We start from the raw sequence: 288,358 nt of genomic DNA on the forward strand, positions 1-288,358 counted from the left end.
TTGTTCATCTTTTCTTCTCCTCCTCTTCCTTCTTCTTTATCTTAGCCATCATGAAGCTCAACCAGCTTTTGGGTTAAGTTGGTCAAACATCTAGCCCTAATCTGTGAAGAAATCTTAGGAATGAGATGTTTGCTTTCCATTTGAGATTTTGACACAGTCAATCTTACTTTTGGGTCCTTATCAATTTACTCAAGTCTTGGGTGAAATCCTGCACTACACCTCTTCTGTATGAAGAGTTGCATTCTCCATTACTTCTTTTCCGCCTTCTAGATGCTGTCGTGTGCAAAATCTGTGTAACTTTGAATTTTTCATTGCTTTCTATGCATGTGGTAATTTATACAATCTGACTTTTGTTGGCCTTCATTATCCCTTGTGAAACAATCGTACAGGCTTAGACCTCAGAGCTTGCATAACAGTTTCAACTCCATGTCCTTAACTATCGGACATCTGTACTTGTTAATGCTCCTATAAGGCTGCATGAAGAATTATCACTGATGGAATCAATGTAAATTGATATTAATGTTAGTTTGTTTCTCAAAATGTTTTAAAAAGTCACTCCAATCAGTTTTCTTTCCTTTGGCATCATTACAATTCCTTTCCATTAAAAATTCATAAATCTCCAGGGTAGCTTTTCACACAAGACAATGATCTTAAGAGAGTGAAGGTGTGAAAAATAGTCTAAAAAATCAATTTAAATAAATTAACCACTCTTTTTATTACTAAACACTACATGAGGTCTGCGATGCCAGAGAAGAGATGAACAGGAGAAAATTACATGAAGTAAATTTTGTTTCTTTTTAAGAAACAAAAAAAATTTAAAACCTCAGAAGTTGCAATCATGATGTGACATAGAAAAATGCTAAACTCATTTTAACTTCCCCAATTGGGCTGAATTCCAACAGACAAAATTTCAATATAAAAGTATTGCTTTGTGTTGTGGAATTTAAATTTACTCGACTCAAATGCTAGCAAGAGCAAAGAAAAATTTTATTACAGGCCTTTGCAAAGGGACCTTCTGCACTTGACAAAATGCCTTATGCGAGGGGTACTTGAGCATAATTCAGATACTTGTCTTATACTATTTTTTATCGCGCTCTCAAGGGCAAAGTCTGGGAAAACTCAAGTTGTTATTATCTTATCCCCTGGTCTTGGACTTAACAGTTCTTCAGCTTTCGCTGAATTTGACTGTTGCAAGGTCAAGTTAAATGTTTACAAAGTTCAAACAGAGACAAGCTGGCTGCAAACCTCATCAAAGTATTGTTTACTAAGCTCAGCACAACATTAAATTTTAGATTACTGATGAAGGGCTTTTGCCCGAAACGTCGATTTCGAAGCTACTTGGATGCTGCCTGAACTGCTGTGCTCTTCCAGCACCACTAATCCAGAATCTGGTTTCCAGCATCTGCAGTCATTGTTTTTACCTCATTAAATTTTAGAAAAAAACATTCTCTTTCAAATTTCACAGTAAATGTAAAATTTGTTCATTTTCCATTACACTTTGCCACTCTAAACTTTCTCCAGTGTCATTCTGTAAGATAAATATTTGATGGTACAGATGCTTTTTCAAACACTGGCCTCATCATTGAATTACTCAGAGCTAAATAATGTTTGTCCCTATGATGACCCTGAAACATCATCTTTTATCTGTTTTATTTGTTGTAGCTTACAATAAAGGATACCTAAACTTAGTCTGTGTGGTCAAAGGACAGTCCTACATCCAAGATATCCATCAATCCTCCTACTGAGAATACAAAGTACTTTGCTTCTTTCCCAGGTCAAACACCACTGAACCAGCACATGGAGTACTGAACCAGTACATGAACCAGCACATGGAGTACTATGCACAGTTCTGAACTCCTTAACTAAGGAAAGATATACTTCACAAAACTCGCTAAGATATACTTCCCTCCAAAAGGGTGAAATGAAAACTCATTAGACTGAACCCCAGCTGTTAATACAGAGAGTAGAATGGGCCTATATTCTCTGGGTTTGAAACATACAAAATTCTTGGAGATATGATAGGATAAATGCTTGTGTCTCTGCCAGATCATCTCTAGATAAGGAGTTACCCATCTAAGAATAAGATAAGGAGAAATAGCATCACTCAAATATTGCTAATCTCAGGAATTTGCTATCCCAAAGGAATGGGAATACTTTGTTGAGCAGATTCAAGACTAAGAACAATCTAATTTGAGGAATTAAATGGATCAAAGGTATGAAGGTAGAATGGGAGAGTGGAGTATAACTTCCTTTTGAAAGTCCTCCGTGTTTGCCCATCCTACAATCCTTGAGAATTGGTTCCTCACTATCATCCGAATTTATAACTTCCTCAACCTTAGTCCATTCTGCCTCTGTCATGTTGTTCAGACCTATATTCTGTTTTATCTCCTCTAAGTTTGAATGATAGACTATCTATGCTTCATCATCTTCAGCATCTGTGAATGAGGCTTTTTCCAGCATAAGCCTGCACTCAGAATTTCAGTTCTTGCTTATTTGGGACTACAGTTAGCTCTGAGATAGGAGGTTGTGGGTTCAAGTCTCACTGCAGTGACTGAATGGAATGAGTTGCCAGAGGAAATGGTAGAGGTGAGTACAATTACATATTAAAGGACATTTAAAAAGATACATGAAGAGGATTTAGAGGGATATGGACCAAACACAGGCACGTGGGACTAGTTCAGTTTGGGAAACCTGGCAGGTTGGACTGAAGGGTCTGTTTCCATGCTGTATGACTCTATGACTCTATAAATGGTGGATTGGCTGAAGGGGCTGAATGGCCTACAGGACTGAGGTAGTGTTGCATTGTTGAAAGTGATCATCTCAAGATTCAATAGTAAGATGCTAACATTGGGAAGCTGGTTCATACCCAAACCAGTATATATCTTCAAATTCTACCTTTTGTTATGAATGTGTCAAGGTGAAGTCGAGATGTCAGAGAGGAAGGGCATAACTCAAAGCAACATAGAGCTCCATTCAAGTCTGCCCTTCATGTCTGCAAATCACTCTTTGAACCTATCTCCCATCTCAGAACACAATGAAATGGAGTGGAAGCAAGTCCCAAGGTACTGCGATAAGAATACAATAAAATGAGAAATTGGAACATCTGACTGTGGGATCTTTAAATTGACACTTGCACCAATGTAACATTGCCTCAGTACTGCATGAATCTCAGCCTAGATTATATATTTTGATTTTTGTAATCTCGCTTGTGGATTGTACATTTAACCTTCTATCAAACAACAATAAACTCTACCATCTGGATCTCACAGCACCTGGACGGCATGGAATTGGCAAAGAGGCATGTAAAGTACTACGGATGGCGAGCACATCATCTTCCTGCCCGTGATACAGTGTGCGCACAGACGCTGAAATCAGCAGGCTGTTGCCATGGTAATCAATGTCACCAATTGCCAGTTGAGCTTGTTCACCAACCTATTATCCCACGTATTATACTGGCTGGCAGGCGAGCAAGAGTGGGAAGAGGAGAGGGACATATAGTTCATTTAGTACCGTGTGCTCTTTGCCTAAGCTCCTACCTCCCACAGCATTGTCTTTCCCCATTTGGCTACCTAAACCCATTCCCTACATATCCCTCTTGCTACCTTCCCAAGGCTCCTTGATCCTTCTTTGACTAAAACCCCAGACTTACCTCTCTCTCTCTCTCTTTCTCTGTGTGCCTCTCTTTCTGCCCCTCTACTTTCCTCATCCTGGGGACTGCTTTCTCTCCTGGCCGAGCCCAATATTGATGTCTGGCACTATTGGGGTGGCTAGAGCCAGTCAATTAGGTGAGCTGGCACCTCTTGTGGGCAGGGCATCATGGAGGGGGAAAAACACTCATCCTCCTGTAAAATCCAGCTCCATGTTGGAAATACCTCTCCTCTGGTTGCAGTGTCACCTTGAAAGTGGAGCAGGCTGAACGTCCCACTTTTCAAAGAGTTATCTGGGACACTCACATATAATTGGTGTAAAGGCTTGAATTGCAGAGCTGTGTGAATAGAATTGAGCACTTCATTTTTTAAAGAAATCTTGTTTTCATGACTCGCAAAGATTGCTCTCACTGTTTATGATTGTCACAAAAGCATTAAGCCATTCTATCCATTTACTTATGTATACAGTCAACAGTTCAGTATCTCTCGGCTGCCTTAGGCGCTTTCTGAAGAAATCAGCTAAAAATAGTATCATTAATGAACTCACAGCTCTAATCACACAAGGCAGAGACAGACACTTCCAAAGGGTCAATAACAGCATGTGGTACAGAAATTCTAATAAGTCCCTCTAGTTTATGGCAGCTGAAATTAGTGCAGAGTCTACCAGGGCAGCAGGTGGAAAGGCAACCTTTAATTTTCCCCCACTGTGTCTCAAGGCTAGTTACAAAACACATTTTCGATGCATAGCTATAATGTTTCCATTGCCAGCAATTGAAGAATATTGGAGTGTCTGAAGGAGGAGGACTGGAAAATTCAATCAGTATAAACAAATATTATTATCATTTTAAAGGTTATTTTACGTTATATAAATGCTCCAGTTTGCCTTGGTATGGAAATAGTAGGGCACAGACTGTGACCACAGCTTTCAGTGTGAGAAAATATTAATCTCAGACGAACTGCCACAATCAACTGTCAATTAAATTTACAAAGAAGGTCATCCAGACTGTTGTGCATTTGCTACAAAGATTCAAAATTAACCTTCCACCACCAACTTTCCTCATATTTTGCTCTTCCCCTTAGTCCTATATCTATTTCAAATATTTATACAATTTTCTCTTAAAATTGCAGTGGTCTTTTCATCATTAATCCCTGTGACTTCATGGACCCACATTACTGTATGTCAAGCCATTTTGAATTGAAGCATATATAATTAAAGCTAGACTTCTGATAAGGTTTGACAATCAGGTTCACTGACGCAATACTCCAAGCCTTAGTCAGAAAGCCTGCAAGAAGGATAGAGCTCATTGGGTTTGAAGGTGAGGGGGGACCTGAAGGAAGATCCATTGGGTCACCACCTTACCCAGCCTGTCTGAAGGCAGTGGGTAGCTCATCTCTCTGTATACCTATTGAGGCCCTTTATTTACCAATCAGGCCTCTTCCATCACAACGGTATGTAGCCAAAGGCAGGCGTAGGCCCACAGCGTGCAGGAGGTGCAACAGCTCTAGCTGTTGGACAAGGGGACGGAACATCAGAAACATACAACAGAAATTAGCCCTGCCAATAACCCTCACTATTGACCTATTTAACCTAGTGACCATCCCCTCACCAAGACACCTAACCCTGGACGTACCTGGGCTCCTCAGTCTGCTGGTACTACCTGGCTTCCCTGTAACTGTCAACTGAAACCAAGATAATGACAGACAACTCAAGTTTAAGCAACTTCCACTGCTTCCAGTGTCAAGTTGCAGTGGAGCATGGAGTCAGAATTGTGGGTGGGCTCCCCTCACGTTTTTATAGCTGGGGGTGTGGGTACCATAATGTTCTTCATGCCCATGTTTCCATTGGTGGCCCTCAAGGTATATCCTGCAGAGGGATTTGGAGAAAGTGACCAGGGTGTTCAATTTTGAAGGCGCAAGTGAGGACTGCGGATGTTGGAGATTATAATTGAGAATATGGTGCTGGAAAAGCACAGCAGGTCAGGCAGCATCCGAGGAGCAGGAGAGTTGACATTTCGGGCAAAAGTTCTTCCTGATGAATCTCATATCCTGCAGACCAATGTCGTGAAATTCACTGTACGATATCCAGTGAACACGTGTCCTTCCTTAAACACTTGCACACAATATTTTTGTTATGATATCAACAACTATTTCAAGTTTATTTAAACATTGTGAAAAAGAGATGTGAAGTCAAAGTTTTTCATCCCAAGAAGGAGTGTGACTCCAAGCCCCATTGGTAATGACAGGGCTTCTTGTTGACAAGTTTTCATACAATACTTGCCTCCTTGTCAAAGTAGAGTAACACTTTATTCTGATTCCCAAAACCGTTCCAAACTCCTCCAACAACTCTCAACCCAGTTCATTCACTTGCTCTGCTGCAGCAATCGAAAGTCAAAAATAACTCAAATAACTGTCTGTGGTGATTCCCTTGAGTAATAGCTGCTGTGAGCTGCTGAGGGATAGTCCCTTTTGCAGCTAAATGCATGTTCAGACAGAATATTAACCGGACCTGTGATTAGATTAGATTAGATTAGATTAGATTACTTACAGTGTGGAAACAGGCCCTTCGGCCCAACAAGTCCACACCGCCCCGCCGAAGTGCAACCCACCTATACCCCAACATCTACCCCTTACCTAACACTACGGGCAATTTAACATGGCCAGTTCACCTGACCTGCACATCTTTGGACTGTGGGAGGAAACCGGAGCACCCGGAGGAAACCCACGCAGACACGGGGAGAATGTGCAAACTCCACACAGTCAGTCGCCTGAGGCGAGAATTGAACCCGGGTCTCTGGCGCTGTGAGGCAGCAGTGCTAACCGCTGTGCCACCGTGCCGCCCACTGCCACCGTGCCGCCCACCTGCGATTGGCAGGTCATACACCAAGTAAGTGTAAAGCACCATTTAATGTCAGGATCTATGTCATTTTGTGGAATAAACCGCTACTAGTTAATGGCAGGAGTAGAGTATTACCACTAATCCACTTTTAATATAAGCCCCAGTTTGTTTATCTGTAGTGGAAGATGAATTGCTAGTGAGTCTTATCAAGAAGAGGCATTCACCTTAACATTAGGTTGTAACTTATTCCATAATAGCAATAAGTACAAGTTACATTTGCCAGTTAGGCATAATTTCTGAGACCATTGGGAGGAAGGGCTGACTCATTTGACCCCTTTTGGGATCTCAAGCTAGACTCCGCCAATGACTGTGTGACCTCATCAGATTGCCAAATGCAGTCTCCAGTATGAACTAATGTTGCTAAAGTTGGAGGGGTTGAGCTATAGGAAGAGGCTGAATAGGCTGGGGTTATTTCCCCTGGAGCATGGGAGGCTAAAGTGAGATGTTTATAAATCCAGCATTAACCCTTTCAGAGCCACCATCTTATATAACAATCTGCCCACCTATATGCTTCTGCCACCCTGCAAAGACATGCCCTAAGACTGAAACAATTGGCCTCCAACAGCCATAAATAATGATTAATTCACCTCTCACTTTGTGTAGTTCTCTGGACTTCAGAGTTGCTTTAACGCATTTATGTGTTTGAAGGGTGGTGTCATGTTCAGAGGTAAAACGAAAAGTGACAATATTGTATAGCTTCAAAGATAAGGCCTGGAACAGTATTGAATTGTTTCCATTTTAAAACTCAAAACTTCCTGCGGATGATGTGGAATGCATTCTGCCATGGACGTGAAGCGATGACTGCATGACCGTGATTAAATGGGCATCCATTCAGTGACTTAGATTTCCACAGTCTGCTGAGGCAGTGGGATGTTGTGTCTTTGGATGACCTACAAGACTTGGGTCAAAGAACAACTCCATATTTAGAGAGACTTCAGCAGAAAATTGGTGCACAAACGTTCTACCTATTGCTAAACAGTTTAATTGTAAATACCTGCAGGATTCTAATCAAGGTAGGTGCTAGTGGGGATGGCTGTCCATAATATGATGGAATGAAAATTCTTTCCTGAGAATTTAAACTGTTGATTCCTGATGTTAGCAGATCAGATACAGACAATCCTGAGGAGTGTGGACGTGGTAAACTATTTTAAGTTAAGGTGTAAGGTATCTGTTTTTGAAATAAATTGTTGCATGAACTAATTTCTGGGGGATGTTTTATTCTTTTAAAAGTGCTGTCTAAAGAAAAGTTGTTGTTGATGCCCAGCTTGGACAGAGGAGCACAGGCATAGAAGGAAGAGCATATGCTCAAAACGTTGACTCTCCTGCTCCTCGGATGCTGCCTAACCGGCTGTGCTTTCCAGCACCACTCTTTTTGACAGGAATAGACATAGGCCATTCAGCCCTTTCTTTCTATTTTCAAGATCATGGCTGATCAACCACCCCACATTCCCACGCAATCCCATATTCTTTAATGTCATTAGCAATGAGAATTCTATCAATCTCTGGTTTGATGACTGAACTTCCGCAGCCTTCCAAGGTTGAGAATTCCAAAGATTCACCCCCTTCTGAGTGACAAGGTCACTCCTTACCTCAGTTCAAAGTGGCTTGACTTTTATCCTGATGCTGTTGAATGTGCCCCTTTGATAAATGGATTCCTGATGAGTGGAGCAGTGTTAAGTCAGGGCAGGTATGGTATTTGTGTCATTTTTCATTTTCATGCTCACCCTCGCTCTTACTCCACTGTTCTGGTGATCAGTGTTGAACTGGATGTCCTGTTTCGGTTCTGTAAATTCAATGTGACTTTTCAGTAATTAATGATACCTCAGTATGGCTCAAATATAACATTCAGGAGTAAATTTACTAAGGGAGGTGATCTGACCTTCAAATCCACCACATGACTGTGTCTGATCTTTTAGTTTGAGTGAGCTGTCTAGTGTTGAAACATGACCTACAAATGTAGAAGCATGGTCATAATGAGATGTCCCTTTACACCTCTGTCTGCATCTCTGGGTCCTTGTGTGCGTCATGGACGGTTATAGTTCTCCTTTAATTCCCTAAACATCTCACTGAGACCTGCATTTGTGAACTTGTATTTGTCCCACAGCGACCAGAGATACACAAACATTACATTTAAAAAGCTCGACCATAAACCCTTTTATAATGCATCACCACCAAGTCAATTTTGTCATCACATACAGCCTCTGCCTCTTCCCCAGTCTCCTTCCTTGAACGCTGATTTTTGTCTAGTTTCTCCTCCCAATGATTCTGGATATTATTGTGTCTCACATTTCACCGAACTTCTGCTGAGAAACCTGCTTCCCTGTTGAAAGAATGCTTCACAGGCCTATTCAGCATTGTGTCAGTGTTAAATTGGAAAGTAGTTTTAAGAATTTGAAGTTAAAGTCTGTGATATCAATTCCATGGGTATCTAGACTATGTCCCCTGTGCCCATGTCCCTAAGTGGGAGGTTGGGGGTTGGGGGCGGTGTCAGTGGTGGTGGTGGTGATGGTGGTGATGGCCGAGTGGTAATATCGCTGGACTGTTAATCCAGAGGCCCAAGTAATGTTCTGAGGACCCTGCTACAGCAAATGGTGGAATTTGAGGTCAATAAAAAATCTGGAATTAAGAGTCTAACGTTAACCATGAAACCATTGTCTAATCTCCTTTAGGGATGAAAACTGCCATCCTTTCCTGGTCTGATCTACATGTGATTCCAGACCCACAGCAATGGGGTTGATTCTTAACTGCCCTCTGGGCAATTAGGGGTGGGCAACAAATGCTGCCTAGTCCGCGATGCCCTCATCCTGTGAATAAGTTAAAAAAATCTACACCGTGTTGGAACGTGTCTTTCCATGATCTGCATGTTATTAAAATATGAGTGCATAAATATGGGTCATTTACTGATCCAGCACTTCCTGCAGACAATCTAGAAACTGATGGGCAGGCCCAAAGAGGAAGGCCTGGCAAATTCTTCCACGTTTCCTGTCTAGTCTGCTTAAGTTTGAGGAAAGCTGAAACCCAAACTTTGCTGATCTGTCCACCGTCCCTGAGTTGTCAGACCATTTGCCCAGAATCCAGTCCTGGATAGAGCCACACATTCCATGAATTAAACATGGTGAGACTGAGGCCATTATCTTAAGGCCTTACCACAAACCTCTTCTCCTAGTTACTATTTCGGTTCCTCTCTCCAGCCACTGTCTTACGTTGAACCAGATGATATCTGAGAGTCTATTTTTATTGTTTCTATGTGACATTGAACTTTTAAACAACGGGATCACTTGCGTCTTTCATTGGGCTCCCTGTCTTGTTTTAAATTATGAAACTGAATGTTCGTGCGTGCAATATCCACATGGCTGTATCTTCCACGTAGTCCACAGTGTTGGTCTTCAACCTCTAACATTGGAAAAGACACATTATCCTCTCCACCCAAGCCATTTGCCTTTAATTCACAGAAAACTTTAAAGTGCCTTTTAATGCTTTAACAGAAGTAGAAGACAAAAGGAGTTACACTTGCTGTGACTGATGCTGTACTTTAGCCCCTGATCACACCTGAACTACTGATCAGACACTTAAAGGAGAAAAGGTAACTTCTGACTGTCCAGTTTTACAGTGAAGAACAAAGGAAACATGTGTCTTTCTTAGACCCCTCTTAAATGTGCTCAGAACCTACGAGGATCAGGGATTGGTTACTCCAGTGAATCATCAAGAGTAATGTCATCACTCATGGAAAATGCCTATAAACTGTTTCAAAACGTCCTATGGGAGCTACTAAAAGACCCCCAACCATTGCAGATGGTTTACAAGATGATTAGGGGTTTAGATAGGGTTGACCATGAGAACCTTTTTCCACGTATGGAGTCAGCTATTACGAGGGGGCATAGCTTTAAATTAAGGGGTGGTAGGGATAGGACAGATGTTGGGGTAGATTCTTTACTCAGCGAGTCGTGAGTTCATGGAATGCCCTGCCAGTAGCAGTGGTGGACTCTCCCTCTTTATGGGCATTTAAACGGGCATTGGATAGGCATATGGAGGATAGTGGGCTAGTGTAGGTTAGGTGGGCTTGGATCGGCGCAACATCGAGGGCCAAAGGGCCTGTACTGCACTGTATTGTTCTATGTTCTATGTTCTATCTCACAGCTGGTTCAACACTCTTTCAAAGTCCTCACTTTGATGACACCTTTCCAACAAAATCAGAAGTTCTAAGATTCTCTTAATGAGATACTTGTGGAGAGTGTTTTAATAATCATAGGTTTCAGCATCTTTAGAATACCTATAATAAAATAACTAACTCATACCTTACCTCAGAATTACCGGTGGATGGCCATTTTACTGTATATTAGGAAGGGCTAAGAGTGAAATGCTCTCCTGAATGCTGCAAATCTGACATAATAAATAGAAGACACTGCTGAAACTCAGCAGGTCTGGAGGAAGAAACAGAGTTAATGTTTCGAATCCAATACAATTTCTTCAGAATGGACTTTAGGAATAGATTTCTGTTTAAGTGTATACCTGTACAGGTAAACTGATCGTTGCCATTTTTCACTTACTTAATGATTGTGTTCCCATGAAGACCAAACTGTCAGGCTCAACAGTGGCACACTTGAATTGATCCCACCATTTCCTATGGACATTCTCACAACATGCAGCTTTAAATTTACTAGTTGCTTTGTAGTTTCAGAGAATACGGTCCATATTACAAAATAATTAGAATATGGAGCTATGCAACATGAAGAACTGATTCAAAACATTATGCTGGCTCTTTGAAATAAAGCTCTAGTAAGCTCCACTTCTCTGCACTTTCCATATATTCCTGACTCCACAACAACTGTACCATTTCAAGAAGGAAATGGTTGAAATATAGGATACAATATGGAGGATAGCTTGCCTAGTTGCATCTGAATGGTTGGCTGGTGGTTCATCTGTACTGTCAAAACAAATCTCAATTTTAGATTAAATCTGGGCTTTTGGCTTCTGGTGCAATCTTGCAACACCTCAATTAATTTCAGCCAAATAGCAGATCCAAATTCTTGAAACAGATGCTTTTATTAAATTGTAGCTGTTTGAAGAACTTTATAGAACCTCCCTCAGTGACTATTGGGATTGCACATTGGCTCCAATCCAACGGGACACTCCACCATGTCTAGATTGCCTCCAACAATCCTTCTTTGAACTTATAATTAATTCTGATGAAGTACACCAGAGGGAGCAGAGAAATTAAAATCATATCTCTACATGAATGCCTGAATAATTCTCTCTGGTTTTTAATTCCCTTTGCCAAAATAAAATTTCAGTTTTAGCTTTTCTTTAAATACTGCTTTCCCAGCTCTCTGCTCATGTTTCCTATTGGTCATGGCAGGTATAGCAGACCCAAGAGAATACACATGCAGTGAGTATAAGAAAGGCAGCTTTTCCTTTGTAACTAGCTGTACAGCAGGACATAAGCAAAGACATCAGAAGTATGTCTTTTTCCCTGAGTTGTTCCATTTTTGAGTAGGGACTAGGTATCATACAAGGACAGAGCAACCTTCCTGGTTTTCCAGTAGAGTTAAAGATCAAAGTTGTAAGCGAAGAGTGTTATTTTTCAGTCTGAGCTAAAGTAAAATGTTTGATGGGCATTAATGGATGATTCAGCATTTCGATTCAACATCAGAGATATTTAACATTTGATCTCACAGTTTCATGTATAACTGAATAAAAATGGTATGGTTTAAAAGGTGAAAATCAAAGTAGGTCAGGGAAGATTTTTAATGGAATATTCATAAAATGAGATCCCAATTGAATTGAAAGAATTCAGCTTGTTAGTTTTGTTTTCCATTGATGAGCCCTCCATAATGTACCTGTCTGTTCCTCAGCTATCAGTGTCATCATCATATCCTTCTAATTTTCAAATATTGCTTAACAAAGTTTCTTCACAAATTTTATAACCCTATAATTTTGCCAGGGTCAATGGTTAATCTGCTCAAAGCAGAAGTATTGTAACAGTTCATGTGTTACACCCTGTTATTTGGCAATTCCACCCCTCTCATCTGCAATAAACCAGACAGGTTGAGAGCAGACAGGTAGTTCCATTCAACGAGCAGCGAAATCGACGTTTCGGGCAAAAGCCCTTCATCAGGAATAAAGGCAGTGAGCATGAAGCATGCAGAGTTTAAATGACCCTCCTTTTGCAGTGGAAAAGAGCTCTTCTGACCTCAGCCAGTTCAGTACATGGCCTTGGTTATCTATAGTTGACGACCTTGAATCTTATATACTCAGTTTTTGTCTTGGATGTAGGTGAGCTGGAAAGTTCATTTCCAGATGTTTCGTAACCCTACTAGGTAACATCTTCAGTGGGCCTGAGGCGAAGCACTGCTGAAAATTCCTGCTTTCTATTTATATGTTTGAGTTTCTTTGGGTTGGTGATGTTATTTCCTGCGGTGAAGTCACTTCCTGTTCTTTTTTCTCAGTGGGTAGTAGAAGGGGTCTAACTCGATGTGTTTGTTGATAGAGTTCCATTTGGAATGCCATGCGTCCAGGAATTCTCATGCTTGTATTTGTTTGGCTTGTCTTAGTCTTCGACTGGGATAACACATCCATCCTAGGACTTGAGTGTTTAAGTGGAGAACAGAACATTCTGGCCAAAACAACTGTCCAGAACCAACTGAGCTCACACTACACTGTCCCTAGTTCAGAGAAAGGGAAAATCCACCCAATATTCTGGAAGGCAGATCATTCCTATTGGAAGCTTATGCTCAGGATTGGGCTTAGAAGTAATTTCCTCCTCTGTTCAAACCCAGTTCAATCTTAGAAAACCTTCCAATGAAAATATTCTACCTTCACTTAAAACACCACTTTAGTGTTATCTTAAAACATTTTCAACATGGTTTTCTTGAAAGGATGCTGTATTTGGCAAATCTATTAGAAATATTTGACAATATAATAAAAGTGAACCAGGCCTGTATTTAAATTTTTGAAATGTGTTTGCTCAAGTGCCACACAGAAGTTGCTAGCATAAGGTATAGGTGCATGGGTTGTAGATAACTAGAATAGATTAAAGACTGGAGAATAAAATCCCTGAGTGGGAATAAGAAGATCATTTTCAACATTAGCAGGATGTTACATCTGGATGCCACAACATTGATGCTGGGGCCTTAGCTAATTACAAAATATATCGATGACAAAATGTGCTATATCCAAGTAAGCTGATGATACAAAACTGTGTGGAAAAAAAAGTTGGCAGGAGGACACAAAGGTTGCTAAGGGCCTTGGATGGGTTAAGTCACTGGGATCAACAGTAGCAGAGTGAGAATAATGCAGGCAAATGTGTAATTGTTCACTTTGACAGGAAGAGTCAAAAAATAGCTTTTTAAATCATGAGAAATGATGAACTCTTGATACTCCGAGGGTTTTGGGTGCTCTTTTATATGAAGGTGCAGCAAGCAATTAGGAAAACAAACAATGCACTGGCCTGATTACAATAGGATTGGAGTACAAGGGTAAGAAAGTCTTGCTGTAAGTGTACAAGTTCTTGCTGAAGCCAAGATTAGAGCGGTGCTGAAAAAGCACAGCAGATCAGGTACTATCCGAGGAGAAGGAAAATCGATGTTTTGGGCAAAAGATGAAGGGCTTTTGCCCGAACCATCGATTTTCCTGCTCCTCATATGCTGCCTGACCTGCTGTGCTTTTCCAGCACCACTCTAATCTTGACTCTTAATCTCCAGCATCTCCAGCACCCACTTTCCCCCTGCTGAATCCAACCCAAGCACTCTCTCCAGTTTTGGTACCCATTATGAAAGCTGGATACATGTCATTTAGAGAGGGTGCAATGGAAATTTACTGAATTGGTTCCTGGGATGCATCTTTTAATATTCTTAAATATAATTGCATTGCTTTGTTTTCCATTTATACCCAACAATGTTTTATAACAGGATATTAAATTTAAAAAATCAAATTTGCTGAATAATGCAAGCTGTCAGTTTTATTTTGTAACATAGTGTTTTCAGTTGTACTCTGTTATTAATTATAAAGAAAGGTTTGGATTTAAATAGTACATTTCATACCCTTGGAATGTTCTCAAGCTTTAACAGCTAATGCAGTATTTTTGAGTGTAGTCACTATTGTCCTGTAGGAGACATGGCAGCAGCTTGGAGTTCACCAAAACCCCACAGATAGCAACATGATAATGCCTTGTTTTGGTCTGGACATGTTGCTTGAGGGTTAAATACTGGCCAGGATGTCGGGGAGAATCTCTTTATTCTTCTCTAACATAGTTTCACAGCATTTTTGCATCCAAGAGAATAGACATAAAGCCTCACTGCCGACAGCACTCCACCACGAAGTATCATGTGCAATCTTTAATTAGGTGTTCAGTTGTCCAGAGGAAGCTTTGAACCAATAAACGTTCATTGTATGGGACATTATTGAGGCCATTTCTGGAATACTGGGCGACCCCCGTAAGAACGAAATCGTTTTCCGCGATTTCAGTTACCCGCCGTTTACCGCGGCCAGAACATATTATAGGGAACTGTCCAGAACCAGTGACCGGGGGCTGGTGGGAATTTAAGTGAATGGGTTTGCTCCTATCTGCAGCTTCAGGCTTCTGCGGTCGACCTTGGAATGTATGCCCCACGGGTACGGGGGGGTGGGGGGGCGGGGTGGGCGGCGGGGAAACGACTGTATGCGTCTAGTTCTGGTTGCCTTGTTATTGGGAGAATACTAATAAGCTAGAGAGGGTTCAGAAGAGATTTATCAGGATGTTGTCTGGGTGTGGAAGGTTTGAAATATAAAGAAAGGCTGGATAGGCTGGGATGTTTTTCACTGGAGTGTATGAGGTTGAAGGGGACCTTATGGAGGTTTATAAAATCATTCGGGGTAGAGATATGGGGATTAATGGGATGTGTCTTTTCCATAGTATAAGGGATTTCAAGACTAGAGGGCATTTTTTTAAGATGAGAGGAGAGACATTTGAAAAAGACATGAAGGGCAAGTTCTTTACAGAGGGTGGTTCGTGTGTGGAATGAACATCCTGAGGAAATGGTTGGTGCAAACACAGTTACAACATTAAAAAGGCACTTAGATAAGTAGATTAAAAAGAAAGTTTGGAGGGATAGGGGCCCAGAGCAAATAGGTGGGGCTAGTTTAATTTGGGATTATGTTTGGAATGGACTAGTTGGACCAAAGGTCTGTGCTGGATGACTCTATAACTCTATGACTCAAGAGGCATGCATGCTATTACTGAGATAAAGCTGACAACTCATCCAGTCCTCTATGTTACATTCTTCTCTTCAATGTAACAAAGCAATCATACACAAGCCTTGATGAAACAGTAATGGGTTGTTTATTTGAAGTAAACACTATACACAGATAGAGCTAACTGGGTTGCTAGGTATAGTACATTTCATCTCCACACTATTACTTACAGACTGACGTCAAGATTTGGAACCCATGCAATGTATCCTGTAGTAATGTGTACAAATAGTTTGAGACAGATTTCCTGAAAGTGCACGTATGTCATGTTACTTATTTGTTTTACATTTACTTTAAAATGGCATCTTTAGAGCACAGTCAAATTAGTGTTTACTTTTAATACAATTTCATAAATGCATCAAGCTAAAATCCTGATTTAATTTAAAACAGAAATCTGAATTGTTAAAATATATGATTTCTTTTCTGTAACCTCTCTTGTGAGAACACCACTCTTTCACATCAACTCAAGACATCCAGAGCCACAGATGATCTAATCTTTAAAAATTTTAACATTTTATGCAATTATAATTTTACATCTCTTAGCTGAAGAGTTTATAATTATTGGTGACTGAAGTGTGCTGTGTGAGGAACATTAAACTCAGACTTAAACTTAATCTTAAACTCAGACCATTCTTTGGTACATTTTTGTTCATACGTTTTGGCTGTTAGTTCATCCTAAAAGACAAACAGAGAAAATTAATTGAGAGCTGTCTTTAAACTGTAGCCTGTTTGTTAAACAGAATAAGTTTTAAATGGGATGAAAATCAGATAGGCCTTATTAAGGACAGGGCGAAAGTGAGGACTGCAGATGCTGGAGATCAGAGTCAAGATTAGAGTGATGCTGGAAAAGCACAGCAGGTCAGACAACATCCGAGGAGCAGGAGAATCGACGTTTCAGGCAAAAGCCCTTCAACAGGAATGAGGCCTTTTCCTGCTCCTCGGATGCTGTCTGACCTTCTGTGCTTTTCCAGCACCACTCTAATCTTGTTAAGAACAGGGCAATTATAACCACCAGATTTCCATGGTTGTGTTCCCTCTCGGGAATGTTCATTTCTAGAGTCATCTTAATGTACACATATCTGTTTTGAAACTAGGGTTCCTATTTTGGGACGACAGAACCTTTTGGATAAATTATAATCTTCTACAATATGAAGCAACATTTACACAGTACGCTTACACAAACTGGACGTAATAATTTAGTTAGAAGGTAAGTGGTCTTGGTGTCACAGTGGTGGTATCCTTACCTCTTGGTCAAAATCACTCTGTTCAAGCTTTTAAGTCCTGGTGGTGGGTGGTGAGAGTGGAAGAATTTCCTGGTGTCCACAAGGCCAAGCATAATCAGGGACCAAACCAATAATTGCCCTTTTAGACATGATGCCTGAAGAGAGAAAAGTCAGAAGGGAGACTGGCATTGAACAGGGTGGGGGTTGGTTAATTTACAATAAACCCAACAACATGGGGTTCAATTCCTGACCTGGCGATAGATCTGGAGCCTGTCTCCTCACCTTTTTCTTATGGTAAAATCATGGCATAAGCTGTGGTTTGAGAACCTTAAATTAAGGGTTTTTGTTAGTATATGAAGTAGTCTGAAGGAGCTTTATTACTTGTCAGGTTTAATTCTGTTCTAAAACGTTCACAAGGAATATGAATTGAGAACTGGGTTTAATGCAAGAATGTCAGTTTTCTGCCATTGCCAATGTCTACAACAAAATTATACTGCCACCATTTTGATTTGGGCCTTTTGGAATACTTCATGAAATGGAAAATTTCAAAAGCTACATATCTGATCAATTGCAAAATGAGGCATTAAGAAAGAAGTGTTAAGGCAAAGGAAGATAATGTTGACTGAGTATGTAGAAAGCACATATGTGTCTGTACGTCTTATCCCCAATGGGCCAATGAGCTGTGCAACTCTTACCCATTACTGGGTGCTTCACATTGTTCTCCTTGCTGTTATTACAGCAAGTAGCAATGAATGCAATAGTTTCAATTTAAAATTTAGTTTCAGGGCTGAGGATGTGTATTGTAGCTAGGGGCAAATAGCAGAAGCTGACTGGAACTCTTTTAGAAATGCAACACAATGACTCATTTTCCAATTTACATGTGTTTATTCATGCCACATTAGCTTCCAATGATCAGATAAGTTCTGTAATGCTTTCCTGCAGGTATGAGTAATCACTGGCACTAACCTTGCTGATGTCACAGCTCTCAGCAAAACAATTCTTTGTGGAGATGTACCACTTGAAGTAATAATGGAACTCAAGGTTGGCACTTCTGAGTTTACCCTCAGCAAGCAACTCTTGTCTCCAGACTGAGAGTCTGGAAGATGCTGCTGCTGAAGATTACCAGTCTGACTTGTGGTGTTCATTAAAAGCTGTTTAGGACAAACTCCAGAAGAGAAAGTATACCTCAGTGGTTGCAGTATTTACAGTGAGTTTGAAGAATTATCCAATAGAAGGTTTTAAAATGAAGACAAATAGGAGAAAAATAAAATCAAAGAAGGAGCGAATGATGCCATTCAAGTATAATTTTCTATAATCACTCAATTATTTGTACTGAAAGAGAAAAAAAAACCTAACTTTCTGACCCATGTCAAAATCAAAACTTAACTAGTGATTTAAAGACCTTTAAACAAATAAAAAAATTAAGGGGGAATATTTTAGTTTTGTTCTTTTGAATGAAATCATAAATAAATTGTGGAAGAGAATCTCTGGAGATTTCAGAATGATTGCCGAATGTCTGCTGAGAAGGAAATTTTAAAAAGTAATTAACAAATCACAGATCAGTGCTGTAAAAGGAGAAGAGTCCATTGACTGAGGAAACATTTCTTCAACACTATCAGAACTAAGTTCACAATATTCAAAATAAATATAATTTATAATCTGCTATTGCAGAAAAGCTCAATGTCTAAAGTCAGCTTTACAATGTATTTCAATTGAGTTGTTTGTTTGTAAGAGTTATTGCATAATTTTCACACAATTAACAGATGTGTGAAACCAGATGAAAATGAAATATTAATTATTATTTTGTTTTATTTTCTTCAACTTTTACTGACTCAAGCACCAAATGGAATGGCTGTGTTATGGATAGCAGAAATGTGGAAGACTGGATAGCATATAAAACCCTTACTGGATCACAATTGTTCAACTATTCCAACAACATACTTTATGGATCAGACTGTCAATAGATGACACCCAAAGAATTAGTGCTAATTTCTTTGGAGCAAGATCCTTTTCCAGACTAAATCTGGAGCATGGAAATGAGTCTGACCACTTGGCAGAAGAATCTAAAATGTTTGCAACATTTAGGATGTCATCAACTGCACAGTTACCATCTGAGCTCTCAGTTAGCCAAGGCTTATTCCAGCATCACCTGGCTCAGATTATTGAGAATGTAGCTGTTAGTGTTTGCTGTCCAACTAACAGTATTGTGATCAAGCGTAAGATAAAGGCAGAATATGACCATAAACTTCACCTGTACAGAACAGCAATGCAACTATAAGCCTTAGTATTTAACGGCATGATGTGCTGGGTCAATGTCAGTCAGATAACTTTTTTGAGTCCATTTTGTTGAATTAGAATTAGAATTAGAATCTCGACAGTGTGGAAAAAGACCCTTCAGCCCAACAAGTCCACACTGACCCTCCAAAGAGTAACCCACTCAGACTTATTCGCCTACCCTGTATTTACGCCTGACTAATGCACCTAGCCAACACATCCCTGACCACTATGGGCAATATAGCCTGGCCAATTCATCTAATCCACATATCTTTGTGATTGTGGGAGAAAACCCACACAGACACAGGGAGAATGTGCAAACACCACACAGAGAGTCGCCCAAGGCTGGAATCCAAGCCAGGTCTTTGGCACCATGAGGCAGCAATGCTAACCACTGAGCCACTGTGCTGTCCTTTACTCCAGCATGTCATTTACTACATCCTTGAAGACTATCCCAATAGAGCTAAGACTAAAAATGTCAACAAATGGTGACTTAGCAGGATAAAGAATATTTGTAACATGGTCTTGTATATTTTCATTCCTTCTTACTGCATAGATCAAAGAACAAAGAAAACTTACAGCTCAGGAACAGGCCCTTCATCCCTCCAAGCTGGTGCCGATCCAAATCCACGGCCTAAACCTATAACCCAATACATCTGTCCAGATGCATCTTAAATGAATCTGCCGTGCCTGCCTCTACTACCTCTATTGGCAACATATTCCAGGCACCTACCACCCTCTGTGTAAAGTACTTTCCATGTGTATCCCCCTTAAATTTTTCTCCTCTCAGCTTGAATGTGTGACCTCTCGTTATTGACTCCCTCAATCTGGGAAAAAGCTTATCTGTCTCCACCCTGTCTATACTCTTCATGATTTTGTAGACCTCAATCAGGTCCCCCCCATCTCCTTTTTTCTAATGAAAACAATCTTAACCTACTCAACCTCTCTTCATAGCTAGCACCTTCCATACTAGGTAACATCCTCGTAAACCTTCTCTGCACCCTCTCCAAAGGGTCCACATCCTTTTGGTAATGTGGCAACTAGAATCGTACACAGTATTCTAAATGTGGCTGAACCAAAGTCTTGTACAATTTTCACATGACCTGCCAGCTCTTATTCTCAATACCCATCCAATGAAGGCAAGCATACCATATGCCTTCTTGACCATTCTATCCACCTGTGCAGCCACCTTCAGGATACAGTGAACCTGAACTCCCAGATCTCTCTGCTCATCAGCTTTTCCCAAGGCTCTTCTGTTTACAGTATAGCTCGCTCTAGAATTAGACTTCCCAAAATGCATCACCCCACATTTGCCTGGATTGAACACCATCTGCCACTTTTCTGCCCAACTGTCCAGTCTATCTATATCCTCCTGTACTCTTTGACAGTCCCCTATGCCTTCTGCTACTCCACCAATCTTCATACCATCTGCAAACTTACTGATCAGACCACCAATGCCCTCTTCCAGATCATTTATGTATAGCACAAGTAACAGTGGGTCCCTGTGGAACACCACTGGTCACCTTTCTCCATTTCAAGAAACTCCCTTCTACTAGTCTCTGTTTCCTGTTGCTCAACCAGTTCTTTATCCACCTATCTAGAACACCCTGCACACCATGTGACTTCACTTTCTCCATTAGTTTACCATGGGGAACCTTATCAAATGCCTTACTAAAGTCCATGTATATGACATCTACAGCCCTTCCTTCATCTATCAACTTGGTCACTTCCTCAAAGAACTATATTAAGTTGGAAAGGCGTGAAATCCCCCACACAAAACCATGTTGCCTATCACTGACAAGTCCATTCTTTGCCAAATATAAATAGATTTTATCCCTCAGTATCTTCTCCAGCAACTTTCCCACCACTGACGTCAGGCTCACTGGTCTGTAGTTACCTGGAATATTCCTACTACCCTTCTTGTACAGGGGGACAACATTAGCAACTCTCCAGTCCTCTGGCACTTCACTTGTGTTTAAGGATGCTACAAAGATATCTGTCAGGGGCCCAGCTATTTCCTCTCTTGCCTCCCTCAGCAACCTGAGATAGATCCCATCCAGCTGAAAATGTGTTGCTGGAAATGCGCAGCAGGTCAGGCAGCATCCAAGGAACAGGAGAATTGATATTTCGGGCATAAGCCCTTCTTCAGCATCTGCAGTAATCCTGAAGAAGGGCTTATGCCCGAAACATCGATTCTCCTGTTCCTTGGATGCTGCCTGACCTGCTGCACTTTTCCAGCAACACGTTTTCAGCTCTGATCTCCAGCATCTGCAGTCCTCACTTTCTCCTCGTAGATCCCATCCAGTTCTGGGGATTTGTCCACCTTAATATCCTTTAGCCTACCCAACACATCCTCCTTCTTTACGTCAATGTGATCCAGAATTAACAAACTTCCCTCTCCTCAGTGAACACCGATGCAAAGTAATCATTGAGAATCTCGCCCATTCTCTAAGGTTTGACACACAACCTTCCTTCCTTATCCTTTAGTGGACCAACCCTTTCTCTAGTTACCCTCTTGCTTCATATATATTAATAAAAGGCCTTGGGATTCTCCTTAATTCCGCTTGCTAAAGTTATTTCATGACTCCTTTTAGCCCGCTTGATTCCTCATTTAAGATTGGTCCTACTCTCCTGACATTCCTCCAAAACCTGCTCTGTTCTTAGCTGCCTGGACCTTATGTATGCTTTTCCTTTTCCTCTTGGCTAGTTACACAATTCCTCCTGTTATCCATGATTCACAAAGCTTGCCTTTCTTATCACTTGCTTTCAAAGAGAAATGCCTATCCTTCACTACCTTCAATCTATCTTTGAAAGCCTCCCACATATCAAATGTGGACTTCCCTTCAAATAACTGCCTCCAATCTACATTTCCCAGCTCCTGCTGAACTTTGATATAATTGGCCTTGGTCCACTTTAGTGCTCCTCCCTTAGGACCACTCTGATGTTTGTCTATGAGTAATCTAAAACTTACAGAATTGTGGTCACTATTCTCAAAGATTTCTCCCAATTTTCCCAAGTTTGTGGACAAGGTATCTCTGCTGAGAGAATTGCTGAAAATGGGTGTCCCTATGTATTATGCCAAGAGAACCCAATACTTGTTTTCAATTTGCTTAAGCAGCTTCTGACAGCAAAATCTTGCTGCAACACCAAAAAGTCATGATTCCAGAAGTGGATGCATTACATAAAGAAGGTGAATGCCTTTTGCACAACAAGAAACTTACTGTCTTTGGTTCGAAAACCCCTGTTATCTGTGCAAGCCAACTATTCAAGTGTACAGTGTGAGACATGAAATCTGGTGTTTGGCATCATGCAGTTTTGGACATACTTATTTGGCAAGAAATTCAGCATTGAAGCAGAGAATAAGCCATTAGAAATGATCTGTTTCAAACTGCTACTGCACTGTCCATATTGTCAAGGTGCAAGGATATAAACCAGACACCAGGATGATAATGCATGCTGTGCTGACCTAATTACCCAGTCCATTCTAGAACCAAGATATTCCTCTTGATCTACACATCGATGAATTTGTCTAGGAAATTGAAGCCACTGTCAAGTTTGATCTGTTGCACTTTGGCTAGAGCCAGTATGATTAGTTGCAACTGGCAACTGCCAAAGGTCAGCCATGATGAGAGTTGCAACAGATCATTGTTCAAGGATGGCCTGGCAGCATCAAAGAAGTACCTGAGAAAATTTAATCATTTTGGCAATACGGAGATGAACCTGTCACAACAAATCATTTTTAAAAGCAAACAGGTTCTAATACCAAATAATTTATGTGAAAATACCATTTCTTGTTACACCAGGAACACATTTGCATTGAATGCATGAGATGGCTTGCTTGTACTCACCAAAGATAAGTCAGGATATTCAATGAATAATGAATGTATGCAAATCTTGCCAAACAATGAACTGAAGCAATGGAAGGAACCTCAATTGCCACATGACATTTCATCTGCACTTTGAATGAAAATAGCAATAGACCTATTCATTATGCACAGGACAGATTACAAGGCTTATGATGGATCACTTTTCTAAATTTCCCATTCTTCAATGACTTACCAACAAAGAATGTGATCATTGTTGACAGAATGAATTCCAGTTTCAGTTTACTTGCCATCCCATATCAGGTAGTGTCTGACAATGGACTGCAATACACAGAAGTACCCTTTCAAGATGTACTCAACGGTGAGTGACCCATATCACATCAATGCCACACTATCCATGGTCAGACATCTGTATGAAACTTAACAGCAAATCAAAGATACTTCAGGTATTGAGTAACAAAGAAAGACTTTAATACTGCATTGCTGCATTTGTGTACAGCACTAAAGCAGAAGGGATTATCATCCCTAACACATGTTCAGTACACAAGGTCAAATGATCTTGCTCAGCAACCAATTGTCTAACCAAGACACAGGATACTTTTCTTCAAAGGCAGATGAAAATAAAAGAGATATGCAATGAGTGAGCAGGTAGAGAATTGTCAAAGTTGTACACTAGGCAGAGAGTGTGAGTTAGGAATGCAGATACTTGAATATCAACAAATGTTTCCAAGATATGTAACTAGTCCAGTACATATGTAATCATAACTGATTCTGGTACTTCATTGCAAAAGAACAGAAGCCAGCTCAGAGCAATGTATGGTGATTAATCATGCACAAAGTGAATGAGGAAGACCACTCCTTGAAAGTGGACTCACAGGTAGAACAAAGAAAATTTACAGCCCTGGAACATGCCCTTCGGCCCTCCAAGCCTGAGTCGATCCAAATGTACTGTCTAAACCTGTCGGTCAATTCCTAAGCATTTGTATCACTTTGCTCCCCACCTACTCGTGCATCTGTCCAGACGCATTTTAAATGAATCTACCATGCCTGTCTCTACCACCTCTGCTGGCAACGCATTTGAAATGTCCACCATCCTCTGTGTGAAGTACTTGCCACGTGTATCCCCCTTAAACTTTCCACCTCTCACCTTGAAAGCATGACCTCTCGTTATCGAATCCTTCACCCTGGGAAAAAGCTTGTCTCTATCAACCCTGTCTATACCCTTTATGATTTTGTAAACCTCAATCAGGTAGATAGGATAGTGAAGAAAGCATTTGGTATGCTTTCCTCTATTGGTCAGAGCATTGGGTATAGGGTTTGCAAGGTCATATTGCAGCTGTACAGGATGTCATTTAGGGCACTTTTAGAATATTGTGTGCAGTTCTGGTTTCCCTTCTTTAGGAAGGATGTTGTGAAATTTGAAAGGGTTGAGAAAAGATTTACAATGATGTTGCAAGGGTTGGAGGATTTGAGCTATAGGGAGAGGTTGAATAGGCTGGTGCTGTTTTCCCTGGAGCGCTGGTGGCTTAACGGTGACCTTAAAGAGGTGTATAAAATCATGAAGGGCATGAATAGGATAAATAGTCAAGGTCTTCTCCTGGGGTGGGGGAGTCCAGAACTAGAGGGCATAGGTTTATGGTGAGAGAGGAAAGATTTAAAAGGGTTGAGAGTGTGGTGCTGGAAAAGTACAGCAGGTCAGGCAGCATCTGAGGAGCATGAGAATTGATGTTTTGGGCTCGAAATGTTGATACTCCTACTCCTTGGACGCTGCCTGACCTGCTGTACTTTTCCCACACCACACCCTCGACTCTGATCTCCAGCATCTGCAGTCCTCACTTTCTATAAAGACTTAAAAGGGACCTAATGAGCAACATTTTCACACAAAGGGTGGTGTGTGAATGGAATAAGCTGTCAGAGGAAGTGGTGGAGGCTGGCACAATTACAACATTTAAAAGGCATCTGGATGGATATATGAATAAGAAGGGCTTAGAGGGATATGGGCCAAATACTGGAAAATTGGACTAGATTAATTTAGGATATCTAGTTTGCACAGACGAGTTGCACCAAAGGGTCTGTTTCCGTGCTGTATATCTCTATGACTCTATCATTTTATATTGAGACATTTATTGTCTAGAGGGTCTTTACTCTCATTTAAAACAGGAAAGCAAAACTAGCCTGAGGGTGTCTTTTGTAGTATTTAAAATTATTTTTCTTGTTGGTCTTTTAAAGATGGAACATACAATTTGTCATGGATACAGCAAATTAGAAAGCATTGAGTATCACATGGCATAAATAAGAATGTAATTCTGAAATATGCACAGTGAACTGAATGTTTGAGTTCAGAATAGTTATTAAACACACCCTGCAAATTCATATGGGAAAGTATTATGATTCAAATTGTTATATTGTTCCTCAGCAATATTGCTTGGTAACTGGATGCTGGCCAGAAATACCCTCGAGATAGTTCGGATCATTGAGTTTTCCTGTATATTTCTTCACTTGACACATAAAACGAGTCCCTTGGTTTTTAGTCATGAGTTAATAAGAGCAAGAAAGCCTTATCCAAATATTAGATATAGCACTGGAAGAGAGGGGCCAAGTTGAATTTAGATAGTCTTCCAAGCAGGTGATACAAGAGGTAAATAAAGGTGAGAAACAGGACATTATAAAATGGGAAGGATACAATTCATTGTTTCATCATGGAAATGGGCCTGGTGATGAATGTCTAGTTCAGTGGTCTGTGCTGGAAACTGTAGGTGTGTCTGAGGAAGAACACGCCATGGCTTCAGGATTAGGCTCAAGGTTTTTCAAACTGAACTATCTGTAAACCCACATGCTGAAGGCTCACACATGTAGAGAAAAGGACGTAGCAACAACCATGAGTTTGCCCTCAAGAGAGGTAAATTGCTTACCTACTGCAGAGTAAACAGCAGCACCGACTGTAAATTTGTACACATGATCACTCTAACCAGGTGATGCAATTCCTTTATACGGCCATGAGATGTGGGCATCAGTGGTTGGGTTAGCAGCTGTTGCCTATCCCTAATTACCTAAAATGGAGTGGCTTACTGGACCTTTTTTTTAAATTACCTACAGTATGGAAACAGGCCCTTTGGCCCAACAAGTCCACACCGATCCTCCGAAGAGTAACCCATCCCGCTTACCCTATGGTTACCCCTGACTAATGCACCTAACAATATGGGCAATTTAGCATGGCCAATTCACCTAACCTGCACATCTTTGGATTGTGGGAGAAAATCAGAGTACCCAGAGGAAACCCATGCAGACACAGGGAGAATATGCAAAGTCCACATAGAGAGTCACTCAAGATGGGAATTGAACCCGGGTCCCTGATGCTGTGAGGCAGCAGTACTAACGACTGCGCCACTGTTTTCAGAAGGCAGCTAAAAGTCAATCACACTGTTCCTGTGGGTCTGGACTTATGCATAGGTCAGACATGATTGGATGACTGATTTTCTTCATAAAGGGCATTAGTGAACTATGTGTTTTTATGACAATAAAAAACAAGCTTCATATTCCAGATTTATGCATTATATTTAAATCACACCCACTGTCTTTGTGGGATTTGCAAATATACCCCAGAGGCTTCCCTCGGTCTCTGGATTATGAGCCAAGTAGCATTATCACAATGTGCATCAGCTTACATAATTCTTATTTTGAGATTGCCACCAATGTCATACTAGTGAACTTTCACTCCCAACAATTCCATTTGCAAACTAGCACTTTCCAAGCAATCGGGAATTACCTCTAATCAATGGATTGAGCTGGTTTCACAATTGAAATGAATCAAATGAACTTTAAAATGAATATAAATCTTGGATTCTTACCAATGAATAAAATTGACAGGAAACAGTCTTCCCACAGGCCATTGATTGACAGTTTTCTGTCAAATATTTATTACTTGCATTTGATTTTTATTTATTTTGTGCAACTGCCTTGAGTAAGAGAAAATCAGTACCAGAGAATCATAAACTATTTCACTGGAACATTTTGGAAAATTCATCAGATTTCTGTTCATGCGCTTGCAGACATTAATGCGCTGATTGCTTCATAAAACTATGTTCATAAATATCCATATGCTCAAGGGACTTCTGATAAATATACATATATATTCATTAAACTGCCATTTCAGCATATTCGTTCCGACACATAAAATAAGTCATTGAAACTTATAGCCATTCTATAACTATTCATCACAAGTAAATCTATAAAGAGCTTCCTCTAAAATAGGATAAGCTAAGGGCTCTGTTATTTTATGAGTGTTACATAAAGTAGAAAGAATGTTACACATGATGGTTGAAACATCATTCTTGGAAGGTGCACTATAGAGAGCCTAGAGAACGGCATGAAAATGATCCAGGAACTATTGTAGTTGTCAAAAGGACTCTTATCTAAATTTAGTTTGATATGTATTTGCATTGAGATAGTTCCTATCGGGTTCTCAGCATGTCACATCCTGCTTCATGAATACATAAGTTACTGAAGTCATATTGCAAGGCAAATGCAGCAGCTAATTTGCACGTAAAAATGTTCCTAAACAATGGGATAAATGACTAGTTAATCTGTTTTGATCACGGTGGTTGAATGCATCAGATGAATGCCCTTAATCTTCTTTGGATACAATAAAGAATTTTGAGATCTTGTAGTGCAGAGGTACTGTCCATATGCCTGTGCTAGGACACCTCCGTTCCTGGTCCTACCTGTTCTAGAAGTGCATCAGAGCTTGTTTATTCAATTACTTATTTGATAGAGCTCTTGTGATGCTGTGGTAATGTCCCTACCTCAAAGTCAAGAGACATGAGTTTAAGCCCCACCTACTCAAGAGGTATGTAATAACATTTCTCCACAAGTTGAACAAGTTCTGAACAAGTAGGTAGTGCTCAGGGATCTTGGGCTTTTGTGGTACAGTGGTAGTGTTCCTACCTCTGAGGCAGGAGGACTGATTTTAAGTCCCACCTACTGCAGAATTTTGAATAAAATCTCTGAACAGGTTGATTAGAAAATATTTAGTGCTGGATGGATCTGGATAGTATGTACCACTGACCAGTGTTTTCAATTGGTCAGCACATAATAGAGGATAGGTAGGCAAACCCAGTGCCTCCCCAATCATCCCAGGCTGACTGCCATAATATAGAAGGGTGGTCAGGTGTCAAGCTGACCACCATTTTAAATACATAAGTAAGGATCATTTGACTGTGTTGGTTATTGTGTAACAGTACCATTGGGCAGTCAGTGTGAATGAGATTCTCATTTCATAGCAAAAGTTTAGAAATCAGCAAGAGGGATTTAAAGATGGCATTGTTTGTAGGAGGGGACTGCTTGAGCAATGGGAGAGTAGTCCATTCTTTCCCATTGCCTGCTCTGCAAGAACTAACCCCTGCATTCCTTACAGCTCCACACCCCCGAGCTTTCACATTACCTTGGGCTTACTTTAGGTCGGTGTCTAGCAGGCTTACTTTGTGGGTTTTCTTGCAATTCTAACAGTGCCCATGACTGAACTCAAGGTGCTGCTGGAAGCGCTGTCTTTCTGACTGTGTGGCAACTCCTGAGGGTAGGACGCCCGCCCCTAGTGAGGGGCAGAAGTCTCACAATGAGGCAATGTTTTTGTCCTTATTATTATAAAGTGAGCATCCAATGACATTCTCTCCCGATTCCCTGTCGGAGCAAGTCCCACATTCTCTCCCGATTCCCTGTCGGAGCAAGTCCCACATTCTCTCCCTACTCCCTGTCGGAGCAAGTCCCATATTCTCTCCCTACTCCCTATGGGAGCAAGTCCCACATTCTCTCCCTATTCCCTGTGGGAGCAAGTCCCACTTTCTCTCCCCACTCTCTGTGGGAGCAAGTTCTACATTCTCCCCCCTCCTCTTGGTGGGAGCAAATCCCACATTTTCTCCCCACTCTCTGTGAGAGGAGTCCCACATTCCCCACCCTGTCCTCCACTCCCTGTGGGAGTGAGTCCCACAGTCTCCACCCCACCACCGCTACAATTCCTATTGCTTTCATTGTGTGTGTTGCTCTTAGACAGCAAAGGATTTGGGAACGCTGTTATCCTGTGTCCATTGGGAGTATTGTCCCCCAACATATTGCATTCTTTTTCCCTTGCCTCTAATGACTCAGTCCTTTCTAACTGAGCAGAAGACCCTCCCCCTCTGGTGGGTTTTCAGCTTTGCCCACCCAATGTCTCCAGACATTCTTCAAGTCCAAAACATACCTTCTGTTCTTTGTGGGACTGGTGGCAGCCCCAACTGTGATCACTTGTGTTTCTGGATCAGCTTGGGCCACTGGGTTACTGGCCAATCAGATTGGCCAGCAGTCCTAGAGGGACTGTTCCTGAGGTTTGCAAACCCCACTATGCACTAATTAAGACAACACTCCCCCCACCTAGTGTTTTATCACAGTGTGGCACCAGACTTCATATCATCAAATTGTCAACTGACTTTTAGATCCAGAGTTGACCTGGGGTTGCTTAAACTATCTCCACATATAATTAAAATCAAATATGACTCAAATTCACTGTTGTCCTCAGAGTCTTCTTATTGAGGAAGCTAATAATGCATAAAACTACCATAGAAGATAATTAAAAGGGGATACAGACCAGGGTAATTCAATTATGGATTGTATGGTCATTGCAAAGTAATTTAAATTATACTGCAATCCTCATGAGTCTCTGTGAGCTGTGAACAGATACAATCAACTCCCAAAGACTTTGTCAAACATCAAACTTCTTTAGAAATTGATATGAGTGCTCTTCCAATTGGATGGGTAACTAATCAAATGGTCTGGAACACCAAGCTTCTACAGATGATGAATGAGATGTTCTGTTACATATGCCATGTCAGTTTGATTAATGTACTTTTCGAATCAGAATAGTGCACTTGATTTTCAAATGATGACATCTGTGGGATGAAGAAATCATACAGAACTTCACATTGTTGAAACGTTTTCTTGCATGTAAGTGAGTATTCCTCAGCAAACTGAATGAGGTAAATCAAGTATGATATGTGGGTTGCTACTTGACTGTAATATTGGGGTTTATTCTGTTATCATATTAAGTTGAAAACATAATAATTTGACAAGCCCAGGTAAGCAGGGATTTCTCAGAACCTAGAACAAGCTATTGATTCAAAGGTAAAAATGGAATACGATGAATGCTGGGAATCCAAGATACATACAGAAAATGACAGAAATACTCAGTCAGTCTGGCAGTACCTGTGAGGAGAGGAACAGAAGTAAGGTTTCGTGTATTTTTTCAGCACCTATTAACTCCAGCTGAATGCCATTTCAGGGGAGGTCATGGCTGCATGGTATCATTACAGGACTATTAATTCAGGGACCCAGGTAATGTTCTGGAGACCAAGTTTCAACTCCCACCATGGCAGGTAATCAAATTTGAATTCAATTAAAAAATGAAATTAAGAATATAATGATGACTATAAATCCACTGTCAAGGATAACCAACCTGGTTCCTTTATGGAAGGAAACTGCCATCCTTACTTTGGGCTACATGTGACTGACTCTGAACTGCCCATCCTGAATTACCTTAGCTATCCATTCCTCTTAAGGCAATAAGGGATGGGCAATAGCTGATGGCTGAGCCGGCAATACCCTCATCCCATGAATGTATTCAGCTTTCCAAACATGAAAATTTGATTTTCCTCTAAGCCTGCATACTGGGCATTCACCATGAAAACCTAATTTGGTTAAAACGTCATTGGAGGAGACAGATTCCCCGACGGGAGGCGAAGACTGAGGAGGCAGACTGTCATGCAACCTGCAATGGCGGTGTTGCAGAACTAATCACATACAAGTGAGGGGTAGAGGCCCTCGAATAAAGGGAAGGGAATAACCTGATGGATATAAACATGATGTTCGGGGAGAGGGGGGAGTGCAGTGGTGCAGTTTATTCATAGATATTGGAGCCTCTATCTCTATTACAGGTTTGAATTTACCATTAACAAATAAAACAGTGAAAATACAGGAAGCACGTTGTGGAACTCTCAGTCAATGGATTGAAATAAAAATTACTGATTGTGTAATTAATGTTTGTATTTATGTGTATAAAAATGTTTAAGGTAGTGTACTAGGGATAGATTTATTGGAACAATTTGGATCCATAAATGATGTGTGAGAAGCTCAAATTAACTGAATTCACCAGCTTAAATTTCAAAAGTCAAGGGTTACACGCCTCCTTAAAAGTATCTGTGCTGCCCCAATAGAGTGGGAATAGGATCCTAAAGAACACTTATCACAAGATGGCAATAATGTGCCCCCAAATTATGGGCAACTACCAAAACCCAGAGTAGGAGATTTAACACAAAGCCGATTGAAACACCCACTTAAAGGAGAGTACCCTATCAAACCTGAAGCCGTTGAGGCAATTAAAGAGATTGTGAAAGTTTTGGAGACACAGAGAATATTAAATAATAAAATAATAAAACCATTTGACTGAGAAGTCACGAACTTGTTTGCAATGGTTTACTTACAAGAGCTTCTTGATATGCAATACAGAATAATGTTTTGGCTTAATGATTTACAGGGGAGACAACACCGGGAGCAATGAGAACAGGTAGGAATTTGTTGTTTCCGGGGGTTAAAGGACGGTGTACAGTCTGCTCATTCCTGATCCATTTAGGACCATCTGATCAAATGCCAGCTAACCAAGTAGAGACCAAACAGAGAGCATGTCAGCCAATTAACATTGTGAAGGGGTGATCCATTATGCCTCCAATGCCTAGAAGGAGAAACTCAAAAGGAAAAGGCTTAGGTTGTAAATAGGAAGTTGGCTTTGGCCCAACACTCTCATTCCATAATTATAATGTCAGCTGAATAAAACAGAAGTCTACTAACAACTTCAGCAATAGAGAAAGAGTCACTTGATCTGAAACACTACACTGATTTCTTTGCACAGATGCTGCCAGACCCGTTGAGCTTTTCCAGTACATTTTGTTTTTGTCTCAGCAATATAGTGTTACTATAAGCAGCCATTGTACTCCTTGTGTCCTCATACTTGATGTAATCACTCCCACTATTTTTCCCTTGCGATATGTGGATAATGGTGCAAAACAATGAAAAATTTCCACAATTGGCTTTTTAACAAGCTCAGTAGCTTGTTAATGGAATTTTTCAAAAGGGTGGGAGAGTTTTCAATTTTGTCATCCACTCACCTTCCGCCTCATAAGAAACAAGTGGGATGACTGGTTTGCCAACCTGACATCAGCAAGCCACATTTTACAGAAATACAAGGCGGGAGCTGCAAAATAAAGTCCAATATTTGAGTATAAAAGAATCACTATGACAGCAAACACTTTATTATCCAGCACATAAGGTGCTGATTGATCAAATATACCAGGTGATCAAATATTCCACATAATCAATGTAAAAGCCACACACTAAGTCATAGAAACATAATGCAGGGGTACACATAACACTGTTATACTTTATTTACACATAAATCACTTTAATAAGAATGCGACTTTGCTTTTTATAAAACGTACTGGCAAACAGCCTTCACACTTGCACCCTCAACTAACTACTTGGACATCTTAGTAGATCGCAGTCCAGGTCATTCTGTTATAACTTGTGTTTTGTTAATGCAAATTCGCTGTAACACGATTGATGAATTGGGGATGCTGTTTCTAAAGCACTAACTTTTAAAATGTGTGTTGGCTGTAAACATTTGTAGCGCCAACACTTTAAGCGCTGTTTCTAAAGTGCAATTTTTCAATAACACAGGATTGCACAAGTATGTAAATATCACCTTATAGAAGAACTAATTGGACAAAGTTAAAAATCATACAACACCGGGTTATAGTCTGACAGGTTTATTTGGAAGCACCAACTTTTGGAATGCTGCTCCTTCATCAGGTAGCTGTGGAGCAGGACCATAAGAGACAGAAATTATAGCAAAAGATTACAGTGCTGTAAATTCCGTGTCTTCCTGCTCCACAGCTACCTGATGAAGGAGCAGCGCTCCAAAAGCTAGTGCTTCCAAATAAACCACTATAACCTGGTGTTGTGTGATTTTTAACATTGTCCACCCAAGCCCACACCTGCTCCTCCACATCATGTATTTGTGGAGAAATTGATTCAACGTTGAATGAACTGTTGGTATTTTGTGTGGCCATTTGATTGAACAACAAGTATATTCTTGTAAATAAATTTTAAAAATACAATAACTGGATAGAATAATACAGTAAACTTCACAATATTTGAGGTGTATAATTTTTGCTGGTTGTCAAGAATGCTTCATAAGGTACCAGTTAAAATAAAGTTTGTTGTATTTATAAACCAAACATGTTCAATACCCTTTACCCATGCCAAATATTCTTCTGGATACACCCGCGAAATTCCTTTCCATTATTGAATTTGCATCTTACTTTGTTAAAATTAATTGTAGGCTTTGAGGTAAAAAAGTAAATATTGCTACTTTCGAAGCTAACTGCTAAAATTGGCAGAGCAATGCTAGAATTTCCAAACACAACAGGGTAGGAATTCTAAATGACAAATATCAATGATTAGCATTATTTAATAATTACCTTTATTTAATGTTACTAGATTTCTAAGCATGACATTTTATCAAGATATTAATACAAGTTAGTGAAATGATAATAGTAAATCACAAATTATTGTAATAAGTAACATTCTGACATGTGATTTACTATTTTGACATTCTATTCTAGACAGTTTGAAATATAAAAAGGCTGTTGGTGCTCAGGTGCTGCAAGGTTGGTGTCTTACTATTGGATCCATTAACAGTGGTTTGAAAGCTTTCAGTGTTCATCACAAGCATTACAATGGGAGTCATTATATTTGTCTCTCACTGCATAGGGTGGCACGGTGGCTCAGTGGTTAGCAACGCTGCCTCACAGTGCAAGGCACCCAGGTTTGATTTCAGCCTCAGGTGACTGTCTGTATGAAGTTTGCATATTCTCCCCACATCTGTGTGGCTTTCCTCTGAGTACTCTGGTTTCCTCCCACAATCCAAAGATGTGTAGGTTACGTGAATTGGCCATGCTAAATTGCCACGGTGTTCAGGGATATGTCGGTTAGGTGCATTAGTTAGGGGTAAATATAGAGTAGTAGGGGAATGGGTCTGGGTGGGTTACTCTTCGGAGAGTTGGTGTGGACTTGTTGGACCAAATGGCCTGTTTCCACAGTGTAGGGATTCTAAGAAAAATAATTTGTAATGGAAGAATCCTTCCTCCCTGAACTTACTCCTTAATGTGCTGATGAGTTGATATACCTCATTCAAATGAACACAGATGGAGTGTTTGGATGTGTTACTGGACTGTGATTGAAAGTGCTTTTCCTGTTCCAAAGCTGTTCAGCGATTGGGTTTGATGATTGTATAGTTGATGCAGTAAGCTGTGATTTAACTGTGACAGCAGCAATCATGTACAGACATTCAACTCAGACATTGGACCCTGTGTTCATTGTGTGTGACTCCAGGCTTTATCATCCCATAGAACTTAACAATAAATATTGTTTGACTGTTACTAAGAAGTCCAGTATGAACTTCTTTTAACTCTCAAAGAGCATAAAATCACAACCCGATTTCCAAACTAGCTCCAGCCTTAACTGACAAGAGGAAGGGACAGCCAACCTGACCCAAGTTTGATCATTCAAGTAGAAATCCTGGTTTGGAATCAAACACTGTCAATGCCTGTAACAGGGAATCCTGATTTCTGGGTTCTCCACCATTTTCGAACCCACACACACCTGGAGTAGCATGGTGACACAGTGATTAGCACTGCTGCCCTGACTGCACCAGGGACCTGAGTTCAACTTCAACCGTGGAGTTGAATTGCTGCGTGGACGTTTAACATTCTCACTGTGTCTGCGCGAGTTGCCTTTGGATACTCTGGTTTCTTCCCATAGTCTAGAGTTTTGCAGGTGAGGTGGATTGAGCCTCACAACTGGATATAGATAGGTTAGGAGACTGGACTAAAAGGTGGCAGATGGAGTTTAATGTGGATAAGTGTGAGTTCATGCATTTGTTCAGACACATGGGAAGTTGGCCTATTATCTAAATGGGCAGAGTCTTCGGGTGCTACAGTACAGAGGGATCTGAGTGTCCTCGTTCATGAGTCACAGAAATCTAGCATGCAGCTACAGCAAGTCGTCAAGAAAGTGAATGGAATGTTGGCTTTTATAGTTAAAGGGATAGAATATAAAGGTAAGGTACCTGTTGCAACATTAGTGAGACCATACCTGGAGTATTACGTACAGTTTTGGTCCCCTTATTTGAGGAAAGATGTAGTGGCATTGGAGGCAATTCAAAGAAAGTTCACTAGATTGATCCCAGTGATGAGGGGTTTGTCATAGGAAGAGAGATTGAACAGTTTAGGCCCATACTCTTTGGGATTTAGAAGAATGAGGGGAAATCTAATTGAGGTATTCGAGGGGAAATCAAATTGAGGTGTGGCTAAAATTGACATGGGGTGGATGCTTCCTCTTGTGGGGCATTCTAGGATGGGAGATCATGGTTTCAGGGTAAAGGGTAGAAAATTTAAAACAGAGTTGAGGAGAAGTTACTTCTCCCAGAGAGTTGTGAATCTGTGGAATTCACTACCCCAAAGTGTGGTGAATGCTGGAACAGGGAGTAAATTTAAGGAAGAGTTAGCCAGATTTTTTTATTGGTAATAGGTTGAAGGGATATGGGGAGAAGGCAAGAAAAGGGGAGGTAAGGAACATATCAACCATGATTGAAGGGTGGAGCAGATTCGATGGGTCAAATGGCCTCATTCTGCTCTGAAATCTTATGAACCGATGTTAAATTGACCAGGGATGTGCAGGCTATGGGGTTATCTGTGGGAAATGCAGTGTTACTGCTATAAGATAGAATGGTGGGTCTGTGTGGAATCCTGTTTGGAGGGTTAGTGTAGACTCAATGGACTGAATCATCTCTTGCCATGCGACACGGATTCTATGATTGCTTAACTCATGGAAATTATCCCATTTTGTTGGTTGTTTTACTTTTGCAGATGTGTGAATTTTTGTGAAGCGGCAGGAGGATTGCAAACCTGAACCATTTCTTCCTAAGCAGTGACATGCGACAGGCCAAAAACAGAGAAAAGAATCAGTGGCAATTTTAAATTACAGGTCTAAGAATTTTCTCTGTCTTCTTTGAATGTGATCAAGTGACCTTCTCAGTAATTGGGTGACAAAAATACCACACACACACACACACACACACACACACACAAAATGTAGAAATGTTGGTCGCTCATAGAAAGCAGCTTATCTACACTTTGAGCCTTTTCCAAGGATCAAAGAACTGTCTCCAAACATTGCAGTTCATAAGACTCCCAAACTGGTCACCTCAGCTCAATTTTCCAGACCATTTACCCACCTCAAACCCTCATCTGAATATTACCTTTTTAACATGTTGCAGAATGAGAGCAATGTTCCTGGTGTCTGCCTTTAAGACGAGTGAGAAGTGTCAGAGGAAATAAGAAAGGGGGAGAACATAACTGGGTATCTAATTTATCATCACTTCAAAGGAGAGTGATTCTTGGTTTCCTCAAAACAAAAGCGTCAAAAATATGTGCCAATCAAAAATAAAGTTCCAAAGTGTCACGCTGACAAATGAGAAATATTTAAGTTGCTTCCAGTTACTTGCCTTGCAGTACAGAGCTGGGATAAAGAAGGTTTTGAGAAACATGCACTGTTCTTGAAGTCTGCCAGATGATAGTACACAAAGTAATCTCTCTGCTTAAGATGTTCACATTGATGATTTCATTATTTTATATGCATAGATTAAGAGGATGCTGGACATATATGTCAACAGGCAATCAAAATTTCTAATTAAGAAGCTATGATAGAAACATTTCATTTCCTTTATGACATTCTTCCAAACTGTGTGCCAAACTACATAAGCAGCAAGTGATAGATGGAGCGAAATGATTCCTCAAACAACAAATTAGACCTAAGCTCTGTAGCCCTTCTGAATCTAATCAGGTACGGTGGTGCACAATTAAACAACTCACTACAGGAGGAGATTCCACAAATATTCCGAGACTCAATGATCAAAGAGCCCAGCACATTAGTACAAAAGGCAAGGCTGAAGTATTTGTAACTGACTTCAGCCAGAAATGCCAATTGGATAATGCCAAATTGGCCTCCTGTACAGGTCCCCAGAATTATGGATTACAGTCTTTAGTCAATTCAATTCACTGCATGTGTTATGAAGAAATGGTTGGAGGCACTGGATACTGCAAAGGCTATGGGCCCTGATAACATCCCAGCAATAATAACAAAGACTTGTTCTATAGAATTTGCTGCTCCCCTAGCTAAGCTGTTCCCACACAACAATGTGGAAAATTGCTCAGGTCTGTCCCTGTACACCAAAACAGGACAAATCTGATTACTACCTCTTCAGTCTCCTCTCAATTATCAATAAGTGAAGGAAGGTGTCAATAATTGCGTTATCAGCAATAACCTGCTCAGTAATGCCAGGTTTGGGTTCCACCAGGGCCACTCAGCCCTTAATCTCATTATAGACTTGGCTCAAACAGGGAGAAAGGGGGCTGAGAAATAAATAAGAGAGTTGGGGTGGGGGAAAGGTAGCTAGGAAGCGGTAGGGAGTTGCAGGTGGGGGGTAATAGTGATAGGTTGGAGTGGAGAGTGGAGCGGAGAGGTGGGAAGGAAGATGAACAGGTAGGACAGTTCAAGAGGGCAGTGCTGAGTTGGAGGGTTAGAGTCTGGAGGGACTACATTGAGAGCAACAGACACAGTAGGCGAGATGTTTGGAAATGCAGGAAAATCAAAAGATCCTTTGGGGCCTTAGATAGATCCCTTGGGGCAGTGGCAGGGGAAGGTGCCAGGCATGGTGGATGGGTTGGAGGGCTGCGTGAGCTGACAAGTGGCAAGTAACATTCATGCCATATAAGCATTAGGCAATGACCATCTCCAATAAGAAACCATCTGACCACCAACCCTTGACATTCAATGGTGTTACCATTATTGAATGCCTCACCATCAACATGCTGACTGTTACCATTGACCTGAAACTCAACTGGACTCCTTAGAGTCTAAGAATACTACAACTACTACTCACTTTGTGACTCCCCACAGCCTGTTCACCAGGCACAACTCAGGTGCATGATGGAACTTTCCAAATTGAATGGGTGTAGCTCCAAAAACATTCATGAAGCTTGACACCATCCAGAACAAAACAGCCCACTTGGATGGCACAGCACTGCATCTGGAAACATCTACACTCCTTCCACCACCAATGATCAATAGCAGCAGTCTGTATTATCTACAAAATGCACTGCAGAAATTCAAGGAAAGTCAATAGACAGTACCTTCCATACCCAGAACCACTTCCAGCAAGAGGGGCAAAAGCAACAGATACATGGCAACATTACCGCCTACAAATTCCTCTCTAAGCCACTTACCATTCTGACTTGGAAATATATTGTGTTCCTTTCCTGTCACTAGGTAAATATTGAGGAATTGAGAGTGTGGTGCTGGAAAAGCACAGCAAGTCAGGCAACATCTGAGGAGCAAGAAAATCGACATTTCGGGCAAAAGCCCCTCAATGACTGAAATGTCAACTCTCCTACTCCTTGGATGCTGCCTGACCTGCTGTGCTTTTCCAGAACCACACTCTCGACTCTGATCTCCAGCATCTACAGTCCTCACTTTTACCTAAATATTGAGGAATCCCTTCTCTAATGGCATTGTGGGTCTACCCACAGCACGTAGACTGCAGCAGTTCAAGAAGTTAGCTCTCCACCACTTTCTCAAGGGTAACTAGGGATAGGCAATAAACTTGATATGATTTATTACTGTCACCTGCACTGAGGTACAGTGAAAACTGTTTTCTTACAGGCAAATCATATAAGACAAGCGCATCAAGGTAACAGAATGGAATGCAAGTACAATGTTATGATTAGATTTCCTACAGTGTGGAAACAGGGTCTTCAGCTCAACAACTCCACACCGACCATCTGAAGAGTAACCCACCCAAACCCATTCCCCTACCCTATAATTACCCCTGACTAATGCATCTAACGCTATTGGCAACTTAGCATGGCCAATTCACCTGACCTGCAGATCTTCGGATTGTGGAAGGAAACCAGAGCACCCGGAGGAAACCCACACAGGTACGAGGAGAAGATGCAACCTCCACACAGGCACTTGCCCAAGGCTGGAATCGAACCTGGGTCCCTGGCATTGTGAGGCAGCAGTACTAAGCATTGAGCCACTGTGCCACCCCAATGATCGTTATAGCTGCCAAGAAGTTGCAGAGAGATATCCAAGTTGGTATTAAACAGATTCATTCAAAAGTTTGATAACAACATGGAAGAAGCTGTTCTTGAATATACGTGTATACAAACTTTTGTACCTTCTGAGTGACAGAAGAGGGTGGAAGAGAATGTAACCAGGGGAGGGGGTCTTTCATTATGCTGGTTGCTTTTCCGAGGCTGCAGGTAGTATAGATGAAGTCCATGGATGGGAGGTTGGTTTGTGTGATGTACAGAGCTGTGTTCACAACTCTCTGCAGTTTCTTTCGGTCTTGGGAAGGGCCGTTGCCATATCATATAGTGATGCACCCACATGGGGTGCTTCCCACGGTGCATCTACAAAAATTTATAAAAGTCTTCATAGCCATGCTGAATTTCCTTAGCCTCCTGAGGAAGTTGTGGCATATTTACTTTCTCAACGGTTGTGTCAATGTGGGTGACAGATTGTTGGTGATCATCACTGCTAGGAACTTGATGTGGAGGAACCGTTGTTGGACTGGGGTGGACAAAGTTTAAAAAATCACACAACACCAGGTTATAGTCCAACAGGTGTATTTGGAGGCACTAGCTTTTGAAGCGCTGCTTCTTCATCAGGTGGTTGTGAAGCAAGATCATAAGATACAGAATGTATAGCAAAATAATAGTGTCATGCAGCTGAAATGATATATTGAACAAGCCTTGGAACTTGAAGCACTCAAGCATCTCGACCTCAGCACCATTGATGCAGACAGGGGCGTGCTCTCCATTCCACTTACAAAAGTTTTATTTTGGTCATGTTGATGGAGAGATTGTTGTCCTCACACCATGCTGTTAAACACTCTATCTCCTTACTGCACTTTGTCTCACCATAGATTGATGATATTTGCTAGTCAGCCAACGACACCCAGATCCCTCAAGTGAACAATAATAATCAAAATAATCTCCTTCAAAAGAAACAAAATAACTTAAACGACAAAAGGTCAAGGAAAAGCAGTAGAAAGTGTAGCAATATTATGTGCAAATCCAACATTTCAGCTGACCCTGTGAATTTATCACCTTCAGGCATTACATTAGAATTGCCCAGGTGATCAAATATCTATGGTCTTTTACAATCCAAATGTTCCAACATTAATCACAATTTCAGGAATATCCCCTCTCCTTCAAAATGCTGTTGGGTGCCCTGTCTTAGAGATCAAATCCTCTCTCTTAATAGCTTTTGCTATTGAAACCCTCCTGTGTTAGCATTTTCAGTTTTGAAACTTCCAGACTGAAGCAAAACAGCTGGATGCTAAAAGGTGTACTTTCCCTTAAAGTGAAGGATCGAGAATGATGGAAGTCTGATAGCATCAGTGCTGTATTCATTAGGTAATGTGACAGCACAGTCTAGGCTGTCATTGCAACACACTGATCCTTTCATCTACAGCCAATTAGTGCCCCACTAAACTGGAATACACAAATACCCAATAGTTACAGCAATTTCAACAATTGAACTTAAACAAAGACTCACATCAAGAAATTACTGACTAACACAATCTAAAAAATACAGCTTCCGATTTCAATTAATTGTTGCCTCATTCTTTTATGTTTCATTGCCCTGCTCATTGCTAGATACAAGCAGAAATGAAAAACATAGCCACTTGTGATCTGAAAAGTGCAACAGAAGAATGATGAATAATGCATTGAAACTAGCAACTGTTTCCAATAAGGAGGAATAAATCAGTTCAAATTGAATTTATTCTGTCAATTTCAGGAGGGGTTTACACACAAACAGCAAAATGAATCCCACCACCAGCAATGACTTCCTCGTCACAGTTCCTCAGGGGAGTGGGGGAGGTGGCCAGTGTAAATGATCAGAGTTAAATTTTATTTGGGGCGTCAGAGGGCAGACTGACTGAGTGCCTTGGAGTGTGTGTGTAGGTTTGGTGGAGTCAAGCAACAGGGAGGAGTTGCCTAGTCTACAGCAGGTTATTAAACCATGCTGTGTTGTGTGCGTAGAAATAAGCAGGTAATACGTTCAATTCAGCTTTTTTGATTGTATTGTCAAATGATGTACTCTGAAAGGACAGAGCTCACTGAGGTGAATGCAATTTAGAGGACTTGGCTGAATTAATTCATTCTGTATTTTCAGATTTCTGAACTTGCCATCCATTGTTTTGAGTTAAGATATTAAGAACATGTCCAGTCTCATTTTCCTTTTGTCTGAGATGCTGGATGCAGCTGCAGTGTGCGATTTCTTTGTCACAGTGTGTGCAGGCACTAGGGTATGAGGAGTTAGTGCTGGTGCTTCATGAAGATGAGCTCTGAAAGTCGAAGGACAAATTTAGCAATTGGTAGGAAATAATAAATTCAGATGACAGAAGCATGAAGCAGGACTTAAATATTCCTTCTCAAAGTATCATACATGGCATTTTCACAAAGAGTATTTTTAAAAATATACATGGCCCAGGAACACAATATTTTTAAAACTGACAATAAAATGAGAGATGAAGGTGGAATGTTCTTGACTTGTCTTTAGTGCTTTATGAGACCATCCCAAAATTTATCGCTAAAATAAAGCACTAGAACATTCTTCAGAAATGTATGAATTGTTTTATATAATACTAAAAATTGCTTTGTGATAATATTAAGTTATTTATGGTTGTGTTACTTTTTTTAGAGATTAATATTTCACTTGCCATAGATTAACCCTACAATGGACTTTGTGTTCTCCTGGAGGAATCTGAGCAACTTCTTCAGGGTTTAAGCAGGTTTCAGGACAGTCAAAGTTCTTTCTGCAATCTCCAACCCATGCCCTACCTTCCCCTCCCTTAGGAGCATCAGAGAGAAGGACTTCCAAAACTGTTTTGGAGCCATGCTAAGTGGTACCAAAGCTGCCCCTTAATTGTTTATTAATAGCACCTAGCTGGAAGTCACATATTATCTTATAAAGCAGAGTTGACTCATGCCTAGTATTATTTATAATGTTCTTGTTTTGTTTGGTTCTTCGATATGATTTCTGTCCCCATCTGAATCTCCTCATGTTATGAGTGTGTGTGTGTGCGAGTGTGCATGTGTGTGTGTGTGTGTGTGCGTGTCCTTCAAAGAAAGAAGCTTGCAATTGTACAATGTGCTTAAGATCAAATATGTCAGTAGGTCCTTCACAGAGGCAGAGTGACTAACTGTAAAGCTAGGAAGAGGGGTAATATAAGAGGCGATCAAAAGCTTGTTCAAGGACATTTTCAAAGCCAAGAGGAAGGTGGGGAGGAGGGGTGGGTGGGTGGGTGGGTCGGGGTTGGAGGTGGGGAGGGGGGAGGTGGTTGTTAAATGGATGAAAAGAAGAAGTTTTGATTCTGGTGCACACTTCTGAAGAATAGAGAGATGGGGAGACACAAGGCCACAAAGAGATTTAAACACAAGGATTAAAATAATTGTTAAATCAGAAGGACTGAGGCCCTACGTAGATCGGCAAGAAGGGGGTGATCTATATAAAACACATGGATATATGATCAGTTACAGATTGCAAAGTTTTCAATCAGATATCTATTCTGTACAGTCAGTGGAATTATACCTAAAATGTATAGCTATTGTGTACATGAGAAAGGAACTATGCAATGGTGAACGTTAGATCACGTGGATCTGGATCTGTGGTCTGTTTCTTCTCTTGCTATCCTCTGTACATGGTTTATAGCTCAATAAAGCTTTATACTGTTCACTCATGGGAGCGTAGATCACACATTACTACATTTTCTGAAAGGTAGATGCAGAGGCAAAGGCTGGGGGAACATTGTAACCAGGAAACCAGGACATAGAAAAGGCATGGTTGAAGGTTTCAACAGTAAATGCCTGTGGCGGTGATGGAGTCTGACCAGAGGGAATGAATGACACAAATGGATAGATTTAAGGGAAAGTTGGAAAAACGCCTGAGGAGAAAATGGAATAAAGGATGAGGGTGATAAATTTAGATGTGAAGGATGGGATAGGCTTTGGTGGTCATTCCTGATGAAGGGCTTTTCCCGGAACATTGATTTTCTGCTTCTCCAATGCTGCCTGACCTGCTTTCCCAGCACCACTCTAATCTTGACTCTAATCTCCAGCATCTGCAGTACCCACATCTACCTGTCAGGGCCAAATGGCCTATCCCTGTGTCACATAGCCTATGTAGTCCAATATGATTCTACACTAAACAGACGTTAGACTCATAGAGTTTTAGGCATAGCAACAGGCCCTTTGGCTCATCATGTCTATGCTGATGAACAAATTTCAAACTACACTAACACCATTTGACTGCACTTGTCCCACAGCCTCTGCACTCTGACATTTTCAGCGCTTGTCCAGATGTTTCCTAAACCTGCCTCCACCACCCTCTCAGGCCACTTGTTGCACTAGCCTCTGGGTGAAAAAAATGCTTTCCTCCGATCCCTTGTTTTATGTATTTTAATTCAATGGAGGTAAAAGCAGGAAGACTTTTACATGTCAAAGATATAGGCTGGAAACTCATATCAGGGCCAAGAAAAATTGCAATGTTGTAATAGTCTGGCACAGGAGAATGGAATCAATGAGAATGGGACACAGTCTGTGACAGGTTCAAAGTCACTCGTTTCAGTCATAGAGTCATACAGCACAGAAACAGACCCTTCAGTCCAACCATTCCATATCAAAGATAACCCCAAGCTAAACTAGTCCCAACTGGCTGCTCCTGGTCCAAATTCCTCCAAAACCTTTCTATTCATGTACTTATTGAAATATCTTTTAAATATTGTAACTGCCCACATCCAACATTTCCTTAGGAAGTTCATTCCACAGGAGAACCAGCCTCTATGTAAAAAAAAAATTGGCCCTCATCTCTTTTTTCAAGCGAGAAGCATTGTGACTGATCCAACACTCCAAGGTCAAACAATTTTGAGGTAAAATTGGGTTTGAAGGACATAGTGAGAGAAAGGATTGGTTGATGCCAGCTTGCTGCTGGGAGCTGACCCAAAGTACATGTTGGTGAGGGACACCAAGGATATATAAGAGTGACAAGTTCAAAGTAAGGCCTCCAGCTGCCAAAACAATTGTGGAGGTGGCAAGAGAAGCGATTGTTGGAGATTTTCTGGCTACAGATAAGTGACATAGATTTCAGAGTGATCAAGGAGGGCAAGAAGGGACAATCAACTAGATTTACAGTCACATAGTATGTTCCTATGCCTCAGTATATTATAAAATTTTCGTAAACAATTTTACAAACTAGACATAAATAAACTATTAGAATGGCCTCTTCAAATCGTGTGACCTTTAGCATTTGAATTACAGATAGAACCACACCTCAAGCAAATACCTAGTTCAATGTGGGCAGTCATAACCAATTTAGGAATTCACTCATCACTTTGTGTAAGGATGGACTGACTCAAAATAATATTTCAGATCAATGTACATCAATGCCCTTTCCTGAAAATTAACCAAAACTTTATTACCAAATTAAATGCGACATTGATAGACAAAGGCATTGACCGTCTTAAACTTTCAAGGGTGTTAAACCACATAATCCACATAAACATTACCTTCTCATTTGGAAAAAAACTTTGAACTTGTAAAAATTCTCATGTTGAGACAGCCACATTGCTTTCTGCTGCAGGTTCATGGTTCATTGACAGTGGGGTCACAGGCAGATAGGATAGTGAAGAGGGCATTTAGTATGCTTTCCTTTATTGGTCAGAGCATTGAGTGTAGGGGTTAGAAGGTCATGTTGTGCTTGTACAGGACATTGGTTAGATTACTTTTGGAATATTGTGTGCTATTGTGGTCTCCCTCCTATCAGAAGGATGTTGTGAAACTTGAAAAGTTTTAGAAAAGACTTACAGGGATATTGCCATTGGAGGATTTGTGCTATAGGGAGAGGCAGAATAGACTGGAGTGTCGGAGACTGAGGGGTTACCTTATAGAGGTTTATAAAATCATGAGGGACATGGATAGGGTTAACAGACAAGGTCTTTTCCCTGGTATGGGGGAGCCCAGAACTAGAGTGTGTAAGTTTAAGGTGAGAAGGGAAATATTTAAAAGGGACCTAAGGGGCAACTTTTTCACACAGAGGATGGTGCATGTACGGTATTAGCTGCCAATTACAACATTTAAGAGGCATCTGGATGCGTATATGAACAGGAAGGGTTTAGAGGGATATGAGCACATAAGCAAAGTGGCTGACATTCTCTGGTACATGCAACTCCATTCTTTCACCTTGATTGCCATTCAACCACTAGGCTACTCACTTTAATTGTCCACTGGGACATCTATTTAAATATTCTTTCAGGGTATCTATTACTGTCTCCTCATCCACATCTTCTTATTGTCCAGAAGGGGGACATCACATAGAGGAGAAAGTGAGGACTGCAGATGCTGGAGATCAGAGCTGAAAATGTGTTGCTGGAAAAGCGCAGAAGGTCAGGCAGCATCCAAGGAGCAGGAGAATCGAAGTTTCAGGCAAGAGCCCTTAAACGTCGATTCTCCTGCTCCTTGGATGCTGCCTGACCTGCTGCGTTTTTCAGCTACACATTTTCAGCCCCAACATCACATAGAGACAAGCACAGTCTGACAAGTGCAGACATGAGCTTTTATTGTCAGCCAGTGACAGGGAGCAAAAAGGAAATGAATGGAGACTGCAGTTTACCCCACAATGCAAAGCAACTCTGCTGTATCCAGCTTTCACCTACTGGAACCTGATCTGAATCAGGCCCTGACTGCCTTGTAGAGCCCAGCTAACCTCTGCCATCCACAAGGACAACTTCCTTCAGCTCAATGTCCCCATCCTTCTAATTGGATAACTGCTCCTGAACGTCAGTCACATTGCCTCATTTTCTGCTCCAATTGCGCAGAGTACAACATGCCAGGATGCAGTAGGACACACTGTCTGGAGTCCTCCCTCCTCTGACTACATCAAGCTGAGGAAATATAATCTGTTCCACTATGGCCCTTGTCACAACATGCATACTGACTTGGTGGAGATGCTGTATTTACTTGAATGACCAACACATAGTGTCCAAAACAGTGTATTCCAAAAGTGATCTAACCAATGTCCTGTACAAGCACAACATAACCTTCCCAACCCAAACCCATCTCAACCATTCTATGCTTCGCTGCTTTTGTTAGATTCTATTGCATATTTACAAGAACTATGATGCAGTGATGTTGCCCTGCTCACACTGGATCCTTGGAAGTTCCACAAATGATGGAGTGCTCTTCACCAACTTTCGCTTCTTGCTAATTTCTGTTGCTATTAACTTCTGTATCACTGAGATGACAATGTTAGTTCAATTAACACCAATGTCATGGTGCAGCCTGCCTTGGACAAACATTTGATTCATCAACATGTTAAATCTACATGCATTGCATGCGTGTGAAGAAATGTCAACAGCTAAAATACACCTGGCATTTGCAAATTCATGCTACCCGTATTTTCCCCTTCAGTGTTAATCAACTTTCACCCATCAAAGTGACTCCACTCACTTCAGATTGAGCTATTTGCTTGTGAGTCAGTCTACTGTATCAGAGACACCCAATCATTATATTTAAACTTAGACATTTGGCTTGGCATTCAATCCTTTTTTCATTGTCTGAGGTTACTTGCTGCAAATAAAATTTAATTGACGCTGAGTGTGCAATAATGAAATAGCAACATTGAGAAATAGGTCGGCTCATATATATGAAATGTTTTCAGAATCTTGAATTTATTTCTGCACCTCTTTGCAGTAAAACAATGGCTAAAAATTAATGTACGCATTTTATGACTTCATACATGATGTCCCAAATCTTTTACAAGCAAACACATACTTAAAATGAAGATTATAGCTTTCTTTCTTGGATGTGGCCATTACTGGTTAGGACAATGTTTATTGTTTATACCTAATTGTCCTTGAGATGGTGGTGATAAACAAACTTCTTGAACCACAGCAGTCTATTTGGTATAGCTACACATCCAAAGTGTTCTAGGACCCAGAAAATCTGATGGAGCAGCACTATGTTTCCAAGTTAGGATGGTGAGTGGCTTGGAGGGGCATTTGCAGGGGGTGATATTTCTTGTCCTTCTAGCTGCTAGTTGTCATGGGTTTATAAAGTGTGGAAAACAGGTATGCATTTTAATTAACAAATACAATTCTGATTTTTAAGCTTACAGCATTTTAGCAGATGAAAATCTTTCCATGTTTACCATTACCAAATTGTAAGCTTGTATTTTGATAGAAAAACATTGTCCACCCTACATTTGTCTTTGTGGCTCCAGTCTAAAAGGTTGTGAAGTGCATTGGATAGGCTTGAAGTTATGGAATACAACATAGCCTACAGGCTCTGAGCCCTATTTCAGATATTGGATCCAATGGAATCAGGTTGGCTGTAGTGAGATGTTGCTTTGGGTCCAGGGGTGGGAGTTTGGATCAGGATTGGTGGCTGTCAGTTTTGGTGGGTGGTGGGGCGCAGACTTCAGCTGTTTTAGGTCTGGTTGGTATTGGCACAGGTGGGGTTTCAGTCGGTAGGCAGAGTAGAGGATAGGGGTTGTCAGGTCCACCAGAGTCAGGGATCTTCAACTATGGGCTTCAAAGGTGTCAGGTCTGGTAGTGTTAAGAACTGGGAGTGGCTAAGGATTGGGAAAGTGCGGATTTGGCTAGATTGCAGATGTTCACTTTGATAGCTGCTGAGGAGTTGAGTAGGTTTTGCATCCTCTAACTTTTCCTGGGTTAACTCTAGCACTAAATAAGTTGCAATGCCCTGAAATTCTGAAATGCAGTGGTAGGGAAAGTTTGGAAGTTTCCAGATCTGAGATAATTACCCCGAAGAAATTGCAACGTCCCAAGCAATTCTTGCTGAGCCAGTTGCTTTGGGATTTCTATACTGCAATGTACACCTCTGCAGTGACTATCCCCACAGTGGCATCTCTTGTCCGGTATAAATGGAAGTTCCATCCTTCTCATGAAGTTGAGTACCTGGAAGCTTTATCTGACTTTATTTGATTTTAAACTGTTTGATTTTAAATTAATGGCAAAATGTTTCCCTGCCAGTAAAAATACAGGTGCTTAAATTTGGACTGCAGACTTTCAGTTTAAAATACTGCCCACATTTCAACTTCCTACTTGTGAAAACAGGCAAAACATTTGTCAGCTCATTGGCAACCAGCTCTGATCTTTTCAATACATCAAGATTCCGAGTTTCTTTTTAACCATATGCTTAAAATAGCAATGCTCAAGATATGAAGATAGAAGATGAAACAGAATGCAAATGTTAACAACATTAGAAAATGATTTATTATATAATCTTATTCAATGTCACTAGAGTGTCATTGCAGCTGAACTGTTGCCATGGGAATTATGATACTAAGGAGACCATTCATCCCATCAAAGCTGTAATCTTCAGTTGGAGTGAACTAATCCATCTTTTTATGCTGATGATTATTTGTGTTGAAGTATCTGTCCATCCTTTAAAAGACTAAATTGATTAATATTTTCTCCCCAGAGATGTAAAACAAATCTAACTGGCTCAGTTCTGCCCGTATTGGGTGAGTCGCTGCTATAGTGCTGAGTCTGCCTCTTCATTTTGCTTCCTAATCAATTACACTTGCTGATGCAAGTGTCAAGGACATGAAAGTTGATTAAATTGGATGAGAGAGTAATGATATGCATTAGGCAGGGTGAGTGTTATTTGCAACATTTTTCACCTCAAAGGAATGGACAAGGTGATGACTGGAAATGGCAAGCCATATAATTGTGCAGCATGGAAGCCAACTGTTCGGTCCAACTCATCCATGTCGACTACATATCTGAAATTAATCAAATCCCATTTGCCAGCATTTGGCCACATCCCTCTAAACCTATTCATATACCCATCCAGATGCTGTTTAAATGTTGCTATTGTACCAGCCTCCGCCACTTCCTCTGGCAGCTTGTTCCATACACACACCACCCTCTGTGTGAAAATGTTGCTCCTTTGGTCACTTTTAAATCTTTCCCCGCTCACCTTAAATCTATCTGCTCTAATAAAAACTGAAAAAAACTGCAGATGCTATAAATCAGAAACAAAAACAGAGGCTGCTGAAAAAGCTCAGCAGATCTGGCAGCATCTGTGAAGAGAAACCAAAGTTAACATTCTAGGTTTAGTTCTGAGGAAGTTGTAACATTAACTTTGATTCCTCTTCACAAATGCTGCCAGACCTACTGAGCTTTACCAGCAACCTCTGTTTTTATTTTGTATCTGCTCTAGTTTTGGACTCTCCTAAAGTGGGGAAAAGACCTTTGTTATTTACCCTACCCATGTCCCTCATGATTTTATAAACCTCTATGTGATCACCCCTCAGTCTCCGAAGCTCCAGGGAAAATTGGCCCAGCCTAATCAGCTTCTCCCTATAGGTCAAACCTTCCAACGCTGGCACTTTATTTTCATAAAACTATAACACAAACAGGAAAAAAAAATGCAATAGTGAAGATACTATAAGTTGCACCACAAAAAATGACACTGGTTGAAAATCCAGATTTTCTTTTTAATGTTTTCTTTAATTGTCCAGATGTAATGGGAAGTCTAGTTTTTGGGGAACTACTAAAGTATGCACTCAGTTAATCAGCATGACATCCAAGTCAGCGATTCCCAAACCATGGATCATGATCCCAAATGATCAGAGAGGGTGGTGTCACAAGCACCCCCCTCCTACACTAATTTGACCCACACCAAGGCCCTTTGCAGTCTCTGGTCTCTGGCCCCATTCGTCTCTTAGTCACTCTCTCTTTTTCTCCAACCAAGTCATTGAGGAGAGTCCTGCCCAATGCCAACACATGAACAACAATTTTGACCCATGAGTCACTGATTTTCTCCCCCTCCACCCAATACTCCCCCCATTGCAACTTTCTCATGGACCTTATCTCAGCTCGGCAGCTTGATCCCTACAGCTTTCCATTACACAAGACCATCTCAAGAAATCATGAGTAAATGACTCAGTAGTCCAGGAATTCTGAGAGTTTAGATTAGATTAGATTACTTACAGTGTGGAAACAGGCCCTTCGGCCCAACAAGTCCACACCGCCCCGCCGAAGCGTAACCCACGCATACCCCTACATCTACATCTAGATCTACCCCTTACCTAACACTACGGGCAATTTAGCATAGCCAATTCACCTGACCTGCACATTTTTGGACTGTGGGAGGAAACCGGAGCACCCGGAGGAAACCCACGCAGACACGGGGAGAACGTGCAAACTCCACACAGTCAGTCGCCTGAGGCGGGAATTTAACCCGGGTCTCCGGCGCTGTGAGGCAGCAGTGCTAACCACTGTGCCACCGTGCCTGTTCCTTGGGCTATTTGGGCTATTTGAAACTGGTGCAGAATTATTGATAGCGAGACGCATTAACAAATGAAAAGCATTGAGTGGAATCTTTTCCCAAGAGTGGGAAGTTTGATGGGCGAGGAAGCTTAATTGTGAGAGGAGGCTGAAAATCAGCTTCCTGAGAATGGGATGAAACAATAATTTCCTAAAGGTTTGATGGTCAGTCAAGCTTCTTGGTGGCAAGCATTGGAAAGTCCTTTTCTACACTTTAGCAGGTCATACATACTCATTAAAAGGTAATGTTACCAGAAATAAACATTCCCCATACAAAGAAATATGTCCGTTTAGAATTATGACTCATGTGAGAGCTGTACATGATATTGTCGCAATTTTCTGAACAAATTGTACAGCAATGTTATTACATATGTATCAAGAACAGGTAGGATTTGAGTCCAGACCTCCTGACTGAGAGGCATGGACACTACTACTGTGCCACAAGAACTCCCTTAACAAGGTATTGCACTTGCTGGAGTTGAACGGACAACAGTTGCTTTCTCCTCTGTGGGAGCATTGATTGATCTGCAACAGGCCTTGTTGAGATCAAGTGGCAGGAAACAAAATGTATCAGGACAGAACAGACTGAGGCAAGGAAGGAGGAGGGAGGCACAGAGGAAGGATGTCTGAGGTAGGGATAGATGCAAGGGACAGAGACAATCCGAAGTTAGGATGAAGGCATAAGAGGGTGGTTCAGGAATGTACGGCAGTCTATAGGACCTATCATGTGGTCACATTACGCAGTAGCTGAAATAACTGAACAGAGAATGATGTCCCTTCACCAAGTCACCCTTGATTTACTTGTATACAGTACACTGGCTTTGGCCAGCCAGCTCAGAGACAATCCTCAATTGAGGCGATTCTAATCTTCTGGTTTTTGTTTATTTTTTCATTCTTTTTTCTTTTTTTGAAAGGAAGGCAATGTCTCAGGTCAAGAGAACTTTCCCCGCAATGCAGTGGCTGTGGCCAGCCAGCTTGGAGTCAGCCCCTGACCCGAGGAGATTCTAATCTCCTGGTTTTTTTTTTACTCCTGTTTAACTGCGGTAGTGCTTATTTTTAATCTCCTGGTTATATTGGTCAGCCAGGGCAGCCTGATTGGACCAGGTTAACACCCCAATCAAGAACCTCATCATCATCGAGGTCCACTTGCTTTCAATCACTACAGTAGGCAAAGGGATTTTCAGGCTGGAATGGTTGGATAAAGATTGTCCTGCAGGATTAGATCATTGTTGCCCATGGCGTGGCCTTAGGGTTTGAATTGAGGGACTAGTCACAGTGAATGCTTGGAACTTCCAGAGTCACAGGTAAGAATTGGATAGTCGTGTTGGGGGTGGGGGGTGGGGGTTAGCTATTGTACAGTGCAATTGTTATTGATTATGGGAGGGTCAGGTTGATAGATGCAGGGTCTCAGAGGTGAGCAAAGGCCTGTCCATAGTGATGGATATAGTCTGTAATCTCTGTGTTTGAGGGAATTATGAAAAGATCGTGGCTGGAATTTATCTGAGGGCGAGGGGTGGGAAGTGTACTGAGGTTCAATGGCAATGTTGGAATGCTCATCGATTACTAAGTCAGTGCAGGCTTCCATTTCCAGGGTTATGGTATAGTAAAATAGGCTTAATGAGTTAAATCCTTTACCTTAAGAGTCAGGGAAGGCGTCAGTTCTCATATTGGTGAGTATTGGTGATGACAGAGGATGTGTAGGGGTCAGTGTAGTAGATGATGGTGGAGTCTCCTTCCTAGTTATCAGGGTTTAATATGAAAGGGGACAGAAACAATTATATAGACTTCCTCCTAACAGTAGTTTATTGTAGTGACATGTAATGGAGTGACCTTTACAAGAATAGCAAGTTTGAACTGAAAAATATGTGAGGAAAACACAAAATTATTAAGTGATAATAACTGCTACCATATTCCCCTACTGGTGGGCGTTGGCTGTCTTACCTGTGACTATGTGAATGAGGAGAATCACTGGGTTACCTGGTGCCAGGGAATGCAAAAAGCTTGTCTGAAACCTACATGAGTGCATAAAAACAAGACCATTTTCACTGATTTCCATATTTACATCATGCATTATAAGTTGATCTATAATAGATAGATTTTAATAATTAAGTACATAATATTGCAATGCGCTTTATTGGGCTTTTTTCTTTCAGCATCTGAGGTCCCATTAATTTTCAAGTGGCAAAATAGGATCACATTGGAAAATAGTTTGGGAAGCACTGATCTAGGATGAAAATACTGGACGTTCAGTAATTGTCTGGTTAATTTGTGCCTTGAAGGGTGATAAAGAAGCTAATTTGATTTTAGAGTTATGCTCTCCAACTACTGGTTGCAAAATGGCAGTTCAGGTTTAAGAAAAAATAGAGAATCAAATCACTTTGCCCACCTAACACAGGAAGTTGTCCGAATGTTCGTTGGCAAATGAATCTTGGTTGTTCCCAACACTATTTGTTCTGGCTTTAACTGTAGAGAGTTGATAAACTAATTATCTGCTTTAATTTTTCTGATTGCAACATTATGTCAACACAGATCAATAGAGACAAATGAATAGCTCAGCATAAACCTGAATTTGTAACAATACACACACTGCCCTGCTGCCACTATCCAACGTCATTTTGAGGAATATCTCTTGCATGATTTAATAGAAAGAACAAGGTGGATTATGCAGAACTGACTTTTATGGCTAAATTTTTGATGGGGAAGAGACTTTGAGATTTTGTCCGAGTTGTCATCCAAAGCCTGGTTATGGTGGTGGGAATGAACCATTGAGATGGGATTTTCATGGAGGTATCTATTGACTGGCACAGCGATGGTGAAAGGCGAACTTTCAAAGCCAAAAGAACAATCAGATGTCTCCAAGCTTAAGAGAAGCAGAAGCCTGCGACAAAGGGTAAATAAGTGAGAGTCTGTTTGCTTACCAACTCTTTAAAATAATTAAATAATGAGCAACACAATAAAACCACAACATGGTTGTTGGAGAAGTTCAAGAATGGTGGAGTGGTTTGGTAACAGTAATGGCGTGCCCTCTCTATATGGTAGTCATTGACTGAACCCATGTCTAGGCAAGTAGGTCAGCTTCATGATGTATTTGATTCCTGATCTGTAACAGAGGGCTTGCCCATTGAAATAATTTAAAATTTTCATGTTGATGTCTGAAATCCGAGCAACCATAAACTGCTGTAGGTTTCTGCAATCTTTCAGGCATTAAAATATAAACCAGAGATCATCTATCTTTTGGTATTTATCAATCTACAAAATCATGATACAATTTAGAACTATAGATCTATAGGTCATAATCATTTAATTCACTTCCAATCAACTGAAGGATAAGAAGATTAGGGGTGAGACCACTGCTAGTTCTTCAACCCTGCCCCCCCCCACCTTGTGTGACTCAAAAGTTCATAAGACGTAAGAACCAATGTAGATTATTCAACCCAGAAAATCTGCTCATCATTCAGTGGGATCATAGCAGATTTGATAATCCTCAAATCCACTTTCCTGCTTTTTCTCCATACCCTTTGATTCCCTTCCTGATTTAAAAATCGGTTAATATCAGCCTTGAATATACTTAATGACCTAGCCTTGATAGCCCTCTGTGGTAAAGAATTCAACAGATTCACTACTATTAGAGAGAGTAAATTCTTCCTCTTCTCTGTCTTAAACAAACAACCCTTTATTCTAAGATTATTTCTTTTGGTCTTAGACTCTCCCACAAGGGAAAACAACATTTCTGCTTCTACCTTATCTAATCTCCTAAGAATCTTATATGTTACAGTAAGGTACTCTCTCACCCTTCTATATTCTAGTGAATATTGACCAAATCTACTCAATGTCTCCTCATAAGAGAGTCTTTCCATACCTGGTATCAGCTTAGTGAACCTTTTCTGGACTGCCTGCAATGTCAGTATATCTTTCCTTAAATAAGGGACCCAAAGCTGTTCACAAAGCTATGGTCTCACGAATGTCTTGTATAGTTTCAGCAAAACCTCCCTACTTTGACATGCCATTCCTTTTGAAATAAAGGTCAGCATTCCATTTGCCTTCCCTATTGCCACTGAACTTGAATGTGAGCTTTTTGTGATTTATGGACGAGAATTCCCAAATCTGTCTGTTCCATAGCTTTCCACAGTCCTTCTTCATTTAAATAATGTTCAGCTACAATGAATAATAAAATAAAGCAACCAATTTTCCACTGTCAACAATTGACTGCATAACATATGATTCCTTTATCATGTATTACTTTACTGGGGGTAAATTTTACAGGTGGATTTTCTTTCTATCTTCCTTCACCCCCAATCAAAAAACTTAATTGGTACTACCACTGACTTTAAAGTGGGCTGCTCCATAATTTAATAACTCATGTTTCTCTTTGTCTGATGTGATGTTTCCTTTCTGAACAATGACAAGATGTGGGACTATGGTGGGCATTGGGATCAGTGAAACAGTGACTCAGAGATGGTGTCACGCATTCAGTGCCATGAGTGTACAGTTGATCACACCCTTCAGCTTGGGGAAGCCAGCTACTATCCTGAATCCGACTGCCCCATGGCTGCAGCACTGACCTCATTCTGGGCAGACAAAATGAACCTGTGCAATCCCACACAGATGGCATTGGTCACTATTCTGATACATTTGTGTGTGCACAGCTCAGATATCCCTCACAGGTCATCCATTTCTCCCTAGAAGGCTTAGAGTTAGGGTCAGTCACATGGAAGTTTAGAGTGGCTGTCAGTTTCGTGGACACTGTGAGAGAATAGCCTCCTACTTCTGCAGCTCTCAGGTCTTACCTCACCAGCTGGAAAGGTTCTGCCCAGTGTCCTGGTACAATCAGAGCCTGCATTAATATAACACTTTGCTCATCTCCAGGAAAGCTGGGGTGAAAACCTTTGGGCTTCCCCTGCAGCCCACACACATGCATTCACTTCATGAAAGTTTGTGCTGCACTGGCTGAGTGACCACCCAATGTCGTTGAGAAGGAAGTGCTGGCAGTGATGCAACACCAGACGCACATCACTTTCTCTCTGCACTTCACACAGACCACCATTACACTTACATGACAGATGATGAAGCCATGTTGTGTGGCTCCAAATGCACCCTTGGCAGCTGGACCAGCAATAATTCTCCGTCCAAAAAAAAATTTGCCTTTTGTAATGTCATTACTGCTAACTTCAAAGTCACTGAGATGCCCAAGTTCAATTTGCAAGCACCAATGGCATGTGATAAATCACCTTTGAACTGCACTTGATCCCTGAGCACCATTACATGATACGCATTCCAAACGGGTGATAAAATGATTGCCACCTCTGGTTTCAATTAGTTAGCAAACTGCTGCTTCGTGTGCTTGTTCTTTTAATGTGCCAGCATCCAGCAAATGTGGACCCATGCTTTCACCCATCAAAAGGACACTTATTGCCCCTACTCTGGGCATTGTCACAGCTATTTTCCAACAGCAGTTAGTGCCTGGACAAAGCGATGGCAGGGAATGCAGCTTATTTTGGATATTGGAACCCCAAGGCTCTGCCTGGTACCCCCTCATAGAATTGATATGCCCTTTTACCCTGCACCACTCTGACAGCATTATAACCTATCCCCTCCATTATCCCTGTCTCCACCATCCTGCCGACACTGGAACTCCAGCGTTATAGCTTACTGATGCCGACTTTGCTCCCCAGGGCTCTTCTTGTAGAGTGTATGGTGATGGTCATTGCTGTAACCCCTTCTCCAGTAGTCTGCCATGCCCTACAAAGCTCTTCTGCATGCCTCCATTAAGATTGCCTGCCCCATCTCTGAAAATGTCTCTATTACACTCTCCCCAACCTTGAATCTCTCATCCTGTTTTGCATTGATTCCTCTGTTGTCCCAAAACACATCTTCCTTGAACTCCCCGAATGATCGACAGATGGATCTCAGGACTATATTTGCTCAGAATTCTGACCAACTTCAGTGAGTAGCCCTAGACATGACCTACCAGACCTCTGACTGCTGTATTTGCAGCTCCCTGACGGATGATATATGATTCCCCTAACAGCTAGTGCTGCCCTATAGGGCTGACCAAGGCCCAATACCCACATTGTGCAGGGACAGATCTCAAGTAGATGACTGACCATATCTGGGTGCCTAGACTGTGAGTAGACTGTGCCAGCAGCTGACAGTACTGGGATCCCCTGACTAAAGCTGGCCCTCTCTGAGTGGACTTAGGACCAGCCCCCACCAATTTCTGACTTGATTGATTGAATGTACAGTATGTTGGCCATATGGGAAGCTGACATATACTGTAGATGGTGTCTCGGTGTGCCATACATCAGGATGTCACAACCCACCCCAGGCCAGCAAATAGCCTGTGTGTATGCTTGTGCGAACAAAGCAGGCTGTTACATCAATACTGAGAGTCTTTGTGGCTCTGTCTGAGGAGCCAACAATACAAGCCATGGACATTGAAAGCAGCCTGGTGCTATGTGAGCAGGTGCGAAGAGAGCAAATGAGCAACTCTTAGATGCAGGCTGATTCAACCCTTGGGCTGGTTGCACACAGAGAGCCCCTGCCGCAGTCTTTCAATGCCTTTTGCTTATGCGCCCTACAATGCACGTCTGAACTTCCTGAGTAAATGTGTTGGAGAGGTGTCATAATGGTCACCAGGTGTTGGCATAGGCCGGTTGTCAGTGTCTGGGAAGTTTGCAGCTAGTGCCCTTGGATTGTGTCTTGAGATGAACTTTGGCTGTGCGCAACATGGAGGCCACTCAGAGCATGTGCCGAGCTGAATCTGTCTGTGAGCTTTGGTTGCCATGTCCCATTTTCTTGGATGTTTAACTCATTTGGCGCATTTCATTAGATTGAAAGCTGAATATTAATAAGGTGAGTTGTGCCATCAACAAGACATTTAACAAGCAATTATCCCCTGTAATTGGCAATCCACTTCGTTGTGGTGAGAATCTCGCCATGCTGCTTGTGAAAAGCATAAAAGATGAACCAAGTTTTTTTAATGCAAAAATATACTTTATTTGTAAAAAACGCCTTTTTGTACATACACAGGTACCTGAGCAGATCGAAACAGTCTTGGCATATCATGATCAAGAACAAAACTTGGATCTGACGTTTCCTGCAGTTACAAAGGCCAAAGCTATTTCTTCCTTATGCAGGACACTATTTACATAAATTTACATCTGAGGCAAGGAGAGAGTCTGGAAGCTGCCATTGTACCTTGGCAGAAAGACCTTAGACAATGGATGGTCTTTCCCCACTGCGCCTTGGCAGCAGCTGCCCCAAGCTTCAGTACACCCCTCAGCATGTAGCCCTGGACCTTGGAATGTGCCAGTCTGCAACACTCGGTCAGGGTCAACTCCTTGTTCTGGGAGACCGACAAGTTTCTACCAAACTAAATAGTGTCTTTCATCAAATTGATGGTCCTCCAGGTACAGTGACAGACATAGACATAGAATATAATTCCTACAGTGCAGAAACAGGCCATTTGGCCCAAAAAGTCCACACTGACCCTCCGAAGAGTAAGCCACACAGATCCATTTTCCTACCATATTACCCCATTTACCCTGTACCAATGCATGGAACCTACATATCCTTGAAGACTATGGGCAATTTCGCATGGCCAATTCATCTGACCGGCACATCTTTGGACTGTGGGAGGAAACCAGAGCACCCAGAGGAAACCTATGCAGGCATGGGGAGGATGTGTAAACTCCACACAGACAGTTGCCTGAGGTTGTGTTGCCCCGTGCCATCTATGTTTGTCTCGGTGTGCATCCCAGCGAACAGGCCATAGAGCACAGAACCCTCCATCTCGGAACTGCTCAGGATGTACCTTGAGACATAAACCACTGCATCGCTCTCCAGACTTCCTTTGCAAAGGCACAATCCATCTCATTACCAGTGCAGTAGCTTTGAGGGCAGCATGTGGGGGCACACAGAGACTGGGCATTCATGAAGCATCAAATGGGCAGTGCCCTTCTCTCCATTAGCCAAATGATATCTTTGTGCTTGTTGAAAAGTTTTGGCAATGAAGCATTCTGCCAAATTACTTTGACAGTCTGCTCAGGGAACCACACAACAGGATCCATCTCCTTTTTTTCCCACAGGGTCTCAAGGGCACCACATGCCGATTATGGTCAAAGGTGTTTTCCTGTATAGATTTTTCCACGAGGGACAGATGATAGGGAATGCTCCAACTACTTACAGCATTCCACAACAATGAGGCTAGACCCATCCTTTGTAACACCAGGGACAGGTAGAACTCAGTATGTAGTGATAATTGGTGTTTGCGTATCTAGGATCTATGTACAGCTTGATGCAGCCCCACATGGAGATGGCCATCAGGATGAGGGTGGCATTGGATATGTTCTTACACCTCTCATCCCAAGCTTTGTACATGGTGTCCCTGCAGACACAGTCCATCTTTGACCTCGAGGTGAAGTGGAAGATAGTTCGGGTGACTGCAATGGGCTGGTTCGGGGAATAGGGAAGATGTGCACCACATGCAGCAATATTGAGAGTACCCTACACCTGCTGATGGACCAAAATAACTCTTACTTCAGAATGGACCTCTCTAGACATCTTATCACATTCTGCCACAAATCCTGCCACATCCCACGTTGCTCTAACCCTGTAAGATTCTGCCAGTGTCTGCATCCAGTAAGTGCAACTGCTGCATGTGGCATCTTGTGTGGATACTTGCAGACAACTCAGGACTTCGGAAAAGTGCTTAGGTGCAGAACCCAAACTGCAAGTAACCTAGTAACAGGCAAATTCTTTGGCTAATTAGAATCCACACAGATATCGACAATCCAATTCGATTATTTGAGCTGTTAAATAATTTCTATTCAGCATACAGTATGTGTTGAGGGAAACACTGCGCTGAGCAATCGCATTTGAAGCTAGATATTCTGTTGTCACCAACTGAACCAGTGCTTTTGAAAATAATAATAAACAAAATGCATATAGAGTCTGGACATAAAAGATAATCACATTTCAAACCAATGATCTATGTAGCTAATATCAGGTTCATTAGATTACCAGCAAGAGTATTTACAATATATAAAATCACTTTCTAAATATATAATGCAAACAGCTGCCTTTTCACAGCCAGGAGGATGTCTCGTCTCTATACAGTAAATGGGTTTCAGACCTTGATTTCCAACCCAACAGAAATACTGAAGATTCCCTGCAGCATCCTACATGTGTAAAAATATATTGAGATGTGTCGTACCAAATCAATAAGAAAATCGTTTTTAAAAGTTACATTTTCTGGTTCTTACAGTTCAGTGGAAATGTTGAGCTGTGACTTTCCCAGCATCAGCGGATATATTTATAGCATTTCTGAACTAGATTTGCAGCAAAGAAGATTAAGGTTGGGCTGTCATTCTATTTTGCAGTTTTGTATTAGATTCCACAAAATACAAGAGAAATGGTCCCCATCTCGATACAGATCCTGTTCCAAACCGTACAGGTGTAAACCAGGCCTTAGTGTGTAAAAACAGCCACCCAGAACTTCAAGTCTGCTTTTCAATCAGGACTCCAGGATTCAGGCAGAAGTGGGCAAGGTGGCATGGTTGCTTAGTGGTTAGCACTGCTGCCTCACAGCGCCAGTGACCCAGGTTCAATTCCAGCCTCAGGTGTCTGACTGTGTGGAGTTTTCATGCTCTCCCCATATCTGTATGGGTTTCCTCAGGTGATCCGGTTTCCTTCCATAGTACAGTACAGGTTGGGTGGATTGGCCATGCTAAATTGTCTATAGAGTCCAAAGATGTGCAGTTAGCCGTGGGAAATATAAGGTTACAGGAATATGGTTGGAGCTGGGTGTGGTGCTCTTCAGAGGGTCAGTGTGAATCCGGTGGGCTGAATGGCCTTCTTCCACATTGTGGTGATCCTTTGTATGATTAGGGATATGGCTTGGTAGTGATAAAGGGGGAGAACTAAATTCACCTGCATTTTACCGTAAGGTAGGAAGGCACGGACTGCCCGCAGGAAACAGAGTGACAAAAGTGGAAAAGACAGGACCAGTTGATTTGTGGATAGGAAGGCAGATGGGGCACTTGTCTCTAACAGTTAGTGCACAGATTATAAGAGAAGACAGAGTATTTTGGAACTGCTCAAAACCTTGGTTAGGTCACAGCTGAATGATTGTTTGCAGCAGTGGTTGTCAAACTGTAGGAAGGATGAGATTGCACTGGAGGCTGTGCAGAGGAGATTCACCGGGATGCTGCCTGAGTTGGAGTACTTTAACTATGAAGAGAGTGGATAGGCTTGGGTCGTTTGCTTTAGAGCAGAGACGGCTGGTGGGGAATTTGATTGAGGTGTATAAGATCATGAGAGGCCTGGACAGTATGGATAGAAATTAGCTATTGCTTTTGCTGAAGGGCCAGTAGCAACGAGAAATAATTTTAAAGTGAATGACAGGAGATTAAGAAGAGATTTTAAGAAAAACCCAAATGATAGTGGAAATCTGGGAGGGGAGCAGAGACAGGAAACCTCACAACTGTTACAAAATACCTGGATGAGCACTCGTAATGTCATAACATTCAAGGCTATGGGCCAAGTGCTGGAAATTGGGACTAGTGCAGATAGACTTATTGGCTGAAGGGCCTCTTTTGTGCTGCATGACTTGATGACTCTGAAATATTAGGTAATAGTGCAAAGTTAACTTGGAAGTTAGGAACATCATGGTGTGGGGCTTCCTACGTGGGCATATTCAGTGATTTGAAACAAATTATATTGAAAATGGTACTAGGTTTCGATAAGTTTTACTTTAACTGATCTAATTCATTGACAGGAAAATCTGCCATTTGTCAGTCCAAGGTCAGAAATCATACGACAGGTTTATTTCAAATCACAAGCTTCCGGAGTACTGATGAAGGAGCAGCGCTGAGAACGCTTGTTGTTTCTATTGAACCTGTTGACTATAACCTGGTGTCGTGTGACTTCTGACCTTGTCCACCCTATCCAACATCGGGCACCTCCACATCACCTGCCAGTCCAGTTAAGCAAGGTATTGGTGAATAATTGAATCGAGTTTTAAAATGTTTCTTTGACACATTTAAGAGTGATAACTTGCTAAAGTTTGATAGGTACATCTGAAAATAGGTTAACCATTTAGCAAAAGTACACATTGTAAATCACAGCCTCAATTTACAGTAAACCAATGTAAACTATCTGAAAATTACCCCCTAATAATAACAACAGCCATTTGCTAATTACATTGGTGCACCATGTTGTCTTGGAAATTTTTAAGAAATTCAAAAGCTTTTAAAACATTTCAGTTAGAGTCTTTGATCTCAAATTGACCAGTTTTATTTTTTGGAGTCCTTTAATTACTAGAGTTAACTTTTCATAGCCAATTCAATGGGTAATTAATATGCAAACCCAGCTGGATGAAACTAATGGAGAGCGAGGGGCATGATGCATTTTCTCATTCCCATTGCTGACTTATTTGCATATTTTGTTCTTTTTTTATTCAATACTTTTATTTTATTCTGCTATTTATTATTAAATAGCTGAGCTACTGACAATGTTTGGAGCAGTGTTATTTATAGTACAGGAACTCTTTGCAATTTAGTTTGAGGAGAAGCATCATATTAAACTGATATTCCACTGTGAGATGGGGTAATTACAGCATGATATTTTACTCATGCAGTTTCTGTGTGGACTGAGGAAATAAAAATAGAAACCAAAGAAGTAGCACCATAACATGTCAACAGAAAGTCAAGTTTCGCAGGGCACAAATTGGTTCGACAACAGATTAGAATCTCCAAGTATTTATTAATGTGTTTTACTTTTAATTCTAAAACATGTCCTTTTTTTGGAAAAAAGGGGACTGCTGTAGACATAAAAAAAACTGTGGATGTAAATTCAGTGAGTGTCTGGCAAAGTCCACATTATGTCATAGCAATTTCGATTTGGGGCATTCAGTTTGGATTTGTAACAAATTGAGAAACATTGCCCAGGGTTCAGTCATGCCACAATTTGAAACAACAGACAAACAAAAAATTCAGAGTGGATTAACTATCACTTTGAAACAAGAAAGACCCAGACCCCATTCTTATTTTCCCATTGTCATCTTAAACTGATCATATGGTCCTTTGTGGTACATAGGTATGTTATCTGCTTTGTTTTGTTATCTTTGGGAAGTCAGTATCAGGACTGAGCATACTTCCCCAAAAGGAATCTGAACCAATGTCAGCAATGCTATGCCAATATAAAGAAGGAAAAAGACTCTGTTTATTACTGTATCTCAAAAACTTAGAAATGCATGTCCAAAAGAGATGCAGAGACATCATAATCTATGTGGGCCACAACATTTACCAGAACTTAACTTTTCTGGAAACCAGATTATCAGGTTAATCTGTTGGATGTTGTTCTTTCAAACCTATCACTGAAAAACACATGCACACACATTAACATAACATTGTCCAGCACTTATAGGGACCTGGTTAGAACCAACAAAGCTAATTAACCCAAGGCCAGAGGAATGAACATAACTTTTATTATTTTTCTCCCTTGTATGAAATGAGAATAGAACTCATTTAATTTATCCTGCAGGGGATATGATATAGTGACGGATCAGAAACTTATTATATGTATTTTTGCTTTTGTCTCACCATTCAACTTTGGGTCTGTTAGTTTCCATAGTAACTCAATCATTGTGTCTGGATTCCATGTCCCCCTTATATCATTGCTCAGTGTAGCAAATATGATCATTGAAAAGAAGAAGCACACTTTGAGGTCATTATATTTTGCTTAGGGATGAGAGTACTGAAAGCTTAAGTCAACAAAAAGAAAACTGAGATGTAAAACAAAATGAAAACTCCAAGTTATACTGAGGCATAAAAAGAAACAAGATGGCTTAAATTCTGGGTTCTGAAGACTCAAAATCTTAACTCTGATTTCACTCCACAGATGCTGTCAGACCTGCTGAGATGTTTCAGCAATTTATGTTTCTGTTTGACCTAAGTAATTGACCTAAGTGAGGACTGCAGATGCTGGAGATCAGAGCTGAAAAATGTGTTGCTGGAAAAGCGCAGCAGGTCAGGCAGCATCCAAGGAGCAGGAGAATCGACATTTCGGGCATAAGCCCTTCTTCAGGAATTGTTTGTTAATTTCTAATAATCGAGGAAATAATGATTATGATATGTGAATGCTTGCTGAATCTCAACATATATATCTTATTCTTCTGACCTTTGCCATGGAGTATGATTTACGGCAAGAGTCTCTGATGGAGTCTCTTAAAATGTGGTGGCTGTTATACTGCATTTACCACATGGTTCTAACTGAGCAGGAAACTCTTCAGCTTTTATCGCATCACATAAGAGTGCTGGAAGGATTTATCGAGGGGAAAGTGAGGACTGCAGATGGTGGACATCAGAGTCAAAACATGTAGTGCTGGAAAAGCACAGCTGGTCAGGCAGCATCTGAGGACAAGGACAGTCGATGCTTCAAGCATAAGCCCTTCATCAGGAATGACTGATGAAGAGCTTATGCTTGAAACGTCGACTGTCCTCCTCCTCGGGTGCTGCCTGACCGGCTGTGCCTTCCCAGCACCACTCTTTTTGTTTCTAGAAGGATTTACCAATTGATAACCAAACTGCTTGCCCCTTTCTGAATGCATTTACCATGACACATAATAAAAGCATATCGACTAGTACCAGGGTTTGGGGATGAATTCTGTGAACCTAAACATTTTGTAGAAATAAACTACTGCTGCTGATAAGCCAACACCATGAACTGATGCTGACTCAGACTTGGACTTGACCTGAATTAATATTTGCTTGATCTAGGCTATCCATAAAGCATGGTGTCATCTCCAGTGCAGGCAAGTCATCATGAAATTGCAGTCATTTTTTAAAGTTTAAATTGAACACAAAGAAGCCATAAAGATGGCTGCTGCAAACCATGTGAATTTGACAGTTGGGATACAGACAGTATTGAGTCTCTGGTGAGTATCTAATTAAAGAGAGACATAAGTGAGAGCTTTCATTGCTATTTTTAGGTCTCATTATTTAAGAATGGACCAACACTCAAAGGAGTTTCCAAGCTGCCTCTCTCCATGTTATTATATGGACTAAAGTGAAGATCAAATCTCAATTGCTGCTATTAATTTTCCATTGTTTCACCATGGTCTTCCCCATCTAAAATAGACTCTGTAGACCTCAGGAGTATTATCCAAGCAGGCATATGATCAAAATTGTTTCATGGACTCAACCTGAATTATATCAAGGCCCAAAAGAGCCACCAGAATCTTCAGTCATTAGCTAGGCTGAGACCCAGACTTTGACACTAGCCACAAGCTTCAAAGTTCACCTGGAAACCAACTTGAAAGTTATTTGACTACATGGTGTTATGGACCAGGTTAGCCTCCTTCAAAACATTTCAAGAAAGTAGCCCAGACCCTAACTTTACTGGTTGTTTTAAGCAGGTGTATCACGGATATTCCATGCGGGATACAGCTGGTCAAACCACTCAGTTTTAAACAAAACAGAATTTATTTACAAGATTACCGACTGAAACACAAGCAAAAGAGAACAGAATACTGAATACCTTAACCTAACATAAAACTCAACAGATCATCCCAACGTAATGATGCTGTTCCAAATGCTTGCAAGAATTCCCATAAACAACCCTTGGAAAAAAAATGTAAAATAAAACACAGAGTCTTACAGAAGAGAGGTCAAAGAGAAAGGATCAGCATGGACCAGCTTCTTTGGATCCAGCAGCTTCACAAAACCTGTCCGACTGCTTTCAGTGAATAGCCAGACCAAACCAAACCAGAGAAAAGCTAAGATGGGAGAACTGGCCACTCCCCTTTCATTGTACAAGTGTTTCTTTTAAAATGTAAAAACCTTTTGGGCAGTATCCATTAGGTATAATCAAACTGGCCCTAACCCCCATCCAAGCCCAAACTTTTTGGAGTTTGTGTCTTTTACAACTTCTCTAACTAAAAGTCCAAGGACACCAGGACCTTATTAAAGGAGCAGCATTATCTCAATAGAACCTCACAAATTGCCTTAAACTTGTTGCTTTTGAAAACCATTATAGCAACAGTAAATCATCAAGAAACAAATTGAATGGCTACATAAGACGACATAGGTCATAATTCAAGTTGGATTAAATGTAATCTAACAGCAATACTTTTATCTGCATTCAACCTTTGTGTGTGTGAACTAGTGAATAATGTTGAGTTTATTTTGTGGTAAATTTATGATTTGTTATTTTATAAGCTAACAAAAGGCATTAGCGTCATTCAAGAAAGCACTGGATGATTGCCTGGAAAGGAATTGTCTGCAAAGTCCTGGGGAAATGTCAGGAAATTGGAACAAGGTAATAGAACTGATGGACTGAATAGCTTAGTTCTGTGCCCTAACAATTCTATGCTTCTGTGAAAAGCTTGCTGCTAAATTATTTCATTGAATTATGCACTTCAAGGGTAAGAATTAATACACTTTGTTCCATCCATGACGTACCGATCACAAGCATTATGACGGCATGGACATTTTGTGTGTGACAACAGTCAGTGAAATCATCTGAACTTTGGGTTGTGCTTCATAGTGATGGAATAAAAGGGACAACTAGAGACTAAATCTGGAGCAGGAGGTGTCACTTGAAATTCCATTTGCCTCAGTGGAGGCAGAGAATGCAGCTCAACTTGAAAGAAAGAAATCATTCAATTCCTACAATTCATTATTTAGTTGCTTCTGGGCTGAGCCATAACTTTAAGAATTTTGATCAACTCGGCCACTTTGCCTCCAAGAACCCTATCAAATTTTCCAAACATCACATCAGTAACTATACCATTAAAAAGGTACATTAAAAAGCTTTGATATGCCCTTAACTCTTGAATAACACAATATAAATGGTTCTTTCTTCGATATACCAAGGATTTTAAGCTTTGAACCTAATAAACAGGATCTGATTAACCAAGGAAAGGAGCTTCCAATCCACTACCAATAATTGGAGAAAGGGATGGAAGTTCAGTCCACTACAAAATCTTATGCCCAGTTAAAGAAGACAGATTTCCTGTAAATGAAATGGAGAACATGGATTTGCTAAGAATCTAAAAGAACTTGCTTCAGGCCCCCATCAAAACACTCAATGCACCAATTCTTCACCACAATCCCTGCAGCAGTGCTACACCCCTTCTCCAATTTCAGGTGTTTATGTCTTTTGCACATGTTCTTTCCCTCCATTACTCACAGGGCCGGTCAGGAATAACATAGGGAACTTGTGCATGGAGTCTGAGCAGATAGGGGAAGCCCTAATTGAGTTTTTTGCTTCAGTTTTCACTAAGAAAAGGAACCTTGTTGTGAATGAGAACTTTGAGGAGCTGGGAAACAGGCTTGAACAGATCAAGACTGATGAAGTTGATGTGCTGGAATATCTGGCAAACATTAAGTTTGATAGGTCCCCAGGGCCGAGTCAGATTTAACTTAGGTTGCTCTGAGAAGTGAGAAAGGAGGTTGCTAAGCAGCTAGTGAAGATTGTTGCATCATCATTCTCCATGAGAGTTTTACCGAAGGATTGGAGGGAGGCCAATTGAAGGGGAATAGGGAAATCCCTGGCAATTACAGACCAGTCAGTCTTACGTCTGTGGTCAGCAAGGTTTTGGAAAGAATTCTGAAGGATAAGATTTATGACTATTTGGAAAAGCATAGCATGATTAAAAGTAATCAGCATAACTTTGTAAGGGGCAAGTCATGCCTCACAAATCAATAGAGTTCTTTGAGGAGGTGACAAGACAGGTCGATGAAGGTTGAGCAGTGAATGTGGTGTATATGGACTTCAGCAAAGCACTTGATAAGGTTCCCCATGGTAGGTTCATTCATAAAATCAGAAGATATGGGATATAGGGAGATTTGGCTATCTGGATTCAGAATTGATTGGCTGACAGAAGGCAGAGAGTGGTTGTAGATGGAAAGTATTCTATCTGGAGGTGAGTGCGGAATGGTGTTTTCAGGGCTCTATTCTTGGGCCTCTGCTCTTTGTAGTTTTTATAAATGACTTGGATGAGGAGGTTGAGGGGTGGGTTAGTAAATTTGCCGATGACACAAAGGAAGTGCCGTTGATAGAATCGAGGGCTATTGCAGGCTGCAGCATGACATAGACAGAATGCAGAGCTGGGCTGAGAAATGTCAGAAGGAGTTCAACCTAGATAATGCGAAGTGATGCACTTTGGAAGGTTGAACTCGAATGCTGAAGATAGGATTAAAGACAGGCTGCTTGGCAGTGTGAAGGAACAGAAGGATCTTGGTGCTAACGTGCATAGATCCCTCAAAGTTGCCACCCAAGTGGATTAGATTGTTAGGAAAGCATATGGTGCTTTGGCTTTCATTAACGGGGGAATTGAGTTTTTAAGACCTGTGAGATTTTGCTGCAACTCTACAATTCCCTGGTGAGACCACATTTGGAATATTGTGTCCAGTTCTGGTCACCCTATGATAGGAAAAATACAGAGGCTTTGGAGAGGGTGCAAAGAAGGTTTACCAGGATGTTGCCTGGACTAGAGAGTTTGTCTTACGAAGAAAGTTTGACTAAGCTCGGACTTTTCTCTCTAGAGAAAAGGAGGAAGAGAAGTGAACTGATTGAGGTGTACAAGGTAATGAGAGGCATTGGTAGAGTCAATAGCCAGAGACTTTTCCCCAGGGCAGGATTGACTGGCACGAGGGGTCATAGTTTTAATATATTAGGAGGAAGTTATAAAGGGGATGTCAGAGGTAGGTTCTTTACGCAGAGTTGTGGATTCATGGAATGCGCTGCCAGCGGTGGTGGTTTAAGCAGAGTCATTAGGGACATTTAAGCGACTGCTGGACATGCACATGGACAGGAGTGAATAGAGGGTTGCATAGTTTAGGTTATTTTATTTTAGATTCGGAATAATCCTCGGCTCAACATTGTGGGCTGAAGGACCTGTTCTGCACTGTAATTTTCTATATTCTATGTTCCAACTCCTTCCTCAGAAAGGTAATTCAGCAAAACATAGAACAAGGAAATTCAATTAGATTGCTTTTGCAAAAGTGTGCAAAACCCAAACTGAAAAAAAAATCACAATTTAGAAAATTTCACATCATCATTCGTATCTAAAAAGCTGCAAATCAGAAATAAAATGATGAGATGTTGGAAATTGCTTGATCAAGCTCTGAAAAGGTAAAGACAGACTGACATTTTAGGTTGGCACACTTCATCATTGATCTGTCATGGTAGCATTTTCTATTTTGAAAATAGGTTGAGCACTTTTCTAGTTTGTTTCTAGTCCTGTTATAGAATGGAGATCCATGCAACTGTTCCTGTACTGCAGCAGGCTAAAGCTGTCTACCAATTCAGCATGACCCTCAACAGGAAAACTTGCAAATTATAATTTTATTCACTATAAGCAATAGAAAAACATTCTCACATTCTGCAGAAACTGAAAAGTTACTTCAGCTGTTACTAATTAGGAGCACCATATAATTTGGATGTGTGATCCCCTGGGACTGGCTCATTAAAGTCCTGCATTAATTTGAGGTCTTGCCAGTTTCTGATTTTTTAAATATAATTCTGGTCTGTTTCACATTCTGTAATGAATGCAAATACTTCAACCACTTTGATAAACCATCCAAACACATAGGCTGAAGCCAATGGAACAGACTCATATGTATAAAGTTAAGGCAGGTGCAGTATCTACAGAAGGACCTATACAGGCTTTGCAAAGTAATTACACAAATTAATATTACATAATTATCATTCTGCAATTGTTTACTAACAAAATCCTTGAAGCCTATTCACAAGTACTACATTCAGTCCATCTTCAAACACTTTTGACCTCAATCATCTCTATGTACCAATTTTTAAATAAATTCTAACCATTAAACCAGGGGTGGGAAATGTAATGGAAACATTCTAATGCTTCGCCTGTAAGGTATCATGGTTAGAAACGTGTTATGTAATGTGGAAAATTTAAGCAGTCTTACATTTTGGTACCAGACCCCAAGTGAAATTCCCCAGTTTGTTACAGTTCCTGAATGGGTATCCCAAACTGTTAATCGAGAAACAAACGTCTCAAATGTAGGAACAGTGTACATGCTTTAAGTCCTTGAGCTATACCATCATACAATTAGATCATTGCTGACCTGCATCCTGCCTTTGCCCCATATAGAGCCATAGAGTCATAGAGGTGTACAGCATGGAAACAGACCCTTCGGTCCAACACGTCCATGCCGACCAGATATCCCAACTCATCTTGTCCCACCTGCTAGCACCTGGCCCATATCCCTCCAAATACTTCCTATTCATATACCCATCCAGATGCCTTTTAAATGTTGCAATTGTACCGGCCTCCACTACTTCCTCTGGCAGCTCATTCCATACACGTACCACCCTCTGCGTGAAAACGTTGCCCCTTAGGTATCTTTTATATCTTTCCCCTCTCACCCTAAACCTATGCCCTCTAGTTCTGGACACCCCGATCCCAGGGAAAAGACTTTGTCTATTTATCCTACCCATGCCTCTCATAATTTTGTAAACCTCTATAAGATCACCCCTCAGCCTCCGATGCCCCAGGGAAAACAGCCCCAGCCTGTTCAGCCTCTCCCTATAGCTCAAATCCTCCAACCCTGGTAACATCTTTGTAAATCTTTTCTGAACCCTTTCAAGTTTCACAACATCTTTCCGATAGGAAGGAGACCAGAATTGCATGCAATATTCCAACAGTGGCCTAACCAAGAACCTGTACAGTCGGAACATGACCTCCCAACTCCTGTACTCAATACTCAATAAAGGAAAGCATACCAAACGTCTTCTTCATTATCCTATCTATCTGTGACTCCACTTTCAAGGAGCTATGAACCTGCACTCCAAGGTCTCTGTTCAGCAACACACCTGGGACCTTACCATTAAGTCTATAGTTCCTTCTAAGATTTGCTTTCCCAAAATGCAGCACCTCACATTTATCTGAATTAAACTCTATTTGCCACTTCTCAGCCCATTGGCCCATCTGGTCAAGATCCTGTTGTAATCTGAGGTAACCTTCTTTGCTGTCCACTGCACCTCCAATTTTGGTGTCATCTGCAAACTTACTAACTTTACCTCTTATGCTCACATCCAAATCATTTATATAACTGATGAAAAGAAATGGACCCAGCATTCATCCATGTGGCACTGCACTGGTCACAGGCCTCCAGTCTGAGAAGCAACCCTCCACTACCACCCTCCTTCTTCTACCTTTGAGCCAGTTCTGTATCCAAATGGCTAGTTCTCCCTGTATTCCATGAGCTCTAACCTTGCCAACCAGTCTCCCATGGGGAACCTTGTCGAACGCCTTACTGAAGTCCATATAGATCACATCTACTCCTCTGTTTCCTTATCAATCCTCTTTGTTACTTCTTCCAAAACCTCAAACAAGTCTGTGAGACATGTATAGAGTCATAGAGTCATAGAGGTGTACAGCACGGAAACAGACCCTTCGGTCCAACCCATCCCTGCTGACCAGATATCCCAATCCAATCTAGTCTCACCTGCCAGCACCCAGCCCATATCCCTCCAAACCCTTCCTATTCATATACCCATTCAAATGCCTCTTAAATGTTGCAATTGTACCAGCCTCCACCACATCCTCTGGCACCTCATTCCATACATGTACCACCATCTGTGTGAAAAAGTTGTCCCTCAGGTCTCTTTTATCTGTTTTCCCCTCTCACCCTAAACCTATGCCCTCTAGTTCTGGACTCCCTGATCCCAGGGAAATGACTTTGCCTATTTACCCTATCCATGTCCCTCATAATTTTGTAAACCTCTATAAGGTCACCCCTCAGCCTCCAACACTTCAGGGAAAACAGCCCCAGCCTGTTCAGCCTCCCCTTATAGCTCAAATCCTTAATCCCTGTCAACATCCTTGTACATCTTTTCTGAGTCCTTTCAAGTTTCACAACATCTTTCTGATAGAAAGGAGACCAGAATTACATGCAATATTCCAACAGTGGCCTAACCAACGTCCTGTACAGCCGCAATATGGCTTCCCAAGTCCTGTACTCAATACTCTGACCAATAAAGGAAAGCAGTCCAAACACCTTCTTCATTATTCTATCTACTCGTGATTCCACTTTCAAGGAGCTGTGAACGTGCACTCCAAGGTCTCTTTGTTCAGCAACATGCCCCAAAACCTTACGATTAAGTGTATAAATCCTTCTAAGATTTGCTTTCCCAAAATGCAGCACCTCACATTTCTCTAAATTCAAATCCATCTGTCACTTCTCAGCTCATTGGCCCATCTGATCAAGATCCCGTTGTAATCTGAGGTAACCTTCTTCACAATCCACTGCACCTCCAATTTTGGTGTCATCTGCAAACTTATTAACTATACCTCTTATGGTCACATCCAAATCATTTATGTAAATGATGAAAAGTAGTGGACCCAGCACTGATCTTGTGGCATTTCTCTATCCATTTCTCTAGCCAGTTCTCTATCCAAATGGCTAGTTCTCCTTGTATTCCATGAGCTCCAACCTTGCTCACCAGTCTCCCATGGGGACCCTTGTCAAATGCCTTACTGAAGTCCATATAGATCACATCTACCACTCTGCCCTCATCAATCTTCTTTGTAACTTCTGGAAAGAGTGAGTTTATTCATTACTAAGCATGAGAGTAAATGGTGTAACTAATTTATATAACATGCATACACACAGCTAATAGGAGAGTCAAAAAACTAAGAGTATAAAGAAGTCAGTTTCTGAATTGTTCAACAGCAGATAAATCAATTTTGCAGCATTATTAAATGGCACTACTTGTTTTGATGTTGGCAGTTGAACAGTTGGTTTTGAAATTTCTGATGTCTTTTGACAATGACTGAATTCTACAATTTACAGCAAGATAGAGAGAAGGAGAATTTCCCTATGTTTTAATTGCAATGCAAGGGTGTTTAAATTGGCTGTTCTGAAAGCTCTGACCCTCGCAGCATTCTAGTCCACTCACTCAACTGTTTGCTTAGTAACACAGGGAGAAAGTGAGGACTGCAGATGTTGGAGAGTCAGAGTTAAAAAGTATGGTGCTCGAAAAGCACAGCAGACCAGGCAGCACCCGAGGAGTAGGAGAGTAAACATTTCAGGCATAAGCCATCACTTTCCTGATGAAGCGTTTATACCCGAAATGTCAACTCTCCTACTCGTCGTACGCTCACTAACACAGTGAAACTAATGTAATAATCCCTTTTATGTATATTCCTGAGGGTAAAAAAGACAAGTCATTTGCTGACAGGAAACATATACCATTGTTTGGAAGGTCTTTGATCCATTACAGCTGCAACCTTCCATGAGCTTCTTAGGGAAATTTGTGAGACACTGAATTTTCCATCCACCAGGTTTTTTTTTGAACAAAACACATTTTGAAATAACTTTGGGAGGTTCTTTGGGTAACCAAAATGAGCTCCTCCCTTCCAAATGTTTGAATAAAATCTTTACTTGCTTGTATCACACAAGGCACTTAACAAGGCACAGTCTTATTCTATTTAGAATATATTTTTAATTGAAAGACTTAACAAAAAATCCAAGGTTTTAAATACCATTTGGAAAAAAAAAACTGCAGAAGGAATATGCTCAGTAATGGTCTGGCTGAGTAATGGAGTGGGGGAATTGGTAGGAATGAACTGATTTCTTTCCTTGTTCCACTCCTGCAACTGTCATAACAAAGTTTGAATTTAAAAGTGAGGAAATGTTGCTATAAAAACTTACCTAAGGCAAGACTAATATATGTATTCTCAGAACACGCATGTACATATACACACAGGTTCTGAGCCAAGGAAAAAAAAATTTCGTACAATATTGCCCTATGAGTACTTCAGCCGAATTCAGGAAAAAATGAATTGTTCACAGACCTCCCCACATGTTGGTTGAAAGTAGAAGTCACTTTGAACACAAGCTATTGGCACTGGGATATCTCCCCGGATCATGGATTAGTGGTGCTGGAAGAGCACAGCAGTTCAGGCAGCATCCGAGGAGCAGCAAAATCGACGTTTCGGGCAAAAGCCCCTTATTCCCGATGAAGGGCTTTTGCCCGAAACATCGATTTTGCTGGTCCTCGGATGCTGCCTGAACTGCTGTGCTCTTCCAGCACCTCTAATCCAAAATCTGGTTTCCAGCATCTGCAGTCATTGTTTTTACCTATCTCCCCGGAACAGTTATAGTTGCTGCTTTTCTGAAAGCAGTGATGCTGATTTTGAATTCTCCTTTAAGAACTCTCCATTGTAGTGATGAAGTCTTTTTGAGGGTTTCAACTCACAAATGTTGATCAGAGGAATTTCAGAGAAACAGAAAGTGAGAAAAGACTATCATTCCTCAGGCACTTTATCTTCAATCCTCTGTGTTATAATTCAGTATCTTTGTTTATTTCTCTCTCTAACTGGATCACATGCTCTCTTAAAAGTTATTAAAAGTAATATTAGCAAATTTGCTGATGACACAAAGCTGGGTGGCAGGGTGAAATGTGAGGAAGATGTTCGGAGAATACAGAGTGACCTGGACAGGTTAGGTGAGTGGACGGATGCATGGCAGATGCAGTTTAATGTGGATAAATGTGTGGTTATCCACTTTGGTGGCAAGAACAGGAAGGCAGATTACTACCTAAATGGCGTCAAGCTAGGTAAAGGGGCAGTACAACAAGATCTAGGTGTTCTTGTACATCAGTCAATGAAGGTAAGCATGCAGGTACAGCAGGCAGTGAAGAAAGCTAATAGCATGCTGGCCTTCATAACAAGAGGAATTGAGTATAGAAGCAAAGAGATCCTTCTGCAGTTGTACAGGGCCCTGGTGAGATCATACCTGGAATATTGTGCGCAGTTTTGTTCTCCAAATTTGAGGCAAGACATTCTGGCTATTGGAGGGAGTGCAGCATAGGTTAACGAGGTCATTTCCCGGAATGGTGGGACTATCTTACGCTGAAAGATTAGAGCGACTGGGCTTGTATATGCTTGAGTTTAGAAGGCTGAGAGGGGATCTGATTGAGACATATAAGATTATTAAAGGGTTGGAGTCTCTGGAGGCAGGAAGCATGTTTCCGCTGATGGGTGAGTCCAGAACCAGAGGACACAGTTTAAAAATAAGGGGTAGGCCACTTAGAACAGAGTTGAGGAGAAACTTCTTCATCCAGAGAGTGGTAGATGTATGGAATGCTCTGCCCCAGAAGGCTGTGGAGGCCAAGTATTTTCAAGAAAGAGTTGGATAGAGCTCTTAAGGATAGTGGAATCAAGGGTTATGGGGATAGGGCAGGAACAGGATACTGATTGAGGATGATCAGCCATGATCATAATGAATGGTGGTGCTGGCTCGAAGGGCAGAATGGCCTACTCCTGCACCTATTCTCTATTGCCTATTGTCTATTGTCTATTTATTTTACAGCAGGCTGGATGTATGGGCTTTTATATTCTGTATAGTGAAGGGGACACCCAAGCAATGGATGTCAACTTAAACTTTTAAAATTCAGTGTCAGGACTGCTGTTTGAAACCTATACTTGCTACTCCAGAAGATGGAAGACTAACCACAAAGATTTATTCCAATAAGAAATAGTTAGGTAACAACAAGCTTGCATGATACAGGATTGGAAACCATAAAGCGAATGAGGGAAGGAATATTGGCAATAAGTCAAACCGACTTGGTGGCACAGGGAAAGAGTGGGTTGGAGAAGGTGGTCAGGCATTGGGTCTGATCCAAAGAGTAAGAATGCATGAAAATTAATTTCTAAAGAATGAGCAAAAATTATGCCGAATGCAGGTAGCTCAGTATATATTTTTTACCATAATATGCAAACGTAATGAACAGTGAGAAAATGGTTTCTCAAGAAATGATGACAGTGAGGGCAGCACAGTAGATTTAGAAAACAATGGGGACTCAGGAACTCGTAATTGATGTATTATATCTTGATGGATCAAGTGTGTGGCTTTCGGGACCTAATCAGCATTATTTCAAAGAAAATCATTTCACATACAATATGGAAATAGAATGCGTCATACAGTAGCAAAGCTTACTCAAACCGAAGTCTGTGAGCAAATACATTTAAATTCAGATGAATTGAAACAATAGATCATAGAACTCAATTCTTGGCTTCTGTGTCGGTCTGATAAAGCAGAAATAATGGCACACAAAAGGGCTCGTGGGTGATGGGTTGAAAGAGGTGCAAATTGTTCAATGAAATGCTCATATTTGTGTGCTTGACACATCAGATGAGAAGTAAAATAAAATTTTATAGCTTCATTGCTCAGGTTTTTAAGTACAGGAATTGGTACATCATGTTGAGATTGTATACCACTTTGGTGAGGCCTCTTCTGGAGAGCTGTGTGCAGTTCTGGTCACTCTGTTACGGGATGAATACCATTAACCTGCAGAGAGTTCAGAAAAGATTTAACAGGATGTTGCCAGAAATGGAGGGTTTGAGGTATAAAAATAGACTGGAAGGGCTGGAACCTTTTTCATTCGAGTGTAGGACGTTGAGGGGTAATTTTATTGAGGTCTATAAAAGTATGAGGGGGATAGACACCGTGAACAAGAATCTTTTCCGTCGAGTTGGGGGGAGTTCAAAACTAAGGGGCATGTTTTTAAGGTGAGAGGAGAAAAACTAAAAAACACACAAGGGGCAACCTTTTTTTACACAGAGACTGGTTCATTTGTGTATTGAACTGCCAGAGAAAGTGGTGGATGCAGATATAGTTCCAACATTTAAAAGACATTTGGATAGGTTCATGAACAGGAAATGTTTGGAGGGATATAGGCCAAGTGCAGATAAGTGGGACTAGTTTTGGAACATGGGTGGTGTGGGGTGGTTGGACCGAAGTGTCTGTTTCCGTGCTATATGACACTATGGCTCCATAACTTGGAACTCTTGCCTCATCTTTATCTTTTGGAATAGTAATGTAATCATGTCTCATGTAATCCTTAGTTTGTGCTGATGGCAGGTACTTTATATTTTTGTGATCCTAGATTTATTATGATTCAATTTTAGGTTTAGCCGTGGGGCATTAAAAATGAATAAAATACTCATGCTTTCTACGTGCATGAAGTGAACTAGAATTGCTTGTCTTTTAGAATAGAAAGGCATATTCTATCTAAGAAACTTCTTACAAGTGGCCTCATCGTAACTCCATGACCAATTCATGAGGCATTGTTATAGCCTTACAAGAACTCTTGTGGCTAATCTTTTAATAATGTTAACACACATTCTGCTGAAGGTTCTATTGCTGAAGGAAAACATTATCGTGCTGTTTTGCATAAGACAAAGCCAAGAAGAGTATCATAGAATAAGAAGAGTATCATAGAATCATAGAATCTTAGAATTATAGAATGACAGAATCATAGAATACTCAACATCCTCCCCTAATAAGATGAACAATGGGAAAGGAAAGGACTGACATTTAGAAAGTGTTTTTCACAACCTCTGGATGGACACAAGCACTTTATAGGCAACAAAGCACCCTGATGTGTAGTCGCTGTAGTAATGTAGGGAATGTGATAACTAATCTGGACACACAAGCTTCCAAACGACTCTACACTTGAATGTCACTCTAAATTTCCTGTTTATCTCTAGTGGCATGATATTCTCTTAGATATAAAGAACCGTAAAGTGACCATCACAATTTTTATGTTTCGCCATTTGCAATGCATTCTCTCTTGCTGATTAAATTCCCCTCTTTTCTCTCCAATGCCAAACTCTTTTTTGAGAAATCTATAGCTGGCAACGCATTTCTAACACTTCACCTATTCATTGAGGGTGACACAAAGAATTGCATGTTAGAAGGCTACTTTACCTTGGGAGGCAATACCATCCAGCATTGTTTTCACTCCAATATTGCATGTATGCATTTCCCATTTAATGCACTCATTAGCAAAATGAATGACAAGAAATGGGCATCCACTCAACTGCCTCTCCAGCCGGACAGAAACTATTCACTGTTCTGAAATTTGCTAACTCAACACAGACTAAGAATCAAATCCAGAACTGTCAACCTTAGCTGGCTTAGTATCATGGTTGAGGATGGATGCAGTCATCTGCAAAGTTGTTGAGGAGTCAACTTAAATATGTTATAATGCAGAGAGGAAGTATCTATAAAATGAATCAAAATATTAAATCTGCATGCATTCCCATCAATTTTTTTCCACACTTAATTTCTAACCCACATTTATAGAGGAAATTACCTCTATAAATGTTATGAATGTTATAATTTTACTGCCTAACAATAATGACAATTTATTACCCCTCTGATTGAAAGGCATAATCATAATAAATTTATGTGGGCAGCTTCCATGTGGATTTATGTATTTACACTGGAAATTAAACAAAACAAGCAGACTAGTTAACTTGCATATAGGAACTCAGTGATGTCCAAGAACCCTGATATTAGTATATCCTACCCCCAACTCCACTTCATGTGGCATTTACTCTTGCCCTAGACTTGCTGACAGCTGCACCATAAGAGATAAATTTTAATTTTTTGTTTGCAATGATAAAAGTGACTGATGTTGACATTGGAGAACGGAACATGTTGTGCACAGAATATTTGAATCCCTGGTTGCCTAAGTTTTATCCAGATTCACAATAAAATCCCATTTATTGTGTGTCATCATTAACTAGGTCAATGCAATCAAAATGATTTTCTCAATTTTCTTAAAGTTAGCTTCTCCTCTTCATGCACTTTCAGCTGAGGGCTAAAACAGGCAAGTGGTGAAACCCCAGCCCAAATTTTTCCCTCTATAATCTTGATGAGGTCAATTTCAATTTCTCTAATATCTATTGCTGTCCTCGCTCAACTAACTCAATACAGGACAAAGAATGAATCTAGGATATTTCTGACCAATATTGCTCAGCTATTCCTTTGTCAAATTTTCTAAACAATCATGGAGGCTTTCCATCTTAAATTCCAATGACTCTCTTCAACGTCCTCATACGTCTGTCTGTGTTATGCATTGGACTGAGGTGTGCAAAGTTAAAAATCACACAGCACCAGGTTATAGTCCAACAGGTTTATTTGGAAGCACTAGCTTTTGGAGCACTGCTCTTTTGTTAGTTAGATTGGAAACAGAGGGAAAATATAAGTTTCAGTTAGAAAGCTAGTAACCTAAATACAGGGGTGATTTTATGGAGCTGAATTTCAATGCATCCGGTGCTTTGAGACTACCACTAAAAGTAATAACCAATGCAAGCTGGTGGCTTGTTAGAAAGAGTTAAGTGACCCATCCTTCAGGGAATGAAGTTAACCACCCACACTTAGTCTGGCCATCATTAGTTCTTAACCACTCAGTGATTGAATCTAAGTACCTTCTGAAATTGTTCAACCATGTGTTAACCTTTATGTCACAAGAACTAACACTTTTTCAAACTTTCATTGTGTTGGGTAGATTTCAGTGTTACTGTGCTGGGCTTGGTATTCCATGAAGGCCCAAGTGCTGTGTTGCAGATGTGTGCGCTATTTCAACAGCAAACCCAGGAAGACTAGAATCTTGAAAGATCCTCAGGAGAACCATTGCTAGGAGGAAGCACATTAGCATCGGCATAAACAGCCTGACATGGGATTATGGAGAATGAATTGGATCAGTAGCATTGTGAAGGAACCAGTGCTCCACCCAGTCTCCTTTGTTAAAAGCAATGTCTCTAGATAAGGAAAACCAGGAAATTCTGCCAGCTGCTAGGTAACCATTTTTCATGGACTACCAGCTGAAGGAGAGCCCTCCCAGAATTTAACATGACTGCAGACATACAGTCAAGATGTTACAGCTGAGAAGGTGGTCACTGTTACTGGTAGGGCACCAGTGGCCCCCTGTGAAAGCAATGGGAGCAGATGGTGGGGATAGTAAATGTTCAAGGAATGGGAACAAGGATATGACTCAAAAGATTTAATAACTTCACTCAGAATGTTCACTTGAGTGAATAAATTACTGCTTTACACACTTCTCACACTACTCAATGCACCATGCCCCCTTCGTACATTCAACCACTGTCTTTGTTGTGTTATTGAGCAACTAAACATAGTCATATCTCGAGAAAGAAAGGGATAATCATCTTATTGGGATTGTATAATAGAACCCCCCAATAGCCAGCAGGAAATTGAGAACAAATTTGGAGGAGATCTCTGTTATCTGTAAGAATAATAGCGAGATTGTGGTAGGGGATTTTAATTTTCCAAATATAGATGAGGACTGCCATATCGCTAAGGGTTAAGATGGAAAGGAATTTGTTAGGTGTGTATGAGAAACTGTTCTGATTCAGTATGTGGATGTACCTACTAGAGAAGGTGCAATACTTGATCTACTCTTGGGAAATAAGGCAGGGCCAGCGACCATAATTTTATTAGTTTTAAAATAGTGAAGGAAAAGGATTGACCTGATCTATGTTAAATGTTAAAATTGTAAATTGGAGGAAGGCCATTTTGATTGTATTAGACAAGAACTTTCAAAGCTGATTGTGGGAAAATGTTCGCAGGTAGACGGACACCTGAAAAATGGGAAGCCTTCAGAAATGCGATAATGAGAGTTCAGAGACAGTATGCTCTTGTTAGGGTGAAAGGCAAGGCTGGTAGGTGTAGAGAATGCTGGATGTCTAAAGAAATTGAAGATTGTTTAAGAAAAAGAAGGAAGCATATGTCAAGTATTGACAGCAGAGATCGAGTGAATCCTTAGAGTATAAAGGCAGTAGGAGTACACTTTAGAGAGAAATCAGGAGGGCAAAAACGTGACATGAGATAGCTTTGGCAAATTGGGTTAAGAAGAATCCAAAGGGTTTTTATAAATACATTAAGGACAAAATGGTAACTAGGGAGAGAATAGTGCCCATTAAAGATTACCAAGGCAGCCTAGGTGTGGAACCACAGGAGATGGGGGAAATACTAAACGAGTATTTTGCATCAGTGTTTACCGTGGAGAAGGACATGGAAGACATAGAATGTGGGGAAATAGATGGTCACATCTTGAAAAATGTCTATATTACAGAGGAGGAGATGCTGGATGTCTTAAAAATACATAAAGGTGGATAAATCCCCAGGACCTGATCAGGTGTACCCTAGAACTCTGTGGGAAGCTAGAGAAGTGATTGCTGGGCCCCTTGCTTGAGATATTTGTATCATCGATAGTCACAGGTGAGGTGCCTGAGACTGGAGGTTGGCATACAATGGTGCCATTATTTAAAAAAGGTGGTAAGGAAAAACCAGGGGACTATAGACTAGTGAGCCTGAGATTGCTGTTGGGCAAGTTGTTGGAGGGAATCCTGAGGGACAGTATTTATATGTATTTGGAAAGGCAAGGACTGGTTAGGGATATTCAGCATGGCTTTGTGCATAAAGCCATTATGTCTCACTAACTTTATTGAGTTTTTTGAAGAAGTAGTGACGAGTATTGATGAGTGCGGAGTGGTGGACGTAATCTATATAGACTTCAGTAAAGTGTTTGACAAAGTTTGTCATGGTAGACTGATTAGCAAGGTTAGATATCATGGAATACAGGGGGAAGTAACCACTTAGATACAGAACTGCTCGAAGGTAAAAGACAGAGGGTGGTGGTAGAGAGCTGCCTTTCAGAATGGAGGCTGGTGATGAGTGGTGTGCCACAAGGATCCGTGCTGGGTTTACTGCTTTTTGTCTTTTATATAAATGACTTGGATGTGAATATAGGAGGTGTAGCTAGTAAGTTTGCAGATGACACCAAAATTGGAGATGTAGTGGATAGTGAAGAAGGTTACCTCAGAGTACAATGGAATATTAATCAGATGGACCAATGGGCAGATGAATTTAGCTAAATGTGAGGTGCTGCATTTTGGAAAGGTAAATCAGGGCAGGACTTATACACTTAATGGTAAGGTCCCACTTAATGCTGAACAAAGAGATCTTGGAGTGCAGGTTCATAGCTCCTTGAAAGTGGAGTCGCAGGTAGAATAGGATAGTGAAGAAGGCGATTGGTGTGCTTTCCTTTATTGGTTAGAGCATTGAGTATAGGAGTTGGGAGGTCATGTTGCGGCTGTACAGGCCATTGGTTAGGCCATTTTTGGAATACTGTGTGCAATTCTGGTTTCCCTCCTATCATAAGGATGTTGTGAACCTTGAAAGGATTCAGAAAAGATTTCCAAGGATGTTCCATGGATGAAGGGTTTGAGCTATAGGGAGAGGCTGAATAGGCTGGGGTTGGTTTCCCTGGAGTATCAGAGACTGAAGAGTGACCTCATGAAGATTTATAAAATCAAGAGATGCATTGATAGGATGAATAGACAAGGTCTTTTCCCTGGGGTTGGGGGAGTCCAGAACTAAAAGGCATACATTTAGGGTGAGAGGGGATAGATTTAAAGGGATCTAAGGGGCAACTTTTTCATATAGAGGATAGTGCATGTATGGAACGAGCTGGCAGAGGAAGTGATGGAAGCTGGTACAATTGCAACATTTAAAAGGTGTCTGGATGGGTAGATGAATAGGAAGAGTTTGGAGGGATATGGGCCAAGTGCTGGCAAATGGGACTAGGTTAGTTTAGGACATTTGGTCAACATGGATGAGTTAGACAGAAGGGTCTATTTCTGTGCTGTACATCTCTATGATCAATGGCTCTAGTCTTGCTACCAAAGAACTTTTAGTCACTGGCAGTAATAATTCAACTCAAAAACAGAGGATTGAAATGTTGCTGTCGACCTTGTGTCTGTCCATTACCCAATGTCAAATTCAGTTGCGTGGTATTAATTTGTTCAGCACACTGTTCTGCCAGAACAGCTTTGGCTCAAGATTCATTGATGAGCTCAAGTGGGTTGCACTGTCTGTTCCTGTTCTTTGCCGCTGCTTCTTCTGAAAAATGTTGCTGCTTTTTGTCTTCTGATTTGCCTTCAAGGATGATTTAGCATGGAAATCATTTCTACATTTCCACACTTCCTTCCTGTTGACAGAATGGAACAATTCTCTGATGCCATCAAAGGAAATCTCGATAGATTTCCTTCTTCTTTTTGGGTTCTGACAGGACTCCCAATTAAATCTTTAGCATCTGCACCTTGACTAGTTGGAGAACAACAGTTTGATCCTGGACCAATTGTTGTCTTAGGACTATTTAACTTTATTCTACTATCTCAAGCATGTTGAGGCCAAGACAAGAATCCAGACTCAAAACTGTGGTTCTCAAATTCTGTAAACATTTTCAACTCTTGTATCCTGTAATGTTGGATTAGTGGTGCTGGAAGAGCACAGCAGTTCAGGCAGCATCCACGAGCAGCGAAATCGACCTTTCGGGCAAAAGCCCTTCATCAGGAATAAAGGCAGTGAGCCTGAAGCATGGAGAGATAAGCTAGAGGAGGGTGGGGGTGGGGCTAATCCAGTATTTGGTTTTCAGCATCTGCAGTCATTGTTTTTATCCTGTAATGTTGCAGAGTTACTTGCAGCATAGCATCATTTTTGAGTATTATTCCACTTGCACCATGCCCTTTGATAGTTGTAATTTCTCTTTCTTCAGACATAATATTTTAATGTGGCAGGACACTTATGCCTACATTGAATATTGAGGGTGCAGCACTGATGGAGGAAGAATGACCAGAAAGGCACTGTGACTGATAAGGCTGATGGGTACTCTGGGACAGGAACATAATGGCTGGATCATTTCAGTGTCTGCGATGCAGTGCAATATTTGTACGCAATTAAAATTGATCCTAGAGGTGAGTTCGGTGCCCAGTTAGTGACACTGTGGGTGAGAACCATTCATGGAAGGTGGTTTGAGAAAGTAAATGCCAGTCATACAGGGCTGTTTGCATCCTCATGGATGAAACAAATGCTGAAATATTCGCTTCCTCAGGCACTCGAGCTGCTCTGCTGAATCATTGACAGGTCTTTGTCACTGTTCAAGCACGTCGGTTTGGAGAATCTTTTATAACACTCAATTTTTCATCAGTTTCAATCAGTAATGATTTCCCACCATGCTCCTGTCAGCTGCCTACTCAAGTATCCCAGATCATTCTCTTCTCATACAATCCCTACAGTATGGAAACAGGTCCTTTGGCCCAACAAGTCCACACTGACCCTCCAAAGAGTAACCTACCCAAACCCATTCCTCTCCCCTATATTTACCCCTGACAAATGCACCTAACCTACTCATCCCTGAACACTATGGGCAATTTAGGATGGCCAATTCAATTAACCTTTGGACTGTGGAAGGAAACCACAGCACCCGGAGGAAACCCACTCAGACACGGGGAGAATGTGCAAACTCCACACAGAGTGTCGCCCGAAGCTGGAATCGAGCCCAGGTCCCTGGCGCTGTGAGGCAGCAGTGCTAACCACTGAGCCACCGTGCCATAATTCTGATGTAATTAACATTGAAAATTTGATTCTGTCCCTCTCCAATGAAACTAACAGCATATTACTAGGAGGTGTGCAGGCTGTAGGCATTAGTCCTCCTTGCTGCTCATTTGAAAATTCCTGGAACTGTCAAAACCAGCACGCTAGCCAAACACTAGAATTTCATTGTGCACTCATGTCTAACCTCACCCCCACACTCCATGCTGTCAGTATACTGCAGTAGTGGCAGCTTTTGGAATTGGAAATTCTGAAAGGCAGTTCCGAAGACTATTTCCATTTACGTATTAGTGTTTTCCTAGAAATAATCCACAAGGGCTGAATCTCACACATTTTGGCCAAGTGTGAGTTTTTTCGGGGGATTCTTGCCAATGGGATTTCTAGCCGTATTTTACCAACATGTCTCATTACTGCACCCTGTGGTGTCCTTCACTTACGGTGCCTCACTCATCCAATTCTATCCCCATCATCCCACACGACATTATCCCTCAGCAGATACCCACAGAAAGATCAAGAGCCCTTGTGCCCGCACCATCTTTGAGAGGATACTGTGTAAGTGTTGGCAATTTGGCATCGCCTGTCACTGGCAATGCAATGGCACAGCAGCTACAAAGCCTTAGTGCCTATCACACATCAGACATGGATGACAGTCCCTCACACATCGCACATAGGACATGGCTGACAGTCCCTCACACATCGCACATAGGACATGGCTGACAGTCCCTCACACATCACACATAGGGCATGGCTGACAGTCCCTCACACATCGCACATAGGGCATGGCTGACAGTCCCTCACACATCACACATAGGGCATGGCTGACAGTATCTCACACATCACACATAGGGCATGGCTGACAATCCCTCACACATCACACATAGGGCATGTCTGACAGTCCCTCACACATCACACATAGGGCATGGCTGACAGTCCCTCACACATCACACATAGGGCATGGCTGACAGTCCCTCACACATCACACATAGGGCATGGCTGACAGTCCCTCACACATCACACAGAGGACATGGCTGACAGTCCCTCACACATCACACATAGGGCATGGCTGACAGTATCTCACACATCACACATAGGGCATGGCTGACAATCCCTCACACATCACACATAGGGCATGGCTGACAGTCCCTCACACATCGCACATAGGACATGGCTGACAGTCCCTCACACATCACACAGAGGGCATGGCTGACTGTCGAGCACACATCACACATAGGGCATGGCTGACTGTCGAGCACACATCACACATAGGGCATGGCTGACAATCCCTCACACATCACACAGAGGGCATGGCTGACAGTCCCTCACACATCGCACATAGGGCATGGCTGACAGTATCTCACACATCACACATAGGTCATGGCTGACAGTCCCTCACACATCACACAGAGGGCATGGCTGACAGTCCCTCACACATCACACATAGGGCATGGCTGACAATCCCTCACACATCACACATAGGGCATTGCTGACAGTCCCTCACACATCACACATAGGGCATGGCTGACAGTCCCTCACACATCACACATAGGGCATGGCTGACAGTATCTCACACATCACACATAGGTCATGGCTGACAGTCCCTCACACATCACACAGAGGGCATGGCTGACAGTCCCTCACACATCACACATAGGACATGGCTGACACACCCTCACACATCACACATAGGGCATGGCTGACAGTCCCTCACACATCACACATAGGGCATGGCTGACAGTCCCTCACACATCACACATAGGACATGGCTGACACACCCTCACACATCACACATAGGTCATGGCTGACAGTCCCTCACACATCACACAGAGGGCATGGCTGACAGTCCCTCACACATCACACAGAGGGCATGGCTGACAGTCCCTCACACATCGCACAAAGGGCATGGCTGACAGTCCCTCACACATCACACAGAGGGCATGGCTGACAGTCCCTCACACATCACACAGAGGGCATGGCTGACAGTCCCTCACACATCACACATAGGACATGGCTGACACACCCTCACACATCACACATAGGTCATGGCTGACAGTCCCTCACACATCACACAGAGGGCATGGCTGACAGTCCCTCACACATCGCACATAGGGCATGGCTGACAGTATCTCACACATCACACATAGGGCATGGCTGACAGTCCCTCACACATCACACAGAGGGCATGGCTGACAGTCCCTCACACATCGCACAAAGGGCATGGCTGACAGTCCCTCACACATCACACAGAGGGCATGGCTGACAGTCCCTCACACATCGCACATAGGGCATGGCTGACAGTCCCTCACACATCACACATAGGGCATGGCTGACAGTCCCTCACACATCACACAGAGGGCATGGCTGACAGTCCCTCACACATCACACAGAGGGCATGGCTGACAGTCCCTCACACATCACACATAGGGCAAGGCTGACAGTATCTCACACATCACACATAGGGCATGGCTGACAGTCCATCACACATCACACATAGGGCATGGCTGACAGTCCCTCACACATCACACAGAGGGCATGGCTGACAGTCCCTCACACATCACACAGAGGGCATGGCTGACAGTATCTCACACATCGCACATAGGGCATGGCTGACAGACCATCACACATCACACATAGGGCATGGCTGACAGTCCCTCACACATCACACATAGGGCATGGCTGACAGTCCCTCACACATCACACATAGGGCATGGCTGACAGTCCCTCACACATCACACATAGGGCATGGCTGACAGTCCCTCACACATCACACATACGGCATGGCTGACAGTCCCTCACACATCACACATAGGGCATGGCTGACAGTTGAGCACACATCACACATAGGGCATGGCTGACAGTATCTCCAACATCGCACATAGGACATGGCTGACAGTCCCTCACACATCACACATAGGGCATGGCTGACAGTATCTCACACATCACACATAGGGCATGGCTGACAGTCCCTCACACATCACACAGAGGGCATGGCTGACAGTCCATCACATATCACACATAGGGCATGGCTGACAGACCATCACACATATCACATAGGGCATGGCTGACAGTTCCTCACACATCACACATAGGGCATGGCTGACAGTCCCTCACACATCACACATAGGGCATGGCTGACAGTCCCTCACACATCACACATAGGGCATGGCTGACAGTCCCTCACACATCACACAGAGGGCATGGCTGACAGTCCATCACATATCACACATAGGGCATGGCTGACAGACCATCACACATATCACATAGGGCATGGCTGACAGTTCCTCACACATCACACATAGGGCATGGCTGACGGTCCCTCACACATTGCACAGAGGGCATAGCTGACAGTCCCTCACACATCACACATAGGGCATGGCGGACAGTCCCACATACATCACACATAGGACATGTCTGACAGTCCCTCAAACATCGCACAAAGGGCATGGCTGACAGTCCCTCACACATCACACATAGGGCATGGCTGACAGTCCATCACATATAACATATAGGACATGGCTAACAGTCCCTCATACATCACACATAGGACATGGCTAACAGTCCCTCACACATCGCACAGAGGACATGGCTAACAGTCCCTCACACGTCACACTTAGGGCATGGCTGACAGTCCCTCACACATCACACATAGGACATGGCTGACACACCCTCACACATCACACAGAGGACATGGCTGACAGTCCCTCACACATCACACAGAGGACATGGCTGACAGTCCCTCACACATCACACATAGGGCATGGCTAACAGTCCCTCACACATCGCACAGAGGGCATAGCTGACAGTCCCTCACACATCGCACAGAGGACATGGCTAACAGTCCCTCACACATCGCACATAGGGCATGGCTGACGGTCCCTCACACATCACACATAGGGCATGGCTGACACACCCTCACACATCACACAGAGGACATGGCTGACAGTCCCTCACACATCACACATAGGTCATGGCTGATGGTCCCTCACACATCGCACAGAGGGCATGGCTGACAGTCCCTCACACATCACACATAGGGCATGGCTGATAGTCCCTCACACATCGCACAGAGGGCATGGCTGACAGTCCCTCACACATCACAGAGGACATGTCTGACACACCCTCACACATCGCACAGAGGGCATGCTGGACAGTCCGTCACACATCATACATAGGACATGGCTGACAGTCCCTCACACATCACACATAGGGCATGTCTGACACACCTTCACAAATCGCACATAGGGCATGGCTGACAGTCCCTCACACATCGCACATAGGGCATGGCTGACAGTCCCTCACACATCACATAGAGGACATGGCTGCCAGTCCCTCACACATCGCACATAGGGCATGGCTGACACACCCTCACACATTGCACAGAGGGCATGGCCGACTGTCCCTCACACATCACACATAGGGCATGGCTGACAGTTCCTCACACATCACACATAGGGCATGGCTGACAGTCTCTCACACATCGCACAGAGGGCATGGCTGATGGTCCCTCACACATCACACAGAGGACATGGCTGACAGTCCCTCACACATCACACAGAGGACATGGCTGACAGTCTCTCACACATCGCACATAGGGCATGTCTGACACACCTTCACAAATCGCACAGAGGACATGGCTGACAGTCCCTCACACATCACACATAGGGCATGGCTGACAGTCCCTCACACATCACACAGAGGACATGGCTGACAGTCTCTCACACATCACACAGAGGACATGGCTGACAGTCTCTCACACATCGCACATAGGGCATGTCTGACACACCTTCACAAATCGCACAGAGGACATGGCTGACAGTCCCTCACACATCACACATAGGGCATGGCTGACAGTCCCTCACACATCACACAGAGGGCATGTCTGACACACCTTCACAAATCGCACAGAGGACATGGCTGACAGTCCCTCACACATCACACAGAGGGTATGGCTGACATTCCCTCACACATTGCACATAGGACATGGCTGATGGTCCCTCACACATCACACAGAGGGCATGGCTGACGGTCCCTCACACATCACACATAGGGCATGTCTGACACACGTTCACAAATCGCACAGAGGACATGGCTGACAGTCCCTCACACATCACACATAGGGCATGGCTGACAGTCCCTCACACATCACATAGAGGGTATGGCTGACAGTCCCTCACACATTGCACATAGGACATGGCTGATGGTCCCTCACACATCACACAGAGGGCATGGCTGACGGTCCCTCACACGTCACACATAGGGCATGTCTGACACACGTTCACAAATCGCACAGCGGACATGGTTGATAGTCCATCATACATCACACATAGGGCATGGCTGACACACCCTCACACATCACACATAGGGCATGGCTGACCGTCCCTCACACGTCACATAGAGGACATGGCTGACAGTCCCTCACACATCACACAGAGGACATGGCTGACAGTCCCTCACACATCACACATAGGGCATGGCTGACAGTCCCTCACACATCACACATAGGGCATGGCTGACAGTCCCTCATACATCACACGTAGGACATGTCTGACAGTCCCTCAAACATCGCACAAAGGGCATGGCTGACAGTCCCTCACACATCACACATAGGGCATGGCTGACAGTCCATCACATATAACACATAGGACATGGCTAACAGTCCCTCATACATCACACATAGGGCATGGCTGACAGTCCCTCACACATCACACATAGGGCATGGCTGACAGTCCCTCATACATCACACGTAGGACATGTCTGACAGTCCCTCAAACATCGCACAAAGGGCATGGCTGACAGTCCCTCACACATCACACATAGGACATGGCTAACAGTCCCTCATACATCACACATAGGACATGGCTAACAGTCCCTCATACATCACACATAGGGCATGGCTGATGGTTCCTCACACATCGCACAGAGGGCATAGCTGACAGTCCCTCACACATCACACATAGGGCATGGCTGACAGTCCCTCACACATCACACAGAGGACATGGCTAACAGTCCCTCACACATCACACATAGGACATGGCTGACAGTCCCTCACACATCACACATAGGGCATGGCTGACAGTCCCTCACACATTGCACAGAGGGCATGGCTGACGGTCCCTCACACTTCACGCAGAAGGCATGGCTGACGGTCCCTCACACATCACACAGAGGGCATGGCTGACGGTCCTTCACAGATCCCACATAGGACATGTCTGATAGTCCCTGACACATCCAGCCCCATTCTCTCATCCTTGTTACCGCATAACCTCCAGGCCACACATTTTACCTATCCTCAGCTATAGCCCATCTGAAGACCGTTTCTAAGTTTTCCGTACTCTTTCCCGGTGATCACCTGTGTCTCGCATTGTCCAGTAGACAAACATTGCCTGTAAGTATTCTGTCAAGTCCAAATACAAACTTATTGTCAGCCAGCAAAAGGGAACAACAAGTAAATGAATGCAATGTAAGCCAAATGATGACATCTTGACCTTGATAGTCCATGATGGTCTTCTGCTCCCGACTTGTTTCTAGTGGAACCAGTGACCGTCAGTCAGGCCCTGTCTGCCTTGCAGTGCCTAATACAACTCAGCTCTGTCATTCACAAGGAGAATTTCCTCTAGCTTAATGTTTCCTCCGGGTGCTCATGTTTACTCCCACAGTTCAAAGATGTGCAGGTTAGGTGGACTGGCCATGCTAAATTGCCCCAATGTCCAAGGATGTGTAAGCTAGGTGGGTTAGCCATGGAAATACAGGGCTACAGGGATTGGGTTGGAGGGGGTTGAGTCTGGGTCAGATGTGCTTCAGAGGATCAGTATGAAGTCGATGGGCCAAGTGGCCTGTTTCCACATTGTAAGGATTCTGTGAATCTATGTTGTCATTTTTTGCCCTGGACTGCTCCCTTTCTTCCCGTTCCTCAGCAACTACTGCATTGTCTCATTGCCTTCTCCAGCTGAGCAGAACTCAGCAGGATGGTGTTAGGATGGTGTGGCACACTTTGCCTGGACTAAACTGAAGGCTCCACTGCCAAATTGTTCCAAGAAGTGGAACAACATTCTCTGGCATCTGTTTTACCATACTTCCGATTATAACATGTGCACTAATTTAGTGGGTGCTGCCCTGGTTGAGTGATTAACATATTATCTTCAAAAGTGATATAATCTGACCCTTCCCCCAGCCATGGCATGGTACAATTTGCTTTTGACCAACATTTGACTTGTCATCAAGCACACTCTACATTGATGCAGGAGAAGTTTGCAAACTCATGTTTCATGTATTTACCCCTTCAATGTCTTAGTGTGCAACACACATAGATCACACACGTTCTTCAGTCATACTGACCCCGGGCACCATCTGAACAATTTTTAAGTTGTATTGTGCATCTAGGGAATGGAAGTGATAGACACCATCAACATGAGGTCATCAGAGACCACCTCCCAAGAGCCCCCATAACCTCTTTTACCTTGCACTATCCTGACATCCCATTTCTCCTCATTCCGCAGTTGCAGAGACACACCACATTGTAATTCACCTCCAAATGTCTTCCCTGGTCCTGATTTACACCATATTGATGCTCACTCTGCTCCTCTACACTGCACTTGTGGAGGTCACAGTAGTGGACATTGTCAATAGCCACACTCTCAACATCTCTCCTGACACCCACCATGCCCTCTGACTCTACAAATTCCCATACTCCTTGAAACTGCATCCCTCCCAAATTAAAAAGACTTCATGTGATTTTATGTTGTCTCTGGTTAAATTTGCATGAGGGTCTGAATGTTTGGGTCTGATAATGAAATGGGATAATTATTACACCTGCACCTCTCCATTTCACCCAAAACCCAGGAGAGAAAGCCCTCCCACTGGTTGGTGAGACTGTGGTTAAATTTGAAACATTGCATTCTCACCAGGCATATTGTGTTAAAATGAGGCCTGCCTGTGTCTCGTACCAATGTTCTTGGGTTGGTTTCAATTCAGGGAATTATCTTTACTCTGATTTGGTTTGAATGGAATTGGAGGAAGGGCCAGGAATGTAGCTTTATGGCACTGATAGACTTACAGCTGCAATCTCCCACTTTTTAATTCAGTTCATTCTACAATGTTAGCAATTTTCACTTTCCTCTCATTAATAAGTAGTTAAGAATGATTTCAGGCAATTTGTGGTATCAAGAGAGAATCAATATCCTTCCAGTCAGCTTCAGTAACAATGAATGTGGGAAAAAAAGCTCAACATTTTAAAATGCATCGTCATCTCCTTTGAGGGTGCAAAGGTTCAGACAAAGCCAACTCCTGCGCAAAGCACACATTTCAATTTTTAATCTATTTGTATGTATATGCATATGGCAAAATATAGATCAAGCAATTACATAAAAATTTTAAAAAAAGAGCTGTCAAAATTGTGAAGTGAATCAAAGCCCTTCGAAGTCATTGAATGTGTGGTAATTCATTAATGGACCAATTTTCACATTGTTGCACCATTCTTTGTTCCAGTCCTGATTTCAAACCTGGTGCTGATAAATGCATTTTGAAGAGATAAAGATGGGGTCTCAAAAATATAGCATTGATTCATTTGAAATATGCAAACCATAGGATAAAAACAGCTCTGAGAGGTGCCTGTGCATCTAACTGGCAAACTAATGCAGACCTAAACCCTAGAAATTTGCATGATGCTGTGACGAAGGGGCCTGGAAATATTCATTGGATGGATAAGTGGGCAAAATGACTTTCCTCATTTATATCTATCCTCGTGATCTAGTCGAAGATTCAGCTTAATTGGAGAATGGGCCACATGTTGAGATCTTCAGCTAAACTGTCTGGAAATTCATAGTGAAGTGAAAGTCTGTTTGCCCTCATTACAATCTAGTATTGTCAACTATATTTAAATTTCTATTTTCATATTCTGTATTCTAAGCTTTCGTTCCAGTCATATTGTTGTTTACGCCAACCTTTCATCCTTGAATGTGGTTGAATCCATTACACATCACAAACCACTTTTGTGGATTTTAATTAGCTCAACACATAAACAGTTAGATGCATTTTCTATATGAAGCATTCTGGAAAACAGGTTAATAACAAAGAAGGTAAATCAAACTTTAAAAGGAACAATTTTTTTCTTTTCAGTGCTGGACAAGAGGTTGATGAGTTGAAAGTGTTTATTTTTGCTAATGTTATGTTTTATTCCAATACAATGCAGGCATATACTGCTTAATTCTCTCTTCTTTGAACAAATTTTTTGATAGAATTAATCCACAGCAATGTTTCCTCTAATTGTTTCTCCTGGAACTTAATGGCATTTGTCTGACATTGTAACAGTCACTAAAAATTCAAGTACTCTGGCACATTCTGATGTTTTGACCATCAATGTCAGATTTTCCACACTACATCCTCCCCCCATATGCATCTTCTGTGGCTAAAAGACCGATTCCCCTTAAGAACGTTAGAGAGACCCACTCAAATAATTTGATTCAACAAACCATTTCTTTCAGTCTAATAGGTTGGATTTTCCCCTGGAGTGAGATAATGATGCAGTATACTGTAAAATATCTGAACAAAACCAATTACTGTGTATTGTCCAGGCTATCATTTGGAATGGAGGGTGAAGGCTCAGGAGGCTCGTGCATAAATAGCCTTAAGGACCACCAACAGGAAAAGGGTTTGCAAAAACACCTTCCACATTGAGCTGATGCATATTTATCTTCCGCTGTAGGTTCCAGCCTCCTGGGACCATCTGCAATAAGTGAAAATTTACCATTGTTCCATCTAATTGCATTACTATTGTTGAATTCCCTGGTAGCAATATCCTAAGGTTACAACTGGCCAGAACCTGAACTGGACTAGCCATGTAAGTACTGGAGCTACAAGAGCAGGTCAGTTGCTAAGAATCTCACAGAGAGCAACTCACCTCCTGTCTCCTCAAGGTCTATCCACTATCTTTAAAGCATAAGTTAGGTATGTGATGGGATACCTTTCCTGGATAGGTGCAGCTCCACCAACACTTAAGAAGCTTGACAATGCAGGACAAAGAAGCCTGATTGATTGGCACCCCATACACCAGCTTCAAAAATTATTTATTTTACCACTGGTGCACAGTGGGAACAGTGTTTACCATTTACAAGATTGCTGCCCATAACACTTCTCTGACAGTACCTTCTCAACTTGAGACCTCTATCACTTTCAAGGACAATGTCAGCAGATGGTTACAAACAAAATGCCATGCTAATTCCCCTCCGCACCGTCCTAACTTGTAACTATATCATTATACATTCAATATTGCTAGGTCCAAGTCCTGGACCTCCCTTCCTAACAACACCCCAATGCCTGCAGCAATTCAAAAAGATGCTCACTATCACCATCTCTAGCCAAAGTACGGATGCAATGAACATAATCCGAGACTCTTCCCACCACAGTTGTACTCTTTTCCACCCTTTTTTGTTGGGCAGAAGATATAAAGGTCTGTATACATGTTTGTACAGATTCAAGGAAAGCTTCTTCCCCACAGTTACCAGAGTTTTGACTGGACTTCTTTAATGTTAATGCTGATCTCTTTCTGCATCCTCTCAGCAGCTGTAACACTGCATCTTGTGCTCCATTATGTTATTCAGATGCACTCGAATAGTACGATCTGTCTGTAAAGCATGTAAGACAACACTTTTCACTGTACCTCGGTACATACGATAGTAATGAATCAAAACAGTCTTGCCTAGCCACCAACCCTTACAACCCATGGACAAAAAAATTTGTTTCCTGAACTTTAACTTCCTTAGCTAGGTTTAGAGAACAAATGCCTCTTCTCCTGTTGCACCACTTAATGTTTGACAGCTAGCAATTGGTGAGCTCTCTCAAATCTTTCATTATTGAGACATATTGTAAAACCCTGACCCCAAAGCAATTGAGAAGAGCTGAGTCAGCAGAGATAATTGAAGCTTTTGATTAATTTTCCACTAAAATTATGTTAGTGGACAGATACTGTCTGTGTTGGTGACAGAGGAATTTCTTGTTGTGGTAGCATTCCAATGTTACTGTAGTTTAATATATGATCTCAAAAAGGAATATATAATAATGCATAAAGTTTAAAATGATGCTGTATACTTTTCACCATTCACTCCTTAGCAATTGTCAGTTCTTTCAATCCAATGGTCTGACTACATCATTCACGATAATTAAAACTTGGGATTTTTTTAGCTCTTGCACTATACCACAGTACTGGGATGTAGAAATCCTGCTCTGTTACCTGAGGTGCATACTGCAACAAAATGATAAATGGTCTGGCACCTGTTTGACATTTCTAAACATAACAATGCTTAGGTGGATTGGCCATGGTAAATTGTCTGTAGGTGCAGGGATGTGCAGAGTAAGTGGATTAGCCATGGGAAATACAGGGCTACAGCGATAGAGTTGGGTGTTGTGTCTGGGTTGGAGGCACTTTGGAGGGTCGGTGTGAAGTCAATGGGCTGAATAGACTGTTTCAACTCTGGGGATTTTATGAATGATTCAAAGGAAGGCATGGGCAAACTAAGTTGCTATCTACTGCCAAACAGTCTTATAGGAGTAAGACCACACCCAATATTTCAGGCTTAGTTCTAAATCTGTTGGAACCATCATTGACAGAATAATGTAACTTCCACAATCTGAAAGGGTTAGTTGGCAAGTATTTTTACTTACGTATGCATGGAATGTTGTTTTATTGGCAATGTGAACAGTTATTACCTCTCCCTAATTGCCTTTGAGAAAGTTACAACATGTCTCTTGAAACAGCATAGTCCGTGTGGAGAAAGTACCTCCACAATCAGTATTGAGGACACTCAGGCCACTGTCTCCTGACTGAAGGCCAGCCGCTGCCAGCTCTGATGGTTCTGTCCTGTGCATAAAACAGAGCATAACCAGAGCTGGCAATGGTGAAATCAAGGATGTTGGCAGGATGGTATAATTCTCTAAGTATGACTATTAAGCTGTTGCTTGACTCGTCTCATATAACACCACCAGTTCCAAGTTTCCCACAAGTCACACACTGTTCTGGCTTGGAAATATAGCGCTGTGTCTTCATTGTTGCTGTTTTAAAATCCACAATCTCCTTACCCTAAGAGCACTGTGCTAATACCTTCAATAAATGTTGGCCTTGTTTATGACACCCACATGTCAAGAATGAAATTAAGCAAAACCAGGGGAGTCATGCTGCTTTATTTCCCTCCAGTTATTGACTGTACAACATCCCCATCATAACTGCATGTCAGTCAAAGTATTTTCTTTTTCATTGTGCTGAGCAACTACAGACTGTTGGAACAATCTCCACAACTCCAAGTATGCTTTATTATTTTCTGCTCCTTGTTGCTATGCAACCAATCCAAGAATCCGGGGCAATATCTGCAAGGCATGTCATCAACAGCTGCTAAATTATTTTATAAAATGGTATTTGTGTGGCTGGTTTAAGTGCTGTTATCTGGAGCTGCTTGTAATTCAATACAGTCAAATTACAACGCATAAGTATTTGCCAATAAATGACTTTAAAGTTTGATGGGCTATGCATTAAAAAATGATCAACTTATAATATTTGAATGTCAACCCAATTAATCATTCATCTTCTCATAGTTTTGGAATTTTATGGCCAAATAAAGGTCACAAAATATTATAAAGATGAAAATGTACAGGTTTGACTCACAATATTTCCTTGCGTAAGGAAAAAGATGAGATGATGTGTGTAGATATTATGGGGATGAGTATCAGCACACAAGGGGCAGTTTGTTTAAAATGCACAAGAATTGTAATGCATATTAGTTAGAGATATAACACCAAATTGAAAGAGTAGTGGGTGTATCAGGCAGAATCAAAGCAGCTACCTTCTTGCACAAGTCAAACTTTTTAACATCACCATTATTCTCTCAATAGACAACTGGTTTGGTTAAATAGTATGATTGAGCTTCATAATGACGAACAAGAAAAAGTCAATTTATTAAGTTTCACCATGCAATGCTCTATTGAATCATTGAATCCCTACAGTGTAGAAACAGGCCATTTGGTCCAAGTCCACACCAACCCTCTGAAGAGTATCCCAATCAGATTCATTCCCTTACCCTATTACTCTACATTTCCCATGATTAGTGCACCAAACCTACACATATTGGATGAGTGATATTTAAAAAATATTTCCGCCTTCTTCTGTCACGTTAGCAGGACACACTGAAGAATCAATCTTCTTTCAACTAGCCAACCCTAGGTCTGGACAAGTTACCCTTAGCAAACAGGCAAATGTGATTGGCTAATGATCTTATATGTTCTGATTGCTGAAGGCAGGAACACCTGAGCTGTAATATGTTGATAATCAAGAATTAGTTTGCACTGGCTCCTGATTATAGGACGTTCTTCCCCCCTCTGTAGTTACTGTCAACTAGTATGGCTTTTTATAGTACAAGAGGGCGGCACGGTGGCACAGTGGTTAGCACTGTTGCCTCACAGCACCAGAGATCCGGGTTCAATTCCCGCCTCAGGCGACTGACTGTGTGGAGTTTGCACGTTCTCCCCGTGTCTGCGTGGGTTTCCTCCGGGTGCTCCGGTTTCCTCCCACAGTCCAAAGATGTGCAGGTCAGGTGATTTGGCCATGCTAAATTGCCCGTAGTGTTAGGTAAGGGGTAGATGTAGGGGTATGGGTGGGTTGCGCTTCGGCGGGGCGGTGTGGACTTGTTGGGCCGAAGGGCCTGTTTCCACACTGTAAGTAATCTAATCTAAAGATTACTTACTGATGAGGTACATAAGGGTTTCAAAGAAGAGACATTATTGGACTCAAAACCTTAACTATGTTCTTCTCTTCGATACATGCTGGAATGCTTGCTGAGCTTTTCCAGAACTCTCTGTTTTTTTTTAAATCTCCAGCAATATCCTACTTTTACCTGACACTGATACCAGAATCACATTCCTCATCACAAATTAATGGGTAAAACATTCATGGGTTAATTTGACCAATTTTGAAAATGGACATTAAATGGTTGCAGTGCTAATACAATCAGCCTGTTTGGAAGTTTGAAATTAGAACATAATTATGGTCCTGAGCGCTGGTGACCATACTCATGGATGTGCTACATTAATCAATGTATGCATTTAGCACATATTTCAAGATAGAGGGGGATATTGACAACGCTATCAAGCAGTACTTGTTCAGGAATAAACTGCTCAATGATGATTATAGGCTCCACCAGGGCCACTCAATTCCTGGCCCCATTACAACCTTGCTCCAACAATGGACAAAATAGCAAAACTCCAGAAGTAAGACTGATTGCCCTTGATATCAAAACAGCAGTTCCTCAAGTATGGCATCCAGCAGCTCTCGAAAATTGGAGTCAATGGGAATTGGGTGAAAACAATCTACTGGTTGGAGTCATATCTAGTACAAGGAAGATGGTCATGGTTTTTGGAAGTCAATCATCTCAGCTCCAGGGCATCATTGCAGAGGTTTCTCAGGGGGGTGTCTGAGGGCCAATTATCTTCATTTACTTTATCAACAACCTTTCCTCCATCATAAAGCCAGAAATGAGGACATTTGACAATGATTACGCAATGTTTAGCATCATTCACAATTACTCTGAGAGAGTGAAGCAGCATAGTGGATGAGTAGTTAGCACTGCTGCCTTACAGCGCCAGGGATCTGGGTTTATTCACACCTCGTGTGACTATCTGTGCAGAGTTTTCACATACTTCCTGTACGTGTGTAGTTTTCCTCTAGGTGCTCTGGTTTTCTTCCATGCTCCAAAGGTGTGTAGCTTAGATGGATTGACCACACTTAATTGTGACTGGGTGGATTAGCCATACAAAATACGTGGCTCCAGGATGGGGTAGGGGGATGAGTCTGTGTGGGAATCTCTTCAAAGGGTTGGTGTGGACTCAATGGTCTAAATTACCTGTTTCCACAGTGTAGGGGTTCTATGAAGAAGCTCAAGTCTATATCCAGCAAGACGTGAACAACACATGGGTTCCATCTGTAATGTGGAAAGGAACATTTGTGGTACACAAATACCAGACAATGAGCGTTACAAACTGGTATGGCTACAATGGGCCAAAGGGAGCTTTTCCATAATATACAAACTCCATGACTCTCTATGACTCTGCCGCTATTATCTGTGTATAGCTCTGCCAAAGTACATGAACTTCTCCCAGTCGTTCTCAAAACCAAGAGGAGATAAAGTGCCCATGATCAAACACTCCATTTCTGCTGTTTACTCTTTCAATGTATACAATCATGTGGGGTAGTTCAGGATTTACTTCTGTTGGATAAAGTCCTCAAAGAATTTCCAGGCATATTGTTTCTCAACTGCTGATGATACCTTGATTCCCAGAAGATCGCTGGTTATGTTTCAGAGACCCACATCACAGAAGCACAAACAGAAATAGCATATATCCCTTAGAGCTGCACTTGAAGTTGAGATCAATGTCAGTTTTACTTCCAGTCTGCCTCTATTGAGACGGAGAATTCATTAATGAAGTCTTGATTACTGAACTGTCTTGCCATCTCTCTAGTAAGCACTAACAGGTATTTTGAGAGATAATCTGTAATTTAACCAACCGCTGGACAATTATTCTGAAAATAGAATTCAACATCTTTATAAAGGGGCTCCTGCTTTAAATTCAGGATGACCTAAGATTTGAACCTAAAGCAGTATCTTGCTTTCCTCCTTACCTCTTTAGTGTCGAAACTATTTGGCAGAAATTGCCCCGTCCTGTCAGCTTCATATCTCGGCAACCAGGCTGAGGTTGAGAATTCCTCATGGGCATCAAACTGGGCACCCAGTATTGTGAATAATCAGGACACAAAACAAATGTGTGCCTTTAAAGATCATTGAAATTTGGTTGGAAATTCATTCTGGTGGCGAATACATTGGATCAGAAGACTTTGGTCAATATGTCCGCATCTCCTTGCTCTTTAACAACCAATCTATCACTTTGCTGATGACATCTCTGGCTATAACAGCAATATGCTCCTCTGAGGTACAGAGCCTCAGAAAACATAGGTTTTCTATGTTTGTATTTGCACAGAAACTCTTAACATTATGAGTGTTTCAGGTGCAGCAGGAAACAAAATGCTTTCTCAGGTCTTATTGCAACTTTTTTCCGGTGATTTTCAAAGTGAATCATAGAGTTCTGTACTGTATGTTCTGTTTCTCTCAGTTTTTTTATGGCATCTCTGTAAGTCACATAAATAATTGAAAAGCTGCCCCGATTACATATCCTTCGTCGTGCTGTGTTTCTTATGCATAGATGATGGTTAAATGAGTTTGAACTTTAATATTCAAACTTAAACAAGGAATTTACAATGTCGTGCCTTGGACCTCATGCTGGTCTAAGTCCAGTTATACTATGTTATGTTCCGTGCACTCATAGACATCTATAACTCAGAAAGATGCCATTTGATGTATTGTGTCCGTGCCAGTCAACAAATACCTAACCATACTAATCCCATGCGCCAATTCCTGGGTGCATAGCCCTGGAAGCTATTACAGAGCAAGTGAATGTCTAAGAGCAGCTTAAATGCATTATAATTTCTGACATAACCATGTATTCAGACAGTGAGCTCCATTATCCCACCACTCTCAAAGGCCTAGCAAGTTTTCTCATGATACCGCACTCCTCTCGTCTGGTACTAATATTCCCACTCGCCATAGCTTGAAATACTCACTACCACCTGATAGCCCAAGATCCCTGGTATTGGAGTCATCTTCAAAAGCCATTGTGCACCCAGTTGAGTGCTGTCAGTGTGAAGCTGCCCTGCACAGTTCATGACATTTGCATCAGACCTGGCAGACTGCGGGGGTGGGGGTGAGGAGGAATTGGCGTCCTGCTTTGCAGACAGGAGGCCCAGGTGGATGAGCTTGTTCTGAAGAAAGATTTCCTCTGCTCATGGGACCTACAGAAGAGATTATAACTTCACACCCACCAGCCTGCTCCAAGGTTCCTACTGGGTTAGTTCAGTCTCAGTCTTCTGGAGAGACACCCAGCAGTACATTGTGAAAGTCAATGACCTTCTCTGCACTGTGAGGGCAAGTGCCACTATCATCTCTCTGCTGTCTTACACCACCTCGACCTCTGCAACTGCACCAACTTCCCATTAGAGCTTATACTCTACACCTTTATCAAGGTGGTCCTGTTTAAATTCAGGGTGAACTAGGATTTGAACAATTCCATGCAACATTTTCTCTCACTTACTCATGCCCACTCAATTCCTTCACACTTCTAACCCTCCATGCCCTTTGCACTCCTATTCCCTCACTTGGGGCACCTCCTCACCCTTCCACAACCTGCACCTGCACTAACAGCTCACTTTCATCTCACTGAAAGCCTCAGTTTATCCAACTCTGGGAATAAACAGCCTATACGAGGGCAGAGGCAGCTAAGACTGGTATTGGGATGCCCAACATTTCACTTGTAGGTCCTACAAGGACAGGATTCCAATCTTGACCTTTCCAATTAGCCAAGCAATTGTGCTCAGGTCCCTGGATTGATATCACAGGCTGTGCTTGACTTTCTGCAGCCCTGATTGAAGGGTGCTCACCTTGACGAGATGAGTCACTTTAAACTTTGAGACAAGGCCATTTGCTTGAACCAGGCACAGTGTGTTTGCCGCATTCATTACTGGCACATGGTCCAGGTGTGAGAGTGACATAGCATGATGTCATATAGCAACACGACCACCCTCTTGACTGATGACAGCAGCCATGACAAGCCTCCTGTCTTTGTGTCCGCACTAAAAGGCAAAGCAAGATTGAGGTACTGTATGTCTGTTGGTTCTGGCCAAGGGGGCAATGTGCAAACAGACAGGCTGAGACAATGCAAGGCGTGGATTCTGTGAGTAAAAGCAGGATCAGTTTACTAAGTAGGTCTGCAGAGATTTGAACACTTCTCAATTTAGAGTACTGGTGCTCAGTATAAATGAAACCAGCACATCCTAACTTACCAATTATTTACCATCTTGCACACTGAGAGTCTGATTTCAAGGTTATTTATGCTACTGCTTTTCTTTAAATGTCTATTTTTAACCTAATCCATCCAGTAGAAACAGTACCGCTGGATGTTTAAAAGGATGATCTGGTATTTACTCCTATTCACATTCGGTTTGCATCTTAGGGGGTGGGTTCCAGGTGGTTGAGGCTGAATTGAAATGATCTTTTGCCACAACCTTCACCAGGAATCCCTGTGCCATAAACTTGGCCCTCTCGCTCTTTGGACAAGTGTTAGCTCAGCAACATCTCCAACCCCCTTATCTACTCCTGCCTCTCCATCATTACCTCCACACTTTCTTTGCACTGAGTATAATTTGCCTGGATTTCCAGAGAAACAGTCACCTCCTGCAGAATCCCTGATCCAGCCTTGTAGTTGGCTGCTGGTGGGAGACTAATCTCGAGTATTAAAATGATGTTTGGGAGCTAACGTTGCCCAGGTCTCGCCCTGACATGTCCACAAGGCACACTAACCTGCCCACCCACAACACAAACCTGTCCTCAGTGAAACCATTCCAGGTTACTATCAGTGTTGATACAAAAATTAGGAAATGTTTTGAGTTTGTGCATTATTTAAGTATCATTGTGATAAGGTTGCACTTTTGAAATGTTGAAATGCACTTTTGAAGAAATGGTTAACTTCACATTTTCAGCTGAGACCTGATTGAGATTGCACTGACCCCTGTGGCAACCTTACAACCTTTAAAACAGAAATCCAGAAATTATTCAGGGACTTTGTATTTTTCTTCTTTCTTTTAATACAAACTTAATCTGACGCATGTTGAAATTGTACAATCACACCTTCTCCTTCACAATGAAAAATATAGCAACAGCCATCTCACCCTGGCAACCCTAGTTAGCTCTTGAAAAGGTTACTGCGCTTCCAGTTTCATTACTTGTGCTGCTACACATTTCACCAGTATCGAATGGACAGAAGAGAACTGAGAAAGAAAGATCATGAAAAGGGAGTGTTTCTGAAATAAAAAAAAAACTGTGTTCTTCCTTTGTGATATCTTTGGTATCTTTTTAGAGAATTACTTTGCATGTGCAAAAGCTAAATTTGTCTGTTTGAGCTTGCAGTGAATTAACTGCCAATTCTGAAGCTGGTTTGAAGGAAGAGCTGTCTTTTAGTGGATTCTAATAACATTAATGGTCACATCAGCAAACCGGCACAAATAAACTGGAAATGTTTATGCTCGGGTCAATGTTCAATTAATCATAGAATCCCTACAGTATGGAAGCAGGTCCTTTGGCCCATCACATCCAAACCAACCCTCCAAAGAGCATCCTAATCAGACCCATACTATAACCCTGCATTTTCCATGGCTAATCTACACACCCCTGGACACAATGTACAACTTACCATGGTCAATCTAACTAAGGTGCATATCTTTAGACTGTGAGAGAAAACCCACACAGGGAGAATGCACAGTGGTTCAAGGCTAAAATCAAACCCAAGTTCCTGGTGTTAACCACTGAACCACCATAAGGACAGATATCAGCCAAGACCTTTCTCTGTGCATTGTAAGGTACATTTTCACTGAGCTTCCACTTGGCAGATTTTTTTTTGTGTCATTTTTTTTAGTCACTGGATCCAATTGGGTCTTGTCTATGGTTGAGAACTGTGAACAGCTACCCAATACCCAACCTAGGACATAGTGTGAGGTGAATCATAACCCTCCCACCACACTCTACCTGAGATGAAAGGACTTAGTGATGGGCAGAGAAGCAAACTGCGCACCTTTCTGATCTGTCTAGCTCATCTCCTTTGTTGCCCAATGTAGCCTTCAAGGCAGCATGACTCTGACAGATGGCATGATTTTTCACTTTGGACTGTGCCAATTATCATTGCTGGTCACCTACTTGAGATATCCGTGTGAAGCTGTGACTGCAGTATTAGACAGCCATTGATCTGCATGAGTGAAAGATCCCACACTCAGATAGACATCTCAATGTGGCACATTATTAAAGCATTTCTCTTGGTAATATGTGAGAAAAAAGATAAATGCCTTATGATTACTTAATTCAATCATGAGAGCACAAAGGAATTATTAAGGCTGCAAGCAGTGGTGTGTCCCTACTTCTGAGCCAAGAGGCCAGGGTTTGAGTTCCACATGCTCCAGAAATATGTACTAACATTGCTAGACACTCTGATTAATTTTTTATGTAGAGAGTAATTATTGCAAAATGGTATAAAGCAGAAGAAAGAATAAAAGGAGCTTTCATGAGATTGAGCTCAAGTTATATCTTATATTATTACTGTAACAAAAAAAAACAAAGGCAGTGAAATGGTAACTTAATGCTTTCCTGGGATCATTTTAGGCTTTTACTCTTCTTTGTCACCTTTTCCTTTTTATAAGTGTGCAAGACCATCAGCTGACAGGGTCCAGGCAGGGTCAAAGCTCAAGAGCAGTCCTGATAGGCACCAGCAGTTGCTACAGTTTTAATGACCTCAGTCAGGGTAGCAGCTGAATAACTTCAGAGTCTGTTAATGCTGTGTGACATACTGGAGTGACAGTGGTATAAACCATTGAGTTGGTAATGTTATGACAATGACCCAGAGCTGGGTGTAGAAAACACCGCTGATCCTCAATTGATTGGGAGACCTGGACTGAGAAAGGATGGGGTAGAATTGGAGAAAGCCTAAGAAGCCTCTTTAATCCTCATGTCTGACTGTCATTAGCATTGAAGGTCATGGTTGAGATCAGAAAAAAATGTCAACAAAGCTTTAATTTCACTTCAGATTGTGAATAAATCAAGGTTATGTCATGATTTCAAATTGGGAACAAGGGATTCGCTGAATTTAATAAAGGAATGTGTGGGAAGGGCAGTAGCAGAGGAAAGTTAATACTAACTGGTACTGCACATTGGATGGAAAGATGAATAACACAATAATCTGTAGGTGGTATTGAAATAGCTCGGGGGGAAGTTGAAAGACATGGAGGAATTCAACTGCAATTATATGTGGCCAAGTGACAGAAAGCAGTGTTCAGGAAAGATAAGTGGATGCCTAAGCTAATAGGTGAAACCATCGAATGAAAGAAGAAATCGGCAAACTCTTTCTGCTCTGGTATGGCCACACTTTCATTTCTCTTTCCTGTTCAGATCTTGAAGCTGCAAGAGAAAGACATACATGCACTCCTGTAAAGGGTGAAGTGCAGAGTTACCTGGGTGATCTTTGGCAGCGAATGGACTGATTTCTGAAGAAAGTCTGGAGAGACTTGGGGACCTGAGATACTTTAAGATGTCATCTATGAAGTGTGTGGAATTGCGTTGCACATCATATTTTTAAAGGGGTATGGAAATGTACTCCAAGAGCATACTGGCAGTGTAAGAGTGGACATTTCATGACATCTCTGAAAGTGTGATTGTGACTTATTGTATGCCAATAACTCTTGTTGCTTCACACTCCAGCCCACATCCTCTTTATACCAAGTAAGGCTGAACACAATACTCATACTACTTAAAGGGATCATCATCAACTTACTGGATTACTTCCTCTGCCTGTTGCTGCAATTTTATATACTTTAGGTGGTTTTCCATGCCCGTTAAAAGTGGTGACATTTGCAAAGTGGTGTTGCAGGACTTTCTGGTGATTCAGAGATAGGGTACAGATGGCTGATCCAGAACAGTTCCTTCTGAGGGTGATAGAATATCTGCAGAGCAGGACAAACTACGAGATGAAGGAATAAGAGGAGAACTGTGAGCAGGAGGTCAAATGGAATCCCTACAGTGTAGAAGCGGGCCATTCAGACTATTGAGTCCACACTGACCCTCTGAAGAGTATCCCATCCAGACCTAACCCATCCCCTCAATCCTGTTTCTCCCATGGCCAATCCACCTAACCGGCAGATCTTTGGACTGCGGGAGGAAATCAGAGCACTTGGAGGAAACTGACAGAAACACAGGGAGAATGTGCAAACTCCACACAGACTATCACCTGAGGATGGAACTGAATCCAGGTCCCTGACACTGTGAGGCAGCAATGTTAACCACTGAGCCACCCTGCCACCCATACGTATTTCATACGTGGAGAGGGGAGAGGGTCTTCAAAGAACAGCTCTGGTGGAGAACAGATTATTGGAGAAAAAGCAAAATATATGCTGGAAATCTGAAACCAACAGAAAAACTCAGTAGTCTGGCATCTGCAGAGAGAAATAGCGATAATATTTCAAGTCAGATGTGACTCTTCTTCAGATTGTTGGAGTACTCGGGTACCGTGGAAGTTCCTTCTAATTCTCTGCAACTATGATGGTTTCTACTGTAGCACATTGACCTTGGCTGCATGTTGCTTGTGCTGAAACTTGAAGTAGGTTAGCAAATTAGGCTAGCAATCAGATACTGTGTCAAAGCATAATATTGTAGATTTTGGATATCTGTAATGTAAATCAGTGTTGGAAATGTTCAGCAAGTCCAGCAGCATTGGCAGAGAAAGAAGCAGGGTGAACATTTTGAGTTGAATATGACTCTCCTTCAAAATAATGTTCTCCAAAAACTAAACAAATGTTGTGTTCAACCCTGAACCATTAACTCTGTTTCTCTTTCAATAGGTCTTGCCAGATTCTTCAGAATTCTCTGTTTTCATTTCAATGGTACATGAAGATTGGTTCCACAAGTATGTAATTTAAAGACAGATTATGAGATTTGTGCAACTGCCTGCACAAAATTTCTGCTGAATGTCTCCATATTCCCTGATATTCAATATAGGCTTTCTAGCAGGCTTCCTAATACAACAAGACATTTGGCTGTGTACAGCTATTGGTCTTCTTCAATAGACTGGCCCATTAAATTTCTAATCTGAGTTGTCTCCAGTAGAGTCATACAGTTGGATAGCACAGAAACAGATCCTTCAATCCAACTCATCCATGCTGACCAGATATCCTAAATTCATCTTGTCCCATTTGTCAGCATTTTGCTCTTATCCCTCTAAACCCTTCCTATTCATGTACCCATCCAAATGTTGTAATTGCACCAGCCTCTATCACTTCCTCTGGCAGCTCATTCCATACATGCAGCACCCTCTGCATGAACAAAGTGGCCCCTCAGGTCATTTTTATATTTTCCCTCTCTCACCTTAAATTTTTAAGCTTTGGACTCCCCTACCTGGGGGAAAAGACCTTGTCTAATCACCCTATTCATGCTCCACATGATTTTATAAACCTCTAGAAGGTCACCGCTCAGCCTCTGAAGCTCCAGGGAAAATAACTTCAGCCTATTCAGCCTCCTCCTATAGCTCAAACTCTCCAACCCCGGCAACATCCTTGTAAATCTTCTCTTCACCCTTTTAGGTTTAACAACATCTTTCCTATAGCCAGGAGAACAGAATTGAATGCAATATTCCAAAAGTAGCCTAACAGTTGCAAAATGAGTTCCCAACTCCCACACTCAATGCACTGACCAATAAAGGCAAGTGTTCCAAATATCATCTTCACTACTCTGTCGACTTGTGACTCCACCTTCAGGGAAATTTGGACCTGCATCTCAAGTTCTCTTTGTTCTGCAACATTCCCCAGGAGCTTACCATTAACTGTAAAAGTTCACATGAAGGGTGGAAACCGGTATTATTGTTTCCCTAAGCTGTGGCTCCAGTAATCTTTGTACCTAGTGTCTGACCATCTGCAGTTCTCTCCTCTGTGCTATTCCAGTAATTAAGCCAATATCAGAGCTGGTAGCTGCAACGTTGAAATTGAATGGCAATTGCCCTTTATGCCCAGTTCCTGATGGCTCCTCTTTCGATGGCTGGGTAGATTCTAGATCTTGAAATTTACAAATGTAGATTAGATTACTTACAGTGTGAAAACAGGCCCTTCAGCCCAACAAGTCCACACTGACCCACCGAAGCACAATTTAGCATGGCCAATTCACCTAATCTGAACATTTTTTTTGGACTGTGAGTGGAAACTGGAGCACCCAGAGGAAACCCACACAGACACGAGGAGAATGTGCAAGCTCCACACAGTCAGTCACCTGAGGCGGGAATTGAACCCGGGTCTCTGGGGCTGTGAGGCAGCAGTGCTAACCACTGTGTCACCATGCTGCCCACTAAATCTATTAAGTGAATGAAGCATCTAAAGATCAGGTATACATTCTGATTATTCTAAATTGGTGGTAGATCATAATGAATTGTGCAGTGGATTAGGGTACACACGTCAGAAATGAAGATGCCTTTACTGACCTACAAAACCTGTGAGATCACTAACCTTGTTTAGATTCTTAATATGCATAGGTTCAAACTGATTGACAAATGAAGCAGAGGTGATGTAAGGAAAGGTTTTTTCACTCATCAAATAGTTAGGTTATGGAATGCACTGCCTGGAAGTAGAGTAGAGGCAGGATCAATTAGGGCATTTCAATAGGGCATTGGATGATTATTTGGATAAAAGTAATGTGCAAGGGTATGGAGAAAAAGCAGGGGTTGGGCATTCGCTAATGATGCTCAGTGCAGGCATGATGGGCTGTATGACCTCCCTCTGGACTATACTAATTTTGTGATTCTTCTTTCACTGTATCCAGAACCTTGTAGCTACATTCCTGACATCTTCCTTCTCCATGTTCCATTATCTTCTGAGCTTGACCCTGGTGCTCCTAAGGATACAAGAAATATCTATCTATCAGGCTGTACAATGAGGACCTCCAGAGCAGTGTCGAAAAACCTTACACTCTCTCCCAAGTTCAGCCATTATGTTTTCCACAGTACAATACACAGAACAGTGGCAGGAACACACTACTAGGGATAGGTAAGTATAGAATTGATGCCTGAAAGTTCTCGCCTCTGAACAATATCTGAAATGGATTTCCCAGTGGAGTCTTCTCGAACAGGAGCCATTCACATCGAGGATGGGAAACAGTGGAGTCTTGGATGCAAATGTTTTGGGAACAGGTAAGAAACAGCTGGTACGAGAGAACTGTGCTTCAAGGTTTTTCTCTTCATCCATAATTATACCTGAGTGTTGTGACTCAGTTCCTGTGAAAGGTAAGTAGCTGGTGTGGGTCTAGTGTGGTTCAGGATTTGGTTTGACTCAGCATCTCCTGCAGAATTATGGGTTTTGGGTCAAAGTCCTAAAGGCAGGGTCAAAACTTCAACCATGCACAGTGAGGAACAACCAGCTGATAGAGAGATTCCATTGTTTGCTTTATCAGTGGCCAGAAAGTTGTCCTCATCAGCCAACAATAGATGGCAATCTCTTGTGGTGAGGTGGCAGTGTTCCTATCTCTGAGCTAGGAGGACAATGTTCAAGTCCCACCGATTCCAGAGGTGTGTAATAATATCCCTGATATTTCCTCTGGACAGTGTCTCCAAGGCCAATGAACCTGATACATCTTGTTGAAGTAATATGCTTTGAGATATTATTGACACACAATTGCTACAGGCTAATAATTATTCTATGTCCTATGAAGCCAGTTTCTGCGGCTCCATTTAACACTGGGTTGTTTATTCTCCTACTCAGTGATTGGAAAGTTCTAACCGTAGATATAGGACCTCAGAAGGAGCTGCAGCCTGTAATTTCAGGAACTGGTAGGTGACAAGGTGTTTCCATCTTGAGGACCCTCTCAACAAAATTATGAAATATTTAGATAAAGAAATGCCTTAAGTAGCCAGGCCACCATGCTGGGGGAGGGGTAGGGGGCCTCTTCACAGAGCAGGCAGGGGTCACAACAATGGCTAGGAAATTGGGAAGAGCCACATAGCCTCCACTGTGCATTGTGCACCTTAACTTCCCACCCAAATGGTCGCTGGGAGGCCATACCCTGATCCACTTAGCACTTTGTCTTTAATTTGATCTTTGTCTTTAATTTGCAAACCTCCTAATTCTACCTGTAGGAAAATTATGTGAGGTCAGAATGAAACTAGCAAGTTGCCATGTTGTCTAGCAGTTTGAATTTATTCACCTACCCACATCCATAGCCAGCACTCGGCATAACATTGGTAAAATATACATTTGGGTGTTTATCCTAACGCAGGTCTATATGCTGGTTCAGACTGAACTAGTCCCAACAGCACATTCATTATGCATTACTAGTCAGGGAAGAATTTGTGTTGAAGCAAAGGAAATAGGTGAGAAACATGAGAAGATCAAACAATCTATGACACACTAATATCGAGTGAAGTCTGGATGCAATGTTAAACTCCATCCACAATTCCCCATTAGAGGAAAACAAAGGAAAAATATCCTCAACCAGTTTTAGAAGAAAGAAAACCCATTACGGATCTCTCTAATGAAATATTTCAATTCCTTTTGCAGTCCCTTCTTAAATTATTTATCTTCAATTACTTTCATATTCCTTTTTCATTGATTATTAATCCATTTTGTGTGGACCTGTTCACAATATTTAGGACAAATCCAGCAATCACCACATCAAAATACTTGTGATTATTGTAAAGTAATAGATGGAGTCCTTGACAGTGCTATCAAGTGGTAATCTCCTAGCAACAGCCTGCTCACTGATGATCAGTTTGGGTTCTGCCAGGCCTACTCAGCTCCAGACCTCATTACAGCTTTAGTCCAAACATAGACATAAGGAAATGAAATCCAGAGGGGTGTGGGGATAGGGGGAGCAGTGAGAGTGACACCAAGGCTGTTTTTGATGGAGTATGGCCTTAAGGAACCCTCTAAAAACTGGGATCAATTGGAATCAAGGGGAAAGCCTTCCATTGAATAGAGTCACACCGAGCACAAAGGAAGATGATCATGGTTTTGAAAGTCAACATGGTCCCAGGATGGCACTACAGGGGTTTCTTAAGGTGGCATCTTTAGTTGCTTCATTGATGATCTTCACTCCATCATAAGATCAGAAGTGGGGATGTTTACTGATACCTGCACAATGTTTAGTGACATTTGCGATTCCTCAGATGCTGAAAACGCACATGCCAATTTGTAACAAGACTTGGGCAACATTCAGGATTGGACTGATAAGGAGCAAGAGGCGACACCATGGTGAAGGCCTCAAAGGCCTCTGTTTCTTCCTCTCCCTTTGACCCAACCAGTACCTTCCATCAACATACTCATTCGATTGGTGGAATTGGTCTTCACCCTCAACAATTTCTTCTTCGAAACCTCCCACTTCCTTCAGACCAAGGGCGTAACCATGGGCACCCGCATGGGCCCCAGTTATGCCTGCTTCTTTGTCGGATATGCAAAACAGTCCATCTTCTGCAGTTACACTGGCAGCATCCCCCACCATTTCCTCCACTACATTGGTAACTGTATCAACACAAACTCGTGCTCCCACAAGGAGGTTGAACAGTTCATTAACTTCACAAACATCTTCCACCTGGATCTTAAGTTCACCTGGACCATCTGATGCCTTCCTCCTCTTCCTGGACATCTCCGTCTCCATCTCTGGCAACTGACTCAAAATGGACATCAACTTCAAACCCACGGACTCCCACAGCTACCTGGACTACACCTCCTCCAACTCCCCCTCCAGTAGAAACACTTTCCCTTACTTCCAATTCCTCTGCCTCCAACGTATCTGTTCCTAGGAGGAGCAATTTCACTCTAGGACATCCCAGATGGACTCCGATTTCAAAGACAGCAATTTCCCCCTCCCCATGTGATTAACGATGCCCTCCAACGTGTCTTCCCTACTTCGCGCACCTCTGCCCTTAAACTCCACCTCTCCAATTGCAACAAGGATAGAACCCCCACCCCCCCCCCCCCCCCCCCGGTCCTCACCTTCCACCCCGCTAATATGTGCATTCCGCAGAGACCATTCCCTCCCCGACTCCCTTATTAGAACCAGGCGACCTACCACTCCACACTCCATTCCGGCACCGTCCCTTGCTACCGCAAGAGATGTAAACCTGTGCCCACACCTTCAACCTCACCTCCATCTAAGGCCCAAAAGAGCCGTTCACATCCGGCAGAGGTTTTCCTGCACATCCAAACACCTCAACTACTGTGTCTGCTCTCAAAGTGGTCTCCTTTTTATTGGAGAGATAGAATGTTAACTTGCAGAACGTTTCAGGGAACACCACTGGGACACACAGATCAAACAACCCCAGTGCCCTGTGGCCAACCACTTCAACTCACCCTCCCACTCAGCCAAGTCCTGGGCCTCCTCCACTTCCAAATTCAATCCACCTGATGACTGGAGGAAGAACATCTCATCTTCCGCCTTGGGATCCTCCAAACTCACTGCATCAATATTGACTTCACTAGTTTCCAAATCTCCCCTTCCCCCTTCTCATCCCAGATTCAAACCTCCAACTCAACAACACCCTCGTGACCTGTCCTACCTGCCTGTCACTTTGTTGGCTACGTAGAGCAGTTGATCCTCCGTAATTACACCGGCACCACTCCCCACCTCTTCCTCCGCTACATTGATGACTGCATTGGCACCACCTCGTGCTCCCACGAGGAGGTTGAGCAATTCATCAACTTCACCAACACATTCCACCCTGACCTTAAATTTATCTGGACCATCTCTGACACCTCCCTCCCCTTCCTGGACCTCTCCATCTCCATTAATGATGACCGATTTGACACTGACATTTTTTACAAACCCACCGACTCCCACAGCTACCTGGATTACACCTCTTCCCACCCTACCTCTTGCAAAAATGCCATACCATATTCCCAATTCCTCCGCCTCCACCGGATCTGCTCCCAGGAGGACCAGTTCCACCACAGAACACACCAGATGGCCTCCTTCTTTAGAGACCGCAATTTCCCTTCCCACATGGTTAAAGATGCCCTCCAACGCATCTCGTCCACATCCCGCACCTTTGCCCTCAGACCCCACCCCTCCAACCGTAACAAGGACAGAATGCCCCTGGTGCTCACCTTCCACCCTACCAACCTTCGCATAAACCAAATCATCTGCCGACATTTCTGCCACCTCCAAACAGACCCCACCACCAGGGATATATTTCCCTCCCCACCCCTTTCCACCTTCCGCAAAGACCGTTCCCTCCGTGACTACCTGGTCAGGTCCACGCCCCCCTACAACCCACCCTCTCATTCTGGCACTTTCCCCTGCCACCGCAGGAACTGTAAAACCTGCGCCCACACCTCCTCCCTCACCTCTATCCAAGGCCCTAAAGGAGCCTTCCACATCCATCAAAGTTTTACTTGCACATCCACTAATATCATTTATTGTATCCGTTGCTCCCATTGCGGTCTCCTCTACATTGGGGAAACTGGGCACCTCCTAGCAGAGCACTTTAGGGAACATCTCCGGGACACCCGCACCAATCAACCACACCGCCCCATGGCCCAACATTTCAACTCCCCCTCCCACTCTGCCAAGGACATGGGCCTCCTTCACCGCCACTCCCTCACCACCAGACACCTGGCGGAAGAACGCCTCATCTTCCGCCTCAGAACACTTCAACCCCAGGGCATCAATGTGGACTTCAACAGCTTCCTCATTTCCCCTTCCTCCACCTCACCCTAGTTCTAAACCTCCAGCTCAGCACTGTCCCCATGACTTGTCCGGACTTGTCCGACCTGCCTATCTCCTTTTCCACCTATCCACTCCACCCTCTCCTCCCTGACCTATCACCTTCATCCCCTCCCCCACTCACCCATTGTACTCTATGCTACTTTCTCCCCACCCCCACCCTCCTCTAGCTTATCTCTCCACGCTTCAGGCTCACTGCCTTTATTCCTGATGAAGGGCTTTTGCCCGAAACGTCGATTTCGAAGCTCCTTGGATGCTGCCTGAACTGCTATGCTCTTCCAGCACCACTAATCCAGCATCTTCCTTCCCATCTATCCATTCCACCCTCCCCAGTGACCTATCACTATCATTCCCCCATCTGCCTTCCCAGCTACCTTCCCCCCCCACCCCAAGCCCACCCTCCCATTTGTCTGCCAGCCCCCTTCCCCCTCCACATTCCTCTTGAAGAGCTTATACCCAAAACATCGACTCTCCTGCTCCTCAGATGCTGCCTGACCTGCTGTGCATTTCCAGTGCCACACTTTTCGACTGTAATAAGCAGCAAGTAACATTCACACAACACAAATGCCAGGAAATGGCCATCTCCAGCAAAAGAAAATCTAACCATTTCCACTTGACATTCAATGAAATTGCTCTTGCTGAATCCCCATCATAGTCGGGATTTCTATTGACCAGTAAGTGAACTGTATCAGTCATGTAAATACTGCAAGAGCATATCGAAGTGAGGGTTTCTGTGGCAAATAACTCACTTCCTGACTTCCACCATTTACAAAACACAAGGTAGAATTTTGACACCGTACTGTCCACTTGAGTGGATGGTTACACCTCCAACACTCAAGACTCTTGACACTATCCAGAACAAAGCAGTCTGCTTGACTGGCAACACATCCAACACTTGAAAAATACACTCCCTTCACCACTGACACTCAGTAGCAGTGATGTCTACTATTTAATGGATACAAGAGTGTGGTGCTGGAAAAGCACAGCAGGTCAGGCAGCATCCTTGGAGCAGGAGAATCGATGTTCCGGGAACACCAATTTTCCTACTCCTCGGATGCTGCCTGACCTGCTGCGCTTTTCCAGCACCACACTTTTGACTCTGATCTCCAACATCTGTAGTCCTCACTTTCTCCTATTTAATGGACACACTGCAGTAATTCACCAATATTCCAATAACAGTGCCATCCACTGACCTATACAATGGCAACAGGTGAATGTGAACACCAACATCTCTAATTTTCCCTTCAAGACAAGTATTATACTGATTTGGAACTCGGTCACCAGTTGCTTATGGTCAATGTAGCAAAATCCTGGAACTTCCACCCTGGGTGTCCCGACTGCAATCGTTCAACAAGATGGCTCACCACCAACTGCTGAAGGATGGGCAACAGACTTTGGCCTAGCCTGCAATGCCAATGTTCTAGGAACAAATTAAAATCTGGTTTTGTAAGGTTAAATCACAGTGTTAGAGCCATGTGCAAAATTACTTGAAGTAAACAAGCTAAGCTTTCATATCATGAGGAAGGAATTCCCATAATGTTTTCAAACACTGTCCAATGTTGGTATGAATGTGGTAATCCATGAATGAAGCATATGGTACTTGACTAATTCTAACCTCCTGTATTGGTAGTTATGACGAATCTCAGCTGATTTAATGTTGTCTCCCAGCAATTTATACTTCAGCATGAATTGATGTTCCAAGTAAATCCCTGGCAACATTTGAATTGTGTATAGGAGACAAGAGAGTGTGGTTTCATCAATGTCACATATGTTAACAGAAAATTGTAAGTCTGTGCCTAGGCACCTCATGAAGGATTTTCTGTTTGATAAATGGGTCACACTTCCCATTATTTAAGTGAAATAGATGGCTAATCAGCAGTGTATCTTTGTGTGTTATCTGTTAATGATCCCACTTCTCAAAAAAAAACCCTTCACCCACCATACTTACAGATTAATACTTATCTTCAAATTTGCTTTCCTCTCCACAATCCTTCAGTATGATGCTGCCTCCCAAATCCAGGACCATCTTTCGCTGATTCTATCTTCTGAATGCATCCGATTAGCTTCCTGTTCCTGCCACTGAATCAACATGAATATCAAAATTGGAAGTTTGCAGATTTTAGAATTTCAGAATTCAGTAAAGGAGGACAACGAAATTGATAAAGAAAACTTGTAAATGAGAAAGAATGCAACATGAATGTAAAATTGCCAGGAACATTAAAACATATTGGAAAAGCTTCTAGTACATAAGAAAGGAAAAGATTATCAAAGATGAGTGTGACTCTATTGCAGACAAAGTCAGGAGAATTTATGATGGGAAATAGAGAAACGGCAAAGAAACGACATAGACATGTTTCGCTTGACTCTACAGAAGAATGCATACAATGTTTTTCTGAAATAATTAGCATCCAAAGATCTAGTAGGAGCATGAATCTGAAAAAAAATTAGTTTAAAAGTAGTTTAAAAGAGAAAATGCTTGGGATTGCAAGTTGACAGATCCTCAGGATGTGATGATATTCACCCTGGAGTACATTTTTTACTCATGCACAGGATGAGTAAACTAACTAGACCTACATTTATTGCCCATTCCTAATTTCCCAGAGGGAAGTTAAGAGTCAACCACTTAGCTGTAGGTCTGGAGTCACATGTAGGCCAGATGGCAGATTTCCTTCCTGTAAAAGACATTAGTGAGCGAGATGGGCTTTTCCCCAACAATTTCACGGTCACGCTTAACTCCAATTTCAAATGTTGCCATCTCTGAAAGCAGGATTCAAACACAGGTCAATAGAATATTATGTGGGTCTTCAAATGAATAGTTTTGTGGTAATACCACAACATCATCACCTCACCAGTGTTTAGAGAGATGTTTATGCAGATAATGGAACTATTGCTTATCATCTCTCACAATTCTACTAATTCTGTAATCTGCCTACAGATTTGAAGTTTGCAAATGAAATGCCACTGTTTAAGAAAGGAATGAGAGAAAAAACAAGGGACTACGAGCTGTTAGTCTGTCTTTCATAGAAGAGAAAATCCGAGAATCTATTATAAAGGATGTGATTCTGGATATTTAGGAAATAATTGTTTGGACAGAGTCAACTTGGATTTATTAAGGCAAAATCATGTTTGACAAACCTTATGGAGAGTTTTGAAATTGTTACAAGTGGAGTCGATTAAGGGATCCAGTTGGCGAGGTGATTAAGTAGCAGACAAGAGTTCAGTTAACAAAATTAAGTCATATGGAATTGGGGGCAACTTACTTGCATCAATTGAGGATTTGTTTACAGATGGAAAGCAGAAACTAAAATGGATGAATATGCCCTGTTTCACTTTTCACAATCGAAATCAATACTTTGGATGTAGGGACCGATTGCAATATTTCCAAGCTTGTAAATGATACAAAGTCAAAACTGAAAAATACTGTAGATGCTGTGAATCAGAAACAAAAACAGAAATTGCTGGGGTCACCTTGGGTCTCTCAACCCAAAACATTAACTCTGATTTCTCTCCACAAATGCTGCCAGACCTGCTGAGCTTTTCCAGCAATTTCTGTTTTTCCTGCTGTTGACACAAAACTTTGAGGAGTAGGGATGGATTCAAGAGGCTTCAAGAGGATTTGGACAGGGCAAGAGCATGATAGATGGAAAACAATGAGGATAAAAGTTATCCATCTTTATTGACAGAACACTGGTGCAGAATATTTCTTGAATGGTGAAAGATTGGAGAGTGTTGACATCCAAAAGGGGTTAGATATCCTTGTTCATACATCAAAGGAAACTACTATATAGGTGCAGAAAGTGGTTCAGAAGTCAAATGGGGTGCTAGCATTTATTGAAAAAGGCTCAGAATACAGGCCAAAGAAGTCTTGCTAATGGAATGGAGCACTGGTTAGAGTTCACCTGGAGTACTGTGTGCAGTCTGGTCACATTGCATAGGGAAGGATACACTTACTACTGAAGGAATGCAGTGAAGGTTTACAAGATGATTTATGGGAGGGTAGACTATCCTTTAAGCAGGGGTTGAAGAAATTGGGCCTGCATCCTTGAGAGTTTCTAAGAAAGAGAGGTGATCTCATGTAAACATAAAGTATTCGTAAAGTTCTAGACTGAGTGGATAAAGAAAATAGGTCTTCTCTGGCCCTGGGGTCTAGAACCATGGGACTCAGACCCAAGCTGAAAGGCGAGCTGTTTAAGTTTGAAATGAGTAGGAATTTCATCATTCAGAGGGTGATAAATATTTTGGAATTTTCTTCCCAGAGGATTGAGATAATTTCACATTGAGAACTTTTAGGTTTCTAGTTACTAATGAATCAAGGGATATGGGGTTAGTGTAAGAGCACGGTGTTGGTGTGGATGATCAGCCTTGATCCAGACTGACAGGGTAGACTTAATGGACTGAATAGCCTAATCCTGCTTCTACGTTCTGAAAGACAAACTACCTCTCCTCATCCTTCCGATCCTTTCAGTGAATAGTCAGACTGGACATGTTATTCCTTCATGTGTGCAAAATGGCTATATGATTTCCTGGCAACACTCCCAATGTACTTCACGTAAAATGATGATACAGAGGTCCTTGGGCAGTACAGTGGCTTAGTGATTTGCACTGATACCTCACAGCACCAGGGTCCTGGGTTCAATTCCAGCATTGGCTGACTGTCTGTGTGGAGTTTGCAAATTCTCTGTTAAGTGTCTGCATGGGTTTCTGTTGGGTGCTATGGTTTCCTCCCACAGTCCAAAAATGCACAGGTTAGGTGGATTGGCCATGCTAAATTTCCCTTAGCATCCAGGGATGTGCAGGTTAGGTGAATTGGTCATGTAAAATTGACATGTAGTATCCAGGGATGTGTAGGTTAGGTAGACTAGCCATGGTTACTGTGGGGTTACAAGGATAGGGTGCTGGGTCTGGGTGGGATGCTCTTTGGATTTTTATTGTGCAGACTTGATGAGCCAAATGACCCCTTCCTGTACTGTGGGGATTCTAGGACATGAAAGGAAAGTTTCTTCTCTCATTAGCCTCTGCTAAACCCTTCCTAGAAAGGCCAATTAAAGAAATCAATCCTGTTTGACTTGGGGATTATAACATTTCTAGTTGTATTCTGATCATTATCCACAAGTGCTCATTGAGTTTACCGCCCATTTTAGTGAAAGATCTCAGACATGAAACACAAACTCTGGGCTCCTCTCCACACATGCTGCCAGGCCTGCTGAGTGCTTTCAGCATGTTCTGTTTTTATTACTGAATTTCAGCAGAACTGATTTATATCTAACTTTGGATTTACCTAATCCCTGAACAGAGTTGGAACCCAAATCCACATTGCGTTTGATGTGAATTTGGGTCAAATCTGTCCTCCCAGATTAATTTTCTATTTTATACATATTATTCATAATTTCCCACCTAACACATTTCTTCATAACCTGTTAAAAATGTCATGACTGTTCCTCACTCATCCTCACCATAAACCACTCAAGACAAAATTTATTCTACTGCAATCATGTAAATAAAAAACTTAAACTCTAGGTAAACGCTTGTTCTTAAATAATTTGGGTTTAAGTTACTGGTTATTGTCCCAGAAAAAACAACAACTCCCTCAGAGTAACCTCACAGATATATCCTATTCCCGATTTGAAAATACACACAAACCCAATACTGGCAGAACATCTCTGGGACACATGTTATAGCCACTTATCCAGGTATCTAAGAATCTACCTGTTCTCTTATTCATTTATCTGACTATTTCATTGTCCAGGACTAGTATTCCTGGACCATTCCCTGAATCCCTTTAAAGCTGGCAGGCTTTCTCTGTGATCTACACTTCCCGAGACTCTCCATACATGGAGTGAACATTGTAAAAACTAGCAGTGTAGGTGTAAAAATATAAAAGGAACCCAGTGTAAAGGAAAAGCAGAACAAAAAGCTGGGAAAATATCAATGGAACCAAAGGAAAAAGGGAATCAAAGGAAGGCAAGAATGAGTGAGTGGTACATACATGTACAGTGCTCTATCTGTGGTGAGGAAGCTGCTATTTCAGAAATTCTGTGGCCAGGGAACTGTGATAGAAGAAACAAAACAGGTGATACTTTCTTACAGGAGAAGAGAGAGACTGGGAGAGAGACAGCATCACTTCAGACTGGGAGATGATGGTTGGCTCAGTGTTTAGCACTGCTGCCTCACAGCACCAGGGAACCGGATTCGATTCTATCCTCAGGTAACTGACTGTGTGGAGCTTGCACATTCTCCCCGTGTTCGCGTGGGTTTGCTCCAGGTGGTCTGGTTTCCTCCCACAGACCAAAGATGTACAGTTAGGTGAATTGACCATATTAAATTGTCCATTGTATCCAGGAATATGTAGGTTAGGTGCATGAGCCATGGGAAATGCAGGGTTACAGGGATAGGGTAAGGGGATGGGTCTGTGTGGGATGCTCTTTGGAGGGTCCGTGTGGACTCATTGGGCCGAATGGCCTGTTTCCAAACTGTTTGGATTCTATGTGCCAGCAGGGAAAGAGAGTGTTGCTAACTTCATCCTCTGATTTTAATGCCTGAGATCTTTCATGGACTGAAATAGATGCACTAAAAGACAAATGTTGACTTGGAGCAGCCGTTGTCGTCACCTGACCAGGTTCAGCATGCTTATGAAACCATCAATAAATAAGAATCATTCTGAGCTGAAATTAAAGTGACTATAAAAGGCATTGAAACATTGATTTGCATATTTCTGGAACATTCACTTATTAGAATGAAAATCACATGCAAGTTATTCAGCTTGAAAAATGAACAAAGCTAGGCCTGGCAATATAAAAATGGACTGGATTTCAGGCAATAACTTATAGAGAAGGAAAGTTGATTCCCTAATAGCATAACTGGAAAACTTTCCCTCTCTGTGTTGCTCTTATCTTCTTGAAAAATAATGCCTGATGAAATACAAACTGGGAAAACATCAATTCACCAAGAACTCCAAGGAATCTACAGGTTTTGTTACTGTGGAGTATACAAGTCATCAAACTAAGCAACTGTGGTCTCAGATGAAAGCCTAACACCTCAAGATTTTAAACTGCCTATTCTTGATCTTCATTTTTGTACTATACACCATCCCCTTTTAAAACTTTACTCCCATGTTTGTAAATGTTTTCGGTGTTCTATTTTATTATTGTTCTTGGGGTTAATAAATAATAAATTTCCTCTCTCTACTACACAAGAATACTTTGTAATTGACTCCATGAACTTGACCTAGTGAACTGCATTTTACTTGAAATTTGATGAAGCTGCATGTTAGAAATAATTAAAAATCATTTATCAGGCAACTGAGAAGTTTAAAAATAAATTATGATGAGGAAGGAAGCCTGGAAATAGTTTCAGGAAAGATGAGAGGGGATGGAATCAGATGAGCTTGTTGCTCCTGATTGAGCTATGGTGACTTCCATTCTGTCTGTAATTTTCACATTATGGCAACATTAAACATGTTTCTGATAACCCAAAGTTAAAAGTAACTTGCTGATACCTGTTTATCTACACTTATTCATGAACTTTGTGATGACTACAGTGAATCTTTGATTTCTGACATATTGATGCTCATTATTATGCATGCGATCCCATACAGGGCTGTCATTTTAAATATCTGGTAGACAAACATTTCCGGTACTTATGAATGGCTGCTTTATATTATCTTGCATTGTGTTCCAATTAGCCTCCAAATTGACTTGTGAACGGACTCAGGAACAGAACCCATTCGCAATCTGAGGGCTGCCTATAGTCTGAAATGGTGGAGAAACGCTGACAGTCATTGAACAGGGTGCAACAATGACATCAGGAAAAGAGAAAAAAAAACCCTGAAAGTAAAGGCCAAAAACATTTATAATTATAGGGTCATGCAGTACAGAAACAAACTCTTTAGTCCAACACGACCACATCATCCCAATTTGACCTAGTCCTATTTGCCAGCACCTGGCCCATATCCCTCCAAACCCTTCCTATTCATATCTCCATTCAGGTGCCTTTTAAATGTTCCAATTGTACCAGCCTCCACCACTTCCTCAGGCAGCTCATTCCATACAAGCACCACCCTCTGCATGAACAAGTTGCCCCTCTGGTCCTTTTCAAATCTTTCCCCTCTCACCTTCAACCTGCACCCTCTAGTTTTCGACTCTCCTACGGTAGGATTGAACTGTGTTTTCATAAATTCTGAGCTATTCTGGGAGAGTAATGCTATTTAATCTTTCTTCATATCCATTATTGATTGCATGAGCCATTTAAGCCCCTAAATGCGATTACTAAATTATAATCACTAATCTGTTATCAGTTTTTCTACATTTGATGCTGAATGTGAGGTAGCAAAATTGAATTTAAGACTGAAGATTTCCATTCCTTACATTCTGTTGATGCTATTGTTAATACATTGGAAAAATTGTTGGGATTCACAAAATCTCACAGGTTAGAATGAGGTCATTGGCCCATCATTTCTTACTACTTGCCTATATGATTACATCTACCAAGATCAGAATATCTTTTCAGAAATTGACTTTAATATTTCTGAGAGCAGGCACCTGAGAGAAATCTTTTCTCTTTGTTACGTGGTATATTGAAGCTGGCAATAGGCAATAAAAGCTGGTCTAGCCAGTAATTCCTACATCCTATTAAATGAATAAATTAAAATTAAACTTATGGTAGGAGCTCCACCTCATAACCCTAATAAGGCACTCAAAACCTCTTATCTGAAGCAAAGAGGGCATCAAGGTTTTAAATTTAAAACAAACGGCAAATAGAGAAGACAAACATGAGATTAGAAAATGTTTTTTATTCAGCATTGTTATGTTCTGTAATGTACTGCCTGGGGCAGTAGAAAGGAATTCAAAAGTCCAAGGAAGCTTAAAAATACACAAGAATTGCAAGATTATGGGGAAAAGCAGGGGGACGAAACTTTGGAAAAAAATCATTCATGAGATGTGGTAGTTGCTGGCTAGCATTTACTTTCCATCCCTCAATACCTTGGCAAAAGTAGTAGTGAACTACCTTCTTGAATCATGATTAGATAGATAATTAAAACCATAAGGTGATTAGATAGATAATTAAAACCATAAGGCTGGGAATTCCAGGATTTTGACCCAGTGACACTGAAGGGATGGTTATATATTCCTAAGCTTGGATATTGAGTGGCTTTGAGGGCATCTTGCAGATTGTGGTGTTCCATTAGATCTGCTGTCCTTGTTCTTCTTGATGGTAGTGGTCACGGGTTTGACAAATTGAAATAAATGTTCCTCCAGAGAGCTTGTACAGGAACAATGTGCTGATTGGCCTCCTTCTTTCTGTAGTTTTTAAACTCTATCTCCGATGCTATGATTCACCAAAGTTGTATCAAACTTGGGTTTCTTCCTGAGCAGTGTTTACTTCTATTTCTGGATTGATATGCCTTCTACTACCAGCCCTGCTTGCTCCTCTCTTCAGTAAACAGCAGCTTGTGTGAACTTACTAGAAGGCTGGTTTAAATCACAGTGTGCACTCATCAAGCTTCCAATTTCCTCTCACTCTGAGTTGCATATGGCAGTACAGCAGATGCTTAAAAAAAAACACTTATTAATATTACTACTACTGCGAATCTTGGTTGAATTGTTACAAAAAAAATCCAGGCTGACTTTTTATTCACAGAGCTTTAGGAGAGGCCTCTATAGATGCCTTACATAGATCCTGAGAACCCTGTGTAAGTGTGGGCTGTTGGACTTGGTGTAGGGTTGGTGGGGTTGGGAATGTGAGATGAAGTTCTGCACTTTCTCAGTCTGTCCAGTTCCTAATCTCACACAATCTATTCACCCGCCACTTTCTTCCCAATGTGCTGGTAGGTGTTGTAGTGAAACACCTGAACTACCTCACCACAGGTATATTTTTCTATGAAAATATGGTGACAAAAATAGGAAAATGCTTAATTTTGAGGTGGGGGTCATTGGGAAGATTTCTTGATGGTTTTCAGTCTTCTTGAAACATGCGTAAGTCATGTGGTGTGTAGTGTTGTGTAGCTGGAGGGAGAATTCTTTCATTTAGGTTCATATGCTTGATTGCAACAGCACTTCAGGGACACAATCCCAGTTGTGTCCATTCCGGGTATAAATAAGGCTGTCACAACTTACTGTCTCTGAGCCAGAAACACTAAAGAAAAGCTTTTCTACTCCGGCATTGTTATCCATCCCCAAAAATGGTTAATGCCTGTGGTTAATTTCTGGCGTGGAGACAGAGAGTTGCTTGAGTCCAGTGTTATGATGGAACAAATGACAGAACATGCATTTGATGGCACTCAATATGAATATGATTGCAGTATACCTGTGTATGTATTATCCATTGCTGTCCAGGATATACTTGCATTGGAGGCAGCTCAGCTAATCTGCTCCCTGGGATAAGTGGCTGAATGAATTCTTTAAAGTTGAGAATGAGATGAGGTCTCAGTAAGACACTCTGAAGGGTTGACACTGGGAAGTTGTTTCCTTGACTGGGAAGTCTAGAACAGGGGGATCAATCTTAGAATTAGCAGTTGATCATTTCAGATCTGACATGAAAACGAAAAGTCTTCATTCAAGAAGTTGTGAGATTTTTGAATTCTTAGTCCAAAAGAGCTGTATTTAAGGCTGAGATGGATGCATTGCTGGTATCTCAAGAATCAAGGGATATGGGGAACAGATGAATAAGTGGATTTGAGAGAAAAGGTTCATCATGATTGCATGAAACAGGCTTTTCAGGCTGTTTGGCCCATTTTTGCTTGTATTTTAAGTGCCCTTATGGACATCCACCTCACGTCTGCTCACTGAAAAATTAGTAGTGATGTGGCGGACAGCTTCTGTCAATTGTCCCTCTGGTGTGCCTTTTCCCATCTAAGGAACAACAGAGGGAGGACAGGAAATCATTCATTACATTTTAACACCAGGTAAGAGAAAAAAAAACTGAGTAGTGTTTGGCCCAGTGAGGAGTAATGTGATATGGATGTAGGATAGAAGATGAAGAAAACTGTTCACTCAGGTCCTGTGGGAGGACCTAAATGTCAGGTGGACATATTAAATTGCCTTTTTTGATTCCTACATTGCTTATCAAGAGTCCAAAGGCACAGTATATTATGGTTAGCATTGGGTTATCAGGAAATCCACTAATCCCAATGCCAAATGAAGTTCCATTAATGGGTCACTAACATGGTGAACATAAGATAATAACAAATAGAAACAGGAGTAGACCATTCAGCCCTTCAGACTTGCTCCGTCATTCAGCAAGATGATGGTTGATATCAATGGGACCTCAAATCCAATCTTCTTCCTGCCCTGCCAGCACAGCCCTCGAGTCCCTTCTCTGTCCAAAATATGTCTACCTCAGCCTTAAATTTATTTTCCATGCCTCATTGCTGCCCCTAATTATTCAAGTATTTTTATTGGCTGATGCATGAATAAAGATGATGATTAATTCCAGAAGCATGCTTGATTAGGATTCAAGTGCCTCACTGGTAAATATGTGAACCAATGTGCAGTTGAGTTATCCAGATATGGAAGCTTGAAGAATTGATTTTTGGCTGTAATTTATTGAGTGACAGTATCCGCCTTGATAGTAAAGAAACCAGAGATGACCTTGATTTTCTGAGTGTGCAATCAATCATGAGTTTCTGCCTCTGATTGGTTTGCAGTGACTTCTGTTGGAGAGTAAGGGAGACAGTGTGTGTTTGTGTGGTTGTGTAACAGCATTAACCAATGGTTAAATAATCAGCCACTACTGCTCACAATAATGAGGAACACTTGGGGCGCAGTAGAAATATCCCTCCCTCTGGACCAGGAGGTTTGTGTTCAAGTCATCGCATGTACAGAATGTATAGAATCCCGACAGTGTGGAAACAGGCCCTTCGGTCGAACAAGTCCACACCGGCCCTCTGAAGAGTATCCCACTGAAACCCATTCCTCATTACTCTACCTTTACCCCTGACTAATGCACCTAACCAACACATCCCTGAACACTATGGGCAATTTAGCATGGCCAATTCACCTAGCCTGCACATCTTTGGATTGTGGGAGGAAACCAGAATACCCAGAGAAAATCCATGAAGGCATGAAGAGAATGTGCAAACTCCACATGTCTGGAGGCTGCTTAAAAATAGCTCTGGTCTAATACAGAAAAGGTGGTGTCTGGAGAGGCTTGAGGCTGCATTTCCAGCCATGGAACAATATGAGTTTCAGGAGGGATAAGGGACCAGATTTACTTGAATGGCTTCCCATGTAATACTAATGATAGTGGATATTTCTGCACTTCCAAAGGTTAAAGAGGCATCCTGAAATAGAGGAAAAAGCTCCCATCTCAGATGCTGCTGACATGGGTGAATTGTAATGTAAGAGCAAGTAGAACACACGATTACCAAAAGGATCCTTCTGCTTATATCAGTTCATTGTCATATCTAGATGCTTCTTTCAATTGGACTGAAAGATGCCATTCCTATTTTGCCTTGTATAAATTTTCACACAGCAGTTCTGCATGCACTGAAATGATCAATTATTGCTACTAAGTAATTTGGAAGGCAACGACATTTACTTATGCTACGAAAATATGTTTCTGACTAATGTAGAATGAAAAAATAAATATCCATACAATTAGCTCAAAATTGGAATACAAGGCTGTGGAATTAATTTCACAGAGGCTTAAAATGCGTGGGAGCTCAAAGAGAAAGGACATGAAAAATACAGAGAAAAAAATGAGGACAGAAAAAAACTGTGAAACACCGAAGCTCATCTGTAACTGTCTTGCAACATGTCTGCTGAGAATAGAGGAAACGAGAAAAAAATAACATTCACTGGTGAAAAACATCACTGGCAGAGCCAGTTAGAATTGTGCATGGAAAGAGCCCAAGTTTTGTGTGGGCTGGTGATAGGTTGGTTTCAGCTAATGACGAAGGTTATGTAATCAGTGATGGTCTAGTTTTAACACCTGCAGAAACCAATCAGTCCAGAAGATATTGAGAGAAAACGAGACAGAGAAAGAGAGAGAGAGAGAGGGAGAGAGAAAGAGAGAGAGAGAGAGAGAGAGAGGGAAGACAGCAAGTGTCCAGAGAGTACAACACTCGCTCTCAAGCCTGTTGTTTACCTGCAGTAACTAAACCCAGCAGCAGATTTCAGACTTTAATACCCACTCGTTTTAGGATGGATTGCTGTACTGTATGTATAATTTCTAGTCCATTTTTGTGCTTATTTATATGTGATTTGTTTGCTGAATTTAAGTGTTGATTATAGAACCTTTAGTTTTGAACTCGTACTAATGCAGATCAGTGAGATAGACTGAACAGAAGGGTAATAACTGGTGTCAATATATTTGGGGAGGAATCTCAATATATATATATCACTTCTATTATCACAGTTAAGGCATCGACTGTCAGAGGTATTTTTTTTATTTTATAAAATTCATATGCAACTAAAAGTAGTTCAATCTGATACAGCGGAGCTTTGCCAAGAGCTCTGAGTTGCCTGGTTTCAAACAGTGCTGTTTGTACCGTGGGCTTCATATTTCATATAAAAACAGTTCTTAATGAGATGCACTTCAGAAATGAAGTTTTAACTGAAGAATGGATGAAGAGACTTTCTGCATTTTTAACTCTTCAAGTGCTGATTTCTTGTTGCTGCTCCAGTCAAGTAACTATTTTGTAAAATCATTTTGAAATCAAAGCAAATTGCTCATATCTGTTGTACAAAATAGCTTGTGGGATTGACATGTTAAAACCAGCCGGAATATTGGATGTGTGAGTATCAGCATGAATGACTTAGTGTATATTTTAAGCAGGTCTTAGGAAACATCTTCACTCAAAAAGCAAGTTTGGAATAATTTGCCAATTAGGGGCTCAAAACGCAAAACCTGCTAGATATTTGAAGCGAGTTGGATCTTCCTGGTTTTTACTTACGTACTCATAAATAATGGGATCTGAAGTAATAGAAAGTATGTGGAAAGCCCAGAAGACATTCAGTGATAAATAGACTAATGAGTTTAGATTACGTTGCCCATTTTGAATTAATTTTGAAGTAATTTTATGTTAAGAATTTTGAAAGTGTCGAGATAACACTCATTGTTACTGTAACAATAGGATGTCTGACTTTTAATTAAAAAGACTTCTACAATACTTGATATTATTTTTGGTAATGTATTAAATTAATTTGCATAACCAACCTGGAAGCTCTGTCCTAGTGGGTTTGTTTTGGTGATATATTGATTATCATCATTTTGGGAGCACCTCAATGTTTTGAATTATATGTATCATCAACAGGATATGCACCCAAAATAAAAGCAATATATCCATTTAAAATTCACGGTATACACTGCAAAATTAACATATACGAAGTGGCAGGTTTGAAGCTATAATTATTTGAGGAGCAGTAGCTTCCTCTTGCCTTGATTTGCTTCCTTTGCCTCCTCCCTCACAGTTAAATCTCCCTAAAATGGTGGTGGGAGGGGGTGGGAAGCAGGAGTAAGTTAATTGCCTTCAGGTAACTGAAGTACTAAGGCCAGTACCAAGAATGAGAAATGGAAGTTCAATGTACTCCCCATTCCATTTATCCACTGGGCAGAAGCTCAGTAGGCATATCAATCAGGATTGAGTCTTACATTGAGGTCTGGACATACCCGAGTGTTATCAGTGAATATGTACAACTGACAAATGCTGCCTGGAAATGCCAAGAGCAAGATGATGATTGCATTGTTCTTTTGATTCTTGGAGATGAGATCCTTTACTCTTTAAAATATTTTCTCTCCTTTGTAATCCTGATCTACTCCACACCAATAAGACGGTGGGAAGCAGGTATCTTATTGCAGGCTTTCATTATAGTCTTCTGAAAGGGACTTGCAGGCAGATGCCTTAAAAGGTTCTAAGGTTGTCAATTACCAATTTGTGGGATTGGAACTCATGATGTATTTAATGCTGCTAATTAATTTCTTTGTGACTTGTGAGTGCTAGATTATGCATTGCCACCAAATCACCCTCAAGCACAACCACCGTTATGCTCCCTGTCAGTTCTATCATTTCGAAATTGCCAGCCAACACTATCATCTTTCATTGAATCCCCTTTGTAATGGCCAGTTTAAAAAGTAAGTTATGGCAATTCCTCCTCCACCAATACTTGTCGTGTGATATGTATAAGCTATAAGAATCTCTACATATGTGTGAAAAGTTTGATTTGAGGTAACACAAATCAGCTCGTCGATCTCAATCATACATATACCCACAGGATCAGATACTGATTGTGGATCAGTAATGGCTGAATAATGTCATGGGTTTGTGGCCATTTCAGTGAATTAAGAGCAAGCTGAAGAAATGAAAAGAAGGATTGCTTTATAAAGCTCTCTTGATGCTAGCACACTGTAGCATACAGTGTCGTACTTAGCCAGGCAAATTAAAAAGGTTCCCTTGGGATGCCTTAATTCACTAAAGGTGCTGGACAAGTGCAAGTGTTGTTGATGTGTAAAAATGTTGTCAGCATTCCTGTGATAAGGAGAGTTAAGTTTAGCCAGTGTGCCAGTTTCCTGTTTACCATCTGTTGGTCTCTGCTGGAAGTGTGTGTATATGGTTGTTGAGTACGGGTTGGATTGCACTCAGCAGTGAGGTGTCCCAGTGCCTGCTGACACCAAGCTGGTAAGTGGAGAATGGGTCAGTTTGACCAGGAGACTTTGCCACTCGAGCAATCATTATCTTCAGGAGTGGGTATAACTCAAAAGGGAAATTCAGAATTTGAATCATTTCAAATAAAAGTAGCAATTGTGCAAAAAAACACATCATTACCATGAAAAACTAGATTATTATTAATTGTAGCTGTTTTCATTTTATCCCTGTGTGTGTGTGTGTGTGTTTGTGACTTGTTTCTAGGAAGCCAATTAGCCAAGCTTAGTGACAAGAGGTAATATTTTTTAATTACATCCATAACGAGGTTGTCTAAACTCATTTTTTTTACCACCCTCTGTCACCATAGCAGGAAACTTGCATTGCATACATTATTGAAGAAACTAATTCCGCACATACACATCTTATTACTGCATAATGCATGATGTTTAGCACCATCCAGGACTAAGCGGCCTGCTTGACGAGCACCACATCCACAAACATTCACTCCCTTCACCACAGATGCTGAGTCACAGCAGTGTGTACCATCTACAATATGCTCAGCAGAAATTCACAATGGTTACTCAAACTGAACCTTCCAAACACACAAGCACACCATTGAGAAGGGCAAGGACAGCAAATACATATGAATACTACCACCTATAAGCCCTTACCATACTAACTTGGAATTCTATTATAAAAACCCAAAAGAACTGCGGCTGCCATAAATCAGAAACAAAACCAGAAGTTGCTGGAAAGGCTCAGCAGATCTGGCAGCATCTGTGGAGAGAAATCAGAGTTAACGTTTTGGGTCCACTGACCCTGCCTCAAAATGGAGGAAGGGTCACCAGAACTGAAACTTTAACTTTGATTTCTGTTCACAGATGCTGCCAGACCTACTCAGCTTTTCCAGCAACTTCTGTTTTTGATTGGAATTATATCCTTGTCCCTTCAATATCGTTAAGGGAAAATCTCAGAATCACCTACTTAATAACATTATGGGTCTATCTACACCAACTGGACTGCAGTGGTTCAAGAAGGTAGCTCACCAAGGACAACCAGGGATAGTCAACAAATGCTGGATCAATCAGCAATCGTGACACCGCATGAATGAATTAAAAAATCATTCCCACTTAGGTATGATTATATGCATTATTTAGGTGGAGATATGGTTGATTGCAGCTTTTCAAGGGAGCAAGGTTATTTTGAAAGTGATAATGTACCATGATTCAGGTGGCACAATTGAAATTCCCTTGGAGATAATGAGATAAAGGCGTTGATTCTGGTGGTGAGTTACACTCCTCAGTCATTATAAAATGCTGCTGACCCCTGAGTGAATAATACACAGATAATCCACCTCCACTGTAAGATACAGCTACAAAGAGATCGTCTTACCAGGAGAATCCACCATTAACTTCAATTAATACAGAACATATCTGGCATTATGTTGAGCTACCTCTTACACTAGACTGAAAAATACGTAGTATTCATCATTAGTATGTATTCCATTGTGCATGGAAGTACTCCTCTTCTGATCTTACACAGATTACATCATAAAGGACCTAAAGTAGTCGGACAAAGCTTGTAATATGGAATGCATACCAACACATAGAAATCACTCTGCGTACCCATAGTCATGAGAACTTCTCAGCTTTGTCACACTGGTTCCAGCGAATCCTTAATGAAATATGGATCTTCGTGCATGTAAAGAGAGATGGAAACAACTTCTGAATCAGTGGAGTGATGGAAGGTGTAATCAACAATGCTATCAAGCAGCACCTGCTCAGCAACAACCTGCTCAGTGATGCCCAGTTGGGTTCTACCAGTAACACTCAGGTCTTGACCTCATTACAGTCTTAGTTTAAATATGGACAAAAGAGCTGAATTCCAGAGGTGAGGTAGCAGTGACAGCCCTTGACCGAGTGTAGAATCAAGGAGCCTGAGCAAAACTAGAATCAATGGGTATTGGGGGCAAATTCTCTGTAGGTTAGTCATACCTGACACATAAGAAGACAGTTGTCGTTGTTAGAGGTCATCATCTCAGCTCAGGACATTTCTGGAGGAGGAGTTCCTCAGGGTAGTGTCCTAGGCCCAACCATCTTCAGTTGTTTCATTAATGACCTTAAAGTCAGAAGTGAGGATGTTTGCTGATGTTTGCATAATGTTCAGCACCATTCATGACTCCTCAGATATTGAAGCAGTCCATGTTCAAATGCAACAGGATCTGTATAATATCCAGGCTTGGGCTGACAAGCGGCAAGTAAATTGCCCACAGTGTTCAGGGATGTGTGGGTTAGGTGCATTAGTTAGGGGTAACTGTAGTAATAGGGTAGTGGAATGGGTCTGTGTGGGTTACTCTTCAGAGAGTTGGTGTGGACTTGTTGATCTGAATGGCTTGTTTCTGCACTGTAGGGATTCTTAAAAAAAAATTCACATCACTCAAATACCAGGCTATGACCATCACTAATAAGAGGCAATCTAACCACTGCCTTTTGACATTCAACGGTGTTGCCATCACTGAATCTCCCATTATCAACGTCCTGAGGATTATCATTGGCCAGAAACTCAAACGGACTCACCACATGATTGCTCAGTGGTTAATACTGCTGCCTTGCAGTGCCAGGGACGTGGATTCAATTTCATACTCAGACAACTGTCTGTGTGGAGTTTGTATATTAAGACCATAAGACATAGGAGTGGAAGTAAGGCCATTCGGCCCATCGAGTCCACTCCACCATTCAATCATGGCTGCTGGGCACTTCAACTCCACTTACCCACATTCTCCCCGTAGCCCTTAATTCCCCGAGACAACAAGAATCTATCAATCTCTGCCTTGAAGACATTTAGCATCCTGGCGTCCAGAGATATTCTCCCCATATCTCTGTGCGTTTCTTTCAGGTGCTCTGGTTTCCTCCCATGGTCGAGAGTTGGATTGGCCATACTAAATTGTGCAGAAGTGAATTCTAGACATGAAATTTCTTTGAACATTGGAAATGACAAATATAACATCTGCTGAGTGGAGGCATGGTTTAAAATTAACAGCCCTACATCTAAGAAAATACTTTATAAATTCAATGGTGAATTCAGAGGAAACTTTCCCGCCCAGGCAATGGTTATAATGTGAAACTCAGTACCATAAGGAATAACAGAGGATACAAGGATGAAAACATTTAATGGGAAATATGATGAATAAATGAGTAAGAATGAAAATGGAATGTTATACTAATAGAATGAGAGGGGTGAGAGGAAGTTTTGTGAAGAATAACTACTGACACAGTTAAAAATCATCTTTCTCCTTTATTATTGATTCTTTAATAAGTGGTTAAATCCAGTACCACAGATTTTGTCAGTGGAGGGGTTATTAGGTACCTGGAAATTCATTTGATGACTTTTCTGCTTTATGCTACAAATTTGACAGAGTTTTCTAGGGTTCTTCTCAATCCTCTGATGGGCCAATGGGCTGAGTAGTGGCAGATGGAGTTTAATTTAGATAAATGAGAGGTGCTGCATTTTGGAAAAACAAATCAGAGCAGGGCCTACACACTTTATTGTAAGATCCTAGGGAGTGTTGCTGAACAAAGAGACCTTGGAGTGTAGGTTCATAGCTCCTTGAAAGTAGAGTCGCAGGTAGATAGGATAGTGAAGAACGTGTTTGATATGCTTTCCTTTACTGGTCAGAGTATTGAGTACAGGAGTTGGGAGATCATGTTGCAGCTGTACAGGACATTGGTTAGGGGCCACTGTTGGAATATTATGTGCAGTTTGGGTCTCTTTCCTATCGGAAAGATGTTGTGAAACTTAAAAAGGCTCAGAAAAGATTTACAAGGATGTTGCCAGGTTTAGAGGATTTGAGCTATTGGGAGAGGCTGAATAGGCTGGGGCTGTTTTCTCTGGAGCACCAGAAGCTGAGGGATAACCTCATAGAAGTTTATAAAATCATGAGGGGCATGGATAGGGTAAATAGACAAAGTCTTTTCCCTGGGGTCGGGGAGTCCAGAAGTAGAGGGCTTAGGTTTAGGGTGAGAGGAGAAAGATATAAAAGAGACCTAAGAGGCAACGTTTTCACGCAGAGGGTGGTGTGTGTATGGAATGAGCTGCCAGAGAAAGTGGAGGCTAGTACAATTGCAACATTTAAAAGGCATCTGGATGGGTATATGAATAGGAAGGGTTTGGAGGGATATGGGCCAAGTGCTGGAAAATGGGACTAGATTAGGTTGGGATATCTGGTCGACATGGACGCATTGGATCGAAAGGTCTGTTTCCATGCTGTATATCTCTATGACTCTATGACTCTGCCCTATTCTTGACTACAACCCAGTAAAACTGCTTCTCTGTTTCATTTTATTTCTAGTTCAATTGAATGCAGTATTCAATGTTACACTTTTGACACGCTGCTCTCTTTGTTTCTGCCTGGAAGCTAAAATAGTTCACTTTGCAAATCCACAACATACTTTGTGCCATATTCAGAAATGAAACACACACAGATTAGATTAGATTCCGTACAGTGTGGAAACAGGCCCTTCAGCCCAACAAGTCCACATGGACTATCCGAAGAGTAACCCATGCCCCTCTGACTAATGCAGTTAGCAACTATGGACAATTTAGTATGGCCAATTCACCTGGCCTTCACATCTTTGGAATGTGGGAGGAAATTGGAGTAAACCATGCAGATATGAGGAGAATGTGCAAACTCCACACAGACAGTCACCCAAGGCTGGAATTGAACCTGGGATCCTGGCACTGTGAGGCAGCTGTGCTAATCACTGAGCCACCGTGCCACTGTGCAATGTTATAATTGAGACATCATAGAATAATGAATTACCAATAGACTGTAAGGGTCGCATTTTTATAAGGAAACAAATGTTCTCAGCAACTGTTACATATAAAAAGTTCTATTTTCAGGTTGTAGATATAAATATTACAAGAAATTGACTTGAAAACCGAAAAGGCCGAGTTGGTTGACCATTCAACACTTAAGCTATATTTCAGACTGACTGAATGCGGTGTTAGGTGTCACATAATTACTGTGCTTCTTGAATGCAGCTCTTTGTTATGCGGGTTAGAAATCTGGTGTTGATTGTAATTCTGCAGCAGCATCTTAAAGGGGTGGTATGGAAAGACTGTGATGTTTATGGAAGAGTGTGTTGGAAAGAATAAAATGAGCACACCCACCAGCACGGATATTATATACTTGCTCTTGGGGTGTCAGTGTCGGTGGCAAAACTAGCATTTGCAACCCAAACTTAACTGTTCTTGACAAGTCATTGTCTTGAACTCCCGTAGCCTATGTCATGTAGGTACATAGGCAGTACAGTTAGGATGGGATTTCAAGGATTTTGACGCACTGATGGTGGAGGACCAGTGATGTAATTCAAGATGGTGTGTGGCTTGGAGGAGGTGATGCTTTTCCCATGTGTCTGCTGCCCTTGTCCTTCTAGATGTTCGAGGTCATGGGTTTAGAAGGTGGTATCAATGGAGTCTTAGGGATGACTTTAAAATGAAGCAAAGGTGTGGTCTAGACCTACATTCAGCTTTATCCTTCTGCAGCCGATGCCCCTTGACGTGTCACTGTAAGCCACTGCCTCACCTATGAAATAACATCAATACTGATTCCAGTGTGAGTGCTGGTTGCCTACGATGAGCCCCATAAGAGAATGTGCATGCATTCAGCAATGAATAGTAGTTTCTTTTGACAAGTTTCAGAACCTCTATTGACACATTTACACCCAAGAATAGTATCAGTTAGTTGTAAAACACTCCATTTAGGTTTGAAATAGTAGCAGTCTTGCTCTACCGAAGCTGCAAAATGGAGAAAGAAATCGTATACTTCACAGGCTGTATGTTTCAATGTGAAAATTTAGCATCCAATTCAACTTTACTCCAGAGAATTTCAAAATATATGTACAAAGTAGGTATGGATATGAACTGTGTGAGAAATAATTCTCAATACAACATGGAAAGATTCACATAAAAACTGGGGTCTGCCATATGCATGCTAATGTACTAATAGGCAAGACTTTATATGTTCATAACTGATAACAATGCTACAGATTTATACAGATAAGTCAGTGTTGAGGAAAGAATACTGGACCTGAAATGTTAACTCTGATGTCTCTTCACAGATACTGCCAATCCTGCTGAGATTTTCAAACAATTTCTGTTTTTGTTGATGATTTCCGTCATTTGCAATTATTTCAATTTTTATTTGTTACAGATGTGTATCTCATTGTCTGTATCCTCTATATCTTTTTCACTTTCTCTCCAGTCAGCTATTTGGGTTTTGCTGTAGATACCCACCTTACTTCTCTGTTGCCCAATAGCACATGGAATGACAACTCCCTCCACTTCCTTTGGGGCCCTTGACAGACAATAATTGCTGTATTGTGTCACCATCTGTTTCAGACTCATAAGTTTGGAAGTGTTGTTGTTTTCTCCATTAATTTTCTGACCTGAATTCTTAATTTAATGAATTGAAAATTTGTATGATGCAGATATCTAATAGACATTGTGGAGGTCTACAAGAAACTACTGCATTCTATAGACTTATTGTTGTGATTTTTGAAAAGATATGTAGCTCAGGTTGGGGTTCAGGATGTAAGTTTGCTCGCTGAACTGGAAGGTTTGTTCTCACATGTTTCGTCACCGTGCTAGGTAACATCATCAGTGAGCCTCTGGTGAAGCGCTGGTATTCTGTCCTGCTTATTATTTATGTGTCTTGATCTGTTGTTGTGGGTATATAATTTCTGGTTCTTTCTCTCAGAGGTTGGTAAATTGAGTCTAAATTGATGTGTTTATTGATGGAGTTCTGGTTTGAATGCCAGACCTCTAGGAATTCTTGTGCGTGTCTCTGTTTGGCCAATTCTAGGATGGGTGTGTTGTCCCAGTCAAAGTGGTGTCCTTCTTCATCTGTATGTAAGGATACTAGTGACAGTGAGTCATGTCTTTTGGTGGCTAGATGGTGTTCGTGTATCCTGGTGGCTAGTTTTCTGCCTGCCTGTCTGATGTATCATTGTCAAAGTGTGCACAGAACACATTGAAGTTGCATGAATGAATTTGGGCTATGGAATTTATGTTTGTTGCAATGAACTCCTTGTGTAATCTCATTGAGATCCTGCTCAACTGACCACAAAATTGGCTGCAGAGCAACTCAAACCTCTCTGTACACTTAAAAATGAGATAAAATAAAGAGGTTTTATTTGGTCTAGAATTAGGTACTTGCCATAGCAAAAGCTCCTGCACATACTGATCAGATCAGAAAGACTTGATGCCACATTAGCAGAGGTCTTTCTGATCTATAATTACTAGAACATGTACTTCAGCCCATTGGTTGTTTTTACCTGCACTTCCAGCAAATTAATGTACCTTTTCATTACTGACTGACACTCAATATTTGAATAAATCTGATGTCAGTTTTAGCCTGAATACATTAGCCTGGCAGTTAAATATTTGCTTCTTATCAAGAAAGACAGGATGATGGGTAAACCATGCAATCGCTAAATATTGATACCACACCTTGGACTAGTAGGAATCATTTAGAAAAACAGAAAATGTTGGAAATCTGGCAGAGTCTGTGCAGACAGAACAGAGTTTTAAAATCTTATCTTTAATATCAGAATCTTTTATCAAAGCTCTGATGATAATTCATCAACTGAAATGTTAAATCTCTTTGTACAGAAAAGCTGTTTGGTCCAATGAGCATTTCCAGATTATTCCATTTTTATTTTAGGCTTCCAGAATCTGCAGTATTTTACTTTTATGTTGGAGTAATTAACTCTAGAAACAGAGGGTGTTAATTTTATTTCATACGAACTGTTCCAAATTCTGGATTAGTGGTGCTGGAAAAGCACAGCAGTTCAGGCAGCATCCGAGTTTTTACCGAGCTGTTCCAAATGCAGATCTGCAGAATAAAGTCTATGTTATTCACCACTAATTACATATTTTTCTCTTTCTGTACTTATTAAGGTGAGGCACATCATTGATATACAGAAGTCTGTTTTTACTCTTTCATATACCAAAAACTCCTCAGTCAGTTGCAGTATGACCTGAATACAACTATTCACTTTTATGCAGTTTTTATATTGTGCCTTTCAATCCGGCCTCAGTATATCACTGATTACTATGATTTGGAGGGATTGGTGTTGGACTGGGGTGTACAGAGTTAAAAATCACACAACACCCAGGTTAGACTACAACCTGGTTGTTGTGTGATTTTTAACATTGATTAATATGGTACCAAAACACTTACAATCTCAAGTTCTGGTAATTCTTGTTGCCTTACTAAGAATCCATCTGCTCAGTTTCATTTTGAAACTCAGAATTCTACACAAGTCTATGAATTAGTCAGGAGTCAGTTTCCAACTGCTTGAACATGCCTCAATTAAGATCATTATTTTTATGAGCATTTCATCCTGGCAACTGATTCTAGATTCAAAGTCAATTGTTAGTCAGTGATTATTCTACCACTCTGAGGTGAATTGAACTCCAGATGTGAGCAGGAGATGGGCATCACAGTTGAGAATTATGAAATTGTAGGGCAGTCAGAGTTTGTTACGAATCCAATGATTGCAGACTAAACTTTCAATTGTTTAAAATATTATTATATCAATGGTGACAATATTAGACATATGTCTGAGGAAACATAAATTTGAATCTTATTTTAATTTGTTTCCATACTGCAATTTTTTTCCCTCATATACCTCTGGTATTTCAACTGCTAATTATTCCTCACTTATGGGCTTAGATGGTGATTGTTGCAGACACTGATTTGAATTAGAGTTGAGTCCAATCCTGTACTTGCCGGATGTCCACTCCTGCTCCTTTCTCAGTAATTTTGGAATAATAATCAAGTAATGACCCTGGCTGATTTTCCATTTTCTTGGTTAAAGTACTGGTGGTGTGTGGGTTGTCACAGAATCACATCAGTGTAAAAGGGGACCATTCCCTCCCTAACTGTTGTAGCTCTGCCGACAACACATGGACTGTAGAAGTTCAATGAGGCAGCTCCCCCTTCCCCTTTTCAAGGGGTTACTAGGCATGGGCAATAAATAGTGGCCAGCCAGCAATGACAATGGCGCACAGTTGAATGAAAACCAGAATTCTGGACATTGTGTTAGCAATGGCTCTCCAAATAATGTCTCACTTAGTCTATGAAGAGATTGGTTACAATGTTTACTGAAGAGATGCTGCTGGATTCTTTGATTTTTTTTGGGTAACTATTTATTTACATTGTACCAGCTTTGCAGATATTTTTAACCAGCCTGTTTAGAAGCATTAAGAAATGCCTCTGGAGTGGATAAGTCTTGAACTATGGCTTTCTGAGTTAGAGGTAGGGACTCTGCTGTTGCATCACAAGAACCCTCGTGGGAATTCTATGGCAAGTAAGTCATCTTCTGATTCCCCAAAGCCTGTTCACCATCTATAAGACATGGGTGTGATAGAATATTGTCCAATTAGAAAGATGTTGTGAAACATGAAAGTGTTCAGAAAAGATTTACGAGGAAGTTGCCAGGTTTGGAGGATTCGAGCTATAGGGAGAGGTTGAATAGGCTCGGGCTGTTTTCCCTGGAGCATCAGAGGCTGAGGTGTGACCTTATAGAGGTTGATAAAATCATGAGGGGCATGGATACTAGCTATATATACTGCACTTAGCAAGAGATCAATGCTGTTGCTTCCCTCTCTGGACGCTGTACATCATCAGGGAATCTATTTCCTCACTATCATTGCTCCCTGTTTATCTATCTAAGCTGTACCCCTTTACCATGAAGAAGATAACTTCCTCCTTTTCATATATGGCTTGACACCACACCAGGCATCAACTATGGAACTGACAAATTCATGGAGAGAGGATGGGATAGATCAATGGATGAGAGAGTTTCTTCCAAATTCACGTGGCCATGTCTCGTTGCTGTTCACCCAAGCTGTATATTCCTTTCATAGACATTATTTTATCAACTTGGAATGTGTTGGAGAAGGAGGTGAAGTGTAGGAGGGAGGCTGGATACCCAGAGTGGGAGAAAGTAAAGAACAATTCTACTCACCCACGTAAATACAATATTACGGTGCACAGTGATTTGTATCATAAGATCTGCCTTTGCAGTCTGCTGCTGAACACCCACTGTTTGTTAAATCCAATTGGTTTTTGTAGTAATCTCCGAACCAAATAAAATTCAATGTGTATACTTTATCTTCAAGATGTTTGCTTGGAGATGAGTGAAAGTTTATTTTGGGAGAGCGAGGATTTTGTGAATCACTCATATCTAAAAACTTGTTTTCTTCCCTCTCCTTGCATTCAATGAAGGCCGATAAGGAAGAAACCTGCACAAAGCATGAGGAGGAGGATATTCTCGATATCCCACTGGACGACGAGGAGGCTAATGCAGCTGCTGCCAAAATCCAGGCAAGTTTCCGTGGCCACATGACCAGGAAGAAGCTGAAGGGGGGAGAGAAGGAAGAGGCTGAGCAGAAGGCAGATGGCACGCCGGAGTGTGAGGGGGATACTTCCGCAGAAGCGTCTGAAGGAGCAGGCAACTCTGGAGCAGCTGAAAAGGGAGAGGATGAAAGCGGAGGAGAGGCGAAAGATGAGGCAGCCGTCAATGGGGACCAATCAGAATCAGGTAGGCAAAGTTAATATTGCTGGTGGACCTGCCTTCAGTTCCCCAACTCTTAGGATCAGAATTTCCCTCTTTATCTTTCTACTTCTTCCTCTCTTTAAAATCATCTCAAACCTACAATTTGGTCACATTTGTTCACCTGCTCCAAAGGCTCACTCTTTTTTTAGTTTTGTGTCTGTTTAGTCCCATAATGCACTTGGGCATTGTTGGACATGGATGTTGCTGGATGTGCCTGAACTTCATGAGCAGAGACAGATAGGGACCTTGTAGACCTGATCTTCATTGCCAGCCAGTAATCTGGAAGAATGCGTCAACCAATAATTGAACATGCCTCATTTATATTTCATTGAAAAGAAAACTATCACATCTTACAGTCTTGTTTGGACTCCTTATGAATTTGGCCTTTTTAATCTGAGTGCAAGCTCCTAACAAATTAGAAAGTTAATTTGACCTATTCAAATCTTGCGAATTCTATGGCAAGTAAGTCATCTTCTGATTCCCCAAAGCCTGTTCACCAGTTATAAGATACGGGTGTGATAGAATATTGTCCATTTGGAAAGATGTTGTGAAACTTGAAAGGGGACAGAAAATATTTGCTGGGACTTTGCCAGGTTTAGAGGACTTTAGCTATAGGGAGAGGCTGAACAGGCTGGGGCTGTTTTCCCTGGAGCTTTGGAGGCTGAGGGGTGACCTTATAGAAGTTTATAAAATTATGAGGGGCATGGATAGGATAAATAGACAAAATCTTATCCCTGAGGTTGGGGAGTCCAGAACTAGAGGGCATAGGTTTAGGATGAGAGGGGAAAGATATAAAAAAGACCTAAGGACAACTTTTTCCACGCAGATGGTGGTGCGTGTATGGAATGAGCTGCCAGAGGAAGTGGCGAAAGCTAGTAAAGGTGCAACATTTAAAAGGCATCTGGACGGGTATATGAAAAGGAAGGGTTTGGAGGGATATGGGCCAGGTGCTGGCAGGTGGGATTACATTGGGTTGGGATATCTGGTCGTCATGGACGAATTGGACTGAAGTATCTGTTTCTGTGCTGTACATCTCTATGACTCTAAGTTGAAAAATGTGGTGCTGGAAAAACACAGCAGACCAGGCAACATCCGAAAAGCAGGAGAATCGACATTTCGGGCATAAGCCCTTCTTCAGGAATGAGGAAGAGCTTATGCCCAAAACATCGATTCTCCTGCTCCTCGGATGTTGCCTGGCCTGCTGTGTTTTTCCAGCACCACATTTTTCAACTCTGATACTCCAGCATCTGCAGTCCTCACTTTCTCCTCTATGACTCTAAGTGCAGGTCCAACAATATTTGATAACCTTGACACCAACCAAGATAAAACAGCCCTCTTGATTGGTACCTCATTTTTAGTGCACTGCAGCAACTTCGAAAGCCTCCTTTGCAAGCACCTTACAAATCTATGACCTCTTCTAGAAGAATAAGGAACTGGTGCATGGGACATCACCACCTGCAGATTCTCCTCAAACCACCTTAGCTTGAAAAATATTCTTGCTTCTTCACTGTCACTAGGTGAAATACTGACATTCCCTTCCTAACAATACTGTGGATGTACCTTCATTAATTAACTGTGATCACCACCACCTTCTGAAAGGAAATTAGGGATGGGGAATAAATGTCAGCATTCATTGCCAACAATGCCTATTTCCTATTTGCAAAAATATATGGCTACCAATTTATGCACAGGTAGGACCAACAAAACAGTATGATGAAAGCAATGTGGTTTTTAGCATTGGATTGAGGGGTAACCCACCAGATGTATGTTGTGTGCTTCTGAGAAGGCAGGTTGGCTCTGAATTAACATTGCATTTAAAAGATGACACCTCCAATAATGTACCTTCAGTATGATACTGGAGCAGGACTTTAACATATGATTATCTAAAGTCAGTGGAATAAAAATTGGGTATATTCTATAAAGATGCTCCATTCTAAAAAATTCTGTCCAGGCAATAATTACAAGTATCTATTTGAAGGCCACACTCAAAGATAACCGATAATGTGATCATTGAATTACTGGGACCCATACAGCATGCGGTTAAGCATGGTATTTATCTATTGATAAAATCATATTTTAAAGCCTTTTCTGAGGAACACAATAAAATTCAAGGTATTCAACATTGTGGGCACGTCTTGTAAACTGAGAATATAAATTATTGGTTATGTTCACAATCTTGTATTAATATGCTTCTTCTTGATGTTATATTGGATTTTTTCCTTTGCCGTCATAAAACAGTTGTCAAATATTTATTTTAATTCGATTAATCTTCCATCAAAATAAAAGGGATGGTATTTGCAACAAGAATATGAGGTGTTTAAAACAATAATTTTGAAGCTCCTTTCATTTATCTATGCTTCTGTTCAACAGTCAATCCTAAAGTCCTTGACTCATCTCTTTCTGTCTAGGGAGAAATATGTGAAACTGGGTTATTTTTATTGATGCGAGACATGAGATCCAGAGATAGTAATATGCTTGCATTAGTTTTACATCTGCAGTTTTGCATTGTAGGTGGTTAGGACCAAATTGATCATTCCATGTGGGAACTAAACAAACTTACGTAAAGGGATTGTAAGAACCTAGCAAATTATTACAAAGTACAGTGTGCCACATGGATGAACTATAAAAACTTAGGTGTGCTTAAAACTGAAATATGTGTTACATACAGCAGCAGTGTGAAATGAATAATATTTTGCACAAATGAGTTGTAGACATTTATATAGCATTGCCAAATCCACTTGGACCTAGAAATAGATGTTTCATAGCTATCTTTAACCAATCTGTTTCCATGTGGAAAATATTGGTCCAGAGATGGAGGTGATGTCTACTAGCTAGTGAGACACCTGAACTGGCTCTTTAAATCAAGGGATACCAAATCTAAATCAGAGTGCAGAGGATGCCAGGAAACTCAATAAATGTGAGGAGGATATAGACAGAATTAAAATCAATAATGGAATATGGCGAGTGGGGAAAAAAGTGGAGTTGAGGTCAAGATGAGATCAACCTTGATCATATTTAAATGGTGGAATTGGTTTGTTGGCTTCAATTGGCTACTTCTGCTTCTAGTTCTTTTGTTCCAATGCAATGCCAGTCTAGCATTGACAAGGCCACTGGTGAGCCTTTGCTGGAATTAAGACCAGGGAGAGCTCCTGGCCAAGTACAGGCAGTATAAACTAACGGGTACACTTCTATTGGAGATCAGGAATGAATGGATGTGGGGTGTACATGTACACCAATTGTTAAATGTGGAAAAGCTGTTTGAGAAAGTAGCTCAAAAGATATGTGGGAGACAGTAAAGACTACAGATGCCCGAAGTCAGATTCAATGGATGTGAAGCTGGAAAAGCACAGCAGGTCAGACAGCATCCGAGGAGCAGAAAAGTCAACATTTCAGGCCAAAACCCTTTATCAGACATATGGGATCTAGGAATTTATAAATAGAAATGTTGAGTATAAAGGCAGAGAGGCTGTGATGAGCTTTTATAAAGCACTGACTTGGTTTCAGCTGGAATATTCTAATCAATTGTGGCCATCCACTTTAGGAAGTCTGTGAAGACATTTGAGAGGATGTTGAAAAGATTTATGAGAATGATTTAAGGGATGAGAGACTCACATTACATAGACATATTAGAAAAGCTGAGATTATTTTCCCAAGAGAAAATAACTTTGAGAGGAGATTTGATGTATTGAAAACCTTGAAAGTTTAGGCACAACAGATAGTGAAATTATTCCAACTGGTAGAGTAGAAAAATGGACACAGGTTTAAATCCATTGACAAAAGAATCAAAAATGTCATGATAAAAATAAACACATTTTATTCAGAACGTGATTCTGATCTGGAACATGCAACCTGAGAGTGTGATAATTGCAGCTTCATTTATGTTTTTTAAAGTGAAACTAGAGAACCTGGATGAAGTAATTTCCAGGAATATTGGGAACGAATGGTGGAGTAGGATAAGGTAACCTTGCAGAGTGTTAGCACGTGCTTTAACCACTCAGTGACTGATTTAATTTTGGCGACAAGTACATTGTATGATAAATTGTTAAGTGTCTCTTGAACATCCAAAAGCAAAATATTAATCATATCAACCTCAATCATCCTTTGTGTTACTTCATCAAAGAACTCAATCAATTTAGCGAATGACTTACCTTTAATAAATCTGGTACAATAAACTGGATTTCATTTGTTAAGTTTTTTTTTAGACAAATACATTTTTCCTGATTTAATAAATGCCCATCATCACATTAAGCTGATGGACATGTAGCTACAAACTTTTTGAAAGAGGGCAGGTAACATTTGCAAACCTCTAGTCCTTTGACACATGTCAGAGGAGGATTGTGGGTGAAGAGTCTGGTATTTACCACAACAACTTTCTGCCTGGACAGAGGAATCCTTCTGCTTCAAGTCATCCCTGAAATTTGCATTTTATCAGTTTAACTTCTCTAATATCTCTTCCTTTACTGTGAGATTGATAGTATCGTCTGCTTTCATGAAGACAGAATTCAAGTATTCATATACCATCTTAGCTATACTGTCTGCCTCCTCAAGAATATTATTTTGAGGGTTCAGTGTGTTTGTAATGAACTACTGAGTTTCTTTTTGTGTTAGCCACTGATTATTCTCACACACTCTCTTTCCCCACTTATTTCCTTTTTGTAGTTCTCTGTGCTGCTTGTTTCAGCTTGATTCTTCACTGGGTGATTAATGCTACACCTATCAGAAGCTTCCTCTTACTTCATTCACTTTAATCTCTCTACATTCAGTTATCCAGGGAGTTCTAGCTTTGGATTCCTATTCTTTCTCCCAGGTGGGAACGTATCTACTTTGTACCAAACCTACATCCTCTTTGAGATTTCCCATTGCTTACTTACTACTTTTTCTGCAACTTTTGACTACAATCCACCTGGATTACATGGATTTCCAGCCTCCCTATCTGAATATTTTCACTTTTCATTGTTCCTTGTCCTTTTCCTTTATTATTCTAAGCCTATAGGTATTATGATCATTGTTCCCAAAGGCTGTGCCAAAGAAGAATGCTACTCTTGCTTTACTCTGTTCCTTGGTACCAAGTGCAAATTATAGAGGGGATGCACTAACCAGCAGATTTCTCAGTCACTGAATAGATACATGCACAGCTTGACAGTTCATGACAGAATAATCTTCCCTAAATTAATGAGTTAAATCTCATGTCAAACAGCGTGTGATTCGAATTGAACTGAAAGCACATGTTTCTAACAAAAGTCATAGTCTACAGTTTTTGAAGAGTGTTTATATTTCAATTGAAAATATTTTAGATAAAAATAGATCTTTAATTATACTGAAATGTATTTAAATAAACTTTCAGAGGAGTCCCAATTGATTCTTATTTGTTATATGATTTGTTCAATCTAATAGATTATGTAATGATTCTGAAATTGTCTGATACACGTGGACATCTTTCATTGTGAGATTCAGAGGCAAAGTTCTGACATTAATTCAAACAAATTCTCAACTGTTTTCTATCAATTGTGGTACACTAGTTATTAAAATATATTAATGATCAAAATAGGAGATTTTCCATTGTATCTTCTGTATATTTGTAAATTTATTATCTGGGATTAAACTATTTCAAACCCTTATTTGAAACTATTATTAAGCTGTTATTTGAAGTGTGATAAAGTTTTATGGGACCTTTCTGTATGCTTTGGAAGGCGGAGTGGTTGAAAGATCAAGTGGGAAGGCAGAGGCTAGCCTTACTGCATCTGCTTGCGTTCCATAAGGCCATTTGAGTCCCTTAAGGAGTCACTTGCAGGCTTCATTTTGTTGTAGCTGATCACGTTGTAAGAGCTAGTTGGACTATTGATCACCATAAGAGTAATCTACTGCCATCTTAATCCTTTTTAGGTCAAGATTTATAGGAACCACTTGGTCTAGTGTGGTAGACTGAAACCATTAGACAAGAGGATGTTTCTCTTAAACTAGGTAAAATTCATTGCAGTATTAAATCAGGTATAAGTCACGTTAGTATGATAAACATTGTTGCTAAGCCTATGAGAATGTCTTAGATCTTACAAGATCCAGAGCTGTTCTCCTGCCTCATTGCATGTAAAATGATCATATTGGGTAATGCAGTCTTTAGTCTTCAGCACTAACCCTTTAGACCTTAACACGTAATACAATATTTTCTCTAAATCTATTTTTCCATGAAAATAATTATAATTCATAAATGTAATTGCATTTGCCATTACCCATGTACCTCTAGTCTCTGGCTTTCCAAATTGAGGTTGTTTGGTGGCTTCGGCACTCTGCCAGAACACATTCTTTTTGGACTTAGATGTCTGGCAGGTCTCTAACATGAAGAAAGTTGATCTTGATTTTGTTTTTGATAGTGTGAAGCCTGTAAATTCCTTTTAATCTTCTGCCTTTTATTCTATGCCCTTACCAGAGATGGTCTTTCCTGCTGAAACAGACAACTGCCCAATTCCCTCACCTGGAGGCAATCTCATGAATTTCCTCCACAGAAAATGACTGCCCCATTGAAGCAGGCATTTCCTCTTTTGCAGTAACCAAGATTTCTGAATGAGTGACTTTTAAAAAAAATTATATTCCTGATCTCTTCACCAGGTTATTTGTTTTTGATCATATCCTGAAAATGCAGGCATTTGTCATCCCATCTCAGTGGTGTCTTTCAATAGAGTCACATGCACCTCATTATTAAGCTGCATGAACAAATCTTTATTAACAATCTGCCAGCAAACCTGCACTGACATAACTAGATCCTATATTTAAACCTTCTGAGTTCGTTGAAATCCTTCAATCACCTTCAGAGAATGCATTACATTGGTAAAATCAACAATTTCACTTTTATAGTCATATTTCTTGAGGAATGTTCCTTATTTAACATGACGTCTGCACCGGTACTGATAATTCTTTCTTTAGAGATGAATGAATGAAATGTTCTATTTGAACTCGTAGCTTTGAACTTCAAAGCATCCAACATCAAATTTGAGTCTGCCATGATGGATTATTCACCAGGCTATGTTGCAGTCTGAACAACTTCAGTTAAAGGTTCATCAGAGAGCTCAAATTTATTATGCCATTATTAACCTTCACATCATTTACATATCCTCACAAACTTTGCTGATTCTCTTTTCAGAACTGCTAGGAGCAGCAGGTGCTTCTACCATCCCTATACAATCAAAAACTTCGACATTTCAATAATATGAAGCAATTCTGTTAGGCCAACATAGCTAATGTCAATAGATTGTACAATTGGGTTCACCATCACTCTTGGAAGTAAATGAAACCTTCGACCAGTTGATTTTTAACTTGTCGTATGATGCTGGTTGCTTGCAAAGGCCATTTCCTAGACTTGTGATTCCACGACTGGTTAAAAGAGTCATAGTCATAGAGTCAGAGCATGGAATCAGACCTTTGGTCCAACCATTCCATGCCAAACATAATCCCAAACTAAACTAGTTCCACCTGCCTGTGCTAGGCCCATATCCTTCCAAACATTTCTTATTCACCTACTTATCCAAATGTCTTTTAACTATTGTGACTGCACCCACATCCCCCACTTTCTGTGGAAATTTATTCCACACACAAACCACTGTGTGAAAACATTGCCTTGTCATGTCTTTTTAAAACCTTTCTATTCTCACTTTAAAAGTATGCCTCCTAGTCTTGAAATCCCCTACCCTTGGGAAAAGACATCTGCCATTCAGCTTAACTATATCCCCATACAACAGGATGACAGTGGGTTAATAACTTCAGGCACTTCCCTCATATCCGTAGCCACCTCATTGCCAGCTACTGATGGTAACTGACTTCCAGCATCCTCAGTTCTATGTGCTTTTTTATTGGACAAAACAATGTGCCTGCCCAGTCAGCTGCTGGTATTTGTCATATTCAAAATGTGGCCTCCCTAATACTGCAAGGTGTCAATTATGACTCATTATGTATCATTCTCACCTCCAGGTCAGAAGATTATATATTCAAGTTGCTGTCCAGTGACTTGGCAATTAGACCCAAGCTGCCACTCTAATCCAGGGATGTGCTGACATAAAGTTTGACTGCAATGTCGATTGAAGACGTTGTCTACCCACTCAGGATGACCTGAATACAGTGACATTCATTGAATAGGAGCAGAATGCTCCACTGAGTTCAGATCAATATTTTTCTTCAATCAGTATCACAAAAACAGATAATTTGGCTATTATCTCATTATTGTTTGTTGTATCTTGCTGTGTGAAAATTGACTGTTTTAAATCCAACATGACAACAGTGGTTACACTTCCAAAGTACAGTAAAGCCTTTTGTATATCCTGAGGTTATAATAGTTGCTATATAAATGTTAGTCATTCTTTCAGTAAAGTACATATTAACTGATCCTAGCCAAGGTTGGAGAGTTTGAGCTATAAGGAGAAGTTTAATCGGCTGGGTCTATTTTCCCTGAGTGTCAGAAGCTGAGGGGTGACCTTATAGAGGTTTATAAAATCATGAGGGGCATGGATAGGGGAAATAGTAAAGGTCTTTTTCCCCAGGGTAGGGGAATCCAAAGGAGAAAGTGAGGTCTGCAGATGCTGGAGATCAGCTTCGAGAGTGTGTTGCTGGAAGAGCACAGCAGGTCAGGCAGCATCTGAGAAGCAGGAAATCAACGTTTCAGGCCAGAGCCCTTCATCAGGAATGAGCTGCCTGACCTGCTGTGCTTTTCCAGCAACACCCTCTCGATTAAGGGAATCCAAAGCCAGATGGCATAGTTTTAAGGTGAGAGAGGAAAGATTTGAAAAGTGCCTTAAGGGCAACATTTTCATGCTGAGGGTGGTGTGTGTATGGAATGAGCTTCCAGCGGAGGTAGTGGAGGCTGGTATAATTACAAAATTTAAAAGGCATCTGGATTGATACATGAATAGGAAGGATTTAGAGGGATACGGGCCAAATGCTGGAAAATGGGACTAGATTAATGTAAAATATCTAGCTGGCATGAACGAGTAGGACTAAAAGATTAGTTATCATGTTGTACACCTCTATGACTATATGACCCTATGAATAGATTTATGTATGAGGAAAGGTTGGACAGGATAAGCTTGTGTCAGCTGGATTTGAAAGAGTAAGAAGTGATTTGATGAAGACAAGATGCTGAGGGGTCTTGACAGGGTGGAGGATGTTTTCTCTTAAGGGTCACTGTTTAAAATTAAGGCTAGCCCATTTAAAACAAAAATTAGGCATTGGCAACATATTTTCACTCAGAGGGTCATAGTCTTTCAAATTCTCTCCCTGAAAAGCTAGTGGAAGCATAGTGCTTGAATAATTTTAAACAGAGGTAGATATCTTCATCTTCAGCAAGTGGGTGAAAAGTTATTAAGAGAGAATCAGAGCTCCTCTAATTTTCTTTCCTCTGTTTCCGGGTCTCTGAGGTCAGTCCCTGGCAGTGCCTTCTGGAACTGTAAGTTAATGCTGCAAGTGGCATGCTAATATCAATTGCCATGTATGGAACTTTGAAGATTAGAAGGAATATTGGCGGAAATACAGTTTTGAGGTTATTATTATTAGCCTTGTTCTAACTGAATGGCGGAGCACACATGAAGGGATGAATGGGCTACTCCTGTTCCTTGTGTATGTGATGTATATAGAGAAAGTGAGGACTGCAGATGCTGGAAATCAGAGTTGAGAGTGTGGTGCTGGAAAAGCACAGCAGGTCAGGCCGCATCCAAGGAGCTGGAGAATCGATGTTTTGGGCATAAGCCCTTTCCTCAGATGCTGCCTGACCTGCTGTGCTTTTTCAGCACACACTCTCGTATATGATGTATATCTCCAACTGATATCTGAAGAGCCCAGTTAATTAAATGTTAATACAATGATGACTTTAACTTGCCCTGAAAGTGACTGTTTATGCAGATATGGTAAAGAATATAACAGGTCTGACTGCTGACACACATTTAGGTCTTTCCTGAATTTTGCTCTCCTCTGCAAATTCTAGCTAGGTTAGAGTCGTGCTAGAAAAGCACAGCAGTTCAGGCAGCATCCGAGGAGCAGTAAAATCGATGTTTTGGGCAAAAGCCCTTCATCAGGAATATGTCTGTTTCATCTTTATCTGTATGAGAAGGTCATGCTCAGAACAGACATGATCCTAAATCTCAGTTAGCTTAAGTAATTTGACTTTATCTTCTGACTGAAATGGGAACAGTGAAAGTTGTGGGAGAAATAATTTACATACTGTTTTACAAATAGTTAATGTGCAAAAAGCATTACCTTCACAACTGTGTTTTCAGGAGTTCATTATAAATCTATTTCTAATTAGTATAAACAAGTAGTAAGACATTCCTCCTTATTACCACTTTGCTAATCTGACTAAATAAGTCCCAGAACAAGACAAATGTTTAATGTGAGTTTTATATTTTTAAAGTTCCTTCCTTTGATGAAGGGCTTATGCCCGAAACATTGATTCTCCTGCTCCTTGGATGCTGCCTGCCCTGCTGTGCTTTTCCAGCATCCCACTTTTCGATTATTATATGAAAGAGTTCAACAAGCAAAACAAAAATGCTGTGATAAATCACACAGATTAGTGATACAGTGATATATTGATACTGGCTGAGTCAAAATTGTTTGCAGATTCTAACTGATCAATTTGTCCATTGAAGAAAAGTCTCAAAAGGTAAATTTTGAGACCTCGCCTAACATGAGTTAACTCCCTTGCAGCAAGAAAATATCAAAGAATTGTGCCCCAACAGTCAGGAAGATTTGTACAATGCACCTGTGATCTTCTAATACACGCTCACGACAATTGATGACTTGGAAAAGCTACCATTTCGTGTCAATAAAGGCCAAGAGCTTTCTTTCATCAGATCCCCCAGGGTTTATTGTTAAAGGTTTTGTCTGAAGATACACTAAGTCACAAGCCCAGTGTTTTCAGCCACTGTCACTGCCTCTGAGTTACTGAGGAGGGCTTTCAACCAAGCTTCATTTTCCTTATCATGATTTAGCTGGAGAGAACATATGTAAGATCATGAGGTGAGAGAATGCCAGACTCAACTGTGATGATCCCTATGGTGAGGACCACTTGCCACAGCTACTTGGTCAAAAAAGCCAGTATTGTCATCAAGTTCAGGAGGTGGATGAAGGAGCTTAGGAAGTCCAATTACCCTGTGAGAATGGAATGACATGTTTTTTAAAGACAGTTCAAGGAATTTTTCATGTCCTATCGATTGCTTTCTGACACAATTTTGCATGACCAACAGCAATCAATCAATTCACATCCATCTTAACCTCCCAGTCTCTGAACAATTCTGTTGAAGGATTTAACAAACAGTAAAGGAAACTTAAAAAATGCATTCTGGAGGACAGACATTGTCATCTTAATTGATGCATTTCTGACCCAACACATATTTTACTTTCATAGCCAGTGTACCTTGCTTTTTGTATTGTGTTCTTTCATGTGCTTCTTGCTTAGCAACCAACAATTGGGTTAGTGTTGCTAGGGCAGAAAGCAGCTAAAATCAGAAACAAGGCCTGGAGATCTACACTAGGGATTGAACAGACTGCGTCTGACTGAGGTTACCATGAGAACTATTCCTGTTAGCACCTGCTGGCAGGAGTACAGGATCTTTTGACTTTCCCAGTAAAACCAGGGCAGAGCAAGCAGAAATAAATGTGCCAGATTAATTTCTCATTAATCATCCCAATGATAATGTTTCTGCATATTTTCCATTTACAAATTGTAATCATGTAATAGCTAGATTTTAAAGAAGTTCAATCGATGCTAACCAGGTCAAACATTCAGGTGGCTATGACAATAACTTAGGTTTAAATAGTACCTTTGATGTAATAAGAAATTTTAAGGTGCTTCACAGAAACATTGTAAATTTGATCTTGAGTATGTAAAGAGAATAAAGGGACACATTCCAGACATATTCCCAAATTAGTGCCAAAGATACTTAGTGCCAAATTGACAGTCAGCTCTCCCGTGAAAATACAATTGATGATTTCTGGGATAACAATAATGATATATTTAATTATTTCATTCATTCCCATTAATTTAAATTTTTAATCTAAATATCAGTCATAGAAATCCCTACCATCTTGGCAAAACCTGTTCATTGTTTCTGTACTAAACAATGGTTCTCTTTGTACTGAAAATACTAATTTTCACTGTATTTGTAATTTCAGCTTCATTGCAATCCATCTAACGTCAAATTTGATCAGATCAGTTTCTCTTTTTTTTTGTTTACAAATGCATTTCTTTCTGCAGTGTACTATCAGACAAGAGGTTGGGCATGGCACCATCTCAAAGCCATTGTTGTAACCAGCCACCACAACATCCTGGGACTGTGGGTATGATTATCAATCAGTCTGGAAGTGGTGAGGAAGGTGGCAAGAAAGCCAAACAATTGACCAAATTTACTCACCCGCTTTTCACCATCTCAGCAATTCAATGCTGGGTGCAAATGCCCATTGAGGGCTTCCTCAATTTTCCACAATTTAAAGTTCTCAAATGATCAATTAATGGCTCTTTAAGGCCCTCAACTTGCCACTGTCCCAATTCTTTGCTTTCCCAGCAGCTGAGAAAAATGACTGGTTTCCCAACCTACTAACTGGGAGGGAGAAAGCTTTGTTTATCCCAGAATGAGCCCAATTAGAATAACAGAATCCTTACAGCCATTTGTCAAGTTCACACTGACCCTCTGAAGAGCATCTCAACCAACCCCATCCCCACAACCCCCTCCATAATCCCTCTAGCCTACACATCCCTGCACAACTGTGGGCAATTTAGAAGGCCCAATCCACATAACTGGGAGAGGTTACATCCAGAAAATGTGCAGAATTATGAGAGTTACAGAACAGTAGGAAGTCAAATAACTACTCATACACACATTTCAATTAGTGAGAACAGGCTACAATTGAAGTAAAGGCCAAACTACCTCAAAGGTTTATCAGTGATCCAAACCAAATGTTCATCAAGAAGAAATTTTCCCTAGTGGAAATCTAGATGCAGGGGTGTCACAATGCTATTAAGTTAATGTACCATGCTTGAAGAAACACTTTACACACTATCACAGTCCAATTAAATGGTTCAGGAGGTAGCACTAGCAAGATAAAAGATATTGCTACAAGCTACTGTATAGCATAAAGGACATCAGATGTAAAAGATGTAAACCTGCTTCATAATCAAGAATTCCTACTCTTGGATGTCTGTTTTGACCTCAACCTTATTAAAGTTGTGAAATGATATTGAACCTCAGGAGATGGGAGTCATATTAAATGAATATTTCTTATCAGGAATAACTGTGGAGAAAGAAATGGAGACTAGAGAACTCATGGAAATAAATACTGATGTTTTGAAATAGGTTCGCATTACAGAAGAGGAAGTGCTTGAGGTATTAGAAAATACAAAGGTGGATACATGTCTGGGACCTGATCTAATGTATCCTAGGACATCGTGGGAAGTTAGGGAGGAAATTGCAGGACCCCTTGCAAAACGAGTGTATCATTTATAACTACAGGTGAGCTGCTGAAAGACTGGAGAGTAGCTAATGTACCTTTGTTTAAAAGGGATGTAAGTAGAAGCCTGACAACTAAAGACCTATGAGTCTGATTTCGGTGGTGGTGAAGTTGCTTGAGGTGATTCTGAAAGATAGAATTTGTATGCAGGGGCAAGGAACGATTAGTGATAGTCAATATGGTTTTCTGTGAGAGAAATTGTGCCTCACAAACTTGATTGATTTTTTTTTTGAGGAAGTAACCAAGAAGATTTATGAGAGCAGAGCAGTAGATATTGTTTACTTAAATTTTAGTAAAGTCTTTAACAAGGTTCTGCATTGTAAACTAATTAGTAAGGTTAGATCACATGGGATTCAGGGTGAACTTGCCAATTGGAAATAAATTGCCTTAATATCAGGAGACAGAGAGTGATGGTGGAGGCTAGTTTTTTTCAGACAGGAGGCCTGTTACCAGGAGTGTTCCACAGGGTTTGATGATGGTTTCATTTGTCAGTTAGATGAGACTATAGAAGGCATGGTTAGTAAGTTTGTGGATGACACCAGAATTGGTGATATAATGGATGGTGAAGAAGGTTATCGAAGATTTTACAGAAATCTTGATGAATTAGGGCAATGGGCTGAGGATTGGCAGATGGAGTTTAATTTGGAAAAATGCGAGGTATTGCATTTTGGTGAAACAAACAAGGGCAGGACTTATACAGTTAAAAGTAGGGCCTTTGGTGGTGTTGTAAAACAGAGAGACCGAGTCTTTCAGGTAATTCTTTCAAATTTACGTCTCATGTAGATAGGGTATTTAGAATGCATTTGGCACGTTTCCATTCATTGATCAGACCTTTGAGTATAGGAGTTGGGACGACATGTTGAGGTTGTTGGTGAGGCCTCTCCTGGAGTACTGAGTGCAGTTCTGGTTGTTCTGTTATAGGAAGGATATTATTAAGCTGGAGAGGGTTCAGAAAAGATTTACCAGAATGTTGCTGGGAATAAAATCATTCGAGTTATAGATGTTTTCCAGATGTTTGTTATTCTCAGACAATAAAGCAATACAGTTCATTACTCATGTACTGCTTTACAGTGCCCTTCCCTTTGTCAATGGACTGGGTTTTGGTCATTTCATGTACAGATGGGAGGTCATCACAAGCAGAAACTTACAGAAGAAACTGTTTGTTTTCTTGGCAATGTTTAAGATGTTAGAATGGTGAATTTATTTATTCAAGAAAGAAAATAGATTGCAGAGCACAATCCAGCCAGTTCACAACTTTGTGGAAGAGGTCTTTAAAGAATCATGAAACACTTAGAATGAGGTACATTCCAATGGCAAACGCATATTGGGGAATAACTTTGGACTTGTAATCTTTTTTCAATTACTTCAGGTGTAATTTGCAATATCAGAACTAATTGGCAGAATAACATTGATAAGAGGAGAGCATTCTTAGTTTTGGTTTCAGTCTGAGCGTGAGTGCATTAGTTGACAAATACACTACCCCATTATTGGTAAGAATTGTCCATTTGCCCACCAAACAGATCATGAAGCACTCACAGGTAAGCATGGGTAAATTTCTCGGCAAACTAGAGGCCTCAACACTGGCAGGCTGAGTCACCAATCAGAGGCTGTAAGCTTCTGAGTTCTAAAATTCATTTGTCAAAGTCACCTTGGTCGATTGAGAGGTGAGATGCTAAATACCTTTTCTACGTTTCATTTGGTAGGAGCAGTGGGAAAAGCAGGGTTGTTAAGGCTTCAGAAGCTTTGGGCAGTGAGATGGTTTTCAGAGGACGTCTTGAATTTATCCCCGAGGCCATGCCTCCAATTTCCCTCAGATTAGGGTTGGTACAGATCCTCCTCTAAACTGGCAGGCAACTCACCTTGGTTTCCCAGTCAGGAAACTGGCCACATTGCCTCTATGGGAGTAAGTGAGGACTGCAGATGCCGGAGATCAGGTCAAAAAGTGTGGTGCTGGAAAAGCACAGCTGGTTAGGCAGCATCCACGGAGCAGGGGAGCTGATGTTTTGAGCATAAGCTCTTCAACAGGAATCCATCAGTCGACTTTCTTGCTCCTCGGATGCTGTCTGACCGGCTGTGCTTTTCCAGCACCACACTTGTTGACCAACATTTCCTCTCTGCCATGGAAATGGGTCACCAGAAATCATAGGAGCAACATGATAGCTCAGTGGTTAGCACCATGGTTATTAACGTGTAACAATACTATACCACATTGGAACAGCAATACAACCTATATTACGTCTACAAATTATTTCTAACTCCCAGAGCAATGTGTGGTGAGTACGGGTAATACACTAGAATTAAATACCCCACAATGCACGTCTAATATCAAATGCAATCAAGACAGACCGCATGGATTACTCAGCAGTATCCCAATTAGTAACACAGTGAGTCATCAATTCTCATATTATACAAGGGATTAGAATTCTTCACTTTTGTTGATCTGGCCTTGAAACTCACTCTCATGGACTGCATTATCATGGTCTGCTCTATCATGGACTGCCTCAACGTCTTCCTCTGTGCTGGTCAATCATTCTCCTCTCCTGGGTTTAGGCTCTCCTGGAATCTGAATCTGCATCCAAAACACTCTCACAGGTATAACATCAATTGTTCACTGGCAGCCAGTCTCTGCAAACTAAAATGACACCAGGGATTTGTTTTTCCGCTGAGCTCTATTCTTATTCAGTTGCATTCAGCAAATACAGCTTATGGGCTTTACCATCCCATTATCTCAGCTGTACTGAACAATTAATAGGACCCAGCTTCCTCTGAGCCCCTCACAGCTTCCAGGAACTTTCCAAAGCCCTGAACCCAATAATTCACTCTCTACTAACTTCTGAATGTCTGCCTTAATTCTAGCACCACGGGCATATTCAATGATCATTATTTCTCCCTGAGTTTCTGACACAGAACCCATTTAGTGCCCATGCCTTCCCAACAGTATGGCTTAAAATAATCACTCCTGCATGGAATCTATTTGATCCCCTTAGCCAACTGAATCATTGAACACCTTTTCAGTGACCCTCTGAACTGTTCTAAGTAAGCTATCAAAACACTTGCAACAATTACTGCTCCTAACTAACAAAAATGACTGTGTGATATTTTTGTCACTCATTAGGCCACTATTTATTGCCCATTGGCAATAGTCCAATAATGGAGAAGGTGATGGTTAGCTGCTTTCCTGAGCTGCTGTAGTTGTGAGGTGCAGATGCAGGAAGGAATTTCTAGGATCTTCATCCAGCGTTGAAGGAATGGTGATACAGTTCCAAATCAAGATGTGCGTGGCTTGGAGCAGAACTTGATGGCAGTGACATTCCCATGTATCTGCTGCCTCTGTTCTCATAGTTATTTGAGGTTTGGAAGTTACAGTCAGAGGAGCCTTAGTAAATTATGGCAATGCATCTTGTAGGTAATACACACGGCTGCCGTCATGCATTAGTGTAGAAGAAAGTGAATATTGTGGTGGCAATCAAATGAGTTGCTATGTCCTCGATAGTGCCAAGCTTCCAGTATGTTGTTGGAGCTGTACTCATCCAGGCAACTGGGGAGTATTCTGTCACCCTCCTGATTTTTGCATTCCAGATGTTGGATAGGCAAGTGGTGAATTACTCGCCATAGTATTCCTAGCCTCTGAAGTGCTCTTGTAGCCACAGTATTTATATAACTGGTCCAGTTAATTTTCTGGTCAATGGTAATCCCTGGAATGTTGATAATGTGGAAATTGGTGATGGTAATGTCATTGGCCTTCAAGAGGAGATGGTTAGGTTCTCTATTGTTGTCGATGGTCATATCCCAGGATGTAGGAGAAAGTGAGGACTGCAGATGCTGGAGATCAGAGTCAAGAGTGTGGTGCTGGAAAAGCACAGCAGGTCAGGCAGCATCCAAGGAGCAAGAGAATCGACGTGTCAGGCATAAGCCATTCCTGACAAAGGTCTTATGCCCAAAACGTCGATTCTCCTGCTCCTTGGATGCTGCCTGACTGGCTGGGCTTTTCCAGCACCACATATCCCAGAATATATGTGATGCCAAAGGTAATTAGCTGAAGTCAATTCTCTGATTGACACCTGGGCAGCTGATGAGCTTACGTGTCTGAATGAAAAAGAGAGGAAGGTTTTCCAGACTGGAAGAAGCAGAGTCTGTCTCAATGGCTCTCTGCAACAAATTAACCCAAGCCTAGAGACAGTCAGCTATTTTCTTCCAGTAATTGCTTTGAGCTGTGCCTCTAACCAATGACTGTGAAACTGAACAATTAATGTGCAAATCCCTTTTGACTTTGGCAAAGAGCTAATAATCTGGAAGGAAAGTGTTGGTGAAAGAAATTATGCAATCTTAATTGAGATGCTTCTCAACAGCTTAGCTGAACCAACTCATTGCAAATGAACATCTGCCCTGCCGTGGGGTAATCCTTTGAAAGAACTTACGGAAAATGGTTGTGAGCTACAGTTCATATTAATTTGTTTTTGGGAGAAATCCAACAAAAATCTTCAGTAATGACTGGTTATCTGCTGGCTTGTGAAAGGAAGACAGTTAGCTTCACTTTCTCTAGGCATCTGAGTGCTCTGCATATTGAGAGAAACGCATTAATTAAAGCTAATGTTTCAGAAAATTTGAGCTTTTCAGCCAAACAAGAAGATTTGGAGAAATCGTTGGGTGTATACACTGAGGTGCCAGATAATAGGCTTGAGACATGTACAGACAAAATGTTTCTGAATGGTCTGTCTCAAGCTAAAGTCAGACTGATAGATCAGAACTTCAAACATAGACTTAGCTATTAAAATATTAGTTGATTCCCTTATAGTAGGTAAAGTGAAGATTATCTTAACTTTTTAATTCATTTGTTGGATGTGGGTATCTGTGATTGATCCTTCTGTGACCTGGGGCTTGGCAATAAAGCCAGTAAAGCTCGGTTTCGTTGCCAAACACCAATTGCCCTTGAGAAGATTTTAGTAATCTGTCATCTTGAACTGCTGCAGTCCATGTATTGTAGATAGACCCAAAATATTGTTAGAGAAGCAATTCCAGGATTTTGACCCAGCGACACTGAAGGAACAGCGATATATTTTCAAGTTGGGATTTTGAGTGGCTTGGGAGAGAATTTCAGGTGTTGTTCCATGTAACCTGCTAACCCTGTCCTTCTAGATTGAAGTGGTTGTGGATTTGGAAGTGCTACCTAAGGATCTTTGGTGAATTTTGCAGTGTCTCTTGTCAATAGAACACACGGTTGCTACTGAATGTCACTGGTGAACAAAGTGGGTGGATTTACATGTAGAGCCAGAAAGGTGTATTGCTTTGATAGTGTCAAACTTTTATAGTGTTTTTGGAGCAGCACCCATTCAGGTAAGTGGGTTGTATTCTGTCGCATTCCCACTTGCGCCTTGTAGATGGTGGATAGGCTTTGAGGAGTCAGGAGCTGAGTTACTTGCTGCAGAATTGCCAGCCCCTGAGCTGCTCTTGTAGCCACATAGTAACATTGTCCAATTTCAGTAGAATATTTGCTGGGAATGTAAATAGTTGTAAATATGTAAATAGAATGTAAATATAAGTGCTGCAGTTATTACGACAGAATAAAATATAATAGGGAAGTTATTTTTGACGCTGTGACATAGATGGCAAATTAAACAATTGTGTTTGTGGATTGAATGATGCATCTATTTCTCAGTTAGCTTGTCCTGCTGAAAACAGATTGCATTCATTTAAAATTAGACCCAGCCATGCTTGACTTGGAGAAGCTAGTTGGCATTTTCATTATCACATTGATAGTTCCTGTATGGAGTTTCTGTGGAATTTGAGAAATGCATTTCATGATTGGTAGTGAAGCTTTGGGGATCTTTTAAATACATAGGATTCAGTAAGTTCGGGGTGACTTTGGATCTTTAAGCTTACTTAGAACATGTCAATCACAACCCAATAAATAGAACCAGCTTCTCAGTGAAAGATAGAATCAGTGTCGTTAAGAAGTTAAATTGATCTTTGAATTCGATTTGACTTGACTTGATAACTGTTGTGAAATCTGGAACTGAGTATCACAATAAAAAGGATGCTGTGGCTGAGGAGGTTCTGTGCATAAATAAATAATTGGAGAAGTAAATTTCAGAGAGATGAGCATTCAAGTTTCCAGTTTTGAGTGATCCAGAAGATGTAAAATTAGTTACCTTTAGTAATGCTTCACATGTCAATTTTCCAGATGGATATTCTAGTTTAGCAGGATTAATCATTCTCTTAATAGGAAGAAATAACATCTTTATCCATGAACCATCAACTTGGCCAGTTAAGTGTTAGGAAGGTGTCGGTGTGCACTGTATCTTTAAGAGAGAAAGGAAGCTAGCGAGGACTGACTGAAAGCACAGAGCGTCTTGAACAATTGAATAATGTAACATTTAGTTGAAACAAATAGCTGGAGTTGCGTTGTCATGGAACAAAAACAAATGCAAATTCAGCCAATCAGTTTAAATTATGCCCCAGATAGCAAATTCCAATCAAATTTGAATTTTACTGTTTGGGATGACATCAAACCAATGAAATGATCCAATGTTTTGGGGAATAAAATTGGACATTTTGAACAGTTAGGGGAGAACTGCCAAGAAGACCAACAAATATAGACTGCTCGCCGAATAACTCCCAGAAAGGTGCATAAGAAAGGGCGGCATGGTGGCAAGCACTGCTGCCTCACAACACCAGAGACCTGGGTTCAATTCCCTCCTCTGGTGACTGACTATATGGAGTTTGCACATTCTCCCTGTTGATTTTAGTGTTCTATACCTTTACTAACCAACAAAAGGGTGGCTACCTCTTCTAGGGTTTTCCCACCTTCTGCAGCCAAGATGGTGGGTTTGCCTGTTTTTCACATTTTTGCAGATTAGAAAACCAAGCATTTACTTCTACAAATTTTGAAAAACATTCTCTGGCTATGACTTTTATAAAACTGCCTGCCAAAGGCATCACACAATGGAGGTAGCACAGTGGCTCAGTGGTAAGTACTGCTGCCTCACAGTGGTAGGGACCAGGGTTCAATTTCAGCCTGAGGTGACTGTCTGTGTGCAGTTTGTACATTGTCCCTGTGTCTGCATGGGTTTCCTCCAGGTGCTCCGGTTTCCTCCCACAGTCCAAAAATGTGCAGGTCAGGTGAATTGGCCAAGCTAAATTGCCTGTAGTGTTAGGTGAAGGGGTAAATATGGGGAATGAGTCTGGGTGGGTTGCTCTTCAGAGGGTCGGTGTGGACTTGTTGGGCCGAAGGGCCTGTTTCCACACTGTAAGTAACCTAATCTAAACAAAGGTTGTGCAGCAGAAGACTGAAGAAAAGCCGACCTAGAAAAATCTACAGAGAAAATTCTACAAAGGCAAATTGGCAAAATTGACTGGTTTTGAAACATAATTTTTGTTTTGCAAATCTTAATCAGGGTTTATTTATTGGACCAGAATTGTAGAGTGAGAGGTAAAAGATAGGTTTAAGAGAAAGGAGTTATAAATAGTGGCTCTAATGTTCTCTGTTAGACTTAAATAATAAAATTGTTAATTATTACTTTAAATAGTGAAATCTGGGATAGTTCTTTGCCTCGCAAAATCGAGCAGATTAAGTGCAAGGTGAGCTTCTCTGTGTGTCGGATTTAAATTAGTAGAGGGGCTTATCCTGTATCATGACCGCTTGGGAGCTCGTCACCAGGGTTTGAACAGTTTGGGTCTCGGATTTGTGATTTGAACAAGTTTAGACAGATCCAGTCTGAGACTTGGACAGATTTGAGTAGATTTGAGATACAAAAAAAACCCAGGAGATTTAAACACTAACTGGCTAGTCTCTTAGATCTTTAAATAAAATGTAGGAGACAATTTGTCTAATTTTGTTTACTTGTGGTTGGTTAAATTAAAAGTAAGAGAAATAGTTCTTAAAATTGCTAAAGAGGTTCTGGGGTTTAAAGACGATTCCCAAATTTGCCAAGAAAGTTTAGAAAGAAAAAAGCTCACACTCTTCGAATTAGCAAAGAGATTAGAATTGGGTTTAACCAAGGACAAAAGTAAAACTGAAATTGCAAGGGAATTACTCAAACACTCAGGTGTGTCAGAGAAACAAACAAGTGCAGTAGAATTAGTAAAACCTAGATTACAATTGAGGAAAATGGAGTCAGAAGATAAAGGGAGAGGGAGAGAAGGTTAATAGCTGAACAAAGAGAGAGAAGAGAGAGAGAGAAAGAGAGGAAAAAGAAAGAGAGAGAATTTGAACTGGAGAAGTTGCAACTTAGTCAGCAAAGGAGAAAGTGAGGACTGCAGATGCTGGAGATCAGAGCTGAAAAATGTGTTGCTGGAAAAGCGCAGCAGGTCAGGCAGCATCCAAGGAGCAGGAGAATCGACGTTTCGGGCATGAGCCCTTCTTCAGGAAGGACTCATGCCCGAAACGTCGATTCTCCTGCTCCTTGGATGCTGCCTGACCTGCTGCGCTTTTCCAGCAACACCTTTTCAACACTTAGTCAGCAAAGTCAAGTTAATATGGTGGAGCTTATAAGAGAAGGTAGTGATATATACAAATATGTTAGAACTCTGCCACATTTTGATGAGAAAGATGTTGAAGCGTTCTTAATTTCATTTGAAAAATTAGCTAGGCAGATGGAGTGGTCTGAGGATTTATGGGTAATGCTAGTTTAGACTAAACTGGTAGGCAGAGCTATTGAGGTATTTGCCGTGCTGTCAGATGAGGGGTCAAGAGATTTTGAAGAGGTCAAACAGGCCATTTTAAGAGCTTATGAATTGCTACCAGAAGCGTGTATACAGTGGTTCAGAAACATCAAGAAGGAACCAGGTCAGACTTATGTTGAGTTCAAAAGAATTAAATATAGTCATTTTGATTGATGGGTGTGGGCTTTAAAGATAGATAAGACCGATGAGGCTGTAAGAGAGATTAAAAAGTAGTGTTAAAAATACCTTAGCTGCTGAAATACTGGCATCAGTGGAAGCAATAGGCACAGAGGTGAACTTGTCTAATTTTCTGGAAGAGATTTGATACTGGGGCAATCTGAGAAAAAAGGATTTTCCCATGGAAAGTTGTGAGGATAATTATTTTCTTTTGAGTAATATACATTTACTGTCACAGAGAAATAGTTGAGTGTTGACAATCTTGCTAGCGTGAAGAAAATCTTGGAAAAAGAGATTTCAAAAATTTAAAAAAATTGACATGATTAACCAATTTTAAGATAGTTTCCAAAAGAGACATTCTTTCCCTCAGAAACCATTAAATATGTTAAAAGAACATGGAAAATTGAATGTGTTGTGATTCTTGAAGGCAGAATGTGGAAGATTATTACATTGTCACTTGCGGAACAGAAACATAATTTTGCTCATGATTGGCTACATTAAAAGGCAAGACATTGAATGAACCAAAAAGTTTGTTTCTTTCTCTTTTCTTTGTTCTTTTTTAATGAATGGTTAATGTTAATAAAATATTAGAATAGAGAAATCTGTTAAATTAGCAAGTAATTGAATTAGAATGGCTACAGATGATCATCAGAACAGAAATACTGGAGAAACCCAACAATTCTGGCAGCATCTGTGAAGAGAGAAAGAATTACTGTTTCCAATTCCAAACTATCTTCCAAAAAAAGAGCCATAATGGGCTAGAAACATTAACTCTGTTTCTCTCTCCACAGATGTTGCCAGACCTGCTATGTTTCTCTTGCATTTTCTGTTTATATTTTAGACTTCTGGTACGCGTAGTATTTTGTTTTCATTTGAATGAATACAGATAATTTAAATTGATTAACTGTTGTCTGGACCAATAAAAGTGGAACAGAGGGTCTTGTGATAAAGTTGAAGTGTCCCTACCTCTAGTTCAGTGGATCTCGGTTGAGGTCCCACACACTCTGAAGATGTGTCATACCACATCCAAACTTGTCAATTAAATATATTATAAAAAGGGGACAGACAGGTTGAGAAAGCTGTTTGATTGGTCTAATCAACTCTCTGTGCAAAGAAAGTTTGTGGCTTTGAATTTCTGTGGACCAAACTGGTTAGAATTGTCTAAAATCCCTACTTTACATTATCAATTTCCTTATTTGATTCATGAAAATCAATTTGTGGTGGATAATTAACTCACAATGGAATAAGACTCCTGCAATTCAATTTGAACAGAATCTTGCCAGTGTGGAAGCAGGCCACTCAGCCCATCAAGTCCACACCAACCCACCGAACAGCATTCTTTCCAGACCCACCTCCCGACTCCATCCCTGTAACCCTACATTTCCCATGGCTAGCCCACCTAGCCTACACACTATGGACACCTAGGCATGGCCAATCCACATAACCTGCACATATTTGGACTGTGGGAGGAAACCAGGACAACTGGAGGAAATCTATGCAGACACAGGGACAATGTACAAACTGCACACAGACAGTCACCTCAGGCTGGAATTGAACCCTGGTCCCTACCGCTGTGAGGCAGCAGTACTTACCACTGAGCCACTGTGCTACCCCCATCGTGCGATGCCTTTGCAGGCAGTTTTATAAAGGTCATAGCCAGAGAACGTTTTTCAAAATTTGTAAAAGTAAATGCTTGGTTTTCTAATCTGCAAAATAGTGAAAAACAGGCAAACCCACCAACTTGGCTGCAGAAGGTGGGAAAACCCTAGAAGAGGTAGCCACCATTTTGTTAGTTAACAAAGGTATAGAACACTAAAATCAATGGAAAAGTCCAATAAGCAGTACAGAGATATAATATTACAAAGAAACAGATATAATTTCTTGGAAACTACAATGAATGCAAAACAGTTCCTTAACAGAATGTAAGCTTTATAAAAGAATTTGATACAATGCGACAGAAATGCAGGATTTAAAAACTTAATTAACAAAAGGATGTTGCACAGAGTCTATCAATTTAAAACAGCATTGGTAAACACAAGGTGCAAGAATAACAGATTTAAAACAATACTGAAATTTCAAAGAGTTAAAATACTTTTGCAATAATAAGATTACTTAGTGAATTGAGAAGAACTGGGGGAAAAAAAACCCTTCCAGATTCAAGATCAGTGAAGGGCTGTTCAGAATATAATGTTTAACTTCCTGAATGTGATAGTTCTTCAGGTACGTAGAATTGGAAATAGGCCATTCAGCCCATCAAGTCTGCACTGACCTCAAAAGAGCATCTTACTAAGGCCTGACCTCTTCTATCCTATCCCCATAAACTTGCTTTTACCATGCCTGACCTACCCATCTCAGCCCCACAGAAACCCACACAGATATAGTGAACATGCAAACCCCACACTGACTGATGAGGGTACCTTGCACTGTGAGGCAGAAGCATAACTACTGAGCCACAATGTCACCCCAGCTTTGCTTCTCAAAATTTGCCTCAAGTGTCCAAGATGGCACCAACACAGTGGCTAATGTTCGGGCTCACCCAGAGCCCATCTGCTCTAGGCAACTGGCATTGTTTGCCCTTTGTACTTTTCAGCTTTTGTCTTTTCTTTTTTCTTTCTTCAACACCTTTGAGGCTGGAGTGGTGTCGGTGGCATGGCCAGGACTCTTGCCGGTTCTGGTTGTGACAAGAGCCTGGACTCCTGGCACCAGTAGGGCCGGGATCTGGTTTCCTAGCACCAGTAGGGCCAGTCTCCTGGTGGTGGTAGGGCTACAGCCTGGTCTCCTGGTGGTGGTAGGGCCAGAGCCTGGTCTCCTGGTGGTGGTAGGGCCGGAGCCTGGTCTCCTGGTGGTGGTAAGGCTGGAACCTGGTCTCCTGGTGGTGGTAGGGCCGGGGCCTGGTCTCCTGGTGGTGGTAGGGCTGGAACCTGGTCTCCTAGTGAGGGTAGGGCCAGAGCCTGGTCTCCTGGTGGAGGTAGGGCCGAAGCCTGGTCTCCTGGTGGTGGTAGGACTAGAGCCTGGTCTCCTGGTGGTGGTAGGGCTAGAGTCTGGTCTCCTGGTGGTGGTAGGGCCAGACCCTAGTCTCCTGATGGGGGTAGGGCCAGAGCCTGGTCTCCTGGTGGTGTAGGGCCAGAGCCTAGTCTCCTAGTGGTGGTAGGGCCAGAGTCTAGTCTCCTAGTGGTGGTAGGGCCAGAGTCTAGTCTCCTAGCGGTGGTAGGGCCAGAACCTGGTCTCCTGATGGGGGTAGGGCCAGAGCCTGGTCTCCTGGTGGGGGTTGGGCCAGAGCCTAGTCTCCTGGTAGGGGTAGGGCTAGAGCCTGGACTCCTGGTGGCAGTAGGGCTGGAGCCTGGACTCCTGGTGGCAGTAGGGCTGGAGAGAGAGCTCCTGGCAGAGGTTGGCTCTGAACCTGGACTCTTGGCAGCATTGGCGAGCTGGCAGCTGTGTTCTCGTGGGGCATCGGAGTCATTGTTGTTGTTCCCAGAATGGGACTCCTTGAAAACTAGAACATTTTGCAGAGATCTTGCAGAAGCCTTGTTGCCGTACACAAAACTCCAATTTGATCAGAGGATGAACTCTTATTTAAGTAATTTCTTTTTATCCTTATTGTACCTCACAATGGTACCGGACTGTGGTGACAAAACATTTTTCACTGTATCTTGAAGATAAACATGACAATAAATAAATCATTCAATTAACCTTTCAATTCGAGATCAAACACAAAGTGCTGAAGTAGCATGGAGTTACAGAGCTGCAAAGACTGCATAGGCCGTACATGCAAAGACTTTAATATTGTACAACAATCACCTTTAAAAAGGGAACTGGAGCATCTATGGGAGAAATTGGTGATCCTAATGATCCAGGTTTCACTGAATTTGTTTATAAGATTGGACAGCCTTTGAATTTAAGCTTGAAAACAATGCCGAGGTCACTACCTTATCAGGTCATCTGCCATGACTGAAGGAGTAGAAACTATAATCTAGAGAAATGAGATTTAGTGGTGCAGATGGAGTGATTGTCAAAAACATAGGTATACTGCAACACACAGAGTGTCAAACACTTGAAGAGATGGACACAACTTTTTTTTTTAGCCTTTCCTGGAAGATGGGCATTACTGACAAGCTTAGAATTTGTTGTCCATCCCTCATGGACCTTTAATGGAATGCCTCACTTAGCCATATCAGACAGCAGTCCAGATTAAATCACATTGGGATTGTAGACACATCATCCCTACCAAGTTGGAATAGTTGATTTCCTTCTAAAAGGACATTTAGTGAACCAGATGAATTTTTAACATCAATCAATAGTGCTTACATGGTATTCAATTAGGCCAGCATTTCTGAAAATAAAATAGCAGGTTTTTATTTAATTCAAATGGGATATGAACCCGTCACAAGGACTTTTGCCTAGGATTGGATATTATTACTACACTACTCCCTCCCCATTGTGATAATGCTTGAGAACTAGTCATGTTCCTAGCCCAAGCTTTTCCAGTACATCCAGTACACTGGCATATACCTGGTGAATGTGGAAAATTGGCCAGGGGCATCCCATGCATGTAAAGCAGAATAATTCCCACCCTCCTCAAATGAGAAAAGCAATGGTAGATGCCATCAATGCGTTAGTAATCAGCACTTAGTTTGTGTTCTTCCAAGGGCACCTAGGCACCTAACTCTTGATCTCATGACAGCCTTGGTCTGAACATAGACAAAAAACCGAACTCCTGAGGTATGGTGAGAGTGACTGCATCAAGGCAGCATTCAATTGAGTATGATGTCAAGGAGCTTTATCAAAACTGGAGTCAATGGGACCCGGAGGTCATACAGTGAGGTGAATGGGAGAAATTCTCCACTGGTTGAAATCACTCCCGGGAGAAAGGAAGATGATTGATGTTGTTGGAGGTTTATCGGCTTACCCCCCAAGACATCTCTGCAGCAGTTCCTCTGGATTATATCCCAGCCCCAGCCACCTTCAGATGTTTCACCAGTGACCTTCCCTCCTTTATAACATTGGAAGTTAGTTTCGGCATTTGATGGTCATTGAACAATATCCAGCACCATTCTCAACTCAGAAATGTTCCTTCACTTTTATAGCTTTTCCACACTTCATGAAGGCTGCCCTGTAAACTCCAATGAAACATGACTCCAGCCTACCTGAGGATTAACTTTTCAATGGAAGAACTGGCTGTGGCAAGTCTGTGGCTAGGCTGTAGCATCTGACTCCCTCTATTACTGTTCACTATGATGCTCTCTCCATGACCCTCTGACTGCACCATTCATTAGTCTTGGGACATCCTGTGATGATCTCTGCTAGAGATCCCGTGCAATACTGGCAATATCCACTGCTCCCAGTGATGCAACCTGTACAGAGATACAGCCAGCCTCTGACTGTCTGACAGCTCTCAGGAGCAGAATATCTACCATTGGCCCAAAATCCCTGGAAGGTCGAAAGCCAAACACTTGACAGTTTTATAATTTGGGCAGGCCTCCCCCAAACAAAGCAACCTCAATTTCTGCTGGTTCTCCAAATGATAGGCTGGAACTGCATTAGGAATGTTAAATCCAATCCTTTCAATGTTTGCAGTACATCAGCACTTATCTTCTATTTAATGTGCTACCATCAAACTTTGAGACAACGCATTTCAGATCCCAGTCAGTTTTGGTCCTTCCACACTTGTATTATGCCTAAACCCCTGATCACATTAGTGACTGTGTATGTGTGTGTGTGTGTTTCTCAGTCTCTTTTTCTCTTGATGCAACATTCTCATAATCTAAGCTGTAAAGTACTTCGATAGTTTCAGCACATGACAAGTACTAGCTTCTTCTCTTGTGCACTATTTTCACCAGTGAATAAAGCCAGATTAACAATATTATAGAGTCATGGATTCATAGCAATGAAAGCAAGCACGCTAAACACCTCTTTAACCACACCATCTGTATGTGACACAAACCTCAAAGAATTATGCACCTGAAAACCTAGTTCTCTCTGTTCTACAACACTGCCCAAGGCCCTACCATGTGTATAAGTGTGTATAACAGATACAAGTATACAATTGTATAACACTGCCCCTGTTTGTTTTACCAAAATGCAAGATATTGCATTTATCCAAATTAAACTCCATCTGCCATTTTTCAACCCATTAACCCATTTAATCAAGATCTTTTTCAGTAAAATTTGGTCAACACGCAAGTGATATGCATCACTTCCTAGGACTGTCATTGATCTTAATATAAGAAAGGTGCGCAAAAGCATGATGTAGCATTGTGAATAATTGAAACTCAGTCACAAATATTGTAGAACAACATAATGTGTTAGACTCAGATATAATCTGAGGACAATCATCTTTCCTTGTTTTGACACTTCCTAAGCATCATCTTTCTGTGCTCATGAATGACTATAATATTGGTCGTATTTCATCCCATGGCTGGATTTGCCTGATGTCTCTAAGACCTCTAATGTTCCTTCCGTCTTTGTGGCATCTACTACAAACGGGAGTAAGTTGTCATTAAATCCAGCATCCTACGTTCTACTTTCTCCGCTGCGCTCCAATTTTTTGTCATTACTGGGCTGGTTTTAAATTGCTGGGCGCTATTTGTAGCCCTTAGGAGGCAACCGCTCTGATTAGAAAGTGATTAATGAACGTGTAGCTGCTCTGGTTTGCATTAGGTCGAGGAGCGGGAAGTAAAGTTTATCCTGACTATTGATAGTGCTGTGCAGGGAGAGCACACATCAAGAATTTAGTCATCAAGGTTGAAATTAATAAATTCAAATTTATTTTAATAGAGGGAAGATGTAAATATAGTGCCCTAATTTCTGAGATGTGCTTCTGCGCTGCATAGCAACATGTTGGGAACATTAATTTGGATGACATTTTATAATGAGGAGCTGCCTGACCTCTCAGCTAGATGTAAATTATTCAGTGACATTACTGAAAAGTGAACACCGGAGTTCTGGCCAATATTTATTCTCCAAATAACATTACTGAAATAGACTATCTGGTCAAAATTTTTTTGCTGTGAGTGGGAGCTTACTGTGTTCAAATTGGCTGTTGCATTTCCTACATTTAACTGTGACTTCACTTTATTGATTGTAAAGTGTTTGATAAGTCCTGCGGTCACAAACATTGATATAGAAGGACAAGACTTTAATATGTTTCTTTAGATTAGATTTCCTACAGTGTGGAAACAGGCAATTTGGCCCAACATGTCCACACCGACCCTCTGAAGAGTAACCGACCCAGACCCATCCCCCAATCCTATCTTTACCTCTGACTAATGCGCCTAACACTATGTGCAATTTAACATGGCCATTTCACCTGACCTGCACATCTTTGGACTGTGGAAGGAAACCAGAGCACCCAGATGAAGCCCACGCAGACACGGGGAGAATGCGCAAACTCCACACAGACAGTTGCTCGAGGCTGGAATCGAACCTGGGACCTTGGCACTGTGAATCAGCAGTGCCACTGTGCAACCTTTTAGGCATTCTCTGGTGTTTGTGTGTAGACAATATTTTCACCAGTCCGCTTTTCTGTGACTGGGTCTAAAGACCTAATTGCTTTACAGTGATAGAGGACCAACTACCATTGAGTCTTAACAGGAAGACACTCTTATTTTATCAAGTTGAAGTTTATTACATGATAGCAATTAGGTTCAAGTTACATTAATTTGTTAGATGTCACTAAGTCTATGACCGGGCCAATAGATTTTGGTTGGCAGTCCATGAGATCCTAAAATATTCTCCCTATCCGCACCTAAACCAACATAACATCATCATATTAGGTGGAACTTAATGCAGGCTCCAGCATTAACCCTCTCAGAACCATTAGATTGTACACCAACACTTCATCTTCTCCCATAGTTAACATTTATGTGTTCATGCATAAAATCATCTTTCTGACTTCACAATTCAGTTGGAGTTTTACAAATCTTTGAGCACACATTGTGTCCGGAGAATTGAATGATTGGCTGATCACTGTGTGCAGACTGTCTGTGCAGCTTTGGAGGGAACATTGCTATTCAACTCAATTCTAACCTTGACCTTGCATGGTTTGCAGACTGTTGCCATCATGATGTTCCTCATTGTGTTTGTCCCAGTCAAACAATGGTGGATGATTGTTTTACAATGAGAACAAGTTTCTTATGGATCTTCCATGCAACTCCCTCAGTTGTATGGATAAGATACCATTGCTGATGGTCCACTATCTCTTGGCACAATTGTGCAACCATCAAGCATTATTGTGGAGAGGCTATTATTCCCAGTATGACCGGTCATTCTTAAAAACATTCTTTTCATCCCATGGACTCAACTGTGGAGTCACTCTGTTTGGTCAGATAAAGAATTGAGTTTTCAGTTTTCAACACATTAGCTTCGTTGATCTCAATAGCCACAGAGCTGAATTGATTGCTTAACAAGGCCGTATAAAAGTCAGTATTCTTATTCAAAAGGGTTTTCGCCACTACGATCCCATGCTAACTTCTCCTTTCAACTCTGGATCTCTTGGGGACCTCATTCCATGTTCAAATCCAGAAGTGGGTGCAAACCAGCTGAAAAGCTCATTAGCAAACTGTGGTCCATTGTTTGACATGATTAAAATTGTCACCCTTTTATGTCTTGGATGAAGAGAATTTTTTTTTTCTTTTGAGGTTCATGAGACTTTGGAACTTTATGCCTCAGAATGTGGTTGAAGTGAGTGTCACTGAATAATTTTTAAAGGCAGAGGTAGATGAATTCTTGTCAGATAAGGGAATCAGTGGTTACCTGGACAGATGGGAATGTGGAATTTGAAACAGACAATTCAGTCATGACTTTATTGAGTGGTGGAGCTGGTTCAAGGGGCCAAGTGGCCTCTTTCTACCCCTCTTCCACATGCTTTTATGTCAGGGATTCTACGTACAGCGAATATTTCATGTAAGATTGTCATAACTGCATCTGTGGTGATGGTGTGCAACTCCTTTCCCTCTATACATGGAAAAAAATAGTCAACAGTGCCCTAATTTTTGAGAGATGCTCCTGTGCTGCATAGCAACATGTTGGGAATATTAATTTGGATGACATTCTATAATGAGGAGCTGCCTGACCTCTCAGTTAGATGGAAATTATCCAGTGACATTACTAACACAGAAATTCTGGCCAAAGGTTGTTCTCCAACAGCAGTCAACAGCACTAAGGTGAACAACCTTTCAAACATAAAGAGCTCTGTTCCCACTTGTTCACAAACTCTGGATGGGTTCTCAGTGACTCACACATTTCGGGCCTGCAAATAGCACAACTTCACTAACAACTATGAAGTCCACAATCGCTTTTGACATCACTGGCAACCCAACTGGCAACCGATCCTTGGCTCTGCACTTAGTAATCCTCAATCCATCATTTAGTTGTAAGACCAAAGGTGTTTGGTCCATCTCTATGAGCATTTATGGGCCAAGGATACAGTCTGAAAATCTCTTTCATGTCCAAGTTATCAGGAAACCCTCATTCTCTATAACTCCAATAATATATTTCCATGTCTCCCAATACTCTAGAGGTGTAATACGCCCATCAGCTTATTCCTGTAACAATACTACTTCTATGTCTCTATTCAAAGCATTCACAGCGATAATGATTCGAAAGGATAATTGTAGTGAGCGAGTGGGCAGCAACTTGTGCTGGATCTTTTGAAAAGCATTTTCCTGATGTGAGTCCAAGCACTATCCTTTCAACTTCTTGGTGAATTGTTTCAAGCATTCAGTTGTAGTTGCCAATTGAGGCAAAAAACAAAATTGCCTGTTAGTTTACCCGGTTAGGAAATCTTTGATAGACCAGGAACTAATTCTAGAGTGTGAAACTACTTAATGGACTGTGCTTTTGGAATGTCTAGCGTCATTGCATCCTTGTTCCATTGCGTCCCAGAAAATTATTCTTCAGAAAATTCACAATTGTTGAAGCTAAGCCTTTTGGGCATATACACATTTTAAACATCATGAAAGCTCTGGCCATGCCTCTTAATGATCTCCAATTGTATCAATGTGCCATCCATTTGACATAAGACACCTTCTAAATCTAATAAAATATTGGACATAGTCGGCTGAAAATCCCTGAGCATGAAGTGAACCCAAAAGGTAGTCTACTGAAGCAAAATCCTCCCAGATGGAGTAGATGTGATGCCAATCAAATAAGCTGCTTTGTCCTGGATGGAGTGAAGCTTCTTAAGCATTGCTGGGGCTGCAAGTGGGGACCATCCTATCGCACTCTTGAATGGTGCTTTGCAGATGATGGACAGAGTTTGGGGAGTTAGGAGGTTAGTTATTTGCTGCAGGATTTCCAGTCTCTGAACAGCTGTTATGGACATAGTATTTATTTAACTTGTCCAGTTCAGTTTCTGGTCAATGCTAACTCTCAGAATGTTGATAATTAGGGGTGGTAATATAATTGGCTGTAACTCAAGTTGGGGACTTTCTTTTGGGGGGAAGGGGTCCCAGATGCTGGGTAATGGTGTCAAAGAGACTTCAACTTCTCAGGCAATTCCTGGGAGTCAGCTGCCTAGGGATTTCTGCATAGTCACAATGCACAACTCTAATCCATGCTGCTGCTATTATGCTCCCCTTGGGAACGTCTGTACCACATATGATTGTAAAGAACCTTTCTCAGCATTTGTATTCCCTAATGTCAAATGATAGCCACAGCCTGCTGTGCTTCTTTCTTTGAAATGTTGTGATTACTTTTCCCTTTGTTGGCTCCGAAAGGGTTCATTTTCAACTGGGTTTCTCTACTTTTACATGAAAGCACTCGCTTTCAATTCTGAATAGCATCCTGCAGTTCTCCCCAGTGTGGATGCTTTTAGAGATTTTTACACTTCTCTGTTATTAAGCTGTCTGCTTCCTGACAGGCTTGAAAAGTGTGAGTCTGAGGTATCGATTTTTTTTTTCGCTCTGAGGTGCAATCTAATTAAACTTGTGGAAAACAGAAATCTGTTTCTTCAACTTGTGAACCAAAATCCAAGGAGCTGATTAGCTCAGTGGGCTCGATGGCTAGCCTATGGGGTAGGATGGTACCAACAAAGCACGTTCAAATTTTGTTCTGGTTGGAGTAGACTTGAATAAACTATACCGATTGGGGAAAAAAGAAGCTGCCTGGGGAAATGGTTCAGGATGAAGAATCAGTAGGCAATGAACAAACAATTGACCTTTGTGCAATGCTCAAATAAAACTGGGACTGATTCTAAACACAATGAAGGCTGTCCATCTTTTAGCATTGCTGTTCTTACTCTTAATCTCTCTTGTTTCATGGTATTTTTAACACTTAGATCGATCGCCATACTTGACTAGCTCAGTAGTTTTTTCAGTCAAGTGCTGTTTTTGCAGTTATGCTTGATTGCATTTGCTCTTTGCTGCTCCCTATTGGTAAAGCTTTCGGTGACTCCAGTGCACTTAGATAGTGCAGAAGCATGAGCCAAATGATCCTTCACTACCAGTTTAATTGGGCATGGTAGCAACTCTCCAATAACTAACCATTTTGTTTAAGCCACATACAAATAATTCTGAGCTTCACATTTTCAAAATATTTCCTCCTGAACTTGCCCTGATCAAACACTTCTTTCACTAACCTTCCCCAGCCCAAGAGAATGCGCAAGAAGAAATTTGATTGAATGCTATTTCCCAAAACTGAATAGATTGTCAATTGACTGCATGGGAAATCACCAGTCAGACAGAGCCCTTAAAACATTATCAGACAGAGGGATCTAGGTATGCAGGTCCATAATTCTATGCAAGTGGCAACATAAGTAGTTGAAATAACTCCAAGGAAGCAGGTATCACATCACCAAGTCATCTTTTATTTACTTGTAGACAGTACATAGGCTCTGACCAGCAAACTCAGAGCCAGTCCCTAGAATGAGGAGACTCTCTGAATCGCCTGTTTGTATATTTTTTTTCTTTTTTTAAACCCCACACTACCGCCTCACTACGGTAGTGCTTATTTTTCCCTGGCACCCATGTTGTGTGTGTGCAGGTATGAGACACAGTGAGAGATACAAGGCGCATAAATCTTTGTTCAATTTCCACCACCAGGAAGAAAGGAAACACCCAAATGGCCAGTGACAAGCAGTGCCCTTCACATCAAAGGGCAATGCTGCGTGATCAAACAGTGAAGGGGAGGGCAGGGATTAAATCAAAATAAAGTTGGACGGGGAAATAATATCGCCTGTTTATCTCTGTCAGTTAGGGCTCCCTGATTGGGGTTGTTAACCTGGACCAATCAAGGATCTCAACTTCAATGATATCCACCTGGCCCTTGTTCCAATCGCTACAGTGTGCAAGAAAGCAGATGGCATGCATGCCTTCATTGGTCAGATATAGAGTTTAAAAATTGGCAAGTCATGTTGCAACAGTATAAACCTTCAGTTAGGCCACATTCGGAAAATTGTCAACTAGGAGAAAGTGAGGACTGCAGATGCTGGAGATTAGAGTCGAATCAGAGACTCATTCCTGATGAAGAGCTTATGTCCGAACATTATTTCTCCTGCTCCTTGGATGCTGCCTGACCTGCTGTACTTTTCCAGCGCCACACTTTTCAATTAGGAATATTGTGTACAGTTGTGGTCACCACATTACCAAACCGATGCAGAGCCTTTGGAAAGGGTACAGAAAAGGCTTACCAGGATGCTGCCTGGTTTGGAGGGCATTAGAATTGAGGAGAGATTGGACAAATGTGACTTGTTTTCACTTGAACATTGGAGGCTGAGGGGTCTCCTGATAGAAGTTCAGGATATTATGAGAGACATGGATAGAATGAATAGTTGGAGTCTTTTTCCCAGGGTAAAAATGTCCATTACTAGTGGACATAGGTTTAAGGTAAAAGGGGGAAAGTTTGAAGAAGATATGAGAGGCAAGTTTACCACAGAGGGTGGTCAGTGCCTGAAATGTGTTGCCAAAGGAGATGGTAGAAGCAGATGTAATAGCAACATTTAAGAGACATCTTGACAGATAAATGATTAAGCAGAGAATAGAGGGACACAGACCACTTAGGAGGCAAAAGGTTTTTAGTTTGGAAAGGAGTCATGTGTTGGCACAGGCTTGGTGGGCCGAAGGGCCTGTTCCTGTGCTGTACTGTTCTTTATTCTTCTTTGAGACAAAACAAGGTTATAGTTCAGAGAAGAAGTGGAGACTATTGGGCAGAATCTTATATTATTCAGGACAGATGTCTATATGGCATTTAGAAAACTTGTAACCTTGACTGCAAAGATAATATTTTGGTCTAAATTGTTAATCTGCCACAAACCAATCACTGTGATCTCAATATCTTTCATTTTCCAAACATAGTGTGTTGAAATTAGATTTCATCGCACAGGCTCCCACTCAAACACTTGCTGACTACCAGGAAGAAGTAAGAGTTGCAGCACCCAGAAGACTTACAGTGTTCAGTTTTTGCAAACGCCTATTCTTGGTGGTTAACCAGCCCTTGTGCGAGTCCTGTGTCTGCTTTCCTCTATCACTTTTTTGGATGTTTTTACAATACACCATTTACTGGAAGCAGAGAAAGACTTTGGTGATGAAAATCCAGAATGAGGGTAAGTTTGAAATCTATGTGGTCAGTCAGGCCACATCTTGAAGACCTGCCTCAGTTAAACATGGAGACTTACCTCAGCTCCTGCAGACATAGTTGCCATTGTGGATGTGTGTGCCATTGATCTGGTCAGGAGAAAGTGTTTCCTGTGCTTCCACCCTGTGCATTCTGCTGCAGGGAAACAACTCTGAGGTTATGGAGGTGATGAACACACACCACCTTGTACATGTAATGTATTAAAAAAATTCTCCAAGCTGGTTAACTGACATGTATGTCCTGGCTCATAACATAAAGGAGCTGGCCGATCTTCAGTAACTCTTATCGTGACTGGTGGCATCTAGACCAGTCATCTGGCTGGTGCTCAACTGTATCATCATCGTGACTTGTTGTTTTGACAAGGTTGACAGATGTTTAGATGCATGGTGAAAGTGGTTAAAGCCATCAAACGATACGGCAGCTTCTGATATTGTGCTGTGCCGGTAAATCTGGTCAAAGCCAAATGAGTCTGTCTGTCCCTGGAGAAACATGCTGCTTTTTTTTATCATTCATGTTCTGATGCATCAATGTCAAGCCACTGTTAATCTCTGACCAGTGCCCCGACTGTCACCTACAGACGTAGTGAAATGGGAGCTAGATGTGAAACTGTTGACCACAAAACATACTGAGGAACTTAAAGGGGGGTTAGAAAGATTGGAGAGCAGTAAAACCACTCTGACACACAGTTAGGAACTGTTCACTGTGAACATCAAGAGGCTTTGGATAAATCACTAACTAAATCAGAGTGATGGCTTACTGTTGTAGTTAAATTGAGATCTGTGAGGCTGGATTGAAGAGCCAGAACTCATGGAACTGCCTGAGGATGTGCTTTTAGCTGGCTGCGTGTCAGGGTCCACAAGACGCTCGAGGGATAAACAATTTAAAAAATCACGAGCACACGGAAATGTACATTCTGGTCCTCTTGCTTCGAAGTGTACAAAACAAGTCAGACCAATGTCTCAGCCAGCAGTTTTACTGGGTTTTTTTCAGTTTGGGGAAAGGCAACATCATTCTTCTTAATAAGTGGAAGGAAATAAGAAATTGGTGACCCATCATAATCTGCTCTGCAGTTGGTGATCCACCCTGATCAGACGTGCTATATGCTGAACAGGTAGATTGTTGATAACCTTATGTTACTCAGAGATACAGCTGCTAATGATACCTTCCCCATTAGTTTTGACTTGGAGAAAGCCTTTAACTGAATATTGCACAGTACACAATAAATGCACTCTTTAAAGAGGGAAGGGATGGTGGCTCAGGAGGGGAATGCATATCCAGATCCAACCATTGTACACAAAAATCAGGGGCATGATCTTAATCACTTGATGGGAATGACAAAGCTTTCAGATCAAATCTGGAGTCAGGCAGCCCTCTCCTCTCTCTCCTTGTTGTGTCAAGCATTTTGCTGTCGATCAGGAAGGGTGTGGAATAAAAGGAATGACAATCACAGGCAGCAGAGGATCAGAGGTCAAAGACTCCTTGCAGACATCCAAGTCACCATCTTCAGCTTGGATCTGCCTTAGGGCTGTTACATCTAGACACCAGCTGAGATTCCTCAATTCCTAAGAATTCTGGATGGAAAAACCCTAAATTATTAAGTTCCTGTTTGAGGAGGGGTAAACTGACTCCTCATCTTTATTCCCCCAGTCCCTCAGCATAGTACATTGAGGTGCTGGAAACTGGGTGAGATCCCTCAAATTATATATTTGGCATGTAATGAGTCTGGTAAGTATTAACTGTAATTGCAAACCTAGTAAGTAATGGGGAGATGGTGATTTGGTTTGTCAACTTTGAATGACCATGTATAATTCTAAACATTTATGAATAAAGTGAATTTTTTGAAAACAAGTGATGAGTATCTCATTAAATAATTCTCAAACAATGATAATTGTGAATTTTCACAATTGGTGGCTCGAATGATATTTTCTTTGTTTTAGCACAAAAAGCATGTCTGCGAAAGCAAGCCTTATGTGCCTTGTGCAAGCATTGTGAGTCATACATTTAGAAATTGTCAGTTTAGTAGTAAAACAATTGAAAGACATTCAACTATTCAGGACAGGACAGGTTAGGCAAAGAGGGCATTTACTGGGGTTTTGTTTATAATTTTCTGAAAGGTTTTGATGGGCTTAATATTGAAAAAATATTTCCTTTCATCCAAGAGTCTTTTGTAAAAAGGTCATCAATTTCAAAGCGTGAATGTGAATAGAGTTTGGGATATTTTTATTTAAATTGGAATTGCTAGTGGCTGGAAATTGACTATACTTCAGGACCATTGTGCATAAATCTTTAGACAAATGGTGGAAAACTAAAGCCAATATTGCCCTCGTTCTGATGACCACCTTCGTATGTAGTTACATCAAGTTACCTAAACCCTCTGTGTATTAACATTATGCGCTGTGTGATGATGCTGTCACTTTAACAAGATTATTTTGTCCTTGGGTTTCTTTAAGAGAGGTCATAAAGGCAGAGGTGCCGAACTGTCTGGAAAGACCCTCGTTTGACAATGGCAACGGAGCGGGCAGTTCTGTCAGTTTAGGTTTTTCCGAGTTTGGTTTAGTTGTAGCAGAGAGGCTGCTGGTAGCTGTAGCAGAACCTGCTACAGTGCAAAAAGGTTCTGTGCTTCATCGGATGATTCTTGGCTGGCTTCACTCTCTGAAGTCTCACCTGCCTGTAAGAACTCGTGTTTGAATTTATCTTTTGCCAAGGGGTGTGTTTGTGGGATGTTATTGAAATTGGAACAGCTCTTTAGTTAAGTTGCTGTGTCAGGTCAGTTGAGTTTTCCAATAATTAAGTTATTCTAGATTCCATTTCCTTTTGTTTGTGTTTCAACTGTCGTGTCTAAATAAATTCTGTTTTGCTTAAAGCTGGGTGGTTTGACCAGCTACATCAGACTTGGATAATCCACTTCACATCTGCCCTTAAAATAAGAAAAGCTATGGTCCCGGCGACCTTATTAAAATACTTTGAGGGGGTCTAGCCTGGCCCATAATACTGAGGTTCTTGTCACAGAAGTGAGTTAAAGAAAAAAGAATGACCTAACCTTTAAATTGCATCACTCACACTGCCATAATGTCCTATGAGACTTTGTAGCCAATTAATTACAAGTGAAATGCAGTTTGTGCTGTTGTAATGGAACATGTGTGCCAACCAATTTGAGTACAGCGAGGTCACAGAAACAGCGATGAACATGGTGGCTCAGTGGTTAGCACTGCTACCTCACAGCACCAGGATCCCAGGTTTGGTTCCAGCCTCGGGCGATCTCTGTGTGGAGTTTGCACATTCTCCCTGTGTCTGCATGGGCTTCCTCCCACAGTCCAAAGATGTGCAGGTCAGGTGAATTGGCCATGCTAAATTGCCCATAGTGTTAAGTTCATTAGTCAGAGGGAACTGGGTCTGGGTGGGTTACCCTTCGGAGCATCAGTGTGAACTGGTTGGGCTGAAAGGCCTGTTTCCACATTGTAGGGAATCTAATTTAATCCTATATATGGTTAGCGATCACGGCAATAGAAATCCTGTCTCCTCCAGGTTTAATATTTCAACAAAACATGGCACCTCTGCCAATGCAACAGGCCATTAGCACTGTACCCAGATGACAGTCTGTGGCCTACTATACTGGGAGTGAGACTTGAATAATGACAACTGATTTGAAGGTGCAGCTGTTGTCACTCAGTGAAGCTGACACGGTAAACATGAACAGATGGTGTATTCATATTTGAAGCACCAACTCAAGCACAATGAGGGAGAATAAAGCATTTTTCCGACTGCTTTAGTAAAGACACCCGATCAAGAAACCATAGACTGACTGGCTCGTCCCTCCCTGTAGGTTTCAATGATTCATGCCAAAAATGAACTTTTTAAAATTTCTTCATGGGATGCAGAATGATGGGCAAGGCCCATTTATTGTTTCATCCCTTCCCACACAAAGGAGAAGTTGAAGGCATGCTAAGCAATTCATCAAAGGGAAGGGGAACCATTAGTCAGGTGTGGTCAACTCGGAGTGTCTTCACACCAACACCGGTGGCTACCTCATCCATATCCCTTGCCCGAATTCAGCTCATATTCTTGAATGATCCACTTCATCCTTCTTCCCTTCCATAATCTGGCAATGACCCATCATTTCAACATTTTCTTTCTGCCCTACGTCTGGTTCAATTTAATCAGAGTGCAAATCATCTCCTGATAAACAGTTCTGTCCACTGAATAGTGATTTGATCTCTCACTGCACTTTCACAGAATGAATAATCCTATTCTAACAACTTGGCCACTCTCACTCAGACTAGCCAATAACTCCAACACATAGCTAAATGTAGGTCACAAGTGAGAACATTACTAATTGCTGTTTTTCCATTCCCAGGGCAGTGAGTGCAAGTTTCAAATGGTGTGACTCATTTTTTTTAATGAATGCGGAATGCCAGAAGTCATAATTTAAAAATAGATATCACTTTTTCTCTCACTACCAACTTTGTGTCATGATAAAACTAATCAACCTGCACACCAATTGCTTCAATATAACACATATATATAACACCTTCATAAGAAAACATTCAAGTTATGTTGGTGAACATTGACAAGGAAGTCAGTTAATCCAAAGCTTTTTCTGGAACAATTAATTTACACAAAATTAAGTTCTTCTCTCCAATATAATTAAGTTACATAGATCCAGAATTTTTCACATTCTCGTGACCAAGTGCATAATATATAAAATGCTGTTGGTAATGTAATGGGCGTTCAGCTGAAAATTGATCGACCAAATCTTTTGGTGTCTAGATCATCAGAGACCAACTGTAAGGCTGGAGATTTGCATTGGGATCTTATGGAAATTACAGTGGGAACTATGTAAGAACTTTCTACTTCCAACAAAGAATTCCTCTACTCCTTGGAATGGTGGGCAGATGTCTTCAATTTTGTGTTAGAGAACTGAACGGCTCCCAACAGGGGATTGTGAACAGAAATGTCTGGTATAACGCCTTCCAGAACTGACTCCCCTTCACTCACATCGACCGGTCGATGACCTGGTTTCCCAATTTGTCCCCAGTCTAATGATGACCCTTCCGACAAGCTGAGTACCTTACTAACCATACTACCCGATCATCCAGCCATCCTGCAGACCCATCTACCACCTCCCCCGTCTGTCACCCTACACACCTGCCACACTACATCACTCCTCTTCACTACTCACTTTGGCCAATGAGCATTTAAATTTGCCATAATGCAGCTAATCTGTAAAAACAGGCATGACCCACCTATCGCAACTCTAACAGTGCTGCAACAGTGCTCTCTGAATGATGCTGTGCTGTGCATTTCTGACAAAGCTGGGATCAGAAGACCTGGGAAGAAACATGGGGCAGTGTTGAGGCAGAGAAAAGTTTGAGAGGAACAGTAATCCAATAATGAATGCAATTCCTTGGAAGATTTGGGTGGCTGTGAATGATTGATATCTTGTCTTAAGAAGCTCTCGTACATATTTTATTAAAATCACTGAGAGTTAATTCTCCTTTTGGAAACAACCAGCTCATTATTCTTTGATGAGCCTTGTTTTCATATCCCATCTTGACCTTATCTTTCCCAATCTCTGCAACTTTCTCCAGCCTGAAAATGCCTACCTTCATAAATCTGTTCCTTGGAGCCCTGGAAGAAATTTGTACGTTTCAATGAGATTAACCTCTCATTCTTCTAAACTCTAGAAAATACACACCCTGTCTTCTCAATCACTATTCTGAGGAAAATCCTGGCATTACAGAAATCACTTGTTGAACATTTGTCGCACTTCCTCTCAGGCAAATATGTCCTTTCATAGGTAAGGAGGCCCACATCATACACAATACTCCAGGTGTGATCTCACCCAAAATATTTTACATTTGCTGGGGGTCGATTTGATATTGAAATTTTTATGAGTAAAGTGCGTCAGGCGTTCTGGACACTGTAAATAACTAGAATTAAGATCCAGGTTGTAGGAACAAATTAGTGCAGGTGCTGGAATCTATACTGAAAACAACAAATGCTGGAGATCACAGTGGGTCAGGAGGCATTCATGGAGAGAGAGAGAGCAAGCTAACATTTTGAGTCTGGATGACTCTTCATAAGATACACAATGTTGAGTAAGGGCTTTTATACTCTGGAGCAACCTTCTGACAATGTAACAGAGCCATTCTCCACTGGCATAAGTAGCACAGTATGGGTTGAATAGGATTCATAGAAAGTGGATTTGAAGGGAAAAGCAAATGCTAAGAATAGTCTAACAAGAATGGAAATGGTAGGATTAGAGCCTGGTATATTTCTGGTTAGCAGGTAGAGCAGTCTTTAGTGTTAATGTACAATAAATAGGGTTCGAAAGGAGGCTGAGCCTGACGACAATTCTTGACGTTGTCTTTTTCTCACTGGTCTGCCTTGCGCACAAACATTAAGTGTGGACCTAAAACTACGCAACAACAATAGACCGATCAGCCTTGCACTGAATAGCAGAATAGGTTCAAGCAGTTGAATAGCGTACTCCTGTTCCTATAATTCTATTTTTTTTTTGAAAATCTTGTTCTATATTTACTTAATGATTGACTTTCTAATTATAGAAATTATTCTGTTAAGTGAATTTGTAGCATAGAAAAGTGCAGTGAAATGGATTGAGATGTGTGAGATGTTGATGCATTAACCTACGCCTGCAATATTACCTGGTTAAGTGTCAACTATGTGACACGAGGAATTTCACAGATGATGTGGACTGTAAAGAAAACCTGTGGAACCAGTGCTTATTTCCAGACAAAATAGAAGGAAGCACTAATATATGACAGGGACCAGCATGATACAGCTTGCAACTCATTTTCACACTGAGTAAGCAGAAATTTCTTTGCACAACAAGGTGTTACAATCTGGAAATGCAGTGCCTGAAAGAGTGAGGGAAACAATTTCAATTGTCACGTTCCAAAGGAGAATCAGACATATCATTGAAAAGGAATAATTTGCAGAGCTACAAGAAATAATTGGGGGAGTGAATGTCATTGGATAACGCTTTCAAATGCTGGTACAGATTCAATGGGTAGAGTGGCCATCTCTAAGGCTCTAAGATTTGAATGATTTACACTGTATACATGCAAATGGTGGCACAATGGTTAGCACTGCTGCCTCACAATACCAAGGCCCTGGGTTTGATTCCAGCCTCGGGTGACTGTTTGTGTGGAGTTTGCACATTCTCCCTGTGTCTGTGTGGGTTTCCTCCAGGTGCTCTGGGTGCCTCCCACAGTCCAAAGATGTGCAGGTTAGGTGGATTGGCCAAGCTAAAAGAAAATTGTCCAGGGATGTGCTGGTTATATATATGGGTTAGCCTTGGGAAACACTCAGATGGTGGAGAGGTGGGTCAAAATGGGATGCTGTTTGGAGGGTTAGTGCAAACTCAGTGGGCTGAATGGCCTCTCTCTGCACTGTAGGGATTCTGTGAAGTTGAAAGTTGTGACTCCATGAATTTATCAAATGCAAATTGTCTCCTATTGGATAACATATGGAAAATGACTCCCTCATCCCATATTTGTTTGCATTTTCCCATCATGGGTATTTGTAGCTGTCCATAAACAACTCCACAAACGGACTATTCTTCATGTGTCAAGTTGTGGACGCTGCACACCCGGCACAGAGTCTGTCTGAACAGGAGCATGAATCTGAGAACTGTCTTATAATGATGGTTCATGCACTGCACACACCTCCCATTCTTTTCTAATACAAGTGCTGACAGGGATTGTGTAACAGTGCTCAAAGGAACAGGGGATGTGTTCAGATACTTACTGAGATTCCAATCTTGATCAGGTTGTGTGGAAGCCTTGTTCAGAACTGGATAGACTCTGAAGATATTTAAAATGTATCTTATTAATGGCAAGCTCAAGATATTAAATTGGAAACGTTACATAGCTTCCATCCATGACAACATTTCAAAAGTATGTCATTGCTGTTAAAGCACTTTGTGAAGTCCTGAGCTTGTGAAAGTTGCTATATAAATGCATTCTTTCTTTTAACATTAGGGAAAGATTAGGAATGCCAAGTGATGTGGAAAAGCCTAACTTATACACAAATTGACCAGTATTACGATGGACTAGAGTGACCTATCATTTAATTTCAAAACATTACATTAAATTGAAGCTGACAGCCTGTACAAACAGGATAATGAGACAACAAACCAGCAACTTTCATGATATTCCTGCATTATGTCAAGCATGGAACAGCCATAAGGAACTCAGTAAGGAGCACAGTTTAAGCAATGATTTAAACAGTGTTGAAGGTTGAAGTGCCAGTATTCTGCCGAACTTAAATGCCTTTGTATTTGGCAATGGATAAGCAGCTGAGCACATCCTGCCATTTTTGTTTTGCAGCTCAGTTATAAATCTGTGGGTTTGAACAGGATTCAAGCAGAAACAGTTTGCTGAATAGGAAGAGAATTTAATGGTACTATCACTGCTTCGTCACTTACATGGTTTTAATAGTGCAGGATAACGTCTAATGAGGCACATAGGGAAACTATATATGACCATATTCCATATTTTGTTCCCTCCAGGCTTCTGTTCCTGCCACAGTACTGGAACAGCTCTTATCAATTCATAAATGGTGTCCTATGTGACTGTGACAAAGACCAACATTCTCTTCTCCAGCTACCTGCAAACCTTGGTATGGTTGACCACAGCAGCTTCCTCCAGTGTCTCTCACTGTCATCCAGTTAGGTGGTACTGCTCCAATTTGGTTCTATTCTTACTTTACTAGCTGTGACCAGAGAGCAATCACTGCTCTTACTGCTCCTATACTATTACTCATGCTGTCCCCAAAAGGATCAATCCCTTTTCTTATATCGAATCTACATGCCACCTCTCATCAACACTATCTGAAAGCACCATCCTCAGTTTCACATTGACACCCAACTCACCACAATATCTTTTAACTCCCACGCTGTTGCTCAGAACATTTACCCTCGACTAATTGGAATAAATATTGGAAAAACTGAAGACATTGTTTCTGATTCCAATGACAAATGGTTTCCTAGCTACCAACTACCAACTAAATCCATCTCCCTGGATACCGTCTGAAATTAAGCCAGCCTGTTCACACTCTTGGTGTTATATTTATTCTTGAGATGAGCTTCTGACCTCAAAAAGACTGCCTGTTTCCATCTTCATAATATCAACCAGCTTCACTCTTGTCTTTGTTTCTGAAACTCTCAGTCGTGCCTTAATTGCATCAAGATTCAAGTCAAATGCCCTCCTGTGTCTTCTCCCAATATTCTAACCTCTGTAATGTTAACGTGATCCAAAATTCATCTTCCCTTGCTGTAACTCACCGAAAATCCCATTGCCCTATTACACTATGGTTGGTCCCTAGTTAAACAATATATTGATCTTAAAATTCCTATTCTTGTTTCCAAACTCCTCCATGGCCTTGAACATGTGATCTACGCCTAACCCACAATCCTCTCTGATATCCCCTTCTAGTTCTTATTCATTTCCATTTGTAATTGTTCCTGATTTGGTGGCCTTACCTTCCATTTCCATGGCTCAAGCTCTGTAATTCCCTCTCTACACATCTCCATCTGTCTCCTTTGTTTACTTCCTTGAAAACACTTCTTAAAACCTACCTTTTGATCTTTTAATTAATATCTTGCTTCTGGCTTAGTATTTGCTTTATCTGTGAACTTGTGATGTTTCAGTAGATTCTATATTAATATAAGTTGGTGATTTTGTAATTATTGTTCATTCATAAGTTGCCCATAGTGTTCAGAGAATTGTAGGTAAGGTGTATTGTTCAGTGGTAAATATAGAATAGGGTGGGGGAATGGGACTGGTTGGGTTACTCTTCAGAGGGTCAGTGTGAACTTGTTGGGCCAAAGGGCCAGTTTCAACACCGTAGGGATTCTATGATTAAGGAGAAGGGGTCCTGGAAGATTCACATTTCAGATCAACTTAAAATGATTTGATAAGGAATTAGTTGACTTTGAAGAAAGATGAGAATGTTTCTCTTTGATCTTTGATTCAGATAGACACTGGCAAATGAATGGCAGTAATCCAACATGGTGTTCGAGTGAACATCAATAATCCATGATTTGGAGATGCCGGTGTTGGACTGGGGTGTACAAAGTTAAAAATCACACAACACCCCAGATTATAGTCCAATAGGTTTAATTGGAAGCACGCTAGCTTTCAGAGTGACGCTCCTTCATCAGGTGATAATGGAGGGCTCGATCGTAACACAGAATTTAGAGCAAAAATTTACAGTGTGATGTAACTGAAATTATACATTGAAAAATTGATTGTCTGTTAAGCCTTTCATCTGTTAGAATACAGTGATAGTTTCACTTCTTTCATGTGTAAATCACAAAACCTTTTTTTTAAAGTTGCATTCTCGGGTTAGCTATTAACAATGGTGATAGCTAGACAATATGTTGAATATCAATAATCCAAGCTTTGTTTTAGTGGTTGATAAAACTGATTCCTTAACTTGTTCTATATTCCCTCAAATTGCACCCCTTCCGACTCTAACAATATTGATTCCACACTAATCCATTCACCTTACCTACATCACCATTCTTACCAAGAGAGTCTAGGCTTGCGTATGTACATTATACATTGCAAAATTAGCTAGATGATGACTAGGAGATGGAGAGTAGTTTCTCCCCTGCCTACAGGGGGTATTGATCTTTATTGCAGCATTAGTAGCACTGGCAGAGAGCAGCTAATACTAATAATTAAACCAACTATTTCCCAGTAGGTTTGGTTCTGTGGTACAGTTTGAGTTTAGCAATTGAACAATTTTGAAGGCTGAAATTGCTTTCTTGTAATCTCTCAGGTATCTGTGTGGTTTTAGTCAATCCCACATTTAGCAGTCTCACTTTGCTTCTGATGTAACTTGGATGAATTTTCTTTGAACAATTGTCAGAATTTCTTCTTAAACAACTATTATCAATAGATCTGTAAAATGATTGCCAATGGATTATGTACAATAACATAACAGAATTTGGACTGATGCATGACATCAGAAGTACTGTTCACTAAAAATTAGCTTATGTCCAATTGGGAAGCAAACTGCTCGCAACACCCATGCCTAAAGGGTCCGATGGCAGTATTAAGTCATTGCTCTTGTGTTGTGTGGATTATAGTCAGATAGATTCACTGGAATTTGATTAAAGAGCTAAAGCTATGAGTCTGGGTGATAGTGCATGACAATCGGGAGGGAACATACAAGTATCTCAGCTAGTCTGCAGTTCGTGTTTGGTGACTTGAGAGACCTCGCCTTGCATTTAGCTCTACATCCAGATGAGCAGAAGTATTGTTACTTACCTTTCTGTTCACAGCTGCTGCCACAGTTTCTTTAAAGGCCATTTGTTTTAATTGTTTGTTACTGAGAAAATTGAGAAAATAGATCTTAGGGCTTTAATTTAAATAGGTGGTATCTCTAGCCACAGTTTTGAGCCAGTGACTATCTGGCACCTTAATCATTTGCTGTGGGAGACAGACCTAACACAGAATCTAAGCATGGAGGATCCCGATCATATGGTATCTTCCAATACCTGATCTAAAAAATGGTACCAAATGATCCAATTTCAGAGTTCTTGGAGTTAAGCACATATCCAAGCTCAATGCAGTGATGAGGACTGCTATTTTGTTGAGGAAGCTGTTTGAGTCTTGAGGGTGAAACACATTTCTGTCTGCTGAAATGGCTTTGAACAATCTCATGTCACTATTTTTAAAAAGAGCTGATTGTGTCCTGGTTAATAACTCGCATCTCCAGCAACAACATGTAAACAGATTGGTTGGGAAATATTCTCAGCAGATCCTCCTGATCTGCTGTTGTGGCGGGAAGATAATTTATGTATCAATCTGAGATTTCACCAATATTCCGCCAATGTTAAGAATACAATCTGGAGAAAAACTGGGAAATATCTTAATTATAAGGCTACTTTTTTGCCATTTGCAATATGAGCAATATGTATAAGTTTGCTACTATGTTTTCCATTATCAAAGCGAGGACAATATTTCACATATAATACTTAGATTGTAAGGCATTTTATGGTGTTCTGAGGGTTGTACTTGTTCCCTTAACCTCAGTTGCCAAGCAACTGTAGCTGCAGTACCAATTTATTCCAGTTGGTGGTGATATTGTAAACGTTGAATCAGTATTGATGCTTCAGCCACCTTAACACTGCCACCATCTGTAAGTCAGAGCAACAGCAAGAGAGTAGTAAGTTGTCATTAACATTAAACAACAAACTTACGGCTTTATGAAGAGAGAAAGAAGACAAAGCCGTACATTTCTTTAAGAGTATTCTGCCATTATTTCATATCATAATTAATTTCTGTTTCAACTTTATAAAACTTAATAGTTCAACTAAACTGACATTTAATAATCTTGGGCAATCATAATCTTTAGGGGAATAAAGTTCCAAATTTCTATGAATCTGTTTGTAAAAATGTCCTTCCCAACTGTCCTCCTAAATGATCTAGCTCTAATGTTTAGACCACTGCCACTTGTTCTTGATTTCATCCATCAGAGGAAAGAATTCCTTTGATTTGGAGGTTCTGGTGTTGGACTGCAGTGTACAAAGTTAAAAATCATATAACACCAGGTTATAGTCACTGTCGAAGGAGCAGCGGTTCGAAAACTAGTGCTCCCAAATAAACCTGTTGGACTATAACCTGATGTTGTGCAATTTTTAACTTTGAATCTACCTTATTTTCTTGAGTTACTACCTGAAGGGAGCACCACGTTGATTATTCACAAAAACCACATCAAAGTGCCCTGAATATTAGTACAGATAAAGCAGGCTCTGAGTCTACCTCATACAGAACATGGATTGAACTTTGCAATATTGACATTAATCAGAACCACTAACTAGGCATTTGGGCAACCATGTTAACTGACCCTCTCCCTACTTATTTTGTAAATCTTTTGAACATCTGAACACCTCATTCAGATCATGTCTCAATTATTATTTCTGTAGGAAATATAAGCAAAACATAAGCAGCCCATCCTCATAAATCAACCCTCCAAGCCCGAATATTATTTAATTGAAATGTTATTTCACAAAGCATGCTTCAAAACTTTGAAAATGACCCCAAAACTTGGGCTGAGATTTATTTAGTGAGGGAGTAAAGATGCTCACCACTGACTTATTATTCTGATCACTGCTCGAACTGCAATTCGACCTGGTTGAACATTACATAACCTTTTATAGAGTTTGTAACAGTATTGAGAGTACAATGAAAGGGACATTTGTGATGTTCTCTCCAAAGGAGAGGTCCACAGTCTGGCCCATGGAGAAGCATTTCCATGTTAGTGTTTAATATGGAAGTTATGATTCATTTCACAGAGGCACTTGCATTATGGTTACCACCGCTCTTTGAGTACTTACTGATTGTTATTTATCTGATTTTCTCAAAGTGAATCCAAATAATTTATTTACAGAACATAAAATGTCCTAGAATTTGCAAAAAAAAATTCAACATATGTCTAGTCTCTTCAGAGAGTCAAGGGATTTTCTAGAATCTTCTGTAGTTGGGGAGTCAGTCACTTGACTGCGTAGCTCCACCAATAGGCTTAAGCAAGCAAGCACAATTACTCTGATCAGCGCACAGACTAATACAATCTAATAGTGTGTTATGAAATGTTACAACAACAATAGTGAACAATTATAGTTGACATCTTCTGGGCTATTATGTGGAGATTTTGCTTTGTCAGTTGAAAATTGTACTGACATCGACATTCTCTAGTTTTCTTTCCAGATCACTGACAAGCCAAGTTTCTATTTTCAATTTTATTTACAGGTACCATTTTTAAAGCATTGACTGGGAACTTTATATTTAACTTGTAGATCTCCTTTTCAATTTAGCTGAATGCACTGAATTGTTTTTTGGAACTGCTCGTCAATTTTTCTTCATCTCATCTAGATCGGCCTGATGGCATCACAGTCTGTACGGTAGATACTCATTCTATGGGTTCTTCTGTGAAAAACAGTTCTGAAATGATTTACAAAAAACTGACTGGTACCAAGGGGCAATGCCCACCAAAATTCTGTCCATGGGTGTCTGAGTTTCGAAACCTCTGCTCCTGCCAAATCCTTCCCCTTAGGATCAGAAATCATGGACATGTTTCCTCACAAGTTCCCATCCACATAAGGTTCCGGAAAAGTAGCAATGAGAAAACTGACAAAGAAAGAGCGGTAATGAGCGGTATTGTTGTTTCTGAGAAAACAAGGGACAATTTTGAACACAATTGGACTGTATGGTTTCTTACACTCTGGGGCCAAATGGAGGTTAAACTGCTTATTAATCAAATCTAAATGTTTTCACAGCCCCGGAAGATGGAGGGAAAGCACCTGAAGAGGTAGAAGGCGAAGCAGAGGCAGCAGCTCCTGAGCAGTGAGGACCTGGAGCTGGAATGACGCAATTTGTCAAAGTGTCCAGCAGCCGAGGAACAATATTGTGCAGGATTAATTTAATGAGGTCACTTCAGTTTGTACCCTTTGCAAAACATTCCTGCTTTATTTTGGATTACGTTGTACATTTCCACCTGTCAGCAAACTCACTGACTCCACGTCCCTCTCTTTCCCAATTTTTTTCCTTCTTTATTCCTGCTCTCACATTTTGCTCATCTCTCTTTCCTCTCAGAGGCAAATAGCTCCATGGCCACTTGATCCTGAATCTATAATAAAGTTAACATCTGAATGTTGGTGCTTATAACCAAGTGGTTCTGGTATTGTAATATCAGATCCAGCAGGAATTGAAACTTGATATATTGACATTATGATTGGGTTTGTTTAATTCCCAGATGGCATTCAAGATTAATAATCTATGAGTATTCAGCAGTAACATTGATACCTTAGGGACTCCAGCTTCCAACAGTCAGAGTCTCACAAGAGCAATGGGTCTGCTTGGCAGGTGGAAATATCAGTTGTTACATCATACATTTTTCTCTCTAACCAGTCTTTAGATGAGTTACTATTTTTTTAAAACAAAAGGGAGGTATGATTACAATAGAGCGATGGAATTGAGTGTAGATGCATGCTGCATGAATTGGAACTTTGTGTAACTGATGTGCTGTACAGGATAATGAGCTGCCTGAATGCTTGAAAGACACAAAGACTTATCTGTCTGGTCTTTAGAAATGTGGATTTGATTCCCCTCCATTCCACTCACCCATCCCAGCATAAACAAAACTGAAACAGATTTCAAACATAAACGGACAAGTTTTTAATTATAACAAGTAGTGGAGTTTAACAAATTTAAAGTGCTCAACACCAATTTTCAAATTGCGTTGCCTCTGACTTACTCTGAGAGTCTCAATAAGAAGAAGATTTAGCAGTGACATGCAAAAAAAAATTGTGATTTTTTTTTGAAGTAGCGGATGGTCAGACCAACCATCTTCAAGCTTCCTTCCCAAATTGTTTTATCCTTCCAGACTGGTGAGCTTGGTTACCTGAATAGACAGAAGCAAGCCTTTGTGAATGAGAAAGGTCTTTGGCATTAGACGAACCTTTTGCCTTTTGATGTTTGTGGTGGGAAGCTTCAGACCTTTTCATGAGGTCATGATTTGTCCAAACATTGGGAACTCTCAGGGCCTCGTAAGTTTGCTGCAAAACGTCCAGTCATTTGCCTCTGAACAGTTCAGAGATTGAAGCAAGTGAAGGTACATCTGAAGATCAAAAGACCATCAGAATAATGGATTAGTTGCCCCAACTTTGGAAAAGGTTACCAGGACACTCCTCATGTTTCCTTTTTCACACTTTGATACTTTTAAACTATTTTATTCTGTTTAGTTTCAGGGGTTTTTATTTCATGAAATTCCAAAGGAAATGGAGAGAAAATTGAAGATTCAGTCATCTTATGTTCCCTGCTCAAAGTAATGTGATTTCTTCTCTCCTCCCCTTTTTTGGAGGAGTCACTATGGCTGCTGATTTTGCATCTTGCACTCTTTTCTTTAAATAGAATCCTTACAGTGTGGATAGAGGCCATTCAGTCCATTGAGTCCACACTGACTGTCTGAAGAGCATCCCACACAGATACAGCCCCCTATCCCACTAACACAGCATTTCCCATGGCCAATCCATCTTGCCTGCATATCCCCGGCCACCACAGGGTAATTTAGCATGGCCAATCCATCTTGCCTGCATATCCCCGGCCACCACAGGGTAATTTAGCATGGCCAATCCATCTTGCTTGCACATCCCTGGACATTAAAGTCAATTTAGCATGGGAAATCCACCTTATATACACAGCCTTGGACTGTGGGAGGACGCCTATAAAAAGCAGGTGAAACTATACAAATTCCACATAGACTCAAGGCTAGAATCGAACCTGGGCCCCTGTCATTGAGTCAGCAGTGCTAATCACTGAGTTGCCATGCCACCCTTAATACATCCTTGAATTCAACAAAAGATGAAAAATCAAGTCCAACATACTTATTGCTTTCCTTCATTGATGTTTAGTATCCCACTGGTTCAAAACTCTCAGTTGCTCAAAAGGTCTGTGTCTTTTGCAGGAAATTTCTGGGATTCTAACACAGATGCTTAGTAATATTTGAACAACACCATCTATTACTGCTGAGATCTCATTGAGGTTGGCCAATAAAGATGGAAACATGGCTGTAATAATGACTTTAGCTATAATTACTCATTAAATAGCCAATCCCGTAGCAAACTTCGAAATAACTTCCCATCTATTAGGGTGGTACATTGGCTCAGTGGTTAGCACTGCTGCCTCACAGCACCAGGGTCCCAGGTTCAATTCCAGCCTCGAGTGACTCTCTGTGTGGAGCCTCGGGTGACTCTCTGTGTGGAGTTTGCACATTCTCCCAGTGTCTGTGTGGGAGTGCTCCAGTTTCCTCCCACAGTCCAAAGATGTGCAGGCCAAATGAATTGGCTATGCTAAATTGACCATAGTGTTAGGTGCATTTGTCCGAGGGAAATGGGCCTGGGTGGGTTGCTCTGCGGAGAGTCAATCTGCGGAGGGTCGGTGTGGACTGGTTGGGCTGAAGGGCCTGTTCCCACACTGTAGGGAATCTAATCTAATTCTGTGTCAGTCAAAGACCATTCTGTCAAAAGTAGGTTAATGTGTACTGAATGTACAGAATATTTCAGGCAAATTTAACCCAATCTACTCAATGGAAAATTGATATGATCACTGGCTTTCTGTCACATACAATTGTATTCTGTAATTAAGTCAATGAAGAATAATGCTGGATGGGTTGGAATGTCACCTTTTCATGCGATCTGCTGGGGAAGTGTGGTTAAAGTGGTCTTCCTTGTCTTTGTTCCCTGCTCTACAGTAATGTCCTCTGTGCTCTATATCATCTCTTACAGTTTCACACCACAAATGCAGGATTGACTCAATGCCAACAAATTCAGTAATTTGCCAGATTACCCTGAGCATGTTTTTATTTTGCTTTCTGTTCATACATTTGGTGATTTTTCTTTCAAGGTCAGATTTCTCCTTGGTCTCGCATGAATGGAAAAAAAGCAGTTCAAAAGAAATGAAGTATTTGAATTGTCATAGTCACAATATCTGCAAGGCTTACTGGGATTATGGTTAGGCCTGGTCATTTTAAGCAGCACATACAGTTTTCATGAGTGTAGATTGTATTTTTCTTTATGTGCATGTGCTCATATTATACTACACTTATAGCACAGATAGATGCCACTCAGAAACATCACCACTGTAATTTAGATATCATCATAAATTTAATGATCATAAGATATCAATGAAACAAAATCTGAAAATGAACCATATAAGGAATGATTAAATGTTTGTCAAGGAGGTAGAGGGTGCCTCAAACATGGAAAGAAAAATATATACATGGAGGGATTTTGGAGGGAAATCCAGAGGGTCAAGTCAGTTGATGACACAACTGCTAATGGTGGTACTAGATAAATCAGGAGTGCCCAAGAAGCACAGGTATCTCCGAGGGTTACAACAGCAGAATGCAGAAATATCAAATTAAAACTTTGAATACTCAACTGGTCATGACAGCTTTTGTGGAAAAGGAAACAGAATTAATGATAAATAATCCTTGGAGGACAACAACAGTAGCAGTACAGATGTGGGAATAGCAGCGATTTCAGGTAATGTTATAGCTTTGATTGGATGGTTAAGATTGGAACATGGCAAAGGCCAATACTTTGCCACAGAATAACAGAAGAAAGCTGTTGTGGTTGTGTGTGTTGAAGGCTGCAGACAGTTCAAGGAAGATGAGTAAAATTTTATCACAGTTACAGTTACAAAAATATGCCATTTATATCTTTAAGTGACAATTTGGTCTTGTGTTGGTGCTATCAACATGATCAGAAGATTGCAATTGCAGCATAGATGGACACTGAATGAGAGATAGAGAGAAAGCGAGGACTGCAGATGCTGGAGAGTCAGAGTTGAAAAGTGTGGCATTGGAAAAGCACAGGTAGCATCCAAGGAGCAGAAGAGTCGATGTTTCGGGCATAAGCCTGACCTGGTTTACTTTTCCAGTGCCACACTTTGACACTGAATGGGTGATGTCAATATGTTCAAAGACTTTGGACAGGAGACGGAGAATGGAGATGAGGTGTTGCTTTGCAAAGACAGTAGCTTCAAGAGTTAGTTTCTTGAGGAAATGCGTGATGGTGGCAGACTTGAAGTACAGAAATAGTATCCGAGGACAGAGAAGTGATCATGGGCTAATGGACGGGAAGGTGATCAACAGTTTTGCTGGAATAGAATCAAGGATGTGAGCAAGGTCGAAGATGGGGTCAAATCCAGAGAAAGATGAAAGTTCAGTGCTAAATCAATGGGGGACATTAATGGGAGATCTTTGGGAAGGGAGGAAAGAGTTAGAGTCAGCCGAATAAATGTTCTCGATTTTTGTGACAAGTCTAGAATAGGACGTAAGGATGGTGAGTGTAGGGCTTGGTGATGTGTGAAGATGACTTGTGTTGGACAAGAGATCTTCAAATATTATGCAAGTTTAGCAATTAAGAGGAAGACATGATTAACATTTTATGTGGTTCAATCAAATTAGTTGATGGATGATTAAACCAATCATCCACCAAAGATGTTCAAATCATTGGTCTTAAGAAAGAAGAGATGAGTGGATATTGGAGGAATACAAGGGTGAAAAGAGGAATTGCTTTAATGGGGACAAGGGTGGGGAAGAGAGACATTTCACAATCAGTAACAGAGAGCTCAAGGACAGAAGTTCCATGTTCAGAAGTGAGTACAGAGAAAGGCAGACAACCAGGAGCAATGAGAGAGAAGGGAAGGATATTGGAAAGATTAGCCCCAACAAGGAAGGACAGTTTGTGATGATGTTTAACAATAGTCTCTTGCTGCTGTCATCCACTAACCCTCATCCATGTTTCTTTCTATTTCTTTCTCCCTCGTGTAATTAGGTTGTTTCTCCTTAAAATGATCTGTGCTATTCATCATGGCTATAATTCATGGGACTGAACTTCAAATTCCAGCAGACGAAGGATTAGCAGGACAAATCAAATTGGAATGGCTTTGGTTATTGTTAGAGTTATCACATTTCAGCATGTGCTCTTCACACACTTATCTCATGGTTAACATGTTCTCCAGATCATTGAGCACAACCTCAATCACTTAGCACCAATGCATTGCATCTCACCAAATATGCCCTGGCATTCTTGCATTTACATGCACTCGTATGCTTGCCTTTGCATGTATTTGTACGTACATGTAAATGCATGTGTGTTTCTATGTGTGCGTGCGTGTATGTTCCCAAGCACCAGGCATTGCTAGAAATCATTCATTACAAATCATTGTGACTATGGAGTTTATTGGCACTGTGTAATCTTGCAGTTTATTCTTAAGAGATGCCAGTCTTACCCTGTCTGAGTGTACCTGGGAAATTAACTCATTTGCTTACTTGCTGTTTATTTGCATGTGATTTATCCAGAATACTTAACAATTAATTGTTCCTTTCAAATATGTTTATTTAACAAAAAAAAATAAAAAAAGTTAAAGTTTCAGAAATGTTTGATTGAGCAAAATTATTTTTATGATAGAGGAATGGTTCCTGAAGGATTTGATATATAAATTTAACTCAATAACATTGAATACATAACACCTAAATTTCCAGAAAACCATATCTGCAAACCATGAGTTACACACATGTAATTCCAGGGCAACATGGAATCCCAAGGGATCACAGCAACAATCCCAGACAAATACATACACGGAAACAACTTCCAATCCCAAAGGAACACACAGTGCTAGGGGAAGACACTCAAGTAAAAATCGAATATTGTGGATGCTGAAAATCTGAAATAAAAGCAGAAATACCTGGAGACAATTAGCAAGTATGGCAGCTGTGAAGAGTCAAAAAGCATGGCACTGGAAAAAATGCAGTAGGTCAGGCAGCTTCCAAGGGGTACGAATGACACATTCATGATGAAGGGCTTATGCCTGAAACATCGACTCTCCTACTCCTTGGATGCCGTCTGACCTGCTGCACATTTCCAGCACCATACTTTTTAAGTCTGACTCTCCAGTATCTGCAGTCTGCACTTTCTTCTAGCATCTGTGAAGAGAAAAGAGTACACACACACACATAATCACAGGGGGAGAAGTACACAATTCTAGGAAGATGCACACACATGCAATATTCCACAGGAACAAGGACATAATTCCAGAAATGCATACAGGATCCCAAGGGAACATGCCACATAACATTTCAGGTCAACACACAAAATCCCAAACCAACATCTATAATATCCTTGGGCGATGCACGGATAATCCCAGGGAAAAGCACCACTAAGTGGCATTTGGCAGCTCATCCACTGGGCTCCCAGTAAGTCAGGTTTCAGTATTAATGTCAGGAAATTTCTCTGTTCCACTTCTGGCTTTTTTCCAAATGACATTTTGTACCTCTTTTCCTTTACATTTCAAACATCACGGACAATGTCACAATCGATGTACTCACATTTAAAATTCATTTTTGGAACTATGGCGTATCTGAATCAATATTTAATCCATATACAGCAACCTACCAGTGTAATTACACCAGCTGCAGCTTAAATTTGGGTTGCTGGGCAGCTTTCAACCATTGCTCACACTAAGAGTCAGTACAAGGCCTAAACTGTGCACAGACTTTGTTAATTATTTACAAGAACTTACCCTGCAAAGTCCCAGGCAGTTAGCACCTCCCAGAGTTGATTTTACTTGTCTTGCTTTGTACGCCTTCTCCAGCATTGACCTATACTATCTCAGCTCGTGAGAATGCCCAGCCTGCTCCTACCTTGTCTCATTCTATAAGAACTAAACTTCCTGCAAAAAAAAACTGAAATAGAATGCAACAAACTTATCTCCCCAGTTCCTGACTTGTGCTTTTAATCCTTTTATCTGTGACACTTTTCTCTGGGATGGTATCTCTGCAGCCTTACAATGCTCCGTGAATTCTGTTCCGAAAAAGAATCATACCGGACTTGAAATATTTTCTGTTTCTTTCTGCAAATGCTGTCAGACCTGTTGAGTTTCTCCGGCGCTCTCTGCTTGTTTCTGCATTCTGGTAGTTCTAGAAGTTTGTCCAAATCTCACTTCCGTCATTGCCACCATAAGTGTCCCTGTATTCAACTGTTTAGGTTCCAAGGTCTGGAGTTACCTCCATACATTTCTCTAGCTCTCTCATTCCCCTTTAAGACCGTCCCTAAAAGACACCTTGAACAAGATTTTTGTCCACTTCTGAGGACCTTCACCTTTTGAGATATTTTGCCAGACAACATTTCTGCTGACCGGCAAGGCAAAGTATCTGGTTGCATGACTGTGTTAATTGTTAAGGCAAGACATGGATGATGCCAGCATGCAGGTAGGCACCCAATGAGTGTTACAAGATCAGGCAAGCAGCTCTGCGATGCAGTGTGATTCAGTCTGAGCTAGGTGCTAAGCCTGTGCAAGGTCTCCTTGCAGCAGGTTATCAACGCTGGACACTGGTGCCCTCGACATGGCAGGTCTGGGCTTCCAAAATGTCTTGCAAGTGCATCAGAAAGATGCCATGAGGATCATGAGGAGTTGGCAATGCTCAGATGCCAAAGTCAGTTGTTGAAGTGTGTACGCAGCTGGTACTCATGGCTCATGCTCTGAGATGCTGCCACATGGTCAGCAACATGGAGGATCTTCACAGCCAGTGGTGAGGGAATTCACCAGGCACTCGCTTTGACTTCCATTTTTAAATTCTTGATGTCTGGTTTGCTTGCAGTGGATAGGGATCTGTGTACTCAAGAGGCACGATGTGCACTTACTAAGAAATTTAACAAGCAATAAACCCCTTTTAGTTGGCAACTTGCCACTGCCTGGCATGAAACTTGCTTTAGTGCCTAGCAGACACATAACAGATACAACAGGTTGCCTGTTGAGATAAGGCTCACCAGACCTTTAATGCAATTCTGCCATATCTTGCTATTAGTCCACGTCATTCAGACTCCTGCACAAATCTTGCCTGTATTTTGTTAACTACAAATGTATCCTCTGGTTAGATTAGGAAGTGGCTTTCCTCTACCTCACTACAGCAAACAGGCCCCATACTTTCCTAAACTTAAAGAGAAAGAAACCAGAAACCTTCACCATTGTAGACAAAGAGGAGGCTGAAAGAACACAGCAGGCCAGACGGCATCAGGCACTTGAAGAAGGGTTATACCTGAAAGATTGACTTCTCCACCTCCTGATGCTGCCTGTCTTGCTGCGATCTTCCAGCCTCCTGTTTGTCTACTTTGGATTTCAACATTTGTACTTTCCTCATCTCTTAAGTTTATACCACCGCAAAGTGTCTTCAAAGAATGCTGACTTTGAAGAAGTTCTCTACTATCCTGAAACCCTCATCATGGAGAGCAGCTGGTACAGTGCAGTGAGCTTGCATGCCCACACAATGCAATCAGCAGTGCTCTGGATTTGATGTCACTGCATATACAACATGGTGAGCAGTGGTGTGAGATCTTCAGAATCAGCTCATACAGCATAATCAGCAAGGAGGAGCTGAAAATTTAACAACCCCTATAACAGTGACCCTAATGCCAAACCGCAACTAGGAAGAATATTGCAGTGGATGATTACAGCATTTCAGATTTGGCAAGAGACGCACTGCAATGGGAAATTAGCAACTCCTTGAGGAAGGAGAATTAATAACAGCAAAGCAGATACATGGTGCATCACAAGGCAGTGGCATACGAGAGTGGTCACAGTTATGTAGTCACTCTAATGTTCCACACGCCGTTTGGCTTCCTGAGATGACTGCCACATATGTGCTGTGAAGGGGGAACACTATATGAAGGTCATTGCTGAGAACGGATGATGTAATGATTGGAATAAAGTCAGCCATGTGGACCTCAAAGAATCGGAGTTCCTCTCTTGGGGCTGTAAATCTGGTCCAATCAGGAAGCCCTGGCTGACAGATAAGAACAGGAGATTCACCTGCACACATACACCAAGAAAGAAAAAAAAATAAACAGTAGTGTCTCCCCTTCAAAAAAAACAAACAGGAGATTTAGCAGGGCAGCGGTAGACGTCCGGTACGTGGCCACCGCCATCCGATGCCTTAAAACGGCGGTGCTCGGACCCGACGTAGTGCACCAGTTGGAGGACACTCAGGTATGCGGTGGGATCCCGTCCGCGCTCACTCCAGCCCGGACGGAATTTCACATTGGCCCCAAGGTCCCGTACTTCCCGCGGGAGCCTATGCCCCACAACCTGAGCTGCCTTCGGTATTTTAATTTTGCCCCTTTCAGGGATATAAAAAGGAAGGCCCTGTATCGACTGCTGCTGCACACCGTCCACCTCTTCTCCCTCATCCACCGTCCGGACACGCCTTGGCGTGCCCATTTGCCACCGGGCGGTGGGGATCCCCAGTGGAGGGCTCTCTACGCGGGAGTCCTCCCCCTTTCTCTCGGGGATCTGGGGTGGAGGGTGCTGCACGCAGCAGTCCCCTGCAACCGCAGATTGCGGTGGTTCACGGACTCCCAGCCCAACTGCTTGTTCTGTGGCGCTGTGGAGTCCGTGGACCATGTATATATTGGGTGTGGGCGTTTGCACTCCCTTTTTGATTTTCTTAAAAACCTTCTCCTCTGTTTCTGGCTGCACTTCAGTCCCACGCTCCTGATCTTCGGGCACCCGGTACGGAGGAGGGAGGGCAGGTCTGAAGACCACCTCGTGGGTCTGCTCCTGGGCCTGGCCAAATTGGCCATCAACAGGTCCAGGCAGCGGGCCGTGGAGGGGGTCGTTAGGGCCGACTGCCTGCCCCTCTTCCGGGGTTACGTTAGAGCCCGGGTGTCCTTGGAGAAGGAGCACGCGGTGTCCACCAACACCCTGGAGTCGTTCAGGGAGAGGTGGGCGCCGCAGGGAGTGGAGTGCATCATTTCTCCCTCCAACTCTATTTTGATTTAGTCCCTACCCTCCCCTTCACTGTTTTGATGTGAAGGGCAGTGCTTGTCACTGGCCACTCGGGTGTTTTTCATATCTTCCTGGTGGTGGAAATTGAATAAAGATTCATGCACTTTGTGTCTTTCACTGTGTCTCGCACCTACACACACACACCATGGGTGCTGGGGAAAGAATAAGCACTACCGCAGTTAGACGGTAGTGTGGGGGTTAAAGAAAAAAAAATTAACAGAGGAGCTTCACATAGCATTGCCCTTTGGTTTGAAGGGCAGTGCTGGTCACTGGCCACTTGGGTGTTTGCCTATCTTAAAGAAGAAGAAAAAAATAAAGATTTGTGCACCTTGTGTCTCACACCTGCACACACACCATGGGTGCTGAGGAAAAAATAAGCACTACTGCAGTTAGGCGGTAGTGTGGGGGTCAAAAACAGAGGGGGAAAAAAACCAGGAGTTTCAGAGGTTCTGTTCATTCTTCTATCTTCCTGGTGGTGGAAATTGAACAAAAGATTCGTGCACTTTGTGTCTCTCACACCTGCACACAAAAAAAAGAACAGGAGATTCAGTCTCCTCAGTTTAGGGGACTGATGCTGTGCTGGCTGGTGCTATAGTCAGTATGGTAATGTGAGTTTCTGCTTTCTTTTTCTTTGGAGGGGGAAACCTGATCCCTGAACTGGCTGAATTATTTAGCCAGTTTGTTAACTGGCATTCCTTTTAGTGAGAACTGATTGTGCATCAGGAGTTTAACATAGTGTGTTTCAGGTGTAACTTAATTCTCATTAGGGGATTGTTGTTTCACTGGCTGGTTATAGACTGTGTTACTCTTTTCAAGAAAAGGATATTGTTTATTTTGTGGTAGGGCTTAGCCCTTGGACTTTAGTTTCATTTGGTTTTTTGTATGTGTCTTCACTTTTTATTGGTGTTTGGCCTTGTGGAAGACATACATTTCACCAGAGGAGCTGTTCCTGTTGGGATGCCTAGCCCTGGGTCTGGGCCTCTGAAGATTGAACACCTGTGTGTGTGCTGGGAGGTGAACACTTGCTGTATCCTGGAGTTTGGGAGAACACCTTGCCTTCAGGAGTGGACCAAACCCCTATGAGTTAACTGCACCTGTACAATGTACTCTTCCTGTGAGTGGGCCTGGTTTTCCAAGGCTGGGCCAGGACTCTATGGAGCCTGAACATCTGTGTGCTGTGCATTTGCTGCCTTCAGGAGTGGACTCTGCCCTTGGTTGAGGACTCTGCTTTTAGCAATGGACTCTGCAGTTTGGAGCGGACTCTATTTCTGACATTGCATATTGTATACTGGAGTGGGATCTTCCTGGAAATGGATTCTGTATCTTGAAGACTGTATAGATTTGGATTGTGTACCCAGAAAGAACTCTGTTTTTTGGTAATTAACTGTATTGTGGTGTGTCCTGGGTCTATCACCTGCACTGTCTTACATGTCCCTGGGTCTAGCAGGCCTTACTGTGAGCTGGGTGGCTCATGGGGTCGTCTTGAAAGCTGTCACCCTGAGAGCGGGAGGGTGGGTAGGCCATCCTGTGAACCTGAAAGGTGGTAGGCTGTCCTGAAAGCCAGAGGGTGGGTAGGCCACCCTGATGCCAGTTGCTCCGAGAGCCAGATGGTGGGTAGGCCGTCTGAGCACTGTCGTCCTGAGAAGGGGTAATTGGGACAGGCTGCCCTAGAGGTGGTCGAAAGGTGTGTCAGAGCAGCTGAGAGCCAGAAGGTGCGTAGGGGCAGGCTGAGATGTGGGCTACCCTGCATGCTGTTGTCCCAGGGAAGGGGATGGGCTGTCCTAGAGGTGGCCGGAAGGTATGCCAGAATAGCCCACTGGCCAGATGGCGCATCAGGGTGGGTGAGAGCCCAAGGGTACGTAGGGGCAGACAGAGAGCCAGAAGGTGGGTAGCCATCCTCAGCGCTGTCACCCAGGGCAGGTACCAGGGCGGGCTGTCCTCAAGGTGGTCAAAAAGTGTGTCAAGGCAGACTGAGAACTGGAAGGGGCATGGGGTGGACTGAGAGCTGGAAGGTGGGTAGGGGTGGGCTGCCTTAGAGTGGCCAGAAAGTGGGAGGGACGGGGGCTTGCTGGGTCTGTATTGTCTGCACTTTTGTAGGTATAACAGTATTGTCTCATGTACAAATGTCATTGTCACTGTCTTTTACATGTGAATCTGGGGTTTGAGGTTTGTCCTCATCTCCCTGTAAACTGGTTGAATGGTAGGGTTTGGGGCCTGGCATTGCTGCTCCTCTCCCTTGTAAAATTGCTGTTGTATACATTTGTAAATGTTAACTGTTTTTAAACTGTTTTGTAATTTGTTTAATAAAATAAAAAGAACAGGAGATTCAGTCTCCTCAGTTTAGGGGACTGACTTTATGTTGGCTGGTGTTACAGTCAGAATGTTATTGTTGCAGATGGTTTCTGCTCTTTTTTTCTGGGGTGAAACCTGGTTTCTGAACTGTCTGAATTATTTAACCAGTTTGTTAACGGGCATTCCTTTTAGTGAGGACTGATTGTTAAACTCCTGATGCACATAATGTTTCAGGTGTAACTCAAATCTCATTAGGAGATTGTTGTTGCAGTGGCTGGTTACAGCCTGTGTGTTACTCTATCCTTTTCTCAAAAGTAAAAAAGGTGAGAAATATATTAATTTTGTGGTAGGGTTTAGCCCTTGGACTCTAGTTTCCTTTGTTTTTTGTATGTATCCTCACTGGTTTTAGTGTTTGGACTGAGCCCTTGTGGAAGACATACATTTCGCCAGAGGAGCTGTTCCTGTGGGGAGGCCTAGCCCTGGGACTGGGCCTCTGAAGATTGAACACCTGTGTGTGTGTGCTGGGAGGTGAGCACTTGCTGTATCCTGGAGTTTTGGAGAAGATCTTGCCTTCAGGAGTGGACCAAAAATCCCTGTGCGTTAACTGCACCTGTACACTGTAATATGTTCCTGTGGGTGGGCCTGGTTTTCTAAGGCTGGGCCAGGACTCCATGAAGACTGAACACCGGTGTGCTGTGCATTTGCTGTCTTCAGGAGTGGACTCCATTTTGGACAATGCACCTCGTAAACTGGAGTGGACTCCATTCCTGGGAATGGACTCTGTATTCTGAAGACTCTACATTTGGACTGTGTACCAGAAAGGACTGTTTGGCAATTAACTGTATTGTGGTGTTTGTTAGGTTATCACCTGCACTGTCTTGTGTCCCTGGGTCTGGCAGATCTTACTGGGAGCTCAGAGGCTCATGGGTTGTCCTGAAAGCTATCACCCAGAGGGTAGGTAGGCCATCCTGTGAACCCGAAGGTTGGTAGGCTATCCTGAAAGTCAGAGGGTGATTAGGCCACCCTGATGCCAGTTGCCCTGAGAGAAGGTCCAGAGGGAAGGCCATTCTGAGCACTGGCATCCCAAGAAGGGGTAATCAGGACCAGCTGTCCCAGAGGTGGTCAAAAGGTGTCAGAGCAGTCGAGAGCCAGAAGGCACGTAGGGGCAGGCTGAGATCTGGAAGGCTTGTGGGCTACCCTGCACACTGTCCCCCCAGGGAAGGGGATGAGCTGTCCTAGAGGTGGCTGGAAGGTGTGCCAAGATAGTGCATTGGGGTGGGTGAGAGCCAGAAGGCAGGTAGCCACCCTCAGCACTGTCCTAGAGGTAGTCAAAAGGTGCTGAGGGTGGTTAGTGAAGCTGGCAGGTGGGTAGGCCATCCTGACTGCTGTCACCCTGAGCGGGCTGCCCAAGAGGTGGTCGAAAGGTGGGTCGGGGAAAGGGGGAAAAAAAAGAGGAACCGAAAGGTGGAAGGTACGTAGGTGCAGGCTGCTTTAGAGGGGCCAGAAGGTGGGAGGGACAGGGGCTTGCTGGGTCTGTATTGTATGTAGTTTCTACGTAACTGGGTTGCCCTTTATGTACAAATATCATTGCCACTGTCTTTTATGTGAAACTGGGATTTGAGGTTTGTCCTCATCTCCCTGTAAACTGGTTGAATGGTAGGGTTTGGGGCCTGGCTTTGCTGCTCCTCTCCCTTGTCAAATTGCTGTTGTATACAGCTGTAAATGTTAACTGTTTTTTTATAAACTGTTATAATTTGTTTAATAAAATAATGAAAAAAAAAACAGGAGTGTCACCTGGCATTGATCAAGCAGTGAAGTGCATTATTTTCCCCCTGCAACTCTATTTTGATTTGATCCCTGCCCTCCCCTCCAGTGTTTGATCACACAGCATTACCCTTTGATGCAAAGGGCACTGTTTGTCATTGGCCACTCGGGTGTTTCCTTTCTTCCTGGTGGTGGAAACTGAATAAAGATTCGTGCACCTTGTGTCTTTCATTGTGTCTCACACCTGCACATACACCACATGAATCCTGGGGGGAAAAAAAACCTGTAGTTAGGTAGTAGCATGGGGGAAAAGGGAAAAAAATAAAACTACAAAAAAAAAGGAACAGGTGTTCCTTTCAGGTGTTTTGGTCACTCAAAGCTGGCTGTGAATCAGGGTCAAAGACTCTCTGCATGTAAATAAGGGTTGATGGGGTTTCAGCCGCTGGAGGAAGCAGAGGTTACCAGACGTATGTAGGGCAGCTGAAAGTGTGCCAAAACCTGCAGGAGGTCAGGCCACATGGTGGTGGATTGTAAGGTGGCCGTCTGTCAAAACTGTAAGCAGGAAGGCCACCTGACCAAGGAATGTAAAGAGGCCAAGAACTGAAATCTGTGTGGAGAGGTGGGCCACATGTACAAGGCCTGCCCAAGACAAGGGGCCGCTGCCTTTGCACAGATGGCCGGAGGTGGCAACACGAGTCGTAGATCACCTAAAGACCAGCAAGGTACCACAAACAAGCATGGGAATGGTGTCTGGGGGCTCCCAGAAGGAAGGGTAGGCTGTAGTGGAGCAGACTGCAGACAGCAGGGAGGTGCAGTATTCTCGTTCAAGACAGCCAGAGGAAATGGAAGAGGAGGGAACAAAGGAGGCAGAGGATTAGGTTACTGTCAAAAGCAGGAAGAGGAAACCACACCAGGCCCCAAACCCACCCAAAAGGGGGAAAATGAAACAGCACCTACACGATGAGGACACAGGCAGCTCTTCTGCTGGTGAGGATGGGCGCAAGGAGGGTTGTCACCAGAGAAAGAGACAGAACACCGCAGGGAGTAAAGGAGGGCAGCACTGCCCAAAACAGGAAAAGACAATCCCTCTGAGGGGATGGGGAAAGACCACTCCCCACCCTGTGAGAACCACAAGGTACCCACTGCCCCACAGCCCCACAGCTCCAGGTAACTGGGAGCAGCCCCACTGTCAGATGGAGAACTGGATGGTGTGGATCCTGGGCCTGTCCCAAAGACACCAGAGCAGGGAAATGGCCCCAGCGTGGAGCCAGACAGCTACCTCAGCCCTGGGAGGGTCCAGCAGTTTGCTATCACCACGGGGATGCACACAGCTACCCCAGAGAGGCAAGACCAGCAAATGGACACTGGTAACCTCAAACTGTTAAAATGGGGATAAGAATTGCCAGCATCAATGTGCTTAGCATCAAATCAGCTACGTGATGAATTTCTACGATAGCCTTCCTGGTCAACGTTAAAGCCGATGTCCTGTTTCTGCAGGAGTGTGGGATACCGCACCTCAACAGCCACAGGAGATGGTGGGAAACAGTAAAAGGGAACATCAAGAGGTTCTTCATCCTCAACAAAAAAAAAAGTGGTGGAGAGAGAGAGAGAGAGAGAGAGAAAAACTGTCCCAGCTCCAGGAAAGTATGCAGAACCTGCTCCTGCTGCAGACAGGGGGGTGGGGGTCATCGATGTCACAGAGGACCTCAAGGAGGTGAAGGGCCAGCAAGCCTCTCTCTTTGCCTCGGAGGCCTCCAAAATAATCTTTGGTTCAGGGGCCGCTTGGTGGAGTGAGATGAGACAAGCTCACGTCTCTTCTTCCAGAAGGTGCACAAAAAGAGAGCTCTGTGCTCAGCAGGATGAAGGAAGAAGATGACTTGATAATGTCATCCTTCTATGCCAGTCTGTATGACACGAAGCCAACCAACAGCACGGCCTCCCAGTTGTTCCTGTCCTCTGTCATGGAGGTCTTAGGTGACAGAACACAGCAGCTGGTCCAGCCTCTCCTATCTCTGGACGAGCCTACCAAGACCCTAGAATTCTTTGAAAAGAATTCAACTCCCAGAAGCGACGGCTTACCGGCTGAGCTCTATTCCGCTCTGTGGGACTTGATTGGCCAGGACCTGCTGGAGGTGTGTGTCACTATGCTTCGGGCAGGTACCATGAGTGAATCCATGAGGAAAGGCATCATCACCCTCATCTACAAGCAGAATGGGGAGAGGGAGGAACTCAGAAATTGGAGACCAATCTCACTGTTGAATGCGGATTACAAAATTCTGTCTAAGGTAATCGCCAACCAGGTCAGGTCTGCTCTGGGGTCGATGATCCACCCTGACCAAACCTGTGCTGTACCAGGCAGGAAGATCGCTGAGAGTCTCACACTCCTCAGGGATACGATTGCCGACGTGCAGGACAGAGAGTTGGACACCTGCCTGATCAGCCTGGACCAGGAGAAAGCCTTTGACAGGATATCACACAGGTATATGAGAAATGTTCTCTCCAAAATGGGCTTTGGGGAGGGAATCTGCAATTGGATCAGACTGCTCTACATCAACATTGTCAGTGCAGTCTCAAATCAATGGGTGGGAATCAGATAGCTTTCCAGTCAGATCTGGAGTTGGGCAGGGCTGCCCTCACTCTCCTGCCTTGTTTGTGTGCTGCATAGAGCCATTTGCTGAGTCCATCAGGAAGGATGCGAGTCTGAGAGGGGTGACTATTCCTGGGAGTGGGGGCCTGCAGGTTAAGGCCTCCCTGTATATGGATGATATTGCCGTTTTCTGCTCTGATCCGCTGTCTGTGCACAGACTCATGTGCACATGTGACCAGTTCGAATGGGCCTCGGGGGCCAAGGTGAACTGAGGCAAGAGCGAGGCCATGCTCTTCAGGAACTGAGCTGACTAATCCTTGATCCCCTTCACTGTCAGGACCAACCACCTGAAGGTGCTGGGTATTTGGTTCGAGAGGGCTGGGGTGTGCACCAAGTCTTGGGAAGAGTGCATCAGCAAAGTGAGGCAGAAACTGGGCAGATGGAAGCTATGGTCACTCTCCATCGCAGGAAAAAAACCTGGTCATCAGGTGTGAGGCACTGTCATTGCTGTTATACGTTATAGGTCTGGCCTATTCCCAGAACCTGTGCCGCTGCAGTCACCCGGGCCATCTTCCAGTTTATATGGAGATCAAAGATGGACTGGGTCCGAAGAGACTTTATGTAGAAAGATCTGGGCAATGGTGGGGGGGGGGGAAATGGGGGGGAAACACACCCAATGCCACCCTCACCCTGATGGCCACCTTTGTGTGTGGCTGCATCAAGCTGTGTGTGGATCCCCAGTACGTTAACACCAAGTGTCACTATGTACTGAGGTTCTACCTGTCCCCAGTGTTGCGAAGGATGGGCCTGGCCTCGCTGCCACGGAATTCTCCGAATAGTTGGACCATTCCGTATCACCTGTCCTCCTTGGAGAAGTTTATAAAGAAAAACACCTTTGACCACAAGTCCATCAGGGAGTGGTCAGCACGTAGTGTCCTTGAGACCCTTCGGGAAAAGGAGAGGGCGGATCCTGTCGAGCGGTTCCCTGAGCAGACTGTCGAAGCCATTTGGCAGAATGCCTCATCGCCAGAACTTTCCAAAAAGCACCAAGACATGGCTTGGCTGGTGGTGAGAGAAGGGCTCTGCCTGTGAGATCCTTCATGCACACCTGGACTCTCAGCCACACTGCACGCTGCCCTCGAAGCGGCTGCGGGGGAAGGGGGAAGAAAATAAAACGAGACTGTCACACTCCTTCTGGAATGTGCCGACGCAGAAGAAGTCTGGAGAGGAATGCAGTGGTGTTTGTCGAGGTTCGTCCTGAGCAGCGCCATGACGCGGGACTCTGTGCTCTACGGTCTGTTCCCCGGGACACACACCGAGACGAACATCAACTGTGCCTGGAGGATCATCAAAACTGAAGTTCGCTGTCTGGGCGGTCTGAAACCTGTTGATCTTCCAGATGAAGGAGTTGACCCCGACTGAGTGTTGCAGACAGGCACATTCCAAGGTCCAGGACTACGTGTTGAGGGACACGCTGAAGCGTGGGGCAGCTGCCGTCAAGGCGAGGTGGGGGAATGAGCACAGTGTAACATCTGCCTGAGAAGATCAGGGGGCCCACGCAGTGATTTGGGCTCTGCTGACGCCTCAGCTAAATATATGGATATAGGATTGATAAATGTACAGACCTGTATATAAAAATGATAAATTCTGATCTCTGTATGCAAGTGTTTTCGTATGTATGGCATGACCAACTGTACAGACCAAATTATTTTATGAATAAAGTATAGTTATGAAATAGAAAATCAGCCTCTGTCGAGTTATTTCTGATGACACCAGTTCAAACAGGTCCTGGAGTTTCTTATACTGAAAGAGGAAGCTTACTACAGCGCAGTGAGGCAGCATGCCCGTACAAGAGTTATCTTGAGACAGTACTTGACCACATCTCATGAATATTAAAATAAAATCCAACTACCTTCTTTTTTCCTCTCTGGATTTGCCATTTTGATCAGTAGTGCTGATTTACCAATTGAAAAGTTAACTAGATAAGTTAATTCAAAGCTCACTTATTGAAATAATTTGGAGAAATATTGATGAATATGATTCACACAGCCAACTAACTGACTCATTTCTCTTCAATGTAAAGTTGATTTTAAAATATTATTATATTTTAAATCATCCTATCCGTTTTTTTAAATGTCTTATTCTTTCCTCAGATTCCATTTTTGCTTCTGAATTTAATTTGCATATGTATTGGATTCACACCTACACCAAGAGCAGCTGATCACAGCTACAGCAGAGCATGAGCGGGTTGGTTCAGAAATGCCTGCTATTGTTAAGTGCTGAGAGGAAACAAAGTTTATCGTTTGTGGATACAGAGAAAGAGAGAAATTAAGAATGAGACACGAGTTGAGCTAAAGGAAAGAGAATGCCATAAGAGTATGAAGCACATATAGAGAGCAGACAGGAAAAAGAGAGAGAATGCGAAGCTTAAGTGGTAAAGAGGAAAAGATAAATGAGCAAAAGAAGATAGGAAAATGAGAAGAGGAGGAAGGAAGCAATTATTCATGAGAATGCCTGTAGAGATGAGGAGTGTTAGTGAGGCAGAGAAAATGGGAGTGATGTCTTTGACTACTCATATCAAATCTCTTCAAAGTTGTGGGTCTAGACTAAATAGAAGAGGAAAACCGATCCCATTAAGAGAAAGGATAAAAATCAGAGCTCAGAGCTAAAGAAAACAGCAAAAGAAGGAATGATAACATGACAATAGACAATAGGTGCAGGAGTAGGCCATTCTGCCCTTCGAGCCTGTACCACCATACAATATGATCATGGCTGATCAGCCTTAATCAGTATCCTGTTCCTGCCTTATCTCCATAACCCTTGATTCCACTATTGTTGAGAGCTCTATCCAACTCTCTTAAAATGAATCCAGAGACTGAGCCTCCACTGCCCTCTGAGGCAGAGCATTCCACACAGCCACCACTCTCTGGGTGAAGAAGTTTCTCCAGAATCTATCCTAAATGGTCTACCCTGTATTTTTAAGCTGTGTCCTCTGGTTCAGGAGGGAAACATTTTTTTGTGCAGTGATTAGGAGGATAGGAATTGTTGAATAAGGTGATGTTTCTGAATGAGTTCATGTTGGAGTCAATATTCAGCTCCACTCAGCTGAGGCTGTCCTACTGGCTAGTGCTGGGATAAAACAGAAAATCTCAATCTCATGGATGTAGATGTCTATCCCATCTCCTCAGTCTCAGTAACAAGGAGCTGAGGTAACTTGGAGAGTTGTTAACATGCAATAAACTACACCTTGTTAAGAGAATTCCCTCTTAAGACTCAGTAGCCTTTGATTTGCTAACACTGATAAGTGTTAGGCCAATAGAACCAATGAAAAGAGAGAAGCTTGGTGACATCATCCCCTACCACAGTACCCCATGGTGATCAGCAGTGGGCATTATTTCTTAGCACAGTACCAGAATTATAAAATCCATAGGACCCTAAAAGAAAATTGAAGACCTAAGAGTTGACAGTTTCAAAGATACATCACTTTAAGAACTATTGATATTAAGCAGTAACAAAAAGAGCTTGATAAATAAGCTTCAGCAGGGGAGAAGCCAGGATGTCAGGCTAAAACATTTCCTTCAGAGCTGGTAAGGAAAAAGAAATAGAGTAGGTTTCAGGAGCTTAAAGATGTCTCACCTTACAGTTACAGACATCATTGGAAAGTGAGGATCTGTGGGAGTATTCCTGGTTAGAGGTTCAGCTAGAAAGTGAAGGAATCAGCTGTGTGATTGAAGTGACAAAAACCTCTGCTAGGCAAGGGGATAAACTAATTATCAGAGCAAAAAAAAAAGAAGTTTAAAAAAGTGCTAAAAAGGTCTGAGGATTGTTGCTACAACAATGAGTGACACGATAATGCACAGCTACAGCAGGGAAATTCAGATCCTTAAAGTGTTGACTATTGAAGGTGCTGCTCAGGGAGAATGACAAAGCAGCATTATAGTGGTAAAATAAACAAATTAAGAGTTAAAAGTAGGAGAGGCTTAACAGAGGGAAACAGAAGACTTTGAGGTCATGATGAGTGGGAAATCCATAATCTAAAGTATAGTGCTTCCAGCAAGAATTTATTAAGATTGGGGATGTTATAGAAAAGGAATTGTTATGGTGGGTGGGAAATCATCCCTTTTTCCTACAAAAAATGGAAGAAACCACCATTTTGCCTGTAAAAGGCAGAAAACCTCCATTTGATCACAAAAATCCAGTACACTGTACACATGCATGGTGCTACTATTTAAGAAACTAAAAAAAAGGTTTAAGGAAAAATAACAGTGGTTCTGTTTAAAAGCTTTTAAACAAGCAAAGCAAAAACTTTGCTACCAACAGTAGTAAAAGTCTTCAAGGATGAGATTACACAACATTGAGATACTGCAAAACCTTTAACATAAGATTAAATAATCACATGAAGAAGACACAGCAAGAGATATACTACAGCAAAAATGAATATTGTTTGGATCCCAGCTGATGATAATGCAAGGCAATGCACACACACTAGCTCTGCAAGCCAGTGCATTATTTACTGTTGTAATCTATTACTTTGGATCATGCATCTGTGCTTTTATTTCTTCCCCACTAATGAATGTAAACTGGTTGTGAGGAGGTCCTGGGTGCTGGATTTGTCTCATGTGCACTTCATAGTTAAGGACTGAGGAAACATTTGTACCCTGACAAAGAAACTGCGTCATGGGTATGACAACAGGAAGGCAGGCTGGGAAAATACTTGGCCCTTTGACAAAAGGAAACTGCAAAATGAAAAACACTGTGGAAAGGGTGTGAGAGAGTTGTGAACGATAAGATGTTGCAGAGAATGTCCCAGATGTCTGCCTGTGTTCCTTCCAGCATAATCTTAAAGGGAGAGACTGGCGACATTGCAGATGGGAATGGCTTTAGAAAGGACCATGATGCAATTACAAAAAAAATTAAATAGTCCAAAGCAAGTTATCTTTATATTGAACAGCCAGAGCAAAAGCAGATGATAAAGGACTCAGATCAGTCTGGCTGATAACTTAAAGTTGCAAAGGGAAGTCTGTTGATGAATTGACCACTTGAGACAGATCTTGATCCCTGGGATCTCTGAGCAACCAATGTCATTACTGTATATTCTATTGCTTAGAAACAATAAAATAAAGGGAGTAGCATATTAAAATGTAATTGTATCCAAGCTGTTATACAAACATAGAAAATAGGTGCTGGTGTAGGCCATTCGATCCTGCACCAATCAATATGATTGTGATTGATCATGCAATTTCTGTATCCCACTCCCTCTCCATACCCCTTGAACTCTTTAGCCAAAGGGGCATGTCCAGGGCCCTCTTGACTATATCCAACAAACTGGCCTCAATAGCTTTCTGTGGTAGAGTTCCATAGGTTCACAACTCAGTGAAGAAATTCTTCCTCATCTCAGTCCTGAATGGCATACCCCTTATTCTTAGACTGTGACCCCTAGTTCTAGATTTCCCCAACATCTGGGGCATTCTTCCAACATCTAGTACATCCAGTCAGGCCACTGTTGGAATATTGTGTGCATTTCTGGTCTCCTTCCTATTGGAAAGATGTTGTGAAACTTGAAAGGGTTCAGAAAAGATTTACAAAGGATGTTGCCAGGGTTGGAGGATTTGAGATATAGGGAGAGGCTGAACAGGCTGGGGCTGTTATCTCTGGAGCATCAGAGGTAGAGGGGTGACCTTAGAGGTTTACAAATTTATGAGGGGCATGGATAGGATACATAGACAAAGTCTTTTCACTGGGATCAGGGAGTCCAGAACTAGAGGGCATAAGTTTAGGGTGAGAGGGGAAAGATATAAAAGAGACCTAAAGGGGCAACTTTTTCACGCAGAGGGTGGTATGTGTATGGAATGAGCTGCCAGAGGATGAGGAGGAGGCTGGTACAATTGCAACATTTAAGAGGCATTTGGATGGGTATATGAATGGGAAGGGTTTGGAGGGATATGGGGCAGGTGCTGGCAGGTGGGACTAGAATGGGCTGGGATATCTGGTCGGTGTGGATAGGTTGGACTGAAGTGTCTGTTTCCATGCTGTACATCCCTATGACTATGTTCCAATGAGGTACCCCCAAACCAGTCTGCTTAATTCTAGTGCGTACAGGCCCAATCTTTCTTCATATGTTAGTCCTGCCATCTCAGGAATCAGTCTGTTGAAGCTTCACTAGCCTATCTCAGTGGAAGGAATGTCTTTCCTCAGACTAGAAGATCAAAACTGCACACAATACTCAATGTGGCCTCACCAGGGCACTGTCTAACTGCAGCAAGACATCCCTACTCCTTTCCTCAACTTGAGGCACATTGATATCTGGACCAGTACCTTTATACCCAGAGGGGAGTTTTACAGTGATATTGGACAAGGCAGTTCTCAGAGTAAGACCTGGCTTGATAGATCATAAGTTATAATATTTGCATTTGGCTACTATTGTGGTCACTGAACATATACACACAAATGTATGTATGATGCTTCAAATTGTCTTTAACAAAAAAGAGTACAAGTTTATTACTTAAAATAAGAATAAAATAAAAAAAACAAAGCCATACACATAAAGACCTTAACAGCAAAACAAAGTTTTAACTGGTTTCAAATCATATTCTTACAATCATTCAATCCTGATAAGTACCACAGCTCTCTCAACACCATGGGCAACACAGGACCAGGAATCCTAGTTTGATCCTACCCTTGGGTGACTGTGTGGAGTTTGCACATTCTCCTTTTGAGAATCCTTGGGGTGCTCCAGTTTTGTCCCACAGTCAAAATGTGAAGGTCGGTTATGCTAAGACAACAAAAGTGGTGCTAGAAACACAACATGTCAGGCAGCATCTGAGGAGCAGGAGACTGTACGTTTTGGACATAAGTCCTTCATCAGGAGTGTGAGGGGTTGGGGGGGGTGGGGGGGGAAAAAGGGGTAGAGGAAGGGGCTGAGAGATATCAGGGAGTGGGGGGGGGGGGGGGGGGAAGGTAGGTAGGTAGGATGGCAATAGGCGGAGGTAATTGTGATAGGTCAGTGGGGAGAATGGAGCAGATAGGTGGGAAAGAAGATGGGCAGGTGGAACAGGTCATGAGGACAGTGCTGAGTTGGAAGATTGGATCTGGAATGATGTGGGGAGAGGGGAGATTGGCCATGCTAAATTACCCATAGTGTCTAGGAATGTGCAGACGAGATAAATTAGCCATGGGAAATGCAGGGTTACTGGGTTAGGGTGGGCTGCTCTTCTGAGGGTTAGTGTGGACTTGAGCTGAATGGCTTGCTTCTACTCTGTAGGGATTCGATGACTTTAGTCTCTTACTTAACTCAGTCTTCTGCATGGAATGCAGACAGTTTATGTCTTCTTTATATAGTTCTGCTGGAATGATTTTCAAAATATTCTGGTGGACAAATACATTTTCAGTCTGATAACTTGACAACTTTTATACGTTCCTCAACCTGAAGATTCAGGAAACTGAACCTTTTCTGGTCAGAGGCAATGTCCCTTGAACTGTAAACCTTATTCTTCTATGCTTCAACTCCATTATTCTGCCACAAACCCAGCGATATAAACATTTTAACCATTAACACCTCAGGCATTTTGCTCAGTTGAATGAACCACATGTCTTCCTGTAAATACTCTCTACATCACTGTTCTAAATGACCTTCTGACCTCTTGAAAAGGATCAAAAACATTTAGCAGTTAACAGAACAGAAACCATATCTGTCTATTTTAAAAATCCAAATATTTGATCTCATCCTCACCAATCTGCCTGCTGTAGATGCAATTATCCATGCAGTGTTGGTGAGATAGACCACCACAGTCCTTGTGGAGACAAAGACCCAGCTTCAAATTGAGAATGACCTCAATGTTGTGTGGCACTGTCATCATGCTGTTAATTGTCTGTTTGAGTCAACAGGTAACTTCAGTGAAAGTGCGTTTAGAAGGCACAGGGTGCTCTTTAACTTAACCAATTCACTCTTTTATTCTTCAGATTCTCAAGGTATCAAGGATCCAAAGTATTAAAAATATCAAGATCTTCCCAAATACAAAATGAAAACAGCTGAAAGAAGCCACATCAATCACTAACCTAATTCTTCACTTAAACTGAAACACATTACCCAGGAATGCTTTGCTGGCCAGGCTACCACACCAGGTCATTACTACACTGTTCTTTTCCAGGAGTTCCACTAGAGGGCTTAAGAGACGCTGGGGTTTTATCCCTGATCTTTTATTGGCTTCTGTCCAATTAGAGATGTTCATGTCGTGTTGTGTAGCCCTAGTCCTCCAACCAGGTACCAGAACTGCTTCCCTTCTCCTTGATTGGTCACAGTAACTGCCATTGTGCACGTGACTGTAGCACCTCCGCTCATTCACCTTGAGTAACTCATAGTCTCTCAATTCAAGCTTGAACTCTTTCCAGCCCTGGCCAACAGTGATAAAGTGAACATACTTTGAACAGATCTAGCAACTCAAAACTGGGCATCTATAAGTTATTTTGAGCTATCAGCAGCAGCAGAATCATAATCTAATACAATGTGCAATCTCATGGCCTGATGTATCCACCACACGATCATTCCCATCAACCCTGGTTCAATGGAGAGTGCAAGTGGCCATGCCAGGAGCAGCATGTCTCAAAATGAGGTGCCAATCTGGTAAAGCTGCAAAGCAAACAGCACAAACAGCATATGACTCCACAACTGGATCAAATTTAAACTCTGCTGTGTGCCATTTCCAGCCATGAACACTTGAGAAATATCCCCGCACAATGATGGGGACACATAGCGCATCAGTGCAAAAGACAATGCTTATACAACAAGCCCCAGAGTTACTGAATGGATGCTCCATCTCATCCTCCTCCAGATGACCCCAGTATCACCAACGCTTTTAGCTAATTTGTTTCATTTCACATATTATTTAAGAACGTGTTGAAGGCACTAGATACTGCAAAGGTATGGGCCCTGACAACATGCCAGCAATAAAACTGAAGACTTATGGACCAAATCCTGCTCCACACCTAGCCAGTCTGTTCCAGTATAGTTACAATACTGTGCTCTAGCTAACAGAATATGGAAAATTGCCCAGGTATGTCTAAAACAGGACAAATCCAACTCAGCCAATTACCTACTCTCAATCATCAGTAAAGTGACAGAAGGTGTCATCAACAGATCTATCAAGCAGCGCCTGCTCAGCAATAGCCAGCTCAGTGATGCCCAGTTTGGGTTCTGCCAGGGCCACTCAGCTCCTGACCTCATTATAGTCTTGATTCAAGCATGGACAGAAGAGCTGAATTCCAGAGGTGAGGTAAGAGCATCTGCCCTTGACATCAGGGCTGCATTTGACTGACTGTGGCATCAAGGAGCCCTAGAAAAAATGGAATCAATAGGAATCGGGGGAAAACTCCTTGGCAGATGCAGTCATGCCTGGCACATAGGGAGATGGTTGTCATTTGTGGAGCTCAGTCACCTGAGCTCAAGGATATCTCTGCAGGAGTTCCACAGGAAGGTGTCCCATGTTCAATCGTTATCAGCAGCTGTAACAATGACCTTCCCTCCAGCATAAGTGGGGATGTTCATTGATGATTTCAAAATTTTTAGCACTATTCACAACTCCAAATGCAGGACAGTATCCAGTTTTGGGCTGGTAAGTGGCGAGTAACATTTGTGTTACACAGGAAGAATCTAACCATTACCCCATTCAACTGACATTCAATGGCATCACCATCAGTGAATCTCCAATTATCAACTTCTAAGGGGATAACATTGACTAGAAACTGAACTGGACTTGCTATATAAACACAGCAGTTACAAGAGCAGATCAGAGGCTAGGAATACTGCAGTGAGTAACTCACCTCCTTATTCCCTAATACTTGTCCACAAGGCATGAGTCGGAGTGTGATGGGATACTCCCCACTATCCTGGATGGGTACATCTCCAACAACATTCAAAAAGCTTGATTTCATCCAGTTCAAAGCAGCCCACTTGATTGCTAATCCATCCACAAAGAGGAACCTCCATTGTTTGAATATCAATTATCCGAATATCGGATTATCCAAAGGGGATTTCAAGGTCCCGATAGAAACATTACGTCAAAGAGCTGTTTAAACCCTGATCGCATCTTTTGTTTACAGGTATCCTGATTAAAATCATACTCTGCTCACTGAAATGTAGCCAAGAACTTCTCTAAATGACTGACTACCTGCCCTCTCTCTCCCCCACCCCCTTACTTTCCCTGGAGTTCTACACAGGGGTGAACCCTAAACCCCCCCTTCCCCAGATAATCTCTCCAACATTGTCCTGTACAGGGCAGAGGTGGAACCTGTCGAAACGTGTGTGTGTGTGTGTGTGTGTGTGTGTGTGTGTGTGTGTGTGTGTGTGTCTGTGTGTGTGTCTGTGTGTGTGTGTGTGTGTGTCTGTGTGTGTGTTCTCCCACAAAGGCAGCAGCAGTCTGGCTGTCCTGGAGGGGTTTGTGGATGGGGCGGGAGGGGGTGCGGAATTGCATGGGTTTGGGGGCTGCAAGGGGCGGACGTGGGGGCAGTGTTGGGGGCAGGTGGGGGGACTGAATGGGGTTGGGACAGGCAGCAGGACGATGTTGGATGGGGTTGGGCAGGCGGGGCAGGGTGGGAGCGGACAGGGTTGGGGATGGACTGGAGAGTGGTGTTGGATGGAGTTGGGGGTGGGTGGGGGACGGTGTTGGATGGAGTTGGGGGCGGGCGGGGGACGATGTTGGATGGAGTTGGGGGCGGGCTGGGGGATGGTGTTGGATGGAGTTGGAGTGGGCGGGGGACGATGTTGGAAGGAGTTGGGGGCGGGCTGGGGAACGGTGTTGGATGGAGTTGGGGCGGGTTGGGGGATGATGTTGGATGGAGTTGGGGGTTGGCTGGGGATGGTGTTGGATGGAGTTGGGGACAGGCTGGGGGATGGTGTTGGATGAAGTTGGGGGTGGGCTGGGGGATGGTTGGGTGGAGTTGGGGGCGGGCTGGGGAACGGTGTTGGATGGAGTTGGGGCGGGTTGGGGGATAATGTTGGATGGAGTTGGGGGCGGGCTAGGGATGGTGTTGGATGGAGTTGGGGGCAGTCTGGGGATGGTGTTGGATGGAGTTGGGGACAGGCTGGGGGATGGTGTTGGATGAAGTTGGGGGCGGGCTGGGGGATGGTTGGGTGGAGTTGGGGGCGGGCTGGGGAACGGTGTTGGATGGAGTTGGGGCGGGTTGGGGGATAATGTTGGATGGAGTTGGGGGCAGTCTGGGGAATGGTGTTGGATGAAGTTGGGGGCGGGCTGGGGAATGGTTGGGTGGAGTTGGGGGCGGGCTGGGGATTGGTGTTGGATGGAGTTGGAGTGGGCGGGGGACGATATTGGATGGAGTTGGGGGGCGGGCTGGGGAACGGTGTTGGATGGAGTTGGGGGCGGGCTGGGGGATGGTGTTGGATGGAGTTGGAGTGGGCAGGGGACGATGTTAGATGGAGTTAGGGGTGGGCTGGGGGAGCGGTGTTGGATGGAGTTGGGGGTGGGCTGGGGGGTGGTGTTGGATGGGGTTGGGGTGGGCTGGGGGACAGTGTTGAATGGGGTTGGGAGCGGGTGGGTGCGCGGTCGGGGTGGGAGACGACGGGGTTGGGAATGGGTTCGGGTGCGAGCGGATGCGGTTGGGGGTGAGCAGGCAGTAAGGACGGGCTGTGGGGGGTGGGGAGTGGGGGTGGGGGCTGCAGGGTCTCACATGCAGTGTGCTTTTGCCTAGTCTCCTGAATGGGGAGTAGACTTCACATAAAACTCCCAGCCCCAGAGGAAATCAATTTACCGAATAATCAATTATCCGAACGCAATAATGCCTGCCCATCTCGTTCGAATATTCAAGGTTCCTCTAGCACTAATGCACAGCAGCAGCAATGTGCACCATCTATAGGATGCACTATTAAAATTCGCTAAGACCCCTAAAGACCTTAGACAGCCCCTTCCCAACCCATGGTCACTACCATTTAGAAGGACAAGAGCAACAAATACACGGGAACATTACTCCACCAAGTTCCCCTCCAAGCCCTCACCATCCTGCCTTGGAAATATATCCCTGTTCTTTCATGTCACTGGGTCAAAATCCAGGAACTTTCTCCCTAAAAACACTGCAGGTCTACTAGCATCATTTGGTCTCCAGCGATTCAAGAAGACAGCTCACCACCATATTCTCAAGCGTAACTAGGTTAATAAATGCTGGCCCAGTCAGCAATGCTCACATCCCACGAATGAATTTTAAAAATCCACCTTCATTGACAATTCACCACTGCCCAATGTGAAATTCCATGCTGTTATCAAAAGCAGAAATGTTGGAGCAAGATGCTCCTGATGTAAAGTTTGACTTCACCTCAGACATTCCTGCCACAGTTCTCATCACAGGCCATGTTACTCAGCCCTCCATAAGGTTCTGGTCTTGTTGTCCCAGTCACACAGTCGCACATAAGGGCAGCAAGAGTAAACTCATTTAACAGCCTGTTGGATCACCTCATCTGTCATACCTTTTCACCTGGTCTTTCAATCCTCATGAATCATGGACAACTGCAAGATCAGAGATGATTCCTTATCTCTTGTTCTGTTGTCTACACAGCAGAACAAGAATGTGATTTCCTCAAGGTGATGTACAGTTACCTCATTCTTCAGGTGTTAATTCTTCTACCATTCTTCCCAATAACGGATCCTGATTGACACCTTATGATATTGTCCAATTGTTAATACTCTCTAAACTGATCACGAGTTAAGGCTTCGGTTAATTCATTCCTTCTGTGCATTGAGGCAAACTGCTGTAGCTCCTTTTTTCAAAAGACCAAGGGCTTGCTAATGTCCCCTGATGTCCTGCCCCACTATATCTGTTGGTGAGATTGAACCATGCTCTCAAACGACAATGACACAGCAACCAGGAACCCAAAACTAGTTCAAACAAATACAACAGATGGGAAAGAAAGGTAAAACGTGTTGCTCTTTCTCCATATAGTGTCATGTGTTGGAAACACCAAAGAACATAAGTACCTCTGAGGAAGGGTCACTTGATCCGAAACATTAACTCTCATTTCTCTCTACAGATGCTGCCAGACCTGCTGAGCTTTTCCAGCAATTTCTGTTTTTCTTTCTCATTTACTGCATCCTCAGTTCTTTCAGTTTTTACCTATTTTGAGCCTCAGCAGAATTCAGAAATGGAGATGATCTGCTGATTCTTAATGAAAAGCTGATTGTTACAACTTCACTGTTTCGGCTTTGCAATGATGAGTTACTCAAGATGAGATATACAGGGACAGTTGGGGTATCACCAAATGCAGAGCCAGAACTCTGTTATCTGTATCTGCGGTTCTTATTTTTCATTTATCCTCAGTCATCTGCACAGTGCTCACGGACCTCAGAGGAGATTGTCCAGTGCTGTTCTCAGGCCTGAGCCAACACTAGCCACTGATCATCACTACATTCCTCATTAGGCCATAATGAACCACAAGTGATACCCCAACTGTCCCTGTATATCTCATCTTGAACCACATAGTGCAGAACCACATAGTGCAGAGTAATGTCCATAGGTCTTCTTATTGTTACTGAGGCATTATTTAACTGGTTAACGTTACTTGTAAATAATTGCTCTCTTGCAATAGACTTCATCTTTGTCAAGACTCAATAGTGTTTGACCTATACCATTATAAATTAATTAAGTCCTTACACCCAATAACAGAGGATTGGTGGCAGCATCTCACTCACCAGAATTATCATTGGAATTATTGTGAAGCCTCATCCCCAGTCAGTTGCTCAATTCTCCATGACCATTCACAAGCTGAGTGGAGTAGGACTACAGAGTTTACATCTGATCCATCAATGACAGGACCACTTAGCTCTGTCTATTGCAATCTGCTTAAATGCTTGGCATACAAAGTAGTCCTGCATTGCAACTTTGCGAGTTGACACCTCATTTTTTAGCTGTGTTATTCCTGGCAGCCCGGCCCATACCAGAGTTAATCCCCACCATGATGCTAATGGCAAACTCGAGGATATGCCGGGCCCAGATTATGGTTGAATACAATTCCACTGCAGCTACTGGCTCACAGTTCATAGAATCATAGAATCCCTAGAGCGTGGAAGCAGGCCATTCAGCCCATTGATTTGATACCCACCCTCAAAAGAGCATTCCACCCACACCCACTCCATCCCTGTAGCCCCATGTTCCCATGGCTAAACCCTGGGCAATTTATCATGGCCAATCACCTAAACTGCACATCTTTAGACTGTTGAGGAAGATTAGGAGCATTTGGATGAAATCTACACAAACATGCAGAGAATATGAAAACTCTAGCAGTGCTAACCACTGAGCCACTTTGCCACCCTAGCCACCATGCTGCCAATGGTGGCTTAATTTTGTGTTGTTACAGTTACTTAAAAGCTATCCAATTTGCATACTGGTAATTCCACCCAATGTGATGGAGCGTATCTTCAATGAGAAGGCAGGACTTTGATGTGGAGAGCACACTGCTGTCTGAAGAATACACCCAGTTATGAGCATTTGGAAAAGCACCAATATTAGACACACACAGTCACTGAGGCCACCAGAAAACATGACTCTAGTAAAGTGTGATTAGATATGAAAGAAGGTGTCAGCTTCTAATGTTTGCTTGGCTTGATGACTTGAAGGACAACATTGCGAGCAATGTAATCTTGAATGGTATGAGCTGGATTTTCCATCTGGATTGGAAACCTGCCACCCGGATGAATAGCATGTCCCACCCTACCTGAACTGAGATGCACAATCTGGAAAGATAAATGAGCATATAAAGTAAGAGGTGAGCATGGCACACAATGTGAGATGCTAAAAGCTCCCCTCAGTTGGATGTTGCCTGTCTGATATCAGCAGTATCACTGGGGACTATTGTTGCCTTGGCTGACTCGACCACGAAAGCTCAGAAAAGCTGCCAGGATGATAAAGTGCCCAAAGATGCCCTGTTGGAGTACACCAATTAGCCCAGTGTCTCACATTTCACCAAGAGAAACACAAATGGGAATGACCTCATTTCCTCTGTGCAGCACTCCTGCCAGCTGTCCACTCGTGTGCCCCAGACTGTTCCAGACAAAAATGAACTTGAGGGATTGTTAATCGGCAATGAGCAAGTTTTCTGTTTCTTTCCCACTGCAAGTCTCTGAAACCTGTAAACTATTGCAGGATATGGAGGAATCCAGTGTCATCCCCAAGGAACCAATTCTCAAATCGTGCCATCTTTTTTTCCCACATGCACCAACAAAGGGAAAATTCAATCCCCATTGGTTCCGTGACCTTTAATGATTCCAAATAGTATTTAGAACTTCCAGGATGCATGGACATTACTTTAGAATGCAATTGGTTGCACTAACTTCTTTCAAAGCATGGTGATCAGTTAGACACTTTAACTCAGTATCATTACAGAAACAAGCAAGTCATTGGTATCGGTCCAAACAAGTGCAGCTTCAAACGTGTTCTTGAAAGAGTTGAACAGATAAATCTGGGTTTCTTCCTCAGATCTTATTTTTAAAAATTGGAACAGACAAATACTTACAGGAAGGAAAGGAGCCATCCGGTTCCTACAGTCACAGTATCACACAAGCATGTGGCTTACAAAATAACTCTATTGTAGTTAGCTCAAAATCTCACTGATTAGGACATTGAAAATGTTAGGGTCTTGAATCAATTAAATCATTTCAACTGCAAACACAACGATAAAAGCTCACTGATGACCACCTATGCTGTTTGAGATGTCCTGCCTGTAACAGAAACAGAAACAAAAAATGCTGAAAACACACATCATATCAGTCAGCTCCTGTGGACAGAACAAGAACAACTTACATTTTACAAAGTCAGACATCCCTTTCACTTCAAAACTAAGTCTGCCCATCCTTGAAGATGATGGGCTTGGGGCAGCACGGTGGCACAGTGGTTAGTACTGCTGCCTCACAGTGCCAGGGACCCGGGTTCAACTCCTGCCTCAGGCAACAGTCTGTGTGGAGTTTGCACATTCTCCCCATGTCTGCGTGGGTTTCCTCTGGGTGCTCCGGTTTCCTTCCACAGTCCAAAGGTGTGCAGGTTAGGTGAATTGGCCATGCTAAATTGTCCGTAGTGTTAGGTAAAGGAGTAAATGCAGGGGAATGGGTCTGGGTGGGTTGCCCTTCGGAGGGTCAGTGTGGACTTGTTGGGCCGAGGGGCCTGTTTCTTATCAAGACAGTCCTGTGTGGGAAGAATAGTGGGAGTCTATGTCTATACAGGTCGTTCCGCTATAACATGTGTTTTTTCAATTTGAATTTTCTGTAAGACAATTGACAAAATGGGAGCTGCTGTCCTACAGTGCAAACTTTTAAAACATATGCTGGCTGTAACGTGATTACAGCACCAACACTTTCAGAGCTGTTTTTAAAGCATGATTTTTCTATAATGCGGGGTTGCTCAAGAACATAACCATCACGTTATAGAAGAACTGACTATTTGTGGATAAACCTGAGTGTATCCAAATCTCTGCTGTTTGTATACTAATTTGCAATCCTGTACCTGCTGACCTACACAGTTTACAGTCTTGCATTACCTCAGTGTTAGAGCTATTGTGTTTTTTTTAATTGGGGCAATTGTGCTTACAGCTTGTCTTTTCTAAGTTCCTCTCTCCTTGTCCTAATGTTTCTGTTTTTTTCATTAGTTTCTGATTAGCCCTCTGAAATATTTGGTATACTTTGATTTAAAAGTTTGTAAGGGGAAGATATTGGAAATGGCATTGGTTAATCCCACATAAATTTACTTCAGAACGATTAATAACATCTTAAAACGGGGTCAACAATCACATTAGGGAGAAGTAGAGAATTTAGTTAGCCTGATTAAGTAAAATCCAAGAGGTAAAAACAATGACTGCAGATGCTGGAAACCAGATTCGGGATTAGTGGTGCTGGAAGAGCACAGCAGTTCAGGCAGCATCTAAGGAGCTTTGAAATTGACGTTTCGGGCAAAAGCCCTTCATCAGGAATCAGTAAGATCCAATATATGATCATTTTATTCTTATTCAAGAAAGTTTGTCAGGTTGAAAAGACTTAAAACATACAGGCAAGCTGGAAATGCTGCTGATGTAGCATATTGGCAGACACACACATAAATCTGTAAAAGTGCAATGTGGGTGAACTAACAAAAGCCTGTGAGCCATATTGGAGACTAGATGGTCAAATGACCCTGTACCACAGTGAGTAAAGTACCATAGCTATAAGGATATCAAGGCTGAGACAGTTGCACAGAAGACTGGGGGAGTAAATTAAGACCAGAGACTTTTTGTGTCCCCTACCATTTTTAATATGTGGGAACCAAGTTATTTTTCTGAACTAGATCATTTCAGAATTTGGGTAATGTACTATTTGTATGACTCACATTATATATACTTCTGATGTTTTTCTCTAGTTGGCAGAGAATTACCTCAGAATCTTCTCTGGGGCAGGCTCCTAGGACTATTTTTAAAAATAATCTTCCTCAATAGGTTCTATACAAATGAATGCTGTTAGAAAATATTCAGTTAAAAATAATGAAAAAACAAAGTGTCAGGATTCATAATTGTAACGGAAAATTAACAAATTTTACATTTACTGTGAAATTTGAAAGAGAATGCTTTTCTAAAATTTAATGCTGTGCTGAGCTTTGCAAATAATACTTTGATGAGGTTTGCAGCCAGCTTGCCTCTGTTTGAACTTTGTAAACATTCAACTTGACCTTGCGACAGTAAAATTCAGTGAAAGCTGAAGAACTATTATGTCCAAGACCAGGGGATGAGAAAATAACAACTTGAGTTTTCCCAGTCTTTGCCCTTGAAAGCATGATACAAAACAGTTTAAGACGAGTATCTGATTTATGCTCAAGTACCCCTTGCATAAGGCATTTTGTCAAGTGCAGAGGGTCCCTTTGCAAAGGCCTGTAATCAAAGTTTTCTTTGCTCTTGATAGCATTTGAGACGAGTAGATTTAACTTCCATGACAGTAAACTTGGGGGCTCGTCCGGGATTTAGCAAATGCCTTCTTTTGTCAATTTGATAATCAATTCTGGTTCGCTTTTTCATTCAAAGGGAAATCATATACCTTCACGCGACTTTGTCAAAGTTACTGTGAGTCCCCCACCATATATAATGAGGCTCTACACAGGAGTCTGGAGACTCTTGTTTTAACCTCGGGATCAGTGCTTTTGCAGGATCCTTACTGCTTCCCGAGCAAAAGACAGCACACATGTTGGCAGCGCATTGGCTCAGATATAATACGGTGTTATTGGAGGTGCCTAACATTACAATAAAGTGATGTAACGTCCTTAACCCTGCTAGCCCTCTCCCCACAGAAGGAGATGGAGACCCACATGATTGTGTTGCTGTAACTAATGAAATTTGCGGCCCCAGACTGGATTTGCAGGGTTCACCACTTCAGAATCTGGATATGGAGTTATTTGTGGATGAGTCAGCATTCAAGAGCAAGAAGACAGGCCAGAATTGTGTTGGGTATGCTGTGGTAACTACCCATGAGGTAGTCAAAGCGGGATCACTTCCTTCCCTTCTGTCAGTACAAGCAGCGGAGCTGATTGCCTTGACTGAGGCATGTATATTGGCTAAGGGAAAGTCAGTGAATATTTATACCAATAGCAGATATGCATTCGGGGTTGTACATGATTTTGGAACCCTGTGGAAACACAGGGACTTCTTGACCTCCACCAGCAAGCCCACCACACACCGTGATTTCTGACCTCCTGGAAGCAGTCCTATTGCCCAACTCAATTTCTGTGTGTAAACGTGAAGCCCACACAAAAAATAATTATTCTAATGCAAGGACAGATTCAGCAGCAAGAACGACAGCCCAGCAGCTGCCAAGTGATCAGATTAACATGTGTATGACAAAGATTTGTACCCCAATAGCAGACGTACGTGAGTTACAGTCACAGGCCACATCGTGAGTGGAAGAAAGCAGGATGCAATGTGAGGGAAGGAATATGGTGTAGCCCCAATGATAGGCCCTGTTTATCATGATCATTATTTCCATTCTATGCCAAACTGACACACGGTAAGGACCATGTGTCAAAAGGGGGGAATGTATGACAGTATTTCAGCACACGGGTACACTAAGGGATTTTCTCATTACTCAATGATGTGTTATCTGTGCCAATAATAATGTGGGCAGGGAAATACAGATGAGTCAGGCAGCACACCCCCAACCTAAAAGCTCTTTGAACATTTACAGATGGATTTTATTGAATTCCCAGTGAAGAGAAAAGGTATTGTCTGGTAATAGTTGATATGTTTTCCAAATGGGTGGAAGTGTTCCCCACATCTAAATAGGATGTCAGTGCAGTAGCCAATGCTCTGCTAACTGAATAATCCCAAGATGGGGCATCCCTAAAAGGCTCAGTAGTGACAATGGGACACCATTTGTCAATAATGCCTGACAGCAGATTAGTGATTATTTGGGAATAAACATGAGACAACACTGTGCCTATCACCCAGCGAGCAGTAGGGCAGTGGAAAGAGAAAATTGCTACCCTAAAAAAAAAATTAAATTGACAAAATGTTGTGAGGAACTAGGGGTGGCATGGACAAAGGTACTTCCAACTGTACTGATGTATATGAGATCTAGGAGGAGAGGAGAAGCTAATCTTAGTCGGTTTGAGATTTTGTTCGATAGGCCGCCCAACACAGGAAATGGCCCAAGATCTAAGGTAAGACAGATAACAGACCACTGTGAGGATGAAATATTGTGTTACTGTATAAAACTCTCTGCACTTTTATCTCAAATACAGAATCAAGTGAAAGCAGCATTACACCAACCAACAGAAGGGAAGCTGCACGATCTAGAACCTAGAGACTGAATAGTGGTGAAAGACTTCAGGAGGAAAAACTGGAAGGCAAAGAGGTGGCTGGGACCATTTCAAGTGCTCCTCACAACACAGACAGCTCTTAAGATCACTGATTTTTAGTTATCTGGCTCTGTAATTTTTAAAAGAAATCTGGCTTTTTTTTGGTTGTTGTCCTTGTTGTCATAAAATGACAAAAAGGGGGAAAATGTAATGGAAAATTAACAAATTTTACATTTACTGTGAAATTTGAAAGAGAATGCTTTTCTAAAATTTAATGCTGTACTGAGCTTTGTAAACAATACTTTGATGAGATTTACAGCCAGTTTGTCTCTGTTTGAACTTTATAAACATTCAACTCAGCCGTCCGACAGTCGAATTCAGCAAAAGCTGAAGAACTGTTATGTCCAAGACCAGGGAATGGGAGAATAACAACTTGAGTTTTCCCAATCTTTGCCCTTGAAAGCGTGATAAGAAACAGTATAAGATGAGTATCTGGATTATGCTCAAGTACCCCTTGCCTGAGGCATTTTGTCAAGTGCAGAGGGTCCCTTTGCAAAGGCCTGTAATAAAAGTTTTCTTTGCTCTTGCCAGCATTTGAGTTGAGTCGATTTAATTTCCACGACAATAATACATTATGTTTTGTCTTAACTTCAATTCAGTAATGGAATTGAAATTAATGCTTAAGTAAGGTAAGTATGAATCATGGATGTAGGAGTTTTAATTTCAGAAACCTTCACAGTGCCCTTGACTGGCTGTTAATTAAATTTTGCAATTATCATAATTGCAATTTGAACAGAAACTAATCTCAGTTGAACAAAACTTCTAACAATATTTTATAAAACCTAAGGAACTGCACTGCAGGATATTGTCCCATGAAGTTAAAATATGTATAAGCATATCCTCAAATTAACATACAACCTTACCTCAGCTTCAGTTTAAAATGGAGCACACACAGAGTCAGTTCAGAGAGAGAAATAGGGTTTAGCCTCTCAAGGTTGCTCTTGGCTGCCATCTAGTGATTATATGGCACATGTCCTGTAACAGCCTTCTATTTAAGTTGTGTGCTGGATGCTGGGAACATAACAACGGAGAAATTTAATTTGAAAGGTCGCATTTTGACTTATTTAACTAACAAATTTACTTAGCAATAAGCTATTAATAAGCAGGTTGTTTTTCTATAGCAAAATCGTATGATATAGTACTGTTAGTTCAGAATTGAGCCATTCAACACTGAAGATCTGTGTTAATATTTGAGCTCTTTAGAGCTTTCTTGTCCTGGATTTCACCTAATCCTATCAAGATATCCATCTTTTTGTTCACCCAAAATGTGTTATAAAACTTCTCCTTAAATTTATTCACCTTATAGTCGCCTCAAGAACTCCTTGTCGTAGAAAGTTTATTTTCATTCATTCATGGGAGGAGGACATCCCTGGCTAGGCCAGCCTTTATTGCCCATCCCTAATTGCCCAATGGGCAGTTAAGAGTCAATCACAATGCTGTGGGTCTGGAGTCACATGTAGGCCAGACCAGGTAAGGATGGCAGTTTCCTTCCCTGAAGGACATTAGTCAACTGTAATTCTCAGGGTAGAGACATTTCTCCTGAATTTCCAATTAAATATATTTGTCAGTGCCTTATGTTGATGGTCTTTAGATTTGTACTTTGTCGCAAGTGCCTCTTGTATCTCTGCCTCTGTACCCATTCTGCCAAAAAGCTTTTTGTGTTTTAAAGATCTTTGTTATGTTAGTCCGCTGTCCTCTCTAGGAGTAATTGCCTACTTAAAGACGTCAATTGGTAGTGGGGCAAGTATATAGCCATGTGCTTGATTTTGGCGATAGTGGACAGTTGGCAGGGTCCCCACTTGCCCAGATTAAGTTCCCCTTGGCCAGCAAACCCACCAATGGGGTGGGCATCAAATGCTTACCACTGAAGCAGATCTGTGGAATGTTCTGATTAAAGTTCCATGTTACACTCAGCAGTGACAACTCAATGGCAGTTTGTGAACACTGTTTACAAGGTCAGGCTTGGACAATCCTGGACAATATAGACAATTTAACATGGCCAATCCACCTAACCTAGGCAAAAGTGAAGACTGCAGATGCAGGAAACCAGAGTTTAAATCAGAGTGGTGCTGGAAAAGCACAGCAGGTCAGGCAGCATCCGAGGAGCGGGAAAATCGACATTTCAGGCAAAAGCCCTTCGTCAGGAAGGGTTTCCTAATGAAGAGCTTTTGCCCGAAACGCGATTTTCCTGCTCCTTGGATGCTGCCTGACCTGCTGTGCTTTTCCAGCTACACTCTAAAATCCACCTAACCTGCACAATCCTGGACACTATGGGCAATTTAGCATGGCCAATCCACCTAAACTGCTCTTCTTTGGACTTTAGGAGGAAACCAGAGCACCCGGAGGAAATCCACGCAGACACAGGAGAATATGCAAACACCACACAGTCAATCACTTGAGGGGCTAACTAAAGCTTGGTCCCTGGTGTTGTGGGGAAGCAATGCTAGCCACTGAGACACCATGCTGCCCAGAATTAATTATTGTATGCTAAACTAATCTAATGTAAAGAATACTTAACAGCAGGAGAGCCAACTTCAATTAGATATAAAGAACAAACCATAACCCAAAGTGATAACATACAACTAGATATCCAAATGACAAAAAATGTTTGACATGCCACAAAGCCTGCAGACCTCAAATTTGTCTCAGCAGCCATCTTCAGAAACAAGGAAGACAATAATCCTGTCCAGTGAGGTCTGAGATCTTGGTTTGCTTTTTTAATTACCTTAGCTCCGTGTTTAGACTCTCCCTGTTGCTTTAACCCATTCTTTCTCTTTTCACTGCCTTAATTCAATCCCTCTTTCCTCTATTAACTCCATACATGAGTTGACAATGAATTTACCCACTTTAATTTTTACTTCCTCCTCCGTCCCTGCCTTAGTTATTTCTCAGTCCTTCAACTGGAATGGTGAAGGAGATGCAGTGGGTTGTTCTGTTCCCTCAGGGCAGAACTGACTGGTTTCTCTCACAGATCAGCTACAAGCTTTTGATCTCAAGAATAGGTCATGTAAACTTTATAAATGATTTGATAAATTGAACACAATACTCAAAACCAGCAGCTGCTATACCACAGAAGCAGCAGAAATGGAAACTTCTGTAGATTATGACTGTGGCTCCCTCTACTGTCCATTTTATACAAGTCATGTTCAACTCTTACATTTTACAAAGGATAAAGTAAGAACATTGATAAATGCATGACTACATATTTAAAGAACATTAAGAGAAGTAAAAATATTTGTTGAATCAATTTATTTTTGTTTATCCAGCATTCAACAATGGTAGATTTTCCATTTAACAACATCATCACTAACACCTTAGAGTCATAGAGGCATAGAGATGTACAGCATGGAAACAGACCCTTCGGTCCAAATCGTCCATGCTGACCAGATATCATAACTTAATCTAGTCCCACTGGCCAGCACTTGGCCCATATCCCTTCAAACCCTTCCTACTTATATACCCATCCAGATGCCTTTTAAATGTTGCTATTGTATCAGTCTCCATCACTTCCTCTAGTAGATTATTCCATACACTCATGACCCTCTGCATGAAAATGTTGTCCTTTTTGTCCCTTATATAGCTTTCCCATTTCATCCTAAACCTATGCCGTCTAGTTCTGGACTCCTCCACCCCAGGAAAAAGACCTTGTCTATTTACACTACCCATGCACCTCATGATTTTATAAACCTCAATGTGGTCACCCCTCAGCCTCCGACGCTCCAGGGAAAAAAAAACCCCAGCTGATTCAGCCTCTCCATATAACTCAAATCCTCCAACACTGGCAACACCTTTGCAAATATTTTCTGAATCTTTTCAAGTTTCATAACATCCTTTCGATAGGAAGGAGACCAGAATTGCACGCAATATTCCAAAAATGGCCGAAACAATGTCCTGTACAGCTGCAACATGACAGCCCCCAACTCCTGTTCTCAATACTCTGACCAATAAAGGAAAGCATACCAAACGCCTTCTTCACTATTCTATCTACCTGCGACTCTACTTTCAAAGAACTATGAACCTGCATTCCAAAGTCTCTTTGTTCAGCAATACTCCCTAGGACCTTACCATTAAGTGTATAAGTCCTGCTAAGATTTGCTTTCCCAAATTGCAGCACCTTGTATTTATCTAAATTAAACTCCATCTGCCACTCCTCAGCCCATTTGATCAAGATCCCATTGTAATCTGAGGTAACCTTCTTCGCTGTCCACTACACCTCCAATTTTGGTGTCTTCTGCAAACTTGCTAACTATACCTCTTGTGCTCACATCCAAATAATTTATATAAATGATGAAAAGTAGTGGACCCAGCACTGATCCTTGTGGCCTCCAGTCTAAAAATCAACCCTCCAAAACTAACCGCTGTCTTCTACCTTTGAGCCAGTTCTGATCCAAATGGCTAGTTTTCCCTGTATTCCATGAGAGCTAACCTTGTCAACCAGTCTCCCATGGAGAACCTTTTTGAACACCTTACTGAAGTACATATAGATCATGTCTACCACTCTGCCCTCATCAATCCTCTTTGCTACTTCTTCAAAAAATTCGATCAAGTTTGTGAGACATGATTTCCCATGCACAAAGCCATGTTGACTATCCCTAATCCATCCTTGCCTTTCCAAATACATGTACATCCTGTCCCTCAGGATTCCCTCCAATAACTTTCCCACCACCGACGTGAGGCTCACCAGTCTATAGTTCCCTGGCTTGTCCTTACCACCTTTCTTAAACAGTGGCACCACATTCACCAACCTCCAGTCTTCCAGCACCTCACCTGTGACTATCGATGATACAAATATCTCAGCAAGAGGCCCAGAGTTCTAGGTACACCTGATCAGGTCCTGGCGATTTATCCTTTGTAATATGGGCACTTTTCAAGATGTCACCACCTATTTCCCTACATTCTATATCTTCCATGTTGTTTTCCACAGTAAATACTGATGAAAAATATTGGTTTAGTATCTCCCCCATCTCTTGCGGCTCTAGACAAAGGCCGCCTTGCTGACCTTTGAGGGGCCCTATTCTCTCCCTAGTTATCCTTTTGTCCTTAATGTATTTGTAAAAACCTTTTGCATTCCCCTTAACCTTATTTGCCAAAGCTATCTCATGTCCCCTTTTTACCCTCCTGATTTCCCTCTTAAAATACTCCGACTGCCTTTATATTCTTCGAGGGATTAATCAATCTATCTTGTCTATACCTGACATATGCTTCATTCTTTTTCTTAACCAAACCCTCAATTTCTTTAGTCATCCAGCATTCCCTATACCTACAGCCTTCCCTTTCACCCTGACAGGAATATACTTTCTCTGGATTCTCGTTATCTCATTTCTGAAGACTTCTCATTTTCCAGCCATCCCTTTACCTGCGAACATCTGCCCCCATCATCTTTTGAAACTTCTTGCCTAATGCTGTCAAAACTAGCCTCCCTCCAATTTAAAACTTCAACTTTTAGATCTGGTCCATATTTCTCCATCACTATTTTAAAACTAATAGAATTATGGTCGCTGGCCACAAAGTGCTCCCCCACTGACACCTCAGTCACCTGCCCTGTCTAATTTCCCAAGAGTAGGTCAAGTTTTACACTTTCTCTAGTAGGTACATCCACATATTGAATCAGAAAATATTCTTGTACACACTTAACAAATTCCTATCCATCTAAACCCTTAACACTATGACACTCACAGCCTATGTTTGGAAAGTTAACATCCCCTACTATAACCACCATATTATTCTTACAGATAACTGAGATCCCCTTACAAATTTGTTTCTCAATTTCCTGATGACTATTCAGGGATCAATAATACAATCCCAAGGAGAACATTCTGCACCCTCTCTGAGACATCCTTGATCCTGACACCAGGGAGGCAACACACCATTCTAATTTTTCGCTGCTGGCCATAGAAACATCTGTCTGTGCCTCAGGCCAGAGACTCCCCTAACACAATCGATCTCTTGGAACCCAACATACCCGTCATTGCATTAGCGCCAATCTCAATACCAGAAACTTGGCTGTTTGCGTTACATTCCCCTGAGAATCCATTAGCCCCTATATTTCCCAAAACAGCATACTTGTTTGAAATGGGATAGTCACAGAAGAATCCTGCATTACTTGCCTACCTCTCTTACTTTTCCTAGAGTTAACCTATCTGTGTGACTATAACTGCAACTTTCTTCCCTCCCTATAACTGCCATCCATCACACCCCCTCGCTCTTGTCAATTCCACATTGCCTCTGACTGTCGCTCCAACTGATCCATTTGATCTGACAGAATTCACAACAAATGGCATTTATTGCAGATATAATCCTCAGTAGCACGTAAACTGTCCCTAAATTCCCACAGCTGACAAGAAGAGTGCATCACTCTACTTAAGGCCATGTTTGCTTCTTCTAATCTACAGACCCAGAAAATAGCACCATCTTATTCCACCACAAAACATAAAACACATTTCCAAGCTAACTTAATACTTATGGCTTATAGATTTAAGTTTAATCAAGAGACATATCTCAATAAAACATATAATCAAGAAAGAACCCGCTCTACTCACTACTGCAGACACACAGCAAGGCTACACTGAAATCTATTCACTTATCAGTTTCTGTGCTGTGACCTCTCCCAAACAGGTTCCTCCGAGATCAGTTATGAATTTTACTGTTTGTAAATTTTCGTACTTGCACTCCGATGTCCAGCAATACATGAATTCAACAGCAAAGATAGTAACTGTGCAGGTACACTGGTGTGTCAGTTTGCAATGTGGTTTCCTTTCTTTCTCTCTCTCTTTTCTGCACTGACTTCACCATGTGCTTCCTTTGTCTGTTCCTCTCCCTTTTAAAAGTGCCATTGTTTTCATTTTATTTTTCCTCCAAAGTTCCAAAACAATGCAACAGCATATAAAGCAGTAATAGCTGCTCCTGGAATTCAAGGAAACCACCTCTAACACCTAAAATACCTCAAAACAAAGTGCAGCCTGTCAGAGCTAGACATTTTTCCCATCCTCCATCTTGGATTACCCAGCCCCTCTTTGTTATTTCTTCAAAAAATTCAATCTAGTTCGTGAGACATGATTTCCCACATACAAATCCATGTTGACTATCCCTAATTAGTCCTTGCCTTTCCAAATACATGTAAATCCTGTCCCTGAGGATTCCCTCCAACAACTTGCCCACCACCGATATCAGGCTCACCAGTCTATAGTTCTCTGGCTTGTCCTTACCACCTTTCTTGAATAGTGGCACCACGTAAGCTAAGCTCCTGTCTTCCGGCCCATCACCTGCGACTATCAATGATGCATATATCTCAGCAAGGGGTCCAGCAATCATTTCCCTCGCTTCCCACAGAGTTCAAGGGTACACATGACCAGGTCTTGTGGATGTATCCACCTTCATGTATTTCAAGACATCCAGCACCTCCTCCTCTGTAGTATGGGCATTTTTCAAGATGTCACCATCTACTTCCCTACATTCTATATCTTCCGTAACATTCTCCACAGTAAACACTGATGCAAAATACTCATTTAGTATTTCTGCCATCAGCTGTGGCTCCACACAAAGGCCACCTTGCTGATCTTTGAGGGGCCCAATTCTCTCCCTAGTTACCCTTTTGTCTTTAATGTATTTGAAAAAACCTTTGGATTCTCCTTAACTCTATTTCCCAAAGCTATCTCATGTGCCCTTTTTGCCCTTCTGATTTCTCTCTTAAGTATATTCCTACTGTTTTTGTACTCTTCTAAGTATTCACTCAATCTCTCCTGTCTATACCTGACATATGCTTCCTTCTTTTCTTAACCAAACCATCAGTTTCTCTAGTCATCCAGCGTTCCCTACACTGACTAGCCTTTCCTTTTACCCTAACAGGAATATACTTTCTCTGGGCTCTCGTTAACTCATTTCAGAAGGCTTCCCATTTTCTATTACCTACGAACATCTGCCCCCAGTCAGCTTTTGAAAGTTCTTGCCTAATACCCTCAAAATTAGCCTTCCTCCAATTGAGAACTTCAACTTTTAGATCTGGTCTATCTTTTTCCATCACTATTTTAAAACTAATAGAATTATGGTCGCTGGCCCCAAAGTGCTCCCCAACTGACACCTCAGTCACTGCGCTGCCTTATTTCCCAAGAGTAGGTCAAGTTTTGCACCTTCTCTAGTAGGTACATCCACATACTGAATCAGAAAATTGTCTTGTTCACACTTAACAAATTCCTCTCCATCTGAAACCTTAACACTATGGCAGTTCCAATCTATGTTTGGTAAGTTTAAATTCCCTCCCATAACCGCCCGATTAATCCTACAGAGAACTGAGATCTCCTTACAAATTTGTTCCTCAATTTCCTGCTGACTATTCAGGGATCAATAATACAATCCCAGTAAGGTGACCGTCCCTTTCTTATTTCTCAGTTCTATCCAAATAACTTCCCTGGATATATTTCCAGGAATATCCTCCCTAAATTGTGTCGCATTGACAAACTGTCACTGACGTGACATTCATTAAATCCTTGCTGCAAGGGTCAATTTTTGCTTCAGAACGCTGGATCTATTTTGCAACCTTTCCTGGAATTTGAAACAAAACCACACCTCAAAGGCTCTCATTACTTTATTTTAATAAACTGACAACAAGAAAAAAGCTAACATTCGCTATTTCACATAGAGACCAATCAATATTTTCCTGGCAGCACACCAGCTTACAATTCAGTCTTGTCCATCTTCTAATGGTGGCAAAGAAATGGACTAGAAATTGCTCAAAACTGGGTGTACCTGACATCAGAACAATTTACAAATTCTGATCTGCATGATAGGGTTCATAAATGGTTAAATTGATTGCAGCCTCCACCTGGCAGATAAATGAGTCACTATCATTCGCTACTGCTAGTAAGATGATCAGGTTATAGGGACTGGGCCAAGGACTTCTCCTAATACAATTCCCTGGCATTCTACCACACTCTGAGCACCACAATTGAGGATCAGTAAAATCTCACACATGGTAGGATTGTGGGATACTGGCAAAGAATTATCATCCTCAGATAAATGCAGTTCTCAAATCCACATTATAGGAGGTATGTGATTGCACTGGAGAGGGTGCAGGGAGATTTACCAAGATGTTACCTGGGCTGGAGAGCTTCAGTTATGAAGAGAGATTGGACAAAATGTTTTTTTCCCATAGAGCAGAAGAGATTGAGACCCAATATGGTCGAGATGTACAAAATAATGAGGGACATAGATAGAGTAGACAGGAAGGAACTTTTCCCCTTGAAGGAAAGATTAATGATCAGGGGCATAGATTTAAGGAAGGGAGTAAGGGGTTTCAATCAGATGTGAGAAAAACTTTTTCACCCGAAGGTGGTGGGAATTTGGAACTCATTGCCTGGAAGGGTGGTAGAGACAAACACCTTCATAGCATTTAAGAAGTATTTAGATGTGAACTTATAATGCCAAGGCATTTGAGAATATGGGCTAGATTCTGGAAAATGGGAATAAAATACTTTAGGTGATTGTTTTTGACCAATGTACACCTAATGGACCAAATGATCCTTTCTGCGCTGTAGATCTCTATGAATCTATCACTTGTGTGTGGAAGCCAAGAGAACTACATTGAGTCTTTCCTCTAGTTTGTTCTTCTGCTCTACTCTTTTGTGTTAGAGACAGAGTAACACCTTCAATTTTGTAGTCATCAGTTGCACATCCCATTACGCTACACTCTCCATAGATGTTGCCTGATCTGTCCAGCATTTTCAGCTTTCCCTGTCATTCTCTTGTTGCATTCTTTGTCTGACAGGTTTATCATCATGATGAGAACAAAGTTCACAAACTCTTTTTATTCATTGTGAGGGCCCTGGTAGTAGTGATCAATGCTCAGAAGGAAGACAAGGTCACACACCAAATAACAAGGAGTCAGGGGCTTGTATTGAGCTTGTAGGTGGTATTAGTTCAGCTACAACGGATAAAATTGCTTCTAATTCTGGATGCTGAGCTCTATGAAAGCCAGAGAAAATTCATGAGAATTGTTCCAGAGATGAGAAACCTCAGTTACAAAGATCGCTTGGAGAGGTTGGTATGGTTTTACATGGAGAAGCAAAGGCTGAGAGGGAATTAAGTTGGGATATTCAATGTCATGAGGGACCTGAACAGGTAAGGAAACATTGTCCATATTGGTGGAAGAATTGAAGGCGAGAGGGCACAGGTTTAAAGTACTTGGCAAAAGAAGCAAAGGCAGCACGAGGAAAACGATTTGCAGAAATATGTGGTAGAGTGCTCAATTGAGAGTCTCGTGGATGTAGGTTCCACCAAGGGAATGTCTGTGTTACCTGGAAAGGAGGAATGGGCAAGGTTAGAGGGAAAGGATAGTGTTAAGCTGGAGACACTCCCTTCTACAATGACATTGGATGGTCACTCAACTGACACTGCACCTACTCCAGGTTACCGCACACGTTGAGCCTGAATGTCACTCACTCTGCGCCCAGTTCATGTTCCTTCCATTGATGGGCCTTGCCACTGGTGGCATATTGGTCATTGTGGCAGCTCCCCTAAAAAGATAAGGAAGGAATGCTAAAGGACCACTGCTGATGCTGAGCCCAGGAGCAACAGTGGGTTAACACGGAGGGTGAGGAGTACCCAGCTCAGGCAAGGTTACAGCCACAGGGCTGCTCAGAATGCCTGGGATACCACAGGAGTCCCCGAGTTGACTGGCCCTGACTCCATTTCCTGGCAGTGAGCATGGTGCAGTTCGGACACTGGCTCCAAATGTCGCGTAACACTGTGCCAGGTGCTAAAGTGGAGACGAGGGCTGCAGGAGTGGGAGATTATCCTCTCCTGGTGGCTGGTCACTCTGATGCTGAACTTCTCTGCTACTGGCTGTTTCCGGTGTGTGATGGGTGCCCTATGTGTGATATTTCAGTAATACTGATTCTATCTGTGTGAGGTTACAGCAGTTCATGTTGTTTCCTGATGGCAAGGTCTGTGCTATAGCTTGGGTAGTTGCATTTGAAAACTTGGTGGCGTTCACCCAGGTGCGCAGTGCCATCGACTGTACACACATGGCATTGAGAGGATGTTATTACAGTGCTGTGGAATTCAGCAGGTGGGGGCTCCATATCATTAATGTTCAGATGATGTGTGATCACTGTTAACATTTCCTGAAGGTGTGGACTCGTTGCCCTGGCAGCGACCTTGATTTATATATTGTCAAACTCTCGAGTACATCTGGTATGCTAGAGGATCCAGATGTTGTACAAGGCTAGTTCCTGTGGCCAAGCACTATCCTCTATGACCATGGCTCATGACAGCTTTGAGCAACACCTTTGATGCAGAGCACAAGATTAATGTTGCCTAGAGTCATGGTTGAGAAGGTGATGGCGATGTGGCTCTGCTACGTGGACTAGTTTGGGAGGGGTCTCTTCAGTACAGTTCAGACAGAGTGCATAGCATAAGACCATAAGCTAATAAGATATAGGAGTTGAATTAGGCCTTTTGCCCCATAAGGTCTCCTTGGCCATTCGATTATGGCTGATATGTTTCTCAAACCCTTTCTCCTGTCTTCTCCTCTTAAACCTTGATCCACTTGTTACTGAAGAACCTATCTACCTCTGTTATAAACAACTAAACAACTTGGCCTCCACAGCCCTCTATAGTAATGAGTTCCACAGATTTATAACCCTCTGGCAGAAGAAATTCCTCTTCAGTTCTAAAGCATCATCCTTCCACGCTGAGGCAGTGTCCTCAGGTCCTAGTCTCCCCAACTAGTGGAAACATCTTCACCATGTCCAATCCATCCAGCCATCTCAGTATTCTGTTAGTTTCATTATCCTTTTAAACTACATTGAGTACAGACACAGAGTACTCAACTGCTCCTCATGACAAATCCTACATCCCTGGGATCATGCTTGTCAATCTCCTCTGGTTCCCTTCAAAAACAGCACATCCTTCCATAGACACAGATCCCAAAACTGCTCACAATATTTCTAATGTGGTCTGACCAGAGCCTTATACAGTTTTATCACCGCTCTTGTATTCTAGAATGCTGAATACTGAGCCTACATGATAATCTTGAAAGAATACTGATCTGGGACTCTTAACTCCCTTTCTGCTTAGACTTTCACATATTTTTGCCATTTAGAAAATACTCTATGCCTCTGTTCTTCTTACTAAAGTGCACAACCTCACACTTTCCCAGATTGTTTTCCATATGCCACTTCTTTGCCAACTCTCCTAACCTGTCCAAGGCTATCCAGTACCTCTCCAGTATCAAGGCTATCTGTCCCTCTATCTTTGTATCTTCTGCAAACTTAGTAACAGAGCCCTCAGTTCCTTCAAACAATTAATGTGTAGGATGAACAGTTGTGGTACCAACACCGATCCCTGTAAAGCTCCACGATTCATTCACTACCATCCTGAAAATGATCCCTTTATTTCCACTTTCTGCTTTCTGCCAGTCAACCAATCCTCCATTCCTGCCAGTAGTTTGCCCCTGACCCAGTCTCCTGTGCAGCATCTTGTCAAAGAACTTCTGGAAATCTAAGTAGATCAGTCCACTGACTCTTCTTTGTTTAACTTGCTCATCACCTTCTGAAAGAATTCTAACAGATTTGTCAGGCATGACCTCCTCTTGATGAAGCCATGCTGACTTAGCCCTATTTTAGCATGTACTTCCAAATACATTACAATCTGATCCCTTAATAAAAAACTTTAAAATCTTACCAGCAACCAAGGTCAGGCTAACTAGGCTATAGTTTCCTGTCTTCCAACTCCCTCCCTTCTGTTACATCACCCTGACATGATAAGCTGTGGAGGAGGTAGTAAAGCGATCTATAGGATGTAAAGGAACTGCAGGAACAAGAACAGTGTCCTGAGGAGGGTGACGAGGACATTGCAAAGGAAGCTCTTCTTGCCAATGAAAGTACTCACTTTTGACAGGCTCCACAATCCAGGTAAAACCTCATTAAAAGCTGCTTCCAATTATTGGGAACTGTGGGGTGGAGCACACAATGGTTGACTGCAAAGTAGTCTTTGAACATGTTGCCAAAATTTTGTTGGCATTGTGGGGCAAAGTTCAGCCTCTGTTTGCTTGGTTTGCATTCCTTTGATTTTTCTGAAAACAAGGATTCACGTTCATCCTAGTATTTGTCCAATTGCTGGCCTGCATATGATAATTCCCTACTTGGCAATGACAAGATGTGGGTCTACAGTGGACTTGGGCGACACGATTGTGCTGACCAATGGGATGTTCAGATGGCATGGAGCTAAGGACAGATAAAGTGTGTGGTCTGGCGGTTAAACACTGATTAGAGTGAGAGAATGGAGTTGTATGTGATTGGGACCATTAGCCATGATGGATATGTGCTGTAAGCATTGTGGATTTGTAACTACTGTGTCATTATTTTGCCAATGAGGGGTAACACCAGCTTGCCAATACTTGTCTGGCTTGCAAGAATGGCAAGGTCGCAAGGAAATCTGGTCTTTTGGCAGATATCCGCAGAGAGTCGAATTGCTCGAGGAGCGGTGTGTGGTAGGGTAGGGTGGAAATCTGATGTGAGAGTTGCCACAGGGCAGGGTATGTCATTAATAAAGTGAGAATGATATGTCGCGGTGAGAGAACCCGCTCAGCTTTGTGGCGAATAACCTTGCAAAAAATTTGGTAAGTCTCAGATTTAACCAGAAATAAAGCAGAAGATTCATCCCCATGTGTGGAATAGACTCATGTGCTCTAACAGTTTCAAAAGTTTGTAAATTATTCAGGGAAAGAGGAGACTTTGGGGGAGAGGAGTCCCTTCATCTGAGATCATGTGAAGGATTTTGACACAAAAATAATGTAAGTAGAAAACAGCAGTTTTGATATATAAAAAAAGGATAGTTGACATTTTTCAACTCTCTTTTCATTATTAACATGAGACTTCTGCATTCAATTGTATTTGTAGTCAGCATTTGCTTTTGCTTTTGGGACATTTATATCTATTCAAACAAAATTGTATGAAATGAATTGAAAGCTAATGTCCCAGTGCATCAGAATAATCAGCATATTTAACAATTCAGGAAAAAAAATATTCAGTGAATGCCTTAACTGTTTTGCCACTCAGGGCTTGAAGCATTTCCTCTTTGTCACTGTATTTAATGTAGAATAACAATGTGCAATAATTGTCATATTTAAAAATGCGAAATGGTAAAAGGTAGACACTTGATGTAATTAGGACATCATCAACATAACCTTTACACCAGAAAATCAACTGTAACCAACTGTCTACATGTAGCATACTGTGCCATAATTGCAAATTGACAACTCACTATTTAGATAAGATGGTACATTTTCAACATTCTTCTGTCCATATTATTGAGCAACTGCAAATGTTTTTCATCTGATGCTAACTGTGGTCACAATTTTCTGACAGTAACAAATCATCAGTTGTCTGCTGCAATTATTAAGCTCCACCACATTCATAACTTATGAATTGGTTATGTAGAGATAAACAAGCAATTCACCTTAGCATTTTGACATATCTCAAAATATCTCTCTCCCAGACATTGCATTCCGAAGTGTAATGCCTTCAACCATGGAGAGAATCAAAGCAAGGCTTTCTGGAACAGTAATATATCACTAACTGCTCATTTTACTGTGATATTGGCTGAGGGAGAGGGCTAGGTAGGAGTTGCTGCTGGGCTCCCCGTTCTCTTTCAGACAAAGTTAAAAAAAAAACCTTTAACATCCAACTGACGATGTAGATGAATCAATGGTTAAATCTGTCATTTGAACAATTAGGTCTTTGATAAAGTAGTACTGAATTAATTTGAGCCTTGACTCAGAACATTGTGAGTGAGAGGTGAGAGTATCATTAATTGACACATTTATTGTAGGACATGAGGACATATAAAGCTATGACAGCTATTTATACTGCATCGGAATGAATACACCACTCAAAACCTGAACGTCAAATACTTGTGCCACACATACTGTGATTAAATGTTCCAGCTTCAAAATCAATGAAAGATGAAGCCCAGTCAGTTAGTTGAACTTCCTCATCGTGTTCTGGTTAAATTGATTTTCTGCTTAATCTTATAGGCAGTACTTCTGTACTTGAAAAGTCCAAACCAAATCAAAAAATCGACTTTGAGGATAAGGTGCAACAAAAGTCAATCAGGAAGTCAGTATCTTACACAGCAGTGATTAAAATGGGCACGTGCTGAGACAATGGAAGACTGGAAAGACTGCTGGGTTTTGAGTTGTTACTCAAGGGAGATCATCCGGATTACATATTTGCTTTGCTCAGTAAATTGCATCATGCTTTGACAAATTGTCCATTGAACTGCATCATGTTTTTGAGTCCAAACACTTTAGTGATGAGGTAGAACAGGAAAGGAAAAGGAAAAGAATTCCTGCACTCAGATCCATCTAACAGGCGGCACATCCCAGCCTATGTGTCCAAAAATCTACATACAATTACGAGCCCGTTCAGTCACATGAAGACAAACGGAAAAAATTCGTGACCATGAGATGATAATCTAAAAGGTAGTGGCTCTGAAAGGGTCAATGTTAAATTGGTAATACCCATTCGATTGCTGCTATTCATAGTATATGAGTGGAGACAAGGAATCCTACTCTAGGTTTTTGGAGAGAACAGATGTATCAGTACCAGAGCTGAAAGGCAAGATAATGAAGCAGAGCTCTTTGTTGACTTTAACAGGCATGGCAAACCAAATGGCCTTCTTCTTTGTTTTAAATGTTCCAAATTTCTACATTTCTAGTCTGGTACAATAGGACATGTTCTTCCAATAGAAAAAAGTGAGGACTGCAGATGCTGGAGACCAGAGTTGAGAGTGTGGTGCTGGAAAAGCACAGCAGATCAAGCAGCATCTGAGGAGCAAGAGAATCGATGTTTTGGGCAAAAGCTCTTCCTGATGAAAAGCTGTGATTTTTCAGCACCACAGTCTTGACCATGTTTTGCTAACTTCAAGAATGCAGGACATACTACTCACAATGACTGTAACAGTATAAGAAGTCAGTTCACTTCCACTTTCTCAAGACACTGAGGAATGGGTAACAATTCCTTGCCAATACTTAGCAATATTCACAGATCATGAAAGAATAAAAAAATTGAAACTCATTAGGGCAATTATTAATTTCTAACCTGGAAGAAGATAATGGATCAAAGTACCTGCTGCATTGGAAAGACAAAATGCAGCGATTTTGCACAGCAGGCCGATGGTGATGTTTATGCTCCACATTAGCCTCTAACAATCTATCATTTCAACCTCAGAAGTCACACGACACCATGTTTGAGCCCAACAGCTTTATTTGAAATCACAAGCTTTTGGAATGCAGCTCATTCATCAGGTGATATGGAGGAAGAACACAGGTACAGAATATATAGGCATCAAGATAATTGTAAGATAATTCCAGTTAATTAAGAATGTCAAAAGATAATATAAATGGTGTGAGTGAAGTGTTGACAAGTTGAATAACACATCTTTGATCAAAAATGTCAAATGGGGCAAGTAGAGTGTCAACAGCTGATTAACAAGTGCTCTGATTAATTGAGGTAGAGAAATAATTACAAAAAACCAAACATAAGATCTTATATATCCCATAAATTCTGTACCTGTGTATTTCCTTCCACTTCACCTGAAGAAGGAGTAGCACTCCAAAAGCTTGTGACTTCAAATATACCTGTTGGACTATAGCCTGGTCTCATGTGTCTTTGTCCACCCCAGTCCAATACCAGCACCCTCACATTATTTCAACCTGTCAGTGTATAAGCCTAGCTCTTTCTCCCTCAAGTCTTTATCCAGCTTTCTTTTACATATTTCTCTGATATTTATCCCAACAATTCAGGATAGGAACATTTTCATTTTCTACTCTACTTCAGGGCTAAGATGCTTCTCCTGGATCCTTTACTGAATTTATTAATGACTATCTTATATTTATGACTCTTGTTTTGAAGTCTACATCAAGACTCTTTTCTACATATAGTGCTTTAATATATCTAACTATTGCTTATATATTTATCTATCTTACCTGGAGTCAGTACCCTTAAAAAATTCTCCAAAGTATCCAAGTCTTATAAAAAATTATGCTGGTTTTATATTATTTGAGATTTGTCGAATGCTAGTTCTTCAGTTGCACATCAATCATCTTTCACGTTTAATAGATAAACATTAACCCATCCCCTCACATTTCTAAGACAAAGGGCTGGAAAAGTAGAAGAGAACTATCATGACTGGTAGAGAGCATCAATTGAGGTTCAGTAATTGAGAAGGTCAATTCACTCAAACCGGAGCAGTCATGCTGCCCTGAACTTTTAGTGATGACACTTCATCACACAAAGGCTAGTAAAAACCTCAAAGTGTTGTTAAGGCTGGTGTAGCTTCATGAGAATACTTATGTTAATGGGATGATGGTGTCTAAGAACATGAAGAGTGGACATCAGCAGTCATGTGCTATTGAGACTGAGAAGATGGAATAACCTGTGCTAGAGAGCTGAACTACTGAGTTCAATATTCTCTATAACAGTATGTAAACAAAAGAATTTAGTGGAAGTGCTGAGAGACAGACAATGGTAGATAAGGTAGAGACAGAAATGCAACTATGATGATGCTGCTCCGTTAACAAGGCTGTGGTGTCCTTGAGTATTTTTTTCAAAAGGGGTTGTAAAAGGCAGAGGTTCCGATTTGTCTGGGTTTAGGCCACTTTGGTTATGGCTAACAGATACTGCCTAAGGCGACAATCAGGGAAAAGGGCTTGAAGGCTTTTAAAAAAAAAAATACTTGTACAATGAAATGGGAGTAGCCAGTTTTCCCAGTTCAGGGATTTTTCTAGTTTGGTTTAGTTTTATCCAGGGACCCCAAGAATCTGCTGAAAAAAAGAGGTTCCATTTTTCAGCCAATGATCCCTGGCTGATCCTCTCTGAACCTCTCTCTCCTGTAAGAACCTGTGTTTGAATTTGCTGTTTTGTCAAGATGTGTGTTTACGGGATGTTTAAGGAAATCAGAACAGCTCGTTACTAAGTTGTGGGGGATTCATGTTGGTCGGGTTTTCAAATAGTTGTTATTCTAAATTTTGCTTGTGTTTCATTTGGTAGTCTGTAAATAAATTCTGTTTTGTTTCAAACTGAGTGGTTTGACCAGCTGCATCACTCCTGGGATATCCACCGTATACCTGCTTAAAACAACAAGAAAAGTTATGGTCTGGGCTAACTTCTTGAAATATTTTGGGGGTGTCTGGCCTGGTCCAAAACACAACATATTGTGAGTCAAGGCAATACAGCCAAAAGAACAAGCCCTAAATAGTGCAGGAATGAACACTGGTTCTTAAAACTCAGGACAGGCCAAATCCATTTGATCAATTAAGAATTGTACCCATAATGGTTAATCAGTCCATGGTGTCAGCTCAAAGCATCTAGGAGTTAGTTTAATATTTCAAAATTGAAATCAATAGAGTACTGCTGCATCGAGGTAGTAAGGGATTTGGAGCTGAGGTAGATAGATGGAAATAAAATAATTATAATTAAATGCTGGAATAGATTCAAGGGGTTGCATGGTCTTTTCATGTTGCTGTATAGGTTGGTCAGCAGAATTTGCTTGATATAGAGTTTGCCTTTGAATATGGAACTCATGTTATTTGTAAGGTCCATCTTCTTAATGCTTTAATTCCATCAAACTTTTCACTTAAAGTTCTGAGTCTGAGTGCACAACTTTACTTATCAAGATGCATTCATTTCCTCCTGTCAATAATGTGCAGTTAACAGATATAATAAAATTAAGCTGACACCCAATATTGAAGCTCAGCCATCAAAGCCTCTTTGTAAGGTGGAAGCAATTATTTCTGAAATTGCACTGAAGGATTAGTTGTGCTGTTCAGTGGCAGAATGTAAGCTGTTGATACAGAGCTGATAAATCTATCCTGTTCTACACCGCGTTCTGAATATCAAAAAGGTTTGCAAAAAATATTAATTAAGCCTCTCTTTATGACCAACTAACTAAACAAGTGCAGTGCCCAGATGAATTTTTCCCCACGAAAGCAGTGGACAATAATTGAAATCTTGCCCAGAATCAATAAAATAAATAAAGCAACAGCTTACATATTTAGAGTGAGCCTTTAGAGTAGTAAGCATTATCAGACAAAGTTTGATGTTGAGATACATGAGGTGATACTAAAGTAGCTGGACAAAATCTTGGCCAGTGATGATGCATCTTTAAAGAGGAAAGAGCTGCAGAGACCGTAAGGTTGGAGATAGAAATCTCAATTGATAAGAGAAAAAACAAATAAATAGTCATAGAGTCAGGCAGCATGGAAATGGATCTTTCAATGCAACTCATCTACACTGACCAGACATTCCAATCTGACCTAGTCCTATGTGCCAGCATTTGGACCATGTCCCTTTAAACCCTTCCTATTCACGTACCCATCCAGATGTCTTTTAAATGTTGTAATTGTATCAACCTCCACTGCTTCGCCTGGAAGCTCATTTCATACACACATGACCCTCTGCATGAAATGATTACCCCTCGGGTCCCTTTTAAATCTTTCCCCTTTCATCTTAAACTTATGCCCTCTCATGCAAAAAAGTGTGAGGTGATTCACTTTGGAAGGAGCAACAGGAATACAGAGTACTTGGACTCCCTTATCCCAGGAAAGAAAAACTTCACCATTCACCACATCCGTGTCACTCATGATTTTATAAATATCTATAAGGTCACCCCTGAGCCTCTGTGGAATGAAAATGTAGAATTATAAAATGAGAGGCCATAGAAGGAGGCCATTCGGCCCACTGTGCATGTGCCATCTCTTTGAAGGAGCTGTCCACTTCGGTCAAAGCTCCTAGAAAATAATACATTACAGCACAGTACAGGCCCTTTGGCCCTCAATGTTGCGCTAACCTGTGGAAGCAATTTGAAGCCCATCTAACCTACACTATTCCATTTTCATCCATATGTTTATCCAATGATCATTTAAATACCCTTAAAGTTGGTAAGTCTACTACTGTTGCAGGCAGTGCGTTCCATGCCCCTATTACTCTCTGAGTAAAGAAACTACCTCTAACATCTGTCCTATTTCTATCACCCCTCAATTTAAAGCTATGTTCCCTTGTGCTAGCCATCACCAGCTGAAGAATAAGGCTCTCACTGTCCACCCTATCTAATCCTCTGATTATCTTATATGCCTCAATTAAGTCACATCTCAACATTCTTCTCTCTAACAAAACAGCCTCAAGTCCCACAGCCTTTCCTCATAAGACAGTCCCTCTGTACCAGGCAAAGTCCTAGTAAATTGCCTCTGAATCCTTTCCAAAGCTTCCACATCCTTCCTATAATGTGGTGACTAGGACTGTATCTAATACTCCAAGCGCTGCCGCACCAGAGTTTTGTACAGTCGTGGCTCCAAAACTCAATCCCTCTACCAATAAAAGCTAATACACCGTATGTCTTCTTAACAACCCTATCAACCCAGATGGCAACTTTCAAGGATCTATATACATGTACACTGAGATCTCTCTATTCATCTTACCAAGAGTCTTACCATTCACCCATTACGCGGTATTCCTGTTGCTCCTTTCTAAGTGAATCACCTCATACTTTTTCGCATTAAACTCCATTTGCCATCTCTAGGCCCAGCTGCAGCTTATCTATGTCCCTCTGTAACCTACAACATCCTTCAGCACTATCCACAATTCCACCGACTTTAGTATCATCCATAAATTTACTAACCCAACCTTCTTTGTCCTCATCTAGGTCATTTATAAAAATGACAAACAGCAGTGGACCCAAAACAGATCATAACCCATCATAACGGAACTCCAGGATGAACATTTCCAAAAACCACCATTCTCTGTCTTCTTTCTGTACCCATCCCCTGCAGTTTTCCTCCCCATCCTATACATCCTAAATCTTGCCTAATTGCATCATAAGAGCCTTTCTCCCAGCAATAACTCTTGCTCTGCACTATATACCTATCCCTTTCCATTGCTAAAGTAAACATAACCAAATTGTGGTCACTATCACCAAAGTGCTCACCAAATCTAACAGCTGGCCAGGTTCATTACCCAGTACCAAATGGCCTCGTCCATTGTTGGCTTGTCTGCATACTGTGTCAGGAAGCCCTCCTGCACACATTTGACAAAAACCTTTCTTTCATGATTCCCTGCCTTTTGAGTATTTATTCAATTTCCTTTTGAAAGTTAACTGCTGACATGGCTTTCATTGACGTTGCAAATAGTGCACTCTAAACCCTGTTCATGGTTTTGAATGCCTCTATGAACTCTAACCTTAACCATCTGAATGTTAAGTTCCAGCTTCTTCAGTTGCTCTGCACAGCTGGTGTCCTTCCTTCCTGGAGTCACTTGAGTAAATCTCCTTTGCATTCAAGCTCCTCTAAAGCCTTATTTAAAAGCCATCGAAAAGCATGGTTCCCAGAATTGGACTCAGTACTCTACCTGGACCTAAGGAAAATCTTAGAGAGATTTAGTACAACTTCCTTGCATTTGTAACTAATCCTTCTTTTTGTGAAGTCAATTTTCTAGAATGTTCTTTTCTCCAACTTCTTCCTGGCAGATTCAAGCCATTATGTACATTCACCTCCCCACCCACAGCTTTGTATGTTCTTGTATCTCTTTGAAACTATACCCTTTAGCTGATACTGTCTCTGATCATTCTTCCCATCGGCCTCACATCTATGTATATTTCAGCAGCTGCGTACCTGTCTATTTCATCAGACTTTGTTTCCTTGTGAAACCTTATTATCCATCTCATGTTTCTTACATTTCTGAGTTTTGTGTTCTTAATAGATTTTAGAATTATTCCTTATTATCACAGGTCCAGCCCATTAATTTTTATCCAAACAGAAATGGTGCTGCTATTGACCCTTAGAGATATTATTGCACTGCTGCCTTCAGTCAGAAAGATATCTGTTCATGATGGTACTTTACTTTCCCCTTTTACTTCAACATCCTTGCCGTCACTGTCCAGTTAGTATATGATATTGTATCAAATATTTTTTTGGTAAGTTCATGAACAAGTCAGTGGCATTACTTTCATCCATTCCATTTCTCTCCAGCAAAAAAGTCAGCCTAGTTAGTCAAACAAAAGTTTTCTTTCACAAGTCCTTGCTGATTGCTATTTATTAACTTGTATATTTCCAAGTGATACATGATTTTCTCTTATTGTCTCAACAAGTTTCTCCATTACTGATGTTAGGCTCATTGACATGTAGTGTCTTACATTTCATTTTATTTCAATAGTGTCTTGTATTTCATTTTAATCTCTATTTCTTTGATCATCCAGAAAGCTTTTGCTTTAGAGATCGCTTCCTTCTGCCCCCTTTGAGTTTGTTGATGAACTACTAAAGTTATCTTTATTTCTAAAGCTTCTACTTATTGTTTCACCTGCTAATCTTTGGCTCTGAACAACCTGGGCTTGGTTTCCTTTTAACTCACTGAAATTATCTGTCTTCTAGTTGCGTACTTTTACATTTAAATATCGTATACCTAATGATATTGTAATTGCTGTTTCCTTGACATTCCTAACTAAATCCTACTTTATTTAACCCACTTCATTCCCCAGAACAAAATCCAACACTTTGTTCTTTTTCATTGGGTTGGTAACATACGGTAGGGAAGATTTCTTTGTATATTTTAAGAATGATCTCCTCTTATTGCTAATGTAATGTTCCCAGTCTATGTTACTGAATTCGTCCATATAACCACTTACACTTACATAATTGTGTATTCAAATCTGAATATTATATGTATAAATCTTATATCTGTCTGAATTATCCTGCAAAATTGTTCATCTCCCATCTCACTAATTGGTAGCCTATAGTATCTGCAGGAGGTTTTGTGTTATATTAGGTAGAGTCCCCGCCTCTGAGCCCGATTCTTCAGTTTCAAGTCCCAGTCCTGTGCTTGATGGTCATTAAAATTACATCCAATATCTGATCAAACATCTTGATTATCAACATATGAAATTCCCAGGATGTGCATTACACGCAGTAAGAAGAGATGGAGATCCTTGTCACTCCTGTTTAATGTGGACTGGCATTCCTGAACCTATAATCTCTGTTAACAGGTTACTGACCTTTTCCAAGGTAAAAAAAAAATCTGTAGCCATGGACACAGATACATATTGTTGTTCTGCCTTACATCCATCCAACAAAGGGAAAATAAGTTAATAGAAAACCATCAGTATAATTCTTGTTTTATTGTTCCTGAATTCTGTTGATTATTGATTTTAAGACATCAAATATATAATTCATTTATTGAGCTGAAGATCACCTTTAACCAATACGGCTAAAGATAACCCTTCTTTGTTCTCCTTTGCTAGCTTTCATAAATATTTTATTTCTAGGATAAGAAGTTTCCATATCCCCTTTTAGTTTCAGGTCTCCATATATGGTCCTCTGTGACCACTTGTGCCTGCAGTTCATCACTCTGGGCTAATGTACTTGAAACCAATCCTCACCTATGTTGCAGTTCTATTTTATCTGATTCCTTTTTTATTTCCTGGACCATTCTTTACTCAAGATCTAATTGCCGCTCTCAGCCCTCTGTGCATTTTGATTATCCTCTTCAATGTTTGATCCTGGTATTCATCTCCCTGCCTAATTAGCTTAGACCCTCATTTATTGCAATAACAAATCTCCCCATGAGAATAATATCCCAGCCCTGCTGAAGTAGCACCCATCCATATTGTACTGATCCCACTTACTTTAAAATGTGTCCCAATGTATTAGAAAGTGGAAACTCTTCCTCCTGCATTATTTGTTCCAGATGTGTTTTATTCATTAACACACAGCATTAGGAGATATCAAATACTAGGCAAAAGTGAGGACTGCAGATGCTGGAAACCAGAGTTTAGATTAGAGTGGTGCTGGAAAAGCACAGCAGGTCAGGCAGCATCTGAGGAGCAGGAAAATCAATGTTTCGGGCAAAAGCCCTTCATCTCTTTGAAATCCTGTAGATTAATTTCCATCCTAGCTTCAAGATCTCAGTCTATTTCCTGTGTTGTTGGTTCTGAGATGAAGCATGACTTCTGTCTACTCCACTTCCCACTGTAGAATATTTCACACATGTTCGATTATATCCTTTGCCCTGGAACGAGGGAAGCAACACGCCATATATCACTCCTAACTACATTTGTGGAAAAGTCTCTTCATCTCCAGTTGTGACAAACATACATTGTTCAGTGCTGAGGGAGTGCTGCACCATTGGAGGCATCAAGACATAGCAGTGGTTAACAAACTAGGACATTAGCTACTCAAAATAGTAGCTGAAGAAGGGCTCCTGCCCGAAACGTCGATTCTCCTGCTCCTTGGATGCTGCCTGACCTGCTGAACTTCTCCAGCAACACATTTTCTACTCAAAACAGATCACAATATGCTGTCATTAATTAAGCAAAGTTATCTTAATGATTTAACATTACAAGCAGCATCATAACATTACATGCATTGTAAAGACAACATCAAGTAAAGCATGCAACCTTCAAACCAAGAAAGCTAGGGAGTATAATGACTAGCTCCCACATAGTACCCAAATTTTCTCCTCATGAGTTATTCCCTCTCCATGGTGGTTCCAGATGAATATAGTGCTGCACCTAAATGTATTCTTTTTATGTTGTTTCTGTAAATTGAAGCCTAATTCAGAGTTTGGGGAAATTATATTGGGTTGAATTGTTGAGTCTCTCCAAAGTTGGGAAATGGAGGGGATTTGACAATACAGTTGTGGGCTGGGCAGCTGATTTCTATTTGTGATCAGGTGGCTTCAGGGTTAGCAGCGAGAGCTGTCCACGCAAGGTATACTGCAGACTGTATCCATTAAAAAAACGTGTTAATAGCACCCAAATTGAGGTCAACTGGAATTTAACTAACTTCCCAAAGTAATTCAGGGTGTGAATTTAACTACCAAGAAATGTGCACTCAACACTAGGTTGGAGGGCCAACCTTCCATGGTTTCCCTACTTGGTTGAGCGTGTAATTGAAGGCTACCTTGTGGAGGAATTCCACATCCTCATTTTCAGCTCTTCATCCCTCACAGTGCCAGCCAAGATGCTTTTTTTCATTTGTTTACTTTGAATGTAATGGTTTTCACAGCTTGGAATATTTATTGTTCCCCCGCCAGTAATTATGTTTGTAGAAAGGTTTTCAACACAATCTCAACTCTCACTCCTGACATTATATTCTCTGTTCACAAGACAGCAATCATGTTTTACATCTGACAGCATCAGTGTGGCACTGGAAAAGCACTGCAGCGTCCAAGGAGCAGGAGGGTCGACATTTTGGGCATAAGCTCTTCATCAATGGAAAGTAAAACAGAGTTAACGTTTCAAGTCCAGTGTGATTTTTCTTCTGTTTCAGTGACTTTATTGGAATGCTTCTTCAATGGCTGTTTCATGGTCGAGACCACATGGCTACAACAGACTAGGAGGACATTTGCATCCAGATCATTTAAACTTCCTGAGACTCATTTACTTTCCAAACACATGCAGAAGGATAATTTTTGGAACATGGCTCAAAACATTCTTGAAGTTTAGGAAAGAAGAGAAGAAATGAAATTGTTTTCTCTAATCTATCATCCTTTAGAGCAATGAGATCAATTCTGAGTTACTGTCTCTCTTTTATAAATGAGTTACCAAACTCACAAGCAGTAAGAGCGCACACTTTCACACTTCAATGCCAGCTCACAAATGAGGCTGTTTTGTCCAGCATTTTGCTTATAAGACCAGAATGTCAGAAAAATCTACAAATGTAATCAATTCAGCGATAAGATAGGATATGCTTTATGCTTCTGTGTTCATTGTAACTGGCCCAAGCAACATTTCATGGGAAGCCGAAACAATAAAGGTCAAAAATTACAGAATTACACATCCAAAGCTGATACTTGATTTCTTGAATGAAATGGCGTCTAAAATCTTTCCAGTGCATAAGCACTTCTGTTGAAGTTGCATGAGCAGTCAGAGGAAGTCCTGACTCTAAATAACATCCTTATCAAATTGAAAGTAGAAGGTCTGACTGTCTATATGGTTTCACCACAATCTAACCAATGTATTTTTCATTGGAAATCATTCCAGTTTGTCTACTTTCCCGTGTTTAATGCTCGCAGTGTGTGTTATTCTTTGACAATATAACAATTTGCAGCCATGAGTTCATCTCATTATAGCACACTCTAGTCTGTTAACTGTGATGTAAGCAAACTGCTCTGCATATCTTCTATTTTAAAAAAAGCTGAGATTTGTTTTTTGTAGAGGAATGATGTTGCAGTCCTCCATTACTGGAATCCAGGATAAAATTGCACTTTAGATAAAGGGGTTTAATCAAAATGCTTGGAATACTTATATCTTATTATAAATCCTATTCAAATGTTTGCTTCATTTACTGTGCAAGCAGCAAGCTACATAATATGATGAGAAAAATGCATGAAAATGAGATTAGGGTAGATAGCTCCAATTAAGTGCCAGGACCAGCAGAAGCGCAGGCGCAATGGGGCAAGTAGTCTACTCCACTGCCATTATTTCTATAAATTGGTGAATTTCTCTGGAGCAGAACAGAGATCACCAGATGTAATTATGTGAAAATGAAGGATGGGTTTAACAAGAAAATTCAAGCTCATAACAAGAAATAAACATATGAGATTCATCCTTTCCTGAGTTCCTTAGAAACTGTTAAACAGTAAAAAGGAGATTTGTGAAACAAATGAGAGGCCTTTGAATAGTGAATGCTATGACGTATACAAAAAAAATCTATAAATAGGCCATAAAACAAGTGGTGCTTGGTGTCACAAAAAATAAAGCCAAAAAGTGACATTCAGAAAAGAAAATGTCAATATTTCTGTCATTTCCTCAGAGCTAAGAAGGTACAGAGATTTCTTCTAGAGGGCAGAGTGTAGGGCAGGTGAAAGAGGGTTGACTCAGGCAAGTTTGGGTGGTGGATGTCACAGAGTACTTACAGAGCAGTGACAATGGATGTATGAGGATGTAATAAGGCAGATGAATATGACATCCAATGGCAGCAATTCCTATGACACGAGTAACTACAGGCAGGGCAGGACAGGACAGGACAGGATAAGATGAATCATTAAAAACATCTACTGCTGTGTAAACAACTTTTGTTTATTATTACAGAACAATTTCTGTTGTTTAAAATTATTTAGATGACAACAACACTCATGCCAACATGAGCTATGAGATACTTTAATGGGGTGAGTGCTTTCAGTGAATATTTTTTTTCAGGCAGATTTCTGCTTCTGGCTGACAATCTGTTTAAATTGAGGTATTTGAAGCATAACTTCTTCTGTGGTGCAAAACAGTTATGAGTATGGGACTTCATCCTGCTCTGATGCTACTGTCATCACATCCTACTATTACTTTACCAATGGGATTTAAGTACAACTCACTGTTAGAAAGATCGGCCCATTTTGCAACATTTGCTTATTGACTAACAGACAAATAGTTTATGATCCAGCTTATGTTAAGTCACATCCCAGCGTGAAAATGAGCTTAATAGGGCAAAGCTGTTTTCTTTTTCATCCTTGGAGGTCTGTTCCTGAACGGACTCACAAAAGGCTGTTGGTGTACTTTAATAAAAATAAAGAAAAAAAAACCATAAATTGTTTGATACAAGAAAAACATTCTATGACAGATACTAGAAAAGGATTAAACCCACATTACATTTCTTATCTCCAGCAATTAGATAAGGTAGTGTTAATGTCATGGGGGACTGATAATGCAGAGCACCCAGGCTAATGTTCTGGGGACAAGAGTTTGAATCACACTATGACACAATTAAATAATAGCTTAATGGTGCCCATGTAACCTTTGTCAATTGTTGCTTGTAAAAAAAAATAATTCTGGTTCACTATTAACCTTTTCAGAAGGAAATCTGCCATTCAAACCTGCTGACTGCCAAATGTGACTCTAGACCCACAACAATGTGATTAATTCTTAACTGCCCTGCAAAATGGTCCTAGCAAGCCACTCAAATCAATGGGCAACTAGGAGTGAGCAACAAATATTGCACCAACTAGTAATGATTTGAAAAAAAAATCCTTAAATCCTCAACAGGTTTTCCTTTCGGCTGATTTTTGTATGTTTTCTGGATGCTATTTTCTGCAGTGTATCTTTCAATGAAACATAGAGTCATACAGCATGGAAGCAGACCCTTCGGACCAACTCCTAAACACAATCTCAAACTAACTCATAATTGCTTCTAATTTCTGCACAAGTCACATGAATTTCCTAAAGTCAGCTGCCTTGCCTCCATCTCCTGGTATATCAGCACATAGACTTACCAATTTTCCAAATTATTCTGTTTCAGTCTAATGTCTTGAATCGTGCATGAGGCAACAGCACAGATTTAATCTTTTCTGCATTCTTCTTAAATATTGCAGTGACTTAAGCTTGTAAAACATCATTAAAATACATGCAAGCAAAGCAGACCTCCAGACTTCCCACTATTTGACCCCCCTCCCCGCCCCTGGTGGTGGTGAACTGGAAGTCAAGCCCTGCTATTTCTAGGGTCATCACAAAAGTTAAAGACTTTTTTAAAAATGCAAAATTCCTCAATTTACCTGTCTCTTAGACCAATTGATAAACAAAACATGGACCAAATATAAGAATAATATATTTTATCAGAACTGCTCAGACCATTGAGTAGAGTTGGGATGTCATGTTGAGGTTGTACAGGATGTCAGTATGGAGTACTGTTGACAATTCTGGTTGCCCTGCTACAGGAAGGATATTGTTAAATTGGAGAGGGTTCAAAAAAGATTTACCAGAATGTTGCCGGGACTAACGGGTTTGAACTATAGGGTGAGGCTGGATGGGCTGGATGGGCTGGAACTTATATCACTGGCGTGTAGGGGTTTGAGGGGTGACCTTATAAAGGTATATAAAATCATGAGGGGCATAGTTATTGTGAATAGCGAAGGTCTTTTCCAGAGGGTAGGGAGTTCAAAATTATGGGGCATGTCTTTAAGGTGAGAGGAGAAAGATTTAAAAGGGAACTGAGGGGCAACATTTTCCACACAAAAGGTTTTTTGTATGTGGAATGGGCTGCCAGAGGAAATGGTAGAATTAGGTGCAGTTGCAACATTTAAAATACATTTGTATAGGTAAATAAATAGGAAAGGTTTAGAGGGGTATGGGTCAAATGCAGGCAAGGGGGACAAGTTTAGTTTGGGATACTTTGTTGGCATGAACAAATTTGACCAAAGAGTCTGTTTCCATGGTGTGTGATTCCATTACCCCATAACAATTATGAACCATTTACATATAACTCGACTAGTTAAAACTCCAACCCGGAGACAAATACAGGCAAATATCAGTAGACAAAAGAAATGAGTGTTATCAATGAAAGGAAATGCAGTTCAGTGATCCTGATTCGACAGGGTTTGCTGAGATGGTCTTTGCACTAATCAGAATAGAGTCATAGAGTCATAGAGATGTCCGGCAGAGAAACAGACCCAACTTGTCAATGCTGACCAGATATTCTAACCCAATCTAGTTCCAGCTGCCAACACTTGGCCCATTTCCCTTCAAACCCTTTTATTCATATACCCATCCAAATGCCTTTAAAATGTTGCAATTGTACTATCCTCCACCACTTCCTCTGGGAGCTCATTCCATACACGTACCACCTTCTGTGTGGAAACATTGCCCCTTAGGTCTCTTTTATATCTTTCCCCTCTCACCCTAAACCTATGCCCTCTAGTTCTGGACTCCCCCACCCAGGGAAAAGATTGTCTTTTTATCCTATCTATGCCCCTCATGATTTTGTAAACCTCTATAAGGTCACCCGTCAGCCTCCGATGCTCCAGGGAACCCAGCCCCAGCCTATTCAACCTCTCCCTATAGCTCAAATCCTCCAACCTTGGCAACATCTTTGTAAATCTTTTCTAAACCCTTTTAAGTTTCACAACATCTTTCTGATAGGAAGGAGACCAGAATTGCATGCAATATTCCAACAGTGGTCGAAGCAATGTCCTGTACAGCCGCAACATGACCTTCCAACTCCTGTACTCAATACTCTGAACAATAAAGGAATGCATACCAAACGCCCTCTTCACTATCCTATCTACATGCGACTCCAGTTTCAAGGGGCTATGAACCCACTGCACTCCATGGTCTCTTTGTTCAACAACACTCCCTAGGACCTTACCATTAAGTGTATAAGTCCTGCTAAAATTTGTTTTCCCAAAATGCAGCACTTCGCATTTATCTGAATTAAACTCCATCTGCCACTTCTCAGCCCATTGGCCCATCTGATCAAGATCCCGCTGTAATCTAAGATAACCTTCTTTGCTGTCCAATACACCTCCAATTTTGGTGTCATCTGCAAACTTACTAACTATACCTCTTATGCTCACATCCAAATCATTTACATAAATAACGAAAAGTAGTGGACTCAGCACCAATCCTTGCGGCACTCCACTGGTCACAGGCCTCCAGTCTGAAAAACAAACCTCCAAATCCACCCTCTGTCTTCTACCTTTGAGCCAGTTCTGTATCCAAATGGCTAGTTCTCCCTGTATTCCGTGAGATCTAACCTTGCTAACCAGTCTCCCATGGGGAACCTTGTCGAATGCCTTACTGAAGTCCATACTGATCACATCTACCACTCTGCCCTCATCAATTCTCTTTGTTACTTCTTCAAAAAGCTCAATCATGTTTGTGAGACATGATTTCCCAAGCACAAAGCCATGTTGACTTTCCCTAATCAGTCCTTGCCTTTCCAAATACATGAGCATCCTGTCCCTCAGGATTCTCTCCAACAACTTGCCCACTACCAACATCAGGCTCACTGGTCTATAGTTCCCTGGCTTGTCCTTACCACCTTTCTTAAACAGTGGCACCAGGTTAGCCAACCTCCAGCCTTCCAGCACCTCACCTGTGATTATCAATGATACAAATATCTCAATAAGAGGCCCAGCAATCACTTCCTTCACTTCCCACAGAGTTCTAGGGTACACCTGTCAGGTCCTGCAGATTTATCCACTTTTATGTGTTTCAAGACATCCAGCGCTTCCTCCTCTGTAATCTGGACATTTTTCAAGATTTCACTATCTATTTCCCTACATTTTATATCTTCCATTTCCTTTTCCACAGTAAATACTGATGCAAAATACTCGTTTAGTATCTCCGCCATCTCCTGCGGCTCTTGACAAAGTCTGCCATGCTGATCCTTCAGGGACTCTATTCTCTCCCTAGTTACACTTTTGTCCTTAATGTACTGTAAGAAACCTTTGGATTCTCCATAACTCTATTTGCCAAAGCTATCTCATGTCCCTTTTTGCTCTTCTGAATTGTCTCTGAAGTATAATCCTACTGCCTTTATACTCTTCTAAGGATTGACTCAATCTATCCTGTCTATACCTGACATATGCTTCCTTCTGTTTGTTAACCAAAACCTCAATTTCTTTCGTCAACCAACATTCCCTACACCTACCAGCCTTTCCTTTCACTCTGACAGAAATATACTTTCTCTGGACCTTTGTTATCTCATTTCTGAAGTTTTCCCATTTTCCAGCCATCCCTTTAGTGCAAACATCTGTCCCCAATCAGCTTTTGAAATTTCTTGCCTAATGCCGTCAAAATTGGCATTCCTCCAATTTACAACTTCAACTTTTAGATCTGGTCTATCCTTTTCAATGACTATTTTAAAACTAATAGAATTATGGTCGCTGGCCCCAAAGTGCTTTCCCACTGACACTTCAATCACCTGCCCTGCCTTATTTCCCAAGAGTAGGTCAAGCTTTGCACCTTTCTTGGGAGGTACATCCACATTGAATTCGAAAATTTACTTGTACACGCTTAACAAATTCCTCTCCAGTCCAATGGCAGTCCCAGTCTATGTTTGGGAATCCTCTACCATAACCACCCTATTATTCTTATAGATAGCTGAAATCTCCTTACAAATTTGTTTCTCAATGTCTCTCTGACTATTAGGGGGTCTATAATACAATCCCAATAAGGTGATCGTCCTTTTCTTATTTCTCAGTTCCACTGAAATAACTCCCTGGATGTATTTCCAAGAATATCCTCCCTCAGTACAGCTGTAATGCTATTCCTTATCAAAAACGCCACTCCCCCTCTTCTCTTGCCTCCTTTTCTATCCTTCCTGAAGCATTTGTATCCTGAGCATTAAGCTGCCAGTCCTGTCCATCCCTGAGCCACGTTTCTGTAATTGCTATGATATCCTAGTCCCATGTTCCTAATCATGCCCCGAGTTCATCTACCTTCCCTGTTAGGCCTCTTGCATTGTAGTTTAATTTATGAGTCTTACCTTGTTCTCAGCAAAGGCAGTAACTGCTAACTCTGTCAGTTAGCAATGTGGGTTTCTTTCTCTCACTTTCTCTTGCACTGATCTCACCATGTGCTTCCTTTGTCTGTTCTTCTCCCTTTTTGACCTTCCTTTTTCAGATGCATTCACTTTTTCACAGGTTGGACAGAGTGACTGTTCAAGCTCATAAAGGTCTGGCGTGTTAATTAAAAATTACAGCTTATCGCAGCCGATGAGGGAAAATAGTAGGCTGGAATTGTTTTTCACTGCACAGCAGAAACACAGCTCCTTTTCTTCTGGAGGTCCAATTGGTTCTACCCAAATTTTCACAGGTCCCAAGTTGTTCAGTTAACTCAGAGCCAATCGAATAGCTATTGGCTGGTAGAAGGCCATTGTCATCATAGAGGTGTACAGCATGGAAACAGACCCTCAGTCCAACTCATGCATGCTGACCAGGTAGCTTAAATTAGTTTACTCCCATTTGCCAGCACCTGGCCCAAATCCCTCTAAACCCATCCTATTCACATAGGCATCAGATACCTTTTATATGTTGCAATTGTACCAGCCTCCACCACTTACTTGATTAGATTCCCTACAGTATGGAAACAGACTATTTGGCTCATTAAGTCCACACCAACCCTCCGAAAAGTGACCCACCCACCTACATTTACCCTTGACTAATGCACCTAACACTATGGGCAATTTAGCATGGCCAATTCACCTGACCTGCACATCTTTGGACTGTGGGAGAAAACCGGAGCACACGGAGGAAACCCACACAGACACAGGGAGAATGTGCAAACTCCATACAGACAGTCGTCCAAGGCAGGAATCGAACTCAGGTCTCTGTCGGCTGTGAGGCAGCAGTGCAAACCATTGATTCACCGTGCTGCCACCAACTTCCTCTGGCAGCTCATTCCATATATGCTCCACTCTTGAACAAGATTGAACATGGTGTCCCTTAGGCCCCTTTCAATGTTGCCCCTCTCACCTTAAACCTATGCCCTCTAGTTTTGGACTCCTCCGTTCATGGGAAAAGATCTTGTGTATTTACCCTATCCATGCTCCTCATGATGTTATAAACTTCTATAAAGTTACCCCTCAGCCTATGACACTTCAGGGAAAGCAGCCCCTGACTGTTCAGCCTCTCCCTGTAGGTCAAACCTTCCAATTCTGGCAGTATCCTTGCAAATCTTTTCTGAACCCTTTCAAGTTTCACAATTTCCTTCAATAATTTATCACTAACAATACTGGTCAAAGTTTCATTTTGTACATTGCTGTCTGGCTTGAGAATATCGGTAAGTAAGCTCCTACTACAGTTTGAACAAGCAGTTGCGTAAACAGCCCTTACAATCAGTTTCAGGTCACTGGCTTAATATACAGCTTCTTACCAATTCTGCAGAGCTAACTAGACAGTGAATGTTCTTAACATCAAAATCAGAGTAGGTACCTGGCCTTGCTTCAACCAACCTCTAAGTTGGAGACCAGGCATCCCAATCACAGGGCATGCTCCATGGGCATCAGCAACACATAGCCCACATCCATAGACATGTGCCAGCCTCATAAGAACCCTCATCTCCAGGTGGAGGCTGGTATGATTGCAACATATAAAAGGCATCTGATGCGTATATGAATAGGATGGGTTTAGAGGAATTTGGGCCAGGTGCTGGCAAACGGGAGTAGATTAATTTAAGATATCTGGTCAGCATGCATGAGTTGAACTGAAGGGTCTGTTTCTGTGCTGTTCATCTCTATGACTTTTAGGATGCTTCTGCTCTTCAACGCTGCATCTCAGACAGCACTGAGAGCTAACACTATAGTGCTGCAGCAGGGACACTGTGTGCTCAGGGGCATGCACCCAGGTCATGCATTGGCCTAGGCTGCATCTCCTGGCTCGTCTCTTGCTGCCATAGTGCTCACTCATTCTGAGCAAACCTAGATGTTCGTAGTGTCCTTGCCTCGCTTTGCCTTTTTTTTTAAAACAATTTGCCCCCTTGGCCAGACACACCAGGCTCTCAGTATTGTTGCATTGCTATGCAGTTTAGCACACACACAATGGAAAGAAGCTTGTTGTGACTGTCAGTCAATTTAAGAGAGATAGCCTTCAGTCAGAGAGCCCTGGTGCAGTAAGTCAAGGTATATCCCCAGTACCAAGCCAGGGGCTTGGAAACAGTCAGTCAGCTGCTTGGGATGTTCAGAGTCAGGATCATCTCCTTATTATGGGTAAGAGCTGAATGTCAGTCAACCCACCAATGATATTGACTCTTTCTGCCCTATTATTGACTGTATTCCCACTATCTCGGACTGTATTGCAGAAGGTGAAATTGAATGGTATAGTTACTGTTTTTGGTACAGATGGGGAGATGTGCTGAGGCAGCACAGAGGGCATGCAGGGACAGTGGTCTCAGGGTGGGTGACAGTGACCGAGTGAAGATAGTGATAGTGGTAGAACATGAGTCCTGGAGAGTAAGTAGCAGAGATAGAATGACTGTGAAGTATTGGGGAGACGATTATGGCACTTATGCTACTGGAGAGGGTAACTGACCTAATTCCTCATGTGCTGTGTATTCCTCCAGATGGCTGAGCCTGCAGTGACCCAGGTGGCAACCTCAAACTCGGCTGGCATGATCTGATGTCATGACCTTTGCTGCCAATCATCGGGGAAGAGGCTCTCTGTATGGCAGGACCTGAATAGAGGCTAAATTTCCCTTGTCTGTCATGTCTAGGTATACGTCAGGAACATGCTGGGCAGCTCAGGATTGACAGTTCCTGTCCATGTGCACAACAGCCTTTTCGAGATGGCACTGATGTCAAGGATACCTGTGATATCTTGGCTGTGTTGACATGTTCTGGGAATGGGACATGGTAAGATCAATGCAGAATTAGCCAAGAGGGATGCCGTGGGATGGGGGTAGATAGTCAGTGAGGCAAGTTGGAAAGATACAGCAAGAAATCTCATTCAGCCTGGCAATGAAAACTTCTCCAAAAAGCTTGACGCAACTTAAAGTAAAATTCAATTCAAGTTACTGTTTCAAAATTTAAATAACCCACTTCCCAAAACAAAATGAAACAATAGCCTGGAATGAAATAAACAGTAGTCACTTCTAACAGACAAATTGATAGAACTGTTTTAAAAGTGTGGAAATTAAAAAGTGGAAGTAATGTCAGCAAGTACTTTAAACAGTATTAAGTTAAATACAGTGGGTGTCCTAAGAGATTTGGGGGTTGCGGTGTTTATATCTATGAAATGCTATGAACAGATACAGAAAAGGTTTAAGAAAGTTAATGGAATGTTAACTTCCTAAAGGACTGGAATACAGAAGTTATATTGCAGCTATACAAAATCTTGGTTAGAAAGCACTTCCTAAAATCCTTACATTGTGAAAGCAGGCCATTTGGTCCATTTGAGTCCACACCCACCCTTCGAAGAGCATCCCACCCAGATCCACCACTCTATGCTATCCCTGTAACCCTGCATTTCCCATGGCCAATCCACCTTACCTGAACTGTGGGAGGAAACTGGAGAACCTGGAGGAAGCCCACACAGACATGGGGAGAATGTGCAAAGCACTTGTCATGCTTTGAGCAGATCAGGGCACCACACCTTAGGTAGGATACAATGGCCTTGGAGGGAATACAATGTAGGTTTACAAGAATAATACCTGACTCTATGACTTAAGTTATGAGGAGAAATTATTCAAATTATGTCATTTTGTTCAAGAATTTAGATGACCAAGGAGTGATCAGATCAAAATCTTCAAGAAATTATCAGGAAAGACAGGGTGGATGCAGATACATTACATCCACAAGTTGGAGATTCTACAATTAGGGTGGGCATAATCTGAGAATTAGGGTCAGACCAATCAGAAGGCATGTTAAGAAGCTTTCTACACAGAAAGAATGCTAAATGTTTGGAGGCCTCTTCTGTAAAGACAGTGGACACAAGGTCAATTCTTAATGTTAAATCTGGGATAGATAAATTTTTGTTAAACAAAGGGATATTGGCCAAAAGCAAATATTTGAAGTTAGGTCACAGATCAGCCATGATCTGATTGAAAGGCAGTACAGGCTGGAGGGGCTGAATGGCCTACTCCAATTCCTATTTCCTCAGTTTAAAGAATCATTGAAAGTTTACAGCACAGATCAGGTCATTTGAGCTATCATTTTGGCACTGACTATTTGCAAAAAAGAAGCATTGTTAATCCTACTCCCACACTCCTGCCCCTTGGCCTTGTAAATGTTTTACATTTAGTTGCTTATTAATTCCATGATAAAGTTGGAGCCCATATACGCCATACTCTCAGACAGTGCATTTCTGAACCATCTACCATGCGTGACCTGATCGTTTGTTCCATAATGTTTAGGGGCTTACAGTTCTATCATTTTAAAATAGGGGACAGGAAGGTATAGAATTGTAAATCAGACAAGCAGGAAATTCAACCTTGACCGATAGCACAGTGGAATTCATGATTTGGAGATGCCAGTGTTGGACTGGTGTGTACGAAGTTAAAAATCATACAACACCAGGTTATAGTCCAACAGGTTTATCTGGAAGCACTGGCTTTCGGAGCGCTACTTCTTCATCAGATGGTTGTGGAGAATTAGATCGTAAGACACAGAACTTATAGCAAAAATTTATAGTGTGATGTAACTGAAATTATATTATGAAAAAGACCTGGCTTGTTTGTTAAGTCTCTCAGCTTTTAGAATGAACATATGAAAGAACTGAAACCAACATGTTCATTCAAAAAGATGAGAGACTTAACAAACAATCTAAGTCCTTTTCAATAGATAATTTCAGTTACCTCACACTGTAAACTTATGCTATAAATTCTGTCTTACGATCTCATACTCCACAACCAACTGATGAAGGAGCAGCACTCAGAAAGCTTCCAAATAAACCTGTTGGCTATAACCTGGTGTTGTGCGATTTTTAACAGTGGAATTATTTTGTTAAAATTCTCTCACTATTCCATGAGGTGGTGCAGCTGAGCTGTCCAAGAATCATTGATAATTCTGTGTTAGGCGATTCTGGATCCACTTGCACTTACATTCTTGAAGTTTTCTAGTTGCATTGCTGTGACAAAGGGACCCATTCCAGAGAGAGTGGAAGCTATTAGGCTTTCAATATGTGCTGAACAGGTTGCAAGAAGATGCAGGGAATCTAAGAGCTTGGTACCAGGTTAGATGTGCATCAAATAGACTCTTGAAACATCAATATTTTGGTGACAAGGCAGAGCCTCGAATTACAATGGACATTTTAAATTTGTAATTCTGAAAAGTGTTTTTCAATTCAGGTCTGATACAACCCAAAATGACTGCAGGTGTAACTTTAGTGACTGTATAGAGAGATCCATGAAATATAACATTTTAAAGTGTCAAAACAACTTGATACATCCTGGACTATGACCACTTGTGGCTAAAAAGATAACGGGATTATGAAAACCTATGCAAACCACCCCCTTGCAGATCAAATGCTACAGTTTCCATCACACTCTGAAGTAACACATTCCAGACCCTCATTACTCGCTGTGCAAAGAGGTTTATTTTTCAACCTGTGTTTGCTTCCTTTACATCTTCTTTAAATCTGTGCCCTCTAGTTCTTAATGCTCTTTATGAGCAAGAATATTTTCTCTGTATCTATTCTGTTTGGACAACTCGTGATTTTGAAAACTTCTACCAAATTTCCTCTCCAAGGAAAATGGTGCCAGGTTCCCCAATCTACCCTCATAATTGAAATGTATCATCCCGAGAACCACTGTCGTAAACCCTTCTGCATACTGTCCAAAGTGTTCACATCCTTACCGAGAAGATGGTGGCCAAGACTGTATACAATATTCAAGATGAGGACTAATGATTGCCCCAAAAACATTTTGTACAAAGTTGTTGCTTTAATATGACCTCTTCTGAGTCTCAGTGGATATCAGCCAAAGCTGTCCAACCTGACCTCATAAGATAACTCATCTCTTCTGGGTGTGTGTCCTATACATTTACATATGTCCATACATAAACTGACCAATGCTGTACACAATATTCTAGATGTGATCTCATCTGTATTATTATAACTATCATCACCTTACATTTATATTCAATTACCCATATCATTAAATTATAACATTCTATTAGCGTTTCTGTACCTGTAGACTAGCCTTTTGTGTTGCAAGCACTAAGACCCAAATAGCTCAGCGGCTCTAAGCTCTGCAAACTCTCAAAATTTAGATAATATTCTTCACTTTCATCTTCCTGCTGAAATGGACTATTATAGATTTTGCCAAATTCTACTGTATATCCCATACCTTTACTAACTCACTTGATCTATCTATGTCTTTTTGTAGCCTGCTTGCACTCATTTCACAACCCAGCTTTGTATCTAATCTAGCAACATATCTTTCATCATTTCATTCAAGTCATTCATACAAATTGTTAACAGTTGAGATCCCAACGCTGACCCTCATGGCACATCACATGTTACATTTTGCCAACATGAAAAAGCCAATTAATGCCTACTGTTTGCTTCCTCTTAGTCAGTCAATCTTTTATCAGTCAGTCAGGCAGCGTTAGAGGAGCAAGAAAATCAATGTTTTGGGCAAAAGCCCTTCATCAGAAATGTGTTTGGCCCGAAGTGTTGATTCTCCTGCTCCTTGGATGCTGCCTGACCCTCTGTGTGTTTCCAGCACCACACTCTTAACTCTAATCTCCAGCATCTGCAGTACTCAGTTTCGCCTAATCTTTTTTCAAAGTCAATATGTTGCCTGCTGCACTGTGAACTTATGTTTTCCACAACAACCTTTGATGTGGCACTTTGCCATATGCCTTCAGAAATCTAAGTACTGTATGTCCACTGGCTCCCCTTTATACACAGCACGTTACTTTCACAAAGAATTTCAAAAGATCGGTTAAACATCATTTCCTTTTACCCATGTTGATTCTGTTTGATTAACCTAAATTTATCTTAGAGCCCTGCTACAACTTTCATAATAGCCCAGACAAATGTTAAGTTAACAGACTTGATGTTTCCTGATTTCTTTCTCCCTCCGTTTTTGAACAAAGGAGCTACATTTGCTATCTTTAAATCTATGGGCAACCCCTTCAAGATTTGAGAAATTAAAACCAAAGCATCTGATATGTTGTGCCTAATAACAAGTACACAACATATCTTTAAAGGAGAGGCTTGGCATGATATCATTACGGTACCATAGCATAGCATGTGAGCTGACAATATGAATGACTCAGTCTCTACTCTTAGTGAGCTGTCTTACAGGGTGACACACTTAGGGAATTGCTTTTCAATACATTGAATTGCTTAGCTTGAGCCTGAGCTATGCAAGAGTCTGTCATTGTAACGCATGGATATCAGAAGCTGTAATATAAATCTATTAAATTCCTCAAATTCTTCAGTGCTATTTCCCTCATGTCACTTTCTTATTTTAAAGGAATAACATAAGCATCGCCTTATCAACTAAAAATATCCTGCTAATGGTAAAACGCCTTCTGGAGATACATATATTGTGAAGTCAGAACAGATTTGGATACCCGTGTTGGCTGTTTATAAGGAAATGACTCTCAAATCTCAGATATCACATCAGCATCAACAATTTCACTAGCATTTAAAAGCTCTGACAACATTCCTTTGAAGAAGACGGAGGGACAACTCCCCAGTGTACTGGCCAACACTACCTCTCAAACAATATCACAAAAGAGCTATTACCTGGTCATCACATTTTGGAACTATAAGTTTCCCCTTCTACTCGATATTAAATCAAACTTTTACAATAGCTTGCTAAAAAGGTTTTCACATGTATCTCCCTTATCAGGGATGCTCACTAATTACATTCCTCTGTCTTCTCTCACTGAGATGTTTCAGTACTTTATACCGTGAGCCTGTAAAGAGGCCATAGAACTGGCTGCAAACATCTGCTATATGTAACTGACAACTCCGTTTGGCCATCTTTGCCAGCTAAAAGGCTCCTGGTGGCCATTTTGCCAATGTTAGTCATGGACAACTGCAACAGCTTGATTAGGGCATTTACTGGGATTTTTGAAGCTAAGAAAGTTTAAGCTCAGTTCTGTGAACAATAAAGGAAGAGGCAGTCAAACTCTAAAGGCCAGGAAGTGGAAGATAATAGTCCACTTAAATCTATAAATGTGATAGAGAAAGGAACTCTTTGAATACTATAAAGGGATGATGATGGGAATAGATGGGATTGTATTTTCCCATGTGTTTTAAAATGTTTCAAATTGCAACATATGTAAATACAAGGGCTTGGTCTAGTTTGTCCTAATTTCTTTTGAATAATAAACTTCTGTTTTCTTGTTAAAACTTGACCTACAGCTTTGGGTGCTTCATTTCAGTGAAAGAAAACTGCGATAATTTTTAATAAAAAGATCTATCAGGCCAGATTTCAGCCTGGGATCTGTCTTGTCCAGTAATGACAGCAATTGGGGTATGACAATATATTAAACCATCATCCATCACTCCCCACGACAAGACAGGATATAACGCATAATCGATGACTGTCGACAGAATGAAGCAACAATCTGACAGAAATAAAAACAAAAAGTTCTGGAGAAACCCATCTGATCTGGCAGCAGACCTTAACTCTGTTTTCTCTCTATGGATGCTGCCAGACCTGTTGAGTTTCACCAGCACTTCTTGTTTTTGTTTCAGATTTGCAGCATCTGTGGTTTTATTTCAAACCTTCTCTGACCTGTGTAATGTATCAGTGGGCTGATTTCTGAGCAATGTGACAAAAGTGGTGGCTTTTTAAAAAATCATTCACGGGATGAGGGTGTCACTAGTTCAGCATTTATTGCTCATGATTAATTACTCAGGGGAATTTAAGAGGCAGCCACATTACTGTGGGTCTGGAGTCACATGTAGGCAAGGCCAAGTAAGGATGGCAGTTTCCTTCTCTGAAGAACATTAGTGGATCATATGGAATTTGCTGAATTGTCAATGGATTCATGGTCATCATTAAACTCTTAATTCCAGATTTTAAAAAAATTGAATTCAAAATCCATCATCTGCCATGATGAGATTCGAACCTGGATTCCCAGAGTATTTCTGGGTCTCTGAATTCACAGTCCAGATCTAATACCATTAGGTCATTGCCCCCCACCACAGCTTGTTGGTGGGGAGTTCAAGAAAAGTATAATGCCTTGGTGACCTCCCAGCAGAATGGTCACAGCGTGTTGCTTCTTGCTCCAGATCAGGATTCTGCTGCCATCTTTTTCGCAAAAGTGAAAGCACATTTTCACAGACATGGCAAGTGCTTGAACCTGCAGCTCAAAACATTGTTTTCAAATTGGTCCCGAGAAGGCATGGGGTTCTTGAGCAACAAGAGCACCCAGACCTTCTTCCACCTGCAGAAACTCCTCTTGCTCCTTCAAATACATGCGTGCTCAATGGAAGGTCTGACTGCTAGCCATGCTGAGCAGAGTGGCTCGGGTTTACTGTTGTCGTAATCGAGACTGCACCAGACACCAATGAATGAAGACCTGTGCTTTAGAAAAAAAGTACATGTAGTGATTTTTCCCAATTGCTGTTAGGTGGTGACTGCCAACAAAATCCATTCAATCACCAACCAATCAGTCCATTAAGAGGCTGAAAGGTGAATCTGGATGAGTTTCTCAATGAATCACAGGCCTCAACGCTGGTGTCCCAATCAGATCCTGGCATTGTATGGGTCCTAAAATCCACCAGTTGAAGTCTACTCCTTCAGCATCTAACAGCGAGAAGGTACGTTTTTTTAACTATTCCTCTTAAAGGGTGAGGGGTATGAGGAGAAGGGGAGTTTGAGTGGTATAGTGGAGGAAAGGGCAAGGGTTGTCTTTCAGAAGCTGCCCTTTGTCTGCCAACCATGCCTCCAATTGTTCCCAGACTGGCCCTTCCTCCTCCCACACATCTCAGTAGACAGCTCACAGCGGTGGCTCAGTTGGGAAATTAACCACCTTTCTCACCCATGGAGAGGTAGATGATCAGGGAGGTGGTACATTAAGACCCTTAAGTGGCCCATGGACCTTCTCACATGGAATGTAACTCACAATAACAGGCTGTGTTTCTGTCAAGGGTCAACTGGCCCATTGTTAAGCTGTTGAGGTCTAAATTACATCCCCAGTGTAAATCAATACAGCGGTATGTAAGGTCAATAAATGAGCTGGAGTACAAATTATCATTGATCTCCTAGTTTCAGGAATCCCAGTTGCTCATTCAACAACACAGACAACAAATATCCACCTTCTCAATGCAAGTACAATAAGTTAGAAGTGAAGACAGCAGATATAGTTTCATCAAGAAAGTAATTTAAATGCATCCGTGTTAGATTAAGTGACATGTTGGAGCCTGTACACAATTTTAGCATAAATACTTTTCTGCAGGAGAATATGAATTTCAATGTCTCAAGCTACCTAATGTTTGCCTGCCATCCTGGTGAACAGCAGGGAATTGGGCTGTCAAATTGCCTCTTGATCAAAGGTACACAAGCTACTTCAATGATATTCTCTCATAACTCACTTCACAGCTCTGTGAACCTTCAAGCAAAAGATGTTCTTGCTGGCCTCTCCCCTCACAAACATACAACTTCCTCATTTACAACTTGTTTTCCCTGTTATTTGTTCACTACAGTGAATACATTCCTTGACTCAGTCATCCCAGTTACTTCCATTATACTGAAAGGTTCAACTTAGTTGTAGCAAGGACTTTTGTTTTCTTTGCTAAAAGTACATTCCCTAACTTTTCCTAAACCATTGAATTGCTGATCTCCAGAACTGAAGGGCTTATGCCTGAAACGTTGATTCTCCTGCTCCGTGGATGCTGCCTGACCTGCTGCGCTTTTCCAGCAACACATTTTCAGCTCTGATCTCCAGAACTGCCTGTTTCTCATCTCTTTCATGTCTTGTTTTTCAGGGAGTCACCTTACTTCATGCTGATCACTAATGTTGATGTTCCTCAGCCAAGATGCTGTACTCAGTCATAATTAATAGGTGTGGGAATAATATTAACAGTTTAACATGTTGAAAATGCCCGCAAACACGACAGGTCATTATTTTATATTGTTCAAATCCCAACACCTATGGGTTCCAAACCGAATGATCAAATTAATATCCTTCTCAACACTGCAGGGCTCTTCCATCTGAATAGAACTGATTGCTTTGTTTTTAGCAATCAGCTTTAGCACAGTTTGAACCTGATGCCTTGAGTTGGTTACCATATGAGTGAGGAAAAGACTGGTATTAGTGAACCTCTTCAGAGGCCCAAAGCTTGTATTCTCTCCTCAGGATATCTGAATATTAGACTGATTTTACGTTTCAAAGGAATATTGTCTTACATTATTAATCCTCTTTCAAATGCTCATTCTAACTGTGCAATGTCTGCATGTAGCTGCTGCAAGCTTGAGTTTTCATACTTGCTTCTCCAATACATAAACGTTTCTGAATGGTGTGACCCAGGTAATAAATGCTGTGATCTTTTTAGACTGGCCTACTAACAGAGTGAGACATTCAGACAGTTGTAGATGTAGAACAACATTTCTACGAAAAAATAACAATAGTAAGATTATGTTTTTGTCACAAGTTTTCAATTTTGTGAGTATAAAGCCAACGTTTCTTTTCTGATTTGGCTTTAAAGCAAATTCTGGCATTCTTCCTTTTAGCTCAGGGTTATTGTCCTCCTGAGAATGTCAAACCTGAAAATTGGTTGCAAGGAAAATGGGCCACAAGATACTCATTGGGAAAGGTCATCTTTCAGTCTTCAAACTAACCATCCACAGGAGAGGAAAATGTAAAGCTGCAGACTTAAAATGATTAAAATGCATTTGAGATCTTCCTTATGATTTATATGATGTGGAGGAGCTGGTGTTGGACTGGGGTGGACAAAGTTAAAAATCATACAAGTTCAGGTTTATAGTCCAACAGGTTTATTTGAAATTACAAGCTTTTGGAACACTGCTCCTTCATCAAGTGACTTTACCTTGCCCACACCGGCCCCAACACTGACACCTCCACAGCACGAAATATTCAGGCGGGTTTCTACAACAAAAGCAGCTGAGCATGCAAACAAAAGCACATATTCCTTAATTTCTCTTTCAACTTTTCCAAAGTTGTATGAAGATGTCATATTTTTCTATTGATCACTCCTTCATATCAACCACCATACCAGATTTGGCCAATGGTTTTACAGTTAGCAGCCTTTAGTAGCACTGACCCCATCCCTTCGTTTATCTGGGATGGGGACCGTTAACTAAACACCTGGGCTGGCCTGAATGAGTGATTTGTTCTTTCATGACTGACAAGCCCTGAAGTAAGAGTTGAACCTGGGGCCTTCTAGCTCCTACGTAGGAGAGCTAGCCACTGAAACACGAGAATTTTCTTTCCTGCGTAACAAAAAATCATGAGCTTGTCTAGTCAGAGGAGATGGAGAAGAACTGCTCCCTTTAGCAAAAAGGTCAAGAAGCAGAAGATACTGATCTAAAGTGACTGAGAAAAGAATTTTACTGTTGACATGAGGAAGATCCTTTTGTCAGCAGTGAGTGGTTACAATCTGGAATTCATTGCAAGAAAAGGAAGAGGAAGATTCAACTGTGGCTCTCCAAATGAAATTGGAAAAGCACAGAAACAAAAAGATTTTTAGTATTATGGGGCAAGGTAGCTTGGAATTTGGTAAACAAATGGCATGGAGTTGATGAACAGAGTGGTATTCTACTGTGCTAAAACTTTAATTCTCAGCAGAGCAAATGTATTGATCATTTTTTTGGTGCGAGAAACAGATTATTAAATTGAGTGAAATCTGTTTCACTTCTGGCTGTGGTAAAAAGTGAACTTGTCAGCTCGATGATACTCAGTTAACAGCATGAATATCGTAAAGCACTATACATCAGGCACAGAAATGCAGCCCTTTCACTATGGCCTTTTTGGAACACTGCTCCTTCATCAAGTCACTTTACCTTGTCCCAGCCCCAACACTGACACCTCCACAGCATGAAAGATTCAGGCGGGTTTCTACAACATCACTCAACATGTTAAAATGGTTACCTTATATTCGTAGCCATTCTGTGTTACTATCCCAGAACTCAATTCTCCTGCATTCCTCTACCTGTATTATCCAACTTACTCATGGTTGCACTTCTTATATGTCTCCATATTTACAGTTTTGAGGAGCTATTGTTTCTACCTTTAATTGGTTTTGATTGATTATTTCCACATAGACATATACAGTGAAAAAACATTGTTTCGCATGCTATCCAGGAAAATCATACCTTACATAAGTACATCAAGGTAATGCAATAGAATGTAGAATATAGTGTTACGGCTACAGAGAAGGTGCAGAGAAAGATCAAATCTAGTATATGAGAGGTTCATTGAAAACAGTGAGGAAGAAGCTATTCTTGAATCTGCTGGCATGTGTTTTTATCTTCTGTCCAGTGGAAGAGGTTGGAAGAAAGTATAACCGGAGTGGGAGAGGTCTTTGATTATGTCAGCTGCTTCCCTGAGGCAGCAGGAAGTATGGATGGAGTCAATGGAAGGAAGACTGGTTGTGTAATGGACTGAGCTGCACTCACAACTCTCTGTAATTTCTTGTGGGCTTGGGCAGAGTAGTTGCTATATCAAGCTGTGATGCAACTGGATAGTAGGATGCTTTCCATGGAACATCTATAAAAAATGGTAAGAGTCATTGTGGACCTGCTGAATTTCTTTAGCCTTCTGAGGAAATAGGCTCATCAGTGTGCTTCCTTGATCAAAGTGTCGACATTAGATTAGATTAAATTCGATTCCCTAAAGCACGGAAACAGGTCCTTTGGTCCAACAAGTGTACACCGATCCTCCGAAGAGTAACCCACCCAGACCCATTCCCCTACTAATGCACCTATCACTATGGGCAATTTACCATGGCCAATTCACCTGACCTGCACATCTTTGGACTGTCGGAGGAAACTGGAGCACCTGGAGGAATCCCATACAGACACAGGGAGAATGTGCAAACTCCACACAGATCAGGACAGATTGTGGTGATATTTATTCCTGGGAACTTGAAGGTCTCAACTATCTCCTGAGCAGTAGTCATGCAACTGCATCTAAATGTTTGTATCCAGCCCATATCTTTCTATCATATCTTGACATCTTCTTTTAATTCTTCTTAGCCTTTCCTCTTTCTGTTCCAAAGGCAGTGTCTCCTTTTTTGTTTCTGTGATCAATGGCTGGAAGGTCCAGGGGTAAACCCACCTCCATTGGCCTGGAAGCCACACTCAATTTTATCTTGTTTGTGTAATTAATTGCTGCAGTCATGGCTCCCTGCACTTCCAATTCACACCCAAGACAGAATATTCTGCCTCCAAAAATCACCTGTTAACCTAGGAGTTAGCAGTTCTTTGGTCCTAGCAGCGCCACCAAGAAAAGTGTCCACTGTTGGAACTGCACAAAACACTGGAGCAGCATTAACGGAGTCTGGAGTGCAGTTTTGGATTGGACTCACTGGTGCCAATTGGACAGGGGATGTGTTTGATCAATTGTACAATGGGGAGGATTATCCTAATAGTGTAGATGTTGCTGCTGGTCCCGGAGTGTCCTGTTCGCAAGCAAAGGCTTTACCAGGTGACCTTCCTCAGGTGATGTGGTAGCTTCCTACCATTCATGAAATATGTTGTGAATAAGCCTTTAAGTGGTTAGAATAAGATTGGGTGATTCATCTAACACCTACCAGCTGTGTTAATGTACAAGAGTTGAACGGTGTGGCGTTGGAAAAGCACAGCAGGTCAGGCAGCATTCAAGGAAAAAGGAGAGTCGATGTTTCGGGCAAAAGTCCTTCATCAGGAATATGCAGAGATAAATAGAAGGATGGGGGTGGGGCTGGGGGGAAGGTAAATGGGAAGGCAAGTGGGAAGGCGATAGTTGGACACAGGTGGGATGTCATCATGATAGATTGATGGGGAGGGTGGAGCAGATAGGTGGGAAGGAAGATGGACGGGTAGGACAGATCAAGAGGGTGGTACCAAGTTGGACGGTTGGCGATGAGGTTGGGGAGGGGGGATTTGGAAACTGGTGAGGTCGATATTGGTGCTGTGTGGTTGGATGGTCCCAAGGCGGAAGATAAGACCTTTCTTCTTCCAGTTGGCAGGGGCTTTGATTTGGTGGCGGAGGAAGTCCAGGGGGAGTGGGGGTGGGGGATGGGCAGTTGAAATTGTTGGCCACAGGGCGTTGGGGTTGTTTGGTGTGTGATAATGTACAAACCAGAATGGAAAGATGATAAGCATGGCTCAAGTCTTCATCCTATCTATCTTTGTACCCCAATCTGCCATCCCCATACCTCTCAGACAATTTCTAGACTACAACGTTCTAGAATATGTTGCGTTTCTGGATGTGTCCATAACTTTACCCGCTGATCATTCTTCATAAAGAAGTCTTAATATTCAGCAATAATATATCTTCAAACACAAACTCAGCAGTGTCTTCGTCTAATATTTCCACATCGACACTTCCAACAGGATGATTGTATAGCAATCAAGAGTAGCAAGCATTTTCACATTCCTTCTCCTCAAAAAGAACTAATGACGACATTGGTAAGCTCAACAGAAAGATAAATTACCACAATTGTGTCATAGAGTCATACAATATGAAAAATAAATCCTTTGGTCCAACTCATCCATGCTGACCAGGTTTCCAAAACTAAACTAATCCTTTTTGCCTGCATTTGGCCCATATCTCTCTATACTTTTCCTATTCATAAACTTATCCAAATGTCTTTTAAATGTTATAACTATACCTGCATCTACCACTTCCTCTGGCAGTTCAAACAAACCACCCTCTGCATGAAAATGGAGTCCCTTGGATCACTTTTAAACCTTTCTCCTCTCACCTTAAAATTATGTCTTCTAGTTTTGAACTCCTCTACCCTAAAAGATCTATGCTATTCACCCTATCCATTCCCTTCATGATCTTATAAACCTGTATTAGGTTACTCCTCAATCTCCTATGCTCCCATGTAAAATGTCCCAGCCTATCCAGCCTGTCCTTAGAACACAAACCCTCCAGTACCAGTAATATCCTGTTAAATATTTTCTGAACCCTCTCCAGTTTAATAATCTCCTTTCTAAAACAGGATGACTAGAACTGTACACAGTACTCCAAAAATGGCCTAACCAATGTCTTGTACAACCACACCATGAAGTCCCGACTTCTGTACTCAGTGGTCTGAGCAGTGAAGACCAGCATGCCAAATGCCTTCTTTACCACCTTATCTATCTATGACGTAACTTTCAAGGAACTAAGCACCTAAACATTATTCTTGATCAAGAGCTTATGCCCGAAAGGTTAACTCTCCTTCTCCTCAGATGCTGCCCGATGAACTACGCTTTTCCAGTGTCACCCTTTTCAACTCTGAATCTCCAGTGTCTGCAGTCCTCACTTTCTACCATGCACCTGAACCCCTAAGAATCTCTGTTTGACAACCCAGGGCTGTACCTTTAACTATATAAGTTCTGCCCTAGTTTCTCTTACCATAATGCAACACCTCACTTCTATCTACATTAAATTTCATTTGCCACTCCTCAGCCCGTTGGCACAATTGATCAAGATCCCTTTGTACTCTCAGATAATCTTCTTCAATATACGCTTTACTACTAATTTTGGTGTCATCTGTAAACTTACTAACCATGCTTCCTACATTCTTATCCACATTGTTAATATAATTGACAAGCAACAGTGGATCCAACACCAATCTGTGCAGAACACCGCTGGTCACAGGCCTCCAGTCTGAAAAACAACCCAACAGCACAACCCTCTGTCTCTTACTGTCAAGTCAATTTTGCACCCAACTGGCAAGCTTTTTCTGAATCCCACGTGTGGTACTTTATTAACCTGTCTACCACGTGAAACCATATCAAAGGCCTTATTGAAGTCCATGTAGACAATGTCTATCACTCTGCCCTCAACTACTTTCTTGATCACAGCCTCAAAAAACTCAATCAAGTTTGTGAGACATGATTTCCCATGCATAAAGCCATACTGACACAACATTTGGATTCCAAATTACAAACAGGAATGATCAATAGATGAGGCAGCAAATGCAGAGGGAGCAATAGCTAAAGTTTCAGTGTATTTTTTATGCCTTGGGGATATGCAGAGATGAAGCACCAACTTATTAAGTGTACTTTATTAAAGTACATTCTCTTGGAGTCCTTCAAAGCTCCAGCTAAAATCTCAAGGTATGAGGCGAGTGTGTGAATTAAAGGAAGATGCTACAGTTGGAAAGTGTAGAATATGGGGTTATTGCTGACAGCTTGAGTGTCTCATTATTGACATCAGATCACACAGAACTGGGATCTGAGGGAAGAAGGTTCTTGTAAAGTTCTGCTGAACCATCCCCCTGCAAATAGTGTAAATGGGCAATTAATATTAATCAGTTTGCACTAGAATCATATGCAGTCCTCATCCAGGATCTGTTCACGATATTTATTGAGGAACTAAGGGAATGATCATGGACAGTTAGTGGAGGAAAACATTCATCAGTGATCGAGTGACAATTCTTTTATGATCTGAAAGTGGATCAAGTCTGGAATGAGGAGATGTCTTGTGTGAATGATGGAAGGATTCCACACTCACAAGCAATTCATCTGAAAGGAAATTTGTTTCATTTACTTCAGCCAGTTTGGGGCTGGTCAGCTCATCCCACCGTGGTTTTCATTTTGGCCATAGCAAAAGTATGGCACATACTTAATTCCCCGCCTTTCAATATGATCACGGCTAATCAATGACCTCAAAACACAAATTCCACCCTCCCCCTACATCTCTTGATCCCTCTAGCCACAAGCTTCAGATTTCAAGAAGTTAACCCCATGTCAAGCCTTTTGTCAATCGTCTTTGGGGGAGGGGAGGATTGTCGATGGTTTTTGTAGTGTTGCAGTTGAGGCCAAAAGTGTTAATGGGAGTTGATTGGTATGAATACTTATGGAAGAGAAAAGCAAAAAAGATCAGTTTGACTGAATTAGGTTAAAACCTGAAGATTGATTCACACAGCAGTACTTAGAAAGCTTAGAAAGGATAAGAGGAATGGATTGAGGGTGAATAGCATTGCTGATAAGAAGGGATCTGAATTTAATGAAGAGATAAATTAACCTCCAGTGAGCTGAAGATACAAATTATTTGGATGGAAAACTATGACATTGAGGGAGCAAAATTTAAAAAAAATCAATGCACTGCTTAACAACAGCAGGGATTGGGATGGAGTTAGTTGAACAAATAAGGAGGGCATTAGAGAGAATACTGAGAGTATCATTTCCCTCTGTCGGAATGAACAGGGGATAAGACCACATAATTCCCTTTAGTGTTGCATTTCTACATTTTTATTGTCAGTGGCTAGAGCACTCCAATTTCCATTGGGTACCTCATTAAGAAATGGTAATTACGGTTTTATGATCTACTGAGAAATTGATTGACTTTTAAACTGGCTGAATGGAATGACCAGCATTGCTATCTTTCACAGTAAAACCTGGGTTGTGGAAGACGTTTGCCTTAAACTTTGCAATATTAGGAGGAATTGGAGTTAAAGCGACACTTGGAGTGTCAGCATAAATTTTGTGTGCATGTCCCTTGAGCTGTATTTGAACCCAGAAATGTCTGACACATACACTACAAGTAAACCAAGGCTATCATTAATTTATTCAATGTTAATAAGAGCTTATGCTCTTTTTTTTCCCAAAACATAAGAGCTTTGGGTTTTTAAGAGTACATTGCATACTGTTTATGTATATAGAGTGCATTGTATACTGCTAGTTGTGGTACACTTTTCAGGGGATGCTGTTATATTTCCTGTTGACGTCATTGGTGGGGACATGATGTGATGCATCATGAGACTTCAGACTTTATCATAGTTCGTTCTAGGGAAGCTACCAACATATTACCCAGTTGTGGAGTATTAATGATAATTTCTCAAATCCTTGATAAAAGAAGCTTTTGTGTTAATCAATCCCTTATAAATAATTGGTGCCTTGATATTTATCCACTGATTAAACACCAAGGAGAAGAAAAGCACAACATGACACCCACTGATGGAGAATGTTTCTGAATACGTGAGCCACAAGGTGATACTAGTGAAGATGGAAGAAGCTGGGAGTCAGATAAGTCGAAAATTTAAATCCATTCCAGCTATTTAGTGACAAAACCTTTATGTGTGATTGATATCCTGATATCTACCTGCTAAGCAAGAAGGAGGACGATACAAGCTCAACAGTAATGTTTCTGTTAGTGAAAGGAATGTGTGGTAGGGAGCCATTGCGTTGGCTTTTTAACTTCAGCTGCCACTTCTGGAATGGCAAATGTTGACTATATTTGGATAATTAATGTTTTGCATGTATTTATATTTGTTTATTTGTTAATACTTGACAGATTAGTGATGTAAATAACTGAACTGAAATAAAATCCACGATTAATAATTTAGCAATATGGAGTCTGAGGAATTAGATGGTGTTCAGTGTAGCTGAGGCAGGAGAGAAGCTATTGAAATTTAGAAAGTTGCATTGTCCAATGTACTCGATTGTAGAATCAACGACCAAGCTGTGAAAAGTGTCAAAATAGAAAGGCACTGTGCAACATTGGTTAGCACTGTTAATCTCATCAGGATTGAGGAAGCACATTGCACGTGGCCAGTTCTGAAGCTGGAGTTCCACTGGCAGTCCAGAAAACCCACAGTGGGTTGGGGGGAGGTGGGGTTAACATGTTTGGAAATCCAATGCACTGCACTAGAATAGTGACCTTCCCTCAGCATTAACAGAAAAACTGTTTTAAGCAACTGGCCAGAGGTGAAGTTGATGCAACATATTGCTCCATTTCCAGGGAAGAGGCCACTTTCTTTGTTAGGTCAGGTTAGCAATGAGCAAGGGAGATGTTAATCCCACCTCTGAAATTGGAGAACAGAGAGACTGGAGCAGGGTATAAAATCCTTTAATCCACGGGTTCAGAAGGGAAAATCTGGAAACTGTCCAGTCATGCTAAAGGAGGAAATGGTTCTCTTTTTGTCAGTACTACAAGGTTAGTTATGTATTGAAAACTGCAACTGCCAGAGGCCACAGCAGGTCAGACAGCATCCATGGAAAAAGAGCAAGCTAATGTTTCGATTCTAGATGACTCTTCATCAGAGCTGATGTGAAGAGTCATCTAGATTCGAAATGTTATCTTGCTCTTTCTCCATGATGCTGCCTGACCTGTCGAGGTCTCCAGCATTTGTTGTTTTCAGTACAGATTCCAGCTCCTTTACAGGGTTAGTTATGGACTTCGCTGAAATCACACTTAATTAACTTTAGGGAAGAAATTTGTTGTGCAGCTGCAGCATCTTTCTTTTTGTGAAGCTAACCATAGGAAATGTAAAGGGGTAGACCATTCAGTCCTTCGAGTCTGTTTTTATGGTGACTGACCTGCCTTTGGTCCATATCCCGTAATAATTAATAAGAAAAGTTCATCTATTTCAGATTTAAGCCAAACAACTGATGCTGCGTCCATTGCCATTTTTGGAAAGACTTCCAATCATCTATCACCCCATGTATAGAAAAGGACAGCTTAACATCTCTCCTGAATGGTCTGACCCCAATTCTCAGAATATGTCCCCTAGTTCTAGAATCTTGAACCAATGGAAATAGGTTATCTATACTTACCCTGTCTCTTCCTGTTAATATCTTGAAGATTTCAATCCGGTCACCTTTCCCATCTAAATTTTAGAGAAAACAGATAAATTGTATAATCTCTCCTCATTACTTGACCTCTGAAATTGAAGTACCATTCTTGTAAATCTACGTTGTACTCCGTCCAGTACCAGTTTATCCTTCATAAGCTGTGGTGCCCAGATCTGCTCATAGTACTTCAAGGAGGGGTCTAACCATGATTTTGTCTCACTCCAGTTCTCTACATAGGCCAGAATTCCAGTAGCTTTCTTGATTACTTTATGACATCTTACAGATATATGTATCCGAGCCCCTAGATATCTTTGGACATTCACTGCTTTTAACTTGATACTATCTAGAAATTAGCCTGACATATCATTTACGGTCCAAAATGGATAACCTCACATGCCACCTGTCATTAGAAAATGTAGCTTTATGACTTTGCATTCCATTATCCAAGTCATTAATAAATCATGTGAATAATTAACGTCCTAACGCAGATATTTGTGGGGCAGCTTTAGTCACATTCTGCTAATTTGAAGATCTACCATTATCCCTACTTTATATTGCCTGCCATGCCACCTATTTCCAAGCCATGTCAGTTATTTGGCCTTGATTCCATGGGCTTCTACCTTAATTAACAGTATCTTACATGGGACTTTATCCAATGCCATCTGGAAGTCGATATGACCTACAACCATAAACATTCCTCTGTCCACTACCTGAGTCACCTCTTTAAAACATTCATTGGGGTTTGTAATGCATGACCTCCCTGTTGGCTCTCCCTGATTAACTGATAATTTTTGAGGTGTTCAGCTACCCATCCTTGAATATCGACTCCACCAATTTCCCCACCTTAGATGTTAGGCGACCTGGTTGGTAATTTTCTGGTTTTCTCTTTCACCCTTCTTAAAACGTGGAGTGACATGTACAATTTTAAAGTCTTAATCATAGGCTTAATAAAGAGGTATATGAATTGAGGCGTTAGATGTAAGGGACCTCATGAAACAATTCTTACAATACAGTGGTTTAAAATGTATTTGTGTCTCTGGCCAGTTCCATCCAGAAATTGATAAGTACCATGGATCCTGGCATTCAAATCTACATAGAATATAGGTTGACCTTCATTTGTATTCAGTCATGACATGACATGTTACACCTGCATCATTCTTTAGTGACAAATGGATGGTTTCCTTATTGGTATTTTATAACCACGGGCAAAGGATTAAGCAGCTGATCTGAACTGCGTTGCAGTGATGCATGGCAGCTTAAGATACAACATTCGTTACATCTGATGCCAGTGACATTTAAAAATGGACACCACCCAGAGCTCTGCTAGCAGTACACTTTTATACTCATTGTATAAGTCCAGCTCCCTGGTTTAGAAGAATATTTCAAGGCTTCAAAGTTTGCCATGTATGTCAACATTCTGTAATACACCATCACATATTTTATGGTTATCATACGTTTACCCATATGTATTAACAGTGGAGATGAGAGAGTTGACTTTGTCTAAGACTATTTCATTTTTTGTGATTATCAGATGATCAATGGCTGCTCTTTACTTGAAATGATTTTAAACTGTGCTGCAGAATAGTTTGGTATTGAGGGAGAGATCTGTCACTGGTGTAAGAGATTCAGTTTCAACTGTCGAGTGTATTGGGAATCACTGTCTCACTCTCTCATATTTCACAATGGAGGGGAAGCAATTCAGTAAGTTGCTTTCTTATCATCTGTTTACATTGATTCCCAGTTATGGTTATTGAGAGGTACGGTATCTTTACATTTTCAGATGTCAGTGAAGGGTGAAGCCATTTGGTTGGTAGCTTCTTCTTCAGTCTTTGTGATTTTAGTCTATAAAAGTTGTGAAATAAGTGAAGCAGTACAATAAGTTTACATATAGACTTATCCTGGTGAAGCATAAATAAAGTATCAAAAATTAGTTGGTCTCGAACAGTAGTTGATAAACCTTTATCTCCACATTTAAAGAAAAGGAATCATCATCACATGAAAGGCCTCATTTGGAACCTGCTTTGGTTTACGATCTTGTTTCGGTCAAATTAAATACTTGGTTTTCTTATACACTAGAACAAATCTGGACTCCTCAGAAAATTGAGCCAGTGCAGACAGGGCATCTGTAGCTGGACTTGCAGTCCTTCTGGAGAAACTGCTGTGCAACTGAATTGTTTCTTTAATAAAATCCTGGTCTTGCTGAATGTGGAAAAGTCACATCAGTGGACAGGATCAAACCTTGTTTGTTGGGCAGGGAGAGAACAGGAACTCCATGCTACACAGCTGCTCATCCAACTTTTTTGAGAAAGCTATGTGCTGCAACCACACTCAGGATTTGAGCTGGTTGTATGATATCCCTCCAATTACACTGATTCAAACACAATTATATATATATTCTTAGACAATTAGGGATAGGCAACAGGATGCTGGCCTTACCAGAAATGCTTGTTTTCCACACAAAAAAAAGGAACAACATTCATTTCCAGCTCCGCATTTTTGACTTATTTGGTTGAGAATGTGGCATGTAATAGATTATAATAATCAATGTAATGCCAGGCTGACCTTCAAAGCCAGTTTTGAGTGAGAAAGAAAATCCTTGGGCATAAGAAACTGTAATGATATTCTGGCCTTGAGATGTGTATTTTGTCCTTCTTTTAAAGTAGAGAGGTTGAGACAGAGGTGGAGGGCAGTCTATTCCAAGCCAATAAAGTAAACCTTGTGAAGCCCTGGAGATTTTCTTTGAAGTTGGAACAACAGAAGCAGCCTGAAAGGGTGGGGTTTCTAGAATAATGTAATGGATTTTATTGTTACAGCCATTTAATTTGAAAATTGTACACGTAGTAAAATGGGAGAATGTAATCGCTGACATGCTGTCATGCCTGTGATGAAGAAAGACAAAGGTGGTTAGCAAATGAAAAGGATTGAAATGGATTGGAGTATTAAATGTTTGCATGCTTACAGTCAATATAATATATATGCATCGTAGTGTACCAATAGAATAAGACTAAAGGGTTTTAAAAATGAAGCCATCCTTACAGTTTCAATTCTTTTGCTTTAAGGCGGGGAGGTACTTTGGCTTTAAGAGGTGTATTTTGTTCTTTGTATTATTAAGAGAGATTGAGACAGAGGTGAAGTGGTCTGCTAAGCCATTAAAATAAACAGCTTGTGAGGCCTTGGGTATTTTTAAAACAGGAGAAGCAGCTGAATGAATGGAGTCAGGTTCCTATAAAACCCAATTTTTCCTTTAGCTTTCAGTAGTTGCTGGGGGTTCTTGACACTGGTTGTTGAAGCTGCTCCATCTTTTCTCTGTTACAACTAAAAGCTGGACTTCTCTCTGCTGCCTGTGAGACAATCTATTTTACAGACTTTGCGATGGCCAAGGGTGTGTTATGGGATGTTGCCATGTTGGAACAGTTACTATCTAGTCATTAAGTGATCTATTATTTTGCAATAGACATAAGTTTATTTGTATTTTAACAAAAGGGTAAGAACAAAGTAAGACTAGATTCCCTATAGTGTGAAAACAGGCTGTTTGGCCCGACAAGTCCACACCAAGCCTTCAATGAGGGACCCACCCAATCCCATTCCCCTCTGAGTAATGCACCTAACACTACAGGCAATTTAACATGGCCAATTCACCTGACCTGCACATCTTCAGACTGTGAGAGGACACCCACGCAGACACAGGGAGAATGTGCACACTCCACACAGACAATCCCCCCGAGGCTGGAATCAAACTGTACCCTGGTACTGTGAAGCAGCAGTGCTAACCACTGAGCCACTGACAATATTTGGCTTGAACTTGATAAGTGTAACCAATCGAATTACATCTGGAACTTTACACTCGCCTTTAAATAGGATAAAAGTTAGGGTCTAGATTATCTCTTTGTTATATTTGAAGGGGATGTGATCTGGTCCATAACAAAGGCATATTTTGGTTTCGAATGGTGAAGGGGCTAGAAATGCAAACAACAGAATGGAACTCTGTAGGTATGCCCTTATATAAATGAAGTAAAGTTAGCCTTCTGTTAACTTTTGTTAACCTGCTAAGGAATCAGATTGCTTTCAGCTTATTTTTCCCCTATGTAGCACCGTGGATTGGAACTCTGCTTCTTTCAGGTACTTTAATATCAGACACAATGTGATACAGATCAAAGCTTCTTCAAGATTCCTCATCACAGTTATAGAAGATAAAATCCATTGTCTATCCTTTCTCACATCATCCTGTGACTGTGTATGACTCAATTCATGCCAAATTTGAGTCAGTGTCAACTCATGCAACACCTCTTGAACTCATTTCACCTCGGAACCTGGCAGCCAAAATATGATCATTTCTTCTGTCAATCTGCCACCAAACTTAACAGCCAGATCCCAGAAACTGGGGATTAATGTCAAACCAAGTCATCCAGCCTTTGGCTGCTTTATTCCACATTTTACAAGGAGGGTATCTCAATAATATTTCCAGACCATAATATTTAAATAAGTTTAGCATCTTGTTTATACTGCAGCTTCAATAAAAAATTATAAATAATGCACTTCATAAATAATAGAGTTTAACCCAGTATTAAACTGTCATATATGAATAATACTATCTCTCCACTGTGATTATATAAAACAGAGTGGGCAATCTACATGCCAGTCAATAGCAGTCAGGGGATTCATTGCCTGGGGTTCACCACCACAGATCATATCACACATATAATAAATTTTTAGTTGATAAAGAGTAAAAGCTTTGTTTGTAGAAGTGCATAGATTGTCTTGTGTATGCACAGGGAGTATTTTGGCTTGAATCATAAAACTTGACTGTTATCACTTTCGCCAAACGACACAGCTATGATTAGGGAATTAGCTTGTGTGGAATTATTAATGCAGCTGTTCATGAAGCAATCACTGGAACACCATGTAGTGGTGCAGTGCATTAATAGTGTCTCTGGAGAAACTTGGACCCACAATAATCAATCCTCCCAGGAGCAGGAACAGACCATGAAAGTGCCAAGTGAGTTGTTTTCTCCTTGGTGAATATACCCTGTGCCCTTCAATAATCTCCCAAAACTTCAAGTAACAACATGTTTGTTGTGACCATTGCACATAGTTGATTTTCCTTCTCATTAACACTGTTGGAATCTGTGCATCAGGAAAGTTTGAGTCTAAAAAAAGTTAATGAGGTTAATTAAGAGCTACAACTCTTTATTTCAGTGTTGATTCCAATAACAAGAACAGTAACTCAGGAAAAACTCTGGTTTATTTAAATTTCTGCATTTATGTGTAGGCATGTTTGCAGCCATGTTAGGGAAATGGAGGGTTTTGTTCAGTGATCCTTAGTGTTGGTTGTAAGATTAGACATTCATCTCAGTATTTGAATTTGCTGACCTTGTTGAACTATGCAATAACCAAATTTGTAGGTTAAGGACTATATTTATATTTGTGTAATTGCTAATTACACATTACTGAAGCAATTTAGGGTTTAATATCATTCCAGTGCTGTAATGGGTGCCACATGACTTAGAGTCATTATTTCTTATTAAACATCGAAAAAGATAAACAGAATAATTGATGATGACTCGCATACTGTAATTATGGGGCAGTCTTTAATATAATTGGGATGTGAACATTACTAGGTAAAAACAATGACTGCAGATGTTGGAAACCAGATTCTGGATTAGTGGTGCTGGAAGAGCACAGCAGTTCAGGCAGCATCCGAGGAGCAGTAAAATCGACGTTTTGGGCAAAAGACCTTCATCAGGAATAAAGGCAGAGAGCTTGAAGGGTGGAGAGATAAGCTAGAGGAGGGCGGGGGTGGGGAGAAAGTAGCATAGAGTACAATAGGTGAGTGGGGGAGGGGATGAAGGTGATAGGTCAGGGAGGAGAGGGTGGAGTGGATAGGTGGAAAAGGAGATAGGCAGGTAGGACAAGTCCGGACAAGTCATGGGGACAGTGCTGAGCTGGAAGCTTGGAACTAGGGTGAGGTGGGGGAAGGAGAAATGAGGAAACTGTTGAAGTCCACATTGATGCCCTGGGGTTGAAGTGTTCCGAGGTGGAAGATGAGGCGTTCTTCCTCCAGGCATCTGGTGGTGAGGGAGCGGCGGTGAAGGAGGCCCAGGACCTCCATGTCCTCGGCAGAGTGGGAGGGGGAGTTGAAATGTTGGACCACGGGGCGGTGTGGTTGATTGGTGCAGGTGTTCCGGAGATGTTCCCTAAAGTGCTCTGCTAGGAGGCGTCCAGTCTCCCCAATGTAGAGGAGACCGCATCGGGAGCAACGGATACAATAAATGATATTAGTGGATGTGCAGGTAAAACTTTGATGGATGTGGAAGGCTCCTTTAGGACCTTGGATGGAGGTGAGGGAGGAGGTGTGGGTGCAGGTTTTGCAGTTCCTGCGGTGGCAGGGGAAGATGCCAGGATGGGAGGGTGGGTTGTAGGGGGGCGTGGACCTGATCAGGTAGTCACGGAGGGAACGGTCTTTGTGGAAGGTGGAAAGAGGTGGGAAGGGAAATATATCCCTGGTGGTGGGGTCTTTTTGGAGGTGGCAGAAATGTTGGCGGATGATTTGGTTTATGCCAAGGTTGGTTGGGTGGAAGGTGAGCACCAGAGGTGTTCTGTCCTTGTTATGGTTGGAGGGGTGGGGTCTGATGGCGGAGGTTCGGAATGTGGGCGAGATGCGTTGGAGGGCATCTTAAACCACGTGGGAAGGGAAATTGCGGTGTCTAAAGATGGAGGCCATCTGGTGTGTTCTGTGGTGGAACTGGTCCTCCTGGGAGCAGATACGGTGGAGGTGGAGGAATTGGGAATACAGGATGGTATCTTTGCAAGAGGTAGGGTGGGAAGAGGTGTAATCCAGGTAGCTGTGGGAGTCGGTGGGTTTGTAAAAAATGTCAGTGTCAAGTCAGTCGTCATTAATGGAGATAGAGAGGTCCAGGAAGGGGAGGGAGGTGTCAGAGATGGTCCAGGTAAATTTAAGGTCAGGGTGGAATGTGTTGGTGAAGTTGATGAATTGCTCAACCTCCTCGCGGGAGCACGAGGTGGCGCCAATGCAGTCATCAATGTAGCGGAGGAAGAGGTGGGGAGTGGTGCCGGTGTAATTACGGAAGATTGACTGTTCTACGTAGCCAACAAAGAGACAGGCATAGCTGGAGCCGATACATGTGCCCATGGTTACCCCTTTGGTCTGGAGGAAGTGGGAGGATTTGAAGGAGAAATTGTTAAGGGTGAGGACCAGTTCGGCCAAACAAATGAGACTGTCGGTGGAAGGATACTGTTGGAGACGTTGGGAGAGGAAAAAATGGAGGGCTTGGAGGCCCTGGTTATGGCGGATGGAGGTGTAGAGGGATTTGATATCCATGGTGAAGATGAGGCGTTGGGGGCCAGGAGTAGGTGGAGGGCGTGGGTGGTGTCTCGAACATATGTGGGGAGTTCCTGGACTAGGGGCGATAGGACAGTGTCGAGGTAGGTAGAGATGAGTTCAATGGGGTAGGAGCATGCTGAGACAATGGGTCGGCCAGGGTGATTAGGCTTGTGGATCTTGGGAAGGAGGTAGAACCGGGTCTTGGTCGAGGGGGCGGTAGGAAGAGGTGTCCTCAAGTTGGCGTTTGGCTTCAGCGGTGTAGAGGTCAGTGCGCCAGTCTACCACTGCGCCCCCTTTATCTGCTGCCTCGATGGTGAGGTTGGGATTGGAGCAGAGGGATTAGAGGGCTGCGCGTTGTGAGGGTGAGAGGTTGGAGTGGGTGAGGGGGGTAGATAGTTTGAAGCGGTTAATGTCCCGGCGGCAGTTGGAAATGAAGAGGTCGAGGGTAGGTAATAGGCCAGTGCGGGGTGTCCAGGTGGATGCAGTGTCTTGGAGGTGGGCGAAGGGGTCCTCGGAAGGTGGGCGGGAGTCCTGATTGTGAAAATAAGCTCAGAGGCGGAGGCAGCGTAAGAAGTGTTCGACGTCACGGCGTGTATTAAATTAATTGATGCGTGGACGGAGGGGGATGAAGGTGAATCCTTTGCTGAGGACTGATCGTTCGTCCTCAGTGAGGGGAAGGTCTGGAGGGATGGTGAAAACTCGGCAGGGCTGGGAGTGGGATCTGGTGTGGGTATGGAGCTGAGAGTGGGGGCAGAGCCAGTAACTGGAGTGGGTGTGATGGTGGGGAAAATGGGGGTGGAGTCATGAGCAGGGGTGGTGTTCCCCTCAGGGTTCTGGGGGTCGTGAATGGTGACAGTGGGATCTGTGGGGGGGGTGTCAGCAGAATGCAGGTGAATGGTGTTGGTGGGGGCGGAAGTGGTGGCAGACACGGCAGTAGGGGTGGCGGAAGTCACTGAGCGTGTGACATCAGTAATGATGTGAGGGACGGTAGTGATGTCACGTGTGATGCATGAGGAATTGTGAGGGGCGGGAGTGGACGCCTCCTAGCAGAGTGCTTTAGGGAACATCTCCGGAACACCCACACCAATCAACCACACCGCCCTGTGGCCCAACATTTCAACACTCCCTCCCACTCTGCTGAGGACATGGAGGTCCTGGGCCTCCTTCACCGCCGCTCCCTCACCACCAGATGCCTGAAGGAAGAACGCCTCATCTTTCACCTCATCAATGTGGACTTCAACATTTCCTCATTTCCCCTTCTCCCACCTCACCTTAGTTCCAAACTTCCAGCTCAGCACTGTCCCCATGACGTGTCCTACCTGCCTATCTTTTTTCCACCTATCCACTCCACCCTCCTCCTTGACCTATCACCTTCATCCCCTCCCCCACTCACCTATTGTACTCTATGCTACTTTCTCCCCACCCCCACCCTCCTCTAGCTTCTCTCTCCACACTTCAGGCTCTCTGCCTTTATTCCTGATTGAGGGCTTTTGCCCTAAATGTCAATTTTACTGCTCCTTGGTTGCTGCCTGAACTGTTGTGCTCTTCCAGCACCACTAATCCAGAATGTGAACATTACTGGCAAGGCCAATATTTATTGCCTCATCCCTAATTGTCGATGGGCTGAGTGATTTGTTAGACCAAGATAGAGGGCAGTAAAAATTCAGCCATATTGCTGGGACTGGTGTCATATGTTGGCCTCACTTAGTCAGGATGATTGATCTCTACCTTAAAAGGAACAAAGATGGTTTTATTTGGCAATTCAAGATAATTTCATCATTCCCAACACTGAGAATAGTTTTTATGAATTAAATTTTAATGGACTAAATTTGAGTTCTACTAGCTGCTAAAGTGCGATTTGAACATACATCCCCAGACTTCTGGATTACAAGT

At 41.7% G+C, this 288,358-nt stretch overlaps 1 protein-coding gene across 2 annotated transcripts; it reads left to right on the top strand.

Annotated features, from left to right (window-relative positions):
• Positions 1 to 41,236: 41,236 nt before the first annotated feature.
• Positions 41,237 to 195,335, top strand: LOC140494118 (neuromodulin-like). 2 transcript variants are annotated; one of them, XM_072593122.1, is made up of 3 exons: positions 41,237 to 41,347; positions 139,143 to 139,458; positions 189,671 to 195,335. In XM_072593122.1, exons 1-3 carry the CDS (start codon positions 41,318 to 41,320, stop codon positions 189,739 to 189,741), a joined length of 417 nt encoding a protein of 138 aa, XP_072449223.1. In that variant the 5' UTR covers positions 41,237 to 41,317; the 3' UTR covers positions 189,742 to 195,335. The 2 variants fall into 2 exon arrangements, with proteins under 2 accessions (XP_072449223.1, XP_072449224.1); XM_072593123.1 differs by lacking the exon at positions 41,237 to 41,347 and adding an exon at positions 126,207 to 126,422.
• Positions 195,336 to 288,358: the final 93,023 nt, after the last annotated feature.

Source organism: Chiloscyllium punctatum, chromosome 23, assembly GCF_047496795.1.
Source record: "Chiloscyllium punctatum isolate Juve2018m chromosome 23, sChiPun1.3, whole genome shotgun sequence".
Taxonomy (NCBI): domain Eukaryota; kingdom Metazoa; phylum Chordata; class Chondrichthyes; order Orectolobiformes; family Hemiscylliidae; genus Chiloscyllium; species Chiloscyllium punctatum.

Coding starts and splice junctions, on each gene's coding strand:
- LOC140494118 (XM_072593122.1), top strand. CDS start 41,318: ATGCTGTGTTGTGTGCGTAGAAATAAGCAG. Junction 41,348..139,142: donor GTGTGCGTAGAAATAAGCAG/GTAATACGTTCA, acceptor CATTCAATGAAG/GCCGATAAGGAAGAAACCTG. Junction 139,459..189,670: donor TGGGGACCAATCAGAATCAG/GTAGGCAAAGTT, acceptor ATGTTTTCACAG/CCCCGGAAGATGGAGGGAAA.